Raw genomic sequence first — 283,691 nt, forward strand, 5'->3', positions numbered from 1 at the left:
GGATTTTTTTTCCATGGGCATGTCATTTATTCTTTTGATTGAATCTTGAATCTATGCTTACAAAATTTCTCATTTGTAAGATTGCTACATTTCTTATTTTGATTGAATCTTGAATCTATGAAAATTAGGGTCGCTTATTTTTGTTTTTAGCGACCTTCAATTCATTTTGTTTCTTAGTGTCGCTAATTTTATGTCGCAAGATCTCAATTTTTTTGTATTTAGCGACACTATGGAAAGTGCGTCACTTATTGTCTTATTAAGCGACGTTTTATCGCGCATTTTTTTATTATGTCACTACCTTGGTGTCGCTAAATCATTATTTTCGCATAGTGCACGAGTCTGGTCGAATCCTAACCAGTTTCAGCCTGAAACATTTCTTACAACTTGTAAGGATTTTGATGTTGGAGGCCAGAATTTCAAGCTGATACCATTTAGCAGTGGTAGAAGAGTATGTCCCGGAATATCATTTGCTCTTCAAGTTATGCAGCTTACACTAGCTAATTTGCTACATGCCTTTGAAATTACAACCCCATCAGATGAACCAGTGGACTTGGGTGAGACTTCCGGACTAACCAACGTGAAGGCTACCCCTCTTGAGGTCATTCTCATCCCACGTCTTTCTGTTGATTATTAAAACCTCCTAAGAGTTCCAAGTTTAACAATGCATATTTTAAATAAATGCTCAAATTTAGAGAATTTCCAAGTACCTTAATGCTGTGTAAGGCAATAACAATAAACTATAACATATGTAAAGGCAAACTTTTTTTTTTTCTTTTGGTTAAGCAAACTTCATTTTCATTTCAATATATAAACTATCAATGTTACTGCACAATGACATTGTCCAGCGCAAGGATCATGAAGAATTGGACATCCACAATTTACCCAAAAAAAAAAAAAAAAAAAAAAAGAATTGGACATCCACAACATTGGTAGATCAAGAAAATTAAATTTGGTCTCTAACCCTTTGTCCAAGTGTCATCCTCCTTGTCAATCTTTTGTTACTACATGAAGGTCGTATTCGACCGTGGGTCCTTGAACCAATATAATGCCCAGTAGGAATTGGATATCCACGTTCCCGGACTATGCCACTTATTATCATTATTATTATTATTATGGACAATTATTATTGGAGATCAAATGCATAGATGGAGGATGATTATCGTCTCGTCCTCTGTATCAATGGTTGCGCAGCACATAAGGATCAGCTGCATGTATAGAGGCCGACATTAGAATTCCTACATGAGGTATATATTCCAAAAGTTGATACGTTTGGTAGTCAGATATTAGTCTCCCCTCAGCCGGAATAAGCAAAACCATTTTAGTATCCAAATAGTTTTATTTATATGTATAAGAAGTAGGTATAAGGAGCATATTAATTGTTTTGACACACATAACCTAAATGTTTGGAAGATTTTGTTTATATCGTATATTTAGCCAAGACACCGAAATTATCGCGTGGCCTAACTAATTAACCTAACTTATATATAACATGAAAGTACTAATCCTCCATCAAGTGGTATCCGCAGTTGCACAAAGAAACAAAGCTCCACTCGGACGATTTTACTTTTTGTTGATTAATTATACATATATAAGGGCATTAGTTAACTAAGCTACGATCATGAATACCAGGAGGAAAAAAAAAAAAAAAAAAAAAAAAAAAAAGAAAGAAAGAAAGAAAGAAAAGGGAACTCTATTAACCAGATCAAAAGCTGCAACAATGGAGTTCCTTCCGCTTCAATCCCTACTAAGTATTATCACCGTTATCCTTTCTCTTTCATTGTTTATCTGCAACTCCCAGTTATGGAGATCAAGAAGTAGCTTTGCAAATGAAAAGAGAACATTGCCACCGCAACCTGGAAATGCTTGGCCCCTAATTGGCCACCTACACCTATTCCATGGGTCTAAGCAAGATCCGATCCATGTAATCTTCGGCAACATGGCCGACGACTTGGGGCCCATCTTCCTTATAAAGTTGGGTGTGCATCGAATTTTAGTTATAAGTAATTGGGAAATGGCTAAACAATGCTTTACCACCAACGATAAAGTGTTTTCCAATCGTCCAAATTTTCTTGGTTTAGAAATTATGGGGTACAACTACGCCATGTTTGGATTTGGGCCTTATGGTCCCTATTGGCGCCAAATGCGCAAGATAACCACATTTGAGCTCCTTTCAAATCTTCGCCTCGTCAAGCTCAAACACGTCCTGGAATCAGAGTTAAAATCGTCGATGGAAGATATGTACCAGCTATGGCTAGAGAAAAAGAGCTCGTCAAACCAAGTGTCAATGGAGATGACGAAATGGTTTGCTGACACAATAAACTTAAACGTGATATTTAGAATGGTCGTTGGTAAACCACATGCAGGAAGTGCCGATGGTTGGCCCAAGGCATTGCAGGCATTTCTCGACTTGGCTGGGACCTTCTCTGTTTCAGAAGCGCTTCCAATGCTGAGGTGGTTGGACATGGGAGGATTCGTAAAAGCCATGGAGAGGACTGCAAAAGAGATTGACAATTTCCTTTCCGAGTGGCTGGAACAACATAAGCAAAACAGAATTAATTTTAATTCAGATGATGAACACTCAGAGAAGGACTTCATGGATGTTATGCTCTCTGTTCTTGACAAGGAACAAATTTCCAGTTACGACGTCGATACGATCATTAAAGCTACATCTCTGGTACATGTTTATTTAATCATGAATGTCTGTTTGATTTAACTGATACCATATCTATATATGTATATTGATTTTCAATTTTTCCTTCGCTGATCATAATTTCCTTTCGCAGACTGTTATGGCGGGCACGAACAGCACAACAATAACATTATCATGGGCACTTTCTTTGTTACTCAACAATAGGAATACCCTGAAGAAAGCACAAGAAGAATTGGATCTCCAAGTTGGTAGAGGAAGATCAGTTCAAGAATCGGACTTAAAGAAGTTGGTCTATCTCCAAGCAATTATCAAGGAAACTATGCGGCTTCACCCAGCGGCACCACTAGCTCCACATGAATCAATGGAGGACTGCAAAATGGGTGGTTACCACGTCCCGGCGGGCACGCGTGTTCTAATCAATATTCCGAAGATTCAGAGAGATCCAAGTGTGTGGCCCGACCCGTTGGAGTTTCGGCCGGAGAGATTTCTAACAACCCACAAAGATGTGGATGTCGGAGGGCAGCATTTTGAATTGCTGCCTTTTGGGAGTGGTAGAAGAGTTTGTCCTGGAGTTTCCTTCTCTCTTCAGATTATACAGCTTGTACTCGCTACTTTGCTTCACGGTTTCGAAATTGAAACGCCTTTTGATGAAGCGGTTGATATGACTGAGAAACCTGGACTTGTCATCCCCAGAGCTGCCCCTCTGGAAGTCCTCCTTAAGCCACGTCTACATCCCTGTTGCTATTCTATATAAAGTGATGAAGGCCTGGGCTAGAACTCACTCCATACAACACTTAGTTGGCCCAGTATCTATATAATAAACATTTGGTTGCTCCAGCCCAAAATGTAATAACATTCGTATTTTTTTTTTTTTTTTCTTTGTGCTTGGAACGGTGTCGTGTAAGCCGAAACTGTTACAAGGATAGAGTTAAAATGCTTGTTTGGCTCCATTCTAGAATTTAGCTTGTTTTCCAGATTGTTCCCAGAAATTTCTCAGTAAGTTTCCTTTCCTTATCAATGGAATACTGAGGGTTACACTATGGGGTTTCCACACCATGAAGTATGATTGACTGCTTTAATTTTTTATTTAATTAAAAATGCAAACATATCTTGTACTAGAAAGGAATAAAATATTAATTAAGGAAGGGAAATCATTCGTCAGCAATTTTCGTTTTTCTTCTTTTTCGGTTTTCCTGATATTCAAACCGAGCATATTGTCAAAAAGGGCAAAAAAAACACATGTCAAGTTTCGTCTCATCTATTGCTTTTGACATACAAACAAAACTATTGGACAGATTTGCTACGAATACGATACTCTGGATAGCATTCCACGAAGTGATTGGGACCATGATCGATCGATTGGGTTGAACTTATCATCGCAGTCATCAACCATCTAGCGTCACTGCATTGCTCACCTTTTTTATCTTTTTCTTTTTTGGTTTTGTTTTCATTTTTTCCCTTTTGTTTTTGTTTTTTTTTTGGGGGACCTTCACTGGCACTGCATCTCCGACTTGTCTCTTTGTTTTTGACGTGGACAGGGAATATAATATTATATTAAGCAACCTTATGTTAGGAGTAATGGTAGAGGACCCACGCGAATGTACCACTTATGTGTCATATATTTAGTTACACAAGTTTATTTATTATAATAATAATAATGATAATTTATAAAATATTATTAATATATGACATTTAATATAAATTTTAATACATCCATTTAGTAATTTTAATATTTGTTATTATTTTTTTAAAGATAATTATTATTCTCGTACGATAAAAAATTAAATAGATATATAAATAGGTACATATTCAAATCAAATCCATAATACCAGCACAACAGTAAAAAAAATTTTCAATTTTTTAATTACATCAAAATAAAAATTTAAAATTTAAAATTATATTTATTAGTTATAAATCCAATAAAATTTATTTTTTCTAAATAAAATTTTATATAGCTAAATTAATATTTAATAATTTTTTAATTTTAAATCCTAATCTTCATATATTTAAAATTTAAAAAAAATATATATATAATGTCAAAACTATCAAAATGCCCTAATATAAGTCAGACTCTATAAATTGAGAAATTGACAGATGAATTTATCAGCTGGTCCTAATCTTCATATGATCCACTCGGTAGTCTCTCTTTTCGTCTCTTTGAAAATATCAATTTCATCTGTCGTCTTTCTAGCCGCCTCTCATTTTTCCTACCGATTGTTATTTCGTTTACAGCTAAAAGGAACATCAAGTTGATACTTACCATACGATCGATTCCCAACTGAATGTCGCACTCTTCCATTTCTTCATCTCTCGTTCTCTATCCTAGAAAGTTTTAAGCAACAAACCAAGCAATCAATGGATCTTGATCATCATCATCTTCCTAATCTACTCCCTTTCATCTCCACCATCTTGGCCCTTTTGCTGCTTGTCCACCATCTTCTTCGGAAATCAAAACTTGACCAGAAGAAGAAAGAGCCTCCAGAAGCTGCGGGTGGATGGCCTATTATTGGCCACCTGCCACTGCTACAAGGTCTACAACCTCCCCATATAACCTTGGGCAACATGGCAGATAAGTACGGCCCAATCTTCACGATCAGAATGGGAATCTTCAAAACTTTGGTTGTAAGTAATTCGGAAATGGCTAAAGAGTGTTTCACTACCAATGACAAAGTGTTTGCTAACCGTCCAAAGCTTGTTGCCAATGATATATTGGGGTACAACTATGCCATGATTGGGTTCAGCCCTTACGGCTCTTACTGGCGACAAGTACGAAAGATTGCCACTGTTGAAGTACTTTCCCACCACCGTATTGAGAAACTCTGTCACGTCCGAGAATCGGAGGTGAAAATATCCATAAAAGAGTTGTATGAGCTGTGGGCAAACGACAATAGCGTGGTTGTGGAGATGAAAAATTGGTTTGGAGATGTTGCATTAAACCTCATATTCAGGATGGTCGTAGGAAAGCGATATCTGGAAGCTACAGCGTTGAATGGTGATGAGTGCCGAAAAGCGTTCAGGGATTTTTTTGAATTGACTGGGATTTTTGTGGTATCGGATGCGATTCCACATCTGAGATGGTTGGACTTGGGAGGACATGTGAGAGCTATGAAGAAGACGGCCAAAGTGCTTGATCAATTGATACAAGGTTGGCTGGAGGAGCATAAGCTAAAGAGAAGTAATTCTGAGGGACAGGAGGAGAAGCAAGACTTCATGGATGTGATGCTTTCTATTCTTGAAAGTACTGATCTTGAAAATGCACGTTATGATGCTGATAAGATCAACAAGGCTACGTCCATGGTATATGCACTTCTCTTCATCTATCATTCACTGACTTTTCTTTCTTTTTCTTCCCTTTTTTTTTATAGTTATTTTGTCTTCTTTTGTTTTTTAATTGGCTGAAAAAAAAATATTTATGTTCTATGTTCCATTTACTATTTTTTTTTTTTAACCACGAGATTCATTGCTTCTGATAAAATTTATTTGGCCAAAAAAAATATTTATGTTCTATGTTCCGTTTACTATTTTTTTTTTTTAACCACGAGATTCATTGCTTCACAATGAACATGATTTTCATATGCGTTTAATGTTTATATAACAAAGACGATCATTTGGATCCAGTGTCCCAACTCAATTTTCCTATCGAATAACTGTTAACTTTGTTTTGTTTTTTTTTTTTTTTTTGGGGTGAACAAAAAAGATGCCCCTAATAGTATTTAAAATAAGATTTTTGTTGTGAAGCAGAGTGAAGTCTAAATCTCATGTGACACCTCAATCTGTTTTTTCACCATGATGATTTCCAAATACACTACGTAGAAAGCTTTATACACTAGAGCACCATTATCAAAGTGATAAACTCTATATATACATATATCTAAAATCTAATGCAGGTTTCCAAGAAATAAATAAAAAAAATATCTATTTATATAATATATATATATATATATATATGCAATGGTGCTTAAGAGAGAATCTCTTCAATTTTTTACATTAAAAAAATAAATTTAATTATTTAAAGCTATTGGATTTGATAAATAATAATATATTATATTAAATCTAAAAAGTTTAAATGAATGAACTAATTTATCCTGAACCATCCACACTTAATATATATATATATATATATATATGCATCTATTTGATTTAAAAGTATATAAAATACATGTATATATATATATATATATAATTTATATGCATTCTGGGTTATGCAACTTGGCAGGCACTTATTTTAGCTGGCACGGATACAGCGACTGTAACATTGACATGGTCTCTGGCCCTGCTTCTAAACAATCGAGGTGCATTAAAGAAGGCCCAACAAGAACTGGACGAGCACGTTGGCAGAGACAGGCAAGTAAAGGAATCGGACCTAAACAAGCTGGTGTATCTCCAAGCTATTCTCAAAGAGACGCTGCGTTTATACCCAGCCGGACCACTCTCGATTCCCCACGAGTCCATGGAAGACTGCACTGTAGGCGGCTATCACGTCCCAAAAGGCATACGCCTTCTCGTCAATCTTTCAAAGATTCATAGAGACCCAAAAATCTGGTCAGATCCAAACGAGTTTCGGCCCGAACGCTTTCTTACAACTCACAAAGCTGTTGATGTACGTGGCCAGAATTTTGAATTAATTCCGTTTGGCAGCGGTAGAAGAATGTGCCCTGGTGTATCACTTGCACTTCAGTTTATGCAACTCACGCTCGCTGCTTTGCTTCATGGGTTTGATATGGCAACCCCCTCCAATGAAGCGGTTGATATGTCTGAGAAATTTGGACTGACTAACATGAAAGCCTCCCCACTTGATGTCCTTCTCACCCCACGCCTTCCTGCTAATCTTTATTGTTAAATAAATCAGCACAAGGATTATGTAATAGATATGATACAGTTAAGGGTTACATTACAGGGATATTAAGCAACTTGTTTGGTATGTATTTTGGTTTATTCCTAAATATATGTGCTCAAATGTTTTTAAAATAAAAACTGTCTCGATCAACACAATTATATATGTATACACATTTAATATCAATTTTAATATTTTTTTTAGTATTTTTAATATTAGTTATTATTTTTTTAAAGATAATTATTTTCCTCATACTATAAAAAAAATAGATAGATAAATAAATAGGTACGATCAAGGCTATAAATTATATACAAAACAATAGTTAAATCAAATCCATAATATTGTAACCACATTAGAAATTTTTTTTTTCAAATTCTTGAATATATCAAAGCAAAGATTTAAAATTTAAAACTATATTTATTAGTGATCAGATCCCAACAAAATTTATTTTTCGTAAATAGAATTTTATGTAACTAAATTAATATTTGATAATCTTTTAATTTTAAATATTAATCTTCATATGATCCAAAAGTTAAAAAAGAAAAATTTAACGTCAAAATTATCAAAAGGTCCTAATATTATTCCTCTTCAAATTGTTTAATTGATACATTTGTTTAATGATACGTGTCTCTCCACAACATGTCTTAACAATTCACCTATTTTTTTATGATTTATGTTCTCTATGGTTGCGGCCAAATTGAAATAAAATCAAGATATAGATAAATTATAATTTTTATAAATAAAGAGCCAAACCCATAGAAAAGGGGTAATAACGGGAGGGGACAGGTGAACCCACGATTTCATGGATGTTAATGTAAAGCGCATACCAACCAATTTATTCTTGATCAGTATCGACAACTTTATCCACAACTTTATACACATACAAAAGTAAGTTTTCTATCAAATTTCTAATTTACTTAAATTATGAATGATTATGTAGTGAAAATTTAATCATTAAATAAAATAATAATTTATAATGAGTAATGCTCGGAACATCAAAAATTTGTACCAAAATGAGAAAAAATTTAATGTGACATCCAACTTAAATTTCACATTATTGTTGTACCAACACTGGTTTATTAACAATATTAATTATTATCAATATTTTATTAGATTATTATGAATAAATTTTAGAATTTTTCTTTACCCCAGTCTCATGAACTGCTATCCTCAATCGGAAGATTGAAAGCTTTCTGTGCCGTATTTATAGAGACAATATCTGATCTATGGGGTTTTCATACTTTTGTTTATAACACTTAAAAGTTTTTATTAATTTAAAGATGTTCTTAGTATTGAGAATCCATACAATAAAATCCTATTCTAATGGTGTTTTTTTTTAATTCCTTTACATCGTAGAGATGCCCCTTAAATTGGTAACAACAATTCAATTAAAAAAATAAAAATAAAAAAAAAGCAACAGCCCAATCCACCACCTATTCGTCAAATTTGTATGTGCTAATCAGATCTAATAGAGCTTGTATCATACACATATCAATAGTGTTTATTCATGTTTAAAAAAGTAAAAAAGAAAACAATTACCAAAAATATTAAGTTCAATATTGTTGCCGTACTCTTAGAGAAGTTTATCGTTACTATTGATTTGGCTTTGGATCAAACATAGTTATCACTTTTTGTTCAAATTTGAGAAAAAAATAGAATGAAAGATGGAGGTTTTTTTTCTTCTTTTTTCTCTCTCTACAATTATGTGATTGGTGGAGCATCTAGCAGTCGATAGAGATGAAGTTAACTGGTGGAGAATGCAACAATGGTTGCTCGTGAAGTTTACTAGTGGAGGATACAACAATCGTTGCTCGAGAGATGGAAAGAATAGAATGTACAATGCTATAAAATTTATTCAAAATAATCTAACAAAGTATTAACAATGATTGATTTTGTTAATAAATCAGTGATTACATGGCAATGATATGGGAATTTGAATTGAATGTCATCTCAAATTTCATCTCATGTCAGTATAGCTTTTAAAAGGATTGGGACTTAGTCACCAAGTTGCTTTCCATGTCATTAAGGTGCTTCATTTCTCTAAGCTTCCTAATTCTCTAATTTAGCTAATACATATTAACTAACACATTGTGGTTTCCTTGTGCACCAACGTAACAAGCTTAGAAAACATCACAAAAGGACTTACTTAACTACAAAACCGAAATACAAACCAAACTAAGGAAGTTGCTTCTCGGCCAAGGCATTAGGCTTGGTCTCGGGTTTGGCTTGTTTATGGCTAACAATTGCCATGATTCTCTAACAGCTCTAATACAAATTATTGATATCTCTAGCATTACTCTTTCAAGTGACAGTAGTTATTTTGCTGCTAAGAATTTTGTTGCTAAAGTTTAAACTTCATTCTCATACGCTTTAGAACTAAATATTCACAAGTTACCTACTAAATTTCATCTTACAAACCTTAATCAACAAAAAGACGTGGAGTGAAATCAACCTCAGAAAGTGTAGCCTTTCTAACTAAAATGATCTTATTTTAATATATAAAAAAACTATTCATCATTATTAATGTAGCATAAATAGAGCTAAAAAAAACTATTTATCATTATTAATGGAGCATAAATAGAGCTTATGTACCAATTAACAATTTAATTAATAATAAATTACTTTCTCTTTTAGTGTTGCTATTTATTCATCACAAATACAACCACAATTTTAGTAACAAATGTTAATTAGTAGCATTTTTTAATTATTTTTCAATATAAAAAAACTTAATATAAAAAGGTGAAGCTTTTAATATCCCAGCAACCCATAACTATATCATACGTACTACATAATTTTTGTGCCAATTTATTTAATAATAAAGATTAGCAGGAAGGCCTGGGGTGAGAAGGACATCAAGTGGGGAGGCTTTCATGCTGGTCAGTCCAAATTTCTCACACATATCAAACGCTTCATTGGAGGGGGTTGTCATGTCAAAGCCATGAAGCAAAGCAGCAAGAGTGAGTTGCATAAACTGAAGTGCAAGTGATACTGCAGGGCACATTCTTCTACCGCTGCCAAACGAAATTAATTCAAAATTCTGGCGTCGTACATCAATGGCTTTGTGAGTTGTAAGAAAGCGTTCAGGCCGAAACTCGTTTGTATCTGACCAGATTTTTGGGTCTTTATGAAGCTTTGAAAGATTGACAAGAAGGCGTGTGCCTTTTGAGACATGATATCCACTGACGGTGCAGTCTTCCATGGACTCGTGGGGAAGCAAGAGTGGTGCGGATGGGTATAAACACAGTGTTTTCTTTGAGAATAGCTTGGAGATACACCAGGTTGTTTAGGTCTGATTCCTTTACTTGCCTACCTCTGCCAACGTGCTCTTCCAGTTCTTGTTGGGCCTTCTTTAATGCACCTTGTACTTCAAGAGTTAGCTCTGAAGTAACGAACTTTGGACAGTTGGCAAACACTCTGTCATTGGTTGTAAAACACTCTTTGGCCATTTCCCAGTTACTTACATCTAAAGTTTCGTAGATACCCATCCTGATGGTGAAGATTGGGTCCGTACTTATCCGCCAAGTTGCCAATGGTTATATGGGGAAGTTGTGGGCCTTGTAGCAAAGGCAGGTGGCCAATAATAGGCCATCCACCCTCAACAATTCTAGTGGCTCTCTTTTCTTCTGGTCAAGTTTTGATTTCCGTAGAAATGGTGGACAAGCAGCAGAAGGGCCAAGATGGTGGAGACAAAAAGCAGTGAAGATGGAAGATGAAGATGATCAAGATCCACTCATTGCTTGCAGGTTTTGGAGCTTAAAATTTTGTAGGATACGTAGACGATATGAGATGGAGAAATGTAAGATAGCGTTAGATATGTCACAAAATAATATGAATATATGTTTATACATGTGGATCTATAGATGTAAACAAAATACAAGGAAAATAAATAAATCAAAGATTAGATTTGAAACCTGTGAGCCTTAGTATTCGATCTGCTTTTGATGAATTTGTCCGAGGCCTGTGTGGTACCACAGTTTCCTTAAGACAATTTTCGTCCCACTGGTGCAGATGTTTCCCGACGGTTGTCTCCCAGGATACAACGGAGTCTAAGCTTCCCTTCGAACTCTCGGTATACCTTTGCTTTACCACACTCCTCTGTCTCTCAAAAAATTTCTAAAAAAAACAATTGATTTTTTTTTTTCTCTCTAATTTCCAAACTCAAGTAGGAAAAAGATCCTTTTCCACAAAATCCTCCCAAATCATTTTATTTTCTTCTCCTTTTCTTTTCTTATTCCAAAAACGGTTTTCTTATTCCAAAACTGAAAAACCAATTATGACAAGCCCATTGATGGCCTTATCAAATCATTCACATTAATATTTAATTAAAAAAAATTTAATTAAAACGTTACAATCCCCCACATGAATGATTTGACTTCTAAGGACTATGCAAGACTCTGGTGGTAAAGCTCTGCAGTTGGAACCTGCATAGGATAGGTAGATGTTACTCTTTGAACCTTCCCTTGTGAAACTATATCTTCTTTACTGACTAATGGTAGATGCAATATCTTTGAACCATTTTGTCGTTTGTGTAAATGACAACATAGTTCACACAGATTCCTTCCTGGTACACTTCAGTTCTCACTGTTGTGTTCATTTTGGCCTTGAACACCTGCCTGGATCTGTGAGAGTTTCTAAAGAATTGCGCTCTTAACAATTCTCCTTTGAAGCGGCCACTCTTCTCTCTCACATAGGTGATTCATATTTCCAATGTAATCAGCATAACTATTCCTAGATTACTAAACACACACTTTTAGGAATCATTAAAAGCATACTTCATGCTTAACCTCTATTTATCACTGTTTTATCATAGGAATGGGCAGAGGATTAACCCCCACAGTGATTCATACCAGTCTTTACAATTGTATTGTCCCATTGAACCTAGATCTTGGGATCTCCAGTCAACTAGGTTGGGTTTCCATCGTATCGACTTTACTCACGGGCTTCAATCCCATTCCCCTCGATGACTTCTCAACTAGTTCTCTATTTAACCCTTTGGTTAGCGGATCCGCAATGTTATCCTTTGACTTTACATAGTCTATCGAGATAACTCCAGTTGAGATTAACTGTCTAATAGTATTGTGTCTACGATGAATATGTCTAGACTTTCCATTATACATAATATTCTGTGTCCTGCCAATTGCAGATTGACTATCACAATGTATACTTATAGCTGGAACAGGTTTAGGCCACCTTGGAATGTCCTATAAGAATTGGCTTAGCCATTCTGCCTCTTCTCCACATTTATCTAATACGATGAACTCTGATTCCATCGTGGATCGAGTTATTACCATTTGTTTTGAGGACTTCCACGTTACAGCTGCACCCGCTAATGTAAATACATAGCCACTAGTGGATTTTGAATTCTTTATATCTGATATCCAGTTAGCATCACTGTATCCTTTTAATACAGCAGGATATCTCGTATAGTGCAGTCCGTATTCACGAGTGTATCGTAAGTATCTTAATACTCTAACGATTCCTTTCCAATGTTCATCATTTGAATTACTCGTGTAACTACTTAGTCTACTTATAGCATAGGCTAAGTCTGGTCTTGTACAATTCATTAAGTACATCAGACTTCCAATCACCCTTGCATATTCCACTTGAGCTACACTCTCTTCTTTATTCTTAGATAAGTGTAAACTCACATCAATGGGTGTTCTGGCTATATTAATGTCATCTTTACTAAAATTAGCCAGTATTTTATCTACATAATGCGTTTGACTAAGAATGATACCATTCGAAGTCCTCGTGATTTTCATCCCTAAAATCACATTTGCAAGCCCTATATCTTTCATATCAAATTTGGATTTCAACATCGCTTTTGTAGTTTGGACCATATTGTCGTCACTACCTACTATGAGTATGTCATCTACATACAGACAAAGAATGAAATATCCATTCTCTGTATCTTTTACATAGATGCACTTATCATACTCATTTATCTTAAATCCATCACTAAGCATGGCACTATCAAATTTTTGATGCCATGGCTTTGGAGCTTGTTTAAGTCCATACAATGACTTTACCAATCTACAGACTTTCTTTTCTTGTTCTGGTGCGGAGAAACCCTTAGGTTGCTCCATGTAGATCTCTTCATCGAGATCTCCAATAAGAAATGCTGTTTTCACATCCATTTGATGTACTTTAAGATTCCGCAATGCAGCAATCGTCAGTACCATCCTTATGGAATTTATTCTCGTCACCGGAGAATGAGTATCAAAATAATCAAGGCCTTCTTGTTGCTTGTATCCTTTAATTACAAGTCTTGCCTTGTACTTATTTATTATTCCACAAGATTTAAAGTGTGGAAATTTTTGTCTGTGGCAAAAGAAAAAAAAATGTCATATCTTTGTCCTTTTCTTTACGAGTGAATCAGAAGTCGAATAAAAGAAGTTACATTTTTTAACGGTGAATGTTAGTTGCAGGTAAGAAAAATGCTTATTGAATAATTCTATATAAGTATTATATATAACAAAGCATTACAGGTAACAATTACATTATATTATATGTTTCCCATCCTTTCAATTATTATTTATATACACACGATAATAAAATAAAATACATAGATCATATACATAAATATTAGGGGATTTCCTTGGGATATTGGGGTAATTTCATGTTACCACCATGGTTTTGAAAAACTTTCAATCTGTACTTAACGGTGTAAAATCTGACAGGTTGACTAATTCGACCTCTACTCGAAAACAACTTGTTCATAAAGACCAAACTATCCATCATTTAAGTGACGATACCAAAATTAATAGTACATATTAAATTTTCAAAAAAAAAAAAAAAAGCAAAAAATATTATAATCGTTTTTTTCCTTTTTTTCATAGAATGCAACAATAATAATTATACAAAAAACCATTATTAATATTTTTATGTGAAAAATAATGTTTTTAAAAATATTTCAATAGTAAAATAACTGTAAACGTAATATTATAAATCTTAATAGAGCAAATTATTTTCAAACCAAAAAATCATTTTATTTCAAATTAATAATTCTCGAATAGGATTTATGTTCTCAATTACTTTTCTGTTTTTCCAAATAATATTCTTAAAATAAATTCAATGGAAAAAAATTAATTTTCAGCACAACTAACTTTACTTTAAAAAGGTAGACAAATAATTGACACCAAAAAAAGATAATTGAAAAAATGGACACCAAAATTGAGAACAAAATCCAAATTTTCCAATCCCAACTCGATCTAATTAAACGTAAACTGATAAAAAAAAAAAAATCCATTCATCTATCTTCAAATCTTAGGAAAGAAACCAGCAATCAAGCAATCCTTGCGCCTATTGGCAATACAAAATTAATTATACAATACACTTTGAATTCCATAAATGAAAAAACGTTCATCTGACCAAAAATTCAAACGCACAAAAAAAAAAATAAAATAAAATAAAATTACAACTCTACAATTACACCATTCGGCCACAAGATGAAGAACTTGGCCTGAGGAGAGATCTTAATAGCTTTTGATTTTTAGATCTCAGGTTCAAATTGGGTTTTGTTACCAACCAAAACCCTCATCCTCATCTTCTTTAATAAAACCTTACCATTGCTTGGGCGGTAGATGGTGCCGATGGCTCCAAGGTGGAGATTGGAGACCAGGTTGTGCTGCTACTCTTCTTTGTTTAGTTGGAATCATTTGGATGGCACATGATGGTGGTGAATGCATGAGTGTGTGCGTGCGGCACAAGACGGTGGACGGAGGAGAAGTGGCTGTAAATGGTGATTTTGGGTAGGAAAAAATGATGGCTGCCGTCTGGATTCCATAAAGAGTGAAGGCCATAGGAGTTACATTTGCACAATCAAAAAACCCTGACGCATCTCATTAATCTGATGATTTTTTTTTATTTTTTTTTTAGTTTTTTAATTAATAATACCCTTAAACAGTTAAAAGTAATGGATGTGAACTAACGGCAAGTGTACATTTTGATGAATTTTGAAAATCATGGGAGGAATACGTATTTATGCAAACCTTGTAAATGTAGTTCAACCTAAATATTATTACCATGATAAGAGGTTTATCACACCATATCATATGAACACAACTAATACAAAATCAGGGCCTTGTCCAAGTAAATCTTAGTTACCTTCCTATTAATCCATGGAATTGGCTATTGCATACACAATATTTGGTTTTCTTTTGTTTCTCTGGTCTTTTATATGGAAGTCAATTCTCTTTTCAATTTCAGCTGTCACCTTCGTCCCTAACAAAAAAAATATACAGTTGTCAGCTAATATAAATTTTAATAACATTATCAAATGAACCAGTGGAGAGTTACCAGACAAGACTTCAAGTGTGGATAAATTTTTGTTTGCAGCAAAAGAAAAAAATGTCATATTTTTGTCCTTTTCCTTAGGAGTGAATCAAGTTGTACTTTTTTTTTTGGGTAGAAGAATCAAGTTGTACTTGCCGTGCGGATGAATCAAAGAAGTCATATATTTGTCCTTTGCTTATTGTATGGGCCTCATAAGTAAAAAGTACTGTATTAAACAATTACGTCATATTCTATGTGTTCCATCTTTTCAATTATTTTTATTGTGCACACAATAATAAAATAAAATATATAGATCATATATAAATATTATTATTATTATTATTATTTTTTTTTTTGGGCTGAAACTGGGACTTTATAAAGAGAAGGCATGAAACAAAACAGCCTAGGCACAAGGAGATTCCCAGGATCACTCTCCTGTGTTATGAGATCCAGAACAGTTGGGGGCAACCACGCTAAAGGGGTGTATTCGATTAGAAATTTAATAGATTTTAAAAGATTTTAAAAGTCCAAAAATATTCAATTAAGATTTTTATGGAATCCATTAAAATATTAGAATATTCAATTCAGAATTTTATAAAATCTATATAAATCTGATGTTATTCAATTATGACTTTTTAAAAGTCCATAAAAATCTGTTGGTATTTAAAAAAATCATTAACTTAGAAGGATTTTATAAATTGATGGATTTAATTGGATTTTGAGACATTAGGTATAAATACTCAAGCCTTTTACAAATCCAGTCTCCACCCCAAAGATTTCATCAGATTGTAAAACACAAAACATTGAGTGAGACCCTGCTTTGAGACAGAACGAAGAACGAAGAACGAAGAACGGACGGACAAACCCAACCCGTTGAATGAACAGTCGAACAAAACTGGCGAACTGACGGTAACCAAAACAACGATATTTCCTGTGGGTTCTCTCCCCGTGCTTCCTTGGTTGATCTGATTTTTTGGATATGATTCAATTTTTCTGCTTTTTTCGCATTATCCTTCTATTGTTTGATAAAAACCCAAATCAATATTGTGAAAGTTTTGAATTTCAAGTGAGAAGTTTTGAGTTAAAAAAAAAAAAAAAAGAGTGAGAAAATTTCTAAGGAACGTATCTGTTAATGTATCTGTTATCTACTATCTGCTATTGTAAATATATTCATATATGTTGTATATATGTTTAGCCCTAGTGTAAAAAGAAATAGAAGGTTGTGCAGCCGTACTTTAGTACCAATTAACTTGTTCTTTTGAAGCATTATTAATAGTATATGTCCACCATCTTTATACATAATCTCCATCGATCTTTTCCAGCACAGCCCCCCTTCTTCCTTGAGCCATAAACACATAGACGAAAGCCCCAACCCCTCCCCCCCCCCCCCCCCCCCCCCAACACACACACACAGACGAAAGCAAGAGCATAGAAACAACTGCCAGATGATAAAAATTTTGAGGGTTTAGTTTTCAGGAGGGTAAAGATCATCTCTGATCAATGTATTTTCTTTGTACCAAAAAAAAAAATAAAAAAATAAAAAAAGGAAACAGATGGATAGTGATGATCACCACCTCTGAAGAAAGGAAAAAAATGGTTGGTAGATTAGGCATAATGAATGTGTATGTCAGAAGCTAGCCTCACAATTTTCCATCAATTAATAAATTTATATAGCTTTGAAAAAAAAAAAAAAGAGTTGGTAGATTAGGCACAATGAGTGTGCACGTCAAAAGCTAGCCACACAATTTTCTATCAATTAATAAATTTATATTATAATATATATATATATATATAGTTTCTTGTACTTAATTAAACACACTTCCCCAAGAAGTTGTGCTTTGGTTACTGTTTTCACTATGAGTGACTGATTTGGTGTTCCATCATTATTATTGTTTTATATATATACTTCTTGTACTAATTTAACACACTTCTCCAAAAAGTTGTGTTTTGGTTTCTGTTTCACTGTGAATGGCTGACCATGTTTAGTGTTCCATCATTATTATTATTTGTTACGAAAATATTACTGTCTACTTGCACTCAAAAAATATATACTATGCTATAGTACTACATGTTCATGCATATATATATATATGATTTCAGAAAAAATTAGAAAAATACATTATTTTTTTGTTGTAGTTAATAGTCTTTTAAAATGCATTATGAATCTAATATGATTTATTAAATATTTTTAATCTGATTTTATATTTTGATGAGTTAGAATGTGAATATTTTGATCTTGTTTATTATATGTTTAATTTATAATATATATATATATATATATATATATATAAATGTGATTCAACTATTCATGGGCTTTATATTTAGATATTCATTGTTACAATGGGAGATTCACAACGAAAAGGTAAAACAGCATATAACACATGGACCTCACAAAAGAGTAATATGTTGTTGGAACTGATGGTTGATGCTGCTAATCGTGGATGGCGTGATAATAATGGTGTATTTAGCAAACTAACTGTGGAAAGTAAGATACTTCCTAAGCTAAATGAAGCACTTGGATGTAATAAAAATTATACTCAATATCAGAGTCGCTTGAAATGGTTTAAAACGCGTTATCAAACATTTTCTCAACTCATGCGTTTCAACTCTAGTTTTGGATGGGATGCAGCCACACAAAGATTCACTGCCACAGATGAAATATGGAATAATTACTTTAAAGTGAGGTTATAAATTTTCATAAGAATGTATTTTATATTATTATATCTTATATATATCTATATATAGATATAGATATATTTTTTTTGTATTTTTATATGTTAACAAAATATTATATTTATTTTATTTTGTTTTATTTTTTTTACAGTCTCATCCAAACCAGAAACACCTTCGAACAGACACTTTTGCTGACTTTGAGGATTTAAAAATTGCTGTTGGAAATAGAACTGCCATTGGAAAAAACTCTATTAGATTGGGAGACGATACAGATGCAAGAATTTATGGACAAGATGAAAGTACACATGGTAGGATAGATGACTATGTATATGATGAGATTAATGAGATATATGTTCCAACTCAACTCGATCCATCATGCCAAGCACCTTCACCCGGACATAATGAACCATCAATGTCAGAGTTCGATCCAAATTTAGAAGTTCCCATGGAAAATGTTGTTCAAAGAAACCGAACTAGAAATGAATATGAAGGGAATACTCGTTCATTTGATCAGAATGCCACTCGAGTTGATCTTCTAGAAAAAATTTCTCATGATTTGGACTCGATTGGAAAAATTGCCACTGAAATTCGGGGTATGTATAACCTAATGCAGAAAAGGAAAAAGGCAATTAGTGAAAAGGAGAAAAAAATGATATTTGGAATGCTATTAAGGAAACTCCAAATTTAGATAACATTGGTCGCTATAAAGCACTTGCATTGATTCAGAAAATGGGAGTTAAAGATGCATTCTTGAAGATGTTACCTGAAGAGCGCTCAGAATGGATATCATTAAATATGGAATGAGTGTTAAAACATATATTTAGCTATAACTATTTTATGAAATAGGTTTTTAGTTTTGATATATTTTTCTCTCTAGTTTGTTTAAGTGAATTTTTTCATTTGCTTTATTGTTCAATTTGTATTGAATTGAATTTTTCATTAAACAGTTTTTTTTTTTCCCTTCCTGATATTATTATTTTTTATGACATTTCATATTTTCTAATAATATTTGATGTTATGTCTTAGATTAATAGAGAAAATGGAAGGGGAAGAACTGGGAGAAAGAGATACATAAGAAGATGAAGAATTTTATGAAACCATTAAATTAATATTGTTGGCAATTCAAGCAATACTTGAGGTATTAGATGCACTAATGATTAGCATATGTGATGAATATATCGAACGTCCACTGGCTCGACGACCAATCACTCCTAAAGGGTATAATTATATTCATAAAGTATTGAAAGAAGATCCTCAACATTTTCGGTAACTCTATAGGATGTATCCTAATGTGTTTTTGAAGTTATGTAAAATTATTAGAGAAAAAACATATTTACAGGATACAAGATTCATTTGCATTGAAGAAATGCTTGCAACATTTTTACTTATTATAGGTCAAAATTCTCACTATCGTATGACTCGTGAAACATTTAGTCGATCACATTTCACAATGAGCAAAACTTCAACAAAGTTTTGAGGGCTTTGAACACAATAGCACCAGATATGATGGTTAAACCAAAATCTACAGTGCCAAGTAAAATAAGAGAACATACAAGATTTTACCCTTACTTCAAGGTAAGTAATGAATGTTTTACCTATTTATTTTTTTAGTAATAATAATTATTGTCATTATTGTTATAGTTTTGTTATTATTAGTGTTGTAATTATTATTCAGAACACCTTATGTTTTATGTTAGTTATAAAATTTATTATTTCTTTTAGGATTGTATTGGAGCTATTGATGGCACATATATACCAGCAACAGTAAAGGGTCGTGATGTAAGTAGCTATCGTAATCGCCATGGAAAAATTTCACAAAATGTATTAGCAGCTTGTAACTTTGATTTGGAGTTCATATACGTGCTTAGTGGATGGGAGGGTTCGGCTCATGATTTAAAATTACTACATGATGCTTTATCAAGGAGGAATGGACTTAAAGTGCCACAAGGTATATATTTTTTTTATTATATATATTTTTCAATATGTACTAATTTTTACAAAATAATATTTATGAATTAATAATTAATATCTTATATTTTTAGGTAAATATTTTCTTGTGGATTGTGGATTTCCAAATCGTCAACAATTTTTAGCTCCATTTAGAGGGTTCAATACCATTTGCAAGATTTTTCTGGTCCAGGTCGTCATCCCGAAACTGCAGCTGAATTGTTCAATCTCCGTCACTCTTCTTTAAGAAACGTAATTGAGAGGATATTTGGTATATTCAAATCTAGATTCACAATTTTTAAGTCTGCACCTCCATTTCCATTTAAAACACAAGCAGAGCTAGTTTTAGCTTGTGCAGGATTGCACAATTTTCTTCGCAAGGAATGTCGCTCTGATGAGTTTCCTATAGAGCCAAATGATGAATCTCCATCATCGTTATTAACACAAGAAATTGAAGAAAATAATTTTGAAGAGCTGCTTGAAAGTCAAGAGCAACAACGAGAGAATGCTAATGAATGGAGAACTACAATGGCTTCAAATATGTGGGTGGATGCCCAAAATGCAAGAAATCAAAGTAATGAGCAATGATTTTTTTTTTTTTTAAAATAAAATTTTTCATACAATAAAAATAATAATAGAGATGATATAAGACTATTTGATATATTTATCTAATTTTATTTTAATTTATCTTGACAATGTTTTTTTTATAAATATTTTAAGGATAATATTATTAAAATTTAATATTCATGTATATGTTGTTTGCCTATTTGTTAATATTTGTTAATTTGTTCGATATCATAAATGTTCAACAATGCTAATGGTATGATTAAAAAAAAAAAAAACTATGCTTATAGTATAGAATAAATGATATTATTCACCAAAATAGTAAAATAAATTATATAAAAATATTTAAAATCATTAGAATTCCATCAAAATCTATTAAAGTCTATAATATAAGTCTCATAAACTCTATTAAATTCCATATAGAATTGTGATAAAATCCATGTGGAGTTTGTTGAATTCTAAGTAAATCCATGAATTCCATCAAACATTTTAACTCTTTTAAAATCCATTAAATTCCTAATTGAATACACCCCCCTAAGTCAACACAGCCACAAAAAGATTGTGCATCGCCTATTTACATATTGCATGGGCTAATTTATTAGCAGGCCTATTAGCCCAGACTAAATTTAAATTGACAAATTAGATAAACTCAACAAAATATCCTTAAAACACTTTTCAGTCACCCAATGGAAATCATACATAAATATTATTATCATAATTTGTGATTTATTACACCATATTATATTATAATAAGAAGCTTTAAAAAGCAAGTAGTACAAATTCAGGCCCATTTCCAACTTAGTTGCTTCCCTATTTATCCATTGAAGCATCCCTTGGAAGTTTTAACCAATTAATACAAGTTCAAGGCCGTCTGCACACAAATCTGTATTACTTCCCAAATCCATGGAGTTGGCATTTGCATATACAATCTTTGGTTTTCTTATGTTTCTCTGGTCTCTTCTATGGAAATCAAGAAAAGCCCGTGGAAGCAGACCCCCAGAAGTAGCTGGTGCATGGCCTTTGTTGGGCCACCATCCCCCACTCGGAGGGCCACAAACCTGCTCACATAACATTGGGAAATATGGCTAAGGGGAATTTTGCCCGATATCCCTATTTGAAAGCCTTTAATAAAATATATCCTTTTTCTTTCAAGGTTTTTTTGTTTTACCCTTTTATTTTTTAATATTCCTAAACTATCATTTTCAAATATCAAAAGGAAAAATACACATGAAATGCCCAATGAAAAGAGGAAAAGGAAAATGAGAGAATGATGAAGTAGCTACCGGAGAGTTCTTCAGGAGGAGAGATGAGTGGAGGAAGCATCCTAGGTTCAGCAATTAGCCCAGCCATGCCCTTCTTGGTTTTGGCCTCGGAGTCCCTTCATCGACGTCTACCTGATCGGCGAGTAGATCTACAGCAAACTCCTTGATCCTTCCTTCTCCTCCTCTTCTGGGTCTGCTTTTAATGGTGTGGTCTTTCCTGGGTTTTTTAAGAAATCTTCAAAATGGAAAAATACAATTAGAATCCTATCGTCGAAACCCTAGCTTGGTTTTTGTCATAGGGACTTGCCAAATGGAAGTTTATTTTGGAAGCTGCAATAGGAGGAATCATCCATGGTTAGATTCAATTCTGCTATACTTTTAATCTTTTTCTCTTAATTTTATTGGTTTTCTTGCTTTGAGTAAGGAGAGGAAAAAAAAAAAAAAGCGAAAATTTGTTTTAAAAATGCAAAACTTTAACAATTAAGTTTTGTCAAGTTTTCTGAATTCTTGACTATATATGTTTTTATGATAAACTTTTAGGTGAAGTATTCAAGAGGGCCTAATCCTACCAACTGTGAGTAATTTTTCCATCCTATTTTTTTGTTTTAATTGTCGTTGTTGATTTATAGAATTTTGTTAGCCACTGAGAAAATCTTGGAAAAGGGAGGAGAGAAGTTAATTTCTTGAAATATCAAATTCACATTTTTGAGCAAAAGATATTGATTTTTCTTAGTTAATTATATTAAATTATAGTCTAAAACAAGACTTTTCACTAGGGATTTTCTTCAGTATCTAAACAGAAGTTAGATTAGTTAAACATGGTTTTAATTTTGAAAAATTTATTATTAATGTTGTTTTTTATGATCTTAATAAGCCTGCAAAGCCAGGGGATCAAATCTATGAGTTCATTTTAAGGTATGTTTGTTCAACTAGATTGCCTTATTAATTGCTTTTATGTGGTTGGTTCTGTACTTTGTGATAAACAATAGTTCTACAGATCACCATCTATTTTTTAAAGCCTATTTGATTGGTGGACCTATAAGGTATATTATTGGGTTCACTGGAGCACAGTAATGGAAGTTGTATTGAGTTGGGACAGATGAAGGTCCTATGCTGTTATTGGAAGATAGAATTTCTTTTTTGTTTGCTTCCTTCCTTTTACTATGGCTTTATGTACCAAAGTGTCTTTTAGAGTTAAGGTCCTGGTATGCATGATAGACATGGATATTTTTTCCATGGGCATGTCATTTCTTATTTTGATTGAATCTTGAATCTATGCTTACAAAATTTCTCATTTGTAGGATTGCTACATTTCTTATTTTGATTGAATCTTGAATCTATGAAAATCAGGGTCGCTTATTTTTGTTTTTAGCGACCTTCAATTCATTTTGTTTCTTAATGTCGCTAATTTTATGTCGCCAAATCTCAATTTTCTTGTATTTAGCGACGCTATGGAAAGTGCGTCGCTTATTGTCTTATTAAGCAATGTTTTATCGCGTATTTTTTTATTACGTCACAAACTTGGTGTCGCTAAATCACTATTTTCGCATAGTGCACGAGTCTGGTGGAATCCTAACCAGTTTTAGCCTGAAAGATTTCTTACAACTTGTAAGGATTTTGATGTTAGAGGCTAGAATTTCGAGCTGATACCATTTAGCAGTGGTAGAAGAGTATGTCCTGGAATATCATTTGCTCTTCAAGTTATGCAGCTTACACTGGCTAATTTGCTACATGCCTTTGAAATTACAACCCCATCGGATGAACCAATGGACTTGGGTGAGACTTCCGGACTAACCAACATGAAGGCTACCCCTCTTGAGGTCATTCTCACCCCACGTCTTTCTGTTGATTATTAAAACCTCCTAAGAGTTCCAAGTTTAACAATGCATATTTTAAATAAATGCTCAAATTTAGAGAATTTCCAAGTACCTTAATGCTGTGTAAGGCAATAATAAAAAACTATAACATATGTAAAGGCAAACTTTTTTTTTTTTTTTTTGGTTAAGCAAACTTCATTTTCATTTCAATATATAAACTATCAATGTTACTGAACAATGACATTGTCCAGCGCAAGGATCATGAAGAATTGGACATCCACAATTTACCCAAAAAAAAAAGAAAAAAAGAATTGGACATCCACAACATTGGTAGATCAAGAAAATTAAATTTGGTCTCTAACCCTTTATCCAAGTATCATCCTCCTTGTCAATCTTTTGTTACTCCATGAAGGTCGTATTCGACCGTGGGTCCTTGAACCAATATAATGCCCAGTAGGAATTGGATATCCACGTTCCCGGACTATGCCACTTATTATTATTATTATTATTATTATTATGGACAATTATTATTGGAGATCAAATGCATAGATGGAGGATGATTATCGTCTCGTCCTCTGTATCAACGGTTGCAGCACATAAGGATCAGCTGCATGTAGAGAGGCCGACATTAGAATTCCTATATGAGGTATATATTCCAAAAGTTGATACGTTTGGTAGTCAGATATTAGTCTCCCCTCAGCCGGAATAAGCAAAACCAATTTAGTATCCAAATAGTTTTATTTATATGTATAAGAAGTAGGTATAAGGAGCATATTAATTGTTTTGACACTTGTGGTCACATAACTTAAATGTTTGGAAGATTTTGTTTATATCGTATATTTAGCCAAGACACCGAAATTATCGAGTGGCCTAACTAATTAACCTAACTTATATATAACATGAAAGTACTAATCCTCCATCAATCGGTATCCGCAGTTGCACAAAGAAACAAAGCTCCACTCGGACGATTTTACTTTTTGTTGATTAATTATACATATATAAGGGCATTAGTTAACTAAGCTACGATCATGAATACCAGGGAAAAAAAAAAAAAAAAAAAAAAAAAAGAACTCTATTAACCAGATCAAAAGATGCAACAATGGAGTTCCTTCCGCTTCAATCCCTACTAAGTATTATCACCGTTATCCTTTCTCTTTCATTGTTTATCTGCAACTCCCAGTTATGGAGATCAAGAAGTAGCTTTGCAAATGAAAAGAGAACATTGCCACCGCAACCTGGAAATGCTTGGCCCCTAATTGGCCACCTACACCTATTCCATGGGTCTAAGCAAGATCCGATCCATGTAATCTTCGGCAACATGGCCGACGACTTGGGGCCCATCTTCCTTATAAAGTTGGGTGTGCATCGAATTTTAGTTATAAGTAATTGGGAAATGGCTAAACAATGCTTTACCACCAACGATAAAGTGTTTTCCAATCGTCCAAATTTTCTTGGTTTAGAAATTATGGGGTACAACTACGCCATGTTTGGATTTGGGCCTTATGGTCCCTATTGGCGCCAAATGCGCAAGATAACCACATTTGAGCTCCTTTCAAATCTTCGCCTCGTCAAGCTCAAACACGTCCTGGAATCAGAGTTAAAATCGTCGATGGAAGATATGTATCGGCTATGGCTAGAGAAAAAGAGCTCGTCAAACCAAGTGTCAATGGAGATGACGAAATGGTTTGCTGACACAATAAACTTAAGCGTGATATTTAGAATGGTCGTTGGTAAACCACATGCAGGAAGTGCCGATGGTTGGCCCAAGGCATTGCAGGCATTTCTCGACTTGGCTGGGACCTTCTCTGTTTCAGAAGCGCTTCCAATGCTGAGGTGGTTGGACATGGGAGGATTCGTAAAAGCCATGGAGAGGACTGCAAAAGAGATTGACGATTTCCTTTCCGAGTGGCTGGAACAACATAAGCAAAACAGAATTAATTTTAATTCAGATGATGAACACTCAGAGAAGGACTTCATGGATGTTATGCTCTCTGTTCTTGACAAGGAACAAATTTCCAGTTACGACGTCGATACGATCATTAAAGCTACATCTCTGGTACATGTTTATTTAATCATGAATGTCTGTTTGATTTAACTGATACCATATCTATATATGTATATTGATTTTCAATTTTTCCTTCGCTGATCATAATTTCCTTTCGCAGACTGTTATGGCGGGCACGAACAGCACAACAATAACATTATCATGGGCACTTTCTTTGTTACTCAACAATAGGAATACCCTGAAGAAAGAACAACAAGAATTGGATCTCCATGTTGCTAGAGGAAGATCAGTTCAAGAATCGGACTTAAAGAAGTTGGTCTATCTCCAAGCAATTATCAAGGAAACTATGCGGCTTCACCCAGCGGCACCACTAGCTCCACATGAATCAATGGAGGACTGCAAAATGGGTGGTTACCACGTCCCGGCGGGCACGCGTGTTCTAATCAATATTCCGAAGATTCAGAGAGATCCAAGTGTGTGGCCCGACCCGTTGGAGTTTCGGCCGGAGAGATTTCTAACAACCCACAAAGATGTGGATGTCGGAGGGCAGCATTTTGAATTGCTGCCTTTTGGGAGTGGTAGAAGAGTTTGTCCTGGAGTTTCCTTCTCTCTTCAGATTATACAGCTTGTACTCGCTACTTTGCTTCACGGTTTCGAAATTGAAACGCCTTTTGATGAACCGGTTGATATGACTGAGAAACCTGGACTCGTCATCCCCAGAGCTGCCCCTCTGGAAGTCCTCCTTAAGCCGCGTCTACATCCCTGTTGCTATTCTATATAAAGTGATGAAGGCCTGGGCTAGAACTCACTCCATACAACACTTAGTTGACCCAGTATCTATATAATAAACATTTGGTTGCTCCAGCCCAAAATGTAATAACATTCGTATTTTTTTTTTTTTTTTCTTTGTGCTTGGAACGGTGTCGTGTAAGCCGAAACTGTTACAAGGATAGAGTTAAAATGCTTGTTTGGCTCCATTCTAGAATTTAGCTTGTTTTCCAGATTGTTCCCAGAAATTTCTCAGTAATTTTCCTTTCCTTATCAATGGAATACTGAGGGTTACACTATGGGGTTTCCACACCATGAAGTATGATTGACTGCTTTAATTTTTAATTTAATTAAAAATGCAACATATCTTGTACTAGAAAGGAATAAAATATTAATTAAGGAAGGGAAATCATTCGTCAGCAATTTTCGTTTTTCTTCTTTTTCGGTTTTCCTGATATTCAAACCGAGCATATTGTCAAAAAGGGCAAAAAAAAAAAAAAAATGTCAAGTTTCGTCTCATCTTTTGCTTTTGACATACAAACAAAACTATTGGACAGATATGCTACGAATACGATACTCTGGATAGCATTCCACGAAGTGATCGCTACCATGATCGATCGATTGGGTTGAACTTATCATTGCAGTCTTTGACCATCTAGCGTCACTGCATTGCTCACCTTTTTTTTTTTTGTTTTTTTGTTTGGACCTTTGTTTTTGACGTGGACTGGGAATATAATATTATATTAAGCAACCTTATGTTAGGAGTAATGGTAGAGGACCCACGCAAATGTACCACTATAATTGAATTGTTATGTGTTATATATTTAGTTACACAAATTTATTTATTATAATAATAATAATGATAATTTATAAAATATTATTAATATATGACATTTAATATAAATTTTAATTCATCTATTTAGTAATTTTAATATTTGCTATTATTTTTTTAAATATAATTATTATCCTCGTACAATAAAAAATTAAATAGATAAATAAATAGGTACATGTTCAAATCCAATCCATAACACCAACACAACAGTAATTTTTTTTTTCAATTTTTTAATTACATTAAAATAAAAATTTAAAATTTAAAATTATATTTATTAATTATAAATTCAATAAAATTTATTTTTTTAAATAAAATTTTATATAACTAAATTAAAATTTAATAATTTTTTAATTTTAAATCCTAATGTTCATAGATCCAAAATTTAAAAAATATATATATATAAAATCAAAACTATCAAAATGTCCTAATATAAGCCAGAATATATAAATTGAGAAATTGATAGATGAATTTATCAGCTGGTCCTAATCTTCATATGATCCAGTCGGTAGTCTCTCTTTTCGTCTCTTTGAAATTTCAATTTCATCTGTCGTCTTTCTAGCCGCCTCTCATTTTTCCTACCGATTGTTATTTCGTTTACAGCTAAAAGGAACATCAAGTTGATACTTACCATACGATCGATTCCCAACTGAATATCGCACTCTTCCATTTCTTCATCTCTCGTTCTCTATCCTAGAAAGTTTTAAGCAACAAACCAAGCAATCAATGGATCTTGATCATCATCATCTTCCTCATCTACTCCCTTTTATCTCCACCATCTTGGCCCTTTTGCTGCTTGTCCACCATCTTCTTCGGAAATCAAAACGTGACCAGAAGAAGAAAGAGCCTCCAGAAGCTGCGGGTGGATGGCCTATTATTGGCCACCTACCACTGCTACAAGGTCTACAACCTCCCCATATAACCTTGGGCAACATGGCAGATAAGTACGGCCCAATCTTCACGATCAGAATGGGAATCTTCAAAACTTTGGTTGTAAGTAATTCGGAAATGGCTAAAGAGTGTTTCACTACCAATGACAAAGTGTTTGCTAACCGTCCAAAGCTTGTTGCCAATGATATATTGGGGTACAACTATGCCATGATTGGGTTCAGCCCTTACGGCTCTTACTGGCGACAAGTGCGAAAGATTGCCACTGTTGAAGTACTTTCCCACCACCGTATTGAGAAACTCTGTCGCGTCCGAGAATCGGAGGTGAAAATATCCATAAAAGAGTTGTATGAGCTGTGGGCAAACGACAATAGCGTGGTTGTGGAGATGAAAAATTGGTTTGGAGATGTTGCATTAAACCTCATATTCAGGATGGTCGTAGGAAAGCGATATCTGGAAGCTACAGCGTTGAATGGTGATGAGTGCCGAAAAGCGTTCAGGGATTTTTTTGAATTGACTGGGATTTTTGTGGTATCGGATGCGATTCCACATCTGAGATGGTTGGACTTGGGAGGACATGTGAGAGCTATGAAGAAGACGGCCAAAGTGCTTGATCAATTGATACAAGGTTGGCTGGAGGAGCATAAGCTAAAGAGAAGTAATTCTGAGGGGCAGGAGGAGAAGCAAGACTTCATGGATGTGATGCTTTCTATTCTTGAAAGTACTGATCTTGAAAATGCCCGTTATGATGCTGATAAGATCAACAAGGCTACATCCTTGGTATATGCACTTCTCTTCATCTATCATTCACTAACTTTTCTTTCTTTTTCTTCCCTTTGTTTTTTTATAGTTATTATGTCTTCTTTTGTTTTTTAATTGGCTGAAAAAAAAAAAAATTTATGTTCGATGTTCCTTTTACTATATTTTTTTTTAACCACGAGATTCATTGCTTCTGATAAAATTTATTTGGCCAAAAAGAATATTTCACAATGAACATGATTTTCATATGCGTTGTAATGTTTATATAACAAAGACGATCAGTTGAATCCAGTGTCCCAACTCAACTTTCCTATCGAAAAACTGTTAACTTTGGTGTTTTTTTTTTTTTTTTTTTTTGGGGTGAACAAAAAAGATGCCCCTAATAGTATTTAAAATAAGATTTTTGTTGTGAAGCAGAGTGAAGTCTAAATCTCATGTGAAACCTCAATCTGTTTTTTCATCATGATGATTTCCAAATACACTACATAGAAAGCTTTATACACTAGAGCACCATTATCAAAGTGATAAACTCTATATATACATATATCTAAAATCTAATGCTGGTTTCCAAGAAATAAATAAAAATAATATCTATTTATATAATATATATATATATATATATATAAATATGCAATGGTGCTTAAGAGAGAATCTCCAATTTTTTACATTAAGAAAATGAATTTAATTATTTAAAGCTATTGGATTTGATAAATAATAATATATTATATTAAATCTAAAAAGTTTAAATGAATGAACTAATTTATCCTGAACCATCCACACTTAATATATATATATATATATATATATATTTTATATGCATTCTGGGTTATGCAACTTGGCAGACACTTATTTTAGCTGGCACGGATACAGCGACTGTAACATTGACATGGGCTCTGGCCCTGCTTCTAAACAATCGAGGTGCATTAAAGAAGGCCCAACAAGAACTGGACGAGCACGTTGGCAGAGATAGGCAAGTAAAGGAATCGGACCTAAACAAGCTGGTGTATCTCCAAGCTATTCTCAAAGAGACGCTGCGTTTATACCCAGCCGCACCACTCTCGGTTCCCCACGAGTCCATGGAAGACTGCACTGTAGGTGGCTATCACGTCCCAAAAGGCATACGCCTTCTCGTCAATCTTTCAAAGATTCATAGAGACCCAAAAATCTGGTCAGATCCAAACGAGTTTCGGCCCGAACGCTTTCTTACAACTCACAAAGCTGTTGACGTACGTGGCCAGAATTTTGAATTAATTCCGTTTGGCAGCGGTAGAAGAATGTGCCCTGGTGTATCACTTGCACTTCAGTTTATGCAACTCACGCTCGCTGCTTTGCTTCATGGGTTTGATATGGCAACCCCCTCCAATGAAGCGGTTGATATGTCTGAGAAATTTGGACTGACGAACATGAAAGCCTCCCCACTTGATGTCCTTCTCACCCCACGCCTTCCTGCTAATCTTTATCATTAAATAAATCAGCACAAGAATTATATAATAGATATGATACAGTTAAGGGTTACATCACAGGGATGTTAAGCAACTTGTTTGGTATGTATTTTGGTTTATTCCTAAATAAATGTGCTCAAATGTTTTTAAAATAAAAACTGTCTCGATCAACATAATTATATATGTATACACATTAAATATCAATTTTAATATTTTTTTTTAGTATTTTTAATATTAGTTATATTTTTTTAAAGATAATTATTTTCCTCATACTATAAAAAAAATAGATAGATAAATAAATAGGTATGATCAAGGCTATAAATTATATACAAAACAATAGTTAAATCAAATCCATAATATCGTAACAACATTAAAATTTTTTTTTTTTTCAATTCTTGAATATATCAAAGCAAAAATTTGAAATTTAAAACTATATTTATTAGTGATCAGATCACAATAAAATTCATTTTTTGTAAATAGAATTTTATATAACTAAATTAATATTTGATAATCTTTTAATTTTAAATATTAATCTTCATATGATCCAAAAGTTAAAAAAGAAAAATTTAACGTCAAAATTATCAAAAGGTCCTAATATTATTCCTCTTTCAAATTGTTTAATTGATATATTTGTTTAATGATACGTGTCTCTCCACAACATGTCTTAACAATTCACCTATTTTTTATGATTTATGTTCTCTATGGTTGCGGCCAAATTGAAATAAAATCAAGATATAGATAAATTATAATTTTTATAAATAAAGAGCAAACCCATAGAAAAGGGGTAATAACGGGAGGGGACAGGTGAACCCACGATTTCATGGATGTTAATGTAAAGCGCATACCAACCAATTTATTCTTGATCAGTATCGACAACTTTATCCACAACTTTATACACATACAAAAGTAAGTTTTCTATCAAATTTCTAATTTACTTAAATTATGAATGATTATGTAGTGAAAATTTAACCATTAAATAAAATAATAATATATAATGAGTAATGCTCGGAACATCAAAAATTTACACCAAAATGAGAAAAAATTTAATATGACATCCAACTTAAATTCCACAATATTGCTGTACCAACATTGGTTTATTAACAATATTAATTATTATTAATATTTTATTAGATTATTATGAATAAATTTTAGAATTTTTCTTTACCCCAGTCTCATGAACTGCTATCCTCAATCGGAAGATTGAAAGCTTTCTGTGCCATACTTATAGAGACTATCTAATCTATGGGGTTTTCATGCTTTTGTTTATAACACTTAAAAGTTTTTATTAGCTTAAAGATGTTCTTAGTATTGAGAATCCATACAATAAAATCCTATTATAATAGTGTTTTTTTTAATTCCTTTACATCGTAGAGATGCCCCTTAAATTGGTAACAACAATTCAATTAAAAAAAAAAAAAAAAAAAACAACAGCCCAATCCACCACCTATTCGTCAAATTTGTATGTGCTAATCAGATCTAATAGAGCTTGTATCATACACATATCAATAGTGTTTATTCATGTTTAAAAAAGTAAAAAAGAAAACAATTACCAAAAATATTAAGTTCAATATTGTTGCCGTACTCTTAGAGAAGTTTATCGTTACTATTGATTTGGCTTTGGATCAAACATAGTTATCACTTTTTGTTCAAATTTGAGAAAAAAATAGAATGAAAGATCGAGGTTTTTTTTTCTTCTTTTTTCTCTCTCTACAATTATGTGATTGGTGGAGCATCTAGCAGTCGATAGAGATGAAGATTACCGGTGGAGAATGCAACAATGGTTGCTTGTGAAGTTTACTAGTTGAGGATACAACAATCGTTGCTCGAGAGATGGAAAGAATAGAACGTACAATGCTATAAAATTTATTCAAAATAATCTAACAAAGTATTAACAATGATTGATTTTGTTAATAAATCAGTGATTACATGGCAATGATATGGGAATTTGAATTGAATGTCATCTCAAATTTCATCTCATCTCAGTATAGCTTTTGAAAGGATTAGGACTTAGTCACTAAGTTGCTTTCCATGTCATCAAGGTGCTTCATTTCCCTAAGCTTCCTAATTCTCTAATTTAGCCAATACATATTAACTAACACATTGTGGTGTCTTTGTGCACCAACTTAACAAGCTTAGAAAACATCATAAAAGGACTTACTTAACTACAAAACCGAAATACAAACCAAACTAAGGAAGTTGCTTCTCGGCCAAGGCATTAGGCTTGGTCTCGGGTTTGGCTTGTTTATGGCTAACAATTGCCATGATTCTCTAACAGCTTTAATACAAATTATTGATATCTCTAGCATTACTCTTTCAAGTGACAGTAGTTATTTTGCTGCCAAGAATTTTGTTGCTAAAGTTTAAACTTCATTCTCATACGCTTTAGAACTAAATATTCACAAGTTACCTACTAAATTTCATCTTACAAACCTTAATCAACAAAAAGACGTGGAGTGAAATCAACCTCAGAAAGTGTAGCCTTTCTAACTAAAATGATCTTATTTTAATATATAAAAAAACTATTCATCATTATTAATGTAGCATAAATAGAGCTAAAAAAAAACTATTTATCATTATTAATGGAGCATAAATAGAGCTTATGTACCAATTAACAATTTAATTAATAATAAACTACTTTCTCTTTTAGTGTTGCTATTTATTCATCACAAATACAACCACAATTTTAGTAACAAATGTTAATTGGTAGCATTTTTTATTATTTTTCAATATAAAAAAACTTAATATAAAAAGGTGAAGCTTTTAATATCCCAGCAACCCATAACTATATCATACGTACTACATAATTTTTGTGCCGATTTATTTAATAATAAAGATTAGCAGGAAGGCATGGGGTGAGAAGGACATCAAGTGGGGAGGCTTTCATGCTGGTCAGTCCAAATTTCTCACACATATCAAACGCTTCATTGGAGGGGGTTGTCATGTCAAAGCCATGAAGCAAAGCAGCAAGAGTGAGTTGCATAAACTAAAGTGCAAGTGATACTCCAGGGCACATTCTTCTACCGCTGCCAAACGGAATTAATTCAAAATTCTGGCCTCGTACATCAACGGCTTTGTGAGTTGTAAGAAAGCGTTCAGGCCGAAACTCGTTTGTATCTGACCAGATTTTTGGGTCTTTATGAAGCTTTGAAAGATTGACGAGAAGGCGTGTGCCTTTTGAGACATGATATCCACTGACGGTGCAGTCTTCCATGGACTCGTGGGGAAGCGAGAGTGGTGCGGATGGGTATAAACGCAGTGTTTTCTTTAAGAATAGCTTGGAGATACACCAGGTTGTTTAGGTCCAATTCCTTTACTTGCCTACCTCTGCCAACGTGCTCTTCCAGTTCTTGTTGGGCCTTCTTTAATGCACCTCGTACTTCAAGAGTCAGCTCTGAAGCAACGAACTTTGGACAGTTGGCAAACACTCTGTCATTGGTTGTCAAACACTCTTTGGCCATTTTCCAATTACTTACATCTAAAGTTTTGTAGATACCCATCTTGATGGTGAAGATTGGGTCTGTACTTATCCGCCAAGTTGCCAATGGTTATATGGGGAGGTTGTGGGCCTTGTAGCAAAGGCAGGTGGCCAATAATAGGCCATCCACCCTCAACAATTCTAGTGGCTCTCTTTTCTTCTGGTCAAGTTTTGATTTCCGTAGAAATGGTGGACAAGCAGCAGAAGGGCCAAGATGGTGGAGACAGAAAGCAGTGAAGATGGAAGATGAAGATGATCAAGATCCACTCATTGCCTGCAGGTTTTGGAGCTTAAAATTTTGTAGGATACGTAGACGATATGTGATGGAGAAATGTAAGATAGCGTTAGATATGTCACAAAATAATATGAATATAATATGAATATATGTATATACATGTGGATCTACAGATGTGAACAAAATACAAGGAAAATAAATAAATCAAAGATTAGATTTGAAACCTGTGAGCCTTAGTATTCGATCTGCTTTGGATGAATTTGTCCGAGCCCTGTGTGGTACCACAGTTTCCTTAAGACGATTTCCGTCCCACCGGTGCAGATGTTTCCCGACGGTTGTCTCCCAGGATACAACAGAGTCTAAGTTTTTGGACGTAGCACCTCCAAAGCTTCCCTTCGAACTCTCGGTATACCTTTGCTTTACCACACTCCTCTGTCTCTCAAAAAATTTCTAAAAAAAACAATTGATTTTTTTTTTCTCTCTAATTTCCAAACTCAAGTAGGAAAAAGATCCTTTTCCACAAAATCCTCCCAAATCTTTTTATTTTCTTCTCCTTTTCTTTTCTTATTCCAAAAACCGTTTTCTTATTCCAAAACTGAAAAACCAATTATGACAAGCCCATTAATGGCCCTATCAAATCATTCACATTAATATTTAATTAAAAAAAATTTAATTAAAACATTACAATCCCCCATAGGAATGATTTGACTTCTAAGGACTATGCAAGACTTTGGTGGTAAAGCTCTGCAGTTGGAACCTGCATAGGATAGGTAGATCTTACTCTTTGAACCTTCCCTTGTGAAACTATATCTTCTTTACTGACTAATGGTAGATGCGATATCTTTGAACCATTTCATCGTTTGTGTAAATGACAACATAGTTCACACTGATTCCTTCATGGTACACTTCAGTTTTCACTGTTGTGTTCATTTTGGCCTTGAACACATGCCTGGTTCTGTGAGAGTTTCTAAAGAATTGCGCCCTTAACAATTCTCCTTTGAAGCGGCCACTCTTCTCTCTCACATAGGTGATTCATATTTCCAATGTAATCAGCATAACTATGCATAGATTACTAAACACACACTTTTAGGAATCATTAAAAGCATACTTCATGCTTAACCTCTATCTATCACTGTTTCATCATAGGAATGGGCAGAGGATTAACCCCCACAATGATTCATACCAGTCTTTACAATTGCATTGTCCCATTGAACCTAGATCTTGGGATCTTCAGTCAACTAGGTTGGGTTTCCATCGTATCGACTTTACTCACGAGCTTCAATCCCATTCCCCTCGATGACTTCTCAACTAGTTCTTTATTTAACCCCTTTGGTTAGGGGACCCGCAATGTTATCCTTTGACTTTACATAGTCTATCGAGATAACTCCAGTTGAGATTAACTATCTAATAGTATTGTGTCTACGATGAATATGTCTAGACTTTCCATTATACATAATATTTTGTGTCTTGCCAATCGCAGATTGACTATCACAATGTATACTTATAGCTGGTACAGGTTTAGGCCACCTTGGAATGTCCTATAAGAATTGGGTTAGCCATTCTGCCTCTTCTCCACATTTATCTAATGCGATGAACTCTGATTCCATCGTGGATCGAGCTATTACCATTTGTTTTGAGGACTTCCACGTTACAGCTGCACCCGTTAATGTAAATACATAGCCACTAGTGGATTTTGAATCCTTTATATCTGATATCCAGTTAGCATCACTGTATCCTTTTAATACAGCAGGATATCTCGCATAGTGCAGTCCGTATTCACGAGTATATCATAAGTATCTTAATACTCTAACGATTCTTTTCCAATGTTCATCATTTGGATTACTTGTGTATCTACTTAGTCTACTTATAGCATAGGCTAAGTCTGGTCTTGTACAATTCATTAAGTACATCAGACTTCCAATCACCCTTGCATATTCCACTTGAGCTACACTCTCTCCTTTATTCTTAGATAAGTGTAAACTCACATCAATGGGTGTTCTGGCTATATTAATTTCATCTTTACTAAAATTAACCAGTATTTTATCTACATAATGCGTTTGACTATGAATGATACCATTCGAAGTCTTCGTGATTTTCATCCCTAAAATCACATTTGTAAGCCCCATATCTTTCATATCAAATTTGGATTTCAACATCGCTTTTGTAGTTTGGACCATATTGTCGTCACTACCTACTATGAGTATGTCATCTACATACAGACAAAGAATAACATATCCATTCTCGGTATCTTTTGCATAGATGCACTTATCATACTCATTTATCTTAAATCCATCACTAAGCATGGCACTATCAAATTTTTGATGCCATTGCTTTGGAGCTTGTTTAAGTCCATACAAGGACTTTACCAATCTACAGACTTTCTTTTCTTGTCTTGGTGCGGAGAAACCCTCATGTTACTCCATATAGATCTTTTCATCGAGATCTCCATTAAGAAAGGCTATTTTCACATCCATTTGATGTACTTTAAGATTCCGCAATGCAGCAATCGCCAGTACCATCCTTATGGAATTTATTCTCGTCACCGGAGAATAAGTATCAAAATAATTAAGGCCTTCTTGTTGCTTGTATCCTTTAATTACAAGTCTTGCCTTGTACTTATTTATTGTTCCATCTGCTTTCATCTTCCTTTTAAATATTCATTTGTAACCTAACATTTTACAACCTGGAGGAAGATCTACTAGTTCCCAGGTATGATTTTACAAGATGGAATTAATCTCACTTTTTATGGCTTCTTTCCATAAATTTCCTTTAGGAGAACTAACAGCTTCTTGGAAGCTTTGAGGTTCACTTTCTAGCATATAAGTAAAAAAATCCGGACCGTAGGATTTTTCCGTTCTTACTCTTTTACTTCGTCTTAATTCAACCTCAGTCTCAACTTCGGTCTCCTGATCTTGATCACTATCATGATCATCATCACTGATAGCATCATAAGTTTGTTTAGATGTACTCGGTCCTATTTCAATTTTATACGGAAAAATATGTTCGAAAAATGATGCATTTCTCGATTCCATTATTGTATTCTTGTGTATATCAGGAATCTCTGACTTATACATGAGAAACCGATATGCACTTCTATTTTGTGCATATCCTATGAAGATGCAATCTACTGTCTTGGGACCTATCTTTACCTTTTTAGGAGTAGATACCACAACTTTGGCAAGACACCCCCACACTCGTAAATATTTATAGGTAGGTTGTCTTCCTTTCCAAAGTTCATACGGCGTTTTTACCTGATCTTTACGGGGCACCTTATTTAAAAGGTCGTTTGCCGACAAAACGGCTTCCCCCCACAAGTTCTGAGGTACTCCAGAACTTAACAGCATTGTATTCATCATTTTTTTCAAAGTTCTATTTTTCCGTTCAGCCACACTATATGATTGCGACGAATATGGTGGAGTAACTTCATGTATTATGCCATGTTAAGCACAATATTATCCAAATGGAGTTACATACTCTCCACCACGATCACTTCTGATCACTTTAATTTTGCGGGTGAGTTGATTCTCAACTTCCGTTTTATAGAGAATAAATTTCTCTATAGCCTCATCCTTGCTCTTAAGCAAGTACACATAGCAATATTTCGTGCTATCATCAATAAAGGTGATAAAATATTTATTACCACCTCTAGTCGGTGCAAACTTTAAATCACATACATCACTATGTATTAAATCCAGAGGTTCATTATTTCTTTCAATTGCTTGATATGACAACCTCGTTAATTTCGCTTCTACACAAGTTTCACACTTATGTTTGGTATCAATATCAAACGTGGGAATATGATTCAAGTTAATTAACCTTCGTAGAGAATTAAAATTAACATGACCTAGTCTACCATGCCACAAAATGGAAGACTCAAGCAAGTAAACAAAAGAAGTACTAGCTTTATTATTAATAAACTTTGGCTTTACAGTTATTACATTCAATTTGAACATACCATTGACTTCATAGCCCTTTCCCACAAACATCCCATACTTGGACAAGATAAACTTGTCTGACTCAAACACTAATCTAAAACCATGTTTGATTAGCAGCGATCCAGACACCAAATTCTTTTGAATGTCTAGTACATACAATATACTATTTAGAGTCAGATCCTTCCCAGAAGTCATATTCAGGACAATCTTGCCTTCCCCTTGGATTTTCGATGTGGCAAAGTTATCCATGACCAACTTCTCCCCATTTGCCTTTGGTTCGAAGGAGGTGAACATGCTCCTATCTACACACGCGGCGGGTTGCACCTGTATCTATCCACCACTCTCTTGGGTTAGAACCCACTAAGTTCACCTCAGAGACAACAGCGCTTAGGTCAATATCATCAACCTCTCTTGTGATGTGCTCCATCATCTGTGCCTCCTTGTTCCTTTTTCTTTTCGACAATCTACAATCTGCCGTTCTGTGACCCATCTTGTCACAATTGAAGCATTTTCCTTGGAACTTGGCCTTTTTGGAGATGTCTTCATTAGGCCCCAACTTGGAACTCATTCCAGGTTTCTTCTTTTGACTCTTGGAGCTACTCCTATGCTCCACAACATTGGCCTTCACAGCGGCCTTCATGGATCTCCTGTCAGATCTCCTATTATCATCTTCTATGCAAAGCTTGCTAACAAAAGCCTCCATATCCATCTCCTTTCTTTTGTGTTTCAGACAATTCTTGAAGTCACTCCAGCTTGGAGGTAGTTTCTCAATCATACAAGCCACTTGAAAGGCTTTATTAATGATCATCCCTTCAGCAAGAAGTTCTTGGATGAGCACTTGCAACTCATGTACCTGACTCATTAGTGGCTTGGTATCCACCATCATATAGTCCAAAATTCTGCCTACCACAAACTTTTCGGATCCAGCATTCTCGGTCTTGTACTTTCGGTCCAAAGTTTCCCACAGTTCTTTCGCTGATTTCGAGCTACAGTATACTCCATAAAGGGAATGCGATAGGCCATTCAGGACATAATTTCGACATCAATAATTGGAATTCTTCCACACATCCACCGGTATCAGAGTTTCTTTGTCACTCTCTTCACTACTCGGTGGTGCGTTTTCAGTCAGAAACCTTGCAAGGCCTAATGTAGTCAGGTAAAACAACATCTTCTGTTGCCACCCTTTGAAATTCGCTCCATCAAACTTCTCAGGTCTTTCTGCATGACTTGCAGTAGGAGGAGCTTGAACCACAGGAGTCTGTTTTGCCACTTGTGCAACGGGCACATCTCCACTTGCCATTTCTATAAAATCACAAAAAATAGAAATCAATTAGTTGTTATCCTATCTTAACAAACTAATTCCAACCCCAATAGGAAAACATAAACAATATGATTTTCTAGGGTTTCTGTATACACCCATAAAATTTATTGTTCACGTGCACTGTTCACTGACACATGGCGCACCCACAACCGACACGTGGCGTCTTCGGAGGCCAACACGTGGTTCATTCACAACGTGACACATGGCACACTTAAGGTGACGACACGTGGCGCTGTTATATGCTGACACGTGGCACCACGGGAGATCGACATGTGGCACCTGTAATAGGTCGCAATGTGTCAATTCCATGATGCGACACGTGGCTCTCTGAGAGGATGACACATGTCATCTGTGACAGGTCTACACATGGCGTCACTGATGGTCGACACGTGGCCTTGCTACTGTGCAACATGTGGCATCTCCATGGTTTGCCACGTAGCCTTGCCATTGTGCATGGCGTCACTGTTCATATGCTACGTGGCGCTCTCTCATGGCGACATGTGGCATGCCATACCAATTGGGCCACTGTTCATGTGGGCTGGGTCTTATCTGGGCTTGGGCCTTGGGTTGAACAGTAGCCTGTTCTAACCTGGGTTGGGCCTTTGAACTGGGTCAGATCCAACAGTACCCAATTTAAGACCCATTAACCCAAATCCGGCCCGTTTATCCATTTTTAACCCTTCTTCAACTTCCAACCGGGTCAAATTTGACCCATTTTGCTGGTAAACGGGTTTTCTGACTTGGTTCATATTTTTCCACCTCTTTTTCACTAATTCAGCACCAAAAAATGCCCAAAAATCATCAAAAATCTTAAAATTCATGGGTAATTCAATTTTGGAAAAAACAAATTTTAATTTTAAACAATGATAAGGAATTGCCCAAGAATTTTCAAACCCATAAGAAATAGCTTTCTCACAAACCCAACACAACAAATAGATCAAATCATGGACATGTATATTTTACAAAAATATTTATGAACATTTGAATGAGTAAAAACAAAAAATACCACATGTCCATCACACAACCCACTCGAGTTTGAAGCCTTTTTTTTTTTTTTTTTAAACAAAAAACTTTACACCCGAAAGTCACTAATCAACAACAAGATTGAACAATGCACATATATAAACATATATTCATGCGGAAAATTGTCTTAAGATTGTCGCAAAATGATATGAATATAATATGAATATATGTATATACATGTGGATCTACAGATGTAAACAAAATACAAGGAAAATAAATAAATCAAAGATTAGATTTGAAACCTGTGAGCCTTAGTATTCGATCTGCTTTTGATGAATTTGTCCGAGCCCTGTGTGGTACCACAGTTTCCTTAAGACAATTTCCGTCCCACCGGTGCAGATGTTTTCCGACGGTTGTCTCCCAGGATACAACGGAGTCTAAGTTTTTGGACGTAGCAACTCCAAAGCTTTCTTTCGAACTCTCGGTATACCTTTGCTTTACCACACTCCTCTGTCTCTCAAAAAATTTCTGCAAAAAAACAATTGATTTTTTTTTTCTTTCTAATTTCCAAACTCAAGTAGGAAAAAGATCCTTTTCCACAAAATCCTCCCAAATCTTTTTATTTTCTTCTACTTTTCTTTTCTTATTCCAAAAATGGTTTTCTTATTTCAAAACTGAAAAACCAATTATGACAAGCCCATTAATGGCCCTATCAAATCATTCACATTAATATTTAATTAAAAAAAAATTTAATTAAAACATTACAAGATATTCTGTTGGGAATGAGATCATATGCCGAATAATTTTCCAAATTTGGATCACAATTTGCATTTGGTTCACAATTCCCGAAATAATTAAACTAAATTTCAAAATTACCCCTTTTGTATATATTTGTCTTTTTATTTATAGAAATTATGATTCATCCCCTTATGCAGATCTTTATTCCATTTAAATTTAACTCCCGATTCAATTTTTAGTAAATGTTTTTTTTTTCCCCAAAAAAAAAATTTAGTAAACTTTTAATACATTGTTGTGGAGAGACACGGATAATTAAACAAATATATCAATCAAACCATTTGAAAAGGAATGGTATTCTATTTTGCTTGGTTTCAATGTCGAGATGCAGTATCTATATAATTATATCCTTGACCATACCTATTCTTTTTCTTTTTCTTAAATTTTTTGAAAAAATGACCAGATCTGTCTTGATTGGAACAGAGATGACCAGGAAAAAAAACTAACTTTACTGAAACGATATGACATAAGATCGCTTAGATAATATTATCTTCCAGTCCACGTCAAAAGCAAAAGACAAGTGAGTATACTGCTTAGTTCAAATCCTGATCCAAACTGAAGATTGCAACGATAAATATCAACCCAATTGATTGATAATGCTATCAATTACTTCGTTGAATATTATTAAAAAATATGGTATTCTCGGCAAATATGGTATCCAAACCAACTAGCTGCAAACATTCCAAACATTTCTTTTTTAAATCCATCTAATCAGACTAAAGGTTAAGCAGCCGGTTATATTTTCTAAGTGATCGATTCATCATTAGAAAATTCATATCTTTTGATAACTATTAGAAAATTTATATACATGCAAGTTAGAAAATTTAAATACATACAAGTTAATAATTCAAACATATATCCCCAAGTGAAAAATGAACCTGGTAGTCTCCCATCGTCGTCTCCTTGAAAATTTCAATTTCATATCTCAAATTTTCTAGCGACCTCTCATTTTTCCTACCCATTGTTATTTCTTTTACACCATAAAAGAGCCATCAAGCTGATACTTACCATATGAGTGATTCCCAACTGAATATCTCACTCTTCCATTTGTTCATCTCTCATTCTTTATCCTAGACAATTTTAAGCAACAAACCACACAATCAATGGATCTTGATCATCATCATCTTTCTTCGCTACTCCATTTTATCTCCACCATCTTGGCCCTTTTGCTGCTTGTCCACCATCTTCTTCGGAAATCAAAACGTGACCAGAAGAAGAGGGAGCCACTAGAAGCTGTGGGTGGATGGCCTATTATTGGCCACCTTCCTCCGCTACAAGCTTTACAACCTCCCCATATAACCTTGGGCAACATGGCCGATAAGTACGGCCCAATCTTCACTATCAGAATGGGAGTCTACAAAACTTTGGTTGTAAGTAATTGGGAAATGGCTAAAGAGTGTTTCACTACCAATGACAAAGTGTTTGCCAACCGTCCAAAGCTCGTTGCCCAAGATATATTGGGGTACAACTATGCCATGATTAGGTTCAGCCCTTACGGCTCTTACTGGCGACAAGTACGAAAGATTGCCACTCTTGAAGTGCTTTCGCATCACCGTATCGAGAAACTCAGTCACGTTCGAGAATCCAAGGTGAAAATATGCATTAAAGAGTTGTACGAGCTGTGGTTAAAAGACAATAGCGTGGTTGTGGAGATGAAAAATTGGTTTGAAGATGTTGCATTAAACCTCATATTCAGGATGGTCGTAGGAAAGTGATTATCTGGAAGCTACATCCTTGAATGGTGATGAGTGTCAAAAAGCGTTGAGGGTTTTCCGATCTGACTGGGATTTTTGTGGTATCGGATGCGATTCTGAATCTGAGATGGTTGGACTTGGGAGGTGTGATGGTTTCCAGACAAGAATTTTTCCGAGAAAATCAAAGTAGATCTAAGTTCTAAGAGAAAAACAGAGAAAATAAGAGAGAAAATTGAGAGAAAGTCAAGAGAAAAACTGAAAAACTCAATCTGTATATTTCGTTCTTATTAGCTTACAAAACAAGCTTGATACGTTGATTTATATTGTCAGTCCTCGTTTTTTTTTTTTTTTTTTTTGACATTCAAAGCTGGTAAAAAATAAAAACACGTAAGATTAACTTGTTGAGCTGACAACAACAAATTACTGAGCTGTTATAACAAACTTGCTGAGCTGGCATTTCCTGCAACTTTAACCAAAGACAGGCTACAATCTTAGACCTCAAGTATCATCAACAGTCCCCTGCAAACAAAAGACCATAAATTTTGTGAAGAAGTCTTATTTGAAAAACAAATAGATGACTTTAAGCCTTGAAACAAAATGCAATGTTACATAATAACAGCTAAGAAAACATAGCCAAGAATAAGAACTGAGCTTTGGAATTGTAAGAGCTCAATATTTTGCAACCTGCACAATATTCAATTTTGATATGAGAATCAGGAATCGAGTTGGACTTAGAAGTTTTGTGAAGTTGACTGCATTTTGCTCTGAAGTAGGTACATACCAAATTTCTAATGCCTTGCATAAGACCTTCTCTCTCACATAATGAGCATCAATCTCAATATGTTTCATTCGAGCATGAAAGATAGGATTTGAAGCTAAAGCTGCTGCACTCATGCTGTCTGACCATACTATTGGTGTTTGAATTTGCAATTGAAGCTCCTTTGAGAGTTCAGTTAACCAGCTTAGTTCAGTTGTAATCTTTGCTAAAGCCCTGTACTAAGCTTTAGTACTTGATATTGATACCACTGGCTGCTTCTTGGAGCTCCAGAAAACTAGATTTGGTCCAAAAAAGACACAGTATCCTGTACAAGACCTACGTGTATCAGGGTAACTCGCCCAATCACTGTCAGCGAAACCATGAAAGACTAACTTGGTATAATCTGGAATTCTTAGATACAGGCCACAATCAACTGCTCCTTTTAGGTATCTAAGTAGCCTTTTACAAGCTTCCCAATGACTTGTTTTTGGAGAATGAACAAATTGACAAAGTTTATTGACTGAAAAGCAAATTTCAGGCCTCGTTATTGTGATATACTGTAAAGCACCTACCACACTCCTATATTCTTCTGCATTATTCAATATGTCCCCATCATGAAAAGATAACAACTTTCCTGAAGTCATTGGTGTAGAGTAACTGTTAGCATTATTCATTCTGGTTTTGTCCAGCAGATTTGTAATATATTTTGTCTGTGATAAGTACATTCCATGGTCAGTTCTTAACACGTCAATGCCTAGAAAATAATGTAAATTCCCAAGATCCTTTAGAGAAAAGTCTTTATTAAGACCCTGAACCAAATTTGAAAAATATGCAGTACTTGAACCTGTGATGATAATGTCATCAACATAGACAAGTAACACAACATACACACTTTCAGTTTTTAAAATGACCAAAGAGGAATTAGCAACTGAATTCACAAACCCTCTTTGAAAAAGAGATCCTTTTAGCTTGTCAAACCAAGCTCGAGGAGCTGGTTTCAGTCCATAGAGTGCTTTAGGAAGCTTGCACACATGGTAAGGATAAAGAGGACTTACATAGCCTTCAGGTTGCTCCATGAATACATCTTCTAGAAGTTCTCCATTGAGAAAAGCATTATCAAAGTCAATTTGTTTTACTGACCAATTATGAGCAAGAGCTAGAGTCAAAATGACTCTAATTGTTGTTGGCTTAACAACTGGACTAAAAGTCTCAAAATAATCAAAACCAGATTTTTTGTGGAAACCTTTAGCTACAAGCCTGACTTTATACCGCTGAACACCTCCATCAGAATTGTATTTGATTCTATACACCCACTTATTGTCAACAACATTCATATCTGAGGAATAAGGAACAAGAGACCAAGTTGCATTCTTTATTAAGGCTTCATATTCAATATCCATTTCCTGTTTCCACTTTGCATGTTGTAAAGCACATTCAACTGTTTTTGGCTCAGTTTCATGAAAATTACCTTCAGTTTGTGGAACGGCAAAAATCACTTTAGACTGAGAAACCTTTGAGCCAGTAGAATTCTTAGTAGAAACTTGTTGTTGAGACAAGAAAGCTTTGGGTTTACTAATTCCACTTTTAGACCTTGTTTGCATGGGATGAGCATTTTTTTAGACTGGTAAATCAGCTTGTAATTGTATAATTGGAACTGTAACTGTTGTTGACTGAGTATAAATATTTGGAATAGATGTATTTTCAACAAGATTTCCACCTATTGAACATTGTACTGGTGGAAGTACTCTATTGAGAGTGTCATCTTCTGAATTTTGAGCTAGTGGAAGCACTTCTTCATTACTAGAACAAGGTGGCATAGGCTAAGCTTGAGTAAATTTTGTATGACCAGATTGATTTGAAACTGGAGTTGAATTTTGTAACTGATATATGCACTTATCTTTTTTGGAGTTAACTACATAGAGAGGAGAGTCAATCCAATAAGAGATGTCAGAAGAAGGAAACAAAACAATATCTATAGCCTTTTGTGGAAAACCAGCAGCAAATGGAAAATCCTTTTCATTGAATTCAACACTCTTCGCAATATATACATGACCATATGCATTTAGATATTTGTAACCCTTATGTTCAATACTATAGCCCATAAAAGCACACTTTTTAGTGTGAAAATCAAATTTATGAGAATTATAAGATCTCAGATAAGGATAGCATGCACAACCATATACTTTCAATAAAGTATAATCTGGTACTTTTCCATGTAGTTTTTTATAAGGGCTGTAATAGTCTAGAACAACAGTTGGAAGCCTATTTATAAGAAACACAGTAGAGCTAAAAGCTTCCCACCAGTATTGCAGGGACATATGAGCTTGAGCAAGTAAGCACATGCCAACTTTAACAATGTGTCTGTGTTTTCTCTCTGCCTTTCCATTTTGAGCATGAGTATGAGGACATGGATGTCTAACCATGATGCCATTTTGCTTTAGATAAGGTGTGAAACTCCTGAACTCTCCACCCTAATCTGTTTGCAAGCATTTGAGTTTGCACCCTGATTCTCTCCACCATTTTATGAAACATAATAAAGCAGCCAAGAGCATCAGATTTGAGTTTTAAAGGATATATCCATGTGTACCTGCTGAAATCATCAACAAAATGTATATAGTATCTGAATCCTTTCTTTGAAGGAGTTGAAGCTGGTCCCCACAAATCTGAATAGACAATCTCTAAAGGTCCATTTGTTTTACTAAGAGAAAGAGAAAAAGACTTGAAGACTTTGTTTGCCAAGTTTACAAGCTACACAGAAAGAAAATTCAGCTTTATTCATAGCTTTGAATTGATTACAAAGTTGTAAAACCTTTTGCAATATAGAAACTGACACATGACCCAAACGTTGATGTAAAATATTCAAATCAGTTCCAAGTTTTTGTGTTATAGATGTCACATTGCTATTTTCTACGGAAACTTCATCAGCTACAGTAGAGCCTTCATTCCTACAACCAGAGACTACACTATTTTCTGTAGAAACTTCACTAGTTACAATAGAACTTTTATTATTGCACTCAGAGACAACTCCAGACAGTACATAGTTTATGTCTACATTACTTTGAAAACCATACAAAGTTGGTTTATTACAAACTTGTATTGGAAAACTTGTCATTACTAGATCATTAAAGGATGGTGGCGTTTGAGCTTGCACACCAATTGGTACTTCAAGTTTGTACAATCTGCCAACAAGAACGCCTTTAAGAACTGTTACTCCCTGCTGCTTGTCCTTAATCAAGTAAAAATTAGAATGAAATTCAACCAAAATAGCATTGTCTTGTGTAAGTTGTGAAATGCTAATCAATTTCTTGGCAATTTGAGGAACTATAAGAACATTCTATAGAAACAGTGAACACTTTGTAAAACAAGGTATATAAGTGAAGCCAATACCAACTATCTATAAACCTTGACCATTTCCTATCAGTTGTTGATTCTTACCATTATAGTCCATATGATGGAGCAAGCTTAAGCCATCATTCACCACATGACTTGTAGCACCACTATCCAAGTACCAATTTGGATTTCCAACAGCTATTGGTGGTGATATATTGGCTAACGCAGTGGCACCTTCAGCTAATGGTTAAAGATCTATAACTCGAGTCTGATTAACACCTTGTCCAGATAATTGAGGACCAGTAAAAGAAGCTTGACTTGGTCCAAAAGGAAGTTGTTGAGATCCCAAAGTTGAACTAGGTAAAGCATCAGTTGAGCTTAAATTACCAACTTGAGGAGCTGCAGCTGGACTCATAGTAAAACCAGTATTAGCATGACCAAAACTCTAGGAACCAAGAAACTGATTATATGGAATTATAGGTGTGACAGCCCAGACCACCCGCATGCGATATTGTCCTCTTTGGGCTTGGAGAATCCTATTACAATCTAGCCCTCAAAGTTTTAAAAGGCCTCTTAGTGGTTAGGGGTCCCACCCCTTCACCTGCTAGTCCCACTGGCCCGAGCCTTCCAGACCCAACCAAGATATTGTCCACTTTAGCTCACCACCTCACGGCTTTGCTTCCTCATAGGAAGGCCTCTTAATGGTTATGGGGAATCCTCTTCCAACCCCTACCTACCAGTCCCACTGGCACGAGCTTCCAGGCCCAATTATGATATTGTCTGCTTTGGGTCCAACCCGCACGGTTTTACGTTCCCTCATGAGAAGGCCTCGCAAGGGAAGGTATCCACACATTTATAAGCCATGCTTCGTTCTTTTTTTCCAACCAATGTGGGATCTCACAATCCTCCCCCCTTGGGGCCTAGCGTCCTCGCTGGCACATCGATCCGGGTCGGGCTCTAATACCATCTGTGACAACCCAGACCACCCACATGCGATATTGTCCTCTTTGGGCCTGGGGAATCCTCTCACAACCCAGCCCTCAAGATTTTAAAAGACCTCTTAGTGGTTAGGGGTCCCACCCCTTCACCTGTCAGTCCCACTGGCCCGGGCCTTCCAGACCCAACCAAGATATTGTCCGCTTTGGCTCACCACCTCACGGCTTTACTTTCCCTCGTGGGAACGCGTCTTAATGGTTAGGGGGAATCCTCTTCCAACCCCTACCTACCAGTTCCACTGGCACGGGCTTCCAGGCCCAATCACGATATTGTCCGCTTTGGGTCCAGCTCGCACGGTTTTACGTTTCCTCATGGGAAGGCCTCGCAAGGGAAAGGTATCCACACGCTTATAAACCATGCTTCATTTCCTTTTCCCAACCGATGTGGGATCTCAAAATAGGCGTTTGACGGATAGCCTGGCATATTGTTTTGATTACTAGAAGCAGAAAACCCAAAATTATTAGGAACAAATAGCATGTTGGCCATTGGAACCATTGGAGCATTAGTAAGAGCAGTCCTAGCTCCAGTATATTGGCTAACAGCATTTCTAGTCGGATGTCCCACAAGATAATAGTAAGTTTCTGTAGTATGCCCTGGTTCATGACAAATTTGGCACTGTACACGTCCTCTACTAGCTCTTCCTCTTCCTCTAAAATAAGGTTGCCTGTTGTAATTTGAACCAGCAAGATATGAACCATAAGGTCTCTGAAAATTATAGCCTCTACCAAAAACATTGCTTCTGTCAGAATTGTTTTTCTCAAAGCTCATGTCAACTGCAGATACATCAACTGCTTGAGAATTTATTAAGTTGACATGATCACCAAAGTTAATATGTTGTGAAGGAAACCTCATCATATCAACATGTTGACCATTGTGACTCATTTTGTTAGAAACAAAATGAGTTGATGTGTTGCTCAAATCAAACATCACTGAGGTATTCATCAGATCTAGCTTTGACTCAAAAGCAAGTAAATGGTTTTAAATTTCTTCTATGGTATATTGCTCAGGTTTGATACCCAAAATTGTGGAAACAGGTTCATATTCAGATCCTAGACATCCAAGTATGTAAACAATAAGATCAGTTTCAAAAACTTCATCACCAGCTGTAACTAAGTTGTTCACCAGATCTTTCATTTTCAAAATGTAGTCATCAATTCATAAATTCCCTTTCTTGGCATTTTGACACAACTTTCTATAATGTAAAACCCTACTTTGAGATTTAGCAGCATAACAACTTCCAATTGCATGCCAGAGTTGAAAAGTTATGTCTTTACCAACAAAGTGTCTAGAAATAGAGTAACAAAGAGTTTCTTTAAGCCATCCAACTAAGAATTGATCCTAAATGTACCAATTTTCTTTTTCTTGATCAAGATTTTTTATGTTCATAGCTAACAGACTCTCAGTCAAACCAGAAACATGTTGTTCATCCTTAATCCATTCCTCAAAAGATGAAAATTCAATAATTTGGTAAATTTATAACCTTTGAGTACAGGAAGAACCTGAGATTTCCAGATGAAGTAGTTTCCATCATTGAGCTTGATCAGATTGCTTGGAAACTGAGAGATCATCAAGATCGTGCTTTGTTCTGCCATCAGACCATGCTCTGATACCATGTGAAGATTTCCAGACAAGAATTTTTCTGAGAAAATCAAAGTAGATCTAAGTTCTAAGAGAAAAACAGAGAAAATAAGAGAGAGAGTTGAGAGAGTCAAGAGAAAAACTGAAAAACTCAATCTGTATATTTCATTCTTATTAGCTTACAAAACAAGCTTGATACGTTGATTTATATTCTCAGTCCTCCTTTTTTTTTTTTTTTTTTTTTTTTTTTTTTTTACACATACAAAGCTGGTAAAGAATAAAAACATGTAAGACTAACTTGCTGAGCTGTCAAAAACTAATTACTGAGCTGTTATAACAAACTTGCTGAGCTGGCATTTCTTGAGCTTTAACCAAAGACAAGCTGCAATCTTAGACCTCAAATATCATCAACAGGACATGTGAGGGCAATGAAGAAGACGGCCAAAGTGCTTGATCATTTGATACAAGGATGGCTGGAGGAGCATAAGCTAAAGAGAAGTAATTCTGAGGAGCAGGAGGCGAAGCAAGACTTCGTGGATGTGATGCTTTCTATTCTTGATAGTACTGATCTTGAAACTGCCAGTTATGATGCGAATACAATCAACAAGGCTACATCCATGGTATATGCACTTCACTTCATCTATCGTTTACTTTTTCTTTCTTTCTTTCTTTCTTTCTTTTTTTTTTTTTTTTTTTTTTTTTTAAATAATCATCATTGCTTGGAATGTCCTTTTACTATATTTTTACCAGGAGATTCATTGCTTCTGATAAACTCTATCTGGCTGAAAAGAATAAAACACAATGACCATGATTTCATGAGTTTTAATGCTTCGATAAAAAATACGATCACTTAAATCCAGTGTCTCGACTCAACTTTCTTAACGAATAATTGTTCACTTTAAACTAACACCATGTTTATGTTTATGTTAACTTTAAACTAACACATGATATTTGTTTTTTTTGGGGAATAAAAAAGATGCCCCTGACAGTATTTAAGATATGATTTTTGTTGTGAAGTAGAGTGAAGTTTAAATCTCATGATGTAAAACCTCAGTCTGTTTTTTTGTCATGATGATTTCCCCATACGCTACATAGAAAGCTTTATACGCTAGAGCACCATTATCAAAGTGATCAACTCTATATATACATATATCTAAAATCTAATGCAGGTTTCAAAGAAATAAATAAAAATAATATTTATTTATAATATATATATATATATATACAATGGTGGTTAGAGGATCTCTTCATTTTTTTACGTTAAAAATAAATGTATTTAATCATTTAAAGCTATTGAATTTAATAAATGATAATATATTATATTAAATTTAAAAAGTTTAAATGATTGAACTAATTTACCTTCAACTATCCTCATTTGAATATAAATATATATATATATATATATATAAGCATCTATTTGATTTAAAAAATAAAAAAAATAAAATATTTGATATGCATTATGGGTTATGCAACTTGGCAGGCACTTATTTTAGCTGGCACGGACACAACGACGGTAACATTGACATGGGCTCTGGCCCTGCTTTTAAACAATCGAGGTGCATTAAAGAAAACTGGACGAGCACGTTGGCAGGCAAGTAAAGGAATCGGACCTAAACAACCTGGTGTATCTCCAAGCTATTCTCAAAGAGACGCTTCGTTTACGCCCAGCCGCACCACTCTCGGTTCCCCACGAGTCCATGGAAGACTGCACCGTCGGTGGATATCATGTCTCAAAAGGCACACGCCTTCTCGTCAATCTTTCAAAGCTTCGTACAGACCCAAAAATCTGGTCAGATCCAAACGGCCTGAACGCTTACTTACAACTCACAAAGGCGTTGATGTACGAGGCCACAATTTCGAATTAATTCCGTTTGGCAGCGGTAGAAGAATGTGCCCTGGTGTATCACTTGCACTTCAGTTTATGCAACTCACTCTTGCTGCTTTGCTTCATGGGTTTGACATGGCAACCCCCTCCAATGAAGCAGTTGATATGTCTGCGAAATTTGGACTGACCAACATGAAAGCCTCCCCACTTGATGTCCTTCTCACCCCACGCCTTCCTGGCAATCTTTATTATTAAATAAATCAGTACAAAAATTATGTAATCTTTATTATTTAACAAATCAGTGCGAAAATTATGTAGTACGTATGATATAGTTACGGGTTGCTGGGATATTAAAAGGTTTCATATTAAGTTTTTTGTATTAAACAATAATAAAAAATTCTTTGACTTAACATTTGTTACTAAAATAGTGGTTCTATGGGTGATGAACAACTGAAAAAAAAAAAAAATATATATATATATATATAATTAATTAAATTATTAATTGGCATGTAAGCTTTATTTATGCTACATTAATAGTGACAAATAGTTTTTTTTTTTAATATTAAAATAAAATCATCTCAGTTCGAAAGGTTTATCTTTCTGAGGCTGATTTCACTCCACGTCTTTTTGCTGATATAAAATTTAGTAAATAACTTGTGAATATTTAGTTCTAAAGCATATGGGAATTAAGCTTAATCTTTAGTGACAGAATTCTTAGCAACAAAATAACTACTGTCACTTGAAAAATGTATTTGTGACAGCAATTTATTTTTGTAACTTGGATTTGTTGTCAATAAATAGCTATGTCACTTAAGGTCATAAAATTTTGTAACAAATATTTATTGAAGAAGTTAAAGTGAAAAGCTGGCTACAAATATAAAACTTTTAGTGACACAAATGTTTGGAATGTTTGCAGCTAGTTGGTTTGGATACCATACTTGCTGAGAATACCATATTTTTTAATAATATTCAACGAAGTAATTTCTTTCTTTTTTGATGAATATATTCAACGAAGTAATTGATAGCATTGTCTAATTTTTTGCTTTTTTGATGAATATATTCAACGAAGTAATTGATAGCATTATGCTTTTTTGATGAATATATTCAACGAAGTAATTGATAGCATTATCTAATTTTTTTCTTTTTTGATGAATATATTCAACGAAGTAATTGATAGCATTATCTAATTTTTTTTTCTTTTTTGATGGATATATTCAACGAAGTAATTGATAGCATTATCAATCAATTGGTTGATATTTGTCATTGCAATCTTCAATTTGGATCACAATTTGGACTAAGCAATATATTCAATTAAGCAACCATTTGGCGTCACTGCATCTCTCACTCCTATCTTGCTTTTGACGTGGACTGGAAGATAATATTATTTAAGCGATCTTATGTCATATCGTTTCAGTAAAAATAACTATTTTCTTGGTCGTCTCTGTTCCAATCAACATAGATCTCGTCATTTTTTTCCAAAAGAAAAAAGAAAAAAAAAAAAAAAAAGGTATGGTCAAGGATATAATTATATAAATATTGCATCTGGACATTGAAACCAAGCAACATATATACTATTCCTTTTCAAACGGTTTGATTGAGATATTTGTATAATGATCCGTGTCTTTCCACAACAATGTGTTAACAGTTTACTAAATTTAAAAAAAAAAGAAAAAGAAAAAACAATGTACTAAAAATTGAATTGTGGGTTAAATTTAAATGGATATACATAAGGGGAAGAATTATAATTGCTATAAATAAAGAGATAAATCTATACAAAAGGGGTAATTTTGAAATCAACTTTAATTTTACGGGAATTGTGAACCAAATGCAAATTGTGATCCAAATTGGAAAATTACTTCATATGATCCCGTTCCCAAGAAAATATATATCACTTTCTTACATTTCTTCATCTCACATTGTCTATATATTGATACAAATAAATGGAAATTCCCACTCTTCGAGTCAATCCCCAACTCCTCTCTAAAGGATTTTCTTCATTCAACAACATATTTACATAATGCTGCCTCAGACTTTATAGTTCCACCTCATATAGTTTTTCAAATATTCAAAATTACAAATAATAGCAAAATAACAGAAATCAAATAACAGAAACGGTTGTGAGCCAAGGCTTCCCGCAAAATTCTCAACTCTGCCCTGGCATCACAAAATCGTTGAGCCAGCGAGGTTTCACACGTTTCCTAGCATTCCGAAGCATGCTTGCCTCTCCTGAAAGCTTCTTCCCGTTTTCAACAGCTGCCTCTTTGCTACCAGCTTCAAAATGACCCTCTGTCCCCTTAATTTCATATTTAGCCTTGACTTGGGTCTCTTCCCCTTAGGCCTCAATTCTAGCCTACTTACCTATCTGTTCCTGGACCTGGTTGCTGTCCAAAATTACTGCAATATTACTAACACTTCCCCCTCCCTCAAAAACGACCTTGTCCTCAAGGTCGGGCACCTTGTACAGCTGACTGAAGGTATGGAGATCCTCCCAAGTGGTATCTTCAAGTGCGCTATGAGACCATTGCACCAAAACCTATTTCTGAGGTTTATTTTGCACCTGTCTATTCGGCCAGCCAAGATAGCAATGGGAGTGAGCATTGGTTTGTTAGCATGACTTACTTCTGGTAGAGGGTAGAATTGAGCAGGAATATCTCCTTTGAAGGGCTTCAGCAATGAGACATGAAAAGTTGGATGTATCTTGCTGCCTGCAGGCATCGCCAAGGTAAAAGCCGTAAGTCCCACTTGTGCCACAATGGAAAAGGGTCCGAAATATCGGTGGCAAAGCTTAGAATTGCGACGGTTTGCTACCATTGATTGGCGGTATGGCTGAAGCTTCACTAAAACCCAATCCCCAACTTGAAATTGGAGGTCTCGACGTTTCCTATTAGCGAGTTATTGCATTCGATTCTAAGCTTGCTCCAGGTTCTGTTTTAATTACTTCAGAATGGAGTCTCGGTTCAGCAAATCTGCCTCTACAGCTTGTACGGAAGTGGCACCTCTAACATAGGTGGGAATAGTGTGAGGAAGTCTACCATAAACAGCTTGGAAGGGAGTCATGCCGATGGCTGAATGGTGACTGGTGTTATAATGATATTCAGCCCAACCAAGAAATTGGCTCCACTGGCTAGGATTGTCTACTGGGAAAGCTCTTAGGTACTGCTCTAAATACTGATTTGTCACTTCTGTTTGACCATCAGTTTGAGGATGGTATGATGAACTCATTTTCAATTTGGTTCCCATTAGGTCAAACAGTTTCTTCCAAAATTGGCTTGTGAAAATAGGATCTCGATTTGAAACCAATGTATGTGGCATACCATGTAAAGAGTGCAACTACCTTAGAAGCTGTGTAATGCACCGGTAGAGCACCAAAGTGGGCATATTTCGTGAGTCAATCTATGACCACGAGTATGGTAGAGTTTCCCCACGAATTTGGCAACCTGACTATGAAATCCAAGGCGAGATCTTCCCACACTCGCTCTGGCATCTCCAGGGGTTGTAGTAGACCCGTAGGGGCTGCAGTGGAGTACTTAATGGTCTGATAAGTAAGGCATTTACCGACAAAGTCTTTCACATCCTTCCGTATCCCCTCCCAAAAAAAACTGGCACTAAGCCATAAATAGGTCCATTCAACTCCAGCGTGACCTTGTATAGGAGTTTCATGAAATTCTTGCAGTAAGAGAGGCTTCAAGTGTGAGTCTTTGCTGATCATTAGCAGATTCTGGTACAACAAGAGGCCGTCCCATATACTGTAGTTTGAATCAACCAAGATACCATCAAGGAGCCATTGCTATGAATAAAGAGACGAATCTATACAAAAGGGGTAATTTTGAAATTAACTTTAATTTTATTGGAATTGTGAACCAAATGCAAATTGTGATCCAAATTTGGAAAATTACTTTATATGATCCCGTTCCCAGCAGAATATATATCGCTTTCTTACATTTCTTCATCTCACATTGTTAGTATATCCTACAAAATTTTAAGCTCCAAAACAGGCAATCAATGGATATTGATCATCTTCATCTTCCATCTCCACTCCTTTTTATCTCCACCATCTTGGCCCTTCTGCTGCTTGTCCACCATCTTCAACGGAAATCAAAACGTGACCAGAAGAAAAGAAAGCCACCAGAAGCTGCCGGTGGATGGCCTATTATTGGCAACCTGCCTTTGCTACAAGGTCCACAACCTCCCCATATAACCTTTGGCAACTTGGTGGACAAGTACAGACCCAATCTTCACCATCAAGTAAGTAACTGGGAAATGGCCAAAGTGTGTTTAACAACCAATGACAAAGTGTTTTTCAACCCTCCAAAGCTCGTTGCTCCGGATCTGATGGGCAACAACTATGCCATGTTTAGGTTCAGCCTTTATGGCTCTTACTGGCGTCAAATGAGAAATATTGCCACTTTTGAAGTACTTTCTCACCACCGTATTGATATGCTCGGCCACATCCGAGAATCCGATGTGAATATTTCCATTAAAGAGTTGTATGAGCTGTGGAAAAAACGACAGTAGCACAGTCGTGGAGATGATAAAATGGTTTGGAGATGTTTCACTAAACGTCATATTCAGGATAGTCATAGGAAAGTGATACCTGGAAGCTACAACGTCCTATGATGAGAAGGAAAGTGGGAATGATAATGGCGATGAGTAGGGGTGGGCAAAATCCAATCCAACCCGCTCAACCCGCCCAATCCAATCCATTTTTTATGGTTTGGATTGGATTTTCACATCAATTGGATTGGATTGGGTTGAAAAAATTATAAATTGTATGGATTGGATTGGTTATGGATTGGAAACATAAATCCAATCCAATCCAATCCAATCCAAATAATATATTATATAATTAAAAAATAATATATTTTTTTATTTTTTTTTATTTTTATAAGTTAATTTTAATATTTTTTTCTATTTTATATATGAATTTTTAACTTCTTTTTTTCCATTTTTATTATTTTATATATTAATTTTTGATTTTTTTTTTTTTTTTTTTTTACATCCCCCAAAATGCCAAATCGTGTAAAGTAACCCTAAACTAAATACCTTACTGTCCTTACCTCCTCCATTGCCGCCCACCTCCAAGCTTCGATTCAAGACTGACGGCTTCAAACCTCCTCCATTGCCGCCCACCTCCAAGCTTCGATTCAAGACTGACGGCTTCAAGCCTTCAAGGCTCCCGGCACCAGCTGCTGCTTCAAAACTCAGGGGTCTCACGAGCACGGCATCTGCTGTTTAATTTTGTCAAGGTTTGTCAATTTCTTCTCTGAATAACATGTTAGGATGATGATGATGATAATGATTGCATCTGCTCATTCTTTTTTTCAGAACCCAGCACCAGTTCCTTCTTCAAAGCTCACGGGTCTCACACTCTCACCGCATCTGCTATTGATTTTTTTTCCAGGTTTGTCAATTTCTTCTTTTAGTAAACGTTGTTGATGATGATGATGATGATGATGATTGCATCTGCTCATTCTTTTTTTCAGAACCCAGCACCAGTTCCTTCTTCAAAGCTCACGGGTCTCACACTCTCACAGCATCTGCTATTGATTTTTTTTCCAGGTTTGTCAATTTATTCTTTTAGTAACACGTTGTTGATGATGATGATGATGATGATGATGGCATCTGCTCATTCTCTTTTTCAGAACCCAACACCAGTTGCTGTCTTGCTGCTTCAAAAATCACGGGTCTCACTCTCACAGGTCTCACCGCATTTGTTGTTGAATTTTATCCAGGTTTGTCAAGTTCTTCTCTTAATAACATGTCGATGATGAGTGTTGCTGTTGCTTGTGTTGTGATCCATGGGATTCTTAGTTTATTCATCGTGTTCCTTCTTTTTTCTTTCATATACCAAGTACTCAGTTCATGTGAAGGTTATGAAAACAGTTAATATTGTCGAGAGATGACACTCTTGCTGCTGTCATGTAGTTTAATTTTATGATTGTTTAGTTGTGTTTTATGCTGCTTTGTGTAACTATCTTGCTGGTTTGTAACTATGTCTCTTTTTGAGAAGATATGGCTTAGCATGTGGCAACATGGTTGCTGCAGTTTTGGTGGGATTAGGTGAAAAATTACTATTAAAAAATGTTCACACATATATTTTTGCTATCAGATGAATGAAACAGCAGCTGGTTTTTACTCTGTTTTATTTATTTATTTATTTATTTTTTTGACCACCAGTTTTCACTCTTCTCTAAGGGTTTTTGCTCTCTAAAAACCAACAAATGCTAAGAGGTAGGCTCTGTGGCCTATGTGAAAGAAGAAAATCCTAAGAATAATTCAAACCCAATCAAGCATATTTTGTGATTGGTTAGGTAAATCATTTTAAACTCGTTTCTTTTCTTTGCAAACTAACTTGTAGAGGTTAATATAATCTAACATGTGTACTTTCTTTTGTTTTTTGGGCAAATAATATAATATGTGTATTTGAAAGTCTTTATAATCTTTCACTACTGGTCTCAATAAGCAGCACTGGAATCTTTTACTACATCTTACCTGTGATGCATGTTTTATATAACCTGCTTAAGAATTTAATTTATGATATATATTGAGGTCCACTTGGACCGTCAAATACTTATGTATGCTTGACTTTTTTTTGGGCAATAATATATGCTCTGACTTAAAACATATTATCTGCTCTTTAAGCTAATCTGGCTGATGAGACAAGTTATATGGTTTCTTTGTTTTTGTGTGACATGTTACAATATGTTTATGCAAAGTTTTATAGTATTTAATTAATTAATACACTCCAAAAAATTTGGACAACCGCTACACAGCTATTATGTCATGTAAAGGTCATTTCTTGTCGTCTTATTGAGTTTAGGTGACAAAATCAGTTCATCTTGTATTTGCCATGATAGGCCCGTCACAAAATATGCAAAACAGTCAAATAGTGATCATAAAACAAATCAAATATCATGTAATAAAAAGTAAAGAAAGATTATTTGAAACAAGTACTAATTAATTACCTGATGTATGTCACTTAATGATCTTGCAGAGTAAGACTGCTTATCCTCAGAACTCTCCATCTTACCAAGCCATTTTGTGAGGGCATTGACAAATTCATCTTGAGCGATTTTTCGATCGCTGTCAAGGTCTAATTGTGTCATTACCTCTGCTATAGCTTTATTCATATCCACTTCTACTGTTTCAAATTTGATTTCAAGAAACAGTTCTTTTACTTCCAAAGTCGATATAAAATTGTCACGATCTTCATCTATTTCCTCGAACAGCCTGTAATATTATGCACATTTCTATGTTCTTATTGCTAATGAGCCAGCTATTATGATAGAACTTTTATGCCCCTAAAATTAAAATGAATACACACACACACACACACACACATATATATATTTAAAACTTATATGGACAAGCAAGTTATAAATGATTTGTTCTCATTTTTGTTTTGTTTTTTTGACATAACAACAGCTTATTTCAAATATTGACCAGTTTAGCATATGCTTTTATCAAGTAAAGTGATTATTGTCTCAACCAGCAACTTTCACCATTCTGGTTTTTGTACTCACTAAGTTACCAACAAAAAGACTCCAAACCTTCCCTTAAATAAAATGACCCTGTTAACTAAATTTTGATGCACCTAAGAAACCAGTGGGAGTACAAATGAAATTTATTATCCATGAGTCTTTTTTTTGTTTCCTTCTCCATGTATCTAATTGAATATACATGTGCTTGTGAAATTGTAATATGTGCAAACTGCAAAGTATTGTAAATTTATATATGTCGGAAAGTATTTGAGATTGTATTTGATTGGAAATTTATACTGAAAATATTTGATATTGTAATATTTGTGTTGAGATTTAGTAATTTTTGGTTGGATTTTGTTTTGTGTGGTAGATATGGATAGTGGTAATGACACTGAAACTCATAGTACTCCATCAGAATCAGCAGCTTCTACATCACTTCGTCCACTTCCACCATCTAGTTTAGGGAAAAGAAAACCATCTAGGAAACCATCCATGGTGTGGGATCATTATGAGAAAATGGAGAATTCAGATCCTGATAATCCTAGATGTAAATGCAAATATTATGGTGTGGACTATGCTTGTAATAGTAAATATGGGACAAGTACTTTGTTGAATCATTTAAATCATCATTGTAAGAAGTACCCTTATAGAGTGCAAGATAAAAAGCAAAAAACCTTAACTTTTGGGGCCCAAAATGAGAGTGATGGGAGCAATCTTTTGGCTGTTGGTTTTAATAAGGAAGCATGTAGGCTTGCATGTGCTAAAATGATAATCTTAGATGAGCTCCCATTTAGTTTTGTTGAAGGTCGTGGTTTTAGAATGTTTTGCAATGTAGCATGTCCTAAATTTGATCCTCCGTCTCGAAGAACGATTGTTAGAGATATTTATGCATTGTATTTGGATGAGAAGTTGCAATTGAAAAATACATTTTCTTTGAATTGCCAAAGAATTAGTCTTACCACCGACACTTGGACTTCCATTCAAAATATCAATTACATGTCTCTCACCGCACATTATATTGATTCTAATTGGATGCTTCACAAACGGATTTTAAATTTTTGTGTGATTCCTAATCATAAAGGAGAGACAATAGGGAAGCTAATTGGGAATTGTTTGTATGAATGGGGTATTGAGAAGGTGTTTACAATCACAGTTGATAATGCTTCTGCAAACAATGTGGCAATAGAGTATATTAAAAGGAAATTGAATAATTGGAAAGGGTGTGTATTGGATGGTGATCACTTACACATGAGATGTTGTGCACATATTGTTAATTTGATTGTGTCTGAAGGGTTAAGGGAAGCACATGACTCTATTGCTAGTATTCGTAATGCAGTGAGATATGTTAGATCTTCTCCTGCTAGATTACAAAAGTTTAAGGAATATGCTGCTCAAGAGAAAATTGAGAGCAATTCTCTTGTGTTTTTGGATGTTCCAACTAGGTGGAATTCCACCTACTTAATGTTAGAAGCAGCTTTGAAATTCCAAAAAGCTTTTGAAAGGTTGGAAGAGGATGATGGTCATTATCTATCCTATTTTAGAGAGGACGATGGTGGTAGAAAAAGACTTGGACCACCTAATTTTGTTGATTGGAACAATGCTCTTGTTTTTGTGAAGTCCTTTAAAGTTTAGTTCTTCACTGCATGTTAGTTCCAATGCTTATTTTCATGAAATTTGTTCAATTCAATCTCAATTAGATGCATGGAGTTTAAGTGGTGATTATCTTTTAAGTGATATGGCAACTAAAATGAAGAGAAAGTTTGATAAATATTGGGGTAAAATGGATGATATTAATCCATTGTTGTTGATTGCTGCTGTGCTTGATCCTAGATATAAATTGGACTATGTGGAGTATTGTTTTGGTGATATTTATGCTGAAGATGTTGCTGGTTTGATGACTAAGAATTTGAAAGAAATTCTAATGTCTTTGTATGATTGGTATAAGGCAAGTGAAGTGATTCTTGATGGCAATCAAAGTTCAAAGGATAAAGAACTTGAAAGTTGTGTGACTAATGAAAAAAATTCAGAAGTTGACATTAATCTCTTGAGAATTTCCAAATTTAAAAAGAAAAAGGCAGCAAAGGAATCTATTGAGATTAAAAATGAAGTGGATATGTACCTATTGGATCCTTGTGAAGATATATCAAAGAAGGATTTTGATGTTCTTAATTGGTGGAAGGTTAATGGTACTAAGTATCCTATCTTGTTCAAACTTGCAAAGGATGTGTTTGCAATCCAAGTCTCTACCGTGGTTTCTGAAAGTGCGTTTAGCACCGGTGGAAGGATTCTTGATCCCTTTCGAAGTTCTTTAACCCCTAAGATGGTGGAAGTTTTAGTGTGCACCCAAAATTGGCTTAAAGCTTCTTCGGTTATTGATAGATTCTATATGGAAGATGTGGAATATTATGACAAATTGGATGCAGGTAATATATATATATATATATATATCTACATATATTGTATCCAATTGTTACTTATATATATATATATATATATATAAATGTTTAAATATAGTTTATTGCTAATTTTATTGTTTTGATTTTTGTAGAGCTTACAGAATCAAGTAAAATTAGTGAGCATGTCAACATTGATTAACTTATGATTTACCAAAAATTTCAGGTAAAAAAAAAAAAAAAGAATTATGTATTGATTATTGAGTAAATGAATTTTAATAAATATATTATTTTACATTATTTGTTCTAACAATTTTAATTTGATTTTGTAGGAGTGAGATGAAGACATTAATACTTGCTATTTGATAAGTGCATGAGATACATATTTGCTACATTTTCTTTTTTATTTTCTATTTAGACTATGTTGTATTATTCTAATTGTATTTTATGTTTGAATAATTATAACTTATTATTTATATTTTATATTTGAAAATTTTTTTATTTGTATTATATATTTATAAATTATTAAGTTTCAACCCGATCAACCAATCCAAACCAATCCGATCATAAATGGTTTGGTTTGGTTTGGATTTAACTTTTTAATGGTTTGGTTTGGATTCTACATTTAAAAAACCGATGACTATGGATTGGGTTGTATTTCGGTCCAAAACCGAACCAACCCAATCCATGCCCACCCCTAGCGATGAGTGCCGAAGAGCGTTGAAGGATTTTTTCGAATTAACAGGGACTTTTGTGGTTTCAGAGGCGATTCCATATCTAAAGATGGTTGGACTTTGAAGGCCATGAGAGAGCTATGAAGAAGACGGCCAGAGTGCTTGATAATCTGATACAAGGATGGATTGAGGAGCACAAGCTAAACAGAAATAATTTTGAGGAAGAGGAGAAGCAAGAGTTCATGGATGTCATGCTTTCCATTCTTGATGGTGCTCAAGAAATTGCCAATTACGATGATGATACAATCAACAAGGCTACATCCATGGAATATGCACTTCATCTTCGTTTACTTCTTCCATGGTATATGTTGTGTATTTAAATTTATTATTATCAAAAGTTCATCTTTTTCTATTAAATTTTTAATATTAAAAATGATAAAAAAAAATGCACATTTATTAGTTTTTATTATTATTTCACTTAGATTTTATGTTTAATTATTAAAATTAATGGTTAAAAACTGATAAAAGTTGATAGATTAATTTTTTTTGATAATTTTAAAAACTGAAAAAAGGTAAATGATGATTTTTAAAAAACATGAAATCTAATTGAAATAATGACAAAATTATAAAGGTGTTAAATGAAATTTTTCTTTAAAATTTTTATTGCAATCTTAAACCATTTAGATCATAGTTGACATACTTATAAGAATATTTGAATATTTTTAACTTTTAAAAGTCTTTTCAACTAAAATCAATAAAGAATAGTTTTTTCAAAAAACACTTATAAAAAAGTAAATGTTATGATAAACAAGATCCCAGCATCACTCACTTCTTTTTTATTATTATTAATTTTTTAATATTCACTGCATCTCACTTATCTCTTGCTTCTGACGTAGACTTGAAGATAAATATTATATTAAGCGATCTTATGTTAATTGTTTGAGTAAAGACAATTATTTTATTCATGGTATAATGTATTCACCAAAAACACATTATTTCCCTCGTAGTCTGTTCCAGGTCAAGGCTTTAATGGTCGGAATTAAATTGAAATGGATTCAAGATATACATAAGCGGATAAATTTTAGGGGGTATATTCGATCTAAAGTTTAATGGATTTAAAATGAGTTATAGATTTTAAAGGATTTAATGCATTGTAATGGAATTATATAGATTTCATAAGGAATTTATAAGAATCCAATGAAATATTTGGAATTAAGGCTGGATTTCATATTGACAATTTTCTTTATAATTTCACTTTTAAAATTCTTTCACATCCATTAAAATCCATCACCTTTTAAAATCCTTTAAAATCAATAACTTTTTTAATATCATTAGATTTTAAAATAATTATACAAAGTCCTAATTGAATATATTTGGATTTTTGAATACATCTGGATTTTAATAGATTTTTATAAAATTTATTAAAATCTGAATTGAATATCATTGTACTTATATAAACTTTTTTAAAATCTAAATCAAATATCTCCAAAGTTTTAAACACTTTTAAAATTTTTTAGACTCTAGATTAAATACACATATTTTAATTTCTATAAGCAAAAAAAATCTATAAAAAAGGGGTAATTTTGAAATTTAAAAAATATTTCGGGGATTTTTTAGCTTTTTTCTTAACGCCTACACAGTTTAATGCCTTTTATTATTATTTTTTTCTTTTCTGTGAGACAGTGAAAACTTTTTTTTTCTATTAATAGTCCGATTCTAATTTTTAATTTTTGTTTGGTAAATATGAGGGATCTGATTTTAATAACCAAATATACAACTCCACGAATAACGGTCAAAGACACAAAATCTCCACGACAGATTCGCAAAACACCTTCATTAATGGGAATCCAAAATCCATTTCCCATGGCTGTCTGAACACAACTAATCTTGTTTCCTTTGTTTCTCAGTTAATATCATCGTGTTATCTTAATGGCATAATTAGATCAGTTTTACATATGTAAGAGAACCACCCACAAGGTTGAAAAAATGATGTTGGTGGTGGAAACAATAATCTATGGTGGAGAAGACAAAGTGTATAGACTATAGAACAAAGAAAAAACAAAAACAAAAACAAAAAAAAAAAAAGTGGAAACTAATGGTGTAAAAAATTAATGCTGATTTGGAATTTTTTTTCTAATATGTACAAAATGATACATGTGTCATTTGTAAATGGTTATGTGTGCTAAATCAACAAATACACCATATGTACTGAAAAATACATATGTACATACATACGTACATGTTAACAAATTCAAGCATATATTTCCGCCAAAAAATCCATATACATGACTTCATTTATCAGTCAGAGCCACGTGGCAGTCTCTCTTTTGGCCTCCTTACCAGCAAAGTCCAAAATTTCAATTTCATCTGTCCTCGTTCCATCTACCTCTCAGGAAAAAATACTAATACTCCCGGCGTACTGACTTAGGTGGATTCTCCTTCCATTGAGTAAAGGACATTTGGACAACTTTGCCACATCATTTTAATAAAATACAGCTGTAAAATCGATTTTTTTTTTTTTGATTGAGCTTCTTGCTTTTTGTATGTTAAATTAACAGACGTGAACGTGTAGATAAATCAACGTCATCTTCTTCCCTCTCCAGCCTCATCAACTTCATTTTCTTTCTTCCTCGCATCTTTCTTTCTCGCACCAGAAAGAAAACTCTAAAGTTACTTTCAGACTCATAAATGCTGAACCATCTAATACTGAAATGAGGTTTGTTCCAAAAATTAGTGCCGGTGGCAAAATAAATTACAATCAGAATCTCTCAAATCTCCACTAATTTTTTTTTTTCCTTCTTTTTTTTTTTTTTTTTTTTTGAGATCTGTTCCTTCTTACAAAAACACAAAAAAAATCTCATCTGTTTTTTCTTTTTCTTTTTTTAATTTTTGTCAGAACCCAGATCAATTACCTTTGCCTCGATCAATAAATAACCACTCAAATTGAGTTTATTTTTTTCTCCTGGTTGCATTAATAACTTGATCTGTGTTTTCCTTCTTTTTCTTATTCTCAATTCCAATATTTATCTCCAGCTTGTTTTTTCAACATTTACAGCTTCATTTTGAAGTTGGAAAGCTACACTTGAACAAACCCCTTTATTTCTTTCTCTTATTTTTATTTAATCATTATCTTTTTCGATCAGTTATACGTGCGGGAATTGATTTTTGGATTTCTGGGCAAATTGGGTTTTTTTCCAACGCTGTCACAGCAGTTTAGTCAGAAGCTGATGTGGCAAAGCTCATTTAGCTGACAGAAGAATATCCACTCACTCAGTACTCCAGGAGTAGAGTTTTTTCCCTACCACTCAATTTTCCTCACCCATCATTATTTCCTTGACGCCAAAAAAAGAACATCCGCTCTCTATATGATCGATTCCCAATTGAATATCCGCTCTCTTCCATTTCTTCATCTCATATAGATTATCCTAGACAATTATTACGCAAAAATCCAGGCAATCAATGGATATTGATCATCTTCATCTTCCTAATCTACTCCCTTTTATCTCCACCATCTTGGTCCTTTTGCTGCTTGTCCACCATCTTCTATGGAAATCCAAACGTGACCAGAAGAAGAGGGAGCTACCAGAAGCTGCGGGTGGATGGCCTATTATTGGCCACCTGCCTCTGCTACAAGGTCCACAACCTCTCCATATAACCTTGGGAAACATGGCAGATAAGTACGGCCCAATCTTCACTATCAGGATGGGAATCTACAAAACTTTGGTTGTAAGTAACTGGGAAACGGCCAAAGAGTGTTTCACTACCAATGACAAAGTGTTTGCCAACCGTCCAAAGCTCGTTGCCCACGATATATTGGGCTACAACTATGCCATGATTGGGTTCAGCCCTTACGGCTCTTACTGGCGACAAGTGCGAAAGATTGCCACTCTTGAAGTACTTTCCCACCACCGTATTGAGAAACTCAGTCACGTCCGAGAATCCGAGGTGAAAATATCCATCAAAGAGCTGTACGAGCTGTGGGGAAACGACAGTAGCGTGGTTGTGGAGATGAAAAATTGGTTTGGAGATGTTGCATTAAACCTCATATTCAGGATGGTCGTAGGGAAGCGATATCTAGAAGCTACAGCCACGAATGGTGATGAGTGCCGAAGAGCGTTGAGGGATTTTTCCGAATTGACTGGGATTTTTGTGGTATCGGATGCGATTCCACATCTGAGATGGTTGGACTTGGGAGGACACGTGAGAGCAATGAAGAAGACGGCCAAAGTGCTGGATCATTTGATACATGGATGGCTGGAGGAGCATAAGCCAAAGAGAAGTAATTCTGTGGAGGAGGAGAAGCAAGACTTTATGGCTGTGATGCTTTCGATTCTTGATAGTGATCAAGAAATTGCCAGTTTTGATGCTGATACAATCAACAAGGCTACATCCTTGGTACTTCATCATCATTTACTATTTTACTGGTTCATACTAATTTATCTACTTTTTGTTTTTTAATGGCTGACAACGAATACTTTTGCTCGTTTTACTATTGTTTTACCATGAGATTCATTGCTTTTGATCAACTTTTATATGGCTGAAAAGAATAATTTACAATTAACATGATTTTCATATAAGTTTAAATGCTTCTATAATAAAGACGATCAGTTAAATGTACTAACTCAACTTTCCGATCATAATTGATCAAAAAAATTAAAAAAAAAAAAATAAGAAAAAAACTTTCCTATCAAATAACTGTTAACTTTAGACTAACGGTAGCAAATATTTTAAAAGTATGCATACTAGACAATGTACGCATTATTTTCTGCCTAGGTTTATGTTTTTATTTTTTTGCTTCTTTTTTTTCCCTGTAGAATATAAGGCCAAAGTACCAAGGAAAACATACCATATTCGTAGAAAATTGTTGCATATTATTATTTTTCCTTTACATGCATATATTTAAAAAAAAAAAAAAACATAAACGGATGGCATTGTAGTCTTTTTCTATATATATATATATATATATATACGCATATATTTGATTTAACAAATAAAAAATATAATATGCATCTGGATTACGCAACTTGGCAGGCTCTTATTTTAGCGGGCACGGACACAATGATGGTAACCTTGACATGGGCTCTGGCCCTGCTCCTAAACAATCGAGGTGCATTAAAGAAGGCCCAACAAGAACTGGACGAGCACGTTGGCAGAGATAGGCAAGTAAAGGAATCGGACCTAAACAAGCTGGTGTATCTCCAAGCCATTCTCAAAGAGACGCTGCGTTTATACCCAGCCGCACCACTCTTGCTTCCTCACGAGTCCATGGAGGACTGCACTGTAGGTGGCTATCACGTCCCAAAAGGCACATGCCTTCTTGTCAATCTTTCAAAGATTCATAGAGACCCAAAAATCTGGTCAGATCCAAACGAGTTTCGGCCCGAACGCTTTCTTACAACCCACAAAGCGGTTGACGTACGAGGCCAGAATTTTGAATTAATTCCGTTTGGCAGCGGTAGAAGAATGTGCCCTGGTGTATCACTTGCACTTCAATTTATGCAACTCACGCTCGCTGCTTTGCTTCATGGGTTTGATGTGGCAACCCTCTCCAATGAAGCGGTTGATATGTCTGAGAAATTTGGACTGACCAACATGAAAGCCTCCCCGCTTGATGTCCTTCTCACCCCACGCCTTCCTGCTAATCTTTATTATTAAATAAATCAGTATGAAAATTATGCAATAGATATGACACAGTTAAGTGTTACCTCACTGGGATATTAAGCAACTTGTTTGGTATGTATCTCGATCAACTCAATCATCTATGTATACACACCCTCAATTCTCAAATATGCACGGTTCTTTTGTTGCACGACCATCAGAACCTAATCTATTTATTTAAGCAACCTAACTACTAAATTAGTTTTGGCATTATGTATGTCTATTTTGATGACAAATAAGGACATAAAATTGAATAATTGAGAAGAATTTTTCAAACCTTTACGTCCAAATCCAGTAAGCAAGTGACAGGTTAAGAACACAATTTTATGCACTGCAAGTCATAATTTGTTACGTATAACCGATATTGACTGTCAAGTTGGAGAGTTAAGAGTAAGATGTGGATCTCTCACGCGGCTTCTAGGAAATTACCCTTTTATGCCCAGCCAATTAAAGCATTAACCTTTCCGAAAAAAGTTTTTTTTTTTTTTTTTTTTTTTTTTTTAAGGGTATGTGTCCGTGGAATAGGCAAAGAGCCCCTTTTTCATCCAACGTTAACTTTGGTAGTGGTCCTTGAAGAAATTGACTTGATGGCATGTTCATTATTTCAATCACATGGTATTAGCTTGACTTTGTCGTGTGACCAAATTTTTAGCTGCTTTTCTGTCTAGTTTTTGTGGGTATGGTTTTTGTACGTTGATAACTCCTCATCCCTACATCTCAACCGTCCAAAATCATAATCTTACATCAGTATCATCGCTGTCTAGAGAACGATCATACATGCATCGATGTCATCACTGATGTCTCAATCTCCCTAGCTCGTCGCAGTGCAAATTATATATATATATATATGTCCTCCCTCCTCCAAAGCTGGTTCCCCTGGCCGCCCCTCTCTCTGATTTGTACTATTTTTCATTTTTTAGCAAAACACATATTATATGGTCCAATTTTTATGCGCACACTACATTAATATATATTTAATAAGAGATAATATTGTTGTAAACATGTAGCTAAGTTTTTTTTTTTTTTTTTTGGGTAATAATATACGTAGCTAATTAAGTTTGGTTAATAAAGTGAAAATATTTTAGATTCTAAAAGATCCAGTTAAACTTAAATAGAAACAATACATATCCAATCTCCGTGGGGCTCAATTCAACTCAAAGAACGGCTTCTCAAAAAGGAAATGAAAGAAGAGACATATTTGTACAAGTGAATCATACAAGAGATGGAGATGTGGGTGAGATTGGGGATGGCACAGGTCAGTGAAAGTCTCTTCAGCGTTCGTCTTATTACAATACCTCCAGCCCAAACACCCAAGACCCAACCAACGGAAGCCCCTGACAGCGCTTTCCTTCCAATCTTGTCTGCAGAATTTTATTTTTTTTTAATTTTCAGACAACTCCAAAACTAACTGCATGCTCTATTATTATCGTCCAACAACTCAATTATCATATGATTGGTTAATGGGTGTTTTTGTCTATCTACTACATCCGAACCATGCGTCGGTCAAAACGTAGAAATTATATTTTTCTGGAAAAGGTGGATACCAGTGGCTCCGCATTAATCAATGGAGAATTGCAAAATGGTGGTTATCACGTCCCGGCGGCGGGCACGGGTGTTCTAATCAATTTTCCGAAGATTCAGAGAGGTCAAGTGTGTGGCCCGACCCGTTAGAGTTTCGGCCGAAGAGATTTCTAGCCGTTGCCAACATAATATGTGAATATATGTAAATTTAATACAAAATAAATAAAATTAAATACAAAATAATTAAAACATTATAGAATTTGTACTTTCTAGAAAGGTTGATGGAGGCCTGTGTGATACCACAATATCCTTAAGATGTTTTACCTTCACCGATACAGATATTTTGTAGCGAACGTCTCTCAGGATACAACGGCTGCAAAAGTTTTCAAATTCAGCACCTCTAAAGCTTTTCTGTTCGAACTATCTGAGTACCTTTTCTTTACCACTGTTTTTTGTTCTCTCTCATTCAACTCCAAAACAAAACTTTTTTTTTTTCTATAAAAAACTGTAGAAACGTTATCAAAGAATGTGTAAGTAATCAACTCTAAACAACAAAGAGTTGTAAAGCCTTCAAACTTTCAACTTTTCACGTTCAAAATCATTTTGTTTTATTTAAAAATAATATTTTTCCAAAACATAAACAAACAAAAGCCCAAAAATCTTTTGAAGTCCAAATCATTCACATATAAATGGCTCAAACTCTAAGACTAGCAACCCACAAAGATGTAGATGTCAGAGGGCAGCATTTTGAATTGCTGCGTTATGGGAGTGGTACAAGAGTTTGTCCTGGAGTTTCCTTCTCTCTTCAGTTTATGCAGCTTGTACTTGCTACTTTGCTTGACGGTTTCGAATTTGAAAAGCCTTTTGATGAACCAGTTGATATGACTGAGAAACCTGGACTCGTCATCCCAGAGCCGCCCCTTAAGCCGCGTCTATACCCTTGTTGCTATCCTATATGAAGTGATGAAGGCCCGCCTTGGCTAGCACTCACTCCACACAACACTTAGCCGGCCCGGTACCTATTTATAAACATTTGGAAACGCCAGCCCAAAATGTCACAACATTAGTTTTATTTTCATTTCGTTGTGCTTGGAACGGTGTCGTCTAAGCAGCATCGGGTTACAAGGATAGAGTTAAAAGGCTTGTTTGTTTCCATGCTGTAATTTAGCTTGAATTCCAGATTGTTCCCAGAAATTTCTCAGTAATGTTCCTTTCGTTATTACCAATGGAAAACTAAGGGTAAAAGTTCAGATCGTTCAACACTCATGGGGTTTCTACACCATGAAGCAAGATGATTGACTGCTTAAACATTTTAACTTTTAATTTAATTAAAAATGCAACATATCTTGTACTAGAAAGGAACAAAGTACTACTAAAGGAAGGAAATCATTCTTCAGCAATTTTCTTTTCTTCTTTCTTTTGCTCCTCCTTTTTTAGTTTTCCTGATATTTAAACCGAGCATATTGTCAAAATAGGAAAAGAAAAAAACAAAAATTGTCAAGTTTGGTTTCATCTTTCGCTTTTGACCTACAACAAAACTATTGGACAGATTTGCTGCGAATACGACATATTGGATAGTATTCCACGAAGTGATTGGTACGATGATCGGTCAATTGCGTTGAACTTATCGTCGCAGTCTTTGACCATGTGGCATCACTGCATCGCTCACCTTTTTTTTTTTCTGTTTTTTTGTTTTTTTTTTTCCTTAATATATATTCACTAGTCCATCTCCCACTTGTCACTTGACTTTTGACGTGGATTGGGAAGATAATATTATGTTAAGCAATCTTCGGTTGGGAATAACGCTGGAGGAATCGTGAAATGTAATATTTGGTTGTTTTATATTTAATTATATCGATTTATTTATTATAATTATAATTAAGTTATATAATATATTAACATATAAAATATTAATATACGATATTTAATAAAAATGTTAATATATTTATTTAATATTTTTAAGATTCATCATTAATTTTTTAAAAATAACTATTTTCATTGTGCTCTAAAAAAATAAATAAATAAATTGGTATGATCAAGGCTATAATTATATATAAAACAACATTCAAATCAGACAACATTAGGATTTTTTTTTTTTTTTCAATTCTTAATTTGCATGAAGATATTGATTAAAATTTAAAACTATATTTATTAATTATCAAATTTTATGTGATCCTAATCTTTATGTAATCCAAAGTTTTAAAAAAAAATCTAATATTAAAACTGTTAATATGTCCTGATGTGAATTAGACTATATATATAACCAATCGCAATTTAGTATTATTCATTGTCAAATTGTTTAACTGATATATTTGGTTACTGTACTTCTCTCCACAACAATGTCTTAACAATTTACTAGATTTTATTATTTGTTTTATGGTCACGGTCAAATTGAAATATAATCAAGATATAAGATAAATTATAATTTTTATAAATAAAGAGCCAAACCTATGCAAAAGGGGTAATAAGGGGAGGAGACATGTGAACCACGATTTCATGAATGTTAATGTAAAAGACATATAACCAAATTATCCTTTATAAGTACCCACAATTTTATACATATATATACAAAGCAACTATTTTATCAAATTTCTAATTTATTTAAGTCATGAATACTTATGTGAAAAAAACGAATTTATTAAATAAAGTACTAATTTATAATTGAATTTAAATTATGATTTCCATCAAGATAATTATGATAAAAAAAAAACTGACTATATTATATATATATATATATAAGATAATTCATTTGGGAAAAATTTTCTCATATTATAGGTTATAACCACTTGATCCTATCAATTTTTATTTTTTGATATTCATCTAATCCGACTAAACGTAAGCAGCCGGTTATATTTTCCATGCAATTAAATCATCATTAAAAAATTCATATTTTTTTATAACTATTAGAAAATTTATATACAAACATGTTGATAAATTCAAACATATATATCCCCAGTGAAAAATCCACGCGGTAGTCTCTCTTTTCGTCTCCTTTAAAATTTCAATTTCATCTGTCGTCTTTCTAGCCGCCTCTCAATTTCATCTGTTGTTATTTCGTTTACACCGTAAAAGGAACATCAAGTTGATTCTTACCATACGATCGATTCCCAGCTGAATATCGCACTCTTCCATTTCTTCATCTCTCACTCTCTATCCTAAGAAGTTTTAAGCAACAAACCAAGCAATCAATGGATCTTGATCATCATCATCTTCCTAATCTACTCCCTTTTATCTCCACCATCTTGGCCCTTTTGCTGCTTGTCCACCATCTTCTTCGGAAATCAAAACGTGACCAAAAGAAAAAAGAGCCTCCAGAAGCTGCGGGTGGATGGCCTATTATTGGCCACCTGCCACTTCTACAAGGTCTACAACCTCCTCATATAACCTTGGGCAACATGGCAGATAAGTACGGCCCAATCTTCACTATCAGAATGGGAATCTTCAAAACTTTGGTTGTAAGTAATTCGGAAATGGCTAAAGAGTGTTTCACTACCAATGACAAAGTGTTTGCCAACCGTCCAAAGCTCGTTGCCCAAGATATATTGGGCTACAACTATGCCATGTTTGGGTTCAGCCCTTACGGCTCTTACTGGCGACAAGTACGAAAGATTGCCACTCTTGAAGTACTTTCCCACCACCGCATTGAGAAACTCAGTCACATCCGAGAATCCGAGGTGAAAATATCCATCAAAGAGTTGTACGAGCTGTGGGTAAACGACAATAGCGTGGTTGTGGAGATGAAAAATTGGTTTGGAGATGTTGCATTAAACCTCATATTCATGATGGTCGTAGGAAAGCGATATCTGGAATTTACAGCCTCGAATGGTGATGAGTGCCGAAGAGCGTTGAGGGATTTTTTCGATCTGACTGGGACTTTTGTGGTATCGGATGCCATTCCCAATCTGAGATGGTTGGACTTGGGAGGACATGTTAGAGCTATGAAGAAGACGGCCAAAGTGCTCGATCATTTGATACAAGGATGGCTGGAGGAACATAAGCTAAAGAGAAGTAATTCTGAGGAGCAGAAGGAGAAGCAAGACTTCATGGATGTGATGCTTTATATTCTTGATAGTGCTGATCTTGAAATCGCCAGTTATGATGCTTATACAATCAACAAGGCTACATCCATGGTATATGCACTTCTCTTCATCTATCATTTACTAACTTTTTCTTTCTCTTTTGTAATTACTTTGTCTTCTTTTGTTTTTTTAATTGGCTGAAAAAGAATATTTATGTTCTATGTTCCTTTTACTATATTTTTTACCACGAGATTCATTGCTTCTAATAAACTTCATTTGGCCGAAAAGAATAATTCACAATGAACGTGATTTTCATATGAGTTCTAATGCTTCTATAAAAGACGATCAGTTAAATCCAGTGTTCCAACTCAACTTTCCTATCGAGTAATTGTTAACTTTATTATTATTATTTTTTTGGTGAATAAAAAAGATGCCCCTAATAGTATTTAAAATATGATTTTTGTTGTGAAGTAGAGTGAAGTCCAAATCTCATGTAAAACCTCATTCTATTTCTTTATCTGATTTCTACATACACTACATAGAAAGCTTTATACACCAGAGCAACATTATCTAATCGATCAACTATATATATATATACATATATCTAAAATCCAATGCTGGTTTCAAAGAAATCAATAAAAATAATATCTAATTATAATATATATATATATATATATTTATATATACAAATATGTAATGGTGCTAGACGAGGATTTCCTCAACTTTTATGAAGAATAAATAGGTTTAATCATTTAAAATTATTAAATTTTAATATGTAATAATATTTCACATTAAATCTAAAAATTTTAAATGATTGAACTAACTAATTCTCACATTGAAAAGATAATCATCATTTATATATATATATATATATATATGTGTGTGTGTGTGTGTGTGTGTGTGTGTGATATGCATTCTGGTTTATGCAACTTGGCAGGCACTAATTTTAGCTGGCACGGACACAACGATGGTAACGTTGACATGGGCACTGGCCCTGCTTCTAAACAATCGAGGTGCATTAAAGAAGGCCCAACAAGAACTAGACAAGCACGTTGGCAGAGATAGACAAGTAAAGGAATCGGACCTAAACAAGCTGGTGTATCTCCAAGCTATTCTCAAAGAGACGCTGCGTTTATACCCAGCCGGACCACTCTCGCTTCCCCACGAGTCCATGGAGGACTGCACTGTAGGTGGCTATCACGTCTCAAAAGGCACACGCCTTCTCGTCAATCTTTCAAAGATTCATAGAGACCCAAAAATCTGGTCAGATACAAACGAGTTTCGGCCCGAACGCTTTCTTTCGACTCACAAAGCTGTTGATGTACGAGGCCAGAATTTTGAATTAATTCCGTTTGGCAGCGGTAGAAGAATGTGCCCTGGTGTATCACTGCACTTCAGTTTATGCAACTCACTCTTGCTGCTTTGCTTCATGGGTTTGATATGGCAACCCCCTCAAATGAGGCTGTTGATATGTGTGAGAAATTTGGACTGACCAACATGAGAGCCTCGCCACTTGATGTTCTTCTCACCCCCCGCCTTCCTGCTAATCTTTATTATTAAATAAGTTGAGAAATTTCATTTATATTTTATTTATATGTTTTCATTACATGTGTCTTCTGAATCCCTCTTTCTCTGTCCTAATTTATGTAAATTTTATTTTTTTAGGTCCACTTTCATGTGTATTTACATATTTTTTTAATTTTTTTAAGCTTTAGGTCCTGTATCTTTTTTTCTGTATCCTAATTTATAGGTATTTAATTTAAATCTTTTTAGGTTTGTTTATATATGTGCTTAAATGTGTTTTTAATTTTTCTAAATTTGTCTTTGTTTTTTGGAATTCTTTTTGGATCCCTCTCTTTTAGATTTATTTTATCTTTATATATGTTTTTAATTTTTTTTTTAATATCTGCCTTATGTATATGTATGTATATGTATTAATTTTTTTAAATTTGTCATTTTTGTTTTTTATTTTTTCTTGACATTTATATGTATTTTTATTTTTATTTTTTATGAAATTGTTAAGTTTTAAATCTAGAATATTTTCAATCAATCGAATGTGACTTTCATTTAATTTATATTTTTTTCTAACAAAATAAATCAGTACAAAAATTATATAATAAAAATGATACAGTCAAAAGTGTTGGCTTACTGGGATATTAAGCAACTTGTTTGGTATGTATTTTGGTTTATTCCTAAATATATGTGCTCAAATATTTTTAAAATAAAAAGTGTCTCGATCAACTCAATTAAATAGGTATGCACACCCTCAATTCTCAATTATGCGCGGCTCTTTTGTTGCACGACTATTTCAGAACCTAATCTGTTTATTTAAGCAACCTAGCTACTAAATTTATTTTTGCATTATGCACGGCTATTTTGATAACAAATAAGGACAAAAGATTGAATAATTGAGAAGACTTTTTCAAACCTCTACGTCCAAATCCAGTAAGCAAGTGAAAGGTCCAGAACACAATTTTATGCACTGCAAGTCATAATTTGTTACGTATAACCGATATTGACTGTCAAGTTGGAGAGTTAGAGTAAGATGTGGATCTCTCACGTGGCTTCTAGGAAATTACCCTTTTATGCCCAGCCAATTAAAGCATTAACCTTTCCGAAAAAGGTTTTTTGTTAGGGCATGTGTTCGTGGAAGAGGAAAAGAGCCCCTTTGTCATCCAACGTTAACTATGGTGGTGGTCCTTGAAGAAACTAACTTGATGGTATATTCATTACTTCAATCACATGGTGTTAGCTTGACTTTGTCGTGTGACCAAATGTTTAGCTGCTTTTCTGTCTAGTTTTTGTGGTTATGGTTTTTGTACGTTGATTACTCCTCATCCCTACATCTCAACCGTCCAAAATCATAATCTTACATCAGTATCATCGCTGCCAAGAGAACGATCATACATGCATCGATGTCATCACTGATGTCTCAATCTCCCTAGCTCGTCGCAGTGCAAATTATGTATGTATATATATATATATATATATATCCTCCCTCCTCCAGAACTGGTCCCCCTGCCCACCCCTCTCTCTGATTTGTACAATTTTTCATTTTTTAGCAAAAAACATATTATATGGTCCAATTTTTACGCGCACACTACATTAATATATATTTAATAAGATAATGTGGTGAACATGTGGCTAAGTTTGTGTGTGTTTTTCTTTTTGTTTCTTTTTTGGGTTAATAAAGTATGTAGCTAATTAAGTTTGGTTAATAAAGTGAAATTATTTTAGATTCTAAAAGATCCAGTTAAACTTAAATAGAAACAAAACATATATAATCTCCGTGGGGTTCAATTCAACTCAAAAAGGAAATGGATGAAGAGACATATTTGTACAAGTGAATCATACAAGAGATGGAGGTGTGGGTGAGATTGGGGATGGTGCTGGTCAGTGAAAGTCTCTTCAGCATTCGTCTTATTACAACACCTCCAACCCAAACACCCAAGACCCAACCAACGGAAGCCTCTGACAGCGCTTTCCTTATAATCTTGTCTGCGGAACATTTTTATTTTTTTATCTTCTAATCTTGTTTGCGGAACATTTTTGTTCTTTTTTTTTTTTTTAATTTTCAGACAAATTCAAAACTAACTGCATGCTTTATTGTTATCCTCCAACAACTCAATTATCCTATGATTGGTTTATGGGTGTTTTTGTCTATCTACTACATCCGAACCATGCGTCGGTCAAAACGTAGAAATTATACTCTACTACCCACCCGCTTTCATTTTCCATGGGACTTCCTTTATATTTTCATGGAAAAGGTGGATATCATTTATGTATAAATTATTTTAGCAAGGTTGTATTCGTTTGCGTAGATTGAAAACCTGCTCAACGTGGTACACGTCATCCGTCTTTGAAAATCTAGCTATTGTTTTTAAATTAATTCTATAAAATAATTCGATATACCGCACCTTCTTACATGATTAATAGGTTCAATAATTAGACCAACCCCTCGATATACATTATTGAATAATTATTGAACCAAGTTACATTAATTTTTAAACTTTAATTACAAAAATTTGCTTCAATTTTGGCTCCTATGGCCTTCCAAAAAAAAGAGGAATCTGGATTCTATTGCGTCTTTATTGCCCACTCTTTTATTTTGAATGCCCTAATTTTTTTTAAAATAACGTAGACTGTGAATTTGTCACAAATCTGGAAAACGAAAAAGCAACAAGGGCAAAAAAGTGTTGTTAACCGGAGTAAGACTAACCAAACCATGGTTTGAAATTCTACCATTATACTTTTGGCATCGGCCCGCCCGCTTTAATATAACGAACGCAGAGAGCTCTCTGCTCACGTACGAGTCCCCAAGTTTCACAAACTTTCATTCCCAGAGCTTTTCAAAGCGCACCCGAAAAATTAAAAATAAAATTAAAAATTAAAAATATCGCCGAATATTGGGTGGGGGATCCTGATGTTTCGGAATGAAACTGAACGGAACGGTGGCGGGAGGCAGCGCGGCGGCAACGGCACGACAGATAATAAAGTCGTCGTCGCCGTGAAAGCAGAGAAGGTCATATCCAGGACCGCATTAGCTTGGGCTCTCACCCATGTCGTTCACCCCGGCGATTGCATCACGTTGCTGGCCGTTTTCTCCGGCGAGAAAACTGGTATTTCTTTCTTCTTAATTAATTTTGACTTGCAATTTTCGTATACGATTATTGTTGTTGGATTCTTTTGGAGTTTTTTCTTTTTTCTTATGGACTTGTACGGGTAATGTGAATTGCAGGCCGGAGACTATGGAATTTTCCGATATTCTCTAGAGATTGTGGAAGCAAGCGCCATGAGAGGTTGCCGGATCGGATTGGTCAGATCTCCGAGTCATGTTCTCAGATGGTGCTTCAGTTTCACAACCAAATCGAGGTGACTCTCTATAATTACTAAAACACCAGTTACCGCCTTTCTCTCTGGTCATTTTTTTGTTTTTTGCTCGGTTCAACTTTACGACGTCGTTTATATATATATATATATATATGTATATATATATATATGTATATATATATATATATATATATATTCATATTTTTCATTTTAATAGAATAAAAAATAAATAATTCTGCCATTAATCTGGGGATTTGTTTTGAGACACACACAAAGTAGACCTTTCGAGAGAGCCTGTCGGGATGGGTTATAAACCGGATCAATTGGATCCGTACGATCGAAGGAAAGTCCAAGAAAGTGAGACACAATAAATAATTCAAAGTGGATTGTATATTCTCTATGCATATATGAAGTTATTTTCATTGCTATAGAATTATGCTGTCTGTCATAGTTAACTCATTTAAGATTCTTTGCACTTTCCAACTTGAAAGACTTCAGAATTGAATTCCTGCAACCTTATTTACTGCAAATAGAGCAAATGCCAAAAATATAAGAAATATTTCATTTAGAATTTTTGAAGTTTATATTAATTTTAATTTACTTTTCTAAATTTTAAAAATTATAAAGAAGTAAAAGTAAAAGAAGAAAAAATAAAAACTATTTAAAATTTAAAAAGAGATAAATAATATTTTTGAAATTATAATATTAAGTTGTATTTAAATCAATCTTAAAAAAAAGATAACCCAAAATATATACTTTCCTATTCCTCTATACTTTTCCCCTTTTTTTGTTTTTTTTTTTTTTTAATTTTTAAAGAAAAGTCATAAATCATAAATGTTAAGAATAATGTGAGTTGAATCTGTCCGTCACTCGCTGTTCGTATCGCTATCCAAATTAATTGCCACTCTCTTTTATTGCATTCCACTATATGGAAAGCAGAATTTTAAGCTTCGGCATCCCTTCTTTTTCTCTTTTCGACAAGTGCAAGGAACTGTTTATTTGTTTGAAAGTTGGCTAAATAGTGAGTTATGATTGCAGGTTACAGTGAGGATTAAAGTGGTCTTAGGTGCATCTGGGGATGCTGTGGCGGCTGAAGCAAAGAGCAGTGGAGCCAACTGGGTCGTACTGGACAAGTAATTAAACCTAAAAAAAAGTATTATTTCTTATATCTGAGCTATCATTTTAGTCGGTTGGTCACGTTTACATATACTCCCTTCCAAAGCCTTTCATTGGAAATTAATTATTCTTTTTATTAAAATAATAGGAATTTTATATTTTATAACAAAATATGACTTTTAAGTCAGTATGCCGTTGATTTTTGTTTGATTGTGTTTGTCACTGTATTATGGTTATTTTTCTTTGACAAAATGCTGTCTACGACGGAGGCTGCTCAAAGCATTAGATATTTTTTTCCTAAAGAAAAGAAAAATAGTTATGGCAGGTGGGACAATGTTTGACATGCAATGCCTTCTATCACAAAAGAAATCATCAATTTTTTTGTACATCAATAGGGCGCATAAATATTATGTTTGTGTCGCTGTGTGATAATTCTACCTTTTCATATTATTATACATTCTGAATCTTGAAGTCTTGTTTCTTCATTTTAAAAATTACTCTAAAGTAGTTCATCGGCACAAACTGTTCTGTTTGAAACAGGAAACTGAAGCAACAGCGAAAGCATTGCATGGAAGAACTCCGCTGCAACATTGTCGTGATGAAGGGCTCTCAGCCAAAAGTATTGAGGCTCAATTTAGGATGCATAGATGAACCCCAAACCCCATTCTTTTCTGCTGCTTCTTCACCGCTGATGGATGTTGGCAAGTTGCGAAGCTACAGGATGAAGCATTCCACTCCAGCGAGCAGCCCTGAAGAACCAAGTACTTCCTACACAAGAACAACAGGGGAAGGCTCACTGTCAAGTTTTGACAGTGCGACTTCTGTTTTTCTTGTCTACGGTCAGAATCCTCTCTTTGAAGGATCGCAGAAAGGAAGTTACAAGTCAATGGATGAGCAAAATGATTTGGAGGAGTCATTATCCACACTTGACTTCAGCAGAGAAAAGCTTATAACTCTGTCCAAGGCTCCAACATCAGCTATGGTCAGTAATCAGAATGCCTTTTGTATTCCGCAGAACCACATTGTTGATGGAAAGCCCCCAGTAGCCCCAAACCATAGAAATTGCAGCAAAACTAGATCTTCCAATTTCAAAGTTCAATTTGATGAAAATGTTAAGCATGATCAAGCTACCAGAAATAGTAGAGTTGCACTCGGCCAAAACTATAACAAGGAATACATTATTAATTCAAGCATCAGGGATGCTGTCTCTTTGGGAAGACCTTCCTCAGTACCTCCTCCTTTATGCTCGTTATGTCAAAACAAAACACCATTGTTTGGAAAACCTCCAAGACAGTTCTCTTACAGAGAGCTAGAGGAAGCTACAAAAGGATTCTCAGAGATGAATTTCTTGGCAGAAGGTGGTTTTGGTGTGGTTCACAAAGGGGTTTTGAGGGATGGCCAGGTTGTTGCGGTGAAACAGTTGAGGTTTGGTGGCTCTCAAGCAGATGCCGACTTCTGTCGCGAAGTGCGAGTTTTGAGCTGTGCACAACACAGGAACGTTGTGTTGCTAATTGGCTATTGTATCGAGCACAAGATGAGAGTGCTAGTTTATGAGTACATATGCAATAGTTCTTTGGACTTCCATTTACACGGTATGCTCCTAGCACCCCTCATGGCTTGGGAAAACATATGCTACGGCTCCTTTTATAAGCCATCGTAGGATCTGTTGTGCCCAAAAAAAAAATCTCATGGTATATTGCTACACTTATGAAAATGACAGGAAATGGAACCTCTCTCGACTGGCATTCGAGGCTAAAGATAGCAACAGGAACAGCCCGTGGCTTACGATATCTTCACGAAGATTGTAGAGTTGGTTGTATAGTGCACAGAGACCTGCGACCCAACAATATCCTCCTAACCCATGATTTTGAACCTATGGTACTTGATTCTAATCCTTTCACTTTTACAATTATTTGCATCCCTGAAAATTTAATAACAAAAGCTCTATTCATCAACTTCAAAAGCGCATGCTGTTTCTTAAATTCTTTGCTACCATTAGAAAGAAGAAAAACAGAATTTACATTGTGCTATGCTAGAAATTTGTTGTAACACAAAACAACAGTGATTTCAATAAGACGGAAATAATTATCTCTAAAAGAATATAAGCTTCGGTTTAAATGGTCCAACCAAGTCTTCATTAATTGATGGAGACCCTGGGCCAGTGATAGGAAGATAATCATGTTACTATTTCTTGCTACTAAAGCATGTTTCTGTTTACAGGACTTGTGTTATATGCTCTTATCAGTTTGTTATTTATTTAGGTTTCGGATTTTGGGCTAGCTAGGTGGCACTCTGAGTGGGACCTCAGTACAGAGGATCGAGTCTTTGGGGCTTCAGGGTACTTTTTTATGAACTCTGCAGAATACAACAAATTATATGCACTTCCTTAAAGAAAACACCAAGTTTATATGCTTTCTATGAATTTTATAGAAAAAGGTTAAGTCAACAAAACTTCAGATCTTTAGATGGTTGTATGTGTCTGATCTCAGGTATCTTGCACCAGAGTATGTGGATGGTGGACAAATTACACATAAAGTTGATGTATATGCATTTGGAGTGGTTTTGCTAGAGCTGATGACTGGCCATCGAATCACTGACTTGCAAAATGCTAAGGGAATGCATTTTTTGGCTGATTGGTTCCATCCATTAGCTACATTAGAATCAAACCGCATCTTACCTAATAACCTTCAGTTATTGGATCCAATCTTGTCGTCTGATCAATCCCCTGAGTTCCTTTTTCAGCTACAGGCAATGGGCCGTGCTGCTTTCATGTGTCTATGTCAAGATCCAGATTCAAGACCACAAATGTCAAAGGTTCCTATCTACCTTACGCTCTTTGTATCATACTAATAATATATATTTGCCATTAACCCATTTCTGATATAGCAGAGAGTATGCTTAAATAGTAAATTTTTCCCCGACGGTGTAGGTACTGAGAGTGCTTGAAGGAGGAGATCCGCTTGTTCCTCTGGGCTTAGACCTGAACTCACTTGGTAGTAGGAGTGGCCATTTGCATGGTCTGAGCTCACGTGCACAACCTGAGTTGAGAATAAACCATTCTCGCAGGCTCTCACATTGAAAATTGATCCTGCTAAAGGGTGAGCAAATTTTGTTTACAACAAATAGTTACATTAGCGAGAATGGTACCTCCAAAGTAATCAGTTTCTTGCCCAATTGCAACTACAGCTCATCGGATAGATACGAATTTCTGTTGTATGTTTATTGTGTATTCTTGAATCATTACATTCTTTTGTTACACGTATTATATTACACATATAAATAGCCCTTCAGATATGTTATTTATGTCACATAGTTACATGTATAATTAACTGACAGATTTTGTTTACCACGCCTTTTTTTTGTCGTTTTCAAAAATTATACATAGTACTAATGTCGTGTTTTCATTTTCTTTTATAATATCTTTCATTGTTCGAAAATAGTTCCACTCCTGTGAATAGAAACAAATAATAATAATAATAAATGAGAAATAGGAAACTATATTTTTAACTATATTTTCTTTCTGAGCAACTATATTATATGGAAATAGTAAAAAATAAAAAGAAAATGCCTAGTCCTTCAGCCTCATATGGTGAGAGGCAGAGAATCTGTAACAGCAAAATGGCATAAAGTAGACATTTTGGAGGTTTCTTTCCCCTACTAAAGTTGGTTTTAGAGAAAGTACGAATCACGTCATTTTGCAACAATTCCCTCGGTCGTAAATGTAAAAGGTGTTTTGGGGCTTTTGACTACTTTGATGAATATTTATATGTTTCAAATTTCAAGAGGAAGACCGGGAAAATAAGATTAACCAGACCATTAGAAATCAGTGAGCATCGATATGTTTGTTCATTTGGGGACTGTCTAATTTATATATGTGAAAATGGAATGATTTTCTGCAGAAAAGGCATGGTTATTTCGAGGTCTGTAATGCTTCTTTCTTTTTGCTGGAAGGTCCTTTAAGCGCTTTGCCAAGCCTTAAAGATCTACATTTTGCTTCGTCCAATAAACTCAATAGGACGGTGATACAGCATTGAGTAAAAACTGATTAAAGGTAATTGAGTTGTTGCTATAAATGGCAATTCATATTAACTTTTTTTTTTTAAAACAAAAACAAAAAAACACACACAAAGAAGATTGATAAAAGCTTTGTTATATAAGTGACTGTCATGAATGGTCATACCTGGTAATTGGCTTCTTCACATATTTTATATCCAGCTAAGCTAGCTACTCGTGAACCAACTGGAATAAGTCTATATAAAATCATTATTATGCATTATAAACAAAGACATAATTTAAAAAATGGCTACCATAAAAACCCTCCAACCACTTCATTAAGAAATTAAAATTAGTAATAGAAAAATAGAAGAAAGAGTCTTCTATTACTAATATTTTTCTCTGTATTCCCAACTTACAGTAGCCAATCATCCACCCCAATCATCAAATGGACCAAAAATCTTAACAATTTCAATATTAGAAAACATACATAAAAGCCCCTTAAAGTCCCTCCTTCTCACGGTGTTTTCCTCCCTCGCTTGGTAGGCAAACCCCCTATGTAACTACCCCCAACAGCACACGAACCTTAATATACAGCCTCGCTCCCCACATTTCACCGTGCAAATAATTCTCTGGCCAATAACCAATTCCCTGTCACGACGACACGTGGCTTCTCACGGTTGGATTTGAGATCACGACCCACCTCAGTCCTTCCGTGTTGGTTGGGACTTTGGGATCAGTACCTCCTGTTGTTGCCGGCTCGGCTTCCAGACGAGGCGCTTCCATTTGATCTTAACGATTCTCCATCTGAAACCATTTGCTGCTGCTGCTGGTACATCATAGCCGTTGGATTTATATCACACGCTAGCTCGGACACGCTCCACACCTTCACTGATTTATCCAGGCTCCCACTGTACACTACCCACCGTTGATCAGTGTTTGGGGATTCGCGATCTTTTTCAACAGCCAAGCACTTAACGGGGCCCGCGTGCCCACTCAGCACGGATAGACACGTGTGGATCACACCGTCCCTCCTCCACACGCAAATGGTCTTATCGGCTGAGCCGCTGAATACCAAGTTTCCCGCAGCCGCTAGACACAGGACGGCTAGCTTGTGACCCTTGAGGACCCCACCATGGGATAACTGCTTCTCACGTTCCCAAAAGTTGACTATTCCATCTGACGAACCGCAGTAGACGATCGAACCGGACGAGTTAACGGCCAGTGCGGTGACTGCACTCTCTTGCTCCAGCAGCGTCTGAACCAGCGTGTGCTTCGTTCCCTTCCCTTGCACCTCTTTCTGCCAAACCTTCACGGTGCCATCTGCGGCTCCAGTGAACACCAGCCCCTGCACGCTGGCCACCACGGAGTTTACGGCGTCGTCGTGTGCGTGTACGGATTCGATGCACTTGCAGCTGTCGACTCGCCAGACCTTCAATGTTCTGTCCCAAGAAGCAGAGTAGAGAAGCGTTTTGTCTTCGCTCAAACACAGACACGAAACCGCATCGGTGTGCTTGATCCAGAGAGCTGTACGATGCCGACGCACTTCGACGTAATTGCTCGGTTTGACGGAGCATTTGAAAATGTCCATCAGACTCGGTAATGTCCCGGCACGCTTGTAGATATTTGGATTCTTGGGAGAAACTTTCCAGACACGAATCTTACCATCCTGGTGACCGGTGAAAATCTTCTGGCCGGAGATCACTATGGCTTTCACCAAACCACTGTTGGATTTAAATCCACTGAATTCTTTAAGATTCTTCCAGACTCTGATGTTTTTGCTGTCGGAACCGGTGTAGAGTAGATCACCTGAAGCAGCCAATGAATAAATATGACCCTCCTCGCGTACAAGGGAGCCGATGAGACTATTCTGCGACAAGTTATCGTCCAACTGACCGGACCATGGAGATTTAGAAAACGGAGAAGTTTGGTTCCACGGCGACATCATCATCGGCGAGCCTTCGCCGCTCATACGGCTGGGATCGTAGCTAGCAGGGCTAGCTGCGGAAGCGCTACTATAACGGACATGGTAATTATCGTCGTCGGTGTTGATGGTGGAAGACATATTGGGATCAGAGTGCATCATATTTCCGAATTTAGATCTGGGTATGCTGTTAGGATCGTTGAACATGGGAAGGCTTCCTATCTCGTCTCTCATTCTATCAATTTTCTGTGAAACACCAAGGTTTCTTTTGAATAAGAGAGAGAGAAAACCTGGGATGGAAAAAAAAAAAAAAAGAAAAGAAAAAATAATTTTAATTGAACGCGCAGAGATTGGGGAAGATCGAGAAGATTGAAGGACAAGGTTGGTGGGTGGGGAGGGTTCTAAAAATATGAAAGTAAGTAAAGGCGGGAGAAAATAGGAAGGAGCTAATGCGTATATATATAAATAGCAGGGGAATGAACGGTTAAGAAAATAGGGGCGGTCTGATGTTGACACGTGTGGGGGGTGAAAGAAAGGTTATGATTTTATAATTGGGTCCGCTTGGTATGGGTCCTGGATGGTAATAAATAGTTTATTTTTGTTGGAAATGGCTGTTATGATTGTGTGGTTGGTGGTTTAATTTGCTATTTTTGGAAATCAGTGCTTTGGTAATTTGGTATAAAGTTTAAAGGAGTGGAATGAATATAGGAAGGAAATCTCAAATCTTTCCCGTTGATTCTGTGTTTTACAGCACACTGTACTGTACTTGGTTGTCGAAATAATCTTATCCTAAGATACAAACTGAATTGCCCAATACGGATTAGTTTATGAGAAGCTTCTGTTTTAAGCAATAGAAATACAAAATATTTGTAGCTAAGAATGGTAACTATTTCTGTAAAGCATCAAATTAATGGCATTGCCACTATCGCTTAGCAAATCAGTTGTGTATATAGTTTATATATAAATCAATATTTGCTAACTTAAACTTATATATATATGATATAAGTTTTTCACGTTCCAGCTTTTTAATCAACATTGTTTTGGTGCTAATTAGCCTTAACTTAATTATTTTGAAACATGCATGTAACTGAGAAAAATATGTGAATAGTAATATTATGCTAAAATATATGAGCCAAACTAGATGGGTTGATTCTGACCAAAATAAAAAATAAAATAAAAAATAGGTCGATTGAATTTTATAGCAAGGTGAAAGGTACTACCACTTTTGCATCATTGATTCCCTTTTTTACCAATTTGGAAGAACGTCAATTTTAAGATACAACAAAAGCACTAACTTTAGCTATTTTAGCCAAAGCTGGATATATAATCAATAAATACCCATCCCATTTAAACACTTTCATTTCGTTATATATATATTTTTTCTCTCTTTCCTTGAAGGATCATTTAAACATTACTTTCATTGGCATATGGTGCGAAGCTATTAGAAATTACAAATCTGATCAACATTAGATATTAATCATATTTGCTTACATCCTATCAATATATATATAATCCAATCACAGGAAATTGGAGTTTGTCAAAATTAAAACAAGCATCACCAGTTGAAAGTTTTAAACCTGTTTTGAGAATTAATAATATTTGTAGTACTGACGCTGCACGCATGAAAATATATATGAGAATTATTATTAGAAGTTTGAGAGCAATTTTTTTTTAGCAGCATTCGTATGATTAAACCTTGAAAGTGTCATCTGGCACCGCCAAAACATCGTCCGATTCTCAATGGTCTTGTACTAAAAGTCGAAACAACAAGTTATATAAGTGTTAACATAGTCCGTTTTGGATCACAATTTCTACAACTTGTTGAATTTGAACGCCTTGGATATATGTGCCACCCATTAATTAGACACCTCTAACGTCGCAGCCACTGTGCCCCAAATGCTAGGGCGCTGCCACTCTCCTTATTCATATCTGACCTTATATGTATTGCCTAGTGGGTTTATGGTGGATACAACTTAATTTCGACTAAAACTAGGGAACAAATTTAGAAAACATTTTTGAGAGAAAAAAGAGATATATGGAGTACTAGAGTAACTTCATGTGACTAATTATTAATAATATACTTGCAAAAAGCTTCGAGAGCGACTTTCTACACTAGACCCCCATGATTGAAAATTATAAGCAGAAATGGAAACGGTAGGATAAAAGAGAATCTAATTTTACCAAGACAATAACATGTGGAAGATATTGATCAACTAGAGAGGATGCGTGGAAAAAAAAGAAGAAAAAAACATATGATTCTTTTATTTCTCTCTTCAACGTGGATGCCCAAATTGATACAAAAAGATAATTTGTGTGGGTCCTTGTACCCTTCTCTCACGGGCACTTTAGTGATCGCAAATTATATCCTATAACAAATAGTATATTGGAAAAAAAACATTAATGTTTACGAAATGCCTGATCAAGTTCGATCAATAAAATCTCCAATTTTTAACACCTTTTTTTTTTTATTTAGTTGAAAATAAATAACTATATTGGAGATTCTCAGAACTTATGACACCTTCAAGAATTCCAGCTCTTCGTTTCTTTTTTCTTTTTTTTTTTTTCCTTCTCTATATTAAGATTAAAAAAAATAATAATAAACCTATCAATTAAAAGCAAACGCATCTATGTATGAAAACATATATCGCCGATTATCCTCGACCATCTCGCTTTTGTTTCTGTTAGGAATAGTTGCTTAATTTGCATACAAAATTCACTGAACCGGTTCAACCAAAACAGAAAAAACAGTGACACTAATTTGGCTCGACCGAAAGGGCCCAATCAACAACAGATTCTGCCATCGATATCCCAGAAATGACAGAGTTCAAAGATCAGCCGGTTAGAGTGTGACACGTACAGAAACAACTCCTTAAAAACGAATATTTAGCCGCCACGTACGTTGTCATGTCGCTTTCTTCAAAACTTTGGGAATTGCATTTTTTGCCACCTGGAAATCCGTTGGTCTATAACATGTAGGCTATGGACCAACCAACCACCATGGCTTAGGAGGTCTACGTGTCCTACAAAACATACAAAGTGTGATAACCATGACGCAGCCAACAATAGCAGTCCTTCCATCTACAGTATCCAAAATAGCACACTGTGGCTAAAGGTCCTCTCATTTCCCTTATTAGTTATAAATTTGTTTGTAAAATGATTAATGCAGTTTTTCTATTTTAAGGTGGCAAGCCCAATGAGGATAGTGTTAATCATTACTAAAAAATAATTTAAAAAAAAAAAGGATAACAACAATATACAGAATTGGTGCATAACAGAAAGAGTCCAAAACTCTTAAGAGACAGCGGATTGGAGAAGGAAGAGGTGGAAGCCAAGCTGATTGTCTAATTCGTAACAGTCAATCAATAATTGAATGTGTTAAATATGGTTTTAACTTGTTGCGTTTGACTAGTCCATACCCATATTCCTATAATTGGATGTTTTCAAATAATAATATATGTTTGTGAATAACTAAGTGTTAAAAATCATTAAAAATATATTTTTTAGATTTTGGGTTCAATCAGATTTAAGTTAAATTTCCTACTTCTTAGTTTAGAATATTGTAACTTCTGTTTAAATAATGACAATAATACATGGGTAATTTAATTGTGCTAAAATAGTTGTAGTATCATGCGACTTGAAAGAAGAATGGCATGTTAAAAAACCAAAATAACTAAAATTTGATATCTACAAGCTTAATAACCAAACACGCTTTCGTTGTAGCATACATATTTGATACTGTGATTCACTACCTCAATCACGAGGTTTGTCTGGTGCACTGATCTCCCATTTCATCAGTAATATTGTTTGGCTCATATGATTAGCATTAATTCAAAATTTTTATTATGAAAATACAAATAAGTATATTACAGTCAAAAGCAAGGCAAACGTGCATGCACCTTCCTCAATAAAAGCTTATATTTCCACCTTGCAATTGAAAGAAAATACTTGGTTATAAGTGGACACCTTGACCGATGAAGTAATGAACTATATCGTCTAGTCTATCGAAGAAGTGCAATTGATCAAGCAACATATTATACCCTGTACGTACCCGAAAATTTTTAATGCTTCGAGATTGAAAATCTAGTGTTATATATGTGTGCACGCATCTATAGAAAATTAAACATTTGTTATATATAATTTAACACAATTTCTAATTGAAAATTGCTTTTTATCATCATGTATGATTATTATCAATGAAATTTATATTGATGTATTAATCGTTAATTACTTTTCTAATTCTTAATATAAAAAAGCTAAAAAACAAAATACTTTAAATTTTACTAATTGATAATCGACATCTCCATTAGGATCCCATTCATAATAGTAACCAAAAAATTACTAGTAATATTTTTTGTAAATGTACATGTTTAGAACACATAAAGAGGGACTCAAAATGGATGATGTTTATATAAATTGTAAATCCATTTTCAGAACAAGGAATTGTGAAAAGAGGGAGTCAAACTGCTTGCATGCTGGTCGGTATTGTAATGATGATGATTACCCTTCCGAGTCAGCTTGAGATGCAGGGCCCAGCAAGTGAAACATTTTCTCATCAGTTGACTTGTAACATGTATTTATACAAGAGAAGTCTCTTCGAATTTTACAAAATTCTTTTTTCAAATTTTCAGAAATTTCGCACTTCATTCAAGCAACCTAACCCAAACGGTGATATAGTCCTGAATAGATCATTTTTTGACATAAGCATAAAAAAAAGGAAGAAATGGATATATAATTGATACAAACACGGAAGGGGCTCTATATTACTATTATCATTTTTTTTTTTCTTCACTTCTAGCGAATTGGAACACGTATTTGCCATTTATGGTAGGCTGTAAATAAGCAATTGTCAAGTGCTAGTTTGTTTTGAGTATATATTAAATATCTTAAAAGTGATTACAACATATAATTAATTATTAGATAATTCTTTTTATAGGATCAACCGAAAGTGACCTGTACAATGAATGCAGGACGACCCTAGAGTAGGGACTTTTTTCGCATATATAGGAGCCCACATGTGAAAGGAATTTTACTTAAAACGTTGAAAAATTCAGCTTAAAAAAAAAAAAAATTTGCTTTCTTCGAAGCATGAAAAGAATTAGTGCACATTTGATTTTGATTTATAGAATTATATGTAAGAATAAATTAGTTATTCCATAAACTTAGCTTTTTTTGCATTTGGTGTGTTTTTAAATTTAAAAATAATTATTCTCTAAAAATAGATACACTTGCATTTAAAAGAATAGTATTCCTTTAAAAAAATTTAGAATTGATATTTTTGTACTTTAATTTAGATATACTTCAAAAATAGAATTACTTTGATAAATTTAGATTTAGATGAATCATCTAACCAATATGTAACTAAATGTAAAAGTAAATTTTTAATTAATATAATTACTTTATTTAGATAAATTTAGATTTAGATGAATCATCTAAGAATATTTAAATAAATATAATAATAAACTATTAATTAATTTGTACTAAATTGAAAATTTTTTGAAAAAAAAAATTAAAAAGATTTTTAGTTTTATTCTTATTCAATATTTTAACCAAACATATAAATAAAAATGGATATTCATTTCCCTTTTTTGTTTTTCTTTTTTTTTTTTGCTTTACTCACATGAATAGCTATTTTTATTTTATCATAAATAATCATTCTATATACCATGCCTTTAGATGGGTAAACATTTCTCTACGAATTGGGTTGGTAATTAACATGGGATAGTTAAGTACTCTTTAAGCAATGTAAAAGCACGGTCAATTTGTCATAAAGCAAAACTTAATTGAAGTTCATGGACTTGTTAATAAGACTCTTTATAGTGTGGCCATTTTGCCATAATTGGTGCCATCTTGATTTAAGGTCTAGTGTCATTATTAGACGATAATGCAGAATCTTGATGTCTATTATCTTCTGGAAATTGGGTGTTTAAGCTTATACTTTTATAGGGAATGAGTTTTTCCAAGAAGTAAAGAATGATCAACTTCCGAAATTGCATTATTTGCATATGCTTAACCTTAAAGATAGCATGTCCCCAACAAAAATAATAATAAAATAAAATAAAAAAGAGCCTTGGATAACGATGTTGGTTTTAGTTTTTATTTTTTATTTTTTATTTTTCTCTAACTAATTGCATGTAATTTGTTTCTAATAGGTATTAATTAGTTATAATTAAAGTTTGTTAGACATCTAAATTAGCTATAAAATTTTATATATATTAGTTAGCTATAAAGTTAAGGAAGAAAAAACCTTAAACAACTAAAAATATAAAATAAAGGGGAAAAAAAAAAACGAAAAACCAATACAAACTCTAAGTAGCACTGGCTAACTCTTTATAAAAGCAAATTCCATGCCATTTTTCTGTTTTTTGAATAATAATTTTCCCTCTCTTCGTATTTCGAATTCACAATTTTAAAGGTGGATGATTAAAGAAATGAACCTACTTCACTTACAAATTACATACCATTCAATATATAAAATACAAAAAAGAAATTAAAACCAAACCATGTTACCGAACACAAGAAAGCATAGAAAAAACATAGCCATTCTTTTTAGAAACCCATCAACTGCCCAGCCGAACACAAGTATATGCATTGGATTAATGTTTATAATGGGCCTAACTCCCTAAGATATGAGGCCTATCACTCTTTACTCTATTAACATTAGGAGCGGAATTTTAAAAGGGGGCATTTGGCACCAGGTGATATAGGCCCAATAAGCTCATTTAAGCGGGTGCATCTCCAAAGAGGAGGTCTGAAGCCGACCTTGTCAGAATTCAGAAACCAGGGGCTTTGCTCTCTCTGTCGCATTCCACAGTTTGGAATACAACACCTCCTAGAATCTCTCAGCCACCGACCACCTTTACTCTTTCTCAAAATGCCAAGTCTGTTTCTTTTACCATTCCTCTATGTATATATATATATATATATATGTGGTCGCAATCAATACCTCACCCTCTTTCACTCGACATCTTATACTGTTGTATGTACTTTGAATCGTTCATTTCTGTTTCGTCTTCTTCTTTTACCCACTCACTGATCCTATTGCAAAAAAATGTGTTCCATGGTGCCCAAATCCCAACCTACCAATACAAAATATAAGACCAACCCCAACCCCAACAACAACAACAACAACATGGTAGAAGAGCAAGAAGACCCATCAGAAACTAAAGAGAAGGTGACCAGCCATATCTACATAAAACCAGCCCACTCAATCCAACCATGGGATAAAGAGGTGGTTCTGCGTCGCATCCGACAACGCAAACGGGTCAACAAGGTCCGGGCTGCACTTCAGGCCTTCCTCTCGCCGTTCTCTGCCAAACCCAACAGAGTTTCCATGCACCAAAACAAGTGGGTGGACGATGCCTTTGCTGCTCTTTAAGTTTTAAACCCCCGTGTGCTAAGATTTTGGTGCTGGATCGGCTGTCTCAATCGTATCATATTTATATGCTTCTTTTTTTCTAATTTTTTTTTATGTATTTTTATGTTTGTACGCTGTGTATAGGCTTTTTTTTTTCTTTTTTTCTTTTTTTCTTTTTTTTGGTGCTTGTATAAAATCTCAACCTATCTGTTACTGAAATTCTTCACTGGGAAACCTTCTGTTTTTTTGTTAATAAAACAAAGGAAGACTAACAATTTCGGTAAGGTCACGGATTATTCAGAATAATCATACTTACTGTTACGCTTACACTGTCTGCGTCACAGCTAATATGCGGACCATTCCAATGGATCGGCCCAACTTACGGTAACTTGGGCTTGGTCTTAACAGTGGATTCTGTGGATTATGGGCTATTGCTTGGTCTTGGCCTTTTCTGAGTATCAAATCGCCTACGCCCCCACCATTGTTGTCTCTTTCTTGTTCTTATTAATCTAAAAAAATAAATTTTAAAAAAATTTACTTTTTAGCGGTTGTTTCAAAAAGAGAGCATCTTCATTAGACCAAATAGGGTAGAAAACAAAAGTGAAAACGATGAATTTCAATTCAATTATTACCAAGGGGACCTGAAGAAAACATGGCATACTTATTACACCTCCCACTGATTTAGAATCACAATACAACTTTTTTAATAATTACCATTTCACCAGCTTCCATTTCCAACAAAAGAGAGAAAAATCCATGACAAAAAGAGAAAAGCTTCTACCACTACCTAAAATATCATTATCAACCCTATTACAACGACGTCTCACTTTCTTCTTTTGTTTATTTATTTATTTTTATAGTGGTTCAATTCACATATCAAAAAGAAAATCTTCAATATTCTAATTCCAAGAATATATATAGATGAGGTGGTGAAATGAGATTAGTAAATTTAATTTAATAAAAGAAAATTCCAAGGAAAGAATCGATGAGTTAATTTAAATGGTACAAGAGAAGATGAGGTGATTTTAAGTGGATGGAGTTGGGGTGTAATTAGGTGGTCGAATCCTACAAAGTAGAATTGGTGGCATAAATGGAATCGTGGTGCTTTTTTTTTTATGAGGAATTTTTAAATCAGTTTTTGCTAGTTTCACCAACTGATATATATATATATATATATATATGTCCCTCATTAGTTTCAACATATATATCTCACTTTTTTAATGTGGAATATAACATTAAGATATGGATATATTGGACAAAAAAAAAAAAAAAAAGGTATAAATGGACGTTTCTTGGGCACGTTTCTTCTCCGATGAGAAGAAGGAAATTGAGAAAGTGTATGGAAGAACGTAGTAAGCCACAATCATGAATATTTTGGACTATGCATCCAACATTCTCCTTCCCTCGTCAACCCATTGCCAATGGGTCCATTTGTTTTCCACTACAACTGTTGTTGGGCTACTAAAGGTGCCATCCCTTTTGGGCATTAAATTGAAAAAAGAATTTTACCCAAAAAAAATAATAATAAAAAAAATTCCTCGTTAATTTTTTCCAGTCTATCTCACTGTGATCCAAAGATTATAGATCAAATACTTATCAATATGATTAACCGAATCAAGTCTCAATGAAGTAGTGAAGAAATTATATATAAATACACACATAATTAATGGTACTTCTCTCATGAAGAGTTTTCTATTAGACTTTTTCAATGGCCAATTTTAAAAAAATTATACACAAAAATATTATCACAAGTTATTTGATATACATGTACAAGTTAAAAATCTGTAAATATCTAAATCATACAAGAATTATATGTACTATGTGAGTTTAGCATTATAACCTTTATTTATTATTAGCTGTTTAATAGTTTCAATAGCTAAGATTTAAAAATTTTTAATATTAAATTATACAAGTTTAATAACATATTATAAGCATAGGAGGACAAAATAAATCAATAAGATCATTAAATTGTCCATTTTTGATTGAGCGATAAATAATTGACTGTGAGAAAATGCAAACCTTCATAAACAGCGTCGATTCGGTAGGTACTAAACAACGATTCCTCTGCAAACCAAAAGGTAATTTATTTCCTAATTTACTTTTCATGGTTCTTCAGCTTTTATTTGCATATTTATCAATTTTATTAATGTTAAAAATTGATAAAACTGTTTGGGGATAGCAACGGTGTGTTTTTTGGTTAATCCCCAATCGTAGATTCCTAAATGGAATGCTTCATTCTAAATGGTGAAAAAAGACATGTAATGTTCCTCCCAAACAGAACAGTCATGTGCTACACACATGATGGATCTGTTAATGGATTTATCAAAAAGTGTAAGAAAGAGACCAATGTTTTCAAATTCCTATATAATTTAGAATGCAATGGTATTAATATCTCTTAAATTGCGTATCATCAGCCACGTTTGGTAATACAATGAGATTGGTTCCCATTTTTTTTTTTTTTTTAATTTATGGTTTTATCGATTTGCTATAAGTATGAACCTGAACCTAAACAGAAAAAAATAAAAAAAGTATAGTCTTTGTCAATTGGGCTGCATCTTTGAGATTGTTTCCCACTTCCCACTATAAAGCATTGCCTGACTAATTAATTTGATAGTCTTTTTTTTTTTCTCTCGGGACAATCTATTTTATCCAATAATTGCTTTCCAAATTTGCATGCCTTTACCCACTAACTACTGCTGATTGCGAATTTCCATCCACTTTTTCTTTGCTATTGTTTTCTTCTTATAACAAAATGCAAACATTCATTTTCACTTCCATGAAAGTTCCTAACGTATTGATCTACCGAAATTTTTTTTTTTTTTTTGGTGATAGTTAATAAACTATTTAGATCAATCTCAGATTAACCGAACTTGAAAAATCTTAGTAGTATTTTTCAAAAAACAAAAAATCATAGTAGTAAAGTGCAGGTGAAGTTTATTTATTTGTTTAAATAATAAATAATAATTTTTCTTTTAATAAGTACCGAAAAAATATACGATTAATTTGAACTCGATACATTTTTTTTTTTGTGCCCTTTTTTTTTATTTTTTTTTTGAGTTTGAATTCACTACCTATTCATTATAAATAGGTGAGAAATTACCACTTTTATTAATATATCTTTAGTCTCTTATTAGTATGGTTAATTAATTACTAATTCAAGACCATTACCAATTCACCCATTTGTATTGTGCACAATTGGGTCCCACTTTATGCAGATCTGTAATCAATATAACCAACCTTTAATTTCTTTTTTTCGTTTTTTTTGATAACTTAAATTCTTTTTCCTTAGAAAAAAAAATGTATATATATATATATATATATACAGGATAAGTTTTTCATTTTATTTATTTATTTTTGTTTTCTTTCTGTTTTTGGTCAACATCTAATGGATAAGTTATACCATGTACTTCTGAAGGTTGTGGCATACACAAATCAACGACTTTCATAACAACTATTGTATCCGTGATCTTATCAATCTAAATCTATTTAACGTTTTTTCCGATGTAAATCTACTTTATATTTGCAAATTATTACTTAAAAAAAAAAAAAAAAAAGGAAGAAAAGAAACAACAGCGATAACAACTTTCAACAATCTTATAGCGACAAAATAAACAACTTAGATTGACGTGGAGGCTCTAAAGTAATCCTCTTTGATATTAAATCTCAAACATAATTATCAGATCAACATTATTACTCTTGTTTTTTTATCTTTTTTTTATTTTTTTAATCTTTGGGACAAGAACACATTCATACAGATCAAAGACTTAACAAAAATAAGTCAATTAACACTTTAACAAAGGGAGAATAACCCCGTTACCATCACATCCAACACTTTCTACATTTTTTGTTTGGTTTCCTACGTGCAAGCTACGCAATATGCTCGTCAATTATCTACCTATTTTTTTATGTTCAAACTATGTATAAACTCTTCTAATTTACAACATCAAAATATATATATATGAATAGCTCTCGCTTTCTATGAAAACAAAGAAAATAAATTTGTTGAACCTTGAATCATGTGGAAATTTGTATAACAAATATTCTTACGTACGTAATGAAACATCATTGACATTTTGTATTCAAAACACGTGTTTTTTTTCCCCCTTTAATTGTACAGCACATCTCTTTAAACAGTTTCTAAAGTTTGTAAATGGTAAACACAAATTATTAAAACTTTAAATTTTGTTAAGTATATATATAAGTGGAAATTTATGGTGAGGATGGTCCGTATGAGAACCGCAGTATTAGTGATGGTTTTTCATAGTATTAACAACGATTTTTTAGAAAATCGTCACCAATACCATGAAACATTGTCACCAATACTGTGGTCCGCATGAAAACCGTCCGCACCATAGACGAACTGTATATATAAGTACAAGGTTTTGTGACTAATAAGATAGTATAAAGAAACTATTGGGACAATAATACAATCAAAATCCATGTGACTAAAATTTTGTTAATTTGAACTAAACATTGTAATATTTCATAATCGAAGCACATTTTTCTTACAATAATATTAATGATACATTTGCTTTTGATTTTTTTTCATATGTGTAAATAATTTTTATATGATGATAGTTTAGTTATAATCTCACCATTTTATTGTGACCAAAAAGTAATGTTTATTCCCAATATTTTGGTATGTGATAAAAACATGTGATAACAAATAACTACTTATTTTTTATTACTATATTTTTTTCTAATGTGATTCTACCTTGTAACACTAAAAACCACAGAGATTAATAACTGTGCGAGGGTCTTAGTTAGTTGATGGGTCAAGCAGCCTAACAATATATAATTAAATAATATATAGTGTCGTACTTGAAATTGCATGTATGGATGCGTGTATATGGCCTTCATTAAATATTATAATATAGTATGTCAAATTAAAATCTATGGATCACGGGAAATTTGCAACATTGTTCAAAGTGGAAGGCCCTACTTTTAATAAAGAAAGGAGGCCATGGACCCACGCCACAACTACCCCTAATAACTCCAATAATTGATGATCATGAAGGAACATCTATAGGGAAAAGAAAAAGCAACAGAAAAACATACTAGGGTTCAATATTTTGACTTTTATGTAATCACATTATATCCTATAGGCTGAGGCAATCCACTGTACAAAATTAATAATTTGAGCATTAGAAACCAAAAAACAAATCAATTAGGGATATTACATTGAGAAGCCCACCTTAAGGCTTTCTATACAAAGCGATTTGCACAAATAATATTATGATAATATAAAGCCTCAGCTATCACAATATAATAATATATATAAAGCGATTTGCACAAATAATATTATGATAACACAAAGCCTCAGCTATCACAATATAATAATATATATATATATATATAAAATAATGATTTAATGGACAACTTAACTCACTTTATTATTAGTTATTTAAAAGTAAAATCAATAAATAATATATAACAATATTAATTTACATCATTTATTTTTATTTTTATGTTTTTATATTAAAATTTTGGAAAGTAAATTCCTTTAACAGTAATCTATTAAATTATTATAGTATATAAATAAATCAGATTTTTTTAAAAAAATAAAAATAAAAATTATCTATATTTTCTTTTTTTATCCTATTTAATATTATCCTATATCCATATCATGCTCTATAAAATAAACTATGTAGTCCACTGAATTAAACCTGTATATGCATGTATGAATATCCAAAGGATCTCCTTTATTAGAAGAATTGACAGTAAGACCCTCTAGCTAGTTCAATACTTCAATATGTCAAAATTATCACGGACAGTTAGTTAACAGATAGAACCACACGGGGATCCGAAGGAGCACGTGTAACTGTCAAAAAAAAATTTTTTTTTTCTTAATCATAATTTTTTTTTTATACCAATTCTTTAAAATTCTAAAAAATTCTTATATATTAATTTTATCCTCAAATATATATATATATAGATATATCACCTAATATTTGTTATTATTCTGTAGTAATTTCAGGACAGAGAACATAATAATTATCTTCATAGGTTGTGTTTGAGCAAACTTGTGAATTATTTAGGTGGGTACAGCAAACAAATTAAAAATTAATAAGATATTTAACATAAAAATTTATTCTAAGTATACCCAAAAACAGAAAGAACAGGATAATTAAATGAAAACTACTATGTACCTTCGTGAAATGCCGTAGTTTACTGGCCATACTAAATGGTGACGTTAGGTGTGAATGTTCAATAGCAAAGGTTTGAAATTAATTTAAGTAATAGCAAATCTCTAATAATTCTTATTTGACTTTAATGCAACTGCTTTGACTTCTTTGGACGTGTTAATCAATATAAAATATGAGAAATTTTATTTAAAGAAAATTTACAATTAGAAAATCAAATAAGTTAGAAAACATATATATATAACAAATATCCAAACGAAAGGCATGGTAGTCGTTTTAAACAAACATCCATTGGATCGCACAAAGACTGGACCCACTTCACCCAACGTGATTGTACACTGATCATTAAGGTTGTAAGATAAAAACTAATTAACAGCGGTGTCAATTGCCATGCGGCCTATCCAACTCCACTCCAAATTAATACTCAAAGCACGTCTCGTCGTTTTGTGGAAGTTTTTGAAGCTTTAACGTATATATATATTTTTTTATTTTTTATTTTTTATTTAATTTTTTGGGTCCAATGAAGTAATATTTGCAAGTCGCAAATGTATGAAATTAAAAAGAGAAAGAGGGTACCGTGTTGAAGGAAGAAAACTCCATATCCGTTCATAGATTCCTCAATTGTTTTTGTTTCCTTTGTTTTTTAGCTTTTCCAGTCTCAGACATATAGTGATGCCACACATATTGAACAACAACCAAAATATACGTTTCACAGTCAGCTAGTCTTTTCATCTAAAAAAAGCTAGTGAGTCCTTTTTTTGAAAAAACAAAAATCTTGTTGTTTTCAGTAATTGTATTTTCACCTGTAATATTACTTGGATCGGTCGTCCAACAACAACTTCAACACCCCAACCAATGATCAGAAACGACCTGAAATTAATTTTGATACTTGCGTTCATCACCGTCGTCCATGCAATATGCGAGCGCTCATGCCGTTCCAGCCAGGGAGTCCAGAGGACCTTCGATTACCCGTTCGGATTCTCCGCCGATTGCGAAATCCAGCTAAACTGCAAGCCAACCGGCGAAGTCCATATCGGCGAGTTCCCGGTGAAATCGGTTGATCCGGAGAGCATAAGAGTGGACATCCAACGGAACTGTAACCGTCCGCTCCACACCCTCCAACAGCTGTACGGTCACAAGTACGCTCCCACCTCGCGAAACGGGATTCTGTTAGAGAACTGCAGCGAACCGTTTTCCACCTGCGTGATACCCGGGATTCAGGTCCCGGCCCATTTCGATTCCATGAATTGCAGCTCCAACAGCAACATCAGCTGCTATTCCGAAGATACGAGCCTCGCATTTATTGATTTCGACAACGTGAAAAGCAAACGGTGTGATTATTTGCTCTCCTCCATATCCTCCGAGTCGTTGAATTTGGAAATTCGGGTTGTCGAATTGGGTTGGTGGCTCGACGGAAGCTGCGACCAGCTCTGCCATAGGAATGCCAATTGTACGAATATTCAGCCGCCACATGGCAAGCCGGCACATCGGTGCTCCTGTAAGAAAGGCTTCCAAGGGGATGGATATAAAGCCGGAATCGGCTGCCGGAAAAGTACGTACTTGCAATTTCTTTTTTCTTTTTTTTTTCTTTTTTTTTTTTTGGAGTTATCTATCAAATTAGGGAATTAAATTTATTTTATTCTATTTGAGTTGTCTTGTATATATAATTCATCCCGAAAATTAAGCCTGGAATCTGGACCAGCGATATTCCCTTGTTTAAGATATGAGGAGGACCAGCAATCCAGGTCATAATTACATATAGGACCTTCCAATTCATGCCTGTCCAAGGCTATAGGTAGGGAAGAGCTAATGAATGATTTTTAATCATTCTTAGTTGTTTTCGGAATTTACAGATTTAGAGAGGTTTGTGTGAATATACATTAAAAGATTGTTTTTTGTTTTAAAAAAAAAAAAAATTGCTCTCAACGGTTGCAAAAATTATACATATATTTTTTTATAAATGTTCAACTAGCAGAATTAAAATTTAGTTTCTATACGTTCTCAATAATTAGAAAACAACATAGACCAGCGCTCCGCAAGTGACCAAAACATTTTATAATGACAAATTGACCGCAATTTCTTTGCCTTTTGCTTTCTATCCTTCTGTTTTTTGGTTTTTGTTTTTGTTTTTATTTTTTTATTTTTTTATTATAAACAAATATGTCTTAGTTTGTTAGGCAGTCATAGTCTCATAGGGTGTATCACAATGCTTATAATACCAAATTGACTACCATTTCTTTGCCTTTGCGTTCTATTCTTTTTGTTTTTGTTTTTTTTTTTTTTTTTTTTTTTTGGATTATAAACAAATATGTTTTAGTTTGTTAGGCAGCCAAAGTCTCATAGGGTGTATCACAATGAAGATCGAAATATTTAGAATGCCACATCTCTACTCTTCATATCAGCCTATCAGAAGCAAAAGTACATATAGCGGTGACCCTCGTAGGACCCGGATACTAAAGAGGCAAAAGTTTGCTCCTTAACATCATAGAACTCAATTTTTGAGGGCCGGTTCATCATTCTAAATGGTCAAGTCAACCTAATCAATTAACCCAAACTGGTCAATTTCTTTTATGATGATTTCCAAGCTACTTTCTTTTCTTTTTTTTTTTTTTTTTTTTTTTTTGTTTTTTTTTGGCCTACCTTCTTTTTTGTCTAAACATATTTGAAAGAAGAAAGGACCATCCAGCCTGCTCAATAATGGGTAGTTTTCTTTTATGATGATTTCCAAGCTACTTTCTTTTTTTTCTTTTTGTTTTTTGGCCTACCTTCTTTTTTGTCTAAACATATTTGAAAGAAGAAAGGACCATCCAGCCTGCTCAATAATGGGTAGTTTTTACTTAATACGTTATTTGCATGACTTTGTTTTATTTATTTACTTTGACAGCGAAATTATATAATGTAGAATTTATATAAAAACTTTTAATAGATTATATTCAGCAACTTAGGATACTGGCCGGACTGGATACCCACCTGCTTTCAATTTATTAGAGAGGCCGATGATAGAAACCAGGAAGAATTAATGATTTCAAATTAGGCGTGCGCAAGGATCGATTTTTTCAACTTTAAATATTTCAACTTGAGTGCAGCTCCAAGTCATGGATATATATATAGGATATTAGTAAGTTAGGTTCAATTTTGTCAAACCTAAAGAAATGCATTTCTTCATTATGCATATATGTCAAAATGAGGCGTATAATAAAGAAAATCCATGATGCATTAATTCATTTTCTTTTTGAAATTTAGCATGTTTGCCTTTGAATTCTTTAGCATACTTTGGTTTATGAAATAGATAGTGAAATAGAATAAAAAATTTTAAAATTTTAATATTATTTTATTTCGTTGAATTTTTAAAATTTGACTTATCTATTCGTATTCAGAATTTGTATTCCCTAAAATAAAGGAATACAAAATACTTAGTTATGTTCTTTTTTTTTTTTTTTTAAATTATGATATTTTTTTAGTTTCATATTTATTTTTTTATTTTTTTTCTACCAAACTAAATAATAGGAATAAATATTCTATTCTATTTTTTTTATTCTTCGGAATTACTAATTTTTAATTTTTAGAAACAATCATTCTTTTAATCAAATGGAACTAATTATTTTTATGATCCTGTAGTATCAAAATAATGTTATTTGTCACTAAACAGTAATTTATTATCATGTGTTTTTAAATCTTAAATTTCGTTAACTTGTTTGTGTAAGATTAATTAAACTTAAATAACCAATAGCAATATTTATTATAGCATCGTGCAACCTAATTGAGTAAAATCTCTAGTAAATTGAATGATCATCTACATGAATCAATTAATCAGATGCTAATCAAACGATTTAAAAAATCTCAATTATTTGATTGTGCAGCGATCCACACTGAGCAAGCATCATTTTTATCATTATTACATAAATTGCTTCATCATCGGCTGATTAGGCTTATGTGATATATATATATATATATATATATTTACCCGTGTATCCTTCATTGGATATGCCTCTTGCGCTCACCTTCTTTTAGCATAGACGAAATATATATATATATATATACACACCGTGAAAGTTTTAAGTAAATCATATATATCTGACAAATGTTCTTTTTTGTGATTGTTGTTTTCAATTAAACAGCATCTACAGGTTGCAACCCCACAAAATACTTGTCTGGAGAATGTGGAGGAAAGACTCGTGTTTTCACTTTAGTTGGAGGTAACACAATTTTTGCTATTTAAATTAATCATGTATATATGTATGTGTATCAAAATTTTCTGGATACGCTATGGTTTTTGATGGGATATTCCATAAAAATATATGTGCATAAGTTAATGTGCATTGTTCTCCTTAATTTCTCAGGCATTGCTGCTGGGTCTTCTTTAATGATCAGTCTTGGTTTAATATGTTGTTTCATTCGACGGCGGTCCAAATTGAAAGCCAGAGACACCACAAAACGCCGTCTATCTGAAGCTACAGGAAACTGCAACATTCCCATCTATCCCTACAAAGAAATTGAGAAAGCCACCAACTGCTTCTCAGAGACACAGAGGCTAGGAACTGGAGCTTTTGGGACAGTTTATGCGGCAAAACTCTACAGTGACGAATGGGTTGCGATCAAAAGGATCAAATACAGAGACACAGACGGTATAGGGCAAGTCATGAATGAGATCAAGCTTATTTCATCTGTAAGCCACCCAAATCTTGTCCGTCTCTTAGGTTGTTCCATTGAACATGGTGAACAAATTCTAGTCTACGAATTCATGCCCAATGGAACACTGTGTCAGCATTTGCAAAGAGAGAAACATCACGGACTTCCATGGCTAATCCGATTGACCATTGCCACTGAAACTGCTCAAGCAGTTGCATACCTGCACTCCGCAATTAAACCTCCAATATACCATAGAGATATAAAATCCAGCAATATACTTTTAGATCATAATTTTAAAGCCAAAGTCGCAGATTTCGGCCTATCAAGACTTGGTATGACAGAGATATCCCACATTTCAACAGCACCACAGGGCACCCCTGGCTATCTTGATCCTCAGTACCATCAGAATTTCCATCTTTCTGATAAAAGCGATGTGTATAGCTTTGGAGTAGTTCTAGTGGAGATCATAACGGCATTGAAAGTGGTGGACTTCTCTAGGCCACAGAATGAAGTGAATTTGGCTGCTTTAGCCACTGACAGAATTGGGAAAGGGTGTTTGGATGAAATTATAGACCCATTCCTTGAGCCCAATAGAGATGCATGGACACTTTCGTCTGTGCATAAAGTAGCAGAGCTTGCATTCAGATGCTTAGCATTTCACAGGGACATGAGACCTTCAATGACAGAAGTGGCGGCCGAGTTAGAGCAAATCAGATTGAGCAGATGGGCATCTTCGGAAGAAATCACTTTCACAGCTACAGCTTCACCTGAGTTATCAACTTGCTCTTCTTTCTCCAATGTGAGTGAGAAGCCTCTTAATGTTAATTATAAGACTGAAAATGAGAGAAGGGGCAAGTACCTGGTGCATGCGCGCACAGGGGATGGTAGTAGCTTGAATTCAATGGAAAAGTTAAAGGATGGTTCACCAGTTTCTGTGCAAGATCCTTGGTTTAGTGAACAGAGCTCGCCTTCTTCTAACAGTTTGCTAGGTAATGCAATTCAATGATATCCAAATTAGGTAATTTTTTTTTTTTTTGTTCTGGGTTTTTAATACAATGGTAGTTTCCCAGCAGGGGTTTTGTCTTTCACTTTTTTTTGTTTTGATTATATATATATATATATATTTATAGATTTGTTAGACTCGATCACATACTGGACAAACAAAGTCCCTATCATTTTTACAGTATTACTTCCTGGGTTGTTTCTGTAAAGTTTTCTTCATAAATTATATACTACACAATCGAAAAGGGTGCGTTGTGATATGTGACTCGGTAGACTTCGTAATCATTAATCGCACAATACATGTGAATATATTCCTCCTCTGGCATAGAATGGGTGCAAGTTGCAACACATACACATGTATATATTTACTTTTAGTTGTCAAAATAGGATAAGAGCACGAGAAACACAACAATATTGTGGATTTTTGTTTTACTTTTTTGCTAAAAAAATATCAATATGGCTGTAAAAAACCCCGCTCTTTGATAAAGATCCTAGTGCAATTTAACTTGGTGTTTTAAAAACAAACACAATCTGAGAGTGAATCTTGGAGAATCATTGTAATGATGAATATGTTAAATTCCTTTTTGGTGCGTAGGGACATGAGAATGGCCCATCTATCATCTGTAGAAGGGTAAGTGAAGAAAGGATCATTAACTTTCTTGGTCCTCTGATTGCTATATATCGAATTGAGAAAGAGATGAAAAAGACTGACCATTGATTGATAATTTCCAGTTGGAAACGCATTAGCAGATCATCTCTTTTCAGGGGCAGAGCCAAATACAGGCCTGCAGGGGCGATGGCCACCCATCCCCTCCTAAATTAGTATCTTACCTTTTAGAGTTGCTTCAAGCAAATTTAAAATTAATAGAACATTAAGCATTTGGCCACCAATAATTAAGATACCTTACTGATTTTCATGTAATTAATAGTTGTCATATATAAAAATATAAAATATAAAATTATTAACATAGAATTTCTTATTCAAATATTAATTGTTTTTACAAAAACATATAATGAATTTCATTTATATTAAAAATATATATTAAAAGAACAACTAATAATTTGTGCTTTTTTATGTTTTGTTTATGAAGTTATAAACTAAGATGAATAAACATCGTTATAGCTCTATAGAGTTTTTATTTATTTATTTTCTCATCTACATTAAATTTTTAATTTTGATTTAATCTCACAAAAAATATATTTGTTTAAAATTTTGTTTTTCCTCTGCACTATTGCCCTCTAAGTTAAACTTTTATTTTTGGTCAAATCGACCATTATTTTTAAACCACGGTTGCATTTTCTTTAGTAACTGATATACATGTATATATATTATATAGCTTTTTCGCATCAAAGGGCTAATTACCACCTTTTTTTTTTTCTTCAGTGATATTGCTTTTTTATATTATTGGAGGGAGCCATTATCATCAACTTTTGCATTATTATATTGAACAAAAAAGACTTTTGCATTATTATTGCTATTATATATATATATATATTTCCTTTGATCACATAGGAAATTTAGGCCAACTCATGCGAAAACCCCACTATTCTCTGCAAAAACAATCTGAACAATGTTTGTTTTTCCCTCCTTTACCAGAAAAAAAAAAAAAAAACAAAAAATGTTGCTTTTCCCTCTACAAAAAAAGTGTTGCTTTTACTAAATATAATATATATTTTGACACCATTGTCATAATATAATACGGTGCTCTAGCTTCTGAGTACCATTATTTACGTATTGCACCATGTGCAAGGCTGCCGCATATATTGCTCTTCGTATTTTGTCCTATGTTTCTGTTGGCTTTTGGCTACATAAAGATATTAATTATATCGGACAGCAAAGAAAACTCATGTTAGTCCCATTTCCAAGATGATCCTCTCCCCCTTGCTAGTTTCTTAAATTATTATTATTATTATAAAGTATTTTTTTTTTCTTTTCCTACAAATACAACTTTTTAAAAAAATAAAATAAAAAGGAGATCTATTGATAGTAGGCAAGGATAAAACTATTAATATTGATTAAAATATTAAAATTATAATTTTATAAAAATATCGATAGATATATTATTGTTGATGGAAATTTTAAAAATTTTATATTTATATATAAGTAAAGATAACCTAGTAGTAATTTAGTATATGTATAATTTTCAAATTTGATAAATATTATCTAAAATATATAAATTCTGAATTATAATGATTAATTTTTATTCTTGTTAAAAATTGAAAAAAAAAACTATAAATAATTGGTAACCAAATGGTAGATATTAGCATAAACGACACATCTACCTATAATCGCATATAAGTACGATGCTTTTTGATATTTTTGTAAAAAATTATTTTATTTTTTTAATTTCATTTATAATTATTTATATCATCGATAATTATTGATAAGTTCAATATTTTCATGAATATTGGTGAATGAAAAATTTATTTTTTATCAATAACGAATATGTCCACATATATATTCTATCTTTATTATCAATATCGGACATTAAAAAAAAAATATATATATATATATATATATATACATATAAGAAAATGTCTATAACATTCTGTACTTGTGCATCCAATCTAGTAGATCTCAGACTAAAAATCGTACATCATGCATCATGCAACATTGCAGCATATGATATTTCAAGATAATAATAAGGCATATACCAAAATTTTCAAACCACAGTTCCTAATCTCTAAATGTAATATCTGAACCAGTTTTCAACCGAGAAGTACAGTCTTTTTGTTCAATTTAATATCCCAATATCAAGAAAAATAAATAAGAGATTGATAAAATTGGTACATGAAAACGACTACTATTGTCTTTTATCTTTACCAATTGTACTCTTAAATTGTCCTCTTCAATTAATAGTAGCGGTGATACAATTATATTTGTTATCACCTCACGAACTTCTAATGGAATCCTACTGGCAACACGAATACCAAAATCAAAGCTTTCGCTTTCTAATTGGATGTGAATAAAATAAAAGTTGTTTAGAGAGATACAATTGCATAAAACAAACATAAAGTTTATTTACATTTACTGTCATATGCGGGGGTAATAACGTGACACAACAACGGGATTAGTTTTAGCGATCAAAGATACTGAACATGTCTCATGTCACAACGAATATTCATTTCAAAAACAAAAAAACAAAACGAAAAAGGCCATAACCCCACCCTCCACTACATATCATAACCCAATGAACTATTGAGCCTAAACATTTGAATTTCACTATTTACCTCCTGAACTAACCAGAAATTTCCCCTTCCAAATTCCCATGAGGGGGAAAAAAGAAAGAGAAACAAGAAGCAACAGCAGGGTTTTACAGCCGAAATATTAAAAAAAACAAAAAAAAAAGAAAAAGAAAAAAAGAAGATAAAAAATTGGCTCAGAAAGTTGCCCTTTTGAGAGAGGTTAGAGTAATAGCAGCACCCAACGCCGACGAACCCACTTCGATCTCAAACGAATCGTATCGGCGAAAGAGCTCCACGACGAAAAGCCTCGAAAACAGGACCACGAAATCCTTCCCTGCACACTGCTTGTTCTCTAGCGTTGGATTCTCAGTCTCGGGTCCGTTTGACCAGAGCACGTGCTTCAATAGCCTCTCACCCTCCCCAACGAATCGATCCGGTACGAACTCTTCGGGTCGGTCGAATATTTTCGGATCCTTGGTGGCGAAGGGTTGGAACCCGAAAATCAGCTCACCCTCTTTCACCTTAAAAGCGGCGTCGTGGCTCTCGATCACCAGGTCCCTTTTCGCTCTGCCGTACTGTAAAGGCACTGGCGGTTCCATTCTGAACGCTTCGTAAACAACCGATTTCATCAGCGGCATCTGTTCCAGCCCCGCCATCGTCACCTTCCCACCGTTGGATCTGATCACGGATCTGATCTCTTCCGCCAGCTGGGCGTGCAGTTTGACTCCTGCACGCCCAATCCATTTCAGAATGTTTGGGAAGAAGATCTTCATGCCTCCAAAAGAGTTGAAACACGTGGCAAATAGCAAGTTGTGGCAAGCTTCTTCTCTGGAGACGCCCAATCTCTCAGCTTCGTCCAAAACGAAACCCGAAGATTGATAGAAGAAGTCGTAGAGCCTCTGGTAACCGGATTTCACCAGGAATGGTGGAAGAGGGAAGGTGTGAATGAGAAGTTCCTCTAGAAGTTTCGGGAGGCCGAGAACGAGGATTGGACCCAACTGGAGTAGAACCCATGTCTGGACCAACTTTGGGCCGTCCGATCCCAGTTTCGTATCTTTCGGGTTCGTCCCGTATAAAGACCGAGCTAGAAAGTTGAAGGCAGCCTGATCGTTTGCGTCACCGAAGTCGGCTTTCCCTTTGGATGCGAGCTCGGTTTCAAGGGTCTCAAAAAGCTCTGTGTAGGTGGAATTGAACTCTGGTATCACCTTGTCACGACGAGACTGGAGGAGGAAGAACACCAAGCGCTTGAGCTTGCTGTGATTGGGCTCCGATGGATCTAGATAAGAGAGGATTCGGTATCCGCCGGTGAGTTCGGTGCTAGGCATGAAAGTGCCTGTAAAAAGGTCCTTCTTCTCGACCTTAGAGACATCGAAGAGAACCGGAAAGCTCTTCCCGTCAAGTAAAACTATGACTCGTGGGTTGGGAGAAACGAAAGGACCAGGAGGCATGTTGGCTCTGAAAACCGTGGACTGGTATTTTTGGCTGCGGGATTTGAAGTATTCATCTCTCCCTTGATTGTAGAAGTAGTCAAGGCGATCCTTGAGAGGACCGATAAATGGGAGACCATAGTCTCCTGGGATTTCACGTATGGGTAGCTTGGAGGGTTCGTTTTGACCGACCGTTGGTGCTGGAGCCGGTACTTTTGGTTTTTCCGAAACCGAAGCAGAGATCGGATGGAGAATAACACGACGGTTACATGGCTTAAAAGATTTTTGACTCGACCGAAATTGTGGTTGGAGGGTAGGCAAAGCTAGAGAGGAGGAGGCCATTTTTGGTGGTAGATTCTTCTTAGTGGCGGCTTGGGGAGTCCTTACTGGCCTTTTAACTTTCTTTTGTTGCAGAAAGTTGAATAAGATGGTGGTGTCAGCGTTTAATATATATAGTGGACTAGTGGTGGGATAAAATGGTGGGGATTGGAAACCCAAATAGCCTTTTGCTTTTATTACACGTCGTGAAACGTGTGTTATAATTGTCTATACGGTCAACAGACCCGTGTGAGATTTTGAGCCTCTTTTATATGCAAAGTTCCCAAAATAAGTGGCTTTTTCCATTCTGATATATATATATATATATATATATGTCTTCTACTTTAACAATTTCGTATATTTTTGCCTAATATGCCAAACTTGTTCCTTTCTATGCTGGTGTTTCGGCCGTCTAGTCCGTCAGTGTTATGCGCTTTTGCCTCTTCATATTGGATTTATGAATGATAATGGATAGAGGAAAGTTTTCAGTTGGATTTCTTTCTAATAAAATCCAATTTAATTTTCTTTCTAATAAAATCTAACTTACGTAATGCCTGTTGATATTGTTTTTGGTAATAAATTTTTACACCTATATATAAGCGTGAAAAGTATTGGACACGAGCTTTATACAATTCCAATATAAAAATATTTCCTCTTGCTTTTTTCTTTTTCGTTCATTTTTCCAGTCAAATATGTTCTCCTTGAACCTAAATTATATTTGAATCAGCCACTTAAGTACTCTAATCAAAATGTCGTTGCTTACTAATATTTATTAATGACTAAATCTCTTTCCATCTAACGCAAAACATAATCCTATACATTGGACTTAGGCACGTATACCACGATAATTAAACCAAGTGGTCCATAATTTGACAAAAGTTGCTCTATCTCAAGGACTATGCCAATGAAACAAGCTAGTTGCCGGAGTCTTTTACCAGTCATGAAATTTTTTTTTTTTTTTTTAACCATTGATAAAAGTCTTCAGAGTACAAATAATGATCGATTCCCTGATCTTTTTAAAAATTAATTAGTAAAATGGAAATTTAAAAATAATTTATAAAAATGAATTAGAATTGAATCCAATCTCGCCATGATTTGTCGGTGGGGGAGAAGCCGATCCTATTAGTCTAAGAGGGTGAAGCAAATCCGTACACATGGAATCTAAACACACACAAGCTTTTGGTCCAACGTCAATCTGCAAAAATGTCGTATGATTAACATTTAATTCCCAAACCGAATCATACGCTGAAAACAGCCTTTGGATGCGTTAGGTAATCTCTTATACGTATTAGGCTTGGCGCGTGGAGGTGGGAGTTTGAATTGAAACGGTACCAAGTCAGTAATCAAGCCCGACATGAGAAGGTAGTTGAATGGTCCAACTGCGGGCATTTACCACCCCTCATGGGGATTTTTATTGTCAAAAAAGAAATCAAGAAGGTCAACACGCGACTTTCCGACTTTCGACTACACGATTCTAAACAAAATGGTGTTTCTCAACGCCGGCCAAAAGTGCACGGGTATATCACGTGATATCTCAATGTTTGTAGTACGCAGTATGCTAGGCAATGGGTGCGACCGGCCAACAAAAAACGCCACGTATTAGACTGAATAAAATATAGTTTTTTATTTGTTTTATTCCTCCCCTTCTCTCTCATTCGTTTTTTGCTACTCCTTTCAGCTTTCACAATGTGTAGTATCTGTTTCAAACCATCTTCAACATCACACTATCGGTTTCTTCTTTCTTTCAAATCCAGATATACTCTCTTTCAAAATTACATTTGAAATTCAAGTTGCACTTAAAAACTTCAAGCACTGACAAAATAAATCAGAAGTAAACCACCCACAATTCTTTTTTTTTTTTTTTTTTTTTTTGGGTTATTTCAACCTTCCTTCGTCCCTCCAATAGAAGCCAAAATGTTTGTTTCATCCATCGTAAATTTTTTTTTAAAAAAAGAAAATAAACAAAAAAGGCAAAAGAACAAAAGCCACTTGCATAACGTGCGAAATACTAACCTTTGGCATCTGGCCACATGTTTCTCATTTCCAGAATTTATGAACCATAAATGCCATTCAAAAGTTTTTGGGATAATTTCATTTGTAATTGTTACAGAGGAAAAGAGAGTCCAGATGAAGTTATAGAGACAGAACCGAACGGATTTGGGGAAAATGGAAGAACTACACTCTCATTCTTTAATAAAACCAAAAAATCTCTTTCTTTTCGTCTTATTTTTTCATTTTTCCTTTTTTTTTTTTTTGGTTAAGGAAAAAAAAAAAAAACTTTCAATTAAAAAGAGAAATACATGTTACGAAATGGTTGGACGGTTGTGCTAGCCAGTGGCACCGTCCCATGTAAATTTTTCTCGGCCTGAGAGGATTGTGCACCTTTCCCATCACTGATTTATATCTTTTTCCTTTTAAAAAATTATTTTAATCATATTTTAAATTAATAGAAAGGTAAGTATTTGGTCCCTCACTGTTAAGAGATTATATAAGTTTTCATTTAATCATTAGTTCCTATATATAAAAATATAAAATATAAAATGGTTACTCTAAAGTTCTAATTTAAATATCAATTATTCTTACTAAAAATATAATGAATTCCGTTTATATATTAAGTGTATAAAGAAACTCAATGAATATTTTATGCTTTTTTAAACTTATCAAGTTATAAATCAAAATGTATAAGCATAATTTAGTAATTATTAGAGTAATTATTTTACATCTAATATTTTAATTTTGACTTTAATATCATTCCTCCAAATAATTAATTTAAGAACATTTATAATGGTACTGCATTTTAGCATTTCAATATTAAAATATAACATAAATATATTTTTCGTGCTTTTCAATGGTACATTGCAAAAGGCATTAAATTGTTTTTTTTTTTTATCAAATTAGGTAAAAAAAAATATTAATTCAAATAACATTTATGGGCTATAAAATAATATAATTTTTAATTTTTTTAAGTGTTAAAATTTAAAAAAAGTTGACATCAACTCAATATTTTTTTTCTTCTATTAGTTTTGTCAGTACTAATTTTCAATATATGTTATTTGAAAAAAATAATATCAAAATCTAATATATTAATATTTATATTTATGATTTGAGAGGATGATCAAATGCTAAAATTTAAAAATGCTAATCATAAAATAGCATTTGTGATTATCTGATATCGTACAAAAATGTATTTCATATTTTGAATTGTTATATATAGTATGTACTTACTCTATTGTATGAGAAATGAATTATATTATACTTGTTTAAAAAGCTTTATTTTATTTTATTTTATTTATTTATTGATTTTTTCCCTGTGACTGTGGTTCCGCTCCCGATGCAAAGCAACAGGCGCATTTATGATATCCCACTGGATCCGTATGGTCGGTTGGGGAAACAAGAGTACGATAAATGAAGTCGGATGGGACCCACAGCCACCTCTGCCAGGATCCATACGCACGCACTCGCGATGCGTCGTATGGGTTGCAATGCAACTCCCTTGCCTGGGACGCTCTTCTCATTTAATTTCCAATTCATTGAATAACACCTATTTACGCCCATTAATTCATTTTACGTTTCAATTTAACATTCTCACATTTATTTTATTTATTTTTCTTTCCAATATTTATGTTTTTAGATATTTTGATGTTTTCTTAGAGATTTCAATCAGAACATTTGTCTCATGTTAGTGTGATGTGAGCAGGGGCTATGAAAAGGCTAATAATAAGTAATCGAACCCTTTTTTCTCCAAAATTGAATTTGGAATGAGTTGGTATATTTTATCTTTTTCCCAAAAAAATTCCAAAAGTTGAAATAACGCTGCTAATTGGCTTTCTAAGTCATCTGTGAATAATCTTTTTTTCTGGGTAGGACAATAATTTCCCTTCGGAATTTAGATGTATTCTTAATTCAGACCTTAGCTGATTTAATTCTTTCCTTTGGATAAAATTTCGCTTTGACAATGAAAAAATAAATAAATAAAATTGTAACATTAATGTAAAAAAAAAACTAATTTATAAGCATTTTATCAAAATTTATTTTTTGTGACAGCTTAATTTAAAATGATTATTAATGATAATGTCATGTTTTGACACCTTTGTATTAAAACACTCCTCCCCAATTTATTAAAGAAGTATTTTATCAAAAAACAGAAACTAATTTTTTTGCTGAAAAACAAAAACTAATTTATAAGTATAAAACTATATCATCCTAATTGACTTGACTTCTATTTGCCTAAAAATAAAAATAAAAAATTGACTTAACTTACTAATTTTGATGTTCGGATTAAGTTTTGAATATATTATTGTGTTATCTTGAAAATTTAACCTTCGAGAGCAAACTTTTTAAATTTTTGTTGTATCGGAACAGCGGCAAAGCTATTACCTATTCAGAGTCTCAGACTTGAAAGTTAGGAATCATCCATCCCTATATACTAGGAAAAAAAAAAAACAAAAAAGAAAGTCGATCTATTAAGGGGAAAATCGACGTGGTACAAGTTAAATAGACCATAGCCCAAGGCCTGCAACTTCAAGGGCCTTGAAATCTGGCCCTATACATTGAACTGGTTTATAATGATAGTGGATCCAATACCATTGTCGCTTTGTGAGGTACGTTGGGTTCTTACATTTTTCATTTTTTCTTGATTTAATTTTTTTTTTGTCCTGGGGGAGGGTTTAAGGATTAGGAAATGGAAAACTGAGTGAACTCTGCTAAAACCCTAAATTCTCAAAAATGGAGCTGCAATCGGTTTGTGGAGCCATCTCTGTCCCCAAGTTGCGTTTCCCAAGTCATGGCGTATCACTAACCCCTCAGCAAATTGTAAGTGAATTTCTCCTAAATATCACTCCAAATATATATCTCACTCGAACCCACCGATTTGAAATTAATCACTAAATTCCGTATGTCAATTTATAAGGTTTCCGCTAGCGAGTTTGGATTGAGGAATCAAGAACTACGGCATGGAATCTTGTCAAAATGTATGCTTCCCCGCATCCTTTAATTTGATAGGTTTTTGTTTATTTTTTAAACTCAAAGATTTGGTTACTCGAAAGCAAAATATAGTTTGCTAATCATGTGGTTTAAGGGAAATTGTGGTCCTTTTTTGTGTTCTAATTGCTGGAAGTGTTCAGGCCATAGGAAGTCTGGCTTGAAGAGCTTCGTAAAGTGGCCCTTGGTGCCTAGATTGAACAGAGGAGCTGTTGCATGTGCTTCTAATTCTACTCCAAAGACAAAGTTGGAGTCGCTTGGAGAGGAAAATTCTGGGTTGGGAATTAGAAGAGTTGATGGGGTTGAGCCATTTCGTGGTAAATCGGGTTCAGTTTCCTTTATTGGGTTGACTCATCAGTTAGTAGAGGAAGCCAAATTGGTATCTGCGCCTTTCGATGAAGAAAAAGGATCATTTCTTTGGGTTTTGGCCCCCGCGGCATTTATAGCGTCTCTAGTTCTTCCACAGTTCTTCCTTAGCAATGTGATTGAAGCTTTCTTGGTGGATATGACCCTCGTAGGTATTTGTTGAATCTGAGTTTCTTATTTACTTGATAATGATTGATTTGGATAATTAAGCGCATTTTTCTCACAAGAATACCAGGGTTATGCTTTCTTTTATTATTACTATTACTTGAATGAAATTAGAATACCAAAGCATGATTTTCATTTGGTAGTTTGTGAGATCCTGCACCTCGCATTAGCTTTGCGTATATGGCACCTTTACTATTATCAATTAGTCTGAGGAGATGTAAATCTATGCATAATGTGCTTGTGAATAAGTTGCTAGCATTCACAGTCACTTCCATGTAATCTCCACTTGCTGTTTCCTTTAACCTGTAAAAGAGTTTCCCTAAATCTGTTGGACTGTTAATTGCTTGATTTGATAATTTCATATTTCTCCATGCCATAGCTTTGTAGGAACAAGTAGCAGTTTTGATAGTATCAAGTAAAAACTTCATGCTGCTGCTTAATATATTTACGAATCCAATTCTTGGTTGTTTTCTCGTCACCAGGTTGTTTATGATAATTATTTTTGATACATTTAAAAGCAGACAAAAGAGTATTATTTTAGTCACGTGATTTCTTTCTACTCTATGTGCTTATGATTCTACAGGTAATGTGCCTGCATGCTTGTTTAGAATGCATCAAAAGTTAGCCATTAACCATTTGTCTTTCCATTGCCATTGCAGAAATAGTGACTTCATTATCTTTTGAGGTCCTGTTTTATATTGGTCTTGCAACATTTCTGTCCATAACTGATTATGTACAAAGGCCATACCTACAATTCAGCACAAAGAGGTGGAATCTCATAACAGGCCTTAGAGGATACTTAACATCCGCATTCTTCACAATGGGATTCAAGGTTGTCGCTCCTCTGTTTGCTGTGTATGTAACCTGGCCGGTTGTTGGCCTGCCTGCCTTGGTTGCAGTGGTTCCATTTCTAGTTGGCTGTTTTGCTCAATTTGCATTTGAAACACGATTGGATAAGCGTGGATCATCCTGTTGGCCACTGGTTCCAATTATTTTTGAGGTAGATATAGAATTTTGAACAATGAAAATCTTTATATTTTGAAGCCAAACGGTGGATTTTTAAGTGTTTGAATCCATTTTGTAGGTTTATAGACTATATCAGTTGACCAAAGCTGCCAATTATATTGAGAGGCTGATGTTCTCGATGAAGGAACTTCCAGCTTCCCTGAACGTGGTGGAAAGAAGTGGTGCGCTGTTTGCTATGTTAGTAACCTTCCAAATACTTGGTGTGGTCTGCCTCTGGTCATTGATGACATTTCTTTTGAGGCTGTTTCCTTCTAGACCTGTAGCCGAGAAGTACTGATATTTGCGCGAATACTGTAAAAATCTTTAAATCTGTTCGGTTTATGATTATTATATGGATGCCGATATTTTCTTTTTTCTTTATATTTACTTACTGGATTTAGGAATTTGAAGTTATTGGTTATGGAAATTTGAATTCATGGTCATTATGTGAAAAATAGTGGATAAAACTAAACTTGCTGATAAATTTTACACTAAGAAAGAAAAAAAAAAAAAAAAAATCAAATGCACCACATAAATATGTTCATAGTTTAGGAACATGACTAAAGTTTTTTAAGTTTTTTAAAAAGGTCAAAATGTGAAGTCTATTTTACGGTTTGTTCTCTCATTTGTTTAAGCACCATTTAATAAGATATTTGGAATTTATTAGGTTTTTTAATTTTTAATTTTGATTTTTTTTTGAAAAATGTCCAGTAAATAATGTGTGCTTTTAATACCATCATGTAATCCAATTTGGTACACAACGTTTGTCTACCCAAGAATTTCTCTTTTAATTCTGAGCACATTAACATATAATTTTTTTAACTTTTTTGGAAAACAACATATAAAATTTTTTTTCTTTTTTTTTTTGGCTCTCAACAACATATAACTGTTCGAACTTTAAAATTGTTTTTGCGGGTCTATTTTTCTTTTCGTTATTGACGATTTGGAAATGTACAAACAAATTGGTAAAATATAATTGTCTTTAATATGCCTTTCTACTAATGATTAAAATTTGCTTTTTTTTTTTTTTTTTTACTGATAAATAATAGAAAGTTAATTAAAAATAGAAAGAATACTTTGCGTTAATATTTTGGTCTGAAAATGGGGTTTTTTATTTATTTATTTATTAATTTCAACGTTTCGTTTTGTTAAAGACATCATCAGCTTCTGTTTTCCAACTCGGTCCCAAAGGCAAAGCTTCCGTTTCCACAAGAAATCAGTCAGTCAGCCATTTTCTCTCACCTTGCTAAGTCGCCGACTCGCTGTCGGTGGGCTTTCTCGACTCTCATCGGAACGTAGTTTCTAAATCACCATCGGCTTCGTTGAGTCATAGCCGCCACCGTGGTTGGCTCATAAGTGAAGCAAAATTGGAATGGAGTGCGTGGTTCAAGGAATTATAGAGACTCAGGTAAGAGCAACCAAACCATTCTCAACCACCAATTCCATTCGAACCCAACATTTATTTTTTCGAATTTTACTTTACAGAGGCTTACCCTCTGTAAATATTGATTTATTTTGATATTGGCTCTTCCATCCTTTCAGTTGCAAGACGGAAATTCAAATTCCTTTTTTTATGCTTTTCATTTCTAAGTGCTTATTTTATTTTTAGTGCATATCCAATCCCAATTAATTGCGTTTAAGCCTTGGTTGTGTTTAATTCGCTTGTTAAATAACTTTTCTTTGGAAAAAAAAAAAAAAAAAAAAGAAGAGAAAAGCTGTACATAATTCTTCGAAATAAGCAAATTCAAGGTGTCAATTTGAAGAGTGAAAGCAAATAACAGAGTCTTCGAAATAAGCAAATTCAAGGTGTCAATTTGAAGAGTGAAAGCAAATAACAGAGTCTTCGAAATAAGCAAATTCAAGGTGTCAATTTGAAGAGTGAAAGCAAATTACAGAGTCTACTCGTCACAGCCTCTCTAATTTTTCCCCTCTAAGTGGCATTTCATATAGGATCTTGCCAAACATTTGTTGGATTTGATTTTAAAAAAATAAATAAATAAAATTGTGGCTGTCCAATGTGAATTCTTATGCATTTGTTTGGGCAGGTAAGTGTTTCTTTGTGTTTTGAACTTGTTTGCCTCACTAATTCTACCCCTAAACAGAAAAAATAAAAGTAAAAAGTGAAAATAAGAAAAAAGGATCAATTTTCCTCCGTATGGTCATATCGTCTTAGCGATTCAATCATATTTATTACTCTTGAATTAATTAATTAATTAATACATTTACTTTAGTACTGGTTTTGGCCTAGATCATGGAACATAGTTGGCATTTGATAGCTTGCTTAAAACTCCTGCTTTGCACTCACTCTTCGTGTATATTTCTTAATTCATTTATAGTTTGGTTCATGTTATAGAAATTTGTTTAAACAGAAGGATATGTGTAGTACTAATGATAATCAACTCATTTTTCTTTTCAATTGTGAAGAGCCCTTCTTGGTATGCTTTTTATTTTGCGTTTTTATTAACAAGGAGATGTTTTAGAGTTCTATTTAACGTATGCTGTCCATGTTGCAGCATGTTGAGGCCCTTGAGATTCTTCTTCAGGGTCTCTGTGGTGTCCATAGAGAACGTTTGAGGATCCATGAGATTTGCCTTAAAAGCGGACCAAACCTTGGTAATGAACTCTTTTCTGCTGTTGATGTTGCTTGCTGTTAGAATACTCTGTAAGAAGCAGATTTGTTGCATTCCTTAGTCTAAATTAGCCTGTATCATGTAATCAAGTAACAGTTTGTTTGATAACTAGCCTGTATTCATATATAGATGCACTTCTGTGTCACAGGTTCAATGATTTCACATTTTACATACACACACACACACACGCACACACACACATATATATATATATATATATATATGATAGTTTGTCACTCTGTTTTCTTATGATGTATTCTGCCTCTATATGATCTTATATATGTTTATATAAGAAGTTTATTTCATGGGATCTTTCTAGTTGACTATAAGGTTATCTCTTCCTTCTTGTAGGGGTTGTAGCTTCAGAGGTTCGTCTTTTATGTGATCTTGAACACCCTGAACCCTCTTGGTAGAACTTTGACTTCATCCTAACATATTTATCATTTGGCCTATTTGTTTCTCCCTCTGAAGATAATTTTGCTTACAATAAGTTCAAATTCTTTAGGACTGTTAGGCATATAGGTGGTGCCATGAGGGGTGCAGGTGCCGAGCAAATTTCAGTTCTTGTTAGGACCATGGTGGAAAGCAAAGCTAGCAAGAATGTGCTTCGATTATTTTATGCACTTGGCTACAAGTTGGACCATGAGCTACTGAGAGTGGGATTTGCCTTCCATTTTCAAAGGGGTGCTCAAATCACAGTCACTGTATCTTCGGTTAATAAGATGCTAAAACTACATGCTACTGATGAGGCGGTGCCTGTAACTCCTGGTATACAGCTGGTTGAAGTAACAGCACCTGCATCATCTGAAAATTATACTGAAGTTGTAGCAGCAATGACCTCTTTTTGTGAATATCTTGCACCGTAAGTGACTTTATTGTTTATCATTTTCCTAAGGCACATCTTTACGAACACTACTGTGCTAAGTCAACCTGCTCATGGTATCCCTGACTGCTTGAAGTCAATTATTTATCTTGCATGTTTAGCTTCGCGTACCTTCTTTATAGATCTTAAAGAGCAGTTTGGAATCATAAGTGTCACAAATAATATGAATACTCATTCAAAACAGTCTGGCGGGTCAATTAATAGAGAATGCTTTTAGATCTTATGGTTGTAATCATCTAGTAATTTCGACCTTCACAGAACCTAGGAAAATGTGGGCACCTGATCAACAGCTAATGGCTCATGTAAAGCAATGTTTAAAATATGCATGTGCTGAAGCTTAAGTATTTTTTATTTCATTTGTTTCTCAGGCTCTTGCATTTGTCAAAACCGGGAATTTCTACTGGAGTGGTTCCTAGCGCTGCTGCAGCTGCAGCATCGCTTATGTCAGATGGAGGTGGTACAACATTATAGCGGCATGTGGAAATTTACTTGGAAAATTTGTGTTGATAATTGAGTTAAACGATTTATTCACAGGGCTATCAAATTTTGCTTTCTTTGAAGTGTCTAATTCTCCAATAGTGAGCTTCCTTTGAGTAGGAGTTTATTTTGTTTTGTTTTGTTTTTTTTTTGTTTTTTTCCTTCCTGTTATGAAATTAAGAATTTAAGCAGTTTCATTACTTCATCTTGGCCTCTTCAAATCTCAGGTGTTGGTTTTACGTATATCATATGATAAAAGCTGTTGTTCCAATCTGAGCTATTCAGATGAAATGGAAAAGCTAAGATAATGAAAAGAAACGTTAGCAAGTTACCATGAAGGTACCGTTTGTTAACTGTTTTGATTTTCAGTTTCTGTTTTTAATTTTTGTTACCCAATTGTACATAATTCGCTCACGTTTCAAGTGCTAGTTAATGGTAGTTAGAATTTGTTAGGTATTTAAATCAGCCATTAAATAAAAGGAGAGGGAAATAAATAAATAAATAAATAAAAACATAAACATCAAATTGGATATAATTTCAAATTATGTAGTTTTTTTTTATTTTATTTTATTTTATTTTTTTGTTTTGTTGGGGGGGGGGGGGGGGGGGGGGCGCGCATTCCTTCAAATTTATGGTAGTTTAAGATGTTTAACCATTAAAAAAAAATAAAATACTTGCAGATAAATAAATTACACGCAATTAGGTAATAAAAAAAAAGAAACTAATCACGTTATCAAACAGCACCTAAGCTTCACACTGTCAAGATGCATGAGGTTTTCTAAATTATAAGGAACAACTAAAAAAAGAAAAATTAAAAGGGGGCAATTGAAAAATAAACCATTGATCCATACAATAAATAAATTCTTTGCATTGTAAATACAAATATGTGATAAGCTACTCCTTCCAAGCTGAAACTAGTTCCTTGACGTAATTTTTAGTGACTTTGGTGAGATCAACCAGCTTTGCACGGAAATCATTGAAATGTTTTGATGAGAGAACAATAGTGAGCAAGTCTTGTAGTCCTTTTGCAGCACATCCATGAAATTTCTCCAGATTCAATTCCGCTTGCCCCAGCAAGAACTCGAAAAGCTGCTTCTTGAGATGCCCCTCTTCATTCTCATGTAGATAGTAGCCATACGTGTAAGTCCACTGAAGCACCGTTCTACATTCAATTATTGCTTGCCATGCCTCTGCTATAAACCTTACCATAATCTCTGGTTGACACTGTATCTCACTTAGCTCTTCCAGTTTTCTGGTCCGCAATTGATGTAAATTCTTAATAGCTTTTTCCTTCAAATATTTATTTCTTTTCCATCCTTCACAACAATGGATATATCTCTCTTTGACCTTGTCATGATCCGAGTTACAAGCACAATCATGACGTCTCTTGGAACATTTTGAGCAACAGAAATACTGACAATGCGGCCTGCACGTAATCATCTTACATCCAAATTCTTTTTCGATTTGTCCAATTGGTTCTCTGCAACCGTAACAAGGTTCTTTTAAAGGAAAACATATCCTCTCTGTAATTTCGGCCTTATTGTTCATCTCCAAAATCCATCTCATCGCAGTTTCGCAGTTGGCTGGATGGTGAATCTCAATGCAACAGTTTAAACAATAACCATCGGAGCAGGGACAAGAAACATCATAACTCTCATTGCTCCCATCACTAACAACAGAGTTGCAGCATCGAACAGGAGACCACTTGAGATTATCATTATTCTCAATATATGATGTAAAGAGATAGTTGGAATACTTATCTTTTTCTTCTTGTGAAGCCAGTGCATTGATCATATCGCGATCAACTGCTGCATTGCAAGATGAGCGTGGACATCTCAACGTCAGACATGCAGGGCCTTGGTCGATTGACATTCGGATATAAGCTGCCCAACATTCTTCACAAAAAGAATGCCCACAAGAAGCAGAGTAAATAATGTCATTATAGTGCTTTAAACAGAGTCCGCAAGAAGTTGTACCAGAGGGTTTGGATTCAACCACTGGCTTTTCAAGAAAACCGACCTTTTCCCTAACTCTTTCTACGTCAGAAAACCAATGGTCATAAACCTTGGAAATATTCCAATTATAGTGACAAAGTAGAGTGCATGCTGAAGCCTTTGATATAAAAAGGGTAGCTGAAACGTTTGAAATATCATCCTCTAGGAGTCTGAGAATTTCTTGTTCCTTCAATGTGGTATGGTTTTTTTGCAAACCATTAATGGCATGGTCATCTTCTTCAACAATTATCTTTGAGTCAGCATAAACAGTGTCATCGCTGAAATCCTCCGCAGCATCTTCCTCATCTGAGCTCTTTCCACCATGGAAGTTGATGTCCTTGGAGTCCATGACTAACATATCGGAGAGTTTTTCTTTCGTTTCCATTTTTTGTTTTTTCCAATTTGATGGTGGAGATGGGGAAAACTAACTTAGCAAGAGTAATTTTTACGAAGGGCAATATGTGTAATCTAGATATATATATATATAGACAATTTCCTCTTTTACCTAGTCAGTTTTGGTTTTGGATACCGATTTTGCTTTGGGAACAAGCAACACTCTACTTAAATCTAATGGAACTTAGGTTTCCGAAATTAAGTAAAATTCTTAGAAAGAAAAAAAAAAATGAAAGTAAAATTCTATTTGTAAGAGAACGTAGAAATTTTATTTATTTTAAGTCCACATGTTATTATTTCCCAAAAATAAAAATAAAAATAAATCCACATGTTATATTTGCATTGTGTTTAATGGTAAATTCATTATGTATTCAAATTAAATTCATTATGTATTTCAAAAAAAAAAAAAATCCTTAGTTTTTCAAGAAACAAGCAGTATTCTATAGTTTTCTTAATTTAACTAAAAAGTCTTTTTCTCTTGTGATGAGTTTAAAACCTTGACTGAATGCAGAAATTTAATTCATTTTAAATCCATTATTTTACAAATATGTCCTTTTCATTGTGTTTAATCGTAAATTCTTTATGTATTTCAAAGAACTTCTTAATTGTCAAGAAAGTAATATATTTGTTCTGTTTATAAAAGAAAATTTTTAGTTTTATTTTTTTAATAGAGAATTTTATTTTATTTTTTAATAGAGAAACATACATGTTCAAGAAAATTTAGACAAATTGTAAATATATATATATATATATATATATATATATATATATATATTGATGTACCTTATGTATATAATACAGGGAGGGGATTCTTATTGCAAGATCAGAGAACCCTTGTGCAGTTTTTATTTTATTGTTAACAAACTCGAGCAATAGTTACAGTTCCTTGGTATATATTACTTTCAGATTAAATAGATACCAAAAATTGCCAATAAGTTTTCATTAAAAGTATTATTATTATTATTATTATTTTGTTGGTAAATAGTATTAGTTCTTACTTTAAGAAAACGAAAAATTGAATTACAAAGGAAGCCCAGCATAGCAGGAGTGTTTGGTTGGAGGGTAGCTTACAACGGAAAAGCATTAAGCATGACAAAAACCAATGAAAAACAGAGAATGATGTCGATCCATTAAAGGGAAGGCACAGCATCTTGTTTGATATGACTTCAAAACAGGACCCAGAAAGACACAAAAAGTACTACCTTTGTATTTACATAATATTGATAAACAAACGAATAATACCAACATAATTAGTGACAAGAAGCAACCAAAGTTTATCCTCTCCCTAATATTTCACTTCAAAAGCATGAAAGAAGCCTCGATTCGCAATAGCATGAAACCAGACGTTTTTCTTTTCTTTCTTCTTAGTAGTAGCACATTAGTGGATGCTAAAAACCCAAGAAGCCGCCACTTAATACCTTATTCGATGCTAAAACCCCATGAAAATATGATTAATTAACCATAATATCTCATTGGATGGATTAGAATTTCAGACTGGACAGCCGAAACACATCTGACATTTGGTGGTAGACAGACCATTAGCAAAGGAACAAAGCTCACATTTCCAATAAACCCAGTGAGACTCTACCTCTGAAAGCCCATCTTCCATTGCTCGCACCAAGTTCTTGAAGTATTTCCCAATCACAGATGTCAATTCACTCAGTTTCGAGCGGTACTGAATAAATTCATCAACCGAACCGTCACCATCCACAAACTTGCCCATTTCAGTCTCGGTACATTGAATAAACCTCTTCAACCCATGCTCTGCTTCGCCTTGTAAATACTCCAGGAACTGGGTCTTAGCCACCTCATCCTCAGATAGATAATAGCCATAAACAAAGCTCCATTGCAGGACTCGCCGGCATTCAATTACCTGTTGCCAGGCATTTTCTATGAACCTAAGAAGTGGCTTGGGTTGGCCGTACGTGGAACTCAGCTTCTCTAATTGCTCTGCATGATCAACACGTAAATACTGCATAGCTTTCCTCCTTAATTTTTGATTGGTAGCCCAGCGTTCATAGGAACGACTGTACCTAACCAAACTTGCCTTAACCATATCTCTCTTCTCAGTTTCGGAATTCGTCGTGGTCTGGATCAAAGTACAGATATGCGCAGATTTGTGCGACCATTTTGCCAAGCAAGTCCAGCAGAATTCATACTTGCAAGGCGGCGAGCATGTCATGTGGTTACATCCTAAGCTTTTCTCTATGGGCCGTTTGCATTCCGGACAGGGCTTCGTATTGACGAGAATCCAATCCGAGTTCTGAGACTCGTCTTTGTTCTTGACGATCCATTTGGCCACCGTATCGCAGTCCACCGGACGGTGAGCTTCCTGGTTACAGTTCCAGCAGAAACTGTAGGAACAACGGCAATGGACATCGTAACCTTTCGAATTCCCCAAGAAATCGACGAAATCGATGGCATAATCGCAGCCAGGAGCCGGACACCAGTTGATCTTTCTCTTCCTGTAACTGTCTTCCACGTAAGATCGTAGAAGGTAACGAGAATATTTTTCCTTATCGGAATGATCGACAACCAACGCGTTGACCATGTCTTCTCCCACGGCGGCTCTGCAAGATGGATGAGGACATTCCAGAAGCAAACATCCTGAACCGTCATTGTGTATCGATTTGCTGATGTAGCCGCCCCAGCATGATCGGCAATACGGATGACCACAAGAAGCCCAGCTTACGATCGATTCGGTAAAAGTATCGAGACAAATTCCGCAAGTAATTCGACAAACAGGTGGTGGGCGTTGAACACTTGGGCGAGTAAGCAACAACAAACCGGTTTTGTTTCGGGCTCCGTCTTCGTCGTCGAACCACTCATCGCACAGTTTGCTGAAATTCCAATTGAAGTGGCGGAGTAAAACGATCGCTGAAGCTTTCGATACCGAAAGTGCTGTGCGAACTCTTTCTATGTCATCCTCTTGTCGTTGCCTTATATCTGCTTCGTTCAGGATTTTATACGACGGCAGTGGCTCGCCGGTTTCTTCTTCGTCGACACTCCTGTCGAGGTACGGACCGATATGATCGTCCCATAAGTCCATGGTGCATACAGATCGGAAACAAAATTTTCAGGCGAATTAATTTGGGTATTTGGTGCGTGGAGTGGACGCCAAAAATTGGACACACTCGGCCTCGGACTGAAAGAAGCTCAGTGGGTCAACACCTTGTCAATGTGTATGAACAGTGAACGTATTATGGGAGGTTGAATATTATGCACATCGTCACCGTTGATTAAGTGTTTCAGTTGATGAACGCTACAGATGTCTATTGAAGCTCTTTCATTGAGGAAAAAAATTACCAGTTTTTTTTTTTTTTTTTTTTTTTTTTTTTTTTTTTTTTTTTTGCTTAAATACCAGTTTTTTGTTTATGAAAGCTTTTTTAGATAACTAGCTGGTGTGGAAAGCTAAAGAGTGACGTGTCTCGCATTTTTCTGGTGGAGACTTCGAAGAAAGGAGTGTCTTTTTCTTTTTCTTTTCCAATAAGCAAACAAAACTTCTATCATGCTAAGAAATTGCTCAGAAATTGAATTCTCTTCGTTTTCTCGACCAAAACTGGCATTTGATTTGAAAATTCCATCAGGCTGAAAAAGAATTTTCTTTCTTTTATTTATTATTATTGTTATTATTTTTCTTTCTGTTGTATATTCTAGTTTTATACTTTTCTGCCTCAACTATTTGACCATCAAGAGCATAGCTTTCAACTACTGTTTGATATCTTTAATCAAAATAATAATAAATAATTAAAAATTCTACCACTATTTTTTTTAATAAAAAAAAATTCTACTATTATTCGGTACCTGCAATGGTATATATGTGAATTTGTTTGGTTGAGTATGGTCGTCAAGAGTCAAAAAGGGATTTTTGTTTCGTTTCTTCGCACTGGAATTTGTTGAATTAAAAATATCGTACACAGCATATTGTCGAAACAGAATGTTCTCATTTCCATTGCAATTCGCGGAAAATGATAATTTCCATACAAACTAATTTGTTAAGGCAAAAACAGAAAGGGACGCAGCCAAATATATATTAACATATGTACCCTGAGGTCCGTCACGAGGATACATGAATACTAAATCAACCTATTTTGACATCTTGGAAAGATGTCTAATAAATCAAATCAATGAGAGAAGAAAATTGTTTGAAAAAAGAATAATACTTGCAGGCTAATACATATTTTACTCCAAAACAAGCTATTGACATTGTACAATAAAATACTCGTTTTTTTTACATGGAAGCCAAAAGCTCTCTCATTTCAACTACGGATGGGATTTGCTCCGTTGGGTAAATTTTGGCAACAAGTTGGGCGAAACTGTCATACTTGTCGAGAAACTCCTTCTGTCAAAATTCAAAATGACTTCCATCATACAGTGTTAAATAAGTGCTTTTTCTAAGCACGTAAAAAATGTTCTAATAAAACTAAATGCTCAAATCAAACTCAAAAACAGCATATTGAATCAATAAATCGTAACATCATGATGCCTTTTATTTGCTTATCTCATAGAGAGTAAACAACTAAAATGATCCTGTAATAAATATATCAAGAAATTATTAAATGCGTTAAATAGATCCATTTTTTGCTTAAACATGATAAATAACTTTAACCCATCAGGATTCAGATATTGATCACAAACGAATGAAGATTTTCATTCCAGGATTTCTTTCAGCAGTGCATAGATTTATATGCATTTAGCTGCCAACAGCCTTTGGAGTAAAAGGCATCTTCAACTATGGTTGTAACGGGTTGCTGTTGCAAACCAAAACCCGTCGAAGGTACTTTATTTGCCACAGAGAAACAAAGCTTGTCTGAGTTATATCGGAATCTTCCAACACCAGAATGGCTTTTACCGTTCAAGAAAAATTCCTTTCTATACAGTAAAAAGATATAATGTAGGTCCTTAAATGTCCATGTTTACCACTCAAGAATCTACATTCTTCAACTACTGATGAGGCTTAAAATGTGTACTCAAGAGAGAATACTTGCATACCTTGCATTTATCCCATAGAGAAGGCAAAAGTTCCTCTGAAGTCAAGTTCTTCTGCAACTTCTTATACATTGCACTGATAGACTTGTCAACCTGTAACAAATTAACAGACCCATGATATCATGAGCACAGATATTTTGAGATTCTATACATTAAGGGGGATCTCAACCTACATACCCCAGATAAACTGGATTTTAACATCTTCCGTAGGTCCATCTTTGACAATCCAAGTTGGAAAGGGATCTGAAAATTTTGAAGAGAAATGTCAAAAGGCATATATCCAGCAAGTTAACATTTGAAACAAAGCTAAAAATGAAAAAATAAAATAAAATTCACTAAAAAGAAAAATGCAATAGCAGACTTAACCACCACAACATCACAGAACTCGTACACAATGTAACTTGCATTGAAGTCAAATAATCCTTGCATTGAAGCCATGAGTAGTTAAATAAAAACATACTATTTCAAAGGAGTTATCTGATTGAATATATGCATAAATAATCCTCAACTTCAATTATTAGAAACATGCCAAATTTTCAAGTCAAATAATCCTTGCATTAAAACCATACTACTTCAAAGGAGTTATGTGATTGAGTGTTGCATGAATACAAAAAATATGATATAAGATCTCCAGCACACTAACCTCTTCTGGTGTTATTGTGTACATCAAGTCCTCTATTCTTCGAGCAAATTGAAAAAGTCTTTCAAATTGCTGCAAAACGAAACTTGATGAGAGCCTTTACCTCCAGATATAATGGTAAAGAATGCAACATTGCAGTAAAACTATACCATATGCTCAATAAATGTTAGATGGTTGTCTATTACTAGCAGCCAACAAGGAACTACAGTTGAAACAGAACATTAACAATAATATTGACTCCATAATGTCCGATGTGCTAAAATTGCTAATCTCAAATGGCTTAGCAAAAAGTGTGGTGTCTCTGTGAAGCTTTGAGAGGGTATATCTGTTTCATCAGGATGGTGTTGTTCAAGCTGTTTGTTTGTATGGTATTCTTACCATATTGCTTTTCTGAGATATATTTACACTGCCATTCTTTCTCCAGTTGAATAAAAAGCATATTAACCCTTGCCCCACAATAAATGATATTTGTGAAAAGGGAAAACAAAAATAAATAAATAAAAAATAAAATAGCACCAAAGGAGTACTCACATAATAAATAATCATGCTGATATGACGAGTGCAAGCTTGTTCATAAGCTTCACTAGCCTGGTGATAAAACTTGGCTAGGGTAGGCACAACATTGGCTAGGTCATACAAACTGCATGCAACTGCTTATAATCAGCAAAGTGAGCTCAAGAAAAAATAGCTATAACAACAGAAGAAAAAGAAGATACCTATTCTGAAACGCTGCATAGTTCTCTAAAAGAAAAACATCTGCGTATTTTGGATCTGTTTGTGCAATTTTTTCCAAAGTCACAAACATTATGCTAACCTGTAAAACAATAATCCAGCACAATAAATAACACATAGATAATGATACAGTTCTGTTGAAACTTGGAACACCACCTAAAAATCACAGTTTAAAATTGCCACTATAGCCACGAAAAAGAGGGGACAACAATCTAATTTTTAGTTCCAACCATCCGTTTCAGTAGACAATCATGATTCACCGATTCCATGAGAAAACTTTTGTCCTTTTTTGCATCTTAAAGCAATTTAAAATCCTAGAAAAGTTTCCAATGGATACAATCACTCAAAAAAATGTTAGTTCTTCCACCATCACCATGGTTGAGAAGAAACCCCATGCATCACATTATCCGATGCACTACACCACTCTTGTAGCAACAACGAGGGCACATGTTTAATAAGAAGGCACTCACAAATTTTGTGTATGCTTGATCAACCAAATCCCTTGATTGTCCCTGGATGTATTGCTCCATTCGTGTTGCAAGAGTAGCAAACCTATGAAAAAGCAAAATAATGTAAAGAATAAGTGACAAGAACATATATAAATGCGTGTTCATTAAAGGACTGATGCACATTTCAAAGCTGCAGAAGATGAAAATCAATCTAAAACATGATTTAATATACGGCCAAAACTGCAAACTAATCAGGACATAAACAAACAAAATAGCAACAAAGATATATTTTCACATGCAATTATGGCCAATAAGCCCTAGAGTTGAAAATTACAATTACTTCAACCGTCATTTTCTCCAATGCACTTCTGCTCTCTATCTCTTCTTTTGCACTGAGCATATGAAACTCAAGAACTAAAGAATCATGTGCAGTAGATCAAGTTGCAAACAAGAGCTCCTCTCAGATTAAAAAAACAACAACAATTCCTCTCAGCTTTATAGAATAATCAAAACTTGTGAGATATCAAGGAAATAACCTAAAATTTTATTTCTTCAATCATTCCTTATCAAATTACTATCAAAATAATTCTATTTTCTACTTCGATCACGCTATAGTTAGGCTTGGGGGGTGGAGGACCTATCTATAACATGTCCTGTGTACTTAATATAGAACAATTAATAAACTGATTAGTGGCAATCATAGATCTCACAACCATTTGCATAGCATTTCAATGCCATCAAGGAAAAACTTTGAGCTTGCATCTTATGCAACACCTTATATTCACAACTGCCTAATTCTCAAAAGAACATGAAGTTTATCAGATAAGAATGATCAAGTGTGTGAATCCCAGATACCGTGGGATGTAGGATAAGACACCCATCTGCCGGACATTGCGTTCATTTCTTTCAATCTGATGACAAGCTTCATCAACGAACTGCAATATAATCCACAGTTAAGAGGTTATGGTCATAAAGCTGAGGGTGAAAATGGCACTGATTAATCTCAGTTTAAAGCTGAAACTCACCCGGCCAAATTGCATAGAAATTCTTGATTCCAGATCCCCAAGCAACAGACGCACAAATCCTGCTGCATCTGCTTTCTGACCAGAAAGATAGCGCTCTGTGATCCCATGCATTGATATACAGCGTAAAGGATCAATCTTGTATGCCCAGTCCACCACAGCATAAAAGTCTTCCTGAAATTCAAAGTTTTTTGGAACAACGACCAAGTAAAAACTTGGGACTTTGAAGTGCATATTGCAAAGCAACAATAACTAGAATTATGCAGCAAAAAGGAAAAGACAATTCAACTAAAAAATTCCCTACCATTATGAAAAATGTACAAAATAACATTACGTATATTTTGAAGCAAATTTAAGAGAAAAAAAAAGTCACTAAGTTTCCCGTTTCATGTTCCTGTCTTTATGCATTCTGTTTCAATGTTATCACTTTTTATTTTCTGGTATCATTTATCCCTTTCAAAAGGATCCACCGGTCAAACCATCCTCCCCCAATCATCCATCTTGTTAATAGCAATGTGGATTATCATATGTTGGTATCCGAAAATTTCAAGTTGTTTAAGCTTCCAGGATGTTTATGCTGGTAAGCATAGCTATTTTTTATAAAGCTAAAGATCCTCCCAAATAATTTTCACTGTGATCATAAATTCCACAAGGACCACCAAAAAATTTAACATCTCTCAAATTGGCAACACCACAAATTTGTTTGATGTGGAACCAGGCCACAGGGTACAGACATCCATATAGGTCCGGATCCAACTGGCATAAACTTCTGTATCACCAAAAATATAGAAAAGAGCTCCCAACTTCTGAGCAAAGAATAACGGGCTTAGCAATGACTCCATGATAAGAAATTCTACTTGTTGTAACTCTCATCAGTTTGTTTCTATAATCATTCTGTAATTGAAAACAAAGACAAACTGGAAAGCTTGTATCGTCACCTGGATTCCATCAAGCAAATCCTGAAGAGATTCATTTAGTGCTGCAAGCTCTGCAGAATTTTTACCTGCAAAATTGAATTATAAACAAAATATCAAGGTTTCAGAACTTGTAATACAGAAAATATCCATCCTTAACAAAGACATGCAGAAGTTCACAGCATACATTAAAGTTGACACAAGGACCAAAGCACACTGGAAAAATTAACTAATTACAAAACTACTATGTACCAGCTTTGCCGTCATTATCATCAATGTCCATAATCCCCAAATCATCATCATTGGCATCATCATCATTGTAGCCCGGTTTACCACCATTGGCAACACCTCCAGGAGGCACAAGTGCAGGAACTTCAAAGCACATGAAGTGTGCAAAAAAAGAACTCTGCAGAAGAAGCCTCAGAAGAATAAATCTCAATAGAAATGCAAACATTATTTAGAAATCAAATATTTATAGTACTAAAATTCAACCTCATCTACAAGAAGCGGGATAAAAATTGTTAGCATTTTCGCATAAGCATCAGAGACTGTAGAAGTATCTGCAGCATTCGCATTTGATCCAGACCCAGTGGAAGCTTCAAGCCAGACGGTTGGATTTCTTGATGCTTTCGTACTTGCACGAAGTTCATTTGCAAATTCACGAGCCTGTAGGCACCAACTATATTTTCAATCTTAAAGCTAATAACTACCTTTAACTGCCGCAATATTATTCAGATAAAAAATAAAAGGGCAAATTGTTGTTCAATTAATGTAGATCTGAACAAGCAACAAACAAAAGGAGACACCAAGGCAAGCGAGGAAATTGATAGGATTATTCACCAAAAAAGGAGATGGATAGAACTAAATAAGCAAAGGGAAGATCTGAAAAGCAATATGATGTGAGAAGTTTTATTGTTTTCAATAATAAGAAATGAGCTGAGGACTAGAAGGCAACAAGCTAATAAACAACAGAAAAGAAGAGCCTAAGCATCATATACAGAGTTCTTAAGCAATAAAAACCAAGAGAAGATGTGTTAGCATGAAGCAAGGCTGCTGGTTTTATTTGAGAGCTTTTTCACTCTCCACAGATATTCTAAACTTATATAAAAATTACATCAACTTGGTGAGTATTAAAGCTTGAGCCCCATAGTCAAACTAGTGTGCAACTTGGAACATTTAAGATCAACAAATTTGGAAATTTATAATTAAGCTACTAATAAAACTAGCTTATTTACCAGCTGCTGGATATTATGACCAGAAGCGCTACAAAAACACTGCAATGGCTAGAAGTTGTAAATTACTATCTTTATCCTAAACATTCTACGACACTTAAGTTTATGTCTTACTAGCTTACATTCCTAGATTGTGCCTCAAATTGTCATCATTTTCTTGGTCTTCAAATCTGCCATCAAAAGGGCAAACCCATACTAAAAAGTAAACCAGCAAGCCCCATAATATGGTAGACAGGTGGAGATGGCAGGAGTTTAGCATACCTAATAAGTTCACATGATAACTCATCAAAGCATTGATATAAATACATAATACATACATATGCGTATATATATATATAATTTTGATCAAGTCACGATATCCTGACTAATAAATGTGTATATATATATATATATAAATGTCTATGTATATATAATTAATGTACACATTATGTACATACATTACAAGTCAAACCTATTTAGCCAAGCATTATTCATATAAAAAGCTATCTGATAATAATGCCTCCCTTTTGAATTTAACAGGTAATCAGTAGCATGATCCATAATATGGTAACTCAAGCCGCTGCTACAGTTTGTGCTAGACGAAACAAGGTCATCAAAATCAGTTAAACACTTGCCGCATAGCTCAAGCACAAAGTCAGATAAAGATAAAACTAGACACAGCGAACAAAACTAATTCCGCATCCATGACTACCACAGGATTTCCCCTTTGCAAATCCAGAACCCAGGTTGAAAAGACTACCTTAACTAAGTACAAAAAAGTTATTTAATCATGCAGAACCCAATTAGCAATTAACACTACATGAATTAATTTAGTTTTGAGCCCACTCCAAATCGGGTCCCACTCCCACCAGAACTTTTGCAAGAACTACAAGAAATCCATTTAAAATAAATTCACAGCATTAAGTAATAAATTATACGCCACAAAAATGTGGCATACTGTAGTTAAGTTCTGATGATAGAAAAAAGGTTTACTTCCTGACCTCCCGACGGAGAAGCAAATTAAGGGAGCTACAATATGCCTTCCTTAATGGACCCAGGCAATTCTTATCCAGACTCTGCAAATGATTTATATAAAAGAAAATGTCAAAAAAAAAAAAAAAAGAAAAAAAAGAAGAAGAAGAAAAAACATCATACATGCAGAAAAGAAGATACATTTTGACAATTATTACAATTAATCTTAAAATGGACCTTTAAATGTTGCAAAAGGCGAGCATATGTCCTGCATTTGTACCGCAAATCAGCATGATCAGGCCTTTTCAACTGTCCCCTCTATTTAATACAAGCACAAGAACAAAATTTTAAAAATCCCAATCCCAAAAGCTATGCTTCAATTCAAGATTGAAAAAGCATTGGCCTGAGGAATTACCTGAGAAAAGTAACTCTTATCACTTATCATGAAATCCACCAAACTAGCGAAGTAGTTTCTTAAGAACTCTGAAGCTCTTCTCACAAATGTAGTTTTCAATTTTTCAAGTTCTGCTCGCTTTTCTTTAACCTGTAAGAATTCATGTACAACAAAATGAATAAATGATTTCCAAGAATATTAACATGAAAAAGATTTCTTCCATTCACAAAAGAATATTAGAGCCAGCATTTAAATTTCTAGCTTAATCAAGGAAAATTTGGCCAACTAAAAATGAAAGGGTATCTTCAGTTCATTTTCTGTCTTATGTCACAAATCATTTAAGAACATGATGCAGTAAGTTGGAACATTATTTTTTGTTCAAAACTTTAAGCAGCAGGCATGCAATTTTAATGTTCTGCATTGAAGTTCGCATCTAAATTCTATAATTGGTAAGTCTCGCAGCTTACTTTCATAGCACCAATCCTTTTTATGGCCCATAGGAATACCAATGCCCTTAGCACATTCTAGGTGACTTTCTAATCGCTATATGGACAAGCATGCATTAACCAATTTACCCTGATTCTCAAAGCTTTGATAAGAAGTAGTCACAACTATGTACATTAATATCAGGCTATACAGTAGTGTTCAACTCTCACCATCATGTAATGAGGTATGACGTGTGGTGCAATTAATAAACAGAAATAAAGGTTAGCATGATTCAAACATCAGCTTTAGCAAACAACAGGATTCTTACACCATTTTAAGTTACCACTATTCACAGAACCTTAAACTGATACGAAGTGTCAGATTGGGATGAATTGTGTATATCAAACTTACTTTTAACAATAATGAACCTAAAGTGAAAGAAATAAAGGAAGAACGCATACAGCTCGTATGTTTGCAAATGCAGGATCCAAATTGGGTGTTTCAAGTCCACGTAAAGCACCAGCTAGCCATTCACATGCCTCTATGTTTTGAAGCATACATGCCTCATCAAATGAACCTCCCGTAAGACATGCTGCATACTACAACCAATGAAATGTAGTTAAGAGAAAAAAATTGGTAAACAGAATTTGCCTCGCATTCAAAAGAATTATCCAATTCTGACAGAGTGATGGACAAGATACCTCAGAAGGAACACGCAAGCGTTCAACAAGCTTATCTAGTTCCTCAATGAGTGCTTTATTATTCACCGATTGCGTCTCTAGTTTGTTATTCCGGGTTTCTATCTGGTTATCACATCAGAGGAAGTTAACACACAAACTTGGAAAAGTGGTGAAGCATTTGGGTAACAAATTTTCATTTATCCAAAATCATTCTTAACAGCTAGAGTTGAACTGTAAATGCGCAAGGTTTAGCATGAAATAGAACCATGTTACAAAGGCGTAGAACAACTACTCTATGGACATAACAATAATACAATCTAGCAGCAGTAGCAGCAATATAGCTGAATTGCTAGTCAGATCGTCATCGAGAACAATATAAAAACTGAATAACATATCAGCATAACGCAGTGCCCATGAAGGAAAAGAAATAAACTGAATGATTGACATGTAATATTGCACTGTGACATCAATGCACTGAAAAAATGCAAGAAAGCAACACGTCTTGACCATGGATGCAGTGATAAATTTTACATGTAGTTCTGTTTGTGGATACAAACATAGGAAAAACAAAAGCCAAATAAAACCAATGAAGAAACATTTCTCAGTGTAGGAACAAATAGTCAATTGGGCAGCACCAGTAAAGACATCTTAAATGATCACATGATATCATTAGGTTTTTACCAACTCAATGTCCTCCCTCATATGTCTAAGTTTCAGATTGAAGATGCCCAACCATTCATCCATATCTTCAACGCAAATTGAAGCAGCCTCAAGCCCTTGTAATACCTACCAATTAAGAGATGAAAAGGTTAAAAAGGATAAAACATTTGCTTATAATACAGTCGCCAAGGACATTGAATAACAACCATTATATAAAGTCTGCTCATCAACATCTTTGACTATGAATAATTAGAAATTTAAGATTTTTTGTAATACAAGTCATTCAACATCTAAGAACATGGGAATCCTACAAGGCAAAGTACAACTCCTACATAAAATGGTCAGAAATAAAAGTTCTGGTTATGAAAAACAAAATATAGGAATTGTGTTAAAACCTATAAGATACCCTATATTCACATGCATGTATCCTTCCAGACCTTAACAATAATAAATACTAAAAGGCAAAACTTATGGACTAAAAGCAACTTGTTCAAAACATTAAAATATTATAATAATTTTAAGTACGAATCACTTGACAAAGAAGAAAGATTAGCAGCCCAAATGCACAACCAAGAAGTAGAAGAATCACCTCATCAATCAAAGGTTCACTTTCTAAAATGGCATGCACATTTGCTGCTTCCAAAGCTAGAAGTTCTCTCTTCAACCTTTCAGAAAATGCCTCTGCTTCACCAATACCCATGACATAACTGCATACCATCCATACCCAGAAACATGTAAAATCAGCTTTCCAACAGTTCAACAAACATAATTAAAGGAAGATCCAAAATAGCAGAGTAGCATTGGATCCAAAATACAAACTACTGTGGCTTAATTGAAAAAACTATTCATGAGTCAATACTAATATTTAAATTAGCAGTTGCTAGTAGGCACCAATAATGCTTTCCCACACATATATGACATGTCACTCCAGCTATAGGTCTGCCTAATTAGAAACTAAACAGAAAACATAAGTAAAAAACCAACATAAATACTGAAAGGAAAGAATTGGTCTTCTATAGATAGATGATATGTATGTAACCGCTAAACTATTCAAAGAGCTAAAGATGGATAGATGAAGAGGGATGCTTATTGCCATGGCTAACAAAATAACAAAGAAGATAAACAGCAATTATAAGGCTAACTTGGTCCACAGCATATACTATATGACATTGCATGATGAAGAAATAAAATTAAACACAAGCACGTTGACAGCAATTGTGATAAATCTCAGTATTAGCACTTGAAATTGAAATATAGATTGACATTGTACAATAAACAAGAAAATAAGCTAGGTAACAAGTATAATGACATGGTTTGTGCACAGAACAGCAATATAGATTAACATCGTACTGAAGATGGATAGATGAAGAGGGATGCTTCTTATCATGGTCAACAAAACGCCAAAGAAAATATACAGCAACTAAATGACCACCTTGGTCCACAGTCTACATTATATAACGTTGCATTGTGAAGAAACAAAATTAAACATAAGCATGGTATTAGCACTTGAAATTGAAATATAGATTAACACTGTAAACTTAACAAGAAAATAAGCTAAGTAAAAAGTACAATGTGCTCTGAACTGCTACTATAGCTCATATGACAGACATGGTCTCGTACCCACATGTTCATGAAACCTTGGCAAATACAGAAAGAATGCTTTTCATGATCTAGCATACAAAGCTGCACCCTATGTGTTGTATGCCATGTTTAAAACTTCAAGGAATGACAGCTTATATTTGAAAATTGAATAATTTTAACCATATTAATTCTCATACATTCTAATGACTTCCTTGATAATTTAGAAGAGATCTCTAAATTCTCCAACTTCCAATAAAGTATGATAGATTTTATACTAGGGAAACCAAAAAGGCAAATGGTACATACGTGCCCAAAAGAGCTTCCATGTCCTCTTCTTCAGCTTGAGACACAAGTTCTTTTTCAACAGTCACATCCAAGTCACTTTCAGTCACTGTCTGTGCAACAGGCCCATCTCGTACAGTCCTTTGATTAGTAACTTTTGGAGTATTTTCCTAAATCAGATTTGCATACAAAACAGTGTTTTAAAAAAATAGTTATTCAGTAATATACATAATCAAATCATTCTGAATAATTCAAAGTGTAAGAGGAATATCAACTGATCTTAATACACAAATCAAACTCAAAATGTAAAAACAGAAAGGTCAGGGAACTAATTATTCGTAAGTAATGAGATAAACAATAATAAAATCCCTTGCATAGCCATTAACAAAGTGGTAACCAAATATCTCTCAAAAATTCAAAAGAGTATGTGCAGAAGTTCATAAAACAATACATCTATAAGTATTTACCGATCACAAGACAACATAAATTACTAATCATGAAAATTATGCAAGATTATCCAAAGGCAGTGTCTAAAACAGTAGAAGATTGGGAATTCATTATGCACCTTAGCCCATAGAGCCATCTCCACAACATCTATACCAACAACTTTGGGAAGACGACCCATTATATCTTTGCATACGTTTAAAATGCATAATAAAAGGCGATTCCTACAGCAAAAATTTGAAAATAGAATATAGTAATCAGTAATTGAATGCAGAACTTCAGAAGAAGTATAATACTATGAAATCTTTAACTCTGCGTTAATTCCATTATGCTACCTATCATCAATATTGCGCATGGTCCACTGAGGCGGAGCAACACTCTGGCTTCTAAGATTATCAAATCCCTATAAAAAAATTCAGTCACAATTTTTATTTAAAAAAAAAAAAATGGAAGGAAGAAAGAAAAACGAACAGCAAACATCAGAATTTTCATTTTTCTTGAGCCCTAGAAACCTAATCCTTGACAGTGTGTCACCCCGGAGTGTATGACACAAGGCGAGTAGAGTTTTCCTAGATACAAAGCAAACGGAACATACCAGCGTAAAAGTACAGCCACTAGGATCGTTTGTTATCACCTCCACCTTTGAAAGATGCTTCAACTTGTATAACTTTGCAGGCTGCAAGTGGAAGAAAAGTCCTAGGATCAAGAAACATCTACAATGCAGTTCAATCTCACAAAACAACATTATCGATTACAGTACAAAATTATCAAGACAAAAGTTCATCGTCTATGAATTATTTCTCCATCTTTTGCTTTCCCAATTGAACTTCTTGCTTTTTTTGCAATTTAGTGTTGTTAAATCTGTTTAGACATAAATAAGCATGCTGCCTGCATTCCTAATAGGAGACACATATCTGATGAATCCATTTGTTGCGCAAAGGATATGTTGATGAACGCATGTAGCTAAGTATCGATGAATTGGTAATGGGAATGCATATTGACGAATCTATGAGTTGCTAAGCACATGCTAATAATGCACAAATTCTCATGCAACAAATGAACGTGTAAAGGGATGTTGGAGATAGGTGCAAAAGGCCACTTTGAAATTATAAAGCACCATAAACTAGGCACTGCAGAGCAGGATAGAAATCTTATATCATAATAATTTCATGGGACCCTTAATGTTGACCATAATTCAAACTTATGCCAAAAGATTTCAAATTCTTTTTTGAAAAAAGCAAAACAAGCTGGATATTACCTCAAGTTCTCCACCAGAAGAATCTTTGAAGACACGTAGGAAAGCTTTAGTCCGCTGACCTTTTGATTTTGCTGCACAAAACACACAAACTAGTTAGACATCTCCCCCAATCTTTTATGTACCACCAGCATCACAAAAGAGAGACTATGGTACAACTTTTCAGAACAACCATGTAAGGTGGTCTCAATAGGTAGCATCAATCTGGACAAATCTTCATCTAGTACCATAATGTTACATATATCAAATTCTACAAGGTATTCTAACTCATTATATCTGTTTATGTAGAAAATAGCATACTGCGTTTTGCACTGGCAGCTAGGCTTTACAGACACCCCCAAATAAATATCATCAACAAAATCACTATTTATTTCCATACAGGAAATCACCTCAGCATGTTTTGCACAGTCCTAAAATGTGCTTAAGATTTATATTGCAGAATCTTTCATCCAGAACTGTTCATTGAAGTGCATGTATATTATATTTTTAAGAATAGTCCCAGCTATACACTCCTTCCAAAGCATATAGAAAAATGTTCAGGAAGTCATTCCAAAAACATCATTGTTTCTTCACTTTTTTTCTCATATAACTTTGGAGATTTAATTCTGCTAGGCCTGAGAAGAAAAAATTTAGTCACATTTCGGACTTCCTTTTAACTCTTTTATACCCTTGTGTATGTAACAAGCAACTGAACACGCTAACCTCATAATTTTTATTCCTGTGATAAATTTGAGGTGTTTCTCTCGAAATACAAATGCTAATGATGTTCAACTTGAAGAAGTTATTAGAAAATTTGAGAGGTTGGAATAAAAAAAGTACAGTTTTAAGCAGAACTCTTACAAATTCAGCAGTGGAAATCAAACTCTTCCTCAAGATTACGATTAAATTACTAGAAAAAACAGAAGCTTCTAGCGTGAAAGCCAAAATTCGTATCCAAACACGTAGAATTTTACATGCTTTCGTTAAAAAAAAAAAAAAAAAAAAAAGATTGAAACAATGATTACAATCATAAGCTAGAAAATCATAGGAAGAGAGAATTGCGTACTGGAAATGGCGAGAACCCTAGCTTTTCCCATATGTTTGAGCTTGCCAGATTTTCCCCAGATCCCTCGGCCCTTGACCACGCGGATCGAAAACACGATCTTCTGTTTGGTGCCTTCGATTGCCGCCTCACAGGCTCGCCTGAGCTCCTCGTCGTCTGCGCTGGATTTCGCCATTGCCGGTGGTGCACTTTTCTGGATCTCAAATCGGTTTCCTCAGGCGGAAACAGAGAAAGGGAGAGAGTAGAGAGCAACTAAGTAAAAAAAACTTTTACGAAAAAGGCAAATAATAGTTGGTTCCTAATGATCACACCAGATGATATAATTACGCCCAGTGGAGATTACAATAAATTGGTGCAATGCAATGGCTACAAAAGATGACTTCCGGGTCGGATGCGAATAGTCATCCATAAAAAGTATTTTGTACGGATAGACGCCCACTTCACTGTACGCGTAGCTTTGTCCGTTCTACAACCCCTTACTCTTTCCTCTTTTGACATTTTTTTTCTTTTTTTCTTTTTTTTCCTAAAATTCCATTTTTGACATTAATAATAAATTAAAAGCAAAAAAATAAATAAATAAATAAATTTGTATCTGCACTGCCTTCATGTTCCAACGGAACCACCAAACGACATAGTTCAATCTGTCCAAAAAATAACAAATAACATATTTCCAAGCACTGCAAATTTTGCAAAAATTGATTATCAATTATATTATATATATAGGTAAGATTACTCAAAAATTAGAAAAAATAAAAAATAAAGCTAAAGTCTGAAAGAATAACAAATCCAGTACCAAGGTACCAAGATTGATACGTATGAGGGAGCTCAAATACTTTACCAATGAGCAGATAAAATTTACTACAAAATCATATAATTTTTATTTATCTTTCCAAAATATTATTTTAAAAAAAAAACTTATTTTTGACAAATGAAAACCCACCTACAAAGACAATGAACAGCAAAGAAAAGAAAAAAGTCAGGAAATCTGGCACAGCAACCCCAGGGAATTCTCAACGAAGGTTCTTGCCATCATTCCCATGATTTAGACCTTTAACCATTAAGCTAGCTAGTAAAAGCATCACATTCACAAATAAAATATTTCCATCCAAAATTCACAGCCAAATCAGCTGCCAATAAAACATCTGGCTCATTGGTTGAGAGCCATAGAATTAGACAACATCAATCTCTCAGACAATTCTATATCTTTTGTATAATGGGGCAAATTAAACTTATGTTTCCGGCCGTGAAGAAAGAATGCAACAAAAAGAAAAAAATAAAAATAATAATATTTAGAATATGAACTAGCAATAGCATATCATCCTGGAATGGCTCGACGAGACTGATTGGGAAATCTGAGCTGAAGCTTGACGTGGTAAGTGGCATCCACATCCGACGTCATTTGGGGACCGGCCGTCTCAGCAAAAACGGCGAGTCCACGTGCGAAAGCGAAAGCACCTGTTCCGCCAACCACGGTGAGTTCCTCCATGTCTTTATGTCCCACGTGCTTCGCCTGAACACTGAGGCTTCCCGCGTACTCGGGCGCGTCAAATGTAAGATAAATGATGTTGAATCCCGAATGCGCGAAGTGTTCCACAGGGATTATGAAACCCTCTGCTTTGCCAACAACCCGAGATGTGTTTTTGGGACCTTCTGTCAGAGTACGTCGGAAGATGAAAGCTCCGGCGTCCGACTGAGTCACCGGCGGTGCATTGCGGCTTGCTGAGTTATGCGGTGGTGGCTGCTGGATATACAAGGAGAGGGCCAGCCAAGTAGGTGGTGGCTTTGTATGGGATGTTGGCGAAAGCAAAGCCAAGAGAATGACTACCAAAATTGCCAATGACACTGCACTGAAGAATATGATCCTTGGCCACATTATTGGGATTGGGATAACGAGTGAGAAAGCTTGCTTGAACTTGGATATAATTTTCTCTACGAATCAATTTAACGCATTTTTCTAACTGTAAAATGTTTTGGGTTTGGCCACCTAATCCATGTCTATTCGGTTCTTCTTTAAGTTTTAACCAAACCAGTATATCATATGCCTGTGTGCTCAAAGAATCAAATTAATAATGATGAAGCACAAGACAGGCATGGAAAGGTGGCACATGTACATATATATATATATATATATATATTTTTTTTTTCCATTGCTTTTGATACCAGCTCCATTTATCGATTGCAGACTGAGGATCAGTGGAGCTGGTACTCCTAACAATAACAATTATACTATATGATATGCGGACATCAGTTTGACAAAGAAAGCTAACCAATTGCAGTTCGATGATTTTTATTTTTTATTTTTTTATTTTTTTCTGCCTTCTTGGAACTATAACCTCCCATCATCATAAGTGTAAATAACGTCCTAAGTATGCTTCTTTCATTTGACCATGCAAGCAGGTTTGCCCAATTAAATCTTGGGCTACGTTTAAATCTTTGTATTAATCAATTACATAATTGTACAAATTATTTATTAATTATATTTCAAAACAGGCTCAAGATGTCAAGTTTCTTAGAAAATCCATAAACAATTAAACGTGATAAAACTTCAAAAGAATAATATATATTACAATAAAGGCTAAACATTTAAGAATAAACAAACGGAAAGTACAATAATCACCAAGCACCAAAAACAAGAGCCTCTTAGCTATTTTAAACACCTTCATCCCCTCTTACAAAAAATAAATGAGCGGGAGAGTGTAGAAGACTAAATAGTAAATAGTTAAAGCATTTCTGTATCACCAAATCGACTTATCAGGGGCTTAGCCTTTCGTAAATGGCCCATGCTATTAACAAGATCCTTGCGGGTGCACACTGGAAACATGTTTATGTTCTTGAGCACTTTCAGCCGCCATAATACGTATGGGAAACTGAGCTGATCACGAGAAGTGAAACGAACAACTTCATTGAACCACAGACACATAAACATATTAGTCAATGGTGTATGCTCCCTCACTATCACAGAAGCTTCAGCAAGAGCTGCGCAGACCAATAGAACGATTACTGAGCATACGATTAGACTATAGTTGTGATTTGGCCGATAGGGTTTAAACATAGAAATGAACAAGGCATAAAAAGGACAAACAAAAGAATAAAGGCACAAAGATCAGAAGAACGGAAAGATGACCAAGAAGTATTAGTGCAACAGAAAAATAGATTAATAGTGTTGCCCTTTCTTCATCCAAAATAAAAAATGCCAAAAAAATTACAGCAGCATTTAATCTTTGTAATATACAGGGAGTAAAATTCTATTCTTCATTAAGAATATATTTCATAGAAATTCATAGTAATTTAAGCATGCTTCAACTATGAAGCATCATATGATTCACATCCACATTTACTAGAATGACCGTTTGGGAACAAGAAATAGCATACAGAAGCATACCTTTCTTTCCATTAAACCTCTTGTCCTCTGGTAAGCCATCATGGCGATATTGAGCCAACTGCACCTCAACTTCTTCTGGTTTGGCTTTGTTTTTCTTGACAACAGCCTTTGCCTCATCATATACACTGCTACGAGCTCCATGTTCTGAAATTGCAAGTACAGAATTTGAACGCCAAAGAAGGGCTTCCAACACACCCAAAGGATCCCTCCTAAACTGTGACTTTGAATCTACCCAAATAGAGTACTTCGCATGAGGAAAAAGACGATGTGCCAACATCTGATGCCAGATAAAATACAAAATGTGATGAGAGAAATGATTTTCTTTTTTTTTTTTTTTTTTTTTTTTGGGTGACGAGAGAAATGGTTGAATACACTTTCAGGTGATATTCAATTAAATGAAGAAATTCAAGAAAATGAAAATAGTTTCAATGCATTTCATCAACATCAAGTACCAATTATGCACCGAACATGGCAATACCAAACCCTCAAACAAATGCTTATATCTCAGCAAATAGGGTCTGAAGTTAATCTATAAGGTTGCAGCACTTGTCTAGGACCAACCATCTCTAGCAGACTTGAGACAGCTAGACTTTTCTGTACATCTAGTCAAACACCTTACACCCTCCATCCTATAGCAACCAGTCTTATGATCCATTTTTATTGGTCCATACTGCATAGCGATGTCGATATTCAAAGGAGGTAAAACCGTCAACAGCTTCTTTTATATTACACCTCACAACACCATTGTAACTATACTATAAGCAGTTCAAATTATTTGAATGCCAAAAATAGGATTAACCAAATAACTCCTTGCATAGACAACCCACTCAGACCATGAGAAACACAATTAATTTCCAATTAATAACAAACTCCAAATAATCATGCATGAATCTCTCAAAATACAGTCCTGAGTACATCCACATCCAGTATTCTTGTAGAAACGGGGAAAAAAAACAAATGAGATAATAATTATAAATTACCTTTGGAATTTTACCATTTAACCTCTGATCTGAAAAAGGAAGATCCCTAACAACCACAATGCGCCATTTCCCAATAAATCCGTCATCACCAATTCTATGTCCAGCCAACTGCTGTGAAGCTACCGTAATTTCATCCCAAAATGCAACGTAGCAAACCTACATTCATGAAGCACTGAACCAGTGTTAGATTAGCTACTTGCCTAACTGATGAGTGATGGTTGATTTATCGATGATAACCTTTCTAAGTGATGCCTCTGACATTCCAATAGGTTGATAAAGATCATCTCCACCACCAAACGCACAAGTGGAGACCACAACTTTACAATCATCCATGTAATTTCTGTCTTCATCAGAAAATATAAAGCCTCCATTTTCACTGTAGAAACCACAATGTAATGTAGCAGTTTCATTTACCTGCAGGATCAAAAAATTCATCATGCACTATAGCAAGTGGTCTAGAAAAAAATTACCCAGGGAGACCCTATGATCCCTCTTGAGCTTTAACATGATAATGATCATGAATTAATGAAAACCTGGTCAGGACATGAGCAACGCAGCTTATAACCTTAAAACTATTATCTCTCTGATCCAGAGTCTGATTTCCAGTAAATAAATTAAATTTTGTGGCTTCTGTATGTTGTCCCGACAGGATAGCCGCGCCGCTTATAAATGGTGAATCATTCTCGGACATGTATACTACTCTACTAACAGGAATAGGAGACTCGTTCCCTGATGGAATATCCAGATGCTCAAGTTCTTCGGGAGAGAGGAGCTTCAAGCAACCTGATACAATCACAAAGGTGCGCCATTTGAAAAAAAAAACTGAATTCATTTTATTCTTCTGAGTTGTGACAAATAATAGCATCCATACAACCTCATAACTAACTTAAATTTAGAAGAATTGCAACAAAAAGAACATAAAACAATCTCAGTATACAACAAACAAAATTATAACAATACAAAAAACTTTTCAATATGTCAGCTTCTCATCACAAATCAACATTTCCATCCAAAAAAAATATTATATATTCTTCAAAAATTTTGAATATCACTAAAAAAAAATAAAAAACGCAATGCGAACAAATATATACATTTATAGAAACACAATAAATTGCTAACTTACGTTGTCTAACACCGCCAACAACCCGAGTCGTGGGATCAAGCCGATTCAAATTCCCTTCCGATTTCTTTTCAGAGCCCGATTTACTTATCGAAGTGCTATCAGAGTCCACAAAATTCGGGTTTTGAATGTAATCCGTGGTGACCACCGGACTGGATTTCCTACCGATCCTAGAGGCCTCAAAGATAAGCAAGCAAGCAGCTGGGATAAAGATCAGGAGGGTCCAGTACCTCACGAGCTTCCTATAAACTCGGCGAGTGAACTCGTTCTTGAGTCGGTACCCGGGTTTCTTGCGCTTCCTGCGTACTCGGACTCGCATTCGACCGAGTTCGTCCGACTCATCGTCGGACACAGAGATCGACATGCTGTTGTTGTTGTTGTTGTTGTTGTTGTTGTTGCTGAACATCGATGATGATGACATTGATGGAGGAAATTATTACAAATGCCGGGAAAACTACAAGCAATTTCGCTGAGTGGAAATTTGGGGATGTGAAATTGAGAATCTGGAAAAAAAATTTAGGGCTTTATAGATCAAAACTGATTAAGGAGTTCCCATCCTTTTTATTTTCGTACTGGATTGGATTTTATTCGTCGATGCATTTTATTACCTTTTTATCGCATTAAACCAATTCAACGCTTTTTTTTTTTTTTTTTTTGGCCAAAATAAATGTTTTCTTTATTTTTTTGCTAACGTTTTAATGTTATATATTTGGTATTAACAATTTTTCTTTGCTTTCCAAACTTATAAATAAATTCTTTTAATATTTCGTTGAGAATTCAAATACATTTAATAAGGGCTTGAACAAAATTTGTGCTCTCCTGAAAAGGAGAACAACCACCCCAAAAAAAAAAAAAAAAAAAAAAAAAAGAAAAAAGACAAAGCATTCTGTGTGGTTTATTTATTTTCTTTATACGATTGTTTTTCAATTTTATTTCAAATAATTGTGTTTATTTTATTTTATTACAATGACAAATACATATGTTTGGATTTAGATGTGTTTCGATTTAGTCTTTGTTGCATCGGTATTCTCCTACTGTGCAGAGAAAAAGTTCTCTTTTTTAGTTATATTATTATTATTATTATTTTACTAAAGAAATAAAGTTACTTAATTAGCAATTTAGTTTTAATATAATTATTACGTTTTTTTTTCCTGCTCTCAATATTAATGGTAAAATTGATAAAAATGATAACTTAGTAATTGAGCACCTAGGTTCGAATTATAGATAACAATGTTTAAAGCACCTTAAAAAGTTATTTTTATTATAATTTATATGGCATGAATTTTAAAAAATGTTCATGTTTATGTATCATCCTCATCATTTAATGAATAATATTTTATGATAATTTCTCTCCTATAGATTTTGTATAAAGTATCATAAAATACTGATGTGTAATTTTTTATTTTAAAATTATATTTAATTAAAATTAAATTCAATTAACAAAAGTCAATAAAAATAAATAAAAATACTGACTCAGCATATCCAACAAAGTTTCCAGAAAACTTCTATTTATTTTATTGTTATATCATCTTGATAAAACTAATGCACAAAACTATTAGAGAAGATTTTTTTAAACCACATCTGTTTATTATTTGATGTGGTAAAAAAATTTTAAATGAATAGGAAACAATTTGGAAATGCTTTTAGAGATAATTTGTAATTTCAAAAAAAAATTATTAATAGTAAAATTATTAAGTTTTTTTCCTCGGTTATTCTGTTTTTAGATATTTTTATGTTAATTCAATTTCATCTTACTTTTCACTATATTATATTCTTGTAACATTTCTAATAAGTTTATGTAATGACATTTTTTTATGTCATTTTAAATGATTAATTTAAACTGAATATCTTTTTTCTTTGGAATGGTTCTAAACATAACAAAATATTTAAATGGAACCAGGAACCGGCATTGATCAAGTATAAAGTGTCCGTAATTCTTAGCTTACGGTGCTGAGATAATAATGGTAATTGTAATGATGATGGTAGAATTTCTCAAACTATACCTTTCGTATTTAGGAACACAAAAAGTACGAAAGTTATATTTTAAAAAATTTAGTTTAGAAACAACGATGACAGACGAAAAGACCTAAAAAAGTTATGCTGTCTCTTCGTTTTCCTCTTTGTCTAATCTTCCTATTATAATCCAACAAGTCTTTTTCGCAATTAGTATTTACTTTTCCATATAATTTTTAGGTTGCTTTCAACATAATTAACCATTATGTCAAAAATCATCCTGTAGCAATCAAAAATTAATAGAAAAAAATGGATTTCATATCCGCGAGAAAATATACAATGATATACCAGAATTTCAGGTCCAGATAAACCCACACACCAACAGATTTCAGACGTTGGAGAAAGAGAATGGTGTGAAACAACAAAATAAACAATTTCATAAAACGAAATTTATTTAAAAAGAAAAAAGAAAAGATTATTTCCCAATCCCGTATTAGTTTGGAAAACAAAAATTCTAGTCAGATGTAACATTCAAGAATATCTACTTTTTCTCTACGTTCTTCAACTTAGACAAAAGTTGACCCTAATAAATAAATCTATAACTCTTTTTTCTCTACGTTCTTCAACTTAGACAAAAGTTGACCCTAATAAATAAATCTATAACTCTTATTTCACTAGAGATACGTAATCAAAATGTCTAGTATCCGAGCCTATCAAAGGCTATTTACAGAATAATTTAAGGCCTAGTAATATATACTATGAAGAAAGTTAAACTGAGATTGAGATGTTGCAGAAAATAATGGTTAGATGAACTAGCCAATAACGTTCAAACCATTTTAGCCAGAATTTCTTTCAGTATTAGAAGTCTCCATGTCCCTACAAACAGAAAGTTCTAATGCTTTCTCCACGCCTTTCGACTTGTACGGAGCAATAATATGAGTTTCCCCCGAAATGGAACCCAAAAGCTCATTCTCAATGCATTCATACCTGCAGATCAATGTATACAATTAGGTTATGCAAGCATAATATATATATATATATATACACACAAATATGATATATAGCTAATGCATTGGTATCTAAGGTCTAGAAGACCAAATTCAAAGCTAAAAAATTTTTAAAAAGTGGAGAAAACTATCAGGGCTTTATGCTAAAGTCTGGCACCTCAAATCCTTCGCTATTATAAAAAGCTTCATTAAAGAAACTCAGTATCTTGAAAATTTTAAATGGTCCTAATAATTTAATTGTCCATCACCAAACAATTTCAAATGATAAATGATAATTCAAGGTGTTTGAGAAAAAACATACAATTTACTGCAGAGGTTATCAACAACCACAGATTGAGTGATGATCTTCATTCTTAACTCCATAAATTCATCATTCGAGAATTGATCAAAAGGCTTCTCTATGTACAATGAGAGCTTCTCAATGTTTGCCTCAAGCTGCTGCTGCTGGTCCTCAAATAAGTTCTTTTTGATTTCTTTTTCCTTCTTTGTCAAATCATTCTCAATTAGATCACCAAACATGTAATATGCAAATGGGTAGGAGTATGAAATAATCTGCCTTGACCTGAACAGTCTGCTAAGTCCGTTAGTTACCCAACTAAAATCTTTACAGATACATTGTTTATCTTCCAAATTTGATATCTTTGCTTGCATGGTTTCCTTCAGCTTACTTTCAAGTTTAAAAGAATCTTTATGAGCTTTATAACGGTTGTAGTAATGAAGATAACGCACTAGGTATGTCTCCCTCTTTGCACGGTCAACTTTAACCTTTTCATTGTCTTTGAATCGTCCACAGCTATGTCCGGCTATAGACGTCCATGTATGGTCGCTGCCAGTTGCACCACCACAAAGCCAACTGCAAAAACAGGTACAAAATTATGCACTACCATTGATCCTAACAGCACTATGATGTCTTAAAATAAATCAAAAAATTAAATAACAATTAATGAAATAAATTTCCATGAGGCATCATCAAATTTCACATTATTTGAATTCTCTATTCTGAAGGTGTAAACTATCAGTTTGGTAATAGGAGCTTAGTCTTCAAGATTTGCACCATATACTGCCCTTTTCTTCATACATAAGGACAAAGGCATGGTGAGAAAGAAAGAACATTCTTTCCAGAGAATACATTCTTTTTTGTGATGTCTTGAACGGCAACATGGCTAACTCCCAAAATGCATTTAGAAGCAGAAGAATATCTTGAATAAAAGCTCAACAGATAAACAGTTAAACACCGACAGTAATATAGCATAGACCAACAAGAAAACTAAGCCAAGAAAAACACCAACCCCATACACATCCCAGTTCAAAGCAAAATGCAAGCTGCAAATCCCATGACAAGGTCAAAGACCTAGGATTTACCCAAAAATAATTTGAATTAAAACAAAGTGAAATTAATTTATAAACATTTCTACCCCCCAAAGAAAGATTCAAGCTACAAATCCCATCGCAAGGCTAAAGACTTACAATTCACCCAAAAAAATATAATAATAATAAGATAAAGCGAAATAAATTTATAACCCTTTCTATCACCCTAGCGTTTAAAGCAAAAACCTGAACTTAAATAAATTTGAGCAAAACATATGGATGAGAATTCTCACCAAAATGTTTGTCCACAGATACAGTATACCAGGTTGCATCCTCCATTCTTTTCAACCAGCTTGCGACATTTTGGGCAGGGCTTTGTATGGACTGAGATCCAATTAACAGTCTCTGATTCATCTTGGCACTTCTTAGCCCACATTTCCCACATTTGACATGAACAAGGAGAGTGTGCTTCAGACGAACAACTAAAACAGAATTGTAGGCCACAAGAACATTCAACCTCAAACTGAGGATCATCCATACGTATAGCATTCCCACAATGCGGAACACTTGGGCACCATTTAATCTTTCTATTATCCTCAATATACGATTCCAAAAGAAAACGATCAAACTTCACTGCCAGATTAAGATCCCTTGCACTGACTAGATTTCTGACTATTTCTTCATCACAAATAGCATTGCACTGGTGTGCCATGCATCTAATGCGCCTACTCTGGCCATCGTTTATCTTTACAATAAAATGCTCTGTCCAACCTAAGCACCATAATTCATGATTAAGTCTCATTTCAGATGAAAAGTTATGGAAGGGCAAATGCAAACACAGAAAAGCAAATTCAAACAGCAGATATTATCAAATCAAAACGCAGAATTCTGAGTGACTGCATATGAAAATTGCCTTGTGTAAATGATTTTTTGGAACATTGGTGCAACATCTTGTAAAGAATTGACCTAATCCTTTTAAACTAAAATTGCAGTCATCTGATAATACTTTTTCCCAAACCCAAGCAAAGGAGTTTTAAGCTACATTGTTAAGTACTCCTGAAACTGAAATAATTTTGAAGAAGAAAATGAAGAGATAAAGAACTTACAGGTATTGCAAAAGAAGTGACCACAGTCCATGGTTGTCATCTCATTTGCAGAAACTTCCTCAATGCAGATATTGCACATAACCACAGATGAAAACCGTGACATGATGTGCTTTCCATGCTCCATCATAGTCACACCTACATCAGCATATAATTTTTCTTTTCCCTCCTCTACAAGTACCTCAAGCAGCTTCTCAGCATCCCAACGATAGTGAATGAGTAAGGTTCGAGCAACGTGTTCTTTTAAGGATAGCACATCCATTACCATCCTCAAGTCCTCCTCCTGCACAATTCAATACAATAACATAATACACAATCAAGCAGAGAATAGAAAAAGACATAATGCAAAAAGTATAAAAATTCGCTATAATTACCTGAGCAGCCATTAAAGACTCTTTTGTAATTATCTGCAATAGACACAGAGAGAGAGAGAATCACAAAATCAAAAAGAAGAACAAAATTACGTACCAAACACAAAGATCAATAATGAGAGCCGAAGAAACTGTCGGTATGGAATTGCTAAATCACTAGCAAGATACAACTGTGCTAATAAATCCTTGGTTTTACTATATTAACTTCAATTTTCATTTTTTTTTTTTTTTTGAGTCAACAAAAAGACTGTTGATGCGTATTATTAATTTTCATACTTTGAACTGTCTTAAAAAGAAAAGAAAATGGAAAACAACTGTTCCAGTTGATGAATTCAATTGTAGAAACAGAGAGAATTTACGTGGAGCATTTCAAAGAATTATGAGAAGTACGATCCAAGCAAAACCCGAAACTCTCAACTTTCTGAGCCTAATACAATTCGAGACACAGTAAAGTTGACAATAAACTTTATCCAATTTCTTAGAAAATAACAATTTAAAAAAAAAAAAAAAGTTGAAATGAAGAAATAAATCGAAGACTTTCCGTCAGAATCTAAAACAAGTGGTTACCTTAAATGCTGGACGACAACCGTGGGACCTTAGGCTTACGATCTCATCACCACCATCACCACCATCAACATCAACATCATCATCATCATCATCATCGTCATCGTAGTACTGATAACGCTCTTCGTCATCGCTGCTTGCGTACTCCGCCATTGTGTATGCTATTGAGTAAAACATATACGAATACAACAAAAACGCATAAATAGCTGACAAACAAAGTGCAATTTATTTTCTTTGCAGGCAAAAAGAAAGCTTGAAGCGGAAGGAAAAACCCCAACCTCTCGGCCCCCAAAAAACAAAAAAAAAAATACAGAGAGAAAAATGAAAAAAGAAGAAAAAAAAAAGATTTCGCTCCGTTAGATAAAGAAATATATAGAAAGCAAATCAATTTGAACAAAGAAGGAAGAGCTAATAGTGAACAGTCAGACGATATACTGATCACGTCAATTAGAATTTAGAATCGCACCTGGTTCGGTATTCTACTTCTCTCTCTCTAAAGACGAAAAATTGTTAACCAAAAAAAACCACTCTGGCCTTTGACGGCGAAGAGTACGAGACCGAGTGGAAATAGTGAGCGCCGTTACCACCAACGCTGTTACCCAATTGGTTATTAAATTTTCCCTATATTTTTTGGTGGGATGTAAGATTAGTATATATACGTACATGGACCGGTCAAGGCCTTCGAGGCGAAGGAAAAACGGAACGTGACCTTTTTTTTTTCTTTTTTTTTTTATATTTTGGTGAATGAAAAAATACAAAAAAAAGGAAAGAAAAAAAAAAGCAATATATTCGTGGATCTCATCTTATATCAAGCCCCATATAAATTTTAAAAAACAAAATACCAAAAAATATATATTTATTTAACGAGAGTAGTGACTTGTAAATTACTGAAGAAAGAATCACCAAAAAAGAGTAGGAAAGAATAAAAAAAAATAAAAAAAAGCTAATATATTAGTGGATATCATCTTATATCGATGCCCATATAAAATTTACCCCTTTTTTTTTTTTGACACATATATAAAATTTACTTTACTTGGAACTGCTTCCAAAGTCTACTTGACCCAAAAAAAAAATAATAGAGGAAGCACCTTTATTCCTCTGTTCGCATCATCCTAACAATTAAGATTGGAGAAACCAAACCAAATGGAATGTTTTTCCTCGCGCACGTCAAAACGAGAACAGGATATCCGTTTGTAATTCTTGAGCGAACCTTTTTCTTGGATACGTGATAGCTTCAAACGATCAGTAGCGGGTCCAGGGTAGTCCGTGGTGTTGCCAATGCGTCCTGGGTTTCTTGTCTACTCATTCGCTTCTCAGCTTACGTCAGCTAAAACACCGACTCTCCATTTTCGTTCAGAGTAATCAGGAAATTTAGTTTGGATGCAAATCCATAACAACAACAACGTTACGCAACAGTCATTCTGACCTAACAAAATTATTTTCCAGATAAAAGAGAATAACTAACTCCCGGTAATTTGAAGATATATATATATATATATATATATATGTAGGAAGATTCGACTGCAAAAGTAATACAATTCAATCATATCTAAACCTAAAAGATTAGATTCAGGAAGTAAAGAATCACTTTGCATACAAGGAATCTACAAACAAAACTGAAATTTAGACATACGCAGTCAAAAGCCGAAAGGCCCTTTTGTTTTTCCCTTCTTTGGGTCCATGAGAACGGAGGAATGCAACTTCAACGTTTGGAGAACTGGGGAGCTTTACGAGCTTTCTTGAGACCAGGTTTCTTCCTCTCAACAATTCTCGAATCTCTTGTCAAAAGGCCATCTTTTCTCAGTGGCGCTCTGTGGTTCTCATTCACCTTTAGCAATGCACGGGCAATGCCAAGGGAGATTGCCTGAGCCTGACCGGAGAGACCACCACCATGAGCTTTGACAAATACATCGTAACTGCTTTCATATCCCAAAGTGACCAAGGGAACTTTGACATATTGGAGCCACAATGGGTTTCCTTGGAGGTATTCCTACACAAATAAACAGAATCAAGTGATGTGAAGAAACTTTTATTTTCCATGCACAGAATTGTCACCAGAAAGCTCTTCAGTTTGCTGAGTCATCATAAGCTTGTCCTACACCTGCCGTATTCTCACTCTAAGTGCTCTGCTTTCACTGCTTTGTGAAATAAATCAAGCCAACCTTTGCTAATTTCACAGCAAAATCCTATGTTTTAATAATTAATTCACTGAAGCACAAAAAGTAGCATACAGAAGCATATAATTGGACATAAAGAAACAAAAAAAAAAAAAAAATAATAATAATAATAAAAGACAAAGAAGAAGAAAACATAGAATTAAGTGTCAATCATTTCTAGATGCTCCAACAAGTTACATATTCCATAAATGATCATATTTCCACAAAAAAAGGCATACTATCATTGCGATGGATCACAAAAATTGACAAAGAATAGAAAGGAACTTGTGTAATTGCTGCCAAGATTGGGTTGCAAAAGTAAAACCACAATTTGACACATATATAATCACAATACAAGAAGCAAAATTGCTCTACAATTAAACATGGCAGAGTAAATTAAAAATATATATTCGTATTACAAATTTTTACAGCATAAACAAGATACATATATAGACAAGTGAGACCACATGTTTGTGCATGTGATATATGTTTATAGAGCGTATGCTGTGTGTATTGAGCTTATCTTAAAACATGTTAATATGGTGACATATGGATGTTTTAATATACTACAGCATTTTCTTCAGAAACAGGAAATTAATCCATTGAATATATGATGACAGCTACAAATTGTTAAAATGAAAAAGGTTGGTGTTAAGTGGTGTTATTGTTGCAACTCTAAAATCAGAAGTATCAGTCTCTTTAGATAAAGCACATCCCCTCATAACAGAGTAATTCAACAGCTGAACTTCGATTTAGATAAATGATATCCCTCAAAACAATGATCTATATAACAGCTTGAACTTGTTTCAAAACGCTTTTGAGTTGATAATCGTGCCACTCCGCCACTCCAAAACTCCAAGACAGACCAATAGAAGTCAAGTAACAGGATATCACCTTCATTGCCTTTGTCAACAATGTGATTTTCTATGCATTAATATATATATATATATATATATATATATATTTGAGTAAATAACTTCTATGCATTAATTAACTAAACCAATTATGTGCTAGATAAAATACACATTTGAATTCTTATCCACTGCCTCAGTGCGAGAAACAGAGATGATCGTAGAGAGTTTCACTTAAAATACAGATAAGGACTTACGACACACTAGAGCATTTATTTTTATTATTATTATTTTTTATTTATTTATCAATCCAAATCCATATTTCCCAAACACAATATGGGTTTTATCTCCAATGTTGAACACTATGAACTATGTAATTTATCCATTCAATCTGCCCCTTCCCAAACGTTAATAATTGGAGTTGTACATTTTACCATTGCCATGCCTTCATGACATATTTCCATCATTTTCAAATCCAAGATAATAACCAGACGTAGACACGTATATAGCTACACAAGATGCAATATAGATGCAACAGTAGCTAAGCAGAATGAAACACAGAACATGGCATTGAAAATAAGCAAACTACGCAAATAATTGAGAATCCCTAATTTTTCCACAAATGTAATCCTTTAAAACCCAAAAAAACACAACAAATCCATAGCAGCATTACGCACAAGTGGTTAAAAAACACTAATCATGGTATTATGCAATGTATCCAAACAATCTCACTAGAAACTGTGAACTCCGTCTATATGCATAAGAGAGAGAGAAAGAGGACCTTGGCATCGCGGTAATTGATGATGATCTTGCCGCTGCCTTCCTGGAGAACAACGCGCGCAATGGCCGTTTTACGGCGACCGGTGCCGATAATCGTTTGGGCAGCGAAGCCACCGGGGAGTCTCGATTTCACGTACTTCTTCAGGTCATCAGTCTCCAAGTTTTCCAGCGTAGCAACCGATGCTGATACAACCAGAGGAGAAATCCTGGCCACGTGCGAGACAGAGACTGACTTTGAGCGGGTAAAGGAAAGGCTGTTTGGTTTGTGAGAAACATGAGAGGAAAACGAGAGAGAAGAGAGCGAAGATGTGAGAGAGGCAATTGAAACAGCCATCCTGTAAACGTTCTCTCTGGGTGTTCGTTCTGTGGAACTGTGAGCTCCAAGTAGAGAAATTGAGCAGGTGCAAAGGGGATAATGTGTTCGAATTGACGTTACTGACCCCCAACAAGGGAAGCGATACTTTGGTTCAAAAAGTAGCAAAAACCTTTATGGCTCCACAATTTCGTTAGTTTCTACTTAAAAAATCCCCACCCCACCCCCCCAAAAAAAAAAAAAAAAAGAGATTTTTACTTTTTTGGGCCAAGAGCCACTTCCATTTCACTTGGGGCCTTCAGCTTAAGGCCCATAACTACTGGTCCATTTTCACCACAACATTCTTTCTCAAACGTCCGAGTTCTAACAGCAACGGTAAATGAAAAGAAGTTGTGTGGAAATTATTTGACGGCAGAGGAAAATAAAAAGTTCCCAGACACTAGAAACGAAAAGCAACAAATAGTAAAGCATTGCCAATCTGCAAAAAAGCTACACTACTCCATTTAAGATACAATACTAAACTCTGCATTTAGTACATAAAAATGGAATCATGAGAACCCCTCCTAAATACACCATGATCCACATTATTCCCTCATTTAGACTGTGGAATTGCACCCTTCTGTGCTCTCTCTTAACATTTTGTCTTTTCTTTTTTAAAATGGTACAGATCAACTTCAAAACCAATTTTTCTAGCCTTCAATCTTTTTTCAGTCATTCTTCTCCAGCTGAACCTCCCCACTTCCTAACACGGCTTTCTGCTTCTTCAGCCTGCATACATATATCATTTATGTTACTTGAAACTGAAAAACAAAGCCTTCTTAAGCCAGACTAGATAATAAAAATTAAAGACTATATACTATTAACATTATATACTGACTTCTCTATTCCAATTAGTTATTGAAGTGATCACTATCAAGATTAAGGTTTGCAAAGATATGCCTCCAATCATCCCCGACCAAATACCCTGCGACTCACAAAACCACACTTTGTAAATAATAAGGAAAAAAAAAAAAAAAAAGAATTATATACATAAATATATATTACCTCGGCTCCAAAGCCAAACTTGAATCCCAGAAGAATACCAGTAGGCAATCCAACAATGTAGTAACACCCAATGTTGATGTATGCGACAAGAGATTGCCATCCGGCTCCAATAGCCACACCTTCACAAACAAATTCACACAATATTAAACTATGTCCAGCTTTAATAATTTTTATTTTTTTTTTTGGTTTAAATATGCTTGGTTGGTTACTTTACCAGATAACACCGGTTGAAGACTGTTTAAGAGCACTGTGACTGCGAGCAAGATTGCAAGTCTTGTGGTTTCTGCTGCAACGGCTTCACTGGTTGTGAAAAGGTATGGGAAGTAATCTCTTGTGGCAATTACTATGCTCATGCATATGGCTCCTACGATCATGGATGTCACACAAACCACCACCACAGAAAATTTCGCAGCCTTGGCATTCCCAGCTCCAAGTTCATTTGATACTCTCACGCTGTTGGATTCAATTTCTTTATACTGTTACAATCCCTGTACATTGAAAACATAAAGGGGAAGAGATAATGCAGGGGAAAATCCACCTTATTGCAGCATTGAACCCAAGTGCAATCATTGCGTCCCATCCATTTATATTCATACTGCAAACATCAAATGGAAATTAATGAGGTTATTAAAGAACCAACATGATGATTTTTGACACTAAAATTGAGGGAAAAAAAAAAACATGTTACCAAATAGATATTGCATCGACTGGAACCAAAGGATTTGGCAAACGGCCTGTTATGACCACCAAAATCATCAAGTACCAAAACTCCAAACTGCATCAAACAAATTGATGTGAAAAAAATAATAATAATAAAAAAAGATTCAGTTCCATACTTGCTCAACTTGTACATCAAAAAACAATGAAAAGAAAAAGGGGGAAAAACATACCATAACGTCAAGGCAGAAGACAAAGAAAGTTTCACAAACCCAAATAAATCTTGAAATGCCAACCATGAGAAACCGCTCCAAGCACCATCTGACTTGGTTTTGAAAATGTAAATCAATTGGGCAATCACAATGAGCCACCAGGAGGAGTTAAGTACTAATGCTGCTCCAGGTAAACCCCACCCAAGTTTCAGTATTAGCAACCAGCTTAAAAATGCGTGTTCTACTAGTACCACAGCCGAAATCCAAGCCATGACCATCACTTTACTCTGTGCTTGTAAAAATTTCTGAATTGGAAAATTGAGTGCGTAGGCGAACAATTGCGGAAGCATCCACAGAGCAAATTTTCCTGCGGCGTGATTAATCCCAAGTTCAACCAATAAAAAATCACTATTAATTTAGCAAATTTTGTTACTAATGATATATAATTAATACAAAATCTTTTATTTATTTTTTTTGGAAAACTGACCTGCGGCCTCAGAGATCTCAGTGGTTTCTCCGACAACCTCCAAAATGGGTGGGGCCCAAACATAGATGGGAGTTAAAAGACTGGCAGATGTCAACAAGATTATCCATGATCTCTGCATGTACACTCCCAACATTCTGAGCCTTCCTGCACCGTATGCCTGCCCACACAACGTTTCCAATGCACTTCCCATGCCAAGCTGGAAGTCAATCAAAATTCTAGGTCACAAATTACGAGTAACATGCTGTACTTGTACGAGGAGTGAATACTTTATCTGGGGTTGCAGACCTCGATATACGTCATGATTTGTTTTTCTTTTCTGGGCTTTTTATTTTTTCTTCTTATAATTAATTTCATGAAAAACCAAAAGAGATAAGGAAGATTTCTCCTAAGTCATAACTATTTTTACACCTAATAAAGTTACTTGTGTGCAAAAGAAAAAGCATTATTAAACTTAATTTCAGTTTTGAAAGCAAAAGAAAATTAAGGAGATGAAACAAACTTCTGCAAAAACTTTCTTTCAATTATCCAAATATCAGAAGGTTGCCCTTTTAGCCTGTATGGCTGCATCTATAAAGAATTATTTTATTCATTTGGCTTTGACGCCACGATGGCTTATGAATTATTAATTGCTAAAACTGGATGGAAAAGGTATGAATTGATAATTTGTCAACTTTTTATTTTATTATTTGTTTTGGTCCGAAATAGTTTATATACCCACTGGGAAAACAGGGAGTATATAATATTTGTATATGAAAAGTAAAAAATGAATAAATAAATACGTGTCCTTGCTGATGGCCAATACTTGCCATTTATGAATTAATGCGATAGTAAATTTGATTAAATTGATAAATTAAAAATTTTTAAGAAATAACGAGATGCATATTGTATTAAAAAATTATTTCACAATGGGATATTTTAATTAAATATCATAAAAACAGGGAGTACATAATATTTTTTTATAAAAAGTAAAAATAAAATGCGTGTACTTGCAGGTGGCCAATAATTGTTATTTATAAATTATTGAGATCATTGTCATTTATGAATTAATGCGACAGTGAAATTGATTAAATTTATAGACTAAATCGGTTGAAGAAATTCTAATAACGACATGCATATTGTATTAAAAAATTATTTCACATTTGGGATAATCTAATTAAATATCATAATGACTAAATTTACATTATATATATTGATAATCATTATTGCAAACAAATTAAAAACTTTTTATCATAAAAAAAGAGGTGTTGACATTCTCTGATCACCAAATTAAATAAAAATCCAATGCCTCGAGAAACACCTTTGGCTGGTTTTGCACATTTATGGAACCGTATCTGACTTACTTTTTCACACCTCCTATGGAAGCATGTCAAAAATATAAAATAAAATAAAAATAAAAAAGTAAACGGCGAAAAAATTTCTAACATACCATGACACCAAAAGCGAGACCAGCGATGACGGAGTTCTCAACGGAGACGGCGGCAAGTTCAAGCTCCCCAGCAAGGCCAGCAAACGTCTGAGTGAGAGCTCCGAGTGAATACTGACATATCGAGGTGAAGATCGCCGGCCCAGCCAGCTTCCACAGCCTTCTTGATTCTTCTCCGAACTCCTTTATCACTTCCACATACTCCTTCTCACGCTTCTCGTTCTCATCATTCAGAAGTGGCCTACTGCTTTCCATATATATATATATATATATATGCCTTCTCTCACTACTTCTACTTCGACTTCTTTCTATATATCCCTTAAATTTTATATATACAAAGAGGACGATGGAAATGAAGATATAAAATAGTTTGTGGTTTAGCTTTAAATGATCATAAATAAGCGAGGAGGGCGGTTGGGTTTGATTCTGTGAAGAAATCTGGCACGCCCTAGCAAGCTAGCTAGCTAGCTATCTAAAGAAATGTAGATTATTGCTGTTGGAGTTTGAAAGTTTGGTGGGGGCAAAAAAAAAAAAAGGGTCCAAACTAGCGAATGGGCATCGGAAACTCTTCTAGACGGCTTTGAAATATTGGTGGTGTGTCATAACGCTCAGGCACCTCGCCAACGAGAATCACGGTTTTTATTTATACAATTATTAACTTTATTAGTCTTTAAATTATATATTTATAATTACACTTTCATTTTTAAATTTTTACTTGTTCTTTTCTGGTGTTTGGTCTTTAAACTTAAACTTTTTAATGAATTATGATAGTCAAAATATTAGTGGTGTAACTTTTAATAATTTTAAGGTCAATTCCTTGTTTTCTTGTTAAGTAAGCTTATAAAATGTCTTAAAATTGCTAAAAATTATATTAAAAACTGTTTTAAGGAAAAACTATATTGAAAACAGCTTTAGGGATCAAAATACATATATATAAAAAAAAAAAAAAAAAAAAGAAGTTTAAAGCTAAAATACCAAAGAGAAAGTTTAAAAATCAAGTGTAAGCATAATTCAAGAATCAAAACTGTTAAAAATTAAATGAAAAATAGTTTAAAAGATCATACTGTATCAAAAAAGTTCAGAGCAAAATGCCAAAGAAAATTTGTCATTTTTTTTTTTAAATTGGGATGAAAGTTGGATTTCACCAGTAGATTTTGCATATAGAATTTTGGAATTATTATTAGTTGTCGTTGTTAACTAACACTGTTTCAAAAGACTAAAATGGGCAAAAATCAACATGCAATTATGAATATAATCTACGCAATTATGAGTAAATCCACACGGTAAGCGTGATGGGTGCCAGCTTAACATTGAATATGTAATTTTGATTTTTTGAATGACCGATTCAATTGATCTTTGAACATATATATCTGATTTCTTTCCTCTTAATGTTCTCATTGCAGTCTGGAAGGTAACTCTAATTTGTCAAGAATATATTTGGTTTCCTTCAAAATAATTTCAATTTAAGAATGTTAAAAGTATATAATATTATTATCCATACTTTCTATGTGAATAATACTTTCTCTTTCTGTACATTACATCATATGTGGGCATTGAATAATTTTTATCCTTAACATCCCATATAAATATATATATATATATTACATTAATATGGGGGGCTTTAACGATATAATGTTTTAACTTTCATTCTTAGCATCCCATAGGGAAAATGAAATCATTTTTTTGTTTTTTATTTTTTATTTTTTAACTCGATCTTGTATAATTGCTTCAATGTATAACTCGTGGACTAAATCAAAGTGTATTAATATATATATATATATATTTTTTTTTTTTTGTTTAGACAGAAAAAACAATGCAACTTTTATTAAAGTGAAAAGGAAAATATACAAAAGTGATTTTTTTTTTTTTTTTTTTTAGAATTTTGTTTGATTTGAACAAAGTCGAGTGACGATGAATTATAAGGACCCAGACTATCCAAATAAAGTCGAATAAAAAGCTTGTGAGTGGGAACTTCATGGAGCCAGACCTATCGCCATAGGACATTAATAATCATTTCATATTTGTAGATAACCCGAAATTTTTAGATTTTAAAATATAACTAACTAAATAATATTGATAGGACATTAATAATCATTTCATATTTGTAGATAACCCGAAATTTTTAGATTTTAAAATATAACTAACTAAATAATATTGATATAGTTGGCGTAACCGCTTGTGAAAAGCCACATATATGTTTTACATTTTAATTAACAAAAATACGAAAACAAATCAGCTTTTAAATATCATTTGATGACTTTTGATTTTGTATGAAATACATTGATAGTTCAAATTTTAAATTAATAAAGATAAGGTTAAGAATTGTCAATTAATGTGAAGATTTGGACCCGGTAGACAAGAAATTCTTTTTTGGCTGAAAGGACTGGAATTTTTATAACCTAAAAGAGCCAACAAGCCAAAGCTCAAGATGCTATGGACCCATTACCCAGATATGAGTTTGTATAAAAATGAGTACGAAAGTAAACTTTGATAAAATACTATATATAAAGTAAAGTTTGATAAAATATTATACATAACGAATCATAAAAAAATAAAATGAAATGAATGAAGTTTTTTTTTCTTTTGCCAAACAAATGAAAGTTCTAATTGGTGTTTCTTTTTCAGTAATATTGGATAGATCTTCTCACACTGAGCTAAAAGCTATTTTACTTAGGGGCTGTTTGTTAATTATCTTATTTGATTAAGCTATATTTATATATATGTATATATTTATTTATATCCGAATCCATAAATGTCTTACCTACTTTTCAATAAAACTTTCCAACATTTACCTTTGCTCAAATATCAAAAGCCCTAATCGTTCCCTCGCTCTCTCTCTCAAACCCTCTAAGATAAGCCCTCGTAAGCCATGAATTTTTTAGATCTATTCTATTCTTCAAATGGAAGCCTTCGGAAACTCTTCGGAAGCATCATATATATTCTTTCAAAGGAATTTGTTTAAAAAAAAAAAAAAAAATATTCTGCAAAAGGTAGCATGATTTCTCAGATATGATGACGTCAATAGATATGATGATTTCAATCATGTATGCAGTCCATGAATGGTTGAGCTTTTAGCCATAAAGAATGTTTTGATGCTTTCATAAAATTAAAAAAAAAAAAAAAAAGAAAAAAAAAAGAAAAAAAGAAAAAAAGTAAAAAAGAAGAAGATGTTTTGATGTTTTGCCAGCATAGTGGTTTGACTGGTGGAATTTTGATGAGCGACTGTCAGGTGGCCGTTCTCTAGCTAGGGGTTTATTGTTTTTTGGTGGAGGATATTCAGTTTATTGCTTTCCCTTTTCAATGTCTGTTATTTGTAAGTGCTCTTTTGCACATAGAGAAGCAAATGAGATCTTAGCTCGACATGCTCTATCCTTGGATGGTTTTGAATCTTGGTTGGAGGATGGCCCAGAGTAGCTGTCTTCCATTCTTCAAGATGATATGTGTACTGTTGCTTTTCATTTATGCATTTTAAGGTTTTCTTAATAAAAAAAAAAATATAGAGTGAAGTAATTGTCTTGCATAAATGCCATAAACATTAGATACATGAGTCAGATTCCTTGTACCAATGTATTTTCACTACTATTAATAAAAAATCATCATGACTTTTAAAATAATTTAATACAATGGTGGATAAAAGACGATAAATTAAAAATTTTGAATCCACAACTAATTTTAACTTTTAATTTTTTATCCACCATTAGATTATATCATTTCAAATGGCCATTATGATCCGTCATACATATTGAACAAAAACTTTGATACGCATTTTTTTATTTTTTTTAAATCAAAATGTGGAAGTCTGAGAAAGAAAACTACATTAACACATCGCAAGAAACCGGTTGTTCAACTCCCCTAGGAGCTTTCTCAAAAACATAAAAACCACAGATAAAGCTGTAATGCTACTTTTCTATGACAACTAATAGAGAAATCAACATTCCGATTTATAGCACTATTCCATAGCTTGTTATGCAGAATGCCTTTCAAATCACTCGGCTAGTAGTCCCTTAAGTGCAGTTAGTTCACTGATAATAATTATTCCTATATTTTGGAAAGCTAAGAAAACCATTCTATTTTTAATAACAAATCCAGAGTCAATAAGGACTTGAAAATGCTTAATTTCTTGATATCATACTGGTTTTCATGATGTGTCAATGCTGGTTTTCATGATGTGTCAATGCTTCTCCTGGCGCAATTTGCCAGATTGCAAAATATGCATTTAATTAAGCTTCTAAAAAATTAATTAAAATAGTATTACCAGCTCGTACATTTAACATGAAATCTGTAATCGTTTCAGGGATCCAAGAAAACGATTTCTGCTTGAACTGAAGCTCGCCTGAAGCGCAACAACGCTTTCACAAACTCCAATCCACCATTTTCAGAAGCTGGCTTAACAGTCATACTCTCAAGCACCGGTGACCTTAAAAGCATAAAATTGATGAAATCCAATTCGCTTTTGGTACCAGAGACGCCAGTAATTTTCACAAGTTTAAGTTGAGTGAATAGGCAGCTCCAATAGTCATATTCCCAAAAGTTGGTAACCGTTTCCATTCCAGTATTTTCCTCAGGGCGAGCCTACATAAGCTCTAAAGTATCAGCCTCGGAACTTTCCAAAGGAGCTCACAATTATGCATACGTTGTTAAGTAGGAAAGCTTAAGAAAGAACCCACAGAAGAACGAATATGCAAATATCAACTTGACATAAATATTAAATATTTATATATGCATCAATTCAAATTGCAAAATCAATAATAAGGAAACTCACCAAAATTTCTAGTTCTTGTAGATTAGGAGCAATTCTTAAGATGCAAAGAGCAGTCGAAGTTTCTTCTAGATCATTGAAGCTTATGCGTATAGAAAGATAATCCAGATCAACACATAGTTTAGGTGTCTTTCCCAACAAAATGCCAACAGCCAGATACTGGAGCAAAAGGAAACATAACAAGTTAACAACAGCAGAAATCATGAATATGCTATAGTACATAACACTCCTAAGAATCTCAACAACTGAACCAGCTTATTTAAATCATAATAAGATCATTAGATAGAGCTTCAAATTGTTCTTTGTAAACAGAAGCCAAAAAAAAAAAAAAAAAAAAAAGAGTAAAATCTGACATGTCAAATCTAAGGGAATAAGATCACCAAATTAATGATATGAGCAGAACAATTACCTTTAAAAAATAACTCTGAATTTCCAGCCTCCTAATAACGGGTAGATGGTCAAAAAACTTTTGCAAGTTGCTAGAATTGCTAAAACATCTGTTCTGGTCATTTGCAATATCCCCATATAAACCAATGGAAACTACAGCTAAACCGAAGGTATTCTTGAAACTGACATCAGTAAATACACCTCCAACGTCAAAAAACTTGAGATTTGGCGCCTCAATGTTGAGATGGGAGAATCCATCAAAGTTCATCAAAGTGAGTTTCTCAAGCATAGGACAGCTGGAAATCATATACTCAAACACATGTTGGGTCATGGTAACATGTTGAAGGTCAAGGCTTTTCAAGCACTTGAAGCCTTTAAAGGTTAAAGGGGGTTTCAGCAAACAATTAAATAACTCCAAGTGAGTTAAGTTTTGGCAAGAAAACAAACAAGAAGGCATAAAGTAACGCTGTCCTTTCCAAATTTCAAGTACAAACTCTTTGATCGAGCCTCTAGACAGATAAAGAATCCATCTATCAATATCATTAATGGCTAGTAGATCTCGATGGGAGAGCTTAAACTTGCATATTGGGCCCATGTGAAGCAAGAGAACATGATCAATGATAGCCAAAAGCTTACTCTTGACAGTTGCTTGATCTTGAGAAGGAACTGAGAGACACTGATTATCAAAAACAAGATGTGGAATCGTAGCCCATTTGTACCTCCACTTGCTCGACAGGATACTTGTTCTCACCGCATCTCTAATCGACAAATGCGACAGAATTTGCTCTATAATGTGGCTAGGTAAGTCGCTGATTCTGTCCAACTGCATATCCATTTCGAAAGAAGTCTTGGGGGGTTCTCTTACCTTCTGAATTATTCAAGGAAACATATAATCAGAAATTACTTACAATATTGGGGTGTTTTGACTGAATATAAAAAAACTGTCAGCTTGCTTTATAAGGGAAACTGTATCTGGGTGCTGGGTATTCTTGAAGTACAGATAAGAAAAATATTCAAACTGGGTTTCCCAACTACTAGTGAAAATGCATTTCTTTGTTAATAAAAAATACTAAACTTATGCTCAATCATAAACCCTGATAAAATATAACCTCTAAAAGAACAGAAATTATATAGTATAATTTATAAGCAATCAGATAGAGGACATTCCGAATTCCTACCATTTCACTTTGTAGCCTTCAAACATGGGTGATTAGAAAGCCAGAGCACCCCACTTCCAGTAAACTCTATGGGCTCACATCTGATTCCCAAAACTGAAAAAGGATTTTGATTAATCCAAAATTAATTAACAAAACACAACCCGCCACTCAAAAGACAGAGCAACAACAAAACCCACCAGCCAGAGAAAGCAGTAGTTGATCATTCAATGGAAAGTAGAGTGCTTTTAAAAGACCAACAACACACTTTTTTTTTTTTTTTTTTTTTTTTGGTTCAGATTTTCCTTGTTCAACAGACTGATGAAAAATCATCCATCACGATACACGAAATTTTTACTTTCTTGAAAGCCCTCAAAAGAAGCTTAACTGATAAGGCTTCCGTCGAGAGAGAAGTGGCACTTAAACTGATTTTTCGCATCATCAATTTTTATAAATTAAGAATTTAAAAATAGTAATAAATAAATACCCAGATTTTATTCCCAAAAAATAAATTTCCATTGCCGGGATTTGAACCCGGGTCGCCTGGGTGAAAGCCAGGTATCCTAAACCGGACTAGACGACAATGGATTTGCTAGGTAGTGGTATTGTTAATCTTTAGAGACGTTTACATACCTTTGTCACATCACTACTACTCCGATGTAACATCACTATCACTACCACTCCAATGTAAGATTTATTTTTTGTTTAGAATATAAAAACGTATTTATCGTATAATTAGTGACGAAGTTAATGTCACTTTTTTCCGATAATTATTTTTCTGTTTCCAAACATTTTAGTAGTCTTGAAGCAACGATATTAGTTTGCAATGTTTACTTCTTTTGAAGACAAAGAAAACAATAAAAACATGCTTACTCAACTAGTCACCAATATTATAGAAATTTTATAGGGTTGTGTATATCAAGCTCCATTCATCAGCATCGAGAGCTGATTTCATCTATTGGAAAGTATTAATTTATATATTCATCTTAATTAATAATGTATTGTATTTTATTTATTAGTTCTCATAGCTGATTACCTAGTCTATAAAATCAAGCCATCATCATTCCTCTTATGGTAATTTTAGACTCAACATATTTACTAATCAAAATTTGGATACATTTGAAATAAAAATAATATTTTATTAGATTTACTTTCCATACTTATCAGGTATTACAGAAAATTATCCCAAGTGATTTTATCATCTATCTAAAATGAAAAATACTATTACGATATGTTTGGATAAAGATAAAGTTAGTAATGATCTAATTCTTCTAGAAAAGTGATAATTTTCATTTGTTTGGATGTTTATTATAAGGTGGAAAAGTATGAATCCAGATAATTAAATTTCCATTAGAAAAATATGTGGAAAAATTATTCCCTTATATATATTTTAATGATTTTGAAAATCTCAAATAAATTAGTTTTAAATTTTTTTTAAAATACATATTTATCCTTATTTTATTATACAATTTTAAATTTAATTACTTATAAATTTTAATTTTTTTATTATTTACTAAATAAATAAATAATTAATTAATTTTTAAAAAATTAAATTTCAAGAATCATTTTTCTTTTCAACTTTAATACTTCTCGTACAATCCTTAAAGTTCAACCATGAAAACTTTTTAAATTAAAAATGCATAATCAGTTAAAGATTTGTGTTGTTGGGTTGTAATTGGGCTTGTTTAGGACATGGAACTTGGGCAGGGGCGACATTAATATGGGTCTCAGCCCGGAGAAAAATTTCTGTGGCCCTGTGGTACTACTCCAACTAGTTTATCACCATCTGTTAGATTTCAAAACAATTGCCATGGGATTTTACATTATCCAACTCACCATATTTTAATGAAGAATAAATTTTTTAAAAATTTACTTGTACGTGCTGCAAGAAAACCTTACTGGTAGCGGACTAATCACTTTTATTCTATTTACCTTATTCTTTTTTTTTTTTTTTTTAGCAAACAATTTCAAATTTCAAACACTAACTAACAAACATGGAAGATTATTTATCAAAACAATAATTATGATTAACAAAAAAAAAAAAAAAAAAAAAAAAAAACAGACATGGAAGATTTATTTAGGGATACCAAAACCAAGCAAAGAAGAGTTTTGCTTGTGGGTTGGTACAGGCTCAAGCTAATCAACCTCGTCTGGAGACAATCAGAGGAAAAGAAAGGTTGTTTGTGGTGGGACTACGGAGTAATAAGAGAGTACAGGCCTAAGTTCTATAAGACCACCCCTGCGAGATGACTATGGAAGGATATCATAAAACAGAGAGTGTGGGTCTTCTAGGTGCACTTTGGGTTGGTTTTCTTTTCTTTTTTGATAAATACTTTTTGGTTTGGGATTGAATTGATCTGCGAAATGATTATGAAAGAAGATATGCTTTCAAGCTTTAAATCAAGGTTACGATGGAAGAAGCCAGTCAAAGCCGAATAAGAAAAGTCGTTATTCCAGCAGGTTCGTGCAAGTAACTTTTTTAAAGTTTTTCTTTTTCAAAATTAAAAAAACAGTGAACTGGATAATATAATATGACAAAGTAATTATTTTGATATGTGACAAATATTTTAACAGATGGCAACAAACTAATTAGCGTGGCACCATCTGATTGGTATCATGGTGGGATAGAAGATTTTCTCCGCAGCCCGTTCAGAGTGAAAGGATATGCCGGCGGAAGATTGGCAGAAGGATGACAGCTGGCAAGAGTTGATATTTGGAGGTATCCCTGGGGCCCACATTGACATTCAGCGCCATGCATGACGCGAGGGTGTTGAGCTCATGCCATGTGTTTTGGAGATGAGCCATCTGCGCGTGTTGGTGTGAGATCCCAAAACTACCCACTCCAAGTTTTCAAAATCCAAATGGATAATTCCAGATTTTCCAAAGCAAACGGACACAAATTTCCATGGAAAAATTCAGAGTATACAAATACTTGGTGTATGAGTTTTAATGGTGCGTGAAGAGTGAGAGAGTATTAAGGCAGAGAGGTAGTCTTTTTCAAGTTTGATTTATTAACTTGCTTGCATAAATGTCAATAAGGCAACCTAACTCTTTGAGAAAAAAACAATAAGCAAATGGAAATAAAGTCCCAAAACATTAGAAATTTGACTTCCCTTCTATAACTTCACCGCCTACAAGGCCAAATATCCATATCTATCTGTATATATAGCACATATCATATAAAGTCCAAGTCAGCTTTGTTTAAAAATAAACTGGCTACCCCATGGGAGAAGAAACTTAATTTGCTGCAGAATCACGTGTACGTAACAAAGAAATGGGAAATTTCATAAGCTCCATTAGTGCTGGTAAAGGGTATCATACTAATTATGCATGCATTTCTTTCTTAATTCCTTGTTTATTTCTCCTTTTGCTTCTCATAATGTTATATGTATATATATATATATATATTGGGAAAAATAATTATGTTTTTAGCTAGTTTGATTAAAACTGAATTGTGTTGCATGAAAATGTTAGAATGTGTGGAGGAAGATACAAGTGGAAGAGAAAATCAATGTCTTCCATGGACAATAATAATAATAATAATCCCACTAGCCATGAAGGAATAAAGAGCATAGAGATGAACGATCCATGTCAGCCGTCGAACAATTCGGATATATGCATATGTGTGGTTACTTGGAACATGAATGGGCAGGTGATTATAATCTTCTGAGGTTTTCCATTAATTTTTGTTAACTTTGCGAATAAAAAAATCAATCCTATAGTATATATATTTATATATATGTATATATATATATATTTTTTGCCTGCTATATATGATATATGATAATATGAAGGTCTCTTACGAAGATTTGGCAGAGGTAGTGGGAAACAGCCGGACATTTGATCTTCTGATTGTAGGTCTTCAAGAGGTGCCCCGCCACAACATTTTGCGACTTTTGCAGACAGCTCTTATTGAATCCTACATGTGAGCTTTACTGCGACCATTCCTTCAATTCTTTCTTCATTTATACATGCATACATATATATATATATATATATATATATATATTAACGATGAAAAACTATTAGTAGTTAAGGATTGAAATATGCATAATATATGTGGTTCATTTGACTTATTGACATCATTTAATTTTGTGTACATATGAAATAAAGCCTGCTAGGAAAAGCCACTATGCAATCTCTGCACCTATATGTATTTGGGCCAAAGGACTCAGAGTTGTTCATAAAAGGTAAGCTTTGGCTGTTTTTCATTAACTGATCAGAATCAATTACTCCAACTGTGGAAACTAGCTTTAAACTGTATAGTTTGGTAATAATAATTGCATTTCTGGTCTGCAGAATTGAAAGTCGACAAGCAATCAGTAGGTGGATTTGGAGGATTGATTGGAAGAAAGAAAGGTGCAGTGGCAATCCGCATTAACTACAGAGGCATCCAAATGATGTTTATCTCTTGCCATCTCTCTGGTAAACCCCTCTTCAAAATAAACCTTTTTCTCGGTCGGATAGTTAGTTGGATCCCACTATATCCCTTTTTTGTCTTGGACCCAAAATGGGCCCACCATATGACCCAGGCCTATCTGTTTTTTGTATACACAGAATAGCTTCTCATTGGTACTTTTTGCCAATGTTAAAAATTAAATGAGGAACTAGGAAGCAAAAATTAATGCCATTAACTGTAATAATTATAACTGATGAATCTTGTTATTTGTTCCCATCAATAATAATCACTAATTAATATGATGAAATGTAAATTAGAAATATTTAATTATATTATATTTATACTAAAACTATTTTATTGGTGAACGACCAATGCAGACAAATAATAGTTTTTGCAATTAATTGGGTCCGGCTGTCCACCATTTGATAAGATAACTAATGTGGGTTTTGAAAATGTTGTTATTTTTCATATAGCTCATGCTCATAAAGTGGAGGAAAGAAATAGGGAGTGCAAGCACATATCACACTCTCTCTTCTCCAAAAATTGGAACCCATATGCCAGACCTACCCAGATTACTGTCTGGTTGGGAGATCTTAATTACAGGATTCAAGGGATCGATAACTATCCTGCCAGGAATCTAATTCGAAAAGACCTTCACTCTGTAAGCTTTATATCTATCACTATAATTTGTTCAATTTTATATTATTATATGCCATCAAATTAGCAGCAAGAATTAAATTATGTATATATTTATATATTGACTGCATGCAGCAACTCACCAGCAACGATCAACTTCTGAAGGAGGCTGAAAAAGGACAGATTTTCAACGGATATTGCGAGGGAACTTTAACATTCAAGCCCACTTACAAGTATAATATCGGAACCAGCAACTACGATACTAGTTATAAGGTATTATTTAATCTTCATTATTTTATACTCACATTATAGAATTAATATAAAAAGTTGGTTTTAATATATAATAGTAATTGTTCTTAATTAAATAGTTTGGGTTTCAATCCTGATGATTTCTTGTCGTGCAGGTGAGAGTACCATCATGGACGGATCGAATATTGTTCAAGATACAAGAAATGGATGAAATGAATGTAACTTTGGATTCCTATGAAGCAATGGACAATATACATAGTTCTGATCACAAACCAGTGAAAGCGCACCTCTGCATTAAGACCTAACCAAATAGCCTTATTATCTCCAACCAATAACTTATACCCTAAAGCAACCACTATTCTTTCCTCCCTTTCAAGAATCAAGTTAATTAATTAATTTCACTTAAGGCATTTAGAAACAGATGGGGTCTTTTTGCACTTTTTCAAGCCAAAAAAAAAAAAAAAAAAACGATGTATGATGGCTAATTAATCTGCTTCTCATATATTTTTATATAAATGCATGTATTATTTTTTGTATTATAAACTTATTCTTTTCATACATATATTATCAAGTTAATTAATTAATTTCATTTAGGGCATTTAGAAACAGATGGGGTCTTTTTGCACTTTTTCAAGCAAAAAAAAAAAAAAAAAAAAACGATGTATGATGGCTAATTAATCTGCTTCTCATATATTTTTATATAAATGCATGTATTATTTTTTGTATTATAAACTTATTCTTTTCATACATATATTTTAAATTTTTTATTTGTAAATCATCACATTAATCAATGGACAATATACATAGTTCTGATCACAAGCCAGTGAAAGCGCACCTCTGCATTAAGACCTAACCAAATAGCCTTATTATCTCCAACCAATAACTTATACCCTAAAGCAACCACTATTCTTTCCTCCCTTTCAAGAATCAAGTTAATTAATTAATTTCATTTAGGGCATTTAGAAACAGATGGGGTCTTTTTGCACTTTTTCAAGCCAAAAAAAAAAAAAAAAAAAAAAAACGATGTATGATGGCTAATTAATCTGCTTCCCATATATTTTTATATAAATGTATGTATTATTTTTTGTATTACAAACTTATTCTTTTCATACATATATTTTAAATTTTTTATTTGTAAATCATCACATATAAATAAATACGAGGAGAGATATTAATTAACAATTATATAGAGGATAATTCCTCATGTATTTGTATATGTATTTTATTTAGTCAAATAAAGTTTTGTGTTCAGTGCTTATGTATATATTTTCAAATGTACTGTAAATAGGCTTGGAGTATCTTCAATAGCATACCATATTATATTTTAGCAAGATGGTCATTTTTTATTCTCTAATAGAACATTGGCAAAATTTAATAATAAATCCTATTTTAGTAAAGTTCGTGGGATTCATCCATTTATTAGTGTGATTTTGACTTGTTTTGAAATCAATAAAAATAAAATTGAAATGGAATCCATGGCCAATTTGAATGGAAGTATGGGATCAATGTTATTTTTTAATACATATTATTGAATAATAACGAATGCTGAAATTTGATATTAACATTTATTTTATGCTAATGAAAAAAATATTTATCATTAAAGATGTTATTAAATGTGCTTGTTATGGTGGGGTTGCCCACTTGTACTATCCAGTAATAAAAACCGAACTATTTAAGTAATGTGAGGTGTATTTGGAAATTCATGTCCCTCCTTTTGTAAGTATATTAGTTATTGAGGCTGTTTTGAATTTTGGTGGAGTTGAAGTTTAAAAAATATAGACGGGCGATCTAGTTGACAGTGGTATGTGTGGACGGAAAACATGTCATTAGAAACTGATAAGATGCGGCTGGGAGAGACTTTTCAGTTTTTGATAATTTGTAGTGGTTTTGATTATTCCTTTCGCACCTAATTAAAACCCATCCTTGTCTTTGTTGACCCGTTTGGCCGCCCTTGACGACATCATTTTAACTTAAAGCAAATATAAACCATGTTTATTGCATTTCAATTCTTGATCATTTTTTTTTTCCTTCGTTTTTTATAAATATCATTTTGGAATTCATATATCATATATCAGTCTCCTAAGTTATTCCATGGGGATTAGTTTTTTGAAATTTATTTTTTTAGTATTTGAAAACACTTTAATAATTACGTACTTTTTACAAAAACCATTACAGTGAAAATATTTCATCAAGGTTTTTAGTATTAGACATAATATTATATTCAGATTAGGTATAGGTTGACAAATTTCCTTCCCTATACCTTTAATTAAGCCAAAAAGAGGCCTTCATTACCATACATAAAATGTATCAATTAATTTACCCACCAAAATATATAATTTATGAGATGTAACAAACTATTTATCAAGAATAATAATACTAGTCAAAGTGAAGTTGGCTATACCCATTATATCAACATGTTTGAAGTTATGGAATTAAGTTATCCCCTCTTCCTTTATAAAGTAACTAAATATAAACAATGAGAAGATCCCCATTTAATAAATATATGTAGAATTGTGACAAAACATATATATATATATATATATATACATGTAGAACATGCCATATCATTAATCAATATTTAATAGATATCAAGGATAATATGTATTATTATTCACTCCAAAATGAAAAAAAGGATAATATGTATAATATAATTTATATAAATAAAATTAGATTGATATCAAAACAACTTAATAGTTTTAATATCAAATCAATTTTATTAGTATTAAATTATAGTAAAATTAAAAATTTTAAAAATAATTAAATATAATTTTGATGATATATTAAAATCTTATTAAAAAAATAAACATTGTTAAAATCTAATAATAAATAAATATAATTTTAATTTTTAATTTTTAATATAAAATTAAAATGAACATCGAAATTGAAATATGAAATAGAACATGAATCGGAACGGTAAACTCCCAAGCAATATGAGAAAAACCAGATATTAGTAATTTCCATGGCGGCTTGCGTCCCAAGGACTTTATTGGTTGGTTTAGTCGTGCGTGAAAGTTTTTTAAGGTGAAATTCCTAAGCATGGGTCATGCCTCAATTTGGTAGGATCATTTCTAAGCAACGCGTGAGTGGAGAGGCAAAGGAAAGTACATAAAACAAAATGCGATCGAGGTTGTAGAGCATGAAAACAAAAAAAGAAAAAGAAAAATGTTAATTTTGATATTAAAAATTAATTTTGAGCTTAACGAATTTAAAATATAGTTAAAATAGATACCGAATCGTGCAATTTTTTTCCCGTTCAACCAGCATTGTGTATGTAAATACTATAAGTTAATTATCATGCATAATATTCTTACAATCCTACTTACATTAACGAGTTATCTCACTATTACATAAATAAACGCGTGATCTCATTTTTTTTTTTTTCCCAATAATTTGACTTTTGCATTAATTCCAGTACGAGTTTCCATTGAAATTTGAAAATAGGGTTTTTATTTTTAATTTTATTTTTATGTCGGGCACATATGGAAAAACGTAACTTTATTTACGTCTAGCGGGCCGTTTGTTCCGTGGTCTTATTTTTAATTACCTATCTTTATCCCTTTTTTATTTTTATTTCAATTACACCAAAAGTTTTTGGATCTTTTTCTTGTTCTTCCAATAAGTGAGTTAGGAATCTTTTATCCAACTGTCTTTTTACCTTTTTTTTTTTTTTTTTTTTTCTTTTCTTAAGTTTCTTTTTTATACATTTTCAACCTCTTAAAAAATTATTCCAAAAAATGAAACTTTTAACCTGTAAATCTCGTAAATCTCACATATTTCCATGTCCACAAGCTTCGTCGCACAGGACAGTTGTGTGTCAGCAGCAAAAGTAAAGTACAGAAGTCCTTCCGTTAGTAAAAATCGTTTTTACCAGTTTGGAGTCAATAATGCAAATTCATTTTCAATCACAGGAAATAATAATAATTTTTCACGAGTTTACTTTATTAAAAGTCAAATTTTTTTTATTTTAATTATAAAAAATAATAATCACAATAGTAAATAAAGGTTTAGCCTTTTTTTTTTTTTTTAATATGTATATTTGTATAAATCTGGTACGTCAAATTTGCTTTACGCTTTCGTCAAGAGCCTGAATTTGGGGTCTTCTTCTTCTTCTCGATGGAGAGGGTTAGGACCCCACATGCAATATATGTTGCCTCCAAAATAATAAGAATATTCGCAATTACCTTTCCCAACTGGGTTTGATGAAACTTCGTCAATCCCTTTTGGGTTAAGACAAAAATATTTTAAAAAAATTTATATAAAATTTTCTTGAAATTTGACTTTGAATTGGCGTACAATCAAGAACTATTCTCCTATATTTGCTGTTCTTGTTTTTTATTTACTTTTATCTCTCTTTCTTCTGGGATTTTTCTATACACGTGAATGGTTTTAAGTTTTCTTCTTCCCATTTTTCTCCGGAATATTTCTTTTTCTCTGGCAGATTCTGCTCTGAATTGAAAGAGCCAAAAAAAAGAAAAAAATTTTCAATAAAGTGTGTGTCTTTCTTTATTTCCTTCAATCCTTGAATAGATTATTCATTTACCACAAAAGAAAGGCATAGAGAAATAAAGAGAGGTTGGGAAGGAGAAAATTTATTTATCTTTTTTCTTCTGATGACACTGCAAAAGTGTTGCTTTTGAGCGAGTCGGGATCTTATCTGATCTGGGTTTGCTCTGCCTCCATCGTTCCCGCAGTTCTTGATTTGGTGAGGTGAGTCATTCCTCCACTACCTGATTATCCACTTTTTACCTTTAACCTGAGATTAAAGATGAAACGTCATCAATTTAATGGTCATGTTGAGCTGGAAGAATCTCTTTCTTTTTTTCTTTCTCTCATTATATATATACATATATATATATATATATATATATATATATATATATATATATATATATATATATATATATATATATGTGTGTGTGTGTGTGTGCGCGCGCATGTGTATTTATGAATTAAGGTGGTAAGAATTGATTTTCTGTTTTTCAGCAGAGACTTGCGGTGCTATAATGCCTGGTGGGTGCTCTGGCATCTCCTTATTTTGCTTTTAACAAACCCAGTTTTTTTGTTTTTTTGGGGGGCATTATAGGGAGATGAAATCTGCATAATATGTACCTTCATATTAGCTGTATTTTCACTAAATTAAATGAAATTGATTCTCGCGTTTTATCTATTATGCGAATGGCCTTTGAAAATGATTTTTGAACAGCAATAGTTTGCAAATGTTTTTGTTCTTCACATGAATTATGGATAATTCTTCAATCACAAATTATTTGTATGCTTTGAGTATGTTTAAAATGCTTATGTGTTTCTGTTTCTTTGTGGTATATATAATTAGAAGGTTATGAGTTTACTCAGAGCAATTTGAATATCTCGAGCTTCTATATAATCCTATTGTTTGGAATTGCACTAAGGTAATTGGATGCTTCATGTGCAGTTAAAAACTTAATTGACCATGAGCAGATGACTTTATGCATTATGGGCTGGCTTAGCAAGTTTTTTAAAGGCTCAGGCCACAAAATTTCTGAAGAGCGTTGCCGTGAGAAGTATGGAGAAGATGCGACTGGTTATTCACCTTCTTGTTCAGGGGTAATCAACTCTTTCAAATCTTACGGTTTTTCTGGCATTCTACCTTCTCAGATGATCAGGATAGGGTGTTGTAACCATATACATTTCACAAGTTTGCATAAAAACTTAAAATATTTGACAAAGAAGGGATATTATTGATTGTTTTAAAATTTCATAAGTTTTTTCATGTCTTGTTTTGTTGTTTCTATATATCAGCTCTTATATATGCTTAACCTCCTAACATATTTCACCATGTAACTTGAATGCAGGAAATGTGGTCAGAAAATGAGAATGAAGACATAGACCGTGCCATTGCACTGTCTCTCTTAGAAGAAAATCAAAAAGGCAAGAGTGCAATTGGTGAGTAAATATTTAACAGTTGCTATTGTACGCTCCTCAGATTTTTAATGCTGCAAGTGTAATTGTTGCAAGTGTACTTTCTTTGTGTTTGAAGGCATTGAGTGAGAGGCGGACTCAAGGATTATGCAAGTCTTTGATAAAAACTAGGAATACCATTGCCAGTGTCATTACTGATGTTTTCTATACACATGCTATATGGTAGAGGAGAAACATTTTTAGTTGAATCTTGGCATCTCTGATTTGGTGTAATTGCAGATCGCTTGACATTATGTTTCTATAATCAAGTAAAAAGTGCACGGCAGAATTTTCTGTCATATTTGGTATCTTGCAGGATGGATTTGGCATCCTTTTAAAGGGGCTTTATTATATGATCTTCCATATTAGCATTGTTAGCTCCCTGAAGAAAAGGCACATGCTTCATTCTTCACCTTAAAAGAGGCACATTGTGATTTGTCATATAATCAAATGTCTAAATGCATGTACTTCATTTTGAATCTTATCTCTTGGCTTTCTGTACTGGAACTTTTTTTATGGTTCTTGGATATGCCAAATTGATGATGTATAAGTGTGATGACATAAATTAAGATAATGATAAAAATTCTTCAGCTTGATATTGTTGAGATATTTTATCTTGTGTGTATCCTTATAATGAAAAATGCTATAATTTAACTTGAGCAGTTTCTCATATTGGGTAGATAATAGTTTTCAATTGGAAGAAGATGAACAACTTGCCAGAGCTATACAAGAAAGCCTAAATGTGGAGTCTCCTCCCCGATATGGAAATGAAAATGCATATCAACCCTCCATCCCTGTTTATTTCCCAATGGGATATAGGTAATCTTTTGGAAAACTTTATATCTAAAGTTTAGTGGCACTTTGTTTCTAAATTACCATTGAATATGCAGATGTAGTTGCTTTATCATATATCAGCTTACCGCATCCATACTCCCAGTGGAATTTGACAGTTGTATCCCTTTTTAGGTTGCTTTATCTTTTTTTAATTAATATAGCTGTTTTAAGCTTTATTCATGTGCAAGAAATATGATGAAAGAGTCCCTTCACACTATTGGCAGGGTTTGTGCCGGTTGTAATACTGAGATTGGTTATGGAAGGTATCTAAATTGCTTGAATGCAGTTTGGCATCCAGATTGTTTCCGCTGTCGTGCTTGCAACCTACCAATTATTGATTATGAGGTGCAAAATTTAATCTCAATTAGCTGCCAAAGCAATCTAATTTCTGGATGATTTGAATTAATTTTCAACTGTAGCTTCACTAAATAGTACCCGGGACTAAGTATTTTTATAATATTTTATTTCTTGCAGTTTTCTACATCTGGGAATTACCCTTATCATAAATCTTGTTATAAGGAGAGCTACCATCCAAAATGTGATGTTTGCAAGCACTTTGTAAGAATCTCTCCTGCAAATAAATGCTATTCCAATGTTACTTATCTTGCATAAGCTTGTCGTACTTCACTTTTATGTATTAATTTCCAGGCAAGTAAAAAAGGGAGGCCATAGCTGACTAATGACTAGCATACCTCATTGAAGCTTAATTATGTCAAGTATAAATATAAATAAAATGTTTAAAAAAAAATTAATGCTCATAATGTATATAATATTAATCTTTTCCAACAGCATATATATGCTAAATTAATACAGAGAAACAAGGATGTGTACTTTCATTTATAATTTTAGTAATAAATACTTTGGATGCATATATTTTCATAAATCTGTGTTAGATGAGAGAGAATTGACAGAAAGAACTTGTATCTCACAATTTCCCAAAAATGCTCAGCACTGTTTATAATGAAGTGTTCTCTTTCATATGATTTATATCAGTGCTGATCTGAAACACTTAATATGCTTTTATCCACCAGTTAAGATTTGTTTTATAATTTATGTAATGGTCCATTTGGATTGCTTATACATATATACATGCATGCATACATAGATGTGTGTATGCGTGTATATGCATCATGGTATTGGAATTATTGATAGCAAATGCGTTAAGATGGAATTTAGAGACCTCATTCATCTACTATTATTTGAATACCATATTAAGGTTGCTACAAAACCTATAGACACGTCAATCTAATATTATATTCAGATGTGTTAGTTACAATATATGTCTTTTGACAGATTCCAACAAATCCTGCTGGTCTTATTGAATATAGGGCACATCCATTTTGGATCCAAAAATACTGCCCTTCCCATGAACATGATAATACTCCTCGATGCTGCAGCTGTGAGAGAATGGAGGTTAGTCTTCTTACATGCTCTAAAGAAAAACATCTTGGAGACCATGTTTATGACAAAAAGGTTTATTCACTATGTTTATGTTCATTTTATGTAGCCACGGGACATACGGTACGTCACCCTTAATGATGGTCGAAGACTCTGCCTAGAATGTCTTGACTCTGCAATAATGGGGACCAATGAATGCCAACCCCTTTATCTTGATATACAAGAATTTTATGAAAGTTTGAACATGAAGCTGGAGCAGCAAGTTCCATTACTCTTGGTTGAAAGACAAGCACTAAATGAAGCAAGAGAGGGTGAAAGAAATGTAAGAACATATTGTTTTAACTGTCTGTATCAGATATAGGCATTTTTCCATGTATACAATTGACATCTCAAATATGCCAATATTCGTTTCCATTTTTTCTCCTCTTGTCTATGTATGTGCTACATGCACATAAAGATCTCCATTTCTAAGTCTTTTTTATATTGTTAATAAGCATTGGTGTTTTCTTTTTGTCATCTCCAGGGCCATTATCACATGCCTGAAACCAGAGGACTCTGCCTTTCTGAGGAACAAACCGTTAGCACAGTAAGGATTTGTTAAAAAATACCCTTTTTACTTTCTTCAATTACTGAGTTGTATGAAGATAAGCTGTTAATTGGTTTGTTAACTATGTTTACTGACCAAAAAATTATCAGATTTTGAGGCGGCCAAAGTATGGGATGGGAAACCGAAACATGGACATGATAACAGAACCCTATAAATTAACCCGACGCTGTGAGGTGACTGCAATTCTAATCTTGTATGGTCTTCCAAGGTATTGTTTCCTTTTGTCTCCCTTTGATTTGACAGTACTTGTATCAGATGGGGCACTGTGAGGTGCTGAAGAAGTTTCCAAGTCTTACAAGTTATTAGTAATGATATACTCTGATGATTGTTCCCAGAAACACATAAGATAAACATGTAAATTTCTAGAAATGTCTATTGTCTTATAGATGTTGTAGATTACTTGAACATAGAATTAACAACAAATGTACCAACTGTCAACTAGTTTTATTCTGAGACTGGATATGGAAGCAGATATATATGTTAAATGATTTAACTATTTAAGATGCACAATTTATGTATTTGACAAAAAAAATAAATAAATAAAGCAGCTAAAATTTTAGCATGATCCAAGTTGTTACAAGAATTGACCATAAAAGTTTTCTCATTTCACCTTGCCTTTTGTGGGAACTTTTGCTTCGTGGCAAAAGATGTTAAAGTTTAATACAATAAAACTGTCTGAATACAGGTTGCTGACAGGGTCGATCCTAGCACACGAGATGATGCATGCATGGCTGAGGCTTAAAGGTGCTATTCTTATGGAGCATTACCAACCAAATAAGAAAAAGATTAATTTTCTCCTCTAGGCTATTAAAATGAGTCCTTTCAATCAACTATAATGTATTGTTTTTCAAATTCCGGATATGATAAGAAAACCATCAAGGTTGAGTCGACAAGCAACATTGTTTGTCATTGTTTTAAGTCTTTAGGACAACTATAAATTCAGGATTAAGTGGGCTTCTGTTTGTCAAGATGTTTAACATATGTTTATGCTTCTGGTATTTTGAAGGTTTTCGAACTCTCAGTCAAGATGTTGAAGAAGGGATCTGTCAGGTTGTGGCTCATATGTGGTTGGATGCAGAGCTTATGTCTGGTTCCGGCAGCAATGTAGCATCAACCTCGTCTTCATCATCGTCCTTCTCTTCCTCCTCCTCGTCGTCGACCACATTAAAGAAGGGAACAAGATCTCAATTCGAGAGGAAGCTTGGGGAGTTCTTTAAGCACCAGATTGAATCGGACATTTCTCCTGTGTATGGAGATGGATTCAGAGCTGGCCAACAAGCAGTGCTTAAATATGGTCTTAGAAGGACCCTCGACCACATTCGGATGACGGGGACCTTTCCTTATTGAAGTCCTGATTCTTGAATTCATTTTTTAGTGCATTTTTTTTCTTTTTTTTTTCTTTTCTTTTCACAGGATTAAAGTTTTGGCCTTATGATTATTAGACCCCAAGGCCAAAGCGCATAGGGAAACTGACTCTGAAGTAGCTTTCACTTGCAGCAAGTGTTGATTTGTACGGTTTTGGTCGTAGCGGCCATATAACACGAGATTTAGTGATTTATGTTCAAAAGATTAGCAAATAAAAAAATTAAAAAAAAAATTGATTTACCACAAAAAGATGGTTGATGAGCAACAATTACTTTATTAGGATTTGAAACAAAAAAAGAAAAAAAAATGTATATATTATGAATGGAAAAGAATAATAATATTTATATACAAAACAAATGAATCAATGCGAAGTCATCATGTGGTGAAACTCGTGGAAATCAAGGACACCATTGCCATCAAGATCAAATGCTCGAATCATGGAAGCACAGTCGCGGTACGATTTGGAGTCTCCGAGTCGATTGAGCATCTGTTGCAATCCTTTAGGGGTTATACATCCACAACCTTTATCAACTTCAAACATCTCAAAAGCCCTCTTAAGGTCTTCGTCTCCATCTTCCGTCTCTTTTTCCCTTTCCATCAATTTCACGAACTCCGTAAACTCCAACAAACTGTCGCCGTTTTCATCGAATTCGGCGATGACAGTTTGAGCATCAGAAGTGGACATGGGTTCTCCAATGGAGGCGAAGTATGCGGCAAGTTCGTCGCTGGAAATCTTACCGTCTCCATTAGTGTCGAAGTGGCGAAAAACTTGCTGAAGCTCGTGTCGTTTCGTGGAACTCGAAGGTGGAGATGGAGGTGGGGTTTTGGATTTGGATTTGGAACGAAGGCCAGGAAGGAGGCTAAGCTTGAAATTGGTGTGAGAGGGAAACCATTTGGGGGACTTGGGAGAAGTTGCCATGGAATTTAATGATTTTTTTTTCTTCTTTTCTTTTTAGAGCTTTGAGATTCTGAGAATGAAAATTCAGTTACACGCTTGAGAAAATCAGTTATAGTTGGAGAGGTTTATAAAGGAAAAAGAATTTGCGGAAAAAGTGGAAATTGTTGGGCAAACACCGGAGTTGCGGAGAAAGTGCGAAAGTCGGCCCTTCAGTCCAGCTGCGGTGAAGGCGACATGTAGTTTCCTGGCTGGCTTGGTCCGTGCTTTCGTAGAAAGGAAAAGAGTAAATGATTGCCCACATGCCGCGCTACTTGTCACTGCCTCACTGGCTGGCTTTTTCCACTTGCTTCGCTGTAAAAAGTTGGAGCTTCGAGGGGATCAAAACATAAACCACTGTTTTATGCCAAAATATCTCGCCAAACTACAAAACTGGGCCACGCGGAATGAAAGTGATGCGGTATTTTTTATTTTTATTTATTTATTTTTAATATCAATCAAATTAAAAACATAATTTTCTAACACTATTATTGACAAAGGTTAATTAATTGTTTCATCATTTTCATCCTATTGGTTTTATACCCCTTTTGTTTTTTGTTTTTTTCAGGGTAATACTACATATATTAATTTTGTTTACGTATTTTATTGGTTTAGAAATTAATATAAATTAAATCGATTAATAAAGTTAATACAAGCTAATAAAATAACATCATGTCATTTATCATATATATATATATGATAGTATTTTTGTATCAATTTGTCATTTGCTATATCAATTATTAAACAAGTTGGTTTTATAGTATTATATATCTTTTAAAATCCATAGCTAAAATTAAAATCGTTATTACTTTATCTATCTTTCTTTTGTTTTTTAGTCATGATTTCAATCTCCGAACATGGTTATAATCAATTTAGACAACTAGCACTCAGAAAAAAGTTGATAACTGAAATGATATAACTAGAATTTCATATACTGTGGATAATATTAGCACTTCTCCAATAATTTCCATCATCTGGTATAAAGATTGAAACACATACAAACATGTTTTACCTCTTCTAACCGCTAATAAAGGAATCCACATCCAATACTAATTCTGATTTCAGTAAATCTGCCTGAATTTTCAAGAGACTAGAAACTACCTCCTCCATGATTGGTCTCCTTTCAAGTTCTCGATTTAAGCAGGCAACACTCAGTTGAGCAATCCGCATGGCCAATTCTATCCTATTTTCTCCTTTGAGAACAGGGTCAATGAGCAAACCAAGCTCAGCTTCTGCATTGTCTCCTTCCATAATTGATACTACCGCTGATGAAAGTAACACTTTTCGTCCATTTTGTTTTATGGAAGCCTTTTTCCCCGTAATGAGTTCCAAAATCACCACTCCCAAAGCATACACATCCATCTTTGCTGTTGCCAGTCCCATCTCCAAATACTCAGGAGCCAAATAGCCTCTCGTTCCCACCACATGGGTTGACAGAGAACGGCTTCTCGTTTCTTTCTTTGCTACTCCTGCGAGGCTAAAATTTGATATCTTAGCCCTCAGATTGGTGTTAAGTAGGATATTGCTGGTTTTGATGTTTTTATGGACATAAGCAGGTTCAGTGAAGCTGTGAAGGTAATTGAGTCCTTGAGCAACATCAAGAGCGATTTGAATCCTCCTTGCCCAACTCAAAGTTTCCTCAGAGTCAGAGTTCTTGTTGTTGTTTCCATTGAGCCATTCCTTCAAAGACCCTTTTTCCATGTACTCAAAAACAAGATAGAAGTGCTGTTGATATGTGCATATGCCTTCAAGCTTTATCAAATTGAAGTGGTTGATCTTCTTCAGGATGTTCACTTCATTCGTTGCATCTCTACTTATTTTCTTGACCGCCAGGGTTTCCCTGCCAAATACCCCATAATACACGCAACCCTTTATTCTATTCTTGGAGCTGAAATCTTCTGTGGATTTTTTGATCTCCTCAAATCCAAACACATGGAGAAATTTCTCGAAACTCGCAATTTCGACACGGAGATCCTCTGGAGACACCCATGTCGCTCTTTTGCTGTTACCCCTCGGAGGAGACTTATTATTTGATCTCTTCTTGTAAAACAGAATGGCAACGCATAGAACTACGCAGAGGACTAGCACCACACAAACTGCCTCAATCGCAAAAATTACATAAACTTTTCTCTTCCCTTTATGCCGCGTAGGATTGCTATTGTAACTCTTGCGAACTACGGTTTGTGAACTCGAAGGCTCGGTTGGAAGAGGAACCAGAATTGCTGTGGAAGGAGAAAGTATCGGATTCTCCTCTGAAAACCCATTTGCATCTAGTACACTCCTCGAACTTACATTGAATCTCTTGGCAATATCTTCAACATTATCATCCTGACCAATTGAGAAAGTTACCAGATACTTAATTCCATTAGCAGATTGATTCGATGTGGGACAAGCACATCTGAGGGGCACTTGCAGTTCCCTATTCGGATGCAAGTTGAATTCATCATATGGATTGGCAAGCATGACAGAGCTGCAAGGAGATAAACCCTGGTATATATGATTGGCTACATAGAAATATGTGTCGTTTTGGCCGAGGATAAATCTGGTGTTGGCCTGGTAGTACTGATTCATACAAGAGCAGAACACAGGAACAATCACTTCTTTGTTCAGTGGGAATACTGTGAGCCTTGTGACTTTGTTGATTCTGGCAAGCTCTTCCGGATTTGAAGATGTGAGGTTTGAAATGGTTGCAACTGAGTTATAATCCGGTTGAGATGTGAGGATGACGAAGGTTTGGCAACTTGGGTATTGGCCATTGCAGGAGTAAAGGTAAGTTTGAGATTTACCAGTTTGGTCCTTTTTTTGGCAATCCTGTGCTGATATTCCTGAATAATTTTGTTGAGAATGAACGCACAGAGATAGTGAATTCAGTAAGAAGAACACCAGAACAATCTGATTCATGATGATTAGTGGATGAAGAGTGAGTACTGTGTTCAAATGAGAATTCAAAGGACCAAAGAATGTTAGAGAGCAGAGTAGTTAAACTTTATAAAACAGCAAAATAAACGCGTTCAGGAATATTAAATTATACGACAGCAAAGTTTTATCTTTATAAATTGGTAGGTTTGTCTCCGAATCTAGAGTCCAAAGCTCGAAATTTTGGTTACGTTGCTCCATTAGTTAATTAATAAAATAGATGATAATACATTCATTCTTGACTTGATCAACTGCATAAACGTTCTATGATAAATTTAATAATATTGCCGTTAATAAGGAGCTCTAATTAAAGACCCACTTGAATAATTTATATGAATAAGTTAATAAATTTTTTGCTGGCCCGTGATTTGAATTTGTGTCAAGTATTGCTTTTCAAGTACCAGTGGCTGATAACCCATGTAAATAATCACAAAAAACCAAGTCCAAGCTAGGTACATTCAACCCCCCAAAAAAGTCCAAGCCACGTACATATTATACAATAAACAGCACAAAATCAGCTAATAGAATTATAGGCACATCGTCTGTGTGGGCGCACTAAAAAGAGAAAAAAAAAAAAAAATTCTTAAAAAAATAATATAGAATAAAAAATAGGATTTGTAGGTGTTGATGGGATTGGGATAATGGGATCCAAGCCCATTTTTGGGTCGATGTGAGAACACACAAGGGCGAGTAAAACATCATTGAACGTCTGCCCGCTTGTGAGAAATGGTCAAAAGATCCTAGTAGTAGCAAAGATTGAAAGCCTAGACTGGCAGTTCTAATGTCAATCGTACAAGACCTTGGAAGGTGGCTTTTGGATTTTTCCTTTTTTTTTTTTTTTTTTTTTTTTTTTAAATATATAAATTTTATTTATTTATTTATTTTTTATTGATATTTACTACAGTAGAATCCAATCCATTCGAGAAAAAACAGTGTCTTTATTCAGTGTTTTTTTTTTTTTTTTCCTTGCTGTATCCTCGATGTTCAAGAGATAAATTTGATTTTTAAAAATAATAAAATTATTGGTATTAACATATTTATTAAATTTATTCATTAAATAATATATATTAAAATATTATTAATTGATATACTAATAAAATTTAAATATGAAAAATTAAATTTTTAAATGAATAATTATTAAAAAAAATAAAATAATTAAGTATTATCATATTATTTAATAAATAAATTTGATAAATATTTAAATAATTTTAGCATTTTTATTGCAGAAATATGATGCATATCCAAGCCTATAATATAGTAATTTTTTCCACGTCCTCATAGAATATAACATTTGACACTTTAGTTTTGTATTTATAATGAGTATCCAATTTTAGCAATGTTACAGGATTTTTATTTTTATTTTTATTTTTTTAAGAAAAAGGAAAATACTATAGGAAGTGTTATATTTGACATTTGATTTGGCATTGTTAGAAACTCATGTCAATAATGCAAAAAATGTATTTAAAAATAAACATTTGTTATTATTTAGTATTTTATATTAGAAATTTGGAATTGACATTTTAGCATGCCTTCCCTCTGTATTCCTATTACCTTCGCACCCAACGGAATATATACAAATGTAGAAGGAGAGAAACTTTCTTTACTTCAAGCCTCAAAATAAATAATTCAACCTACATTATACCATTTGATGTTTTGAATTAACTTTAAATTTCGATATTTGATTGATACCTATATTACAGTACCCGCATTTATTTTGAAATATTTTCGTGTTTATATAATTTTATTTAGTTGATGTCATCAATTGTAATAAATTAAATTTGTTTTATAAAAGAATTCATTTAGATTCCTTGTTTTGTCTTAATATATTAGATTTTATGCTTTTAAAAAATCACTATTAACATCTTTTAGCTTTCTGTCTTATCAAAATAGACCCAGCAGTTTTACCAAGTAAATACCATAATTGTATTCCCACAATTTTATTCGATCGTATACCAAATTTATCTTCTTTTTTTTTTTAAGTAACAAATTATCTATTTTCATAAATATAACAAATTAAAAAGATATTAATTGATTATACTCCAAAAATATGAAGTTTTATATATAATCGTGGCAAAACTAAAGAGGGTTAAAATGAAAATTTTCTTTTATTCTATTATGTGTTAATTTTTTAATAATAATAATAAAAGTTAATTACACTGTACAATTTTAATATTTATTTTAATTACAATCAAAATTCTTATATATGTGGTAATTGCAAATCACTCGCTGCCGTTACCACATTAATGTTAAAGTTGATAAAAAGAAAGGTATAATAGTCATTTGACACAAATAAACCCTTGATCGACCCAAAAAAAAAAAAAAAAAACGACGTCGTAAGTGGCTATTAGATCCCTTGTTGCAATGCCCTAGCGCAACATCCATGCACCTCCTCTTCCTCTCCCCCTGGTCGTCACTCTCAACTGCATCGACGATTGTGACCTAGAGCAAGACTCCTTGGTCGGCGTCGCAATCGTCAAGCACGTCCCTCTCAGCCGACTCTTCGACGGCTACCTCCCACGTGCCACCCAGTGCCATCTCCGTCCTAACCAGCTCATCCTCTGCCTTTTCTCCTCCGACCGCGTCGTCAATTCTACTCTTGCTGCTGACCTCGGCCTCCCCCTTGTCCACGTTGACACCTCGCGTGCCAAGGAGATTGCTGACACCGTCATGGCGCTTTTCCTCAGCTTACTTCGCAGAACTCATCTGCTTTCGAGGCACGCGCTCTCAGCTTCTGGATGGCTTGGCTCGCTCTAGTCGCTTTGGCGTCGTATGAGACGGTGTCATGGGGTTGGGGATTATTGGTAGATCTATTGAGAAAATATCATATATGAATATATGTAAATACATGTGGACAATTTAATACAAAATAAATAAAATAAATACAAAATAAATAAAGCATTTTAGAACATGTAGGTCCTTGAAATTGATCTGCTTTCTAGAAAGGTCGACCGAGGCCTGTGTGATACCACAGTGTCCTTGAGACGTTTTACGTCCACCGGTGCAGGAGTTTTGTAGCGAACGTCTTTCAGGATACAACGGCTACAAAAGGTTTCGGATTCAGCACCTCTAAAGCTTTTCTCTTCGAACTCTCTATGTACCTTCACTTTACCACTGTTTTTTTTTTCCTCTATTTTTTTTTTCTGTATTTCCTTCCAAAAAATAAAAATTGAAAAGAACATTGTAGTATATGCAACCTTCAAACTCTCACCAAGGAGTTATTCTCCCGTAAAACTCTCTCCCACTATTATCAAAAATATTATTTGATTTAAATAAAAAATATTATAACAAAACTCAGCAATCGAAAACCCAAATCATTCACACTTGTGGGCCTAGGCCTAACTCTAACAATCCCTCACATGAATGATTTGATTTAAAAATACAAACATGACTCTAGTGGTAAAGCTCTACAGTCGGAACCTGCATAGGATAGGTAGATGTTACTCTTTGAAGCTTCCCTTGAGAGACTACATTTTTTTTACTGACTTATGGTAGAAGTAATATCTTTGAACCATTTCGTCTTTTGTGTCAATGACAACATAGCCCACACATGATTCCTTCCTGGTACACTTCAGTTCTTACTGTTGTGTTCATTTTAGCCCTGAACACCTCCCTGTTTCTGCGAGAGTTTCTAAAGAATTGTGCCCTAAACAATTCTCCTTTGAAGCGGCCACTCTTCTCTCTCACATAGGTTATTCCTATTTCTTATATAATCAGCATACCTATGCATAGATTACTAAACACACACTTATAGGAATCATTAAAAACATACTTTTATGCTTAACCTCTTTCTATCACTGTTTCATCATAGGAATGGGCAGAGGATTAACCCCCCACAGTGATCCGTACTAGTCTTTACAATTAAGTTGTCTCATTGAACATAGATCTTGGGATCTCCAGTCAACTAGGTTGGGTTTCCATCGTATTGACTTTATTCACGGGCTTCAATCCCATTCCCCTCGATGACTTCTCAACTAGTTCTCTATTTAACCATTTGGTTAGCAGATCCGCAATATTATCTTTTGACTTCACATAGTCTATTGAGATAACTCCAGTTGAGATTAATTATCTAATGGAATTGTGTCTACGACGAATGTCTCTAGAGTTTCCATTATACATAATATTCTATGCCCTGCTAATCGCAGATTGACTATCACAATGTAAACTTATTGCTGACACAGGTTTAGGCCACTTCGGAATGTCCTCTAAAAATTGGCGTAGCCATTCTGCCTCTTCACCACATTTATCTAGAGCAATAAACTTGGATTCCATAGTGGATGGAGCTATCACAGTTTGTTTCGAGGACTTCCATGTTACAGCTGCACCTGCTAATGTGAATACATAGCCACTAGTGGATTTTGAATCCTTTATATCTGATATCCAATTTGCATCACTGTATCCTTCTAATACAGCAGATATCTTGTATAGTGCAGTCCGTATTCACGAGTATATCGTAGATATCTTAGTACTCTAACGATCCCTTTCCAATGATCTTCATTTGGATTACTCGTGTATCTACTTAGTCTACTTATTGCGTAGGCTAAGTCTGGTCTGATACAACTCATCAAGTACATCAGACTTCCAATCACCCTAGCATATTCTACTTGAGATACACCTTCTCCTTTATTTTTGGATAAGTGTAAACTCATATCTATGGGTGTTCTGGCTATACTAATGTCATTATTACTAAACTTAGCCAGTATTTTATCTACATAATGAGTTTGACTAAGAATGATTCCATTCAAAGTTCTCGTGATTTTCATACCTAAAATCACATCTGCAAGCCCCATATTTTTCATGTCAAATTTAGAATTTAACATGGCTTTTGTAGTTCGAACCATATTGTCGTCACTACCTACTATGAGTATGTCATCTACATACAAATATAGAATAACATATCCATTCTCTGTATCTTTTACATAGATACACTTGTCACATTCATTTATTTTGAAGCCATCTTTTAGCATGGCATTATCAAATTTTTGATGCCATTGCTTTGGAGCTTGTTTAAGTCCATATAAGGACTTTACAAATCTACAGACTTTCTTTTCTTGTCCTGGAGCAGTAAAACCCTCAGGTTGCTCCATATAGATCTCTTCCTCTAGATCTCCATTCAGAAAGGCTGTTTTCACATCCATTTGATGTACTGTAAGATCTCGCAATACTGCGATTGCCAGTACAATCCTTATGGAGTTTATTCTCGTTACTGGGCAATAAGTGTCAAAATAATCAAGGCCTTCTTTTTGCTTGTATCCCTTAATTACAAGCCTTGCCTTGTATTTATCTATTGTTCTATCTGCTTTCATCTTCCTTTTAAAAATCCATTTGTAACCCAAAGGTTTACAACCTAGAGGAAGATCTACCAACTCCCAAGTGTGATTCTGCAGGATGGAATCAATTTCACTTTTAACCGCTTCTTTCCATAAATTCCCTTCAGGAGAATTTATGGCCTCTTGGAAGCTTTGAAGTTCACTTTCTAGCATATAAGTAAGAAAATCCGGACCATAGGAATTTTCCGTTCTTACTCTCTTGCTACGTCTAAGCTCAACCTCAGTTTCTTGTTCTTGATCACTATCATGATTATCATCATCCATAGTATCATAAGTCCGTTTAGATGTACTCGGTCCTTCTTCCACTTTATATGGAAAAATGTATTCGAAAAATGATGCATTTCTTGATTCCATTATTGTGTTCTTGTGTATATCGAAAATTTCTGACCTATACACGAGAAACCGATATGCACTACTATTCTGTGCATATCCTATGAAGATGCAATCAACAGTTTTAGGACCTATCTTCACCTTCTTAGGTGTAGGTACAACTACTTTAGCTAGACACCCCCACACTTGTAAATATTTGTAGGGGGTTGTCTTCCCTTCCATACTTCATAGGGTGTCTTTACCTTATCTTTCCGAGGAACCTTATTTAAAAGGTCATTTGCCGACAAAATAGCTTCCACCCACAAGTTCTGAGGTACTCCAGAACTTATCAACAGTGCATTCATCATTTCTTTTAAGCTTCTATTTTTCCGTTCAGCTACACCATTTGATTGTGGCGAATATGGTGGAGTAACTTCATATATTATGCCATGTTAAGCACAATACTCTCCGAAAGGAGTTATATACTCTCCACCACGATCACTTCTGATCACTTTAACTTTCCTGTTGAGTTGATTCTCAACTTCTGTTTTATAGAGAATAAATTTCTCTATAGCCTCATACTTACTTTTAAGCAAGTATATATAGCAGTATTTCGTGCTATCATCAATAAAGGTGATAAAATACTTATTACCACCTCTAGTCGGTGCGAATTTTAAATCACATATATCACTATGTATTAAATCCAAAGGTTCGTTATTTCTATCAATTGTTTGATATGATTACCTCGTTAATTTTGCTTCCACACAAGTTTCACACTTATGATTGGAATCAATTTCAAATGTGGGAATATGATTTAAGTTAATTACTCTCTGCAGAGAATTAAAATTAACATATCCTAGTCTACCATGCCATAAAATGGAAGACTCAAGTAAGTAAACAGAAGAACTACTAGCTTTATTCATTTCTAGCTTTACAGTCATTACATTCAGTTTAAATAAACCATTGACTACATAGCCCTTTCCCACAAACATCCCAAATTTAGACAAAATAACCTTATCTGACTCAAACACTAAGCGAAAACCATGTTTGCTCAGCAGCGATCCAGATACCAGATTCTTGCGAATGTCTGGAACATACAATACATTATTCAGAGTCAGCTCTTTCCCCGAGGTCATCTTCAGGATTACTTTGCCCTCATCTTGGATTTCTGAGGTAGCGGAGTTACCCATAAACAGCTTCTCCCCATTCTTCTTTGGTTCGAAGGAAGTGAACATACTCCTATCCGAACACATGTGGCGGGTCGCACCAGTATCTATCCACCACTCTCTAGGATTAGATCCCACCAAGTTCACCTCAGATTTCACAGCACTTAGGTCAATATCGTCAACCTCTTTAGTGATGTCCTCCATCACTTGTGCCTGGTTCCTCTTTCTCTTTGGCAGCCTACATTCAATAGCTTTGTGACCCATCTTGTCACAGTTGAAGCACCTGCCTTGAAATTTGGCCTTCTTGGAGATTCCTCCTTTTGGCCCCAGCTTAGAAGCTTTTACAATTTGCTTCTTATTCTTGGAGCCCTGACCATGCTCCACAACATTAGCCTTCAACACGGCCTTCGAAGTTCTCTTATCAGACTTCCTGTTGTCATTTTCTATGCGAAGCTTGCTAATAAGAGCATCCATATCTATCTCCTTTCTCTTATGCTTCAGATAATTCCTGAAGTCACTCCAACTCGGAGGTAGTTTCTCAATCATACAAGGCACTTGCAATGCTTCATTCATTATCATCCCTTCAGCAAGCATTTCCTGAATCAGCACTTGCAACTCATGTACTTGATTCATTATTGGCTTTGCATCCACCATCATGTAGTCCAAGAATCAGCTTGTAATAAACTTTCCTGAACCCGCATTCTCGGTCTTGTACTTTCGATCCAGTGTTTCCCACAGCTCCTTAGCTGATTTCGTGCCACAGTATACACCATACAAGGCATCAGACAGGCCATTCAAGATATAATTCCGACATAAGTAATCGGAATTATTCCATACATCCACCATCATGAGAGTCTCTTTATCACTCTCTTCATTACTGGGTGGCGCATCTTTAGTCAAGCACCGCGCAAGTCCCAGGGTGGTCAAATAAAATAGCATCTTCTGCTGCCACATTTTGAAGTTTGCTCCATTAAATTTCTCAGGTTTCTCTGCATGACTAGCAGAAGGAGGCATCTGAATTCCAGAAGTTTGAGTGGGCACAGTCCTGTTGTCTTCACTTGCCATTTCTGTAACATCACAAAACAGAAATCAATTAGTTGTTATTTTCTATATTAACAAACTAATTATAAGCAATTTCCATAAGGAAAACACACAAAAAAGTGATTTTTAGGGTTTCTGAATACACCACAAAAAATTAGAGTATACATCAAAAAATACTATTCACAATCACGATTCACGGTACTATTTACCAGTACTGTTCATGCCGTGTCACTATGCTAACGTGGCAGGTCAGCCATGTGGCATCAACGGCTGACATGGTAACCTGCCATGTCATCATACTGCTGATGTGGCAACCGCCACATCATCACAGGGCTGATGTGGCACTATGCCACGTCATCACACGGTCGACGTGGCACCATGCCACGTCATCATCCTGCTGACTTGGCACCTTGCCACATCATCACTGTGCCGACGTGGCACCGCGCACGTCATCACTTTGATGATGTGGATATGCCACGTGGTGATCCTATTGGCACTACCTACGACACGTGTCACTACTAGAGACAGACACGTGTCACCTGTAGCAGGTCGATACGTGGACTGTCCAAAGCATGACACATGGCCTTCTGAGAAGGAGACATGTATCACCTGTATCAGGTCGACACGTGTTCCACCGTGGGAGACACATGGCTCATTGCTGTGCGACAGGTGGCAAGCCCATTTGCCATTGGGCCGGTTCTCTTGGGCCTTGATCTCAATCGGGCCTTGGTCCTGGGTTGAACAGTAGCCTATTCTAACCTGGTCTAGGCTTTAGAACTGGGCCTGACCCAATAAAATAAAATAAAAAAAAAACCGGCCCAGCCTTTCAAATACAGCCCAAACCCTATTTCTTTTCTTCTTCAACCTTCAACCGGGTCGTTTTGACTCGGTTTCTCTGGTAAACGGGTCATAGGACCCAGCAACAATTTTCCTTCTCTTTTTCACTCTTCCAGTGGCCAAAAAATTGCCAAAAATACACCAAAAGGTTTAGAAATTTATGGGCAATTCGATTTTGGAAAGAATTTTGATCAAAAACAAAAAATTAATAATTACCCATAAATTTTTATACCCACAGGTTTAATAAAAATTTTTTTTTCTTTCTTTCTTTCTCTTGTTTCAACAGTGAAACACACATGGAAATATTTAATCAATATATATATATATATATAAGCATAAAAATGCAATATACACAGCAATCAATAACATAATAAACAACTTAAATTTCCACATTATATTTACATATATAAAAATTATTAAAACATCTTAAGATTGTTGGGAAAATATCATATATGAATATATGTAAATATATGTGGACAATTTAATACAAAATAAATAAAGCATTTTAGAACTTGTAGGTCCTTAAAATTGATCTGCTTTCTAGAAAGGTTGACCGAGGCCTGTGTGATACCACAGTGTACTTAAGACGTTTTACGCCCACCGGTGCAGGAGTTTTGTAGCGAACGTCTCTCAGGATACAACGGCTACAAAAGCTTTCAGATTCAGCACCTCTAAAACTTTTCTCTTCAAACTCTCTGTGTACCTTTACTTTACCACTTTTTTTTTTTCCTCTATTTTTTTTTCTGTATTTCCTTCCAAAAATAAAAATTGAAAAGAACATTGCAATACTTGCAACCTTCAAACTCTCACCAATGAGTTATTCTCCTGTAAAACTTTCTCCCACTATTATCAAAAACATTATTTGATTTAAATAAAAAATATTATAACAAAACTCAACAACCGAAAACCCAAATCATTCACACTTGTGGGCCTAGGCCCAACTCTAACAAGATCAGCTTTGGCAAGTGCTTTGGCTACTTGGAGCTTGGCTTTCAAGATGAGCATCCTCTATTTTGATGTTTTCGAGGTACAAATACGATAAACATTTTTATCTAGTTATTCTTTGGTTGAAATTGGTGGTAGTCGAATTTTCAATAGCTGAAAATGCGATTCAATTTGCATTTTGATTTTGGACTATATGTAGAGAACCTAAAAATTTGATTTTTGAAGTTGTCGTTGCTATGATTGTGTTTGCCAAGGAGATGTGCTTCATTTTGTTGTTTATGAAGCATGAATCAGATGGAAATGAGGGACTAATTGAAATGGGTTCTTGATTGATGGTCGGAAATGAAGTAGCAGTTGTAGTAGCCAAGAGCAGTGGTGGAGATTGTTGCAGGTGTTGGATTTTTTTATTTTTATTTTTTGTTGGGCGGGTCTAGGGTTTATTTGTGTCAAATGACAACTTTAATGCCAATGTAATAACGGAAGAGATTGATTTACAATTATTATATATATCAGATATTTGATTGTAATTAAGATAAACTTTAAAAATATACAGTATAATTAATCTTAATAATAACAACAATAATAATAATAATAATAAACTAAAACTGGTACAACTTCGTATTAAAACAGAGCTGTAAGCCCACAAATATCCGTACGTTTTGGTTGGCCCGTTTTGCAACTGGCCTGAGGCCTCTCCACCTTGGAAGCCCAAATGCTTAGTTTTAGTAACATGAACGGGCGATGACACCGCTATCAGTATCATATCCAAGAAATTATGCATTTTCAAGTCCTCTAGATTTGTTATTAAATGTAGAATGGTTTTCCAAGCAAATGCAAATTCACAAAAACAATCATGCCAAATTCTCAGCTTTGAATTAGTTTATCTTCCTTTTTTTTAATTATTATTTTTCGCTGTAGAGGAAAAAGCAGCACTACATCTACATGTGCCAAATATCTTAAATTTGATTTAAGGCTGTGGTGGTGCGTGGGACCTGAGAATGAGCAAAAGTGGGATGCATAAAAAAATTAAAGATAAGAGATATCCATTTTGAGAGTAGCTAGCAAGCTCGTAGTGCCATTATTATACCAGGTTGCTGTTTATTAAGCAGTACTCATTCACAGAATCAAACTCAGTATTCCAATTCCAGCTGCATATCATCATCATGTAGCATAGAGGACTTGCACCCACTTGGCATTTCATATGCTGTACCAGCTCGTAAAGCATTCGTGAAAAGGGGACTTGCACTAGTTATGTTACATATCCTTCCTTCTCTCGTTGATGATGTGAAAGTTATGCACATTTCCTTTATAAACCTATTTCGTCTCGCAATTTGAGAATATCCCATCATGACGGATATTGAAACCCCCTTAATCTGTGCGCAAGGGCCACGCGTACGGCATTTAAAATCATATATATAATTTCTTTTCCGTGTTTTTTTTACCCTCAATTACATATCGGACTTGGCTATTAGTGAAAATCCTTGGTGTTGGAGTGCCATTGTTTTAATATTGCCGATTAAGTATGTGTCCAATGCCTCATAGCTTCTTTGTTGGATAGTTGAAAGAGTCATCAATCCAATATATGTTAAAGTTGTAGTGAAATATATATATATATATATATATATACTCTGGTCCTTGACTGAATAAATCTGTTTGCTCTATTTCCACAATGTAAATCATGATTTCTTCTTTTCCAAGTAATGACATAGTTAAATTCACTTAAAATGTCAACTGAAGAGAGCTAATTAAAGATAATGTACATGCGAAATGTCTTGAAGAGAAAAATATACATAAGCCATCAATTTTGGTGTTTAATATTTTGATATACTATTGTACGCAAATTTGGTGAGTGCCTTTGTTCCTGACGTAGTATCGAAGTCAACAGAAACTGAAAACAAACAAAATGTTGGCATCAGATTGCAACAAGATATATATATATATATATATATCATGGACGACATATAAAATGGGTCTAAATTTCAATCTCTAAGTAGACGAAGGGTTGCAACCACTTCCATAATTGATAGGCAGAAAGTTATGCTTCATCTTACATTACATTTAGAAAGCTTAAAATTCTAGTTATCCCCCATTAAGCACACATGTAGTTTTCAATATTAAAATGGTCTTAATTGCCTTCATCATTTCATTGGACAAGAACAATATAGCTTTATAGGATTATATAATTAATGTTCGTTTGGTTTTGAAATTTCTTATATTTATATGCCAGGCAACTCAATCATTTTCTTCTACTACCTCATTTATTTTTCTGTCTCTCCTACTCTAAGCAATACCTACTACTATTTCATTTTAATTTTCAGTTTCCTCAAAGAGTAAGGGTGAGAATTTGTAGTTTCTAGACATTTACATCCTAACAAATTAAATATTTATATAAATATATTTATTCAACGACATGAATTAATTAAAAAAAAAAAATCTAATTCTTTCTTAGTTTCCTTACCGGTCGCTGTCGCTTAATTCTGTAACATCCTTTTAAAAAATTGCTATGACCAGCGCTAGCCACACATGTAAAATATCGTACTGTTTTCTATCTTCTTCTTTCTTTTTCCATTCTTTTTTTGTATTTGTATTTTTTTGGATTCCACACACACATATGTACATCTACGTATCTGAGGATAAAAATTCCAAAGTTTCAAATAAAGTATTGAAAATAGTTTTCTTGAACAAATATAATAATTTGAACTTTTGATATAAATCTTTATATAAGTTTATAGAAAATTTTCAAATGTTTAAAATTTCATCAAATCTTTATTTTAAATCGTTTTCATTTATTTTTTTTATTTTTTGTAATGATGAACTTCATAATTTCAAATAAAGTATTCAAAGTTATTTTCTTTAATAAATATAAGAATTTAGAATCTTAGAATTACCTTGTATAAAGGTTTTTAAATTTTCTTAAATGTTTAAAATTTTCCAAATCTTTCTGTTATAAAATTTTATACATTTTTGTGGAAATTATGAATATCAAAGTTTCAAATAAATTATTAAAATAGTTTTTTTAAACAAATATAATTTTTTGAACTCTTGAAATTAACTTTTAAATAGGTTTTTAAAATTTTTCTAAATATTTAAAATTTTATCAAATCTTTATTCTAAATCATTTTTACCCTTTTTCTGGTTATTATGATTTCTATAATTTCAGACAAAGTATTCAAATTAGTTTTCTTGAATAGATATAAGAATTTGGAATCTTAAAATTTACTTTTATAAAGGTTTTTTAAATTTCCTCAAATGTTTAAAATTTTTCCAAAACTTTGTCTAGATCATTTTGATACATTTTTTAGGAGAGTAAGAATTCCAAGGTTTCAAATATATAAAGTATTAAAAATAGTTTTCTTAAAAAAATTTAATTAATTTGAACTCTTAAAATCAACTCTTATATAATTTTTCAAAATTTTCTCAAATGTTTAAAATTTCACAAATTGTTTATTCTAAATCATTTTATCTTATGTTTTTGGTGATTATGAACTCCATAGTCTCAAATAAAGTATTTAAAGCTGTTTTCTTAGACAAATATAAGAATTTAAAATCTTAAAATTAACTTTTATAAAAGTTTTTCAAATTTCCTCAAATGTTTAAAATTTCTCTAAATCTTTCTTTTAAATCATTTTTATACAGTTTAAAATAAAATCTATCATCATTAATAGTTGGAATAGTTTTAGGAAATAAATAATATAGTTTCTAAATTTATGACTTATTTCTTTAAACCTCTCCATTAATTTTAAATATAATTATTTTCTAAACAAATACAAAATACAAAATTAATATTTTTATACATATGGTTAAATTGTATACATATATATATATATATATGTGTGTGTGTGTGTGGATAAATTTCTAAACTAATGAGCAGCAAAAAACTGTAAATCAAAGTATTTTTGCGGTGTTTTTGTTTTAAAAAAATAAAGTTTTTGAATTATTAAGGATTTTGAATTATTAAAAAAATTAAGTGGAACAATGAATAAGGTTCTTTTCTTAAAAAAATAAAATAAAATATTTAAAATAATATAGAATGAAATTAATGTCATTTAAGATTATTATTAGAAGTTCAGAAAATTATTTCCTTTCAAGTAAAATGAATGGATTTAATTATAGCCATTGGATAAATGTCATATCATGTGACATAAAATGCTTAAATCAACTTGAAATCCTCTCTTTCCTCACAAAATCCTCTCTTTCTACACATACTTATAATATATATATATATATATATACACATGTAGGATAATTCTTTTTTTTTTATTTATCTATGTGAAAAAAATAATAATGATTTATTTATTTATTTATTTATTTTTTCATCTGTATGCAAACGGTCTGGATGATAATCAGATTGTGTGTGTGTGTGTGTGTATGTGAGAGAGAGAGACAGAGAGAGAGTGGATAAGTTTATGTAGCACTAGAACAAAACTGTTTGGTCGTCATAATAATTAATATATTTGTAAATTGAAAATATTAAAGGTATGTGATTGGTGGATTCTTTGAGGAAGAAAGCAAAGAAAGTCTCAAAACTGAGAAAGACTGACTGATGTTGATTTTAAATTTGAAAGCTAAAGCCTGAAAGGTTAATTTACATAGATAAACCATATACACAGCCATCCGGATTCCTCTCAATAACATTAAGATTTTGACCACTGATTCTTTGTCTTTATAAGAGAATAAGATCTAATGCATTGGACGGTTAAAAATGGAAGCCCAGTTTTTTTGAGCTTTAGAAACATAATGATTATATAATAGAAACATTACCTGTACAATACAATTTTGCTATATATACATTTTAGTTTGTGTAACTAAAACGGCTAATATTGTACAAACCCGTACAACACTTTTTCTTTTCTTTTCTTTTTTGTTTTTTTTTTTAAGAAGACAAGGGGGGGGGAAAAAAAAAAAAAAGAAAAAAAAGGCGTACCAAACGCGTCTTGATCAGATTAAAATCATGGTCGATCCATCTAATTAATCGTCTAAGATTATATTATAACAAGGCTTTTGGTTTTTTTGGTGTAAATATTATAATATGACTTAGTATTGGAAATATTATTTTATTATAATAAAAAAATATTACAATATTGAAGATTAGCAAAAAAAACATTTATTATAAAAGTCAAAAATATAAAATTTCCAAAAAATAATTAATAATAATAATAATAAGAGATACAATTTGATTTGTTCTGTATATATGATTCTCTTTCAAATTAACATGACTAAACCTTTTTTTTTTTTTTAATTGTCTGAAGGCTTGAATACAAACACTGAATTATCTTGTTGCATAATTCATCAGGCATACACGGAAAAGAATAGATTTTAATTGTAGCCAATTTTATGCACTAAAATATTTGAAAATTCTGGACCAAAATTCTGTTATATATGCCGATCAATTGGCACATATACTTTAAAATTCTATTTTTTTTAATTTTTTTTCCCCAAATTCCTTAGACAAATGAATGAGTACTGTTGAAGAAAGAAAGATCTGTTTTGTGAAGCTTCGTGAAACAATCCACAGCAGTTTGATCCCTAGAAACCCCACAGTCCAAATCAAAAACTGAATTTGAAGACCAAAATTAATAAAGCCAAAAAGGTTCTAATCAGGTTTAGAGGATCCAGCTGCCCAATACGGATCACAGCCGGCTATCGTAGAATTTAGAAAGCAAAAAAAAAGCTGAATTTTAGCACCGGAACTGGACCCCACCATAAATGCGTACCATCATACCCGGGTTCGTTGGCCGTACAATTGTATAAAAAAATCACTCCGAAACGTGTTTGTCATCCATGGATCTCTTTCCTACTTTATTCTACCGACAACGTATTTTTATTTTGTGAATTTTCGCTTTTGACCTCCAAATTAGACATTTATATAATATTACTTTAACAATGGTATTATCAATAAGGAATACAAATAATAATAATTTTTTTAGGACACATGTTATAAAATTATAATCACATTGGTTGACATTTGAATAATCTTCAATTTGACCCAACCAATATATATATATATATATATATATATATATGTATTTACAAAAACCAATTTATAGTTGAAGCCACGATCAATTATAGTTACTAATATATACATGATTTATTTAAACTTAAACTTTCCTAATCTATTTTTACAATCTAAAAATAAAGGATACATCCAAAAAACAATATAAAGTAAGAAACCAATGATTGACGAAATCTTAAACTATAGGAAACAAAAAATGAATAAGTAGCTGTGAAAGTTATCCATAAGTTTTTTTTGTTTTTTTTATTTTTTCCTTCCCCTTTCTTTCATATTAAAGGTGGGGATCCAGATAATTTTCCAAAAAAAAAATAATAACTATTACTATTGGAGTGTCTCTGCAAGAATAGAATTATTAATAAGTTGGTCATTCATTAAAAAGTTGATAGAGTAAAAAACAAATAAATAAATAACCATGCATGATACGTGCGTGGTTGAAATTAATTACGAAGAGGAAAGAGAACCAAAAAGTAACGTAATTGGAACCTAACATTTGTAGCAAGAGGCACACAGAATTGTCAACAAGTAGCTACGCAAGAAGGGAATAGTGGGTGGAAGAGAAAAAGGCCTATACCCGTTATCTGTTCCACTCGGCATGCATGGTGAGGTCAAGTGTAGCATAATGGAATTTATTTATTTATTTATTTTTTTTTGTTTTATCATCTAAAACTATTGACAGTGTTTGAATTTCATAACCTTTGGTTTAATCCTACGCTTTCGCTAGTAGTACGTCCTTTTCTTTGGCACCATTGAGTAGAATTATGTCAACATTCAAACATCAATGGCTATATATTATATTCATAAGAATATTATAGAACTTTGACTAGCCTGAAGAAAAAAAAAAAAAACAACACAGTAATGAATATTATTCAATTAATTAATAATCTAAATAATATCAAGAGCCTTAGGAAAATAGAGTACTAATTTTTTAATATTTATAATTTGTTATCTACTAAGTTTGATTTAATTACATTTTGACATTTTTTATTTGTAAAGTTTTACAATTTAAATTTTTACTTTTCATGAATAATAATTTAGACAGTTAATTTTTCAATTTACTGTAGATTGGTTTAATCCCAATTTGATCGGATAAATTGGTAGTTATTCTGTTTTGAAGTAGTAAAGTTTGTAAAGGAAAAAGAACAAAAAAATTACATGAGCGAAACCGTTTTATTGGCCAAATTGGATATTAAATTAATTTGCAATAAATTAAAAAATTCATAACATAAATTATTATTTTTGAAAATTGGAATTATAAATTACAGTTGAAGTTACTTGAATTAAGTTTTGTTTATGTATCTATTACAATCACCATGGGTAGCGCAAAGACTATTTTTTCTTTTTCCTTTAGGCCAATCAGCTGGCAGACTCCCTTTCCAGCCGCAAATCGCTTAAAGCCACTACCTTGTGTAGAAAAACAAATATCTATCTATATATATATATATATATATACATATATTTTAAAAAAATAAATATATATTTATATACATACTTGAATAATAATATAAAGAAATAAAACCAGTCTCACTTTAGGTAATAGTTAAATTAAGAAAAGAAGGTTTAATCCAACTTCCACTGTTTCTATAGTCATTTGAATCGCCAAACACGCACACATACATACATATATATGTATATATATATAGCATTCTAATTAATTTATTGAGGTTGAATGTATGGTATGATTAATATAAATTAGAACATGGTTACTTATTGGAAAGTCCAAACTACATAATATCTTGAGTCTAATAAACAATTATTTGAACCTCCTAGTTTTGAATTTCATTTTCATGGCAATGGATTGATAACCTAACGCTCTCGATTGCTTTGCTTTGCATGCCCGTAAAAATAATTACTAATTCTATATTTGCTAAATAAACAAGCCAACAAAATACAAAAAATAATAATAATAATAATAATAATGCTTAATTTAATTTGATCGAAATTAAACAATATTCACGAACTAAACCATTAAAAAACAAAAACAAAACCAGCTCTTTTTGCTATACAGAATTTGGTACAATTATATCTTACATGGATCATCTGATGGAAATTAATGAACAAATTAATCCATTTACTGCTTTACTGGATTAATTTTTGGGTTATTATTCCATGATTACACCATTTTTTTAAAATTTTATCATTATTATTGTTACTATTATGTATGAGTTATTTTCACTGTTCAAGGTGTTGTATGATGATCTCTACAAAGAACATTACAAACTATAAACAAAAATTACCCATAATAGCTTCCTTCCCCGTTCTCAACAAGATCAATCCACCACCGGTCGACGACGCCGCACTTTCACATCTTCAGCAAAATCACACTGTCGAAAACGAAAGATAGAGGCATCGGTTTGTTAGTCCCTCCGACTTCCACGCGCCAAAAGGACCGGAAAACTTAACAATTTTTTTTTTTTTTTTTTTGGGGGGGTACTTTTGCCCCTTCACATTTAATAATATTCGTCAAGAATCCAGAGCAAATGGAGTTTGCAAGAGATCATAAGGAGCCCAGAGAGCGTCCAAGGGACAGGGCCTGTTGGCATCGAGTCTGGCCCATGGCTTACCTTTCCCACTCCAATGCAATAGACTGACGGGGCCAGGGTGCAGATTCCTGCAAAGTCCTCTGAAATTATCGCCGCCAAGACCATGTTGGTTCCACCTGTGGTCCACCGAAGCTATATTCCCAGCAAACACCAACAGGAACGGAGGTAGGGAACCCAACTCGTAGATTCTCATTCTCTTCTGCAGCTCCATCCATTCCTCAATCTTGCCCGTGTAGTCTCCGGCTCGCCATCGATCGAGATCGATCACCATCACTCCGGTGTTGAAATAGCAAGGTTTCCGATTAGCGAAGGTAAGGGACAGAGAAGGGTTGGACCAAAAGGAGAGAGTGAAATACGAAGTGAAATTGGCGTTGCAGTATTCGGGAGCGGCAAGAACAGCGCTATCGCCGAGCGGAGTGGCGGCGAGTTTGGCAATGTCATCGACTAGAATGAGGTCGGAATCCAGGTAAACGACACGTCGTACGCAGAGCGGGAGGATGTTGGCCAAATAGCTGCGAGCATAGTTAAGCGGGCAGTCCAAGGCGGAACGAATGGAGGTGGAGATGAGGCCGGAGACTGAGGAATCATCGAAGGGGTAGATTTGGAATTTGAGGTAAGGGAAGGAGGTGGAGATGGTGGCGCGTAGGAGGGACGCGTTGGCTGAGGCAGAGGCGACGAAGTGGAAGAGAATGTTTTGGGGACAAGAGGAGTGCTGGAGGACGGAGAGGATGGCTGCCATGGAACCCCGGATGTACTGCGTATCGAGAGTCATTGCCACGTGGATGGCTTGATCGGAGCAGATGTGGTCGCTATCGTCTTCTTCGGGGTCCACTTCTTCATCAGCGGTGGAGATGGAAGGGCAATCCGGTGAATTGTAGAACTGCGGAGCTTCTCGGAATTGCTGGGTCGCGTTGGCATTATTGGAGGTGGCAGTAGTAGTGGAAGTAGAAAGCGAGGTGTGGAAGAGCAAAATAAGGAGGAGGAGGAGGAGGAGGAGGGGAAGGGGCAGCGATGTGCGCATAGTGAGTTGGTGGTGGTGCTTAGCAAAAGTCAGGTAGTTGTTTTGAGGGAAAAGATGTACAGCTTGGCTTAGCTTTAAAAATAGGGACACACAGGTTTAAGAACACGCTTTGCTTTTTTTTTTCTTTTTTTTGGACCCTTTTTTTTTTTTTTTTTTTTGAGGGGGAAAAAAATAATAAAAATAAAAAGGGCAAAAAGGATAGCTGGAGGGAGGGTCGGAGGTCCGAAGGTGAGAGGCTTAGTCAAGAATATTTGAAGGAGGGGTTTGTTGAAGTTCACAATTCACATTGCAACCAGCCTTCCAGATTGGATTTTGTAGACTTTACGGCTGCGGGACCCGTTCTTCTCATTTTTTATACTTTTTTCCTTCGTTTAGAATCTTACGTATCCTTCTTCAGTTTTTTTTTTTTTTTTTTTTTTTTTAAAAAATTTTTTTACTTCTTTAATTTGCTGTGTGGGAGAAATTAAAAAACAAAAAGAAAACAGGAAAAAAAATTGTTTGTGAATATGAAATTAACAATTTTTTTGCCGATTTGATCAATGATCTTTAATTAAAGACAAAATGTCATTATTTTTCTTGACATGCGATTCGAGCTTAGAATATTATCTCATGTGTCGCTCTCTTTACTTTAATAATTGCATTTTTTCAAAGATCCAAACCAAATATATAAAAAATAAATAAAAAAAAAAGAAGAAGTTTAATTTCGTTTTATAGCTTATGGATTTATTATATATATAAAAAAAAATTCCAATACAGAGAAGAAGATAACATGATTAACTACATACGATCTAATTGTCAAAGAAAGGGCGGCGCCAAAATAGTGATGCTAAGGCAGTGATGATTCACCATCACTCTTTTACTTCATATACATGAATTCTGGACTCCACAATCTTCCGTTGTACGATTTATACTGGTTGCCAATGTTTCATTGTCAAAAACAATCTCACCAATATTTGTGTGTTTTTAGAACATGTTTTATTTTATTTTTTTAATTTCTAATTTCATTTTTTAGGTGGTTTAATAAGCTTTCATTTATATTGTGTATATATATATATTTATATATATATGTTGAACTGTCGCAATATTGGAAAAGTATTTTTCAGCAACCGGGTGTTCTAAAAATTATAAATGCAGCAGTTAAAAATATTGGCTACAAGTTAAACCCAAAAAAAAAAAAAAAAAGAAAAAAAAGAAACAACAACAACATTCATGCTTGGTGACCAAGTTTGGTTTATTATGAAAATGTACAAAATTCCCAACTTCAACAAGAAAAAAGTATGTAATGTGCATAGGTGGAAAATACTATGTCACGCTCATCATCATCTAAAAAGACTCCTATATCTAATTATAAGTGGTAAAAGCTACTTTTTCTTTAGTTATTATTTTAATTTTTTTTCTAATGCTCGAACAATATTCGGAGAAATAGACAGAGTGGTTTTTAGGTGGATTTTAAGTGTCATGAGCCTTTTGCTTGAAAGTACCATGATTTCAAAGCTTAAGATCCTATCTTTTTTCATCTAAAGATAAATAAAAAGTGCTGCCATTATTCTACGCGGTTTCTTTTTTATAAATATGCTCACAATTTGATTTCAGCTTTTCTTTTTTTTAATCAAAGATGATTTAAGCTTCTGTTTTATATATATATATATATATAAAATATGTACACACCTTTTTCCGTACCATTTCAGGGCAGGCCCTCAAACTAAGTCCTGATTAAGGAATAAATGGCATATAGAAAAAACAGGGGAACAGCAGCAGACTAGCACACAAAAGCAAAACTGACCCATATTGTTTATAACATTCATTCTCTCCTTATTATTCAAGGGCATACATACACTTCTTAATAATAATAAAAAAGAGATATATATACATTTTATACCTACTAATAATAAGCTGTACCAGACCATTCAACTCACATTCAGGAAAACTAGTAAAAAACAAACAAACTAACTAACTAACAAGAAGGAAACTGAAAAATTACTTTAGTTTATAGATGATCAACTTTATCTGTGCTCCGCAAGCTCAAACACTTTCATTATGGTTAGAGAAAAAAATATAAATGCCAAAATAATCTATTTGTCACTGGCTCAAACTTTTAGAAATAATAATAGTTTAATATAATACGCCAGTCAAAAGTACTTTGAGGTTTTTAACTATAAAATTCAACAACTTCATTTTATTGAAAAAAAAAAAAAAATTTGTCCCTGCATATATAGGAAGGATCAAAGAAAAAATATAAATACAGAGATAGCCCATCTCCATTAGTTTAAAATTTTAAGAAAAATGGTAGAGCATCCTAATTGGCTATTTCATGCATTCTTTTCTATAAATGAAGTTAAATTAATTTGAAAATTTGGAAGTTATTTGGATGTGGCATAATGGCTTCTTGTTATAATAATGTGTCTACTGTATCTAGCTGTAAGGGTTATTAGATTTGTGCCTGGCTCTTACAAATTTATTTCATCGTTAATTTCTTTGCAAGCAAAATTATTCTGTCAATTAAATTGCAAATCTAATTATTTTATTTTTTGGATTTTGCCATGAGCAAATGCAACTATGATTTTTGTTATCATTCATACCTATTCGTTGATTTTATTTGTTCTTAAAGAAGATTTCTTCATGTTAATTTTTTGTCACGATGCAAGGAAACTTACATACTCTAAGCTTCTAAGTTTATTGATTAACGAGTAGTTTACTAAAACTTTTGAAGACAAGATATATAATAGAGGATGTTGTGATAATTTTGATAATGGGTCCCCATTCCCAACATATGGTAGGACTTATTAATGTTGAATGGTCCCCTTTGTCAAGTCTTCCCACTCTAAAGTGTTAATAATTTCTGCAGAATGGTCAAAATTTATCCTCATAGTGTCATTATCCTTATGTTATTGTTTCGCAATAATTGAAACAGTTTATCATGTTTCTTCTGCAATCACACAAACTCTATCTTGATCGCTCTTCTCTTGAACTATATCATAGATTAGATATTGTTATTCCATTTAAATCACATGGTAACTATACAAAATGTTTTTATATTTTATGTTAAAAAAATAACGTATTTTAATAAAATAAACATATATTTTTAATAATTATTGGATTATATTAAAAATTAAAATTAAAAATTAAAAAATGATCCAAATATCTTTAATAATATGTTAAACTCTTATTTAAAAATATAAAATTGATCAAAATATAATAATTAATAAATATAATTTTAAATATCAAATTTTCATGAAATTTAAAACTGAAGAAAATAAATATTATATTAGATCTTATATTAAAAGAGTTTTTTTTATCTTAATTATATATATATATATATATATATATATATATATATATATAACCATATAATTTATATTATATAGATAGATTTCCATTTTGAGAGTTCCCCGGGATCACATTCACCGACAGCCCTGAACGTGCGTGGGTCAAGACGTTCACAAAAAGTCAGCTTAAAGTAAAAGAAAGAAGCGGCAGAAGCACATGCCCAAAGTCCATTTTGTCCCGTACTTGCTACAATTACCAAATTCAAAGTACATATCCCATATACGACGTCGGTGCTCTCGGTTACCACACCCCTAGCAGCATGGGGGATTAAAACTACAAAATTATAAAATATATGGGCTTTTCTAATTTGTCCAAAATGCCTGACTTCCTAGGTGACCCTTCCATTTCATGCCTCTTTTCTTATTTATTTAATTAATACATTGAACTTTTCAACATCGAATACATTTGATTTTTTTTTTTTTTTTGGATAATTCATTTATATTTTGTTTCAGCCCAACGCCCAGTTGCTTCTCTAAGTTCAATGATCCATGGATATCAAATGTACCTATGAGCATAACCCAGTTAATTGGTCCTTTTGGTTCCAGCAAAAAAGAAAGAAAAAAGTTTGGTCCTTCTGGAAATGTCGGCAAAGCTTCCACAAATAACATTTTTTTTTTTCTTTTCAATTTTCAACGTTGATCATACATGGTTATAGTTCTCTTGTTTGTTAGATGTGGTCAGTCTCATTCGATTTTCAGATTTCAGTAGCGTATTGTTGTGAACTTGTGATGACATTTCAAATTTAATGATGCATGATTTTGTGTGTTTCACGTGATGTGTGTATAAATATATATATAAACACACGTGTGTGTTTGTGTTTTTACTAATAACCTTTTTTTTTTTCCCCTTTGAATTGTATCATATTCTTTTTACCATAAAATTTTTAAATATTTCTTTTGGGATTAAAATACCATATTTCGTCATAAATCAAAACTGAATTTTAAAAATTCTGTAGCGATTTCTACAAAATGCCATAACAACTTATTCATTTGAAGTCTAAAAACTGAAGAAGGATGAGTATTAAAGCATATAACCCAATTCAAGTTCATTTCTCATAAATTAGAGCTTTTGAAAATAATAATATTAGATTGTGGTTTAATATAAGCATCAGAGTTATACAATATTATAATCCAATTCTGACCTATCTCTCGCCAATTTATAGTTTCGCTTTTCACACACTTTATAGTTTAATATCTAATTAGTATTATATTGTGCCTATAAGGCAATCAACATGCATTCACAGAACATAATATTTTTTTCAAACCAGTCATCTTTACTAATTACTCTAATTTTAATCATAACTAACGGCCTTATTTCCCTTCTCATTTTATTTCGCCCATTACTTTATTAAAGTTTGTATACCCAACTATTTTCTTATTCCAGTATATATAAATATAAAAACTAAAAAAAAAATTGTCTGCAATAAGCCCTTTTTGTGTTTTTTTCGGGTGAATGTCAGCAATAAGCAATCTTATAAGAAACAGCTCAAACCAATCGAATCTGACATGAGTAAAGCCTTCAGATTTTGAGATCGAACCCAAATCTAACAGTGGATTACATGGTAGAAGACTGACAGACAAGTTAAAAAGACAAAAAAACCAAATGACGCAAGAAAAAATAAAGTAGGAGCATACCAACAATCATAGGCAAAAAGCAGAATCCCACCATGCCCTTTACTGTAATAATCCTGGAAAAAAGAAAAAAATTACATGTCACATACCATTCAACACGAAAGACATTGCTAGTGCCACTACCAATCTCCCAAATGTATCATCAAAACGTCCCCACAGATTGCACTTTGCATTTTGTTTCGACTCGCACTGCATGTATTTATATTTTGTACCATTCAAGTCACTGTAAAGTATTCACAACTCCATATGTAAAAGCCAAGATTGATCAAAAGAAAACTGATGAGGGGACTGGAATAAAGAGGAGCCGAATCTACCACGACGAGTCACAAAATAGTTCGGTCACTCTGTCACCATTTGCTTGTAGCCAAACAGATATACAACCTCAATAAGAGTAGACATAAACTAAGTTACAAGATTATAAAGAAAAAATATGAATGAGAAGCATCAATCCTCATCAGGTTTCTTATTGCCAAGAATAGTATTGTCCTATTCCCATGGAGCAAACACGCGCCTCGGGAATCTTCTCTGAGTATTCATAATCAAGGTGCCGAAACAACCAGTATCTTGAGGCTGGTGGACAGCAACACTCCGGTGACTATTCAAAAACTGAACAGAAAAATCAGTGTAGGACCACATATTGCAAAAGAACAATTAGATAAGCTCAAATTATGTTACCAGTTTTCGACATTTAAGCAACTAAATTGTTCAAAGACTAGTCACAAAAGTCTTATGCATTTACAACATCTAATGTCCCACCAGAACACTGTGAAGTAATGACCATAGTTGATTAACAATATTTAAATCGAAGTTTGTAATATCGCAAAAATTTGAAAATGAAATTTAGTAGTGCAGACACATATATGTATGTAGAAGTAGAATCAGTATATAGTCCAATATATATTCTGAGGGGAATGAGAAGAAACTTCAAAACAGTGCAGTCAAAATACAAATCTCATATATAGAAAAGCTATTCTGAAGATATATCCAAGCAGAAAATTTATAACGAACAAAATGGCATCCAAATTACAATTCTTGCAGCTACATCACTCGGCCAAAATATTACATTTCTTGAGTGAGAATCAAATGCTTTCATTCATCAAAGTGGTGTCTAAACATCCCCTTTCCACTATACTGTGTGTGTATCAGTGAGATACATACATATATATATATATATATAGAGAGAGAGAGAGAGAGAGAGAGAGAGAGATTATATTTTGCAGTTGCAGTTGCAGTTGCAGTATAATAATGCTCATGGAAAGCTGAAAAGGAGTATCGACAAATATAATATGAACAATTCCAGGATTGTAAAACTAAACAGAAAAGATGAACCAACAACTTTACAAATTCTTCGAGGTAGGAAACTCTAAATAACCACTAGCAGTTCCAACTGTGGTTGCATTTTTTATCTACTGCCATAAAAGAGCGAGAAGAACACAAAACCCAATAAATAAAAGCAGCCTCTTTAGGAAATAATCTTGCTGTCCCTGATGCCTATTTGGAGGGAATCTATGCATATGGCCACCATGAAATGAATTAGAGAATCCATAAGGAAAACCAGTGGCAGCACCATACATTGCAGCATCATGAAACCCATGCACCTGAAGATTTAATAATGAGGGGATAAGACCACCAAAAGCAGCAGAAAACGTGAAATTCCCAAATCTTGTAGTTGTCGTCGGTGCAAACCCTCCCAAGCCTCCCAAACCTCCCATGAATCCAAACCCGTGCTGGGGAAAATGATTTGGATCTGGTGGAGGGGCTGTTTCAGGTCTCTGTCCTGTGGGACGGTGTGGAATGTTATCATCGGGAATCGACTTTGATCTTGGATCAGTTGATGTCTTTCCCCTTCCATACAAAGGAACCAACTTGTCCTCCTCAATGAGGGCCTTGCAAACAGGGCAATCCTGCGAACGTGAGTGCACATGGAGCCATTTGTAAAGACAAGGCCAGCAGAAGAGATGGCCACATAAAGTTACAATAGGATCTTGAGCTAAGTCAAAGCAAATATTGCATTCAAAACTACCAGTATCATTGTTGTTATTGTTATTGGTTGAGCAAGAAGGGCCTTGGGATGGCCTTCTTGTTGATTCGCCAAACCCACTTGCCATCCCTGGACCCTCAAATCTGTAATCCCTATATCACAAAGATTACAAACTCAATTAATAGCAACCAATAGAACGTGACAGTTCCATTACGAGCAAAAGATTTACAAACTAAGTAAAGCTATCTAATCTATAGCAATTTCAAAATAGATGCCTCATTGAATTTATAATAGCAATAATTTCTTTTATTTAAAATAGAAGCCATGTTCGATAAGAATGTCTATTTTCGAAATAACATCTTCTACCTAGTTTTGTATGATGACATTATACATCAAACGCTCTCCTTTAATAAAAATTAAAAGTATGTTATTTCGTGGGTAGCACTAATTCATATAATCAAATCATAAATACATCACAAACACAGCAAATCAGAATATTATGCATCTAATTGCAATTCAAACTAAGAAAATTTTTTCAAGCCAATATATGATTTCAGACATCTACACAACCATAATCATAATGACTGAAAAAACAAACCTCGGCATCAAAATATATCACAGAAATAGCCGAAAATTCTAATTGAAACCTCTGTCAAAATTGAAGCTCAATGGTTTCAACAATACTAGCAAAGTAGAATGAAAAGGTAACCGCAATCCAGAGTCTCCGACGCTCCATTTCTTATAAATAAAGACCAAAATCAAAAGGCTAAATGGATCCTAAATCCAAATCCAAACAAGTTTACGAAATTCCATTTATATCCCATCGTCATCTCCATTAGTCAAACCCCAAACGGCTCTTTAGAATAAACAACAAAATTACACCGAAACTTCCAACTCCAAAATAAATCGAAAACCTAATAAGCCCCACACTCAAAACCCCCAAAGATCTATTCCATCACAATCGCAGCCAACAAACAAACACAACGTTTTGGAAATTTTTCGGATTTTAATTGTTCCAGAAGCAGACCATTATAAATCAAATTCCATTTATTTAAGAAAACATAGAGATTATTAAATCTAGTCTGTAATACATGGAAAAATATTTTTAAAAAATAAAAAATAAAAAAGTAAGAAATTCGATGGATTAACAGGTAGAGGAATTACCAACCTTAAAAAAGGAGAAATAGATCGATCGATCCCACGAACCGATCGATGACAACTTAAAAACGGGTAGTTGTGAGAGAAACTCTCAAAAACTTTTCTAAGAAATTCGTTGACGAAAATTATGTGCTTGGTGGAGAAGTACAATTGCATTTGGTGCGCACTACGCGGTTTGGTTTTGGAATCTTCCCATGAGAGAGAGGGATTGTTTCGTCTTCCCACGTGGCAACTTACCAATCGTGGATTTTGGATCTTCAATTGCTTACGGTTGATACGCTTTCTTGCCGAGATCAACGGTGGAAAAATTCATTAGAAACGTACGCACACCAATGGCGTGCGCGGAACTTTCATAACACGACGTCACTTTCAATATTCGTTGTTTTGGAGTCCCTCGTCTGTTAAACGGTGTGCGTCGCCTAACAACAATCGATGAAAAAATAAAAATTATTTCCATTTTAAGATAAAAATTAAATATTCCCCATTTATAGTAATTCTTTTATTAGACGGATTGGATTCTCTATCCAAAAATTAAAAAATAAAAAAAATTGCTTTCTCACAAAGTTTATCCCATTCACAATCCATTTATTCAAACCAAAAAATTTATTTTATATTATTATTATGAAAATAATATTATAATAATAATAATAAGAAGAAGAAGAAGAATGCTAATACTACATTCGTATTGGACGTTGGAAATGAAAAAAAAGGGCTAATTTAACAAGAAAAAAAAACTATAATAATTATTTATTTGGATGATTATTAAGAAAAAAAATAATTAATGTATTTATATTTTTATGAAAATATCCTAAATGTAAAATATCTTCACCAATTAGCTTTTAATTGATAAAAATAATATTAAAATATTTAAAAGTTTTATTAAACTTTTTTCCCCCTTTTTTGTTAAATTTTAATTGAAAATTGGATAATTAAGATAGACAATATCTATTCTCTCCTTATATCCTTTCCTTTCCTCTCATTTTAACAATCCAATAAATAAATTAAATCTTTTTATTTCCTTTCCCTTTTATTCCCTCAATGGAATCTTATATTTAATTATATTTATTTTATTTTTAAGAATATCTAAATTAGTATTAATTTTTGTTGTAAAAAAAATGATTAATTTTTTTAACCAATCAAATAGTAACATACTAAAATAATTAAATCATCATTTTTTTATTAAATCTTTTGATAGACTTTATTGTTGAAATGTGGTGATCTTGCTACAATGTGCAAGATAGTTCAGTTACACTTGCACTCTTTATTTTACAACATCAAAGACCAAACATTATTTATGTTTATGCATTTTATTTTATCTTGTAATGTTTAAGAACAATATCCTTTTTGTAATGCCCTAAGCTCAATTAACTAAAGCTTAGGGCCTTTTTGTCTAGTTGCTAGAATTGTATTTCCACCAACATAAGTCCACTTCCTTGGATGCCGTTTGAAGAAGGTTTGAGATTTGGATCTGAATTTTGGATATAACAAACTAGAAACGTAGAGAAAGCAGCAGCAAAAAGAATGGCCCAATTTGGAGCTGGGATGGCTGAGTTAAACCCTAAACAATCTGACCCTTGTGCAGTTTTATTGCCCAGAAATCTGGACAAAACTGTCTCAGGTTTGACTATTTTTGAATGGGTAAATGGACTTTGTTTTATCTGATTTTTGGCTACAACACAGTTTAATACTCAAAAAGGCTTCCCTTCAATTTTCACGTCAAATGGAGCTGGTTTTCAAATTCAAATGCCTCAGACAAGCTGAACTGGTCATTAAAGAAGGTTTCTTGCATGCCCAGCACATTGATTAGAGTTAGTTGAGGTAGTTTGGCTTGGTTGGTTACTTTTAATGCTTTTGTATTTATTGCTCAATATAGCAGCATGTCTTATTGTCTTTTTGATGTATTTAAAAGTATGAAATTGTAATGAAAACGTTGAGGAAGAAAATATTCAAAAAATAGATTTTGTAAAACAACAATTTTGGCTCTCTCTCTCTCTCTCTCTCTCTCTCTCTCAACTACTACATTTGTTTCTTCTTCTTCCCAAAAGCTAACAACCTTCTCAAGAACCCTAAATCTCCATTAAAACCAGAAACAAAACCTTAACAAACAAAAAAAAAAAATCAAGAACCAAGAACCAACAACAATCATTCTTGACTAACACCTTGAATGATTGTGCTCTAGGGTACAACAACATAAACCTACACCAAATTCCATCATGTTATCAAAGCATAGTGTAATTTCTTAGGACCTTGTAAGCTTTCAACCTAGACCATTTTATTTGTGAGAGGATCCCCCATCTAAAGCCTTCCAATCGAAACCAAAACCTTCCAAAAAGACTAGTTGAAACTCACCAAAACACCACCACCTGAAAGCTTGTTCTTGTGTCCATTTTTCAAAACTTTTCAAAAACCATTTTTTCAAATGGCCTCACAATCCTTTGCAACCCCAACACCACCTAAGTTTGAAGGCCAAAACTATTCCATTTGGAGTATAAAAATGAAAGCCTACCTTCAAGCCTTTGGTTTATGGGAAGTCATAGAAGAATGTTATGTAGTAGAAGAGTTGAGAGCTAATGCAACCCAAGCACAAAGAAATGCACATGAGGCCGAAGTTGCCAAGGGGTTCAAGGCCCTCACTGCCTCATGCACAAGTGCTAGAGAGGTTTGGATAAATCTTCAAGAGGAGTTACATGGAAATACTAGAACTCGGCAAATGCAAGTTTTAAACCTAAGAAGAGAGTTTGAGACCTTGAAGATGAAGGAGAATGAGCTTGTCAAGGATTTCACGGAAAGGATGCGCAAAGTGATAAATAAAATTCGGATCCTTGGTGAGCAATTGACCGATCAAAGGGTAGTAGAGAAAGTATTGGTGAGCTTACCCGAAAAGTTTGAAGTTAAGATTTCCTCCCTTGAAGAATCTAGAAATCTTAGTGAAATAACCTTGAGTGAGCTCATCAATGCTCTTCAAGCAACCAAACAAAGGAGAGCCATTAGAAAGAAAGAGACCATAGAGAGTGCATTCTATGGTGGCCACGGCAACAAAAAGAAGAATAAAGGAAGGAAGAGCAACAACACCAACCAAACCAGTTTTACAACCAACAACAACACAAACAACAACAAAAGTGGATGGAATCAACAACAACAACAGCAAAGCCATCAAAACCGAGGAGGGCATCCACCTTGCCCTCATTGCAAGAAGCTTGGACATCCACCATCCAAGTGTTTTTGGAGGCCGGATGCATCTTGTGAAAGATGTGGAGGAAAATGCCACATTGCCAAAGTATGCAAGCAAAGGAGACAACAAGCCAATATGATTAATGAAGAAGCCAAAAACCTATTTGTGGCCACATGCCTTAAGGCCACAAGTAGTGGTCTCGGTTGGCTTATGGATAGTGGTTGCTCACACCACATGAGTTTCCAAAAAGATGGTTTTATGGAGCTTGACCGAAACTACAAAACCAAAGTGAAGATTGGTGATGACCGGTTCATGGAAGTAGAAGGCAAAGGAGATGTGTGCTTGAACACCAAGGAAGGTACCAAAATTATAAAAGATGTGCTATATGTTCCTAGTTTGTGTGAAAACTTGCTTAGTGTAGCACAATTGGTAGAAAGAGGCTTTGCTTTAAATTTTGCAAAAGATGAATGCATTATATATGATGCTTGTGGTAATGAGTTGTTTAAGGTACCATTGAAGGACAAAAGCTATATATTGGACCTAGTTAAGAATGAACAAGCCTTAAAAACCAAAGTGGAGTCCATTTCTAAACTTTGGCATAAAAAGCTTGGGCATTCTAGCTATGGTGCCATGAAAAATACCAATGCCATTGTGAAGGACATGCCAAAGATTGAGGAGATAAGAAGCCTATGTGATGTATGCCAACTAGGGAAATCCACACGGCTTCCATTCCCTAAAGCCGGTTCATGGAGAGCTAAGGAGAAGCTTGAGCTAGTCCATTCGGATGTGTGTGGACCGATGAGTTTGTCATCAATTGGAGGTTGTAAGTACTTTCTAACATTCATTGATGACTACTCAAGGATGTGTTGGGTATATTTTCTAACAACCAAGTCACAAGTGCTGGAGAAGTTCATGGAATTCAAGAAGATGGTGGAAACCCAAAGCAATGCAAAGATGAAGTGCTTAAGAACCGACAATGGTGGAGAATATACAAGCTTGGCTATGGAGGATTTTTGCAAAGAAAATGGAATGGTGCATTAATTCACAACACCATACACACCACAACAAAATGGTGTTTGTGAGAGGAAAAATAGGACCTTAATGGAGATGGCAAGGTGCATGACACATGAGAAGAACATGCCAAAGAAGTTTTGGGCCGAAGCCATATACACGGCTAGCTATATCCAAAACCGAGCATACGCCAAAGCCAATGAGTCCAAGACACCCTATGAAATATGGTATGGAGAAAAACCATCTTTGGACAACATAAAAATCTTTGGAAGTGTTTGTTTTCTCCATGTTCATCCACACATGAGAGACAAGCTTGACAAAAGGGCAAATGTGGGCATCTTGGTTGGCTTTAGTGAAGTTACCAAAGGTTTTAGGGTTTTCAACTTGGAAACCAAGAAACTTGTGGTAACAAGGGATGTGAGGATTGATGAAGATGCTGTTTGAGATTGGACAAAGGAGGACCTTCTTGTCCATGAAGATAATGCTCAGTTGGATGATAGAAGAAGAAACCAATGAAAATGACAATGAAGAAAATGAAGATGATGAGGAGGATGCACTTGAGACCATTGGAGCCGAATTGGAGATTGGAGATGGTGTTAGAGGAGAAAGGCCTGTCCGAAATATATGAAAGGTGCAATGTTGCCTTGAGTGATCCTACCAATGCTCAAGAAGCTATGCAAAAGAAAGAGTGGATGGAGGCCATGCAAACCGAAATGGATATGATAGAAAAGAATGAAACTTGGTCTTTGGTTTCTAAACCTAAGAACAAGAAACCAATTAGTGTAAAGTGGATCTTTAGGACCAAGTTCAACTCGAATGGAACAATATGCAAGCACAAGGCAAGGTTTGTGGCAAAAGGCTATGTACAACAAGCTGGTGTAGATTATGGAAAGACGTTTGTACCGGTTGCAAGAATGGAGACCATAAGGCTCATCCTATCCATCTCGGCCTCAATGTCATGGGAGGTGTACCACCTTGATGTAAAGTCGGCTTTCTTGAATGGTATAATTCAAGAGGAGGTTTATGTCAAGCAACCCGAGGGCTTCATTTTTCAAGGACATGAGGACAAAGTCTACCATCTACACAAGACACTTTACGGGTTAAAGCAAGCACCTAAGGCTTGGTATGGCAAGATTGATGGTTACTTGATCTACTAAGGCTTTAGGAGGAGTTCAAATGAGCCAACACTATACATAAGGAATGAAGAAGGCATAATTGTTATCTCACTCTATGTGGATGATTTGTTGGTCACTGGTGAAAATGAAAAGAATGTGGAAGTTTTGAAAAATAAACTTGAAAAGGAGTTTGACATGTCAAGCCTTGGTGAAATGAATTACTTCCTTGGAGTGAAAGTGATGCAATGCTCTTAAAGTATCTTCATATCTCAAGAGAAATAAATCAAAGATCTTTTGAAAAAGTTCAACCTTGATGAATGCAAGCCAATGTCAACACCAATGAGCCAAGGAGACAAATACAAGAAGGAGGATGGCCCACCAAAGGTAAACCCGACCCTATATAGAAGCATGATAAGAAGTTTGCTCTATGTATGTTCATCAAGACCGGATATTATGCATGCCACATGTGTTTTGTCTAGATATATGCAAGCACCATCCCAAAATCATTTTGTAGGTGCCAAAAGAATTCTTAGATACTTAAAAGGAACACAAGACTTTGGAGTTTGGTATGGTAGGCAAGATGTGATGAGATTAATGGCTTACTCGGATAGTGATTGGGCTGGATGCTTGGAACTTCGGGGTATCTTTTCTCACTTGGTAGTGGACCATTCTCATGGAATGCAAAGAAGCAAGCAACAACCGCTCAAAACACCGCCGAAGCCAAGTACATTGCTTGCTCTTCATGTGCAAATCAATGCATTTGGCTTAGGAAATTATTGGAGGATCTTGGTTATCCTCAAGAGGGTTCAACCATCATCAAATGTGACAACACTTCAGCCATATCAATAGCCAAGAACCCCGTTCAACATGTAAGGACAAAACACATACCGGTGAAGTATCACTCGTTGAGGGAGTTTGAAGAAAATGGAGAAGTAAGCTTGGAATATGTCAAGACCGAAGACAACCTTGCAGATTTCTTCACCAAGCCACTTCCAAAAGCAAGATTTGAGACTTTGAGGAAGCTTTTCAATATTTCAAGCAAGAACACCAAGGAGGAGTGTTGAAATGTGGTGATCTTGCTACAATGTGCAAGGTAGTTCGGTTACACTTGCACTCTTTATTTTGCAACATCAAAGACCAAACATTATTTATGTTTATGCATTTTATTTTATCTTGTAATGTTTAAGAACAATATCATTTTTGGTAATGCCCTAAGCTCAATTAACTAAAGCTTAGGGCCTTTTTGTCTAGTTGCTAGAATTGTATTTCCACCAACATAAGTCCACTTCCTTGGATGCCGTTTGAAGAAGATTTGGGATTTAGATCTGAATTTTGGATATAGTAAACTAGAAACGCAGAGGAAGTAGCAGCAAAAAGAATGGCCCAATTTGGAGCTGGGATGGCTGAGTTAAGCCCTAAACAATCTGACCCTTGTGCAGTTTTGTTGCCCAGAAATCTGGACAAAACTGCCTCGGGTTTGATTATTTTTAAATGGGTAAATGGACTTTGTTTTATCTGATTTTTGGCTACAACACAGTTTAATACTCAAAAAGGCTTCTCTCCAATTTTCAAGGCAAATGGAGCTGGTTTTCAAATTCAAATGCTTCAGACAAGCTGAACTACCCATTAAAGAAGGTTTCTTGCATGCCCAGCACATTGATTAGAGTTAGTTGAGGTAGTTTGGCTTGGTTGGTTACTTTTAATGCTTTTGTATTTATTGCTCAATATGGCAGCATGTCTTATTGTTTTTTTGATGTATTTAAAAGTATGAAAATTGTAATGAAAACGTTGAGGAAGAAAATATTCAAAAAATAGATTTTGTAAAACAACAATTTTGGTTCTCTCTCTCTCTCTCTCTCTCTCTCTCTCTCTCTCTCGCTCTCTCTCAACTACTACATTTGTTTTCTTCTTCTTCCCAAAAGCTAACAACCTTCTCAAGAACCCTAAACCTCCATTAAAACCAGAAACAAAACCTTAACAAAAAAAAAAAAAAACAAAATCAAGAACCAAGAACCAACAACAATCATTCTTGACTAACACCTTGAATGATTGTGCTCTAGGGTACAACAACATAAACCTACACCAAATTCCATCATTTATATTGTTGTTGCGCTTAACATTAATTAAAGTTCTTATGCTAAAAAATCAGCTCTTACTAACAAAAGGATGTCACAAAAAATAAAATAAAAACATATGTTTATTTCAAATTGAATAGAAAAAAATATTAATTTATGAAAATTTTATTCGGATATGGATATTAATGGATCGGAACTCATGATCGTTACCTACATTAATTAAAAGTTTGCACAATTTAGGTAATATAATTAAAGTTTATGCTATCACTATTTTTTTTTTTTTTTTGGGGGATAATATGCGTTTCCCTACTTATTAGTTTCCAAAATTCGATATTAAAATATATAAAAGAATAGACGAAGCCTTTTTTTTATTTTTATTATCATTATTTTAGTGACAAAGCTAGACTAATATCTTTTCTTCTTTTCTCTTTCTAAGATAATTCTAGAATTGTATTATCTATCACAACTTGTGATTATTCGACTCAAGGATGATGACGGCAACATACCGTGCTAGTTGTTATGTTTATACATCACAACTTGTGTTTCTAATTGTTTTTCTGATATCTTATGCATAAAAATCTTATTTTTCTTCTTTTTGTTTGACCGATCATAAATATGTAGAAACCTGAAGATCACAAAAAGTTTAATCTTTCTAACGCAGTCGATTATCGACGTGGGACACCTTTTACCAATTTGAATTCACGTTATCTTATTGACATTTCGAGCTCTATTTTTAGCCAAAAAAATAAAGATGCAAAAAGTTAAATAATGATCTACATCTTTCTAGGGAAAAAAAAACCTGTTAAAAAGAGACGTAAATTAAGTTGTTTTGTTTAAAAGTATTTGCAAGAGAAAATTCAAAAATAAAAAATTCTTTCATAGAAAAGTATTAAGACAATGAAAACGATAAGAACTAATTTTAAAGCCGCTGACCATCAACGGTTGAGCATTATCGTTCTCAGAATGTTAGTTTTCTTATTCCGACTAGAATCCTCGTTGTTGACCTTATGTACCTTTCTGTTCCCAGAACAAAGGAAAATCCCATTGCTCTGCCCCAAGCTGAAAACCGCCTGAATCATCTAAACGTCGTATTCACTCATTTTGTGTTTATTGATTGTAGAAGAACTAGAATCCCCTATTTGCGAAATTTAACAAACACATACACATGGTAGCCGACCCATGATGATGATGATGCAGAAAATCAACTACTGGTTATCCGAGCATCCCAAAATATTAAAATTCAGGTGGAGCCAAACCCAATCATGGGGCTCCACCTGGTCCTTCCTCATATGTGCAATCGTCATCTACATAGTCGCCGCCACAACCATCCACCTCCTCCTCCTCCTCCTCATTGGCCGCCGGAACCGCCGACCCATCCCGCTCGGTCCAATCCCAGCCATTCACAGCCTCGCCATGACTTTAATCTCCACCGTCATTTTCCTCGGAATGCTCCTCTCCGCCGCCGCGGAGATCCAAGACACACGGTGGTTCTTGCGCCGCACCAACACAACCCCTTTCCAATGGCTTCTATGTTTCCCTCGCGGGATTCGACCTTCGGGACGCGTATTCTTCTGGTCATACGTCTTCTACCTCTCTCGCTTACTCCACCTGTTCCGTACATTCTTCACGATTTTCCAGCGTCGAAGGCTGTGTTTTATCCATCTATTCAACCAGTCAATCATGATCTTGGAGTCGTTTCTATGGCTTGAATTTTCGCAATCGTTCCAGGTCTTGGCAATATTAATCACGACCCCGCTTTACTCCGTAATCTACGGGTACCAGTTCTGGACGGCGATCGGTTTGCCAGAAGCGGGTTTCCCATTGGTGGTGTATTGCGAGGTTTTGATGCTGGTTTTGAATTTGGTTTCGCACGTGGGTGTTCTTCTTCTGCATTTTCTCAAAGGCGGTGGCTGCAATGGTTTTGGAGCCTGGACGTGTAACGCGGTGTTGAATGGGATTGTTCTTTTGCTTTTCTTGAAATTCTACATCAAAGTGCATTTGAGAAAAAATAGGGTCGTTTGGGGTGCTGTGGTTGGGAGCTCTGATTCGTCCCAACGTAAAACCCCAGCTTCTGATACGCAAGTCGATGAGGTCCCAGCCCTTAAAGAAAAACTTAGTTGATCGTGGCTTCAACAATTAATCAATCCTTCCTTCCTTGTACATAGTTGTTATTTATTTTTCATTTTTCATTTTTTATTTGGTTAAATATGTATAGCTGACAATTTTTTATTGGCTAAACTAGATATAGTTCACGTTTGGTTAATATAAATCTTCCTTTTTTTGTTATTATTACTTTTATGGTTATTCTTTGTCTTTTCATCCATTTCTGTGCCTTTTCTCTTTCTTGTACATATTTCAATACCCGTACGGATTGATTGATGAATTATTAGATAGTAAATTTTCATGAATTTTAGTCCTTGATTATGAAGGCAGATAATGAAACTGAATTTGGTAAATGAGATTGAAATTGTTTGAAATTGATAGGCACGAAGTACGAATCCGCCATAAAAAGTAACACCTGAAATTGTCTTGTACTGGGAACGGGCTGTACTTTCAGGAAGCTTTAACTTTGTGGATTTGACCATTTTTACAAATACTTTTGGTTTTAATATTGTGATTTTTTTTAATTGCCAATTAGAATATTAAGATGTTTGGACTTTTCAATTACAACATGAATTATTAAAACTAAAGCTATCATTATACCATAACCTTAAAGCATAAAGCATAGTAATTTTGTTTTTTATTGAATAATCTTAATTATAATTTGACCACTTGTAAATTGATTTTATATATAGTTCATCAGCCTTTATGTATCACATTATCGTTTCTAATATTAGATAGTTTAGATGACAAAGTTATTATCGAGAAGTATTATAACTTGTAGCAGTTATTGTCAATCTTCAATTTTCTATAGTTAGTTTGGGTCAAGTCCCTTGACTTTTTTTCAAAGGAGATTTGGACTATGTTGGTCAACAAACGACTCATGCACCTATGTTTGGGCCGACAAGTCTAACAAAACATTTTAACTTCCATCCGAAAATAAAATAAAAGTTTAATTGTTTATTTTTTAATTTTGAAATGTTTAAGTTTAGATCATCAGTTTTGAAATCCACAATACTGAATTTTTTATTTTTTAATTGATGTCTATAAATCTAATTATCATAAAATTCTTCCATAAATAATTTTTACAAATTAGAGAGGAAATTCATTATCAACTTAATCAAATTGAAAACTTAAAAATTATTGCAAGTGAACATTATCAGCTATTCTTTAATATCAAACAACAAAAGATTAACGGGTGTATTCAATTTAGAGTTTGATGGATTTAAAATGAATTATAGATTTTAAAAGATTTAATGGATTATTATGAAATTTCATCGACTTTATAAAAAATTTATAAGAATCCAACAAAATTTTTGAAGTAAATGTTGGATTTTATATTAACAGTTTTTTTCACAATTTTACTTTTAAAATCTTTTCGAATCCATTAAAATCCATCATTTTTTTTAAATCTTTTAAAATCAATTATTTTTTACATACCTATGAATTTTAAAAGAATTTTACAAAGTTTTAATTAAGTATCATTAGACTTATCTAAATTTTTTTAAAATCTAAATCGAATACTTTTAAACTTTTAAAGATTTAAAATTCTTAAAATTTTAAATTGAATACACCCCCTAACAATTAAAATTGGCTTAGTGATATATGTCCTTCACACTTACATGTTTGATGTTGGTGGATTTTGAGTAATCTCTCCCTCCCATTTAAAATATAAGTTATTGTAATTCAACCAAATTAAATATAGAGAAATGTGGTGTTTTAAAACCAAATGCCTAAATTACAACATTCAGAAAATTAAAATCTATCAAAGTGCTATTAAACCTAAAACAAAATAAACAGTTGACTAATCATGGGTTGCATGGTAATTGAATTATACCCAGTACAAAATATATTTGGAGCTTTGTTTAAAATATAATGACATCGGTTTGATTATTTGTTAATAAATTAATTAAACTATATTAATTTTGTTACTAATAAAATCTTTACAATGTATTAAAAGTTTATATTTGTTAAATTAATTGTCATTCGAAATATGCGAAACTGAAAAGCATGCAACATTAAAAAAAAAAAAAAATCAATTGAATGGCTAATCTATTTTCATTTAGATTTTGAAAGGAAAAAAACCAATCCAACAGAAATTAATAATAACAGTCATTCTAATAGAAACCGATTTTATTGGATTAAACTTTCAATTAAGATTGACATCAAAATAAGAGGGGGGGGGGGGGGGGGGGGGGAAGGGAAGTTACAAAACAATATTTATTTGATTAATAATGTGAAATTAACAAAAAGAAAAAAGAGAATCCTTTTTATCTCGTGCATTAGCTGTACAATTAATCAATTAATTGAAATACTAATTATTGAAGAGGTGGTGATTAATGGGATTAGAAAAAGAATTTGAAAAGGAAAGGAGAGGAGGGCAGGCAGGACGAAGAGGATGTGGGTGTGTGTTGAAGTAGGAGCGGTAGTTCGTTGGCATTGATGGTTGGAGTTACGTCATCTCAGCTGCCCTAAATACGAAAGGGATGGAATGATAAATACGTCCAAACAAGAGCCATTTTCTTTGACTTTTTTATTTTTTTTTTCTCTCTCTCATTTTCGCCAATCAAATCACATTGATTATCTCGCACTCTCTCATTCCCTCTGTGATACCCGCCCTCTCTCCAGAATCCAGATTTCATATACTCTCTCAGATTCGCATTTCCCCTGTTGCATTGCCAATTCAATACCACCGCCATGAACGACGACCTTTTTCTCTCCTCCATGAACGCTCTCCCTCCGACACAAGGTTATCACTCTTTTCTTCTTCTTATGCTTTTCAACTCTATTATTTATCGGATTGGAAGGTTCTTCTATGCGGATTCGTTCGTGGGTGGTTTTTGTTTTCTGGTTCTCAATATTATCTGTATGGGAGTTGGGATCCATTTACATGGAGTTCGATTGTGTTGTTTTAGAATGATTTTAGAGTTGGATATTCTCATATTAGGCTCAACATTGAGATACAATTTGCTGGCTAAACACGAACTTCTTATGTGGATGATTCCTTAATTATCACCCACGTAATCCTTTATTAAACTGCTTAAGTTTCAATGTGCTTAATTCTTATCGTTTCTTTGAATTAATTTACAAATTCTGCTCTGTTGTATGATAACTTGTGGTATGATTTGCTTTTGGTGTTTCCTTCCTTTCTAAGACCCACCCAGATCTGCAATTTCCCTTTGTTTATGTGGATTTGCAATTTGCTCATAAAATTTTTTATTTCTCTTGTATAAAACTCTCAGGGACATCTGGGTGGTTTTGAGGCACATAATTGAAGCAGTCTTAACAATAGGTATTTGACCACTTCCTAGACGGAGATGGACGTTTGCAGGCCCCTCAAATGTGATAGAAATTTAAAGCATCGGCCTTTGACTCCTTTTAGAGTTGTAAGGGGTGTGATATGCTTAGTGGTATTTCTTTCCACAGCATTCATGTTTTTAGTGTATTTTGGACCTCCAGCTGCTGTGATGTTGCGGTTTTTAAGTATACATTTTAGCAGAAAAGCAACATCCTTTCTTTTTGCTCTTTGGCTTGGTCTGTGGCCTTTTCTGTTTGAAAAGATAAATGGCACTAAAGTAGTTTTTTATGGAGATTCCCTTCCGGTACGGGAACGTGCTCTGATTCTTGCCAATCACAGTACTGAAGTCGATTGGATGTATTTATGGGATCTAGCATTGCGGAAAGGCTGCCTTGGCCACATCAAATACATTCTTAAAAGCAGCTTGATGAAACTACCAGTCCTTGGTTGGGGATTTCATATTTTGGAGTTTGTCCCTTTGGAGAGAAAGTGGGAAGTTGATGAACCAGTTTTACGTCGTTCACTTTCAAAGTTTACAGATCCTCAAGATCCCTTATGGTTAGCTCTTTTTCCAGAAGGAACAGATTTTAGGTATTACCCTGTGAATAAAATTATTATTTCCTTTTGTCTTCCTTAATATTACCATATGGCATGCGTTTTCTATTCTATAATGAATGATATATTAATTAATATGTTGAGATGATTTGTTTGACCCCGTGTATCTAAAATTTCAATGTTTTTTTCAAGCAATAACGTGTCTTTAGCATTTATGAGTTAATCGTGAGGTTCCATTTTGTATTTTAAGTATATTGATTATAATGTTGGTTGCATCTTACATTACGAGCCATAAGTTCTGACTTGCAATTCTCTAATATAGATAAAAAACTGTCTTTACTTGATTGTAACAAAAAATAACTATTGCTTTGCATTTTACTACAGTGAAGAAAAAAGCAAAAGTAGTCAGAAATTTGCAGCTGAAGTTGGACTTCCTGTATTGACGAATGTGCTACTTCCAAAAACAAGAGGATTCTGTGCGTGCTTGGAAGCTCTAAGGGATTCGTTGGATGCAGGTTGTTTATAAGAAACTTCACTCCTGATAATTTTTTAAGAGAGCACCTGCTGAACTATTTTCTGCCAGCGTTAAAATTGGTTAAACCAAATAATAATGGCTTAGGATTTGATGCATGACTTGTGGGGGATCCAATGGAATTGCTTGGTTACTGGGTAATTTCATATTGGACATTCATGGCTTCTGGTTTAGAACTATCTTTCTGATCATATTTACATCTTTCTGCCTAAATTTATGGTCTATTATTTCATTCAAACAAGGATTGTCTTTTTGGTTTTGTTTTAATATTTTCTTGCATATTGTTACCAAATAGGACCTTTATTTGCATTTTAAATGGAGATTCTCAATTGACTGCAGTTTACGATGTGAGTATTGCATACAAGAATTGCTGCCCTTCTTTTTTGGACAATGCGTTTGGAGTGGATCCTTCAGAAGTTCACATTCATGTTAGGCGTATCCAGATAAGAAATATCCCAACTTCTGATAGTGATGCTGCTGCTTGGTTAATTGATACATTCCAGTTAAAGGACCAGTTGCTCTCGAATTTCAAAGCTCAAGGCCATTTCCCTAATCAAATAGCAGAAGAAGAACTTTCCTTTGAAAAGTGCTTATTAAACTTTATGTTGGTAATTTCTTTGACCGCCATATTTTTTTATCTTACCTTCTTTTCATCTTTCTATTTTAAAATATACGCTGGTTTAGCATGTATATATCTTGCTTCAGCTACTCATCTGAAATTTCAACCAATGCCAGTTCTTGGCTTTGTTAGAACATTGTTATCTTTTCAGAAACCTATAAGGGAATAAAATTCTAAATAATTAAAAAAAAAAAAAAAGAAAAAGAAAAAACAAATTACAAATTTTACTGCTGTGGAAATTTTACTGCAACAAAGAATTTCTCCGGTGCTCTGGACTTTTTGCACCATAAAGCTTTACCTTCAATAACACCATTATTTGGTCTGAAAATGCTTTACTACTTCCAAAAGTGCTACCAAAATAGAGTGCTGGAATGGAGCAAGGGGACTTATCTGGGAACCACGGTCCCGACATTAAGGTTTTCGGGTTTCCTACCTTTTCCGATGGAAACTTTCAGGTCATAATAAGCAGGAAAATCAAATGGTTTCAATTTTTAAGAAGGATTGAAGTTCTGTGAACAGAAGTTATAGCAATTGAAGAATCACTTCAGTTGGATTATTACCTGCTCGTTTCGTATTCATTGGTACCATTCATTCATTTCCGTCTAATTACTTGCTACATTTGATCTCTTCCAAGTTTTGTCAATGTTAAGTTTGGGTTAGAAAGTATTACCAAATATAATTTAATGATAAAAGCAGGTGTGAGGTCATAAGCTTGTGATATTGCATAAACAGAGCCGTTCGTTTCATTTGAAGAAAGCAAATGCTGTTGTTTTTGTTCACAATTACTAGTTATCGAACATCAGTTAATTTGGTAGAATTTTCCATTGAACCATGAATGTGTTGTCGGCTATCTTTGTGTGCGGTAGGTTTTTTTGCCGCTGACTTTAAGGTGAATGTTGGAGGTGTTAGCTAAGAATGCTACCAGAGGATGATAATGACAGAACATGTGTCCACTTTTTGATCTCATCAAACTAATCCCGTTTTGTTATACAATAAAAACTGAATCTTTAGCCGTGTGGTGATAAGACTACAAAGTTACGTTTGTTAAAAAACTGTAGCAGATTAATAATAAAACTTGAAATTGCAGTATGAATCCCTCAATAGGACCTTAAAATATCACAATCTTTTGGTGATAGGTCATTCTCATATATTTCGGGAGATAAACAAATAAAAAGAAGAAGAGACGAAAAAAACGCGTTTTGATGGCATTGCCTAATAAGTGGACGCGGCTGTTATGCCCTGTCTCTGGTTGTGAAAATGAAGAGAAGCCTTTGTACGATGTTGTTTTGCCGGGTTGGTTGAACTAAGCCACACTTTCCATATCGTAACTGACAAAGTCTCTGCATCTTCTTCCAACCAACGTATATAGACTTTGTAATGGCTACGCTTTGGAAAATGTTATGATTATTATTTTTTTTTGGTTTACCAAATATGTTCTTCTCGCAGATTGCTTGCTGCCAAAACTAACTACTTTTGTTATTAACATTTCAACGACCAAAGGAAAATAAACAATATTAAATTATATATAATAATGGTTCAGAAGCTATTTTTGTTAAATACTTTTACCAAGTATCTTAGTGTATTAAACTGGTTATAAGCTTATATAGTATTTCGTGTTTGACTTATTGTAATTGAACCAAATCATGTAAACAGTTCTGATTTAGACAAAACAGAAGCTTAAAGCAAAAAATAGATAACCCACTTCCTAAACAAAACAACATTGAAATTCCAAATTTTTGGTTAATTTCGAGAAAAATATTAAATACAATTTTTGTTATATCTAAATACAGCAAATCAATAATTATTGACAAACTTAAAAAATAGTTAAAGTTTTAAATCTTGTAAAATTGGTATATAAACTAGCATTAGGTACGCCCGGCCGGTGGGCACAAACATAGAGATAAGCGGGAAGGGGAAAAGAGTGAAAGGAAGACGTGGAGCACGTGCGTGTCAACTGCCCAAGGACGTCGTGTGAGAGAGAAAGAGAGAGGTGGTGATGATGTTTGCCACGTGGGGGTTGTTTTGACGACAGGCTTCACAACTAGATGACTTTTCCTGTGACATGTTTTTAGGCAGCACTCTCCTCTCATGTGCCCTCCCAATATTTTTGCTTTTTGCTTTTTTTTTTTTTTTAAGAAAAGAAATAAGAATTTTAATCAATTTATTCATATTTTCAATCTCTTCTGTTTTCTAAATTTGCCTTGAACAAAAGAAAAACAATTAAATACTGTCCAATGAAACAAATGCTAAATTCACATCACATATATCTTTAATTTTTTTGCTCCCACACTTTTTCCAAAGATTTTCAAGCAAAAGGGTCTCTCCATTTTCCACAAATTCCATTTTACATCATAAAATATTTATAAACATTATTTATTCTTACCACCACCAACCACTATAAATGTGTGATGCAGCCTGTCAAATATATGAAGTGCTAAAAAATTCGGGATCGAACGCAGAGCACTTACACTGCATGAACACAAAAACCATTTACATACCGTTGTGGTCAAGACACATTAACCATGCGTCAGATTTCTATTGGTTGTCTCCGAAAGACATTTGTGATGGCTCCCACAAGGAATACGTACACCCGCACAAAAGCCCTCCACAAATTTTAACTGGTCACGGAAAGATGGGGAAAAAAAAGTTGCAACCCTTTTTGAAAATATAAATAAATAAGTTTGGCGTCCCATGGTATAAATACAGGCACTTACCCTATCAACTTCCACGACCCCGAACTTCATTCCTATGAACCACCACCTTAATCTACCCTTTTAATACTTAGGATCTTCCTCTTCATCTCCCTCTAATGGCAGCGTTCAAACCCAAGCTCTGTCTTCTTATATCTCTCTTCTGTCTGGGTAAAAAAATAATAATAATAATAAAAAAAAAACCCACATTACTGCAACTTTATTCGTTTTCTTAAATGCTTTAACGTACTGATTATAATTCGAAAACGTTTTTTTTTTTTTTTTTTTTCTTTTGTGTGCACAGGGGATGTAGCTTATTCAACTCTATTCACGCTCCAAAACCATTGCAGCCATACCGTTTGGCCCGGAACTTTATCAGGAAGCGGCTCTCCGTCTCTCGGTGACGGTGGTTTTATGTTGGCCCCCGGCTCTTCGGTTCAGCTCACGGCTCAACCGGGTTGGTCTGGCAGGTTTTGGGCCCGAACCGGATGCAACTTTGACGCCTCGGGAAATGGTAAGTGCCTGACGGGCGATTGCGGCTCACTAAAATGCGCGGGTGGTGGTGCGCCACCCGTCAGCCTGGCGGAATTTACCATTGGGTCCGGCGTCAGTGACAAGGATTTCTACGACGTTAGTCTAGTCGACGGTTACAATGTGGGCATGGGGGTCAAGGCCACCGGTGGGACAGGTGACTGTCAGTACGCCGGGTGCGTCACGGACTTGAACCGCAACTGCCCGGACGAGTTGCGGGTTGCGGATTCGAGCTCGGGTTCGGTTGTGGCTTGTAAGAGCGCGTGCGCGGCTTTCAATGCGCCGGAGTTTTGTTGCACTGGGGACCACGCGACTCCGCAGACATGCTCGCCGACTCAGTACTCGGAGATTTTCAAGAATGCGTGTCCGACGGCGTATAGTTATGCTTACGACGACGCGACGAGCACTTGCACATGCTCCGGGTCGGATTACTTGATAACCTTTTGTCCACCCGGGTCATCTTCCTGATTGATCTTATTACGTCATCATTCTATTCTTTTTTTCTTTTTCTTTTTTTCATTTAAAGAAAATAAATAAGCGGGTAGGTTTGATAATTGATACGTGGAACAAACGGTTATTTATATATTAAATAGAAATTCGGTTACTTCATGATATTGTTAATATTCATTCGATGATGTGTTTTATTTTTATTTTTTTTTCTTGATATTACTAATTTGGTCCGATTGATGAAAGATGTTTATTTATTGAATTTCATTTTCAATGTGGTTGAGAGTTAATTTATTAGTTGGTGTGGGAGATTGAGAAATGGTTTAATTTCAGACAAAAGAAAAGGAAGTGGGTGAAAGATTGGGCTTCTTGCGTGAAGCATAACGTAAAGAGGGGTGGTTGGGTTGAAGAATTAGAAGAAGACAGAGATAATATAAGTTTCTTAGTTTAGAATTTAGAAATTTAGAATAGAGGAGGGTAAAATTCAACTTGCTTATTAATTAATTGAGAAGAATCTGGGGAAGCTCCAGCATGTAAACTAAAGAAAAGCATTGATAATAAATCAGACAAAAGACAAAGACTTGTACCCATCTTACTGCTATTTTTGTTAGGAAAGTCAAAGAGTTCGCCTACCTTAGTTGCTAAGGGTTTTTATTTTATTTGGATGGATCAGGAATCCGTACGAAAAACCGAAGCTTCAATGTTTTGTTATTTTTCTTTCATTTAAAGAATAATATTGTCCCCATCCTCGTATATATGTTAAAGCCACCACGTACGAAAACATTGAAAACATATTAAACAGAGGATTAAAGATCGAGGCGTACAAAACCACGGGACATATATGCACGCATTTTCTTATTAATTGTATTTATAATTGCCTTCTCTCCTCTTTTCAGAGAAAAAAAAAAAAAAAAATTCCCTGGGGCGAACTCAAATGGCCACCTTACTAACGACTTCAAAATACTTTTACGCCACATGAAATAACCCACAAAATGAGAGATTTTGTACAATAGTAAAGGCGATTAATTAAATTTCATTTAGATCTTTTTTTTTTTTTAAATTTTTCAAATCTAAAACTCTTATGTAGAAAAATAACCTTACTATTAGCCAATCATATAGAAAAATCGCCACATAGAATCTAAATGTATCACCAACATAGACGAATAGCATTTTTCCTTGTAAAATTTTTAGAAAACAAACCTGATTTTTTATTACCCATATATATATATATATATATATATTAATTATTATTATATGACCATAAACATAATTTGAGTACCACTTCATGGAAAAGCTACAAAAATCTGAGACAGCATAGATAGAAAATCATGAAAACACAAGGCTTCTTCACCATTTCCTTTAAAGGCCTTCGGCCAAATCTCTGTTCGCACATCTGCAGAAAGCTTTTTATCTTTCTTTTTTTTTTTTTTTTCTCTCTTTTTTTTTTTTTTTTTTTTTTTTTTTTTCTTTGCATACAATTCCAATTTTCTCTACAAGCGGCTTCCATCTTTGAAAGCCAAACCCAGTAACCCTCAAACCCAACTTTTTGCTAATCATCATTGGGCCATGCACAAGGGGACCTACATCTACGGCACATCCACTAAGTGCCACCTTTGCCTACTATAACAGCCTAGAAAAATTACAAGCCAAAAAATTAGGGGGCAAAAAAAAAAAAATGATACACTAGACCTGACTATATTTTACAGATGTTCTTTTGAATAAACTAACAGGGAACGGGAAACTACTTATCAACCGTTTCCACACTGGTACTACTAATTTTGTCACACTGGAGCCTGTGCACTGAGCCTCACCTTCCTCTTCGCTGCTGAAGAGGGTTTGATCCGAACAGTCAAGTGATGCTCCACACGCTCTATTATATGACTGGCAAGCTGAATGACATACTCGAAGCCGGTTGTCCCCATCCTTGTCACATGTTTGGATTGAGATCTGTGATTGAATTTGTAAATCAACCAACCAAACCATGATATTTACTAATTAGTATAGCCAGAAATCATTCGTTTGCATTGCAAGATCATTAGTAGTAAAAATGCATATGACCGCTCAAAACCCACGAAAACAGAACTATATCTTCTTTAAGTAAAAATAGACACCCTTAACCCTACCACAACTATAATCGGTCAAAATCATATCAACAATTTAGTAATTAGGGGTAGGCAGATGCAAAGGGTGGATGGGTGTGCATAGCGTGGGCAGGCTGGTGTGGAGAAAGATAAAAGAGGAAAAAAGAAGATGAAAATGAAGCTTGAAGGAAGAGATACAATTGAGGTTCTTCTAGATGAAAATTAAAAATGCAAACTATAAAGCATAAACAGTTGCTATGTTCAGAGAAAGGCCACTTACCCAGCATGCTAGCTGCTTTGCAGCAGCATCACAATGGCTGTTGCCAAAAATACTAAATAGCTTCCTAGCACCACCTGGGAACAAACGGTGGTAGTTTGGCATGACAACTACTTCTTCTAGCTGCTGCAGTATACTTGGTTCACTGGGTGCGCAGTGCTGACCAGACAATTCTCTCTCCAAGACATTTTTACAAACTGAAAGACTAGAGAGGAGCATGGAACTGTTCTGGCATGAGTAACCTGCATAGTCAGAACAACGGAATTCACAGACTCCATTATCACAAACCCCTCCATGAAGGCTGCATTGTTCATCACAAACAGCTGCATAAAATGCCAAACCACAATGTCAATAGTGTAAAGTAACTCCAAAAACATATGTAATAACATATCTCATATATATATATATATATATATATGCAAGAATGACAAACTCAACAACAATGAAATATTTTCAAAGGCAAGTCCATATCCCTTCACTTGACATGATTTGACCATGCCTATTAACAATTTAAACCACCACGCTTAATTTTTATAACATGCGAAAATATAAATTGAAAACAAGAGCTTAACCAAATATCCCGAGCTTAGTTTCCTATAGTAAGTCTGAGTCCTTAAGACAGGACTCATCATTGAGGTGACTTAACAGTTAACTGAAACTTGGTTGAAAAAAGATGCAATGAATTTATCCCATTGAAGAGAAACTACTCCACAAAAACCTGTCCATGGTTAAAGATGCAGCAGAAGCACCTCAAAAGAAAATCAAGTGGATTTTCTTTGTTGATATTCTTGTTAAATATGAAAGCCACAATATTAACCATGGAATTCCATTGCAGCAAATAAATTCCACAGTATATCACCGTAGAATCTCTTTTTTTTCATACTAGATGACTGTTCATGAAAAGTTATTTATTTACACACAACAAGCAAGAATATTGCTCGAATTTTGGGTGGGCTAACTCTTCACTAACAATAGAATTGTCAAAGAGATAGGCAAAAGAAATTGATTTATTACCGGTTGAGCAGTCAATTCCAGTGAACCCATTTTCACATTCACAAAGCCCATTCGAAAGGCAATTTCCATGTCCACTACAACGACTAGGACAAGAACCTGCAAAAAAGATCAACACAAAAACATTGCTGAATAAATGCTAGCTCAGGCTTACAGAACTCCGCATATAATGTTTTCTGACCCATCTGACCAAAGTGGACAGGAAAATACTCACGTTTACTACAGTAAGAACCGTGAAACCCAAGAAAACAGTTGCACTTTCCATCGATGCAGTCTCCATTGAAATTACATGAATTGGGACATTTTCCGGACACAGGATGTATGCCTGTGCCACAGAGTTCGTGATATGCAGGGCAAATCAAATCACCTACAAAATAATTTAATTTCAAATAAGGTTGAAAAGTACATTTTAACACGAACAGTCGACAGATAGAACAGTATGGTTACCATTAAATCCAGGGAACTGAATTGGTCCACCAGCTTCTGGACATACTTTCCACATGCCATCCACGGCAACCTAAAGAAATAACAATCAGTATAACACTGCATGACGATTTAGCACAAAACAGATTTAAAATCCATGCACAAGTTTGTTTAGTTAACTATTTACTCATAACTAGCACAAATAATTTTATGCTAAATCAACTAGAAATAGCTGAGATGGGTCGTCTGATCAACACGTCATGTGGAACAAACATCAAAATTCTAAAACAAACCTCTAATGTATTGTTAATGCATCTGTGCTGATAGCAACCATTTCCTTGGGTCATTGAACCACGTACAAAACCAGTACGAACTAAGGACGAGGCCATACACCTACATGTTGGAAAAGTGAATGAACATTAGCAAGCTTTTTCAAATTTTAACAAAACCCTCGTCCTTACATCAGTGCAATAGAAAATATTACCTAGAGTTACTCCCTCGCACTTCACCCAACATTCTGTCAGGTGCTCGTGCACTATTAGTGTCAGTACATGATCCATCAGAATAAGCTACAAAGTAGGTGCAGTAATCAGCCAATGATGACTGCCCACCTGAAACAAATCAATTTATTGGTCGGAAATTATAATAATATCTAAATGGATCCACAGAGCATATGTACTTCTTTAGATAAAAAAGCAGATTAGAAAAAAGCACAAGAACACACCTTTGTTAGCCTGAGGAAAGTACCGTGCCCACTGAGGGAGGTCTCCACTATAACTTACAATTGGACAGTAACCCTCAGCCTCCCTGTTATATGTGCAGCCTGACAACTGTGTTGTGTTGCAATGGTATGCCCCTTTCCAGAGATTGCAAGGAGAGGTGACAAATTCAGTTCCTTGATTGCGGCCCCAATCAAGGCGGTCTGCCATACTATAATTAGCCTGGTACCATCCACTGTCTTCTAACAAAGCCAATGTCATTTTAGAAACCACAGATCTTGTATCCACTGAACCTGTCATAATCTCATTCATCAGAAGCCTCTTTTCCCAGTGAGATCCTGCATATAAGTTAAAGTGGAATGATCATCCAAATTTTAAATGCTATAACAAATTTAGTATTTGGGGATAACCATAACATATAAATATTCAGGGAGAGGGAAAAACTTCCCATCATTGACATAACCATCAACAGAAAAATTGACTGAATTTTATCCACAGGGAGGAGGGGCACAGGAAAATAAATAAATGGATAGAACATATAGTAAACCTGATGTGCCACGTCCTCCCCCATCTTCTAGTTCTAAACCAGTGAAATTCTCAGAGAATGCCTGCCAGAAACGACTCTAAATTTGTGAATAAAACATGCATAACACAAAGAATTTTCAGAAACTGCATTCTCCATGGTAAAAACAAAAACCACGTGAATTGACAATTACCGCATAATGATATCGTGAGTGCATGACAACACGTGGAAGCACCACACGTGTCACCATACGCCCAAGTTTCTCGTCCAAGATTTGTTCTGTAACCTGAAAACAGAGATGCCAGGCTATAGTTTTATTCCCAAGTGATTACCAATAAAATTCCTAAAATCAGACAACAATAAACTAAAGAAGTTTCCACAATGGGACAGAGAAGACAAAAAGGATTATAAAAAATTAAAATACAAAGTTTATAATTCAAATGCTAAATGTTCTTTACAATTCAATTGCACTCAATTGCATCAAGTCATTTAAGCAGCTCCTAAAGCTTATATATTGGAATTTACATATTTTTAACAGAAAACCAACTTTCACTACAAGATGCAGGTAAAAAAAGATCTTCCCATGAGCACTAGACTTCCTAAAATTTGTTTGTATCATTGCAAGTAGAAAATTTTGTAAAATATGACATGACAATCGCAGCATGTCAATTAAATTTTGTACAAAATCCCAGCACAGCAGACATAACAACTAACAAGTGATAATGATACAGCAATACAATTTTAAAGTTTATATAATCAAAGACCAATGCATACAGCTCTTATATCATCGAGGAAGATCTTGCAGCAAAGTAACATTTACCTGGCTACGCCTTCTTTTCCTCTCATCCCTAAAATGGGCAAAGGCATGGGGATCAAAACCAAGAACGTGCATAACCTGGAGATCACAAAAGCTAATTAGTAAAGAAAACTTGCATTCTTCCCTATGTATTTAATACAAAAGCAACCTAACCTCATGTATAAGAGTGGCTGAAAGTAAAGTCTCTGCTTCAGCAGTCAAATGACGAGGAGCAACATTTACATGACCTGCAAACAGAAGAGGTTCTATTACCTCTAATTTCTAATGCACGCTAAATAAAATAGAACTATACAATAGAAAAAGGCTCCATAAGTAAATTACCGGCAATTGCACGGCCCCATTGATCACGTTCACATGCCACTGCCCATGCAAGCGTGTTACCAGTGGTAGGCCTTGTTGTCACCAGGAGAACCAGGTCTGCCTTAGAAACACCCTCTGGAAAAAGATAAACAGCTTGATTTTTACACCGCTGCTATGTTAAAAACGATTAAAAGCTCTAGATGCCCAATTCAATATGATGATACCTTCCACATATTCACGTGGCAGCTGTACACCTCCATCCTGACCACAAGCAGAGTATCCACTTAACCGCAGATTCCCTTTCACAGGTTCAACAGCCAAGGCTCTCCTGAACCACTCTGCTGTCTGCCCAAGAGCCTGCATTAAGTGCCTGTTATTAGTATTCCTGTTTGTAGAAACTCTTTAACAATCACTAAAATGTCTATGCTCTTATATAATATGTTCTAACTTTTAACTAACATAAAGAATGCTCAGATACAGAAAAAAGATAACAGACAGAAATACGAAGCGTTAAGTACTATCCATGACCATTTATGATAACAAGACATGAAAATGAACAAGAGTACAAAACAAATCATCCAAACAAGGAGGAGGGAAGAGAGAGAGAGAATCATACCTTGCGAAGACGATGAGTTTTGTCCTCCCCAGCTACATCATCCAAAGTGCAGTTATACCAGCAGTCACCAGAAATTGGAGGATCGCCGTGAGGATTGCAAGAAGGTGATCCAGGAAGAGACGTCACTGGAGGCTCCCCAAGCTGATTAAAGGAAGAGAAAGTTGCAAAAGAAAAGGAAAGCAAACTCTACATCAGTTATATAGCTGTAAACCATGTCGATACTCAAAGCTCACTAAATCAAATGTCAAGAACTACCTTCACAGTATCGCCAATATTTCGACAATCTCTATCAAGCGAATGACCAACAGCATCATAATTTAGATATATCCTAATGGGCTGCTTAGCATCCTTCTGCTGCTCCAGTGACTCGGACATACCAAGCAATGCCCTACCTTTGCGGTGAATAGGTTTAGATATACCATATTCCTCATACACCTGTGGGGTAACGGTGTACACCTTTCGACCGGGTTGCCTTCTTTGTTCAAGTATCTGGTCATGGATGCAGGAGTGTGATACAATGTTTTCAGTTCCCTTTTCTGCGCCTTGCCATTGCACTTTGTGTTCAGGCGTTTTTGCCCTAGCAGCTTCCAACCATACCGATATCAATACTAGCTGAAGGAGAAAATTTAAAACCACAAATGTCAAAAATTTAGCACATTTGGTATATGGTTTAAAGACTGATACAATATCCAGCATACATACAACTCTAAATTTTAACGAAGATAAAAACGCAGATCTAACAATAATAAACTCAAACTAGCTGTTGCCAAATTAAAAAAAATAAAAATAAAAATAAAATAAAAAATTCATCAGAGCAAGTAAGCCTCCAAAAAAAAAAACCAAAAGAAACAGAAAAAACAATAGAAGCATGCCATTGTTGCTTGCAAGGTTGACCCAATAGTTCTCTACTTCAACATGTCTAAACTGCACTTTTGGCCAAACCCAATCCATAGATCAGCTAAAATTTTCAAAACAAAAGTGTCTTAAACCTGAAGGTAATGTTTATATGACCATCAAAATTAAATCCGCCATAAATTTGTCAGCTTTAGCACTAATTAACAGTTTCCCAAAAAAATACTTCAAAAATTTATTAAAGCAATAACAAAGAAAGGGAAAGTAAGAAACATCAAAAACGGCTCAACTGTAAGGTACTAAAACAGTAACTCTCCGAGTCAAAGCATACCCCCGCTACAAAACTCCAGGCCCTCTGTTTGGTTCCTTGAAAAGATAAGAAAAGGGATCTAATAACTGCAGAAGGCTGTAGTGTCAGTCCCAAAATCCCAAATCTTCCTTCCCTTTTCCCATAATTTCCAGCAACCAGAACAGACCCACAAAAATCTCAAAAGATAATTTGAGAAAAAGCAAACTAAAACCCTAAATCACCATTCCCAGGAGCAAAAACAAACTAACCAGAAGAAGAAGGAAAAAAAAAAAGCAGAGAGAGAACAGCCAGCGGAGCTCACCTCGAGGATAACGACAGCAAATCGACGCTTTGTACCAAATCTGAGCACGGAACATGGACTACTCCGAACCATTACCTCCATCCAATGTTGGAAAAGCTAACATGAACAGCATCGATTCCATTAAAGCGCCGGCGATTTTTCGATCGGCTTTAAAACCCAGAAAAATCGCTGGCTCGTCTGCATTATGAATTTCCCGAATATATAATTTATATATATAAGGGAAAAAAAATAATAATAATAGTGGTTTAAAAGACCCTTCGATGTTTTTCGATTCGAAATTTCGAAAGCACCAAAGAGAGAAGAGTTCAAAAGTGGGTCTTTGATTTCTCAGAAGACGAAAACGCTAGTCTGGAAGACCGATTCAACAATAAGGAGCTCTCGAAAGTTTCGTACGGTCACTTGGATAATACTAAATATTCAGAGAGCTAATTTTTTTTTTTTTTTTTTTTAAGTTGTTTCAGAAACGTGAAGAAACAGTGACAGTGAATAAGAAAAAACAAACAACAAAGAAGAAAGAAGGGAGAGGTGTGAGAGCGAGATAGAAAATCAAAGAGATTGGGTGGGGTGGGTAGCAACTATAATTTTTTTATTATAATTCCTATTTTTATTTTTATTGTATTTTCAAAAACACAACCCGCAAAAAATAAAATAAAATATATTATTTTCGTAAATAAAATATCAGGAGTCAGGACATCTATTTATTAAATGACCTCCATGTTGCTTGAAACTACGACAAGCCCATTAAAGCTTTGCCTTTGTCTTTTTTTTATTTTTATTTTTAATTTAATTTAAAATTGCCAACTCACTTTACTGTTACACCCAATCCGGAATAGATGTTTTCTAAATTTGTGAATTAAATAAAAGCATAGTTAAAGTTCTTCGCCTGTGAAGTGTTTTTTTTTTTTTTTTTTTTTAAAGAGTGGAAAAAAATTATTTCTGATTTCGAAACTAATTTTTTTATTGCATGTAATGAAATGTTACTATTAATAATTTGTGCCATTGTCTTTAAAAAAAAAAACTAATTGAGGGGTATTAGCATTTTTTATTTTATTTTTTATTAAAATAAATAAGTCCAAATATTCGTTCAGCCTAACCTATATGTGGTACTCTTGTGAATTATAATTTACTTTCATATGGTTATTTTCACTTTCTAATAACCCGATTAAATAACAAAAGTATCTTTCTTTTTCATTATATATAGTAATTTCCCCCTTATAAAGTATATCTAAACTATAAGAGTTAAATTTTCTATTCAATTTATTTAGATTATCTAAATCTAAGTATAGTAAAATCCTAATTATATTACTTTTGTCTCAAAATAATATTTATTGTATGATATATATTTATATATACATATTATTGAAGCCTTAATTAAAAACGTATAAAAAGTATCCTAAACCATTACCCAAGGTACAAAAGAAATATTTTACATATCTATATGTTTCTCTTTCTGATTGATTTTAACTGTAGTTGCACGTGATTTACCCAAAACAAAAAAAAAAAAAACAAAAAACAAAAACAAAAACAAAAACTGAAATCCTAAGGAGGAGAAGATTACATAATTCTCCAAGCAATTTCATAAAAGCAGTATAGTAAGAGCCTAATTGGTAGTGATTTTTAGAGGCGCAAAAACAATCTTTATAGTGTTTAATAAAAAAATCTAAAATTATTTTTAATGATTTGTTATGGAAAAATTACTTATTTAGTAATTATAAACAAATATTAATTTGATATTTTTTGAAATATCACTTATGAAAACTCTCAAACATTCTGTGAAACCATATAGTCACTTCAGCCTAAGCAAAGAAGAAACCAATCTAGCTAACTAAACTTATACGCTTATAAATATAATTGTTAATAAGAAAAATATCAAAATAAAGATCGTAAATAAATATTATTTTAGACTGAACATTTTTAGTTTAGGGGCAATACATCTGTATTATTGCATTATTAAAAATAAATAAATAAGAGCACGAACAAAGGGATCAATTATACCCGACCATCATATGAAGAGGTCTATTTAAGTTCATACGCTTTTAAAGAAATGTAAATCATTTTTTTGGTAATGAAAAAATAAATGCAAATCATTGTTACATATATAGCCAAATTTTATCATGCAATGTATTTATTCATTTAACTGTAAGTTTACCAAAAAAAAACTGTAAACTTATCTTATAAAATTCAGTCTAATTGAAGGAGCCTTGAAGCTAATTATATGTTACTATCAATCAGAAAATAAATAAATAATTAAAAGCTGGTCATGTGCATGTTTTTGTATAAATCTTGTGTTAAACTATTTTTGATTGAAATTTTTCATACAACTTAAATATAAATAAATAAATATTTAAATAGATAAACAACTAAATTAATTAGATATTATTATATTATTTATTTAAATAAATAAATTTAATAAATATTTTAATATTTTGAGTATTATTGAACTATAAAACCATATTTTGAATTACATAGAACATTCTTTGCATATATGGTGGATTTCAATGGGTTAAAAATATAAAAACACGATAAATGCCGAGTCTCTCTCACAGCAAATAAATTAAAAAACAAAAACAGCCTAATTAGTGGCGGCATCATCGAGTCAGCCAAGAACCGATCAAATTTATAAAGGAAAACAAAAGGACAAAAAACAAAGCTTAAGGCCGCTGTTTATGTATTTTCTATATAAAAGTTTTTTTCATTTTTTATTATTATTACTATAATTTTTCGTTGACACCACTGGCCATTGATACTTGCGTATATCGGTCAATGACATTTTTTTTTTCTTTTAATAATTACTGATTATTATAAGGGCCTATATTTATGAACATTCGACTTCTGAGCTTTTGTCAAATTATTATAGTTTCCATAAATAAATTTTGCCATTAAAAGACTCACAAGTAAGACTTTAAATTTATCAAAAGCAAAAGAAAAATAATTTGTTGTTCCAAATTGTCTTTTTATTTTACCGTTAAAAAAAATGTTTTATTCCTTTTAAACTTGGTGAAAGCCGAAAAGGTCATATAGATTACGTGTACGAAATGTTCTTGCTCATTTATAAAAAGAGCATGAAAAAAAAAAAAAAACTATTACCAATTAAAAAAGAAAAAAAAAAGATCCAGTAAAACTAGCATTTTATTTATAAAGTAAAATCATTTGAATGGTAATAAGAAGATAATCTAATATCCTTCCTTCTAATTTCTAAAAGAATAATTATGATACCTATTTTTTAAACTTGAAAATAAACAATATAATGAAAATACATACAAGGAAGTAAATGCAAAGTGGCGTAATGAAAAAGTGCGGTTCCAAATTATTGATGATTGGTAGGGACCAGGGTAGTAAATTAGAGAGTAGTGGTTAGAATTGGGAGCTGAAAATCAACGGAGTCTGAGATGCAAATAGGGTCAAGATGAAGGGTGGCTGGGGAGTAGGGACCAATTATCACTGACATGTTTCCTGGCAGACCCATTGAGGTTACTGGTCCCACCACCCCTGTGTCTAAATTTCTTGATATATATATATATATATGATGGAGAGGCTACAAAATTATAGCCAAATAGATTCAAATTAATCAATTGACTCTTAGTATAATCATTTTCCACATAAATTATTCTAATAATTTCTCATTTGTTTTCCATTAATGAAAAAAGCATGTATTATTTATATCTAAAATTCAATTTGGGCAAGCTGGAGAAATTGGAGGAAATAAGAAAAAATAATGTAATTAAAAAAAAAAAAACCAAATACGAATTGTTAAAAACTTTTTAAATTTTTTTATTAACGTTCTAACGTAAATTCAATGTTCCAATTTAAAAATAAAAATAAAAGGGGGCTTGGGTGGAGATTACGTGGATTAGGGCAAGAGTATTGGAACAATTCTAATTTGATTGGAATGGACGAGGAAAAGAGAAAAACCTGAAAAACAAGAAACAGACCAAAACCCAAGGAATTCACTTGGGAATGACTTTCAAATTGAGAAGAGTGGTTAAGGTTTGGTATTTTGCTGACCTACATCTCAAGCTTCACTGCTTCTGCTTCTTGCCGGTTTGACCTTCTAACCCTTTTCTTTATTATTATTATTCTTTTTTTTTTTAATTGATTGAAATTAGTTCACATAATTATACGAGACGAATAGTCTAATACCAAATTACCAATAAAAAATTCTTAAACTAATCGATCGTTATCTTTAAATGTGCTTGCTTACCAACTTTAGTTAGAATACAGCTCATCTACCATAATAAATTTTGAAACACTAAAAAATAATAGTAATAAAAACAAATTTTGCTTTATATTTGGATTAAGTTTTATTACCCCAAAAAAAAAAAATATAGTCAACTTTAAAAGTGGTTCGAACAGTCCCCAGTTAGATTAATACATTCACAAAATTAACTCCATAATCCTGTTATTATTCCCAATGGTCTTCTTCCATTTGGAAGAAACTTGGTTTTGCATTAAATTCCATTTTTGGTCATCTAAGGTCAATTTTTGAGTTCACTTAATTATTTTTTGGCACGTTGCTTAGAAAAGGACTAATTAGATAAATGACAGGATTTGATGTAATTTTATAACATGGAAAGATTGCATGGTGACTGATTATAATGCTAAATAAAAAATATATATTTAAGTCAAAACGCAGCAATTGTTTTTGGAATTGTTAGAAAAAACTTGTCCCAATTCCTTACGAAGGATGTATTAAAAGTGGCATTGGTCATCTCAAATTCCAGTCATTTATCTAATTATTGTGTAGAATATAAGGTTATCTAGTTTAAACTGCCCCAGACGATGACTGTACTCTAAAATGGTTGTTCAAAACACCTAATGAACAAAAATTGCGATGTATATTAATCAATATATATATATATATTTCATGTGATATTCCTATATTCTACACAATATATTTTAGACTTTTACAATGTATGTTATATACTATGTATATATGAGTACTTATTTTTGCTCTAAACTAAAAAAAAAGGTTAAAACAGACAATGAAATAAGAAGGCAAAAGGTGGATCAGATGGGAAATTTTACTTAGAAAATAAATAAAGAAAAAAAAAATCATCCGCAAGTGTTTTTATACAGTCCCTGTCTTGCAAAGGTGGTGATATAGAAAGAAGGAATAGATATTTTTTTCTTCTGGTGAAAAAAGTAATAGATATGTTATTACCAATACAAAAGGAATAGATATGAAATATTTCTTTTAGGTATATTTGGATATATATTATAATGTTGGTGGCTGGAAAAAGGTGATCACCATGCGAAAAAAGTTTTGCCATTTGAAGGTTCGTATAATAATTAAAGTTGTTTATGAAAAATATTACCTTTTTATTATTATTATTTCTTTTGCTAGCTTTTAATTTTTGGATGATCACTTTGGCCAATTTTTCGCAAAGTAGGTTGCCTACCACCTATTTATACGTGGATTTGGCTATCAGCCTCTCTTAATTGGTAGATTTCTCACCCCTTGCAAACAGCATTCTTTAAAAAATCATTTAACTTTGTCGAGTATTCATGAAGATAAGGGGAAAAAGAAAAGTTATTAGATCCGAAATTGATTTGAAAAACGTGTATTTTCGAACTATACATTACGAAAAGAAAGAAAAGACAAAAAAAAAAAAAAAAAAAAAACAACCTGGTCATTAATTGCATCCAAACTTCGTATATGTAAATTTGTAAGTGCGTCCAAAATTCAGGTGTTTTATTTTTTTTTTTTTTTTGGGTAGAATCAAGTTTGTTTTAGTGCAAGGTTTTTCGTGGCAATGTGTATTAATTAATGTACATGAAAAGAAAAGGAAAAAGAAAGACATGGTGAAAAAAAGACATGGCGACGACAAAAATAACGAACATTTACCCCCAATAAGCAAAATTATGAAATAGATAATTAAGTAAGGGAAGTTTGAGAGATTTTTAATTGACGTTATTGAAACTAATGTAGGCAAAAACAGAAAGAGGAAATGGTTAAGAAAACCGGGCTGGCAAGAGTTGAGTGGCCAATTTTGACTGGCTGGCTACCTCTAAACATTGATTTCCATTGAATTCTCGAGCATTAATTTTAAACTCAGCAATTGGACTAATATATACATATATATATATATATATATATATATATATATATATATATATTTTATTTGGTAAATAAAATTGGATGGACTAGAACTACAACTTTTATTTTATCTTTTTAAATTCTAGGTTTTCTGGCAATTAAAAATATATGGTTGCAAGAGTAGATTGTTGTGTACTACTCTTGCTTCTATGAAAAACAAGGCCTAGACTCATAAAAATTTGACCAAATTGCCAGATCTACGGAAATATATATATGTATACATATGATAATGATATGGGTATTTGAGGTTGTGTCGTTCATATGTGGTAGGTTGTCAAAGTTGCATATTTACCAAAAAAAGGTTGTCAAGTTGCATGGTTGGATTAAGTAATTGTCAACCAGAAAGGAAATCTGAGGGCCCAGTATGATTCCAATATGGTCATTTCATTGCCATCAGAAAAGGGTCCCAATTTGCAGGTGCTTTAATGGAAGCGACTGATGCATGCTGTTTGGATTATTGTCTCTCAAGAAGCTTCTCACCAAAATTTCCATTTCCTTTTTCATCAAATTGTTTTCCAATCCTAACTATATCATTGATATAAACTCAATTCCGTGTTAAAAATAAAAAAATATAAATTTTGACATCAAATTGGGTTTTCGTTTTTCTCTAAATTAATTCCCATTGCTGAATCCAATAAGGTTTTTTCAACAGTGAAATCTGATAATTCTATTACTCCGTATTTTCAACTTTCAATTTACTTGATTACTTCTTTTTGTCTTTGATTTGAATTTCCGAGTTTGGGTCTCTAGAAAAGTGCAATACTTGAATTCTATCATTGATTTTTAGTTTCGAATTCAATATGAAAATATATACATCGATTATCTAACCCCATTATTTGTTTTGAGAGATATCGATACATGTGATAATTTTTTAAAATTTTTCCCTTGGTTATAATTTATTTTGTTTATCGAAAATGTTATCTTCAACAAAAATATAGACAATATTTACCCCAAAAAAAAAAAAACAAAAATATAGACAGTGTATTGGGTTGTCAGATGTTGCCAAAACCTTTGAAAACAAAGAATTTCAGAAACTCAAATTGGTGGGGCTAAACCAGCGAAAAGAAAAAAAAAACAGAGCACCAAAAACGTACACTGCAATTGGTAATATTACGCAATATTTATAGAACTAGCACTTCATCAGTTCCCTTCCCTCATAACCCCTTCATGGGTAACTTCAAATTACTATATACTTGTTTTGTGACTTAAAATCATGAAAGCAATGCAATTGGACACAACAACAATTTTGGACACATCCCACCCCCCGGCCCTGACTCCCACGCCCTCCCAATTGATTATTTGACGTACCACTCACTCCATATTTCTCGCATATAACGAATAAAAACAATATATTCACTAAAAAAAAAAAAGAAAAAATGAAAACTTACCTACTTTTTGAATCAAGTCTTTTCAAGCATTAAAATTACACAATCCAAACGGTCAGAAAATGCTAACATTCTCAATTGCTTGCAAAGAAAACTGGAAAAAAATCTTGTATGATGCAGTAGTACCAACTCAGCTAGTGTCTTCCCAAATTATGTTAAAACATTTGCCTCATCATCATCACTACCAGCCACATCACATGACCAACTCATCTTTCAAATTTATTTATTTATTTTTATTTGTTGAGAAAGTAAATATTTTGGTTTTAGTGGCGCACCATCAGCCTCTTACGCACAAATTGCCTAACCTCTTTCTACAACAAAAATGACTCTTATCTTAATCGGCACTCTAATCCACATATAAAAAAAGAGAAGCTATGAAGCAAGCTCTCTCATCTCATCAACTCTTTTTCCATCAAATGGCTATATAAATCTATTAATTTGTAAATTATTTTACTCTGATGGTGAATCATTGTACCCAAAAGTTTACAACTCGTTTATTCTTTGAATGACTTAACGGAATTGTCTAAGCCAATCCAAAAAAATAAAAATAAAAATAGTAAGTTGCAATCTTTCCCAAACAAATCAAGATTTGTGCATTGGCTTAGTCGAGACTATGGTATTTTTCAAACCAATCAAAGATTGATAACAATTTTCTCAATCAATTATTTAACACTTTTCTCAATCAATTATGTTCAACTAAGATATAAATTTAGATCTAGGTATCCTTGATTCATTGCGTATCTTTAAATTTTATAGATTTGAAAAAAAAAAAAAAGTTAATTTGTGGAAGAGCCAAGAATTGTTGATGAAAGTAATTTCATCAACAACGATTATGAATTTTTTTTTTTTAAAAAAAAAAAGAAGAAATATAATAATAGTTATTATGCTTGATGATAGTTATGGAAGAATCCAGTATTGTTGATGAGCAAAATTGGTTTATGGATTCAGACTTTGGTGAAGGTGGTAGACGAGAAAGGGATAAATATTGGCAGGTGGCTTTTTGCTCACTTCTCAGGAGATATAGAAGCCACAATTGGAAGAAGAAGCAGAAAGGTTTCTGGGGCAGCATAAAAACCAAAAATCACGGTTCAAAATATTTACCTTTTCAATAAAAGCTTACAGTGGTTGTGACCTAGTAAATTGTTTACACGTGTCATAATATTACTTGAAGTGGTACCAGCTCATCTCTATCATCGTATTACACAAGTTTTCTTGGAAAACTGGTATGCTCTTTCTTCAATAGTCAATATAACATGTATAAACGGATCTCAAGCACTATAATAAATCAATCGATATACGTATTTAAAATGTTCAACTCGCATGTTTGAAGAAAATTTAATGATGTTGGTAAATAAACCAAGCATTGAAAGCAAAGGGACAGAAATCTCCAACTGGGTAATTATAATAAATAAGTTTAATTTTATTTACTGGGAAAAAGAGAATGTTCTCCTTAAGAGAGTAAGGTTTGTTTTGTCTTTTGCTAATCACACATCTGGAAAAGGAGGAAAAAAAAAAAAAAAGGCTTTACCCACTTGGAATGTTATATGAGGAAGACATTTATTAGATTTGGATTCCATCACATGAAAATGGAATAATAATAATTTAAATGGGATGAGATTGGAGCCCCCTTCATATTTGTAAGCTTGTAATACCCACATACGACTATTTATTTATTTATTTATTTTTTGGTGACTTACCCTGACAAAACTATACATATTAGATTATTACCAAAAAAAAAAAAACTACACGTATTAGATTATATAGCTATAGATATAAATTTCCTTAGAATATATATATATATATATATAAATAAATAAATGAAAATTATATGAAGCATTGGATTTACAGATAGTATTTACAACACACCAAGAAGGTGTCAATTTCTTCCTTTAGAAAAGAAAAAAAAGAAAAAAGAGAAAAGAAAAAGAGGAAGAAATAAGAAGGTGTCAATTTCAATATAATGGAGAATTGCTGGATCTTATCTGAGGCGTATCCGGCATGATTTGGAAAATGCCTGCCATAAGACATGTTTATTAATTTATAGAGGAGCTCACCCACATAGGAAAGTGCATAAACATTAAATTCTCAATTCTAAATAAATGCAAAAAAATAAAATCCTTATCTTGAAGCGGGAAAAAGCGGATCCTCATAAAGATACCATAACATTAAATCTATTTACAACAATTGCCAGTTGGGCTCTCTTTGTTTTAAGAAAGTACAGGATTAGGATTGAAAAGAAAAAAAAAAAAAAAAAAAAAACCAATAAACGTATAGGACTAGGACTTATCAAACTCATCATGCCAGTGGACCCGAAGCCAACCATTGAACATGGAAGTATAACTCAGTTATACTTGGGTTTCGGATTTAATCCATATTTGTGTACAGCTTCAATGTCAAAATTGCTTACTGATAATCATTCACCTTCTGTTCAATTCAACTAGAAAAAGGTGGTCATTACAATCATGTCAACCTCAAAAGACAATCTAAATTAGACCCTCTTGATGAACAAAACCAAATTCGATGAGGAAAACTAATCAATTTTGGAAGTATATTTGGTGTACTTTCAAATCTCACACCAAAGCTTACCATATAAGCCCATTTTGGTGGGCTTGTGAATGCAATTCGTTATGTTGGGTGGATCATAGATTATTTTTTATTATTTTTTATTTTTTTCGGGGTAAGGCAACAATGGCGAGATTTTTTTTTTTTAACATTTTATATTTTTATTTTTTGGTTTTAATTATGTAATATGAAATTCTAATTCATAATTATTGTTGGAAGAAATAATTGTTTTGCTACAAAATCATTTCAAAAGAAAATATTTCCTTTTCTTTAATTAATTAACTAATTATTTATTTATTTATTTTTGCTCTGGTAACTCAGAAATAGAAGTATCAGAAATGGGTGGGTCGCAGTTGGTGGTGATAATCTGTAGCTTTGAGAGGACAGTATGGAGTGGGTACCAAACCTTAATGATATCCTTTTACTCAAAAACTGTTAATATAGCCAAAATGCCATAAGAGTTGGAACATCCTTTTCTTGAGAGAGAGAGTGATTGAGCATGTGAAATTCTCAAAAGTCCCAAGGCTACAGAGTGCCCACTTTTTTGGCTTTTGCATGCTTATGTGAAAATGATACGCCCAATGGGAACCGACATCAAGCTGCCCTACTATGTACAGCTAAATGGCGAACAGGATTTCAACTCTTTAATTAAGCTCAATCTTCTACCACCATTCTAAAAGGTCGACAAGTCCTTGCGTGAATTTTTATTGCCTTTCCTGGCATTACAATTCAAAACCAAACCTCACTTCCCTTTGAATTGTCATCATCATCATTAATCACCATCCAAGTAACATTGTTGGTGTTCTTTATAAAACAAACTCAAACTTCCACCTACATGAGGAGCTTTATAGAATTGAAGGTCTTTTTAAGGAGAAAAAAAACAAAATGCAAAAAGTAAAAAAGCTCTGCACAATTTACACCCTAAACTATGTTATATGGGGCATATGGGTGTCTAGAGATTTTTTTAAACAGTATGTTTGGGTCAAGTCCAAACTATCAATTTTTATGGGCCTCATATTGGGCCTCTAGATCAAGTGGAGTGTTTGAGCACCTAACCCAAAGATGAATCTGGTTTGATCTGGACTGATTGATAATTATTTGAAAGTGATGGTATGTTACGTGTGTACGGATCCCTGTGAATGTTGCCGACAGAGCTGGATGTCTGGCCGATGTCAGCGCCATTGTCGAAGAATAAAAAAATGTTGCAGCTGAAGCAATTCTGTGAAAAAGACTGTTATATACTTGATGTGAATGTAATTGAGCAGCGTTTTAGTCTGGACTCTGGAATTGGCTCAGCTTGCTCTTTCCCTTTTCTGGTTCGTGTAATTGGATTGGACATTGCTGTTTATGGGCTTGCAAAGCAGATTGGCATAATTCTTATTTTTGACTTGTGAAAAAGTAAAAAAAACAAAAAAAGAAAATTGTTGCTGCTAAAATATTACGTTGAGAATGGCGCATTAATTTTCAACCAACAAGAGTGGGTTTGGGAATGATTCTTGGAAGAATTAATTTCCTTTTTCCAAATGATTTTTGAAAGATCATTAAATTATCTTCTAAAATTACTATATAAAAGAAAATTGTTGCTGTTAAAATATTACGTTGAGAATGGCGCATTGATTTTCAACGAATAAGAGTGGACTTGGGAATGATTCTTTGAAGAATTAGTTTCTTTTTTCCCAATGATTTTTTGAAAGATCATTAAATTATCTTCTAAAATTACAAAATAGACAATTTTTTTAAGCAAGATTATTAAATATTAATACCATTGACATCAAAATGTGTATAAAAAAATATTTATTAAATAATGTATCAGCATATTATTGATTGAACTGTTTATGTAATTTAAATATAAATAAATAAACCATATGTTAGTAAAAACAATAAATCAATTACATATTAACATATAATTTATTAAACAAATTTAGTGAATATTTTATTAAATAATTTATTTAAGCAAGCATTATTGATTACTAAAAATTATTTCTATTTATTTATTTTTTTTATCGAACACCATAGAAACTGATTTCATTCTCTTACTAGCAGTTTTAAAGCTTTAGGGATTACTCACAAATGCTTTTTTAAGTTCTCTTTTTGGCTATGACTATTTAACACAACTTTCATCGGTTTTGTATCCTTAATTAATTTTTATTAAAATTTATAGAATTTTTTAGACTTTTGCTATTTGTTGTCGTGATAAACACTAGCGGAACTATTTTTGATATGGATGTTACTTAATAACTGTATTTAATTATTAAATTTTATTATAAAAATTAAATTGAAAAATAAATTTTTTTAGATAACTATTTAAATTGGTAAATGATATTATATATCTTAATAATTTAGATCATTAATAATAATAAATAGTATTTTTAAATTTTTTATGAATAGGTAGGCGACTAGTGTTCTTTTTGAAAATGATAAATTTCGTTGACTTTCTTTGTTTTTATTAAACGAAGCATAAAAATATTCTCCCATCATCAAAGGACTGGATTTGTTTTGATAAAATATAACAAACTGAAAAATAGTTATTAATGGTTTTTTAAGAATATGGTATCTTTTAATTAAAACTAAATAAAAAAAAGTCCAACTATGATTTGCCTTTTAAAAAATATTAATTTCTTTTTAATCATTCTGAAACCACTAATGTGCGCTGCAACTTTTGTCGACATTTTTACTCTGACAAAGTGTGTTGATAATGGGCTTTTTATTTATCAAATACGGCCTGCAAATTGGATTGGGCTTATAATGTGCTTTTTTATTTGGAAAAGGGGCTTATAAGCTGTTGGAATGATGAACGATCCCCTTTGAATTTCTTTTCTGTATTTGTTCCAAAAATTTTAATATACATTGAATATTTATTGATAAAGAGAATAGTTCTAATCATTGAGTATTATTATCTATGCTATAAGAGTATAGGTTCAAGTTATCAAAATATAAGAATTTGAGATAATTTTGGCCCTCTTCAAAAACAAAAATTTTAAGAGAAAGTTTATCTTTAAAAAGTGAAAGAATCACTAATTACTTACATTCTTATGACTGTTTCTATATTGTCTAATAATATAAAAGCATATTAACATTATTTTTCATGATACCAATCCCATTTCATTAGCGGACTTCTAAACATATACGATGGATTATAGTTCATTCAATAAGTTTCTACATTTTTATCTATCTTTGAGATGTTTGAATTTTTCAAAACTTGATAGAGATGCAAAAGTAAAATGTTATCTTAACTCAAATCAAGCATAACTTGTTCAAATAACAATTAACGCGAAACAGATCATATACAACAAATCTCTTTAAAACAAAACCGCAATAGTAATGGACTCCATAAAATTTGTCCATGTGTACGGCAGTAGTTAACAGATTTCAATAGCAATTCCGATATAATAAAAAAAAATAAAATAAATAAAATAAAAACAATTTCGATACTTTTTCTCTGCATTTTATTTTTTATTTTTACTTTTTCACGGTTAATTTTAGCATTGGCAATAATATAAGCCATTAAAATAATCATTTTGAAGCCATCGACCTAGGCTTTTCACTAGAAGAAGCCCAGATACATTTTCCTAAATTTTCCTTCACCAACATATACGAGAACTGTATTCACCCAAGGAAAAAAAAATAAAAAAAAAAAGAACTGTAATAATGATTATTATGTTATATAATTTAAATTTAAGTACCGAGGAAAAAGAGCTACTGTTGACAATTAGAGAGGTAACATAACAAAGGCTCATTTTTCTTCGCTAGGACTGTACAGAAAAAAAAAAATAATAATGAAAAGTATCTATTGTACCAAAGATCTAAAGGCCATGTCATAGTTCATTCATGGCTGAATTTGAAGGCCAATTCTTGCCCGTGAAATTCAACTCCAGCCCAGGCAAAAGTTACTACTATATACGGAATCCCTTCAATCGGATAACACTAGTAAAAAACAGATATCCGATGACCATCGCTATTCCATTTAAGGCAAAGTCTTTTAACGCATTTCAATTTGCAAGTCACCTTTTTGTTTTGTTTTGTTTTTTTTTTTTTTTGAAGTCAAAATTTTGCTAACTATTATTATTATTATTTTTTTTTCTCTCAAATTTGTACCGAACCCTGTTTTTTCAACGATGAAAAGAACCGAGAAGCGACCCTTCTTGATTGAAAGGTGAAACGAGATCAGAACTGGTAAATCCTGAGCCGTTCGGGTAAAAGGCTTTGCGAAGCTGCGTGTACTTTACCACGTCAAACTTGTGGGTCTGCATCAGCTGCTTTTGCTTGGACTTAAAACGACGATGGAAATAGCCTTGGAACGTGGGTTCTGATGAAGTCCGAAGAAAGAATGCGTAGCCGAGAGCGAAATGTAGCGAGGTGACAAAAAAGCATATGGGCTCCATCACATCCCAACTCAGCTCCCAGAAGGTGAGCCTCATAGCAGCTAGCGTTTGGATTAAAACAAAGCCCAACCCACAGTATAGTTCTCTTTGGACCAACTCTCTCGCTTTCTGGTCGATTACTATCTTTTGCTTCTCCAACTGCTCTAGTTCCTTCTTTCTCGGGTCGTTCGTGGTGATAGTTTGAGAAATTATCTTCTCCATAGATTTAGCTACCTGTAATCACAATAATTTACGTATATAATTAATATCTAAATAGCAATATTTAATGGGCCTTGACAGACGTCACCGGCCCAATAAGACATTTAAACGACGATGTGTCAAACTATATTAGATTAAAGTAAACTTAATCAATGAAGCAAAAGCAATACGAATTTAATGCCAAATTCCGGGTCACGACGGTGTTGGACACAGCTCTTTACTGCCACGTGACAATACGTACTTACAAACAAAACAAAAAAGACACAGTCGCGTAAATTTTTTGTTTTTTTTCCAGCCTAGCTGGTGCAGCACACGCAAGCAAATCAGAGGGAAAAGTTAAAAATGGGTAAAACAATTTTTTTTTTTTTTTTTTTGGGGCTTGAAAAATGGGTAAAACTTTATGCCTTATCTCCCCCAATTGAGATACACACCAAGATAAGTTCTAAATTCAAAGTGGAGTGCGCGTTAAAAAAAATTTCAGACAGTAGATGACACGAGGACATGGACACAGAGCTTTGCGTGGACACATTTGAAGGAGCCCGCAAGAAGGCGAGACCGGACTCGCAGAGGATAGAGAACTACAACCACGCTCCTCTCGAAGATCGTGAAGTCACCGTTAACATGCACTAAAGCCCCGTATGGCCGCCAGGAATGCCACACCGGAGTCGCAAATTGTATAACGAGCGTGCTTTCACGGCTTTCGGAAGAGCGTGGTAAGCCCAAAGTTTACCAGATAATTCGGAAGCTCCACAATTTTGGGTTTTTTTATGGGAATGAAATGGAGTCCTGTTGCTATAAAGATATTTATACAAGGCTAATTCGGTAATTTGATTGCATAGCATCGAAGATGAGGGAAATGGAAGACCGAACAAAAACAAAGCAGAAAATAAAAACCGATTACCGGAATATGGTTAAGTATACCTGTTCCGGCCGGAGAAACACGATGTTTCCTAGGACGATGACGTTACCGGACAAATCCAGCATCTTGGCATATTCGGCACCTTGATCTTCATTCTCACAGTTTTCAACGCAGATCCGAACGAACTCACTGAGCGAAATCGAACTCTGCGGCATATCTCTGAGTTTCTCTTTCAGCTTCTCCACTTGAGAAAGCCTCAGAATCTTCCTGGCATCGTCGACCGACAACCTCCGAAAATTTTCAGAAACGGCAGGGTCCGGCGCCGGAGGACTGAGATCGTCTAGACGGATGCGACCTCCGGGAATGTTGATGCCTCTGAGTTTGTCACGGAGGTTCTCTCCTAACTGTAAGGAAAAGAAGTCCGGTAGCCTAGTGGCGGACTCGTCCAGAGCCTTCCGGTGGAGAAATCTCCTGAAAAAGCCTTTGTCGGAGGAGTCCGACGACGTCAGGTATTCTCTATGAAAGCTTGTTTTGGCGGCATTTGGTGGCACCACCAGGGCTCGCGGCGAGGGAGAGGATAACGGAGACTGTTGTAGTGTTAAAGAAGGTGACGTCACTCTGCTACTGTCAAAGAGACGTTTAACTAACATTTTACGGAGCCCCATTGATTTCTGTGAGGAAGACGGACGGAGAGAATCTGAAAATGAAGGGGTGGCTGTTTCGAATGACTTGGGGCGATGGTGCTCCGTATTTGGTATTTATATAGGGTCCAATTTTGTGAGCGGAACTACCCAGATAGACAAGAATCTCTCAACTTTTCTTTCCCTTTTTGCCCCTCTTAATAAAATTAATTAATTATTTTTTTAAAAAACTATATAATAAAATAAATTTCCTTGGTCTGGCTTTTGTTTTATTCGAACGAGCAGAATCTGCGGTTACAATAAAAAAAAAAAAAAAAATGTACAGAAGAGAATCTAACCACAATTTGAGTACTTTTTTTTTGGTAGCCAAATATATGATTAGCTGCGGGATGAATGAAAAAGTCGAAATTTTCTTATTTTCTATGTCATATTAATTCTTTTTCAAATACGAAACCAGAACATATACATTTAAAATAAAGATATTATAAAATTAAGCTCAAAATATAAATTTGCCAGCTTGAATCAGACCCTAATATTATTAAAGTAGAATATTCTCTTGAGTCACCTTGGTAAGCAGAGTTTGAAAAGTACATACATACATACGTATATATAATTGAGTTATTTGTCACTTTTCACATACATACATATATATATATACCTGGCAATTCAGGTTCGTAGGTCGTGTTCGTGTTAACCCGTTTAATAATCATGTCAAAAATGCCTAATCCGAACACGACCCATTTATTAATCGTGTCAGGTATCCAAAACACTTACCCGACCTGTTTATAAACAGGTCAACACGACACGACCCGTTTAACACGATTATTTTAACGGATCGTGTTGATCTATTAACCCGTTAACCTGAAATTGACCTATTAACCCGAAAATTAACCTATTAACCCGAAAATTGACCTATTAACCCGAAAACTAATCGATTAACCCGTTAACCCGAAAATTAACCTATTAACCCGAAAACTAACCTATTTATTAAAATAACTTATTTAAAATGCCAAAAATTATAATTCACAATACATAAGTCTTAATATGTGCTAAAAAAGACAAATTCAATACACCAACATAAAATTTAATGTCCTAATAATAGTAAAACACCAATACAAAATAAAATAAATGGTATCAAATTATTATCATAATACATATAAAACCAAAGGAAAAATGACATAACTATCATTATGCTTCAAATTTATTTATCGATGTCCAGATTCCAAACCAAATATGTCGATTTTTGGTGCTCAACAATCCAGCCTGGGATCATAATATCAAAATAAATAATAAAAAAATCAATTAAATATAATACAAAAGTTAAAATGTTAAAATAAAATAAATTAAATTAAATAAATTTTAACATTGATATTACCTTATGCTTGAGTATTAGCATAATTAGAGCATTGACTTGAAGATTCTTCTTTATTGATATCACAGCTCAAAACATCTTCAGTAAGATCCTCAAGTTGTGCTTCAAATTTTTCTTGCATTCCATAAATTAGTGAAACAAAAAAATCATTAATAAAATAAATTAGTGAAACAAAAAAATTATTAATATATGCAAATGAAATAAAGAAAACATTAATAAAAATACAAATGTTGGACAACTTGAATTTTTCATCCGAGAAGGACCAGAGAGGATGAAGTCTATGAGTACAGGGCTTTTCCTTAGCACAATATCTATGGGGTTCTTCGTAAGCAGTTTGTTGGTGTCTCTTGTCGATAAAGTGACCAAGAAAAGATGGCTCAGGAGCAATTTGAACAAAGGGAAGTTGGAAAATTTTTATTGGCTGCTCGCTGTGTTAGGATTTGTGAACTTCTTGATTTTTCTTGTCTTCGCAATTGGTCACCAGTACAAAACCAAACACAATATAAGCCTTGATGGCAGTGAAAAGGAACTTAAGAGTAAAAATGAGTTAGCGGTAGAAAAGATAGAAGAGAAAATAAGCATTGAAGCAATGGAGGGGCCCTAGTATGCTTAATTTAATAAATCCTAATAGTATATATATATATATATATAGAGGGTGAGAGAGAGAGAGAGAGAGAGAGAGAGAGAGAGAGAGAGAGAGAGAGACAGTGACAGAGACAGAGATTACGACCCCAGTGTTCATTTGTCGCTTTGTATTTGTTCATTCTTTTCTTTTGTCTGTTTGATTAGATGAGTTATTATTTAAGCTGCAATGCAATAATGGAATATCCAAAAAGTATTTTACTACAAAATGACAGATTCATGATGCAAATATGAGAACCAGGAGTTCCATCATAAACACAATCAACTACCAATTGCATATGCATAATGGGGTATCTAGGCCATAGTTTACAGTTCAAGAAACAAATTTCTAGTACCATAAAAAGACCTAGGTGAAAGATTTTGTCAAAACTTTAGATCTTAAAAGCAGGCACAAATCGTCTTGATCAAAATTTGGAATAAAAAAGAATTATACTATTGGAAGAATTGTCTTGACCTAAATTTATAACAAGCTCAGACCTGATCTCCCAGTAACAATTACATAGGCTACTGAGGAGAATCACTTGCAGGAGAAGCAGGATGGTGATCTACGACCAAGGGAGGACGTAAAGCACGGTGTTTTGCTTCCTTATCTTTACGAGCCTTATACATTTCTTCTGTCTCAACCACAACTAATCTTTTGACCTGAGTGATGATAACAACATCTTAAATATTAGCAACCACATATTGACAAGATATTTCAAGCAATAAATGCAAGCTTATGGCAAAACCTGCTGAACCATTCCCCGAACAGTAGGAGTATTCCATCGCATTACAGTCCGATTGCACTTGCGTAGACGTAATGCCTCTAAGGTACGCCTATGAAGTCTCCTCGTTCCTGGAATGCCCCTCACCAAAGTGATATATAGATTAGGGCTCCATGTAATTGGGACAGAAGTTTTGAAAGCCTTGAAGGCGTTCATTTCTCTTTTCCTTGGAACCTACAGATACAATAGAAGGGTATAATCTTCAATATATTCTAAACTATCACAAGTTTGGCGCACATTATCCACTAAAACCACAAGAAAAAGCTACCATAAGAAAGAAAGAAAATTCTCTCAACTCATGATTGTACACAAATACAAACAACATAACAACTGTTTCAACAACTCTTACTCATTAGAAAATAATGTGATCTACGAAATGTCTATGCTATGTTTTAATGAACAGGAGTGAGCATAGATAGCAATAAACACCATGAGAAAAAGCATAACTTAGCTGGATTTTTATCATCTATTTATATATATAATTCATAACAACAAGTAAAGCACACTCTGTTTTAAACATTAGTGATAGCCCTGCATATTGCACTATGAATTTCAAGTATATGTATGGTAGAAATACCCATTTCCCAAAACAATTCATTCACTAATAAAAATCTGAAACGACATAGAAATTACGAGACCCAACCAGAACAAAAATACATACTAAGATTCAGAATAATTCTGATAAAACCCATTTCAAAAGCCAATCATCCCATGAAGCTCAGATTATGTAAAAATTAGTACAGAACCTACTAAAAGCTCAAGCTTAAATAAAAAAATTATAAATTTCTGAACTTTGATTAACCCACCTAGGCGAGTGAATGGTAACCTAACTGATTTTTGCAATTAGTCAGATCCACAAATAGGTGTAATAGAATGGTGACGATTTTGTTCGCATAAAAGAAATCGAAAACTCTAAATTGTGAAGCTCCCGATATCAATTTCAGGAAGAACCCATGATTTCAAACTTATACTTGTATAATATTACGAAAGGGAATGAGCAAAAGATATATATATTTATATATATATATATATAGAGAGAGAGAGAGAGAGAGGGATGAGAGGAGAAGAGAAGGCATACTTTTACAGCGAGATTCTGATCTCAACGGAGCTCGGATTGCCGGTGGTCCAAAGGTTTTGGCTGCGGATGCGTTGCAGGTGGAGTGAGGTGGCTACTGACAAGGGAAAGAGAGCCAGAGAGGCCGCTCTTGGTCTGTGGTGGCTGCGTTGTGTGCTGGAGAAGAAGATGCAAAATTGAAAAATAGGGCTTGACTCTCGACTTTTGAGTTTTAGATCTGAATTTTTTTTTTGTTTTATTAAAAATATATTTTTTGTTTTTAAAAAATTAATAATAGAAAATTATTTGTATAAAATTTTTAATTTCTAATATTTTTTAATTATTAAATATTATATTAGTAATAAAATATTAATTTAATATTAAATTTAAATGGGTTGTAATAGGTGTATAATCGTGTCGGGTTGAAACTGACCCATTTAATAAATGGATCGTAACGGGTCAATTTCGAGTTAAACAAGTCAACCCGAAAATGACACGATTAATAATCGTGTTAAACGGGTTGACCCGATTATGACCTGAATCCATTTATAATAAACCCAAACCTATTTATTCCGTGTCATTTTCGAATCGTGTCACCGTGTCATGACCTAAATTGTCAGGTCTATTGGCCGGTGATGAATTTATGGGAATAGTATCTGAGAAGAATTAATAAGAATTCAAACAACTTGTATATATTAATTTAACTAAGGGGAGTGTATATGCTTTTTTTTTTTAATAATAAAAAAACAATTGGAGTCAGTTATGGGTTAAAAAATAAACCATATACGTCATGTCTAAAAGTTAAATACTGTTGACCGAAAAAACAAAAGTTTTATTTATTTATTTATTTATTTTTATAACTAACTAAAAGTTAACTATTACATTTCTTTACTAGCATATAAACATTGATACAAATTTTTTGCTATCAAAATTATTATTATTTTTTATTTTTATATGAGATTTTTAATTTAATATGATGCAAATTTTAGTATTTTTATCCGGATAAAGTAGTGAACGTATTATTTGCAAAACTTTGTATATACATACTTAATTACGTAAATGGGCCGAGAAATAAGATGCAGGTAACGTCGCAGGCCAAACTTTGTTATATACCAATTACCATATCTCAAATCACTCAAAACGCACTTTCTTCTAATGCATGTTAACCTTGTGCACACTCCTCGCATGTCTTCCTTTAAAATTCAAAAACTCCACAAAGTGGTCGATTACAAGGTAAATTACTAAATTCTATGTATGCACGTGTTGGTCACATGCCAGTTGCGTTCTAGCTCTCTCACTCTCTTCGTGAGATGCATTTTTTCATGTGAAGCTGACAACTATAGAATAGGTAGAAGGTTAAAAGTCATGTTGTTGTTATTATTATTATTATTATTTACCATTTTTTTTTTTTTAAGTTTTAGCTCCTTTTTATCAAATAATTAATTAATTTCATGAACTCTCATATACATGACCGATCATCATATACCAAAAGTTATTTTAAAGGAGAACAAAGAGAGTTATCATTATTATTATTATTTTTTTTTTTAGTCAAAAAGAGAAGAAACATTCTAAACTTGTGTTTGGGTGTTTTTGTTAATATTCGATGTAATTTAAAGACATAAACAATGTGACACCGCGCCCACCCCACCAAATAAAAAAAAACAAAAGACAATAAAGACATGATAGACACAAATAATAAAGACATGATAGACATAAAATTAACCATTAACTAACTTATCCTTCTATAACCAAAAAGGGCATAGTTTCCCCTCTTGTTTGTAAAAGCTATATTATTTCTCGTATTTTTAAATTTAATTTCATAATATTATGTTAAATATAAAAGCTAATATATTACAAAGTGAGCTAACTTTCAAGGAATATATATATATATATATATATATATATATATATATATATATATATATATATATATATATATATATATATATATATATATATTCTATTTAAATTGTGTCTGTCCCTTGGCATTATTCTGCCAAAATAATAATAACAATAATAATAATAATAATATAATAACAATAATATCAAAATTCAAATGAGGGACAATTGAATTTATTTAATGTTTCAAGTTTGAACAATTTTATTTATTTGGGGACAGAAATAAGGAGTTGTAAATTGCAATAAGTTTGAGTTGCTCGTAAATCTCGATATATATATATATATATATATATTGATTATTTTTATAGATGCGATAATTTTGGGGAAGGGAGATTTGCAATGCGACAATTTTTGAGTATTAATTATTTACAAGTTTGGAGGTAGAAGTAGTTTTGCCGAAAAAATATCTGGGGCAGTGGATTACACGTTCACACGTTCCCGCTCACGTAAAAAATTTCTCAAATGTCTTTCAGTTCTTATTTAATCAATTTTTTAAAGATAATATTACAGATATTAATTTTTATTAACTAAAATTTGAATATTGATAAATGGATGATAAATTAGTAATATTTTAAAATTATAAAAAGTAAATTTAATGAAATAATACCAAATCAGTGGATATCAAAAATTTAATTAATAAATTTAATGAATCTCAGATTATTTTTATTTAAAAAAAAAACAATAAAATGTCTTTTGTAAATAAATTATTATATAAAAAAAAACAATGATTTTATAACCGAAGCATGTAAGCAAAGGTATCATGTCTCGTCGCCAGATGATTGATGAGGTCTGCGTCCACAACAACACTAACCACAAAAAAAAAATAATAAAAAAAAAATGAATAAAACGTTTTATATGTGTCAGCACGACCAACGACTAAAACACAGGCCAACTCAATCAGATGCAGGTACATTTGGAAGGGAGCTCAAATTGAAAGGTCTGGGTTTCTTACAGCCATAAATTTTATAGCATGGCCGACATTTGATATAGGTACAAAATTTAAAGATATATGAGCTAGGCTAGGTAGGCTACCTTTTGTGACTCGTGACGTGAATGATGACTGGATTGTTTTGTTTCGCAAAACAATAGTAAACAACACTGCCAAAACAAAACAAAATTTTAGAGTTGAAAATTGGAGGATTGTCACACTGGTATACCATTCAACTACGAAAGTGTCATGATTTTCTCGTCTCTATTTAAAATTGCAACCATTGTGTGTTTTATCATTTTTAATTTTATGAAACATGCTTTGAAAAATTGATTAAACTAAGAAGAATATAAATAAAATAGAAATTAATTCTTTGATTCGTAAAAGGATTTTGTATTAGTATATTCAGATTGAGGTCTTGGGATTGAATATTGAAGATTTTGGATAGACAGAAAAATAGAACCAAATAAATTGAGGGATTTGGAGGGAGAAATATGACTCTACAGAGACATGAAGAGGTAGAAAATTATAATATAACCAGGATTAAAGGGTAAATTAACGATCCTTTTATATATATTACTCGACTAAGAAGTAGCTAAATGTAGAGAAATAGGGTGTCATTTTCCTTACTATTTCGATGCCCTTCAATGACTTCTTTTCCTCATGCTAAAGGTATGTATGATATACCCTATACTATATAGTGAATATGCTAGCAACCCAATTGCATCAATAGTCCCAGATAATATCAAAATTTGCCATGCCCCAAAATGTGTTTGACCTAATGTGGCTCTCCGTATATCGGAATTCTTAATAGTGGAATAATGTGAAATCCTACACTTTCAGGGAAAAAAAAAAAGGTGAAATCCTAGGCTGCTAGTTTTGGTATCGAGAAATAAAACAATTTAAAAAAAATGTGCTTTTCTTTCTTTGATTATTATTATTATTGTTGGTTGGAGTTTTGAGTTGTTAGGGGTGCCAAAACCTAATTGAGATGCCCTAATTTCTCTTGCTTTTTTCTACTAGCTCATTTTTAATTATTATTATTATTATAAAAAAGTAATTCTAATAATTTATTTGCATAAAAATACAAGTGAAAGCATCATATTTATATCTAGTTACCATGTGGAGTTAATTTAAAACTAAAAAGTAGTAAAGCTTGATAAATGAAGAGAGCCTAATCTTTATTAGTCATAATAAGGTTTTGCTAATCAAATTCGAGTCTAATCTAATTAGTCTTTTCAATTTGTCCATGACAATAATGAAATGGAGCTGGTTTTATTAGAACATCAGACTTTTTTATTATTTATTTTTTCATTTCAATGGTATTGATAATGAAAGATTTGAGATTAGAGATATGATTTTGCTACGAAGTTGTTCTGAAAGGGAACTGTTATATATTATAGCAAGCTTATTGACCGAATTTTAACATTTTCTTTGCAAAATTGAAGACCGTACGAATTAATTAAAAGTGGAAGAATATGAAAAAAAGAAAATGAGCACTGTTAGGGGCAATTATAGCAAAGCACGATGAGGCTTGCCTTTGTAATAGCCAGGTAAAATATTGAGGCAGGCAGGGAATGGTTTACTAACGTGGAATTTACAAAGCGATTTGGAACCCATCAGCGAATGTTTATATGTGATCGAAACAAAACAAAGCAATGTGCGCCACGCAAATTGTTCAATACCGCGGCCCACGGCTGGCCCACGTTCCAAAATTACGTCAACTCAAAACGTTGGACGTATATAATTTCTGTTCATATATATATATATATTATATATGCCCACTTATAGAATCAAAAGCATACGGAATTTCACGAGTAAGAAGTCGGTGGATATTTCTCTTTAATCTGAATAAAAGAATTGTTCATTAACGTTGTGTTGCAATTAATTTAGATAGCTGATCTCTTAAATAAAAAATGTCCAAGGAATTAGTATCACAGTATATATTAATGCCAAAATTATTTGGCTTGGCTTGGGTTTAGCAGTATATTCCAAAATACAATCTTATTTTTATTATTCTCTATATCTTGAACTTTAATCTCTCAAAGTAATCTTTCCGACCTTGTATTGTATGTGCTTACGTGACTTTTCCACTCTTTCTTATCAATTTAATAGGACACATGACGGCATGCACAGTTGTATGTATTAGATTCTGATATGGAAAATTCTGTTTTCTTCTTTATTAATTTCTTCAGAATTCTTCACGTAATTCTCTAGTTGGGGTAACCTAACCCGAATTGGGTTGTGCTTTTTGTTTCGTTGACAAATTAAATCCTAACGGCCCTAACGGCTCTAGAATCCTTCATCACACATGTGGTGCATTCCCCGTTAAAAAGGAATTGTAAGTTTAAAAGAACTAGAATACATAGGCATTTCTTCAAAGAAGGAAAAAAAAAAAAACAAAAAAACAAAAAAAAAAGAAGAAGGAGAAAAAAAGAAAAAGAAAGAAAGAAAGAGAATAGGCATAAATTTTATGCAAATCTTGACTGCTGGATGTGATGATATTTTTGAAATTTAATACATTAACAATTTTAAAATAAAATAAAATGTCACTTAATTTAAGTAAGATCAAGGTTTATATATATATATATAGAATAGGCCATGGTCCACCAATGCATTAAGTAGCGTGTAGTTTATTAATAACAATGATTAAAAAAACCATTGAGCTTTTCCTACTCATCTGAAAAAAAAAAAAAAAAAAGCAAAAAAACAAAAAAAAAAAAATCTCAAATATATCAAGTGGGGCAGCGATTCCTGGCCCTAAAAAAAAAGGTAAATAATTACAGAAACTTCTTTTTTGAGATCAAAGTGGACAGACTCACGAAGCAAAAACATAAGAAAGAATCCCAGTGAAAGAATGAAATAAACATGCCCTGCAAATTCTCTGAATAAGAATTAAAGAATCCCTACAAATTGGGAGGAACTATGTCGGAATCAAAATTGAAATTTCCCTTTGTGAGATTCCCAGCTGACACTAGTAGGTACTAGTGGAAAATCTACTACCTCCATTTGGTCAGGTGAATTGAGCATGAATGATGAGTTTTAAATTTAATTTACTCTTAGACTAACTTAATCCTACAACTTATGTGTTGGGTATACTTTTTTTTCCGATTAATTTCCCATCAGAATGTCAATCCGTGAAAGTGAATGAATAAGTATGTATATATATATATATATATATATATATGATACCCTACAACCAAGTCGACATTGAGAATCCCTTGTTGAAAATATTGTTGGCCACGATTCACAACATGGCGTAAAAAACCTTGAAACCCTCTCGCTTATTAATTTTAGGTCTCTTTTAGTAGTAATGAGCCATGGCTTGCATATATACCATAAACAAATTTCTAATAATTGTTTCTAGTTTTGGTTTGGTTAATTATTAAATTTCCATGCGTAAGCCCACTAGGTAAAATGTGGGATTATATGTAAAATATTAGTAACACATATAATTGTGTAGCCAATTTCGGTGACAATAGATTGATCTTTTCCGACGAAGTCCACTTGGCCACGATGCATGTCATATGACACATGAAATGCACAGAATTGTTTTTCTCAAAAGGATCTTGGTTTCTTTTGACGAATGCATTAAATTTTGGGTGTGGAGGGCAACATAATTATGAGCTTAGCTAGCACATTTAAATGATTAAGCAAGCAATTAGATATCCATGATTAAAATGTAATTGTCCTTTTCTTTCTCAGACAAGCGAGGGTGAGAATTTATGAGTGGAGGAAAGTGGGGATAATGAAACCCCCTTTTTTGTAAATCATTTGGACTTATTTGTAGTGGATATAACAGAATTTGAAAAAGCATAAACCAAAAAATAATAATAATAATAATAATAATTGAAATCACTTTTGACTGTAAATTAAAATTATGAGGATGAAAATTTTCTTCTACCTCCACTTTCATGAAAGGGATAAAAGTTTAGTAAAAAAATCCTAACTAACTACTTATTGCTCAAGCAATTTTTTTCAGATTATAAAAACGATGACATGTATATCATATAGCACTGATATCATGTATCTCCTTTTGTTTTTCCAATCAATGATGGGCACTAAGCTTACTTCATGATCGAACAAAATATCCAATGAAGGAATTGCTTTGAGGGTATTTTTTTTCTTTTTTAAAATATAATAATATTTATAATAATAAAGGGAAAAAAAAAAAAAAGTGAGGAAGATCTAGAGAAAACGAATGGGAAGTAGTGATAAAAAATTGAAGTATGGGCTTGCAACTGAGGAAGATGATAGCAGTGTAGCAACTTGTGCTAAATAATTTGTATAACAATTTTTATTATATATATTGATGTGAATGGCGAAGATTGCTTGGAATTGTTAGCTCTTGTTGAACATTGGTTTTATAGAAACCATATCCTACTTCATGATAGGAGATATAATATCTAAGAATTGCAGCGTTTCATCACCTTTTTCATTATAATATATGAATGTTTCGTCGGAACGAAGCCAATCTATACCTTTTGATGGGGGAGAAAAAAAATTCTTTTATCATAGCACATAATTATACATCTAAATATGTTTATACACAAGTAGAATATCAATGGAACGATTAATTGAATTCCTCTTGAATTACATCTCAATTTTTACTTTATCTATTTATTTATCTCTACTACTTTTTATAACAATTTATATTTTTTTATTTAGTGAATTAAATAAAACTGCAGATACTTCATAACGCAAGGGACAGTAGTTTGGCGGCTGGTTGCTACTTCGTTTTAGAGGTCTTTTTTTAATTATTATAATTTTAGAGGTCTATTTTCGAAATCACATGTATATATTATTATTATTATTATTTAGTGAAAAACATCTGTTTTTAAAGTATGTGCTCCAGCTAATAATAACAAAACTGTAATATTCGTGCGTATAATATCGAACCGATATTCGTCATTACGTTTTATTATATTAAACATTAATAAAATTCTTACATCACTTTTCTTTTATTTCAATTGAGTACCCAAATGAATTCACTTCACGATATTACATACGTGCATTTATTCTTTATTTTTATTTTTATTTTTTTCTAAAAAGAAGAACTTGCACTACCATTTAATTAGTACATTTTGCATAGAAAAATTAATTATAACATCATTTATTAATTGGGATATAAAAAATGATATAGTTTTACTTGTAACTTCAATTAAAAAAAAAAAGTTCGAGAGATTCTGCCTTTTTATTTTCCAACTAAAATGGCTTAGGTTTCGTTTAATCAGGACCCGCCCTGAGGGTATATAAAATGCGCAATTGCACGATGTCCCACAATCATAGAAGTATTTGTTACAAATAATAACTTATAGATATATATATATATATATATATATATATATATATATATATATATATATATATATATATATATATATATATATATATATATATATATATATATATATATATATATATATATTTATGTATCTTTTTCATTCAAGAGTTTTTATGATCCCAATGATACTACCATTTTTTTTTTAATTTTCAAAAAAAAAAATATAAATATTAGATGAACATATATATTTTTGAAAGAACAGAGTTTATTAATTAACAATTTTTTTTTATTTTTTATTCTTGAAATCTATATCATAATTAAATATAGCCGAATATTATTAAGGCAACCTATATAATAATGCATAAGGTATCACCAAAACTAATTGATAAAAATATATTTAAATCTTATTTTATAAAAAGTTATTGATTGAAGAAAGAAAATTAATAAATTTTTAATTTAACTAATCCAAAACCAAAATTAATAGCTTTTAAAAAAATAAAAATAGATGAAAATATATAAAAATACTTTTTTAGAAGAGGCTTTTATATATATACAGTTATGTCAAAATGTATATATACATTATAATTTATAATATATATACATTATAATTTGTTATAATTTATACATTGGAGATAATATATTATCTAAAAAAGATATTAAGCAACATATTATTAGATGTTAAATGCATAAATTATTATGCATATATGATATTTATCATAAAAAATTATATATATAAATATTCTTTTTAAATTTTGTATAAAACATTTTGGATTTCAAGACGGTCCCTCCATTTGAATATGAGTCGTATGGTCTTAGCATACCTCATCAGAATGTGCAGATTCGAGATTCGCTGTACGTAGGCTTATATATATATATATATATTGATAGATAGATAGATAATATAAAAGCTACAGTAGATTTCAATAATTAATTTCAAAAATATTTGCTGATCAGCTACTCAATAACCCTTCAATTTCACAATATACGTCTAAATCCACCGCCACTTACAGACGAGGAATGGGGAAGCTATAGCCTAATCATAGAGGTATACATGAAAGGCACGCCGAGTAAAAAGCACTTACACTACGGCCGGGGACATTTTTTTAACATTTTTTATTTCAGTTATTAGACCATTTAATTTAATTAATAAGAACATTTTCCCAAATTAATAACTTTTTGAGGCCCTAAATTTTTTAGGTGTGGTAGCCAGATTCCCTCGCTTTAACAGACTTCAATATTTGCAATGCAGTCTGGACATGCACAATGCACAATAAAAAAAAAATGCATGTAATATTAATCGAGAGTGACAGGATTTGGAAACATTAGGATAATACATTTATTTATAGTAAATTTAATCGTAGTATTAAATTAATTACGTATTCTAATAATGTCATCATACATAAGAATATGTATATATCTTATAAAATTAATTTAGGCGTTGGACTATTAATCACGTGTTGTAATATGTGATACAACAGGTATAGTTCAAAATTTTTGAGGTTTGATTATAGAAAATCAGCTTGTCATTCAAAGGGAATAAGGAGGGAAAGATCTTTCGTTGCGTCATTTCATGGTAGCAAAAGCTTGAGGTATTTCCTCTATAGAAAAAAAATTATTATTAGCCAAATGGATAATAAGATCTGGTACTGTATATTACAGAGAATACTAGATTTAGGTATGATTAATGTTTGTGGTGGAACAAAATTAAAGTTAGGGAAAAGTTGGATAATAGTTGAAAGTGACCAAGTGAGGTCAGATATTCCAGCATTCTCTGGGTTGACATGTTATTGTGTTTCAAGTTGGGCACTGGAAAAGAAAAGCGGTGCAATCAATCCAAGAATAAGGGAATCCTAATTAGGAGTAGCTAGTAGCTTGAAAATGATGCAGGCAATATATTGGATTTGGAAGAATTCATATCCATAGAGAAAGGTTCTCGTGGGGATGAATATAAATTCCATATCTCTTCGATTCTTCCATGCACCCAAAGAACCGAAAAAAAAATAAAAAATCTTGGTTGTTCTTTAGTAATTGTTTTTTTTTTTTTTTAAATATAATTAAGAATAACTTGTTTACTTTAAATATAGGTTAGAATTAGAAAAATCACATTCATTAAACATTTCAAATGAGTAAAATTTGAAGGAAAAAAATAAAAAATAAAAACCAACACTTTAAAATTATGTTCAATTAATTTATGTTTATTTATTTATTTATTTTCCCTTTTAAATTAATTTTATAATTAATTGAGATAATTAAAAAAAAATTAGATTAAAAAAATTACACACAATTAGATTATATAAAAGAAAATAAAAGTCCAATCACATTATGAGATGGCATCTTGACAATTTTTGATCTTGACAATTTTTTTTTTTTTTTCCTTCTATATTTCCATAGCTTGATCTTTATTATCACAAATAACTATTCTAGTATAAATGAAAATGCTATTGAAAGGAAAATCATCCATCAACCATCTATAACCATCAGATCGCACAAATTATACAAATCTATCGGCTGTGGATAGTTTTACCCTCCACGTGACGTTTGACTTTGCCACCAGTAGCAAACTTATATATATATATATATATATATATATATATGTATGTATTTATGAATTTTTGCTAAAAAAGTATTAGTCTCACACCATAAAGAATGCACCACCAGTCTCGTGTCAATAATAGATTAGAATATAAGCTTATGAGGTAGAAGCGCCTATAGATGTTTTATTTGCGTGCTCCCAACCAAGACCTAAAAGGGGTTTTTGCTTTGTTTGGGTTGAGCTAAAAAAGACTTGATCCAATGACTTCTCTCATATAATTGCATCTTTTATAGGACTTGCCCTCGAGCCTTTAATATTAACTCAATGTTATCAGCTTATGGTTGTCCGCTGAAATGGATGTCAAGTCCTTGCTGTTTGAGTATATGTTCGGCAATGGTTTTTGGAAACGAATTCTAGATTTATAAGTACAGACTATCAAGGAATGAAAAATACACCTATAATATCAATTTGCAACTATTTAAATCATTATTTTAGGTTTAGAACAATCTAAAAGAAAATTTGGTGTTATATTATAATAATTTGAAAAGTGTACATATAATAACAAGTTTAAATCTCTTTATAATCTAATTTATTGTCAACAAAAAGCTAACAATATGTCTTTTATAATGCGAGATTGACGCATAATATAGTAGAGTTGCATATGCACATATATGTATGCCAATTGGAGGCTGCCCCATTTAGACATCGACCCAGCCTTACCGCCGAACGGAGTTAAAACAAGTAAAATTGTTAGATTCATATTCACATTAAGAGCATATATAAAAATAAGATGCAGATCAGACATGGAATTGATTCAGATGTCATTTCTAATATACGCCTACCTCACAATTCCAAGAATGTTCCCATTAGAGTGATGATATCGAATCCACTGGTTGGAATCATGTTACAAATATATATGTTTTTCAGCTTTACCAGTAATAGGACCACCCTATTGCCAGTAATAGAATATATATTTATATATATATATATATATATATATATATATATATATATATATATATATATATATATATATATATATATATATTTATTTATATAGACATCCAAAGAAATTAATTATGTTTACAGTTTTGATATATAAAATTCATGATAATTAGATAATCTAATTATCACATGTGGATATCCACAAATTAACAATACTGACTATAACTGTGCATAGTGGAAAATAACGTGCATCATAAGCAATGCTGATGATATCACATTTGCTAAACGAGTGCTAAAGGTTTACAATGTTTAACTACATATCCAGTAAATTTTACTATAAGTTCATCAACCAACAATGTGAAATGAAATTTTTTATGTAAACGAAGGAATGAGTTTTAACAGTACTAGAGCAAATTTAAGCAGTTTCTGATCCAGTCACATGGAAGCAATCAACTTGCGTAAAAATTCATTGTAGGATTAGGAAATTAAGGGTTGGGTTGTCGTTTATGTGAAGTAGTGTATTTCAAATTTCAAAAAAGTCTAAAATGTTCCCTAAATGTGTACCATCCTTGTCTTTACACTTTACACCACTAACGTCACCCACCGCAAATGATATTATAACTTATACTACCATCTGTTCTCCACAAAGTTGGACTGTTGAAAAATGATCTATCAACTTACAAATTAAATAAAATGGCTTCCAATTTATTTATTAATTTTTTATATTATTAAATAATTGATATCTTATTGATTTACATTGAGCGCAATTATATATGCATATGTGTTCGATTAATTTACCAACTATTCGTAAAAGTTGGTAAATAAAGTTGATCTTATAGTAATATTTCTATTAATTTTAGCCCAAATTAAAATGTTTGTAGTTGAAACTAATGGGCTTTTTCATATTATACTATTCATTGTTTTCTGATAACACAAAAATTCATTTCAATTCTACAATCAAAACACAAAATTGATCAGAATTAGGTTTTCACATATATTTTCCATCAAATCAAAAGGGCTTCAACATGCTTTGCAAGCCTGTTTTCGATTATCCTTGGAATTGTTTAAAAAGTACTTGTTGATGCAAAAGAAGCGCCTGTTTATGATACATCATATTAAACTCTGAGTGGAAGAACTCGCATCATCATTCAATTGCCATCTCCATCAAAAGTCTGACAAAGAAAACAAAGGTCACCGTCAGAAGTCTGACAAAGAAAATAAAGCTCACCGTCCAAATGAAGCCAAAATAAACTGATAAAGAAAATAAAGCTCACCGTCCAAATTAAGCCAAAATACAAAATATAAAGTATAAAATATAAAATATAAAATAAAAGTAACGTTGTTAAAGCTTGATTAACGTGAATAAGGTATGTAAAAGGGAAAAAAGATCACGAATAGCTAGCCAGCATTATTGGACGGGAATGGCCAATAAACAGTGTTGAAAATCGATTGATTAATCCTTCTCTGGTTTTACCTAACAATATAAGTTATAAACTCTCTTTCGGAAAAAAATAGAGAAGTAGGGGCCACTTTATATATATATATATATAGTGTCTAGAAAAATGTGTGGCAAATGTCCCATTAGCCGAAACTATTGGAAAAGAGCAAAAGCAAAAGAAGCAGCTCAATTTAATTGAATATTAAGATCAAATAAGTTGCAAGAAATGAATCATTGACCAATACTTTGTTGGATTATTCAGAGCAGAGGAGAAAAGCTGTAAAAGTTTTCAGCAATGATGGGGTAGTAAAAGTACTCTTGCAAAAAAAGACATCCCCACGTTGTTGGATCTAAATTGAATCTTTGACTGAATAAGAGTTGATGTCCTGAATTTCTATTGAATGGGCGTGACTCAAACTCATACCAAGGTGAGGACACAGATTATATATGGACAAAATAAGAATGGTGGCGATGATCATAATATAAAAGCAACCATCTATATCATATAATATAATCATTATTCAAATGAGTAATTGTTTGCTAGGAGTACGCAAGCAAAAAAGTACTTTTCTTGACTAAAATTATGACGAAACTACAATCGTGTTGTTTCCGAATTCCCAAAAAAAATAAAAAAAAATGCAAGTACTGGGAAGTTTTTCCGATCAATGGTCGAATTAATTCTCATAAAAAATATATATAGAAAAAAAAAATTTGAAGGTAGAGAAAAGTAGAAATACTAGATAGCAAGCAACAAGAGATTATTAAAAATGAACCAGAAAAAGAAGGAAGGAAGGGTTAAGAAAGCAGCTGTGATAGAGAGGCATGCCGTCTTGTGAATTATTGATACTCAATCCATTTCATGCTCAGGTCGATATCATGGTTGCGTTTATATTTTAGAGCCGTTAGTACATGGAAATTAGATCCCAGTGAAAATTTGATATATTAAGGATAGAGACCTTTATTCTTATTTTTCGTTTCCATTCTTATCTAGTTATAAAATTTCCTCTCAATTTAAAGGGGGGCAAAAAAGAAATCGCCTATAAATTTTTTTTTTTTTTTTTTTTTTTTGTTGTTGATGTTTTTAAATGATATAATATTGTAACAATGATCAACTCACATTGAAATACATAAAAAGAATATAAGATCAGATCCATATATTACAAATTAATAGAAATGATGGAGATGTCCAAATACCTAAAAATAAAAATAAAAAAGAAAAAAAAAGTAAAAAAAGAAAAAAGAAAGAAAGATAAATTTGACTTGAAGCTTGAAAGCATCGACTCGTAGTGTTCAAGTGGGTCACGCTGGTGCTCCAAATATAAGTGATGGGCCAATAATTTTTGGGTCAATGGCCCATCTAATACATTGCATAACAGAATTGGGCTTATTGGGTTCATGTATCTGGGATAGAAACGATATAATAATCTTTGAATTAGTTTCACTACAAAAATTTCCACTTTCTACAATATTTTTTGTGCATCTATAATTTCCTTATTTTTCATATTACCGGTTTTCCCAAATAGTCAAGATGCGGCAATTAATGAGTGGCTGATATATATATATATATATATTTATTTTTTTGGGTGAATGGGTGATAAGAGTTCATTACCCAGTATATATATGTAATATATAATAGCCTAAACGGTCCAGTCATTCAGTTCTTGCCTGATAATGGTACTGGGCTTTGCTATCCAGCAAATCCATTATCGTTTAATCTATTATTGTGTCAGAAAGCGCATATAATTCTGGACACTGGTCCAACACGTTCGATTATCCTTTATGAACCAGATTTGTCATTGAATTTTGTTCCTTAGATTTAGGGGAAAAGAATACTACACGTTTGGATATTTCGTTTCATTTCAAGGTCTTGAGGTTTAGTGAATTTGGGTAAATGATTCGAATTCATTTCAATCTTAGCTTATTATGATAAATGATTTAGCTTGAGAAAAACAACAAATTTGGACGTATGGACTCTGCAATCTGCACCAGCCTAGCTTGTCATATGGGTCCAGTTTGGTCCAGTGTCCGACCTAATCTATGAAAGGGACTGAACGTGTGGCACTGGGACCGAATTATTAGAGCTAACCAACAGAGAAATACCACAGTAGAAAATGAGACATAGAAGAGGGTGAAAATACATTTAACATTTTATTGGGTATTTATCTTTTTTATTTTTCCTATGCAACTGGATAAGTTACAGCCAAAATGATATTATATATATATATATATATATGTTGCCGTAAAGTTTCAGCGCCAAAATTGTTCTCACAAATCAGATTCAACCGCAGCTGGATCATTTTTCGATTTCCAATGACTACCATGTCTTTTTATGTATCATTTGTTTCAGCTGGTAAAAGTTGTTATGCTATTATCCAAATAATAATTATAAGAAACTTCTAAAATAGATGATTCGAAATTTGTCACACTTATCATACATAAACCAAAAAAAAAAAAAAAAAAAAAAAAGGGCCGAAATCTTTAACTAAATTATACTAATATTATAAAACTATTGTCTGATTTCATTGGATAAAGGAAAACCGATTGGCTGATACAATTTTTTATTGAACTCCATTTATATATAGGGCACAGCATTGATCACCTTCCACTAATTGCTTTTGTGTGGTGGCGGCGGGGATGAATATAAATGTGGCAAATGCCGAGGACTTGGAGGCGGCGGTGAGTAGAAATAGAACCATGCAGGTGGCGGAGGTGGCCGATGCAGCGTTTTACAGGGAGGAACACGTGGCGGTGGCGGTGGTGGTTGATGCATTGGTCGAGGATAGTGACTGCGGTGGTGGGGGTAGTGGCTAGTGGAACTGTGAACGATTGTGGCAAACGACAATAGGAATGTACTTAAAAATACAAGTACTGCGAGTAGGCTTAACACCCTCCGCATTATCTGAATTACGACACTAACTCCTACCTAAGATTTTACGAAGCTTTAGCAAGTAACTGGCTTGGGTTGGCGATTGAATATATAGAATAGGATTTAAGGATGCCATTTCTCCATAGAAAGGGTCAAATAATCGGATATATTATGTATATAAATCACTATAATTAAAGGGTTTATTTCATGTCATGACCAAACCCACCGACTCTCCAACTAACTTTTTTGGCATGCTGAATTCTTTTTTTTCTCTTTCCATATAGTCCGGCGGGAAAATGATTCTAACTTCTCATTAAGGTTTAAGCAAGAAAATCCGCATGATAGGATGCCAAGAAAGATTGACTCGGGAAATCATCACGGTGGTGTGGCCCCTAAGATTTTGTGTAGATGTCAAACAAATATATATAAGTGGAGTTTTCGATTTTGGGAATTATCCCAAAGGCGATAGGAATAGGGACTCAATTAATTTTACTTGTATAGTCTACTTGTAAATCTAAAGGCAAGCCTGGAAACCCTTTTATTCTTTTATTATTACTATAATAATATGGTTTTGAAGCTTGAGAGAATTTATGTGTTTCGTCAACAAAATGTTTTACAATGTAATAGTGACAGTGATGCAGTGCCGGGAAACATATGCATAATTGCATATGCAGATGTGACAGCGACGATATAATTAAAGGTCCAACCTCAAAAATAGCCTAACCCACCAAACCATTCAATTTCTGGTCCCGTCAAAGACATTTTGATTAAATACAAGCGGTCATAAACCACCCATCTGGCGGATCATTTGGATGCATTTTGATATACAAGTTAAAAGATTGTGACATTTATTTGGAGGAATACTATGACTTTTTATGGTAAATAATATAGGTTGCGTACAACATGTAAACTGAAGGGCCAACCCATTTTTCCATTTGGGACCTTGCTGTCGACGAGGGAGTAGTGTATTTTATTTATTTATTTTTGATAAATAACAAAAAGTGAAGCATAGGATATATTGGAAAGCCATTAAAAAATATCCATAATTTCTTTTCTTTTAAAAAATAAAAACTTTGGTTTGGCCATCTTCTTTTTTTTTTATATATATATGATTTCTCTCTCTTGAGGAAATAAATGCAACTGGGTCCCGTTTTGATATAAAAAATCTACTGATTTTGACTTTCCAGGACTTATAGGAAAAGATGAATCTCATGGAAGGAAAAGTATTTCAAATGAATTGAAACATTAATTAATTGCAGCTGTGAAGCACTTCAATTAACTTTATTTATTTATTATTATTATTTTTTTCTCTCTTAATTCCCTTTCCTTTCTGTTTTCTAACTTTGCGGTTCTGCTGCCATTGGATTAGTCCACCTTAAGAAAACAAAATGTATATAAAACAGTGGAGAAGTTTGACCGCACATGAATCCTCTGTTGACCTCCTAAGTGTCGCTGAATCAGTGAGATGTGAACAATCATTTGCCCTTTTACCACTCCTTTTCCTAAAATAAAAACACAGTAGTACAACTATTTTTTTTATTTTTTATTTAAATGGCACTTCAATTTCAATTATCATTATGCCAAACACAGTAATTTTATCCATTATAAATTACGTTAAAAATTATATTTAGAATTAATGCTATTAGAATAACTTATAAAATCATTATTTAGTACACATCTAAACCACCATATTCAGTCTACTTTATTTATCAAAAAAACTATTTTTTCAGTGTTGTTCTTTTTTTTTTTTTTTTTTTTTTTGGGGGGTGAAACACTAAATTGATTCAGCGTGTAGGTATGACATAAAATGGTAGAACGAAATTGAAATCCTCAATTCGAATGGAAATTGGCAGGCTTAGAATCATAATTAGGCAAAGTTATAAGACATAGAATTAAGAATATTTACATTTAAATAAAAAAAAAGACCCACCTCCCGATGTCAGCAATACATTCAACCAAGCTTCAATGAAAAGCAATACGTTTCTTCTGAGAAGTCTTTGTCATAAGTTTTACATATATCTACATAACTACACACTACCAAAAAAGGTAAGAGCCTCTATAATTCAAACAGATTAATCACTAACCTACCAACCGACGACTCCATAAACATAAACAACCATATCTAGCCTGGACAGATATTTTACAGATATCACTACAGGGGAAGTGGACATTTTAGGTACCAAGTATCTGTTAGCATTGACAATCAAACTCGAACGTCTCCGATCTGAAATGATTGTCTCAAGGTCATTTGCAAACTGTCTTCAGTCTCTTTGCCGCCTGAACAAACCCAACAATGACCTGTAACTCATCGATTTGCTGCACAAAGGAGATGTTTTCAAATGATTAACAATGTGATAAAAATATGCCAACAAACTGCAAAGTTCTAGCATCCCACAATCCCTACTAACAAAAGTCATAGTTTTGGACTACATCAAACATCCAAGATGCATCACCAAATGTAAGAAACAGAAATTTAACATGAGTACCTGCGACATGAAGTGCCTCTGAACAACATCTACTAGCTGCTCTTTAGATGGATTAGGAAAAGCATCCACCTGGTAAAATGAATTACATCAATAAATTATTAAATCTACTACTGCTAATGTTGAACAATTTCATCCAGCCTAAGACAATGTAAGAACCTACAAGATTGAAGTGTCGCCAGTATCTCCACAAAGCAGCCATCTCCAGTTTGCTTAGGTCAACTTTCTGCAAGGCAGATGTCTTAAATTACAAACGATAGATGCATCTCCTCCCATATTTACAAGACTATATATCATAAGAGTTTTCAGAAGGTTATGTACCGTGGACCCACGAGGTGTAGAAATAGACCCTTTAGATTGGGAGTCACAAGAAAGAGATCTGCACATTGTCTTATGAGAAGACCCCGATGATTTGTGCACTCTGTGCCTTGATCTATGCGACTTTTGGGTGTCATCGGATGCTATAAAACAGAAATAGCAAAAGCACCATTAGAAAGGCGGATGGCGGGGCCAATTGAAAAGATAAAGATGGGAGACAACAGAACTTTAATTTAGAGATAGTAAAAGCAAAAGGTGAAGACACAATGGATCCTATGTGCCGATCTCAACTACTTTTTTCAAGAAAACATACTGTTTGAATTCCACAATTAAGAGAGGTCCAAATAATAGTCAATTATAACAAGATGGAACTGGGCACCCCCTGATGAAGCAATTGTACCTACTTAATGCTAATAGACATTGATACTCTTGAGTCAAACAGATAACAAATCAGTCATTATTTATCCTGCTTTTGAAGGAATTCATCCTTAAAGCTGAAGAAGATATTTAGGCTAGAAACTAAACAGTTCCTAGGCATCATATTTACTGGCGAATAATTGTATAGGTATCTGTTAACCTAAAAACTAACAATCATTTTACAGATACCATTAAAATAATATATTGTTGAAGATGCTTGGAACGTATTCATACTCACCCATATCTGATCCATTCCACTGCATGTTCTCAAAATCAAGGTCATCTTCTTCCTCATTGCCGGTGGGAGCTTCAATCACACTGAGGGCATTCCTCTGCAGCTTCACTTCTATGCCATTTGTAAGTACCTGCATGTTGATTGAAAATCAGCTACCATATTACTCGGCACAAAAACTTTGCATGCAAGGAAGTGACTCTTTCGCAGAGGAATCTAGCAGGATATAGGACTAGAAAATGCAAAATAAAATGGAAGGACAAATCCAATTCCGACCAAATCCAGTTAATAATAATCTATAAAAAAAATAATTCGTTAATTTATTTATTATTATTATTTAAAAAAAAGAAAGAAAGAAAGAAAGAAAAGAATAAGTAGTTATAGTAAACCGCAATTCTCCAAAAAAAAAAAAAAAGAAAAAAAAGGCATGAAGCAGATACTCAGTCCAATTAGGTTAAGATCATCAAGAAAAACTGACTACTAGAATTTCAATAAGAAAGAATCCACGTTATAACTCGATCTATCACTTAAACAATCGGAATCTTTGAACAATGAAAGTGGAAAAAATTTAGTCGTAAATCAGGAAGGTATTCCAATTAAAGAACACAGCATTTTCTGAAAACTATTGAACCTCCCAAAGAAGCATGCAAGCGACGATTTTCAGCAATCCAAGCAAGAAAAAAAATCGAAAATAGGATCCATGAAAGCCAATCTAATATGGTTTATCCAATTCAGGGAAAAGATAGAGAAAAGAATTTTTAAAAACCGTAAAATGAATCCAAAAGCGATCATTCATATAACAGATCATTGCAAATTGATAATCGGTCACGACATACTGGAAATTTTATTTTTATTCAATTTCAAGCAATATATCATATTCAATCACAATCATTAACGTAAAAAAAAAATAAAAAAAAAAGGAGCCAAAAAGCATCAAGATAAGTTTAGAATGTAAACACTTTAAATAAAAAAAATTTTACAAAATCATATCCAAAACCAAATTACGATTAGCATTATAAAAAATATAACCAAATCACCAGATCCATTGATAAAATCAAACATGCAATCAAAACCCACATCCAATACCTCAAAACTGAAACTAAATGCTATAATACAACATTTAAATTCATGCAAATTTACAGATTAAGGAACAAAGAAATGGAAGATTACCCAAGTGACGAAAACTTAATAAATATGTCAAAAGTAGATTAAAAATGCTATAAAAATTGATGAACAATAGAGTAAGAAAACTAAGAGGTAGTGACCAAATAATGTTTAAAAAAATCCAGAATAAAAAACCATCAAGCAAAGAAATATCCGAATTGACCCACATTGCTTAAAGAATTCCAATCAAAACACTTCAAACGAAACTCAATTTCACAACTGCAACAAAACCCATTTTCCAATAACTCAAATAGACCGGGAAAAATTACCAGCCAATGCCACCCTCCTAACCCAACAGCCTTCTTGACCACGCCTTGGAGACCCACAAGAACAGACTTTGTCCGGTTATTCCCAGTCACCACCACTTTGGTGTGACGAGGAAGCACAGAAAGCTCCTCCTCACTACTGTCACCACAGCTCTGCAATTGTGCGAAACCCCCATTGACGGAACTCTCCACCGCTTCAAGCATTTCTGTTCCTCCAACTCAATGCCTTTTTTCAGTGTAAACACGGTGAAAGCTCGAGTTTCAGAACTCAAAATTGCATTTAAATGAAAGATCGTGCATTGCTGAACATGTATTTGTTAATTTCGGGAAGAAAATAGATTGAAATTGATGAGAAATTCAGGATTTTTTCGCAGAGAAAAAACACAGTTAGAGAGAGAAAACTGCGCGTTTGTGTATTGAGAGAGAGAGAGAGAGAGGGAGAGAGAGGGAGGAGGGGGTGGTGAGAGCGACTTGTATTGTTTATTGGTGTAGTGGCTATGAATCCCGACGACCCGAAATGGACCAATGGGTTGGCGCCACATAAGGGTGTAGGTCTCGTTAATCATGCACTTTGAAGATCGCTGAGGTTACGGGCCTTATGAATGCAATACCACTAGCGGTTTTAATTCCCCACCCCCTGCCTCAAAGGAGTTACTGGGGTTGACCCTTTGACTGCCCTCTCTCTGAAATCGATTGTGGTAACATTGCGAAATTACGTATACACCCTTTACGTTCTTTTTAAAACTCCTTTTTTCACGTTTTTGAATTTTGAACTCCCCTCGCTCTCGCTTGAATGCAACATCCTTATACGGTCCAAATGGAAAATCATTAAACAAAGACTGTGAGGAAGGTTTCACTCCAAAAAATAATAATAATAATAATAAAGACTCGCAAGGAAATTCACTTTCCATCCGTAGTTAACATAATTAATTTAGTATTTCAAAACAATAAATTTTTTGTTTTACAAATTATGATTTTTTTTAAAATTAAATTAAATATAAAAAAACGATAAATTAATAGGAAAATCAAAAGATTGCTTAATTTTTCTTTTTAAATGATTTTTTGTAAACAAATGAAGTTTTGAAGAACCCAAAAATTATCTGAAACGAAAATAAAATATTTAAAAGAATACAAATTTGAATTTTGGATATCTTTCTTTGTATTAGATCGTACCAGACAGTGAGGGCTGTCCTTTTTATTTAAGCAGCTGGTGGCATACTTAAATAATGGTGTTAAACGAAAAAAAAAAACAAAAAAAAATTGGGTGGGGTTATTTGGTCATTTTGCCGGGGGAAGCCAACAAAAATCAAAATTAAGGAAGCAGGAAAGTAACGTCGATGTAGGGAGCGTAACGGAAACCCGGAATTTTATCCTGTGGGACCCACATGAGGAGGCTCTACCTGCCGTCGGTGTTGTCTTATCCATCATCTGGTAAGGTACATGAAAATACCCACTGGGCACCCCCACATCTTTCTCTTTCTCTTTTCTCCTACACTCAAAAACAAAATATAATAAATAAATACCCTTTTTTAAAAAAAAATATATATATATATATATATATTAATAAAAAAAAATAAAAAATATCCCTTCTGCTTTCTTCTTCGGGGTGTGGGGTTGATTTTCCCGCCACAATAGAGCAACGGGAGCCGTGGATCTACGTAGACCGAAACACGTGCCGTTGGATCCTCTGGACACCTATATAGCCGTCGGATTGGATTAGTCGTAAATAAAGCAGACATGTTCACACAGCATGTGTAATGATCATAAAGTTGAAACCTTTTGGACACCTCGGCATAAAGCAAGACGGAAGGGACAAAAGACGGTAAATTCAAATTCTCTTTTTTTTTTTCCTTAAAAGAAAATTGACTGTATAGTACACGTATAAAAACAGAAACATCTATTATGCTCCTCATGTACCAGTCATCAATCTCAGTCGTCGATGCACTAACAATTTGCATCTCGTGGATAAGAGGGCGAGAGTCCATGGTAAAGCCCTGGAGCAGCGTTGTTGTTTAAAATATCTTAAAAGGTTTGACTAATTAATAGTGTTAAATGGGGAGGCAAAGAGAGTTTAATTTTGTTGAGCTAATAATGGATGACATTATCATTTTGTTATTACGTGGCGACCAGTGAAAGACTGTGCTTTTGTTAATCCTTGTGAGTTACGTTACCTCTCCACTGGAATGAGAAGTTTTCAAAAATTGGCAAAAAAGTAATAAATAATAATAATAAGTGGAAACAATTTTTATGTGACATTAACATAAGTTACATAGCAGCTACTCTTTTTTATTATTATTATTTTTATTGTATTTGAATTTTGTGTGGATGGTTGTGCTTGTTAGCTGCTACCCACCCCAAATAAGCCTTCTTTTTTTGGTTACATAAAAATATAATATAGTTTTCATTTTTTTTTTTTAAATTATGTTATTATTGTTAAAATAATTGGAAGAGAAAAATGGAAATTGGGTGTTTGTGAGAGAGAGTGGAAAATGGTGGTGGAAGAGGGCCCGTGAGAAAGAGGCCCCCCTCTATCAGTATTGATAGCTAAAGCAGACAAGACATTGGGGTCCACCATTCTAACTACTTTCTTGCATCGAGTTGTTGTAATTGGTGCTGATTAGTTAATTTCAATTCCAATCAATTTTTAGTTTTTCCTCACTTTTTTCATGAGAAAAAAATTCAACATCATATATCCTTCCACTCAAAAAAAAATAAAAAACAATAATTATATCCATCCATTTTGCTGCCTAACACAGCTAACTAATTATATGTCGACGAAAAACCTTACCATGTTGAAATTGGGAATTTTCTTTCAACTTTGAATGGAATTTTTTTTTTTTTTTTTCTTTCCCCTTGTAGAGTGAACAAGCAATAATCTCTAAAATGCTGCCTTTTTTTTGGGATTAAAATGTAATAGTTATTACAGCTAGAAATAAAATTTTAACTACTTAATTAGTCCAATGATTAACAATCATTGAAAAAAAAGTTTAATTTATTATATGTCACTACAGAAGTAGACTGTTATTATTGATAAGACAATAATTAATAGAGTTTGATTAAAATTAAAATAATATATAAAAGAGTAAAGTAAATAGAATGGATTACCGACAGTGACAAAAATATTTTTACAAGACAACGTCAAAAGAATTACTGTTATCACAAGGGCTACTAAACCTGTCATATAATATAAAATTTAGGTACTAAGTTTGAAATTGTATCCGCAAAATGAGAGTGGTAAAAATGAGAAATAAAACCCGCCCGGCATGTTAGATGCTTCCTCGATAGGGAGCTTGACTACCAAAGCTAAAAGGTAAGAAAACACATGGGAAGGTGAAGTATAATTATAGGTCAACCGTCACTTCTTGTTTCCCAATTTTATTAAATGTGGTTGGTGGATGTTAGTTGGGAAGAAAATTAAGATATCTGTATTCTCATTTTGGAATTTGTTATAAATATATGTGTTCGGATTATTTCCCTATTAATATTCTTTTGATTATCATCCCAACCCTATCATCAAATACTCCTTTAGGATGGAAGCAAAAATAAATAAATAAATACCACGTTAGGAAATTCTATCTCTTCTTGTCTGGATATTTAGTTCTTCTTCTTCTTCTTCTTCCAGGGAGTATTGTATGGTTTACAATTAAATTTAGTTTTATTATTATACATATTTATTTATACTGAATATAGTTTTTTTTTTTTTTTTTTTTTTGGCTTCCATTATTCTGATTATAGAATTAGTAAAACTGGTAAGATGGACGTTTTTACTTGGTACTGTATACTTTTTGTTGTTTAAACGATACCTGCAAATTTAATACTGAAATGCAAAAACAACAGTGTATCATATACAGATAGATAACAAGATAATATATCGCTTGGAATCAATTTTTTGTGTGAAACCGATCGATAACTACAGTAAAAAAATTTCTTTTTGTCTATATTAGGAAGGACAATGTGAACTTTAATAAAGAGAATAAGTGGATGGATGGTTTTTGCTTTTGTTTTAATTAACAAAATAAAAGAAAATTTTCTTTAAATGAATTATTTCTCTTTAACTTTTGTTTTGTTTTTGTTTTTTTTTTTTCTTTTTTGATATTGGAAATGGGGCGCTGTCCCCACAGGAACTATTTCTCTT

The 283,691-nt window shown here is 33.7% G+C and overlaps 38 protein-coding genes, 1 non-coding gene and 3 pseudogenes across 51 annotated transcripts; 20 read left to right on the forward strand and 22 right to left on the reverse strand.

Moving 5' to 3' along the window:
- Positions 1–1,621: 1,621 nt before the first annotated feature.
- On the forward strand, positions 1,622–3,690 carry LOC107420285 (cytochrome P450 CYP82D47). The gene is made up of 2 exons (XM_060817058.1): positions 1,622–2,674; positions 2,784–3,690. The coding sequence occupies exons 1-2, from the start codon at positions 1,718–1,720 to the stop codon at positions 3,402–3,404; spliced, it is 1,578 nt and encodes a 525-aa protein (XP_060673041.1). The 5' UTR covers positions 1,622–1,717; the 3' UTR covers positions 3,405–3,690.
- Positions 3,691–4,756: 1,066 nt separating this feature from the next.
- LOC107420286 (cytochrome P450 CYP82D47) lies at positions 4,757–7,653 on the forward strand. Its single transcript, XM_016029213.4, has 2 exons — positions 4,757–5,947; positions 6,867–7,653. The coding sequence occupies exons 1-2, from the start codon at positions 5,006–5,008 to the stop codon at positions 7,488–7,490; spliced, it is 1,566 nt and encodes a 521-aa protein (XP_015884699.3). The 5' UTR covers positions 4,757–5,005; the 3' UTR covers positions 7,491–7,653.
- Positions 7,654–10,293: 2,640 nt separating this feature from the next.
- Positions 10,294–10,683, reverse strand: LOC132803718 (cytochrome P450 82A4-like). The gene has a single exon (XM_060817098.1). It carries the CDS (start codon positions 10,681–10,683, stop codon positions 10,294–10,296), a length of 390 nt encoding a protein of 129 aa, XP_060673081.1.
- A 7,415-nt stretch (positions 10,684–18,098) lies between these two features.
- On the forward strand, positions 18,099–19,235 carry LOC125422877 (uncharacterized protein At2g29880-like). Its single transcript, XM_060817099.1, has 3 exons — positions 18,099–18,437; positions 18,583–19,024; positions 19,120–19,235. Exons 1-3 carry the CDS (start codon positions 18,099–18,101, stop codon positions 19,233–19,235), a joined length of 897 nt encoding a protein of 298 aa, XP_060673082.1.
- Positions 19,236–19,937: 702 nt separating this feature from the next.
- LOC125422845 (uncharacterized) lies at positions 19,938–20,966 on the forward strand. Its single transcript, XM_060817107.1, has 3 exons — positions 19,938–20,006; positions 20,154–20,369; positions 20,778–20,966. Exons 1-3 carry the CDS (start codon positions 19,938–19,940, stop codon positions 20,964–20,966), a joined length of 474 nt encoding a protein of 157 aa, XP_060673090.1.
- A 4,087-nt stretch (positions 20,967–25,053) lies between these two features.
- On the forward strand, positions 25,054–27,093 carry LOC132799129 (cytochrome P450 CYP82D47-like). Its single transcript, XM_016029212.4, has 2 exons — positions 25,054–26,077; positions 26,187–27,093. Exons 1-2 carry the CDS (start codon positions 25,121–25,123, stop codon positions 26,805–26,807), a joined length of 1,578 nt encoding a protein of 525 aa, XP_015884698.3. The 5' UTR covers positions 25,054–25,120; the 3' UTR covers positions 26,808–27,093.
- Positions 27,094–28,120: 1,027 nt separating this feature from the next.
- LOC132803659 (cytochrome P450 CYP82D47-like) lies at positions 28,121–30,870 on the forward strand. The gene is made up of 2 exons (XM_060816990.1): positions 28,121–29,291; positions 30,113–30,870. The coding sequence occupies exons 1-2, from the start codon at positions 28,350–28,352 to the stop codon at positions 30,734–30,736; spliced, it is 1,566 nt and encodes a 521-aa protein (XP_060672973.1). The 5' UTR covers positions 28,121–28,349; the 3' UTR covers positions 30,737–30,870.
- A 2,662-nt stretch (positions 30,871–33,532) lies between these two features.
- LOC125422878 (flavonoid-6-hydroxylase-like) lies at positions 33,533–34,170 on the reverse strand (annotated as a pseudogene).
- Positions 34,171–42,539: 8,369 nt separating this feature from the next.
- Positions 42,540–43,151, forward strand: LOC132799345 (cytochrome P450 82A1-like). Its single transcript, XM_060817108.1, has one exon. The coding sequence runs from the start codon at positions 42,540–42,542 to the stop codon at positions 43,149–43,151; it is 612 nt and encodes a 203-aa protein (XP_060673091.1).
- A 6,912-nt stretch (positions 43,152–50,063) lies between these two features.
- LOC107420206 (cytochrome P450 82A3-like) lies at positions 50,064–52,051 on the forward strand (annotated as a pseudogene).
- Positions 52,052–56,678: 4,627 nt separating this feature from the next.
- LOC107420204 (zinc finger BED domain-containing protein RICESLEEPER 2-like) lies at positions 56,679–60,729 on the forward strand. Its single transcript, XM_060817109.1, has 5 exons — positions 56,679–56,862; positions 56,942–57,017; positions 57,100–57,175; positions 57,259–57,348; positions 59,468–60,729. The coding sequence occupies exon 5, from the start codon at positions 59,470–59,472 to the stop codon at positions 60,727–60,729; it is 1,260 nt and encodes a 419-aa protein (XP_060673092.1). The 5' UTR covers positions 56,679–56,862; positions 56,942–57,017; positions 57,100–57,175; positions 57,259–57,348; positions 59,468–59,469.
- A 4,037-nt stretch (positions 60,730–64,766) lies between these two features.
- Positions 64,767–67,973, forward strand: LOC107420296 (cytochrome P450 CYP82D47). The gene is made up of 2 exons (XM_016029226.4): positions 64,767–66,559; positions 67,196–67,973. Exons 1-2 carry the CDS (start codon positions 65,624–65,626, stop codon positions 67,817–67,819), a joined length of 1,560 nt encoding a protein of 519 aa, XP_015884712.3. The 5' UTR covers positions 64,767–65,623; the 3' UTR covers positions 67,820–67,973.
- A 4,429-nt stretch (positions 67,974–72,402) lies between these two features.
- On the forward strand, positions 72,403–75,138 carry LOC107420203 (cytochrome P450 CYP82D47-like; annotated as a pseudogene).
- A 2,361-nt stretch (positions 75,139–77,499) lies between these two features.
- On the forward strand, positions 77,500–82,654 carry LOC107420222 (inactive protein kinase SELMODRAFT_444075). Its single transcript, XM_016029124.4, has 8 exons — positions 77,500–77,981; positions 78,101–78,234; positions 79,231–79,325; positions 79,849–80,900; positions 81,029–81,186; positions 81,570–81,646; positions 81,798–82,122; positions 82,238–82,654. The coding sequence occupies exons 1-8, from the start codon at positions 77,786–77,788 to the stop codon at positions 82,385–82,387; spliced, it is 2,187 nt and encodes a 728-aa protein (XP_015884610.1). The 5' UTR covers positions 77,500–77,785; the 3' UTR covers positions 82,388–82,654.
- A 905-nt stretch (positions 82,655–83,559) lies between these two features.
- LOC107420228 (protein JINGUBANG) lies at positions 83,560–85,815 on the reverse strand. The gene has a single exon (XM_016029129.4). The coding sequence runs from the start codon at positions 85,457–85,459 to the stop codon at positions 84,038–84,040; it is 1,422 nt and encodes a 473-aa protein (XP_015884615.1). The 5' UTR covers positions 85,460–85,815; the 3' UTR covers positions 83,560–84,037.
- Positions 85,816–99,307: 13,492 nt separating this feature from the next.
- Positions 99,308–104,613, forward strand: LOC107420301 (wall-associated receptor kinase-like 14). Its single transcript, XM_016029231.4, has 3 exons — positions 99,308–100,274; positions 102,841–102,918; positions 103,063–104,613. The coding sequence occupies exons 1-3, from the start codon at positions 99,578–99,580 to the stop codon at positions 104,355–104,357; spliced, it is 2,070 nt and encodes a 689-aa protein (XP_015884717.3). The 5' UTR covers positions 99,308–99,577; the 3' UTR covers positions 104,358–104,613.
- Positions 104,614–107,460: 2,847 nt separating this feature from the next.
- On the reverse strand, positions 107,461–109,567 carry LOC107420290 (allene oxide synthase 1, chloroplastic). The gene has a single exon (XM_016029220.4). It carries the CDS (start codon positions 109,306–109,308, stop codon positions 107,734–107,736), a length of 1,575 nt encoding a protein of 524 aa, XP_015884706.3. The 5' UTR covers positions 109,309–109,567; the 3' UTR covers positions 107,461–107,733.
- Positions 109,568–113,879: 4,312 nt separating this feature from the next.
- On the forward strand, positions 113,880–116,181 carry LOC107420232 (uncharacterized). Its single transcript, XM_016029132.4, has 5 exons — positions 113,880–114,096; positions 114,194–114,254; positions 114,408–114,782; positions 115,455–115,795; positions 115,880–116,181. The coding sequence occupies exons 1-5, from the start codon at positions 114,010–114,012 to the stop codon at positions 116,096–116,098; spliced, it is 1,083 nt and encodes a 360-aa protein (XP_015884618.1). The 5' UTR covers positions 113,880–114,009; the 3' UTR covers positions 116,099–116,181.
- A 759-nt stretch (positions 116,182–116,940) lies between these two features.
- On the forward strand, positions 116,941–119,995 carry LOC107420302 (mediator of RNA polymerase II transcription subunit 18). The gene is made up of 5 exons (XM_016029232.4): positions 116,941–117,208; positions 118,314–118,413; positions 118,782–118,839; positions 118,936–119,292; positions 119,682–119,995. The coding sequence occupies exons 1-5, from the start codon at positions 117,173–117,175 to the stop codon at positions 119,782–119,784; spliced, it is 654 nt and encodes a 217-aa protein (XP_015884718.1). The 5' UTR covers positions 116,941–117,172; the 3' UTR covers positions 119,785–119,995.
- A 689-nt stretch (positions 119,996–120,684) lies between these two features.
- Positions 120,685–122,169, reverse strand: LOC107420202 (probable E3 ubiquitin-protein ligase ARI8). Its single transcript, XM_016029101.3, has one exon. It carries the CDS (start codon positions 122,167–122,169, stop codon positions 120,685–120,687), a length of 1,485 nt encoding a protein of 494 aa, XP_015884587.3.
- A 1,111-nt stretch (positions 122,170–123,280) lies between these two features.
- Positions 123,281–125,754, reverse strand: LOC107420212 (probable E3 ubiquitin-protein ligase ARI8). The gene has a single exon (XM_016029108.4). It carries the CDS (start codon positions 125,224–125,226, stop codon positions 123,667–123,669), a length of 1,560 nt encoding a protein of 519 aa, XP_015884594.3. The 5' UTR covers positions 125,227–125,754; the 3' UTR covers positions 123,281–123,666.
- A 432-nt stretch (positions 125,755–126,186) lies between these two features.
- On the reverse strand, positions 126,187–140,321 carry LOC107420282 (exocyst complex component SEC3A). Of its 3 annotated transcripts, XM_016029209.4 has the most exons (25): positions 139,874–140,320; positions 138,832–138,902; positions 138,169–138,249; positions 137,909–137,976; positions 137,695–137,797; positions 137,154–137,299; positions 135,856–135,973; positions 135,288–135,392; positions 134,628–134,729; positions 134,388–134,525; positions 133,522–133,650; positions 133,344–133,424; positions 133,136–133,210; positions 131,416–131,589; positions 131,176–131,329; positions 130,948–131,012; positions 130,013–130,183; positions 129,843–129,922; positions 129,009–129,090; positions 128,523–128,620; positions 128,338–128,446; positions 127,810–127,878; positions 127,344–127,409; positions 127,170–127,259; positions 126,187–126,519 (listed from the first exon to the last, which is right to left on the reverse strand). In XM_016029209.4, exons 1-25 carry the CDS (start codon positions 140,043–140,045, stop codon positions 126,409–126,411), a joined length of 2,658 nt encoding a protein of 885 aa, XP_015884695.3. In that variant the 5' UTR covers positions 140,046–140,320; the 3' UTR covers positions 126,187–126,408. The 3 variants fall into 3 exon arrangements, 2 of the variants coding, with proteins under 2 accessions (XP_015884695.3, XP_048331128.2); XM_048475171.2 differs by lacking the exon at positions 133,136–133,210 and having other exon boundaries at positions 139,874–140,321; XR_007241354.2 differs by lacking the exons at positions 126,187–126,519; positions 127,170–127,259; positions 127,344–127,409 and having other exon boundaries at positions 127,838–127,878; positions 128,338–128,456.
- A 491-nt stretch (positions 140,322–140,812) lies between these two features.
- LOC107420300 (dirigent protein 11) lies at positions 140,813–142,260 on the reverse strand. The gene has a single exon (XM_016029230.4). It carries the CDS (start codon positions 141,741–141,743, stop codon positions 141,186–141,188), a length of 558 nt encoding a protein of 185 aa, XP_015884716.3. The 5' UTR covers positions 141,744–142,260; the 3' UTR covers positions 140,813–141,185.
- Positions 142,261–142,410: 150 nt separating this feature from the next.
- LOC107420299 (probable hexosyltransferase MUCI70) lies at positions 142,411–145,996 on the reverse strand. The gene is made up of 6 exons (XM_016029229.4): positions 145,356–145,996; positions 144,798–145,015; positions 144,470–144,646; positions 144,233–144,388; positions 143,253–143,529; positions 142,411–142,846 (listed from the first exon to the last, which is right to left on the reverse strand). Exons 1-6 carry the CDS (start codon positions 145,771–145,773, stop codon positions 142,590–142,592), a joined length of 1,503 nt encoding a protein of 500 aa, XP_015884715.3. The 5' UTR covers positions 145,774–145,996; the 3' UTR covers positions 142,411–142,589.
- A 1,954-nt stretch (positions 145,997–147,950) lies between these two features.
- On the reverse strand, positions 147,951–151,811 carry LOC107420280 (probable E3 ubiquitin-protein ligase ARI2). The gene is made up of 6 exons (XM_048475370.2): positions 151,662–151,811; positions 151,098–151,130; positions 150,727–151,006; positions 149,914–150,391; positions 148,614–149,165; positions 147,951–148,292 (listed from the first exon to the last, which is right to left on the reverse strand). The coding sequence occupies exons 1-6, from the start codon at positions 151,809–151,811 to the stop codon at positions 148,142–148,144; spliced, it is 1,644 nt and encodes a 547-aa protein (XP_048331327.2). The 3' UTR covers positions 147,951–148,141.
- A 1,318-nt stretch (positions 151,812–153,129) lies between these two features.
- Positions 153,130–155,925, reverse strand: LOC107420281 (small ribosomal subunit protein uS9c). The gene is made up of 2 exons (XM_016029208.4): positions 155,447–155,925; positions 153,130–153,648 (listed from the first exon to the last, which is right to left on the reverse strand). The coding sequence occupies exons 1-2, from the start codon at positions 155,777–155,779 to the stop codon at positions 153,361–153,363; spliced, it is 621 nt and encodes a 206-aa protein (XP_015884694.1). The 5' UTR covers positions 155,780–155,925; the 3' UTR covers positions 153,130–153,360.
- Positions 155,926–156,021: 96 nt separating this feature from the next.
- On the reverse strand, positions 156,022–160,128 carry LOC107420201 (protein DETOXIFICATION 33). The gene is made up of 9 exons (XM_016029099.4): positions 159,585–160,128; positions 158,159–158,354; positions 157,693–158,038; positions 157,491–157,577; positions 157,341–157,397; positions 157,017–157,255; positions 156,803–156,921; positions 156,636–156,722; positions 156,022–156,526 (listed from the first exon to the last, which is right to left on the reverse strand). Exons 1-9 carry the CDS (start codon positions 159,834–159,836, stop codon positions 156,470–156,472), a joined length of 1,440 nt encoding a protein of 479 aa, XP_015884585.3. The 5' UTR covers positions 159,837–160,128; the 3' UTR covers positions 156,022–156,469.
- A 3,550-nt stretch (positions 160,129–163,678) lies between these two features.
- LOC107420217 (F-box/FBD/LRR-repeat protein At1g13570) lies at positions 163,679–166,416 on the reverse strand. 3 transcript variants are annotated; one of them, XM_048476517.2, is made up of 5 exons: positions 166,244–166,416; positions 165,906–165,998; positions 164,750–165,595; positions 164,344–164,499; positions 163,679–164,153 (listed from the first exon to the last, which is right to left on the reverse strand). In XM_048476517.2, exons 2-5 carry the CDS (start codon positions 165,906–165,908, stop codon positions 163,872–163,874), a joined length of 1,287 nt encoding a protein of 428 aa, XP_048332474.2. In that variant the 5' UTR covers positions 165,909–165,998; positions 166,244–166,416; the 3' UTR covers positions 163,679–163,871. The 3 variants fall into 3 exon arrangements, with proteins under 3 accessions (XP_048332474.2, XP_015884600.3, XP_015884601.3); XM_016029114.4 differs by having other exon boundaries at positions 166,082–166,416; XM_016029115.4 differs by having other exon boundaries at positions 165,906–166,416.
- Positions 166,395–166,469, reverse strand: TRNAE-UUC (transfer RNA glutamic acid (anticodon UUC)). Its single transcript has one exon. It is a non-coding gene; the product is annotated as a tRNA-Glu (tRNA).
- Positions 166,470–169,049: 2,580 nt separating this feature from the next.
- LOC125423041 (type IV inositol polyphosphate 5-phosphatase 11) lies at positions 169,050–171,745 on the forward strand. Of its 3 annotated transcripts, none has more exons than XM_048476130.2 (8): positions 169,050–169,193; positions 169,356–169,533; positions 169,676–169,806; positions 169,995–170,071; positions 170,181–170,306; positions 170,754–170,941; positions 171,052–171,189; positions 171,321–171,745. In XM_048476130.2, the coding sequence occupies exons 1-8, from the start codon at positions 169,156–169,158 to the stop codon at positions 171,468–171,470; spliced, it is 1,026 nt and encodes a 341-aa protein (XP_048332087.1). In that variant the 5' UTR covers positions 169,050–169,155; the 3' UTR covers positions 171,471–171,745. The 3 variants fall into 3 exon arrangements, with proteins under 3 accessions (XP_048332087.1, XP_048332088.1, XP_048332089.1); XM_048476131.2 differs by having other exon boundaries at positions 169,689–169,806; XM_048476132.2 differs by having other exon boundaries at positions 169,070–169,186; positions 169,689–169,806.
- A 3,489-nt stretch (positions 171,746–175,234) lies between these two features.
- Positions 175,235–181,519, forward strand: LOC107409103 (protein DA1). Of its 2 annotated transcripts, XM_048475551.2 has the most exons (13): positions 175,235–175,872; positions 176,149–176,175; positions 176,597–176,748; positions 176,997–177,087; positions 177,783–177,921; positions 178,161–178,281; positions 178,411–178,494; positions 179,230–179,349; positions 179,444–179,656; positions 179,858–179,920; positions 180,031–180,149; positions 180,627–180,685; positions 180,948–181,519. In XM_048475551.2, the coding sequence occupies exons 2-13, from the start codon at positions 176,169–176,171 to the stop codon at positions 181,286–181,288; spliced, it is 1,509 nt and encodes a 502-aa protein (XP_048331508.2). In that variant the 5' UTR covers positions 175,235–175,872; positions 176,149–176,168; the 3' UTR covers positions 181,289–181,519. The 2 variants fall into 2 exon arrangements, with proteins under 2 accessions (XP_048331508.2, XP_048331509.2); XM_048475552.2 differs by lacking the exon at positions 176,149–176,175 and having other exon boundaries at positions 175,236–175,872; positions 180,948–181,517.
- Positions 181,520–181,542: 23 nt separating this feature from the next.
- On the reverse strand, positions 181,543–182,451 carry LOC107409714 (probable calcium-binding protein CML41). Its single transcript, XM_016017139.4, has one exon. It carries the CDS (start codon positions 182,223–182,225, stop codon positions 181,668–181,670), a length of 558 nt encoding a protein of 185 aa, XP_015872625.1. The 5' UTR covers positions 182,226–182,451; the 3' UTR covers positions 181,543–181,667.
- Positions 182,452–183,257: 806 nt separating this feature from the next.
- LOC107420200 (lysM domain receptor-like kinase 4) lies at positions 183,258–185,141 on the reverse strand. Its single transcript, XM_016029098.3, has one exon. It carries the CDS (start codon positions 185,139–185,141, stop codon positions 183,258–183,260), a length of 1,884 nt encoding a protein of 627 aa, XP_015884584.2.
- A 17,548-nt stretch (positions 185,142–202,689) lies between these two features.
- On the reverse strand, positions 202,690–204,648 carry LOC107420199 (probable galacturonosyltransferase-like 1). Its single transcript, XM_016029097.3, has one exon. The coding sequence runs from the start codon at positions 204,353–204,355 to the stop codon at positions 203,255–203,257; it is 1,101 nt and encodes a 366-aa protein (XP_015884583.3). The 5' UTR covers positions 204,356–204,648; the 3' UTR covers positions 202,690–203,254.
- Positions 204,649–210,539: 5,891 nt separating this feature from the next.
- On the reverse strand, positions 210,540–212,623 carry LOC107420294 (uncharacterized). Of its 2 annotated transcripts, none has more exons than XM_048475990.2 (2): positions 212,463–212,623; positions 210,540–211,446 (listed from the first exon to the last, which is right to left on the reverse strand). In XM_048475990.2, the coding sequence occupies exons 1-2, from the start codon at positions 212,606–212,608 to the stop codon at positions 210,720–210,722; spliced, it is 873 nt and encodes a 290-aa protein (XP_048331947.2). In that variant the 5' UTR covers positions 212,609–212,623; the 3' UTR covers positions 210,540–210,719. The 2 variants fall into 2 exon arrangements, with proteins under 2 accessions (XP_048331947.2, XP_048331946.2); XM_048475989.2 differs by lacking the exon at positions 212,463–212,623 and adding an exon at positions 211,893–212,434.
- Positions 212,624–220,709: 8,086 nt separating this feature from the next.
- On the forward strand, positions 220,710–222,129 carry LOC107420197 (elongation of fatty acids protein 3-like). The gene has a single exon (XM_016029096.4). The coding sequence runs from the start codon at positions 221,005–221,007 to the stop codon at positions 221,944–221,946; it is 942 nt and encodes a 313-aa protein (XP_015884582.3). The 5' UTR covers positions 220,710–221,004; the 3' UTR covers positions 221,947–222,129.
- A 2,220-nt stretch (positions 222,130–224,349) lies between these two features.
- LOC107420236 (probable 1-acyl-sn-glycerol-3-phosphate acyltransferase 4) lies at positions 224,350–227,156 on the forward strand. 4 transcript variants are annotated; one of them, XM_048475062.2, is made up of 5 exons: positions 224,366–224,674; positions 225,168–225,311; positions 225,563–225,814; positions 226,163–226,293; positions 226,650–227,156. In XM_048475062.2, exons 3-5 carry the CDS (start codon positions 225,579–225,581, stop codon positions 227,096–227,098), a joined length of 816 nt encoding a protein of 271 aa, XP_048331019.2. In that variant the 5' UTR covers positions 224,366–224,674; positions 225,168–225,311; positions 225,563–225,578; the 3' UTR covers positions 227,099–227,156. The 4 variants fall into 4 exon arrangements, with proteins under 4 accessions (XP_060672945.1, XP_048331019.2, XP_048331020.2 ...); XM_048475063.2 differs by having other exon boundaries at positions 225,168–225,217; XM_060816962.1 differs by having other exon boundaries at positions 224,350–224,674; positions 225,168–225,781.
- A 2,230-nt stretch (positions 227,157–229,386) lies between these two features.
- LOC107420266 (pathogenesis-related thaumatin-like protein 3.5) lies at positions 229,387–230,764 on the forward strand. The gene is made up of 2 exons (XM_016029176.4): positions 229,387–229,790; positions 229,924–230,764. The coding sequence occupies exons 1-2, from the start codon at positions 229,739–229,741 to the stop codon at positions 230,616–230,618; spliced, it is 747 nt and encodes a 248-aa protein (XP_015884662.3). The 5' UTR covers positions 229,387–229,738; the 3' UTR covers positions 230,619–230,764.
- A 1,237-nt stretch (positions 230,765–232,001) lies between these two features.
- On the reverse strand, positions 232,002–239,383 carry LOC107420265 (uncharacterized). The gene is made up of 17 exons (XM_048475581.2): positions 238,828–239,383; positions 237,620–237,976; positions 237,365–237,505; positions 236,973–237,105; positions 236,770–236,883; positions 236,602–236,675; positions 236,452–236,526; positions 235,825–235,917; positions 235,656–235,716; positions 235,114–235,446; positions 234,874–235,000; positions 234,683–234,782; positions 234,414–234,483; positions 234,181–234,333; positions 233,970–234,065; positions 232,959–233,278; positions 232,002–232,544 (listed from the first exon to the last, which is right to left on the reverse strand). The coding sequence occupies exons 1-17, from the start codon at positions 238,906–238,908 to the stop codon at positions 232,281–232,283; spliced, it is 2,592 nt and encodes an 863-aa protein (XP_048331538.2). The 5' UTR covers positions 238,909–239,383; the 3' UTR covers positions 232,002–232,280.
- Positions 239,384–252,512: 13,129 nt separating this feature from the next.
- On the reverse strand, positions 252,513–255,117 carry LOC107420224 (calcium uniporter protein 4, mitochondrial). The gene is made up of 2 exons (XM_016029126.4): positions 254,373–255,117; positions 252,513–253,466 (listed from the first exon to the last, which is right to left on the reverse strand). Exons 1-2 carry the CDS (start codon positions 254,973–254,975, stop codon positions 252,981–252,983), a joined length of 1,089 nt encoding a protein of 362 aa, XP_015884612.3. The 5' UTR covers positions 254,976–255,117; the 3' UTR covers positions 252,513–252,980.
- Positions 255,118–257,217: 2,100 nt separating this feature from the next.
- Positions 257,218–258,964, reverse strand: LOC125423035 (uncharacterized). The gene is made up of 3 exons (XM_060816908.1): positions 258,808–258,964; positions 257,694–257,903; positions 257,218–257,607 (listed from the first exon to the last, which is right to left on the reverse strand). The coding sequence occupies exons 2-3, from the start codon at positions 257,883–257,885 to the stop codon at positions 257,470–257,472; spliced, it is 330 nt and encodes a 109-aa protein (XP_060672891.1). The 5' UTR covers positions 257,886–257,903; positions 258,808–258,964; the 3' UTR covers positions 257,218–257,469.
- A 17,604-nt stretch (positions 258,965–276,568) lies between these two features.
- Positions 276,569–280,049, reverse strand: LOC107420216 (uncharacterized). Of its 2 annotated transcripts, none has more exons than XM_016029112.4 (6): positions 279,560–280,049; positions 278,133–278,259; positions 277,481–277,620; positions 277,323–277,400; positions 277,163–277,231; positions 276,569–276,992 (listed from the first exon to the last, which is right to left on the reverse strand). In XM_016029112.4, exons 1-6 carry the CDS (start codon positions 279,758–279,760, stop codon positions 276,921–276,923), a joined length of 687 nt encoding a protein of 228 aa, XP_015884598.1. In that variant the 5' UTR covers positions 279,761–280,049; the 3' UTR covers positions 276,569–276,920. The 2 variants fall into 2 exon arrangements, with proteins under 2 accessions (XP_015884598.1, XP_015884599.1); XM_016029113.4 differs by having other exon boundaries at positions 277,323–277,385; positions 279,560–280,042.
- Between the last annotated feature and the right edge of the window lie 3,642 nt (positions 280,050–283,691).

This window comes from Ziziphus jujuba, chromosome 5 (genome assembly GCF_031755915.1).
Source record: "Ziziphus jujuba cultivar Dongzao chromosome 5, ASM3175591v1".
In the NCBI taxonomy this organism is placed as follows: Eukaryota; Viridiplantae; Streptophyta; class Magnoliopsida; order Rosales; family Rhamnaceae; genus Ziziphus; species Ziziphus jujuba.

Excerpts from the sequence above, each read along its gene's own strand:
- LOC107420204 (XM_060817109.1), top strand. The coding sequence starts at position 59,470 with ATGGATAGTGGTAATGACACTGAAACTCATAGTACTCCATCAGAATCA.
- LOC107420224 (XM_016029126.4), bottom strand. The coding sequence starts at position 254,975 with ATGGGGCTCCGTAAAATGTTAGTTAAACGTCTCTTTGACAGTAGCAGA. Across the intron at positions 253,467-254,372 it reads TGTTTCTCCGGCCGGAACAG|GTAGCTAAATCTATGGAGAA; the intron begins GTATACTTAACC and ends TTGTGATTACAG.
- LOC107420281 (XM_016029208.4), bottom strand. The coding sequence starts at position 155,779 with ATGGCTGTTTCAATTGCCTCTCTCACATCTTCGCTCTCTTCTCTCTCG. Across the intron at positions 153,649-155,446 it reads TCAATTACCGCGATGCCAAG|GAATACCTCCAAGGAAACCC; the intron begins GTCCTCTTTCTC and ends TTATTTGTGTAG.
- LOC107420302 (XM_016029232.4), top strand. The coding sequence starts at position 117,173 with ATGGAGTGCGTGGTTCAAGGAATTATAGAGACTCAG. Across the intron at positions 117,209-118,313 it reads AAGGAATTATAGAGACTCAG|CATGTTGAGGCCCTTGAGAT; the intron begins GTAAGAGCAACC and ends TCCATGTTGCAG. Across the intron at positions 119,293-119,681 it reads TTTTGTGAATATCTTGCACC|GCTCTTGCATTTGTCAAAAC; the intron begins GTAAGTGACTTT and ends TTTGTTTCTCAG.
- LOC107409103 (XM_048475551.2), top strand. Across the intron at positions 179,350-179,443 it reads GCAGCTGTGAGAGAATGGAG|CCACGGGACATACGGTACGT; the intron begins GTTAGTCTTCTT and ends CATTTTATGTAG. Across the intron at positions 180,150-180,626 it reads ATCTTGTATGGTCTTCCAAG|GTTGCTGACAGGGTCGATCC; the intron begins GTATTGTTTCCT and ends GTCTGAATACAG.
- LOC107420296 (XM_016029226.4), top strand. The coding sequence starts at position 65,624 with ATGGATATTGATCATCTTCATCTTCCTAATCTACTCCCTTTTATCTCC. Across the intron at positions 66,560-67,195 it reads TCAACAAGGCTACATCCTTG|GCTCTTATTTTAGCGGGCAC; the intron begins GTACTTCATCAT and ends GCAACTTGGCAG.
- LOC107420265 (XM_048475581.2), bottom strand. The coding sequence starts at position 238,908 with ATGGAGGTAATGGTTCGGAGTAGTCCATGTTCCGTGCTCAGATTTGGT. Across the intron at positions 235,717-235,824 it reads ACTCACGATATCATTATGCG|GCATTCTCTGAGAATTTCAC; the intron begins GTAATTGTCAAT and ends CGTTTCTGGCAG. Across the intron at positions 234,484-234,682 it reads GCATTAACAATACATTAGAG|GTTGCCGTGGATGGCATGTG; the intron begins GTTTGTTTTAGA and ends TTATTTCTTTAG.
- LOC107420232 (XM_016029132.4), top strand. The coding sequence starts at position 114,010 with ATGGAGCTGCAATCGGTTTGTGGAGCCATCTCTGTCCCCAAGTTGCGT. Across the intron at positions 114,097-114,193 it reads CACTAACCCCTCAGCAAATT|GTTTCCGCTAGCGAGTTTGG; the intron begins GTAAGTGAATTT and ends TCAATTTATAAG. Across the intron at positions 114,255-114,407 it reads GCATGGAATCTTGTCAAAAT|GCCATAGGAAGTCTGGCTTG; the intron begins GTATGCTTCCCC and ends GGAAGTGTTCAG.
- LOC107420217 (XM_048476517.2), bottom strand. Across the intron at positions 164,500-164,749 it reads TTCAGAGTTATTTTTTAAAG|TATCTGGCTGTTGGCATTTT; the intron begins GTAATTGTTCTG and ends CTTTTGCTCCAG. Across the intron at positions 164,154-164,343 it reads TACAAGAACTAGAAATTTTG|GCTCGCCCTGAGGAAAATAC; the intron begins GTGAGTTTCCTT and ends GAGCTTATGTAG.
- LOC125423035 (XM_060816908.1), bottom strand. The coding sequence starts at position 257,885 with ATGAACGCCTTCAAGGCTTTCAAAACTTCTGTCCCAATTACATGGAGC. Across the intron at positions 257,608-257,693 it reads TTCGGGGAATGGTTCAGCAG|GTCAAAAGATTAGTTGTGGT; the intron begins GTTTTGCCATAA and ends ATCATCACTCAG.
- LOC107420216 (XM_016029112.4), bottom strand. The coding sequence starts at position 279,760 with ATGCTTGAAGCGGTGGAGAGTTCCGTCAATGGGGGTTTCGCACAATTG. Across the intron at positions 277,621-278,132 it reads GTGGAATGGATCAGATATGG|CATCCGATGACACCCAAAAG; the intron begins GTGAGTATGAAT and ends TCTGTTTTATAG. Across the intron at positions 276,993-277,162 it reads AGAGGCACTTCATGTCGCAG|CAAATCGATGAGTTACAGGT; the intron begins GTACTCATGTTA and ends TCCTTTGTGCAG.
- LOC125423041 (XM_048476130.2), top strand. The coding sequence starts at position 169,156 with ATGGGAAATTTCATAAGCTCCATTAGTGCTGGTAAAGG. Across the intron at positions 170,942-171,051 it reads TTCGAAAAGACCTTCACTCT|CAACTCACCAGCAACGATCA; the intron begins GTAAGCTTTATA and ends GACTGCATGCAG. Across the intron at positions 171,190-171,320 it reads ACTACGATACTAGTTATAAG|GTGAGAGTACCATCATGGAC; the intron begins GTATTATTTAAT and ends CTTGTCGTGCAG.
- LOC125422845 (XM_060817107.1), top strand. The coding sequence starts at position 19,938 with ATGGTTAAACCAAAATCTACAGTGCCAAGTAAAATAAGAGAACATACA. Across the intron at positions 20,007-20,153 it reads GATTTTACCCTTACTTCAAG|GATTGTATTGGAGCTATTGA; the intron begins GTAAGTAATGAA and ends TATTTCTTTTAG. Across the intron at positions 20,370-20,777 it reads CAAGGAGGAATGGACTTAAA|TTTCCTATAGAGCCAAATGA; the intron begins GTGCCACAAGGT and ends CGCTCTGATGAG.
- LOC107420199 (XM_016029097.3), bottom strand. The coding sequence starts at position 204,355 with ATGCGCACATCGCTGCCCCTTCCCCTCCTCCTCCTCCTCCTCCTCCTT.
- LOC107420212 (XM_016029108.4), bottom strand. The coding sequence starts at position 125,226 with ATGGACTTATGGGACGATCATATCGGTCCGTACCTCGACAGGAGTGTC.
- LOC107420197 (XM_016029096.4), top strand. The coding sequence starts at position 221,005 with ATGATGATGATGATGCAGAAAATCAACTACTGGTTATCCGAGCATCCC.
- LOC107420236 (XM_016029136.4), top strand. The coding sequence starts at position 225,243 with ATGGACGTTTGCAGGCCCCTCAAATGTGATAGAAATTTAAAGCATCGG. Across the intron at positions 225,815-226,162 it reads CCAGAAGGAACAGATTTTAG|TGAAGAAAAAAGCAAAAGTA; the intron begins GTATTACCCTGT and ends ATTTTACTACAG. Across the intron at positions 226,294-226,649 it reads AAGGGATTCGTTGGATGCAG|TTTACGATGTGAGTATTGCA; the intron begins GTTGTTTATAAG and ends AATTGACTGCAG.
- LOC132803659 (XM_060816990.1), top strand. The coding sequence starts at position 28,350 with ATGGATCTTGATCATCATCATCTTCCTCATCTACTCCCTTTTATCTCC. Across the intron at positions 29,292-30,112 it reads TCAACAAGGCTACATCCTTG|ACACTTATTTTAGCTGGCAC; the intron begins GTATATGCACTT and ends GCAACTTGGCAG.
- LOC107420299 (XM_016029229.4), bottom strand. The coding sequence starts at position 145,773 with ATGTCATCATCATCGATGTTCAGCAACAACAACAACAACAACAACAAC. Across the intron at positions 145,016-145,355 it reads TGTTGGCGGTGTTAGACAAC|GTTGCTTGAAGCTCCTCTCT; the intron begins GTAAGTTAGCAA and ends TGATTGTATCAG. Across the intron at positions 144,389-144,469 it reads CAGAGGCATCACTTAGAAAG|GTTTGCTACGTTGCATTTTG; the intron begins GTTATCATCGAT and ends TCATGAATGTAG.
- LOC125422877 (XM_060817099.1), top strand. The coding sequence starts at position 18,099 with ATGGGAGATTCACAACGAAAAGGTAAAACAGCATATAACACATGGACC. Across the intron at positions 18,438-18,582 it reads TATGGAATAATTACTTTAAA|TCTCATCCAAACCAGAAACA; the intron begins GTGAGGTTATAA and ends TTTTTTTTACAG. Across the intron at positions 19,025-19,119 it reads AATTGCCACTGAAATTCGGG|ATAACATTGGTCGCTATAAA; the intron begins GTATGTATAACC and ends CTCCAAATTTAG.
- LOC107420301 (XM_016029231.4), top strand. The coding sequence starts at position 99,578 with ATGATCAGAAACGACCTGAAATTAATTTTGATACTTGCGTTCATCACC. Across the intron at positions 100,275-102,840 it reads CGGAATCGGCTGCCGGAAAA|CATCTACAGGTTGCAACCCC; the intron begins GTACGTACTTGC and ends TCAATTAAACAG. Across the intron at positions 102,919-103,062 it reads TGTTTTCACTTTAGTTGGAG|GCATTGCTGCTGGGTCTTCT; the intron begins GTAACACAATTT and ends TTAATTTCTCAG.
- LOC107420228 (XM_016029129.4), bottom strand. The coding sequence starts at position 85,459 with ATGAGAGACGAGATAGGAAGCCTTCCCATGTTCAACGATCCTAACAGC.
- LOC107420200 (XM_016029098.3), bottom strand. The coding sequence starts at position 185,141 with ATGAATCAGATTGTTCTGGTGTTCTTCTTACTGAATTCACTATCTCTG.
- LOC132799129 (XM_016029212.4), top strand. The coding sequence starts at position 25,121 with ATGGAGTTCCTTCCGCTTCAATCCCTACTAAGTATTATCACCGTTATC. Across the intron at positions 26,078-26,186 it reads TCATTAAAGCTACATCTCTG|ACTGTTATGGCGGGCACGAA; the intron begins GTACATGTTTAT and ends TTCCTTTCGCAG.
- LOC107420290 (XM_016029220.4), bottom strand. The coding sequence starts at position 109,308 with ATGGCCTCCTCCTCTCTAGCTTTGCCTACCCTCCAACCACAATTTCGG.
- LOC107420202 (XM_016029101.3), bottom strand. The coding sequence starts at position 122,169 with ATGGAAACGAAAGAAAAACTCTCCGATATGTTAGTCATGGACTCCAAG.
- LOC107420222 (XM_016029124.4), top strand. The coding sequence starts at position 77,786 with ATGTTTCGGAATGAAACTGAACGGAACGGTGGCGGGAGGCAGCGCGGC. Across the intron at positions 78,235-79,230 it reads AGTTTCACAACCAAATCGAG|GTTACAGTGAGGATTAAAGT; the intron begins GTGACTCTCTAT and ends TTATGATTGCAG. Across the intron at positions 81,647-81,797 it reads CGAGTCTTTGGGGCTTCAGG|GTATCTTGCACCAGAGTATG; the intron begins GTACTTTTTTAT and ends GTCTGATCTCAG.
- LOC107420294 (XM_048475990.2), bottom strand. The coding sequence starts at position 212,608 with ATGCAATTGTACTTCTCCACCAAGCACATAATTTTCGTCAACGAATTT. Across the intron at positions 211,447-212,462 it reads TCTATTTCTCCTTTTTTAAG|GGATTACAGATTTGAGGGTC; the intron begins GTTGGTAATTCC and ends TTTGTGATATAG.
- LOC107420285 (XM_060817058.1), top strand. The coding sequence starts at position 1,718 with ATGGAGTTCCTTCCGCTTCAATCCCTACTAAGTATTATCACCGTTATC. Across the intron at positions 2,675-2,783 it reads TCATTAAAGCTACATCTCTG|ACTGTTATGGCGGGCACGAA; the intron begins GTACATGTTTAT and ends TTCCTTTCGCAG.
- LOC107420282 (XM_016029209.4), bottom strand. The coding sequence starts at position 140,045 with ATGGCGAAATCCAGCGCAGACGACGAGGAGCTCAGGCGAGCCTGTGAG. Across the intron at positions 135,393-135,855 it reads GTGAACCTTTGATTGATGAG|GTATTACAAGGGCTTGAGGC; the intron begins GTGATTCTTCTA and ends CTTAATTGGTAG. Across the intron at positions 133,211-133,343 it reads GCCTTTTGCAACATTTAAAG|AGTCTGGATAAGAATTGCCT; the intron begins GTCCATTTTAAG and ends AATCATTTGCAG.
- LOC107420201 (XM_016029099.4), bottom strand. The coding sequence starts at position 159,836 with ATGGAAAGCAGTAGGCCACTTCTGAATGATGAGAACGAGAAGCGTGAG. Across the intron at positions 158,039-158,158 it reads TGAGATCTCTGAGGCCGCAG|GAAAATTTGCTCTGTGGATG; the intron begins GTCAGTTTTCCA and ends ATCACGCCGCAG. Across the intron at positions 156,723-156,802 it reads AGTTTGGCTTTGGAGCCGAG|GGTATTTGGTCGGGGATGAT; the intron begins GTAATATATATT and ends TGTGAGTCGCAG.
- LOC107420286 (XM_016029213.4), top strand. The coding sequence starts at position 5,006 with ATGGATCTTGATCATCATCATCTTCCTAATCTACTCCCTTTCATCTCC. Across the intron at positions 5,948-6,866 it reads TCAACAAGGCTACGTCCATG|GCACTTATTTTAGCTGGCAC; the intron begins GTATATGCACTT and ends GCAACTTGGCAG.
- LOC132799345 (XM_060817108.1), top strand. The coding sequence starts at position 42,540 with ATGGATCTTGATCATCATCATCTTTCTTCGCTACTCCATTTTATCTCC.
- LOC107420300 (XM_016029230.4), bottom strand. The coding sequence starts at position 141,743 with ATGTGGCCAAGGATCATATTCTTCAGTGCAGTGTCATTGGCAATTTTG.
- LOC107420266 (XM_016029176.4), top strand. The coding sequence starts at position 229,739 with ATGGCAGCGTTCAAACCCAAGCTCTGTCTTCTTATATCTCTCTTCTGT. Across the intron at positions 229,791-229,923 it reads TATATCTCTCTTCTGTCTGG|GGGATGTAGCTTATTCAACT; the intron begins GTAAAAAAATAA and ends TTGTGTGCACAG.
- LOC107420280 (XM_048475370.2), bottom strand. The coding sequence starts at position 151,811 with ATGGCGGAGTACGCAAGCAGCGATGACGAAGAGCGTTATCAGTACTAC. Across the intron at positions 149,166-149,913 it reads ATCTGTGGACAAACATTTTG|TTGGCTTTGTGGTGGTGCAA; the intron begins GTGAGAATTCTC and ends CTGTTTTTGCAG. Across the intron at positions 148,293-148,613 it reads GATAACCTCTGCAGTAAATT|GTATGAATGCATTGAGAATG; the intron begins GTATGTTTTTTC and ends ATTGATCTGCAG.
- LOC107409714 (XM_016017139.4), bottom strand. The coding sequence starts at position 182,225 with ATGGCAACTTCTCCCAAGTCCCCCAAATGGTTTCCCTCTCACACCAAT.
- LOC132803718 (XM_060817098.1), bottom strand. The coding sequence starts at position 10,683 with ATGGAAGACTGCACCGTCAGTGGATATCATGTCTCAAAAGGCACACGC.